The sequence below is a fragment of the Coregonus clupeaformis genome, chromosome 27 (genome assembly GCF_020615455.1).
Source record: "Coregonus clupeaformis isolate EN_2021a chromosome 27, ASM2061545v1, whole genome shotgun sequence".
Lineage (NCBI taxonomy): Eukaryota > Metazoa > Chordata > Actinopteri > Salmoniformes > Salmonidae > Coregonus > Coregonus clupeaformis.
The window spans coordinates 13,804,972-14,089,771 of NC_059218.1; the positions used below are offsets into that span (position 1 = coordinate 13,804,972).

The 284,800-nt window shown below is 43.1% G+C and overlaps 3 protein-coding genes, 2 long non-coding RNA genes and 1 pseudogene across 9 annotated transcripts; all 6 read left to right on the plus strand.

Moving 5' to 3' along the window:
* Positions 1 to 3,607: 3,607 nt before the first annotated feature.
* On the plus strand, positions 3,608 to 6,873 carry LOC121541097. 2 transcript variants are annotated; one of them, XR_005995709.2, is made up of 6 exons: positions 3,608 to 4,057; positions 4,360 to 4,437; positions 4,782 to 4,951; positions 5,054 to 5,146; positions 5,248 to 5,354; positions 5,511 to 6,873. It is a non-coding gene; the product is annotated as an uncharacterized LOC121541097 (long non-coding RNA). The 2 variants fall into 2 exon arrangements; XR_005995708.2 differs by having other exon boundaries at positions 3,616 to 4,437.
* A 10,406-nt stretch (positions 6,874 to 17,279) lies between these two features.
* Positions 17,280 to 18,329, plus strand: LOC121542160. The gene is made up of 3 exons (XR_005995836.1): positions 17,280 to 17,368; positions 17,483 to 17,575; positions 18,052 to 18,329. It is a non-coding gene; the product is annotated as an uncharacterized LOC121542160 (long non-coding RNA).
* Positions 18,330 to 45,531: 27,202 nt separating this feature from the next.
* On the plus strand, positions 45,532 to 170,225 carry LOC121541398 (mitogen-activated protein kinase kinase kinase 1-like). 2 transcript variants are annotated; one of them, XM_041850385.2, is made up of 20 exons: positions 45,532 to 46,039; positions 93,753 to 93,903; positions 101,911 to 102,129; positions 106,083 to 106,283; positions 109,229 to 109,345; positions 110,887 to 111,038; positions 111,443 to 111,567; positions 126,411 to 126,492; positions 130,971 to 131,160; positions 131,459 to 131,713; positions 134,589 to 134,710; positions 135,360 to 135,451; positions 135,627 to 135,819; positions 149,507 to 150,881; positions 157,433 to 157,585; positions 158,007 to 158,169; positions 158,619 to 158,750; positions 159,225 to 159,367; positions 160,388 to 160,519; positions 169,139 to 170,225. In XM_041850385.2, exons 1-20 carry the CDS (start codon positions 45,546 to 45,548, stop codon positions 169,286 to 169,288), a joined length of 4,641 nt encoding a protein of 1,546 aa, XP_041706319.2. In that variant the 5' UTR covers positions 45,532 to 45,545; the 3' UTR covers positions 169,289 to 170,225. The 2 variants fall into 2 exon arrangements, with proteins under 2 accessions (XP_041706319.2, XP_045063990.1); XM_045208055.1 differs by having other exon boundaries at positions 111,446 to 111,567.
* A 6,738-nt stretch (positions 170,226 to 176,963) lies between these two features.
* On the plus strand, positions 176,964 to 202,777 carry LOC121541397 (talin-1-like). Of its 3 annotated transcripts, XM_041850382.2 has the most exons (9): positions 176,964 to 177,199; positions 183,696 to 183,812; positions 185,666 to 185,851; positions 186,348 to 186,455; positions 191,877 to 191,939; positions 197,052 to 197,089; positions 197,513 to 197,611; positions 199,400 to 199,481; positions 201,238 to 202,777. In XM_041850382.2, exons 1-6 carry the CDS (start codon positions 177,173 to 177,175, stop codon positions 197,064 to 197,066), a joined length of 516 nt encoding a protein of 171 aa, XP_041706316.1. In that variant the 5' UTR covers positions 176,964 to 177,172; the 3' UTR covers positions 197,067 to 197,089; positions 197,513 to 197,611; positions 199,400 to 199,481; positions 201,238 to 202,777. The 3 variants fall into 3 exon arrangements, with proteins under 3 accessions (XP_041706316.1, XP_041706317.1, XP_041706315.1); XM_041850383.2 differs by lacking the exon at positions 197,513 to 197,611 and having other exon boundaries at positions 199,403 to 199,481; XM_041850381.1 differs by lacking the exons at positions 197,052 to 197,089; positions 197,513 to 197,611; positions 199,400 to 199,481; positions 201,238 to 202,777 and having other exon boundaries at positions 191,877 to 192,145.
* Positions 202,778 to 223,212: 20,435 nt separating this feature from the next.
* On the plus strand, positions 223,213 to 246,411 carry LOC121541095 (annotated as a pseudogene).
* LOC121541096 (alpha-(1,3)-fucosyltransferase 10-like) lies at positions 246,411 to 246,858 on the plus strand. The gene has a single exon (XM_041850080.1). The coding sequence runs from the start codon at positions 246,535 to 246,537 to the stop codon at positions 246,856 to 246,858; it is 324 nt and encodes a 107-aa protein (XP_041706014.1). The 5' UTR covers positions 246,411 to 246,534.
* Positions 246,859 to 284,800: the final 37,942 nt, after the last annotated feature.

Here is a 284,800-nt window from a genome sequence, read left to right on the forward strand (position 1 = left end):
AACTTGCAGGTGCCTTGCTGGAAGAGTGGGGTAACATCTCACAGCAAGAACTGGCAAATCTGGTGCAGTCCATGAGGAGGAGATGCACTGCAGTACTTAATACAGCTGGTGGCCACACCAGATACTGACTGTTACTTTTGTTCAGGTTCTCATTATTCAATTTCTGTTAGTCACATGTCTGTGGAACTTGTTCAGTTTATGTCTCAGTTGTTGAATCTTGTTATGTTCATACAAATATTTACACATGTTAAGTTGGCTGAAAATAAATGCAGTTGACAGTGAGAGGACGTTTCTTTTTTTGCTGAGTTTATATATACATACAGTACCAGTCAAAAGTTTGGACACACCTACTCATTCAAGGGTTTTTCTTTATTTTTACTATTTTTTACATCGTAGAATAATAGTGAAGACATCAAAACTATGAAATAACACATATGGAATCATGTTGTAACCTAAAAAGTGTTAAACAAATCAAAATATATTTTATATTTGAGATTCTTCGAATAGCCACCCTTTGCCTTGATGACAGCTTTGCACACTCTTGGCATTCTCTCAACCAGCTTCATGAGGTAGTCACCTGGAATGCATTTCAATTAACAGGTTTTCCTTCTTAAAAGTTTATTTCAGGAATTTCTTTCCTTCTTAATGCATTTGAGCCAATCAGTTGTGTTGTGACAAGGTTGGGGGGTATACAGAAGATAGCCCTATTTGGTAAAAGACCAAGTCCATATTATGGCAAGAACAGCTCAAATAAGCAAAGAGAAACGACAGTCCATCATTACTTTAAGACATAAAGGTCAGTGAATCTGGAAAATTAAGAACCATGAAGCGCTATGATGAAACTGGCTCTCATGAGGACCACCACAGGAATAGAAGACCCAGAGTTACCTCTGCTACAGAGGATAAGTTCATTAGAGTTAACTACACCTCAGAAATTTCAGCCCAAATAAATGCTTCACAGAGTTCAAGTAACAGACACATCACAACATGAACTGTTCAGAGGAGACTGCGTGAATCAGGCCTTCATGGTCGAATTGCTGCAAAGAAACCACTACTAAAAGGACACCAATAAGAAGAAGAGACTTGCTTGGGCCAAGAAACATGAGCAATGGACATTAGACCAGTGGAAATCTGTCCTTTGGTCTGATGAGTTACATTTTTTATTTTTGGTTCCAACCGCCGTGTCTTTGTGAGACGCAGAGTAGGTGAACGGATGATCTCTGCATGTTTTGTTCCCACCGTGAAGCATGGAGGAGGAGGTGTGATGGTTGGGGGTGCTTTGTTGGTGACACTGTCTGTGATTTATTTAGAATTCAAGGCACACTTAACCAGCATGGCTACCACTGCATTCTGCAGCGATACACCATCCCATCTGGTTTGGGCTTAGTGGGACTATCATTTGTTTTTCAACAGGACAATGACCCAACACACCTCCAGGCTGTGTAAGGGCTATTTTAGCAAGAAGGAGAGTGATGGAGTGCTGCATCAGATGACCTTGCCACCACAATCCCCAGACCTCAACCCAATTGAGATGATTTGGGATGAGTCGGACGACAGAGTGAAGGAAAAGCAGCCAACAAGTGCTCAGCATATGTGGGAACTCCTTCAAGACTGTTGGAAAAGCATTCCAGGTGAAGCTGGTTGAGAGAATGCCAAGAGTGTGCAAAGCTGTCATCAAGGCAAAGGGTGGCTATTTGAAGAATCTCAAATAGAAAATATATTTTCATTTGTTTAACACTTTTTTGGTTACTACATGAATCCATATGTGTTATTTCATAGTTTTAATGTTTCACTATTATTCTACAATGTAGAAAATAGTAAAAATTAAGAAAAACCTTTGAATGAGTAGGTGTGTCCAAACGTTTGTCTGGTAATGTATATATATAAATATATATATATATTTTTTTTAATCCGTTTTTAATTCAGGCTGTAACACAACAAAATGTGGAATAAATCAATGGGTATGAATACTTTTCAAATAGTCTTTCTAGGTAAATCTCTGGGAAAGCATCAAGCTCATCACCGGGTTCTTTCACCACCTTGTGAAGTTCATCATTAAAAGTGTATTTCATCTGTAGTCTGATAAACTGCATAGTTTCCTGAGTCGTAGTGGGAGGACCACACACCATATCATCGCGTGACTCCAATTTTACTTCGATATGATAGCTATTATATAAATATTTGCTAATAAAAGCATTTTTACTGCCATTTCTTGCATACTTTATTTTATGGACACAAAAAGATCGCACCACGTTGAACAAAGAAATTATCTGTCGTAATTTATAAAAATGTACCGAAACGTCCTATTTCCATCACCGCTGTCGTGATTAATTTTTTGACGGTATGACTTTACTTACTTAAAATCTGTGGATGGAAATGTGGTTACTGCTATGAATAATTGCAGTCACAGTAACAATCCGTCTAAAACCTGTTTATGTAGTGAATTGACAAAGCTGACTAAGACAACTCTGACCAAACATTAGCATATGGTGTAGGCCTACTGATCTGTCCCACCAGACACTTCCTCATTGCAGACTATTTATGGATGTCACATGTCAGAATATGTACTAGGTGGTGGCACTGTGGTATCCTACATGGGAAACAAATGACAAAAAAACAGAACTAATGCATGATCACTGCATGGCAGCTCAAATGTGTGAGTCTCGATGTTATCTACAATACATAGTTATGTAATGTACATGTACTTGCAAGCTTTTAGATACAAACGCTGTGTTTACACAGGCATCCCAATTCTGATATTTTTTTCACTTTTGATCAATCACATCAGATCTTTTCACAGCAGCTCTTTTTCACAGCTGATCTGATTGGTCAAAAACCTCAGAATTGGGCTGCCTGTGTAAACGCAGCCTTACATGATTCTTACCTGAATACCTACCTTGATGTTTAATTCCTTGCTGAAATGTGTCTGATTGATTTGCATACTAGTAACATTATTGATGTAGTGTAGAAGCTTTCAACCCATGTCTTTGGTGGTTTCATATATGGAAGGTTATTGCAAACCCTGAATGAAATCATATGGTAACTGAAATAAAATGATCAACCAAATAAATATAGAATATAATATGAAGCTGAAATGGAATAACATTATATTCATATTAGACATTGCAGTTTCCACTATATTCATTGAGCAGCAGCGGGCCACTCTCCAAAAATATGATTGAAAAAAAAATACTGGGATGGTAAAACGTTTTCAATGTGAAAAGTTAAACGACTAAAACCAGATATAAAGTCTGTAGAAAATATAATGAAGCTATATATTTATTAATAATCACCTAAATAAAAACTAGACAGTCAGGGAGAATCAAAAATTCCCAAAATGGCATGGGGCTTGTCATGCCAAATAGTGTCCCCCGACCAAAAAGTCCCCTCCACCCCCTCCAAATGAACAATGAGACAGATCTTTCACCGGATGTATAAATGTGAAGCATCCGGTTGGCGTCCAAATATGGTGGTGAGAGGAAGCCCAGTGGCTGCCAGTGGGAGAAGATGGATTTTGGCCGACATTCTACTAAATTTCTCATTGATGAAACATTTGATCTCAATACAGTTTTCTGTTTCCAACTAAGTTTTGTAGACTTGACCATTTAACAACGTTTAAAAAAAAAGCGTTGTTTAGAAGGAGTGCAATGGCGAATTGAGTTGTTGCACACGCGCACTTCACAGAGTAGTCGTTCCCTAACGGAAATATGCAAATACGTACTAGAACGCACCAATAGGCTCTCGCTAGCTCGTGCTTGGCTCTGCCCACCTCCTTGCTTGGTCTGCCCACTGTGATTCCTTTGCTTCCGTTGGAAAGGACATGCTGTGGTGTATCTTGTTAGTTATAAAACATATTTGTTTCTAGCTTCCGTTGCTAGGGCTGTTGCTAGAACTTGCACAATTATGACCGGTCTACGTAATGAACCAAAGTGTCAGTTGCTGTGATGGTTGCTTGTCGTAGATCGCCAAAGACTGGGGACGCAGACAGTTCTAGTTCACCTCATAAGCGCTCGCTCAGCCAGCAAAATTATTACCTCAGAATCGCTCTCCTAGGACGGTGACTACCTGCTGCTTCAGAATACCGAAAAGACTGGAAATAGAACACTTTCTTTACCATATATTTGTCTTTGTATAAGAAAATATTGTTACATAGGAAGAAAAAATGTCAGCTGTTTTTATATTGGCATTGCTAGCAACTGTACTTATTTACCTCAGCCTGCCTAGTCAGCTAGCTAGCCAGACAGTTTTATTTAGCTAACGTTAGCTAGCTACCTAACTGTTAATGTAGCTTTCTGTTTGTATGTAACTTGCACTTCAATGGCATACCTCGAGGAGATTTTATTTGATCTTTCCAACCAGGCGAAGTACTATGAAGGCATCACTGATCTCAACAAGAGGCGCAACATTCGTTGGGGGCAGAGAAATTCACAATTCAGGGTAACGTTAAGCAGTTAACTTCTATTACATAACTGGAAGGATTTAGCTATGTATGACCATTTTTCAACAACCATTTTCCATCTAGCTAGTTGGTCATCTACATGTTGCTAGCTATACATTTAGTTATATGTCTGTCATATTGAGGTATCTAGATATGTTAACCCTGATCAATCAAATGGACCACGTGTAAGCAATTATGGCAATTCCAATTGGCCTTAACTAGGTGTCTTCGTGAGACAGAGACATGGAGAGAGAGAAAGATAGAAAGACAGCAGTGCAAATTTACTTAGACTTGAGTATTTCAACATGTATTTGTAATATATTTGCATTTATTATCAATCAAGGTGAGACTGAACATCGACAAGGCACAGGACAAACGGAAGGAGAATCAAGAAGGGACCAAGTGCTTCGACATCTGGGCAAATGACTTGGTTTGGAAGAAGGGTGAAAGGAAGGCGAGACCTGGGAAACCTCGCTGCTCTTTCGCTCCTAGCTGGGCTCATCATATGTTAAGGTGAATATAAAAATCTCAGATAATAACTATTAGCATTTGTACACAAAATAACCTGAAGCTAGTTTTAGTTTCCTTAACACTGATATTTCTCTGTCTTCCTAGGGTTACCTCGGTGGAAGCCAACAATCTTCTCCAGTTGGACAGTCGACCACTGAAAGCCCAGATGCCTTAAACCTTTGAAGCCTATGAGTCAAAGTATGTTAAGCATTGGTTGACATTTGAGAAGGCAAGAAATGGTAGTTATGCTGAGCTTATAAAAACGTACCTCTTAAATTTACCTCTCCAAATGACTTTAGGATAATCGACTGTCCGAGCCTCCCAGGAGGTATCCCAGCCACCAGAGCCAGTGAGTTTGGATCAGTCTAATTCTCTGTGCTCTGAGTCAGAAGGGGACCCGCTTGAGGTAGGCTATACCTTTTAAAAACGGTTAAAGTACATATCTACCATTTATAACACGGCACTAATCCATAAAATTCTCACAGTAAAGTGTAACCTGTGTGTTTGCTTGTTTATGTCTGTCTTCTACCCTGTTCCCTTTAACTCTGCTCCTGTTCTCCAGGACCTAGAGGTTCTGCCCAACACCCAGATGTGGATCCACCTGATGTCCTCTATTACCAACCACCATCTAACTTTTTTCATTACATCATCTACAGCTTCTGTTATTGTGATGTTGTCATTATCTGCTAAGAAAGTTATTGCTCTATCATAATACTGGGCACATAAAGTGAGAAACGCAAATGAACTAAAAACACTAGCACTGCAAACACTCAGAACATAGAGAGCAGCAGTGCCTGGACTTTGCAGTCTCCCTCTTCAAGTCCCACTTCCGAGACTGGCTGCCTGTTGAGAACAAGCGACAAGCAGAACCTCCCACCCACAAAGCACCTACCTCCTCCCTATTCCACACACCAGAAATCAGTACTTCAGTCTGATTGCCATGTGAGTGTACAATAAAATATTTGAAAATAAATTAATGACAACTGTACCAAGAAATCTGTTTTATATATTTAAATCCTAAATATTGCCAGGTTGGTTTTCACAGCTGTTTCACAAGGTGTTCATTGTTGTAAATTGTAAGGTGTCCTTTGATATTTGTTAGATCAACATTATTAATTGTTGTATCCTGGGACCTACAATATATACATATATTCAACCACAAGGGTGTACTAATGGCCCCCATTGAATTTGTTATGTTTGAGTTACCCAGATAGCATAAACCATGGCAAAATGTGTAGAACTGCCTGAAATTAGCTTTAAAACGGTACAGTTTTCTCTCTGCCCCATGGCAAACTGTGTTGAATTGCAGGAAATTATCTTTAAAACAGCCTCTAGGGCCTCTTTTTTTTTGGTCAAAGGCCAATTATTATTGGACAAGTCCAGGTAGTCCCTATGTTTCAGTCAGTATTTTTCACTGGAGCCCAATGAACATGACACAGTTGATTGGAATTGCTCCATTTACACAAGTATAAATCAATTTGAACCTTTTATCATGCTAGAAGACCTCTAAACTAAAGGAGTTGGACTGTCCAAAATGTATTATTAACTTGCTGCTATTGTCAAAATGTATAGTTTAACTGCTTGATTGAGTAAAAAGCATGATCAAATAAGAATATCCATAAATTATTATTATTATTATTATAAAAATGATTGTCAAGTTTAATCTGTGTCTGGGAAACTGGCCTTTAAAGGCCTTGTTCAAATCCCACAGAGGGAACAGTAAGTGACCTCCTACCTGCACCGCCCAATGGAGGGCTGTCTTGTCCACCAGTGTGGGATCTGCCCCTTTCTGCAGGAGAACCTGCACATGCTGAGGGTGGTTGTGGAAAGACGCCCAATGAAGAGCAGTCATGCCCTATGGAGAACCAATGAGAATCGGTCATATTGCAAACTAGACATACAGTGCCTTGCAAAAGTATTCATCCCCCCTTGGTGTTTTTCCTATTTTGTTGCATTACAACCTGTAATTTAAATTGGTTTTTATTTGGATTTCATCTAATGGACATACACACAAAATAGTCCAAATTGGTGAAGTGAAATGAAAAAAATAAAATAACGGAAAAGTGGTGCGTGTATATGTATTCACCCCCTTTGCTATGAAGCCCCTAAATAAGATTACCTTCATAAGTCACATAATTAGTTAAATAAAGTCCACCTGTGTGCAATCTAAGTGTCACATGATCTCAGTATATACAGTTGAAGTCGGAAGTTTACATACACTTAGGTTGTTAACAAAATATATTTTTCGCAAGTAGGTTGGGACATCTACTTCGTGCATGACACAAGTAATTTTTCCAACAATTGTTTATAGACAGATTATTTCACTTATAATTCACTCTATCACAATTCCAGTGGATCAGAAGTTTACATACACTAAATTGACTGTGCCTTTAAACAGCTTGGACAATTCCAGAAAATGATGTCATGGCTTTAGAGGCTTCTGATAGGCTAATTGACATCATTTGAGTCAATTGGAGGTGTACCTATGGATGTATTTCAAGGCCTACCTTCAAACTCAGAGCCTCTGCTTGACATCATGGGAAAATCAAACAAAATCAGCCAAGACCTCAGAAAAAAAATTGTAGACCTCCACAAGTCTGGTTCATCCTTGGGAGCATTTTCCAAACGCCCGAAGGTACCACGTTAATCTGTACAAACAATAGTATGCAAGTACAAACATCATGGGACCACACAGCCGTCATACCGCTCAGGAAGGAGACGCGTTCTGTCTCCTAGAGATGAACGTACTTTGGGGCGAAAAGTGCAAATCAATCCCAGAACAACAGGAAAGGACCTTATGAAGATGCTGGAGGAAACAGGTTCAAAAGTATCTACAGTAAAACGAGTCCTATATCGACATAACCTGAAAGGCCGCTCAGCAAGGAAGAAGCCACTGCTCCAAAACTGCCATAAAAAAGCCAGACTACGATTTGCAACTGCACATGGGGACAAAGATCTTACTTTTTGGAGAAATTTCCTCTGGTCTGATGAAAAAAAATAGAACTGTTTGGCCATAATGACCATCGTTATGTTTGGAGGAAAAAGGGGGCTGCTTGCAAGCCGAAGAACACAATCCCAACCGTGAAGCATGGGGGTGGCAGCATCATGATGTGGGGGTGCTTTGCTGCAGGAGGAACTGGTGCACTTCACAAAATAGATGGCATCATGAGGAAGGAAAATGATGTGGATATATTAGTCGCAAATGGGTCTTCCAAATGGACAATGACCCCAAGCATACTTCCAAAGTTGTGGCAAAATGGCTTAAGGACAACAAAGTCAAGGTATTGGAGTGGCCATCACAAAGCCCTGACCTCAATCCTATAGAAAATGTGTGCACAGAACTGAAAAAGCGTGTGCGAGCAAGGAGGCCTACAAACCTGACTCAGTTACACCAGCTCTGTCAGGAGGAATGGGCCAAAATTTACCCAACCTGTTGTGGGAAGCTTGTGGAAGGCTTCCCAAAACGTTTGACCCAAGTTAAACAATTTAAAGAAAATGCTACCAAATACTAATTGAGTGTATGTAAACTTCTGACCCACTGGGAATGTGATGAAAGAAATAAAAGCTGAAATAAATCATTCGCTCTACAATTATTCTGACATTTCACATTCTTAAAATAAAGTGGTGATCCTAACTGACCTAAGACATGGAATTTTTAATAGGAATAAATGTCAGGAATTGTGAAAAACTGAGTTTAAATGTATTTGGCTAAAGTGTATGTAAACTTCCGACTTCAACTATATATCGATAACAGTCACAAATTACCTCATCAGTCTCATGCTGATCATCGCAAAATCCTTGAACCTGCAAGAACCCTAACCTTATTGATGAATCAGCAATACACATATTGGCTTCATTATTTATTTACTAACTAACTAAATAATAACACAATACAAACACACACACAGGTTATTGATTACTAACATAATACAATGAAAACAGGTCCCTAGTGGACTGGACTAACAATAGCATGAATGCTTTGGTATAAGGAGGGTCAGAGTGGAAGGGAGAGACAGAGATTCAAACTATCGTGGTTACTTTGGAAACTACGCTCATGGAAATACAAATGCTTAAACCCCCACTAAACGCTAATTCGGATTAGAAATGCAACATGTATTTAGTGTAGCTGTACTCGATAGTTGGGTTGATGATGTAGGACTCTGGTTTGCCCACCAGAGATCCCAATGTCCTTGGTAGAGTTTCTGGTTGTGGTTGTGGTTATAATGAATACCTCAGATGTACCAGAGGTTGTCTGAGAGGGATTATCCTTCCCAACTCGTGTCTTTAGTGAAAGTTCTCTAGACGACTATACATGCCAGCTGCAGACTGAAACGATAAGGTCTAGTGCATTGAGAGTTTCAGAGTTTCTCCATTTCAAACGTGTGGACTAACGTCTCACGTTTTCTGGTCTTTCTGGTCTAACCATTTTGTAATGTTTAGCTCACGCTTCACGTCTGCTGGTCTTGTAGAAATTCAACCATTTGCAACGTTTAGCTCACGATGGTGTAATGTTAATTTGTTTTTCAAGGCTTTTTATGCACTCGGGGTAAAAGGGGCGTTCCATCATGTTTGTGCTCATCTGGGCGTGGCCACTGACTGAGAACAAATCAATATGGAAAACAATAATCTCATCTAGAATGCTAAAATCACATTGTTATCTTCACAGAAGTATTATTATACTTAATCATTCGTTTTCTACAACAATTAGATGCAAACCTCATAACTGGGAAGTATACACCCACAGAGATACAGTTATGTAGTTCCACCGTCTTTCATGACATCACAACATAGTAACGAATTTGACATGATTGTTCTTTAAGTCGCCACCAACCATTTCCCACATTCTTTTAAGTAGGAATATTGTTTCATTATCCACTTTTGGATGTTGGAGTCTTGGCGGGAAGACTTCCTTTGTCTCACAGGGAAATTCCATCTCCCAATACTGCATGGCACGGAAAATAACGTTTCTGCAAGGAATTTACGACCGGTCATAAAACTGGCCCCCAGGAAAGGGGGTGTTCAAACCTTTGCCTAGCCGGCATCTTTGATCCTCAGCCCATGAGGATATATACAAGGGGTACCAGTACTGAGTCAATGTTTTATTATTATAATTGTTTTTAACCTTTATTTAAACAGGGAGTCACCATTGAGACCAGGGTCTCTTTGACAAGGGAGCCCTGCACATACAATTCATAGACAAAATGTAATCAAAATCAGATAGTACAAAAACAAAATAAAATACAGCTCAACAAACAATCAAGAAAAATAGCCACATTCCTCAGCAAATAGTTCCCCAAATCAATAGTTTAAATTGCCCAAGTGGCATCAGAGTGTCCATTCGTAGTGTATTTTGCAGTTGGTTCCAGCAATGAGGTGCATTAAAACTAAAAGTGGATTTACTTAATTCGGTGGAGACCCGAGGAACCTCAAGAGTTAACACACAGTGGCTTGCGAAAGTATTCACCCCCCTTGGCATTTTTCCTATTTTGTTGCCTTGCAACCTGGAATTAAAATTTATTTTGGGGGGGTTGTATCATTTGATTTACACAACATGCCTACCACTTTGAAGATGCAAAATATTTTTTATTGTGAAACAAACAAGAAATAAGAAAAAAAAACAGAAAACTTAAGCGTGCATAACTATTCACCCCCCCAAAGTCAATACTTTGCAGAGCCACTTTTTGCAGCAATTACAGCTGCAAGTCTCTTGGGGTGTGTCTCTATAAGCTTGGCACATCTAGCCACTGGGAGTTTTGCCCATTCTTCAAGGCAAAACTGCTCCAGCTCCTTCAAGTTGGATGGGTTCCGCTGGTGTACAGCAATATTTAAGTCATACCACAGATTCTCAATTGGATTGAGGTCTGGGCTTTAACTAGGCCATTCCAAGACATTTAAATGTTTCCCCTTAAAACATTTGAGTGTTGATTTAGCAGTATGCTTAGAGTCATTGTCCTGCTGGAAGGGGAACCTCCGTCCCAGTCTCAAATCTCTGGAAGACTGAAACAGGTTTCCCTCAAGAATTTCCCTGTATTTAGCACCATCCATCATTCCTTCAATTCTGACCAATTTCCCAGTCCGTGCTGATGAAAAACATCCCCACAGCATGATGCTGACACCACCATGCTTCACTGTGGGGATGGTGTTCTCAGGGTGATGAGAGGTGTTGGGTTTGCGCCAGACATAGCGTTTTCCTTGATGGTCAAAAAGCTCAATTTTAGTCTCATCTGACCAGAGTACCTTCTTTCATATGTTTGGGTAGTCTCCGACATGCCTTTTGGCGAACACCAAACGTGTTTGCTTATTTTTTTCTTTAAGCAATGGCTTTTTTCTGGCCACTCTTCCAAAAAAGCCCAGCTCTGTGGAGTGTACGGCTTAAAGTGGTCCTATGGACAGATACTCCAATCTCCGCTGTGGAGCTTTGCAGCTCCTTCAGGGTTATCTTTGGTCTCTTTGTTGCCTCTCTGATTAATGCCCTCCTTGCCTGGTCCGTGAGTTTTGGTGGGCGGCCCTCTCTTGGCAGGTTTGTTGTGGTGCCATATTCTTTCCATTTTTTAATAATGGATTTAATGGTGCTCTGTGGGATGTTCAAAATTTCAGATTTTTTTTTATAACCCAACCCTGATCTGTACTTCTCCACAACCTTGTCCCTGACCTGTTTGGAGAGCTCCTTGGTCTTCATGGTGCCGCTTGCTTGGTGGTGCCCCTTGCTTAGTTGTGTTGCAGACTCTGGGGCCTTTCAGAACAGGTGTATATATACTGAGATCATGTGACACTTAGATTGCACACAGGTGGACTTTATTTAACTAATTATGTGACTTCTGAAGGTAATTGGTTGCACCAGATCTTATTTAGGATTTTCATAGCAAAGTATACATATATACAAAGTATACAAGAATGCATATGCACTCACCACTTTTCAGTTATTTATTTTTTTGAATTTTATGAAACAAGTTATTTTTTTCATTTCACTTCACCAATTTGGACTATTTTGTGTATGTCCATTACATGAAATCGAAATAAAAATCAATTTAAATTACAGGTTGTAATGCAACAAAATAGGAAAAACTCCAAGGGGGATGAATACTTTTGGAAGGCACTGTACCCTGTGAGCGGGTTTGGTATCTCATGTTTTTTTTAATACTTTAACAACAAAGTTAGGTAAGTTGGAAGCTTGTGTGGTAGGGCTTTGTAAACAAAAAGGGAGTCATGAAATTATCTACAGGGCTTTAATGAGGACCAGCCAACCTTTTGATACAGGATGCAGTGAGAATTAAAACTGTCACAAGTGATAAAACGAATGGCGCTATAGTAGACGGCATTCAAAGGTTTAAGAGTAATGGCTACTGCAATCTGGTAAATGGTGTTACCATAATCAAGAACTGGCAGGATAGTTGACTGTACAATCTGCTTCCTGCTATTTAGGGATCTACTTCTAAAAAATTAGGTTTTTAACTAGCTCATCCATATGTTTTTTCAACATTAAGTGTTAGTCAATCGAAATGTCCAGATATTTGGTCAGATTGCAGCTCTAACATAGCCTGGTCAACAGTTGGGGCAATGGCATACAGAACAGTGTCGTCTGCATACAGATGAATATAACAAGTTTTAACAGATAGACCAATATTATTTATATAAATATTAAAGAGAACAGGTCCCATTACCAACCCCTGCAGTGGCAGTGTGGAGTGCAATAGAGATAGCTGCATCTGTGTATCTGTTGGGGCGGTATGCGAATTGGAGTGGGTTCAGGGTGTCTGGGATGATGGTGTTGATGTGAGCCATGACCAGCCTAAAGCATTTCATGGCTACAGATGTGAGTGCTATGGGGAGATAGTAATTCAGACAGGTTACCTTGGTGTTCTTGGGCACAGGGACCATGGTGGTCTGCTTGAAACATGTAGGTATTACAGGCTGGGTCAGGGAGAGGTTGAAAATGTCACTGAAGAAACTTGCCAGCTGGTCAGCGCATGCTCTGAGTACGCATCCTGGTAATCCGTACTGCGGCCTTGTGAATGTTAACCTGTTTAAAGGTCTTACTCACATCGGCCACGGACAGCGTGATCACACAGTCATCTGGAACAGCTGGTGCTCTCACGCATGGTTCAGTGTTGCTTGCCTTGAAGCAAGCATAGAAGGCTTTTAGCTAATCTGGTAGGCTCAAGTCACTGGGCAGCTCGCTGCTGGGTTTCCCTTTGTAATCCGTGATAGTTTGCAAGCCCTGCCATATCCGACGAGCGTCAGAGCCGGTGTAGTAGGATTCGATCTTAGTCCTGTATTGACGCTTTGCCTGTTTCATGGTTAGTTGGAAGGCGTAGCGGGATTTCTTATAAGCGTCCGTTTGGTTAGTGTCCCGCTCCTTGAAAGCGGCAGCTCTAGCCTTTAGCTCAGTGAGGATGTTGCCTGGTTGGGATATGTACATTCGATCACTGTGGGGATGACATCGTCGATGCACTTATTAATGAAGCCGGTGACCGATGTGGTAAACTGATGTGGTTTAAAGTACTTAATTTAAAAAACTTTAAAGTACTACTTAAATTGTTTTTTGGGGTATCTGTACTTTACTATTTATATTTTTGACAACTTTTACTTTTACTCTACTACATTCCTAAAGAAAATAATATACTTTTTACTCAATGCATTTTCCCTGACACCCAAAAGTACTTGTTACATTTTAAATGCTTAGCGGGCCAGGGAAATGGTCCAATTCACACACTTATCAAGAGAACATCCCTGGTCTTCCCTGCTGCCTCTGATCTGGCGGACTCACTAAACACAAATGCTTCATTTGTAAATTATGTCTGAGGGTTGGAGTGTGCCTCTTGCTATCCGTAAATCTGTAAAAACAAGAAAATCGTGCCATTTGGTTTGCTTAATATAAGGAATTTCAAATTATTCGTACTTTTGATACTTGAGTACATTAGCAATTATATTTACTTTTGGTACTTAAGTATATTTAAAACGAAATACTTTTAGACTTTTACTCAAGTAGTATTTTACTGGGTGACTTTCACTTTCACTTGTCATTTTCTATTAAGGTGTCTTTATTTGACAATTGACAATTGTGTATATTTTCCACCACTGCTCAATGCCATCGGATGAGTCCCGGAACATATTCCAGTCTGTGCTAGCAAAACACTCCTGTAGCTTAGCATCCGCTTCATCGGATCACTTCCGTATTGAGCGCGTCAGTGGTACTTCCTGTTTGAGTTTTTGCTTGTAAACCGGAATCAGGAGCATAGAGTTATGGTCGGATTTGCCAAATGGAAGGTGAGGGAGAGCTTTGTATGCTTCTAGAGTTTCTTCGCCTGTAGGTGCACAGGTGACATGCTAGTAGAAAAGAGGTAACACAGATTTCAGTTTTCTGCATTGAAATCACCGGCCACTAAGAGCGCCGCCTCTGGATGAGCATTTTCTTTTTTGCTTATGGCCCTATACAGCTCATTGAGCGCAGTCTTAGTACCAGCATCGGTTTTTGGTGGTAAATAGACAGCTGCGAAACATATACAGTGGGGAAAAAAAGTATTTAGTCAGCCACCAATTGTGCAAGTTCTCCCACTTAAAAAGATGAGAGAGGCCTGTAATTTTCATCATAGGTACACGTCAACTATGACAGCCAAAATGAGAAAAAAAAGCCAGAAAATCACATTGTAGGATGTTTTATGAATTTATTTGCAAATTATGGTGGAAAATAAGAATTTGGTCAATAACAAAAGTTTCTCAATACTTTGTTATATACCCTGTGTTGGCAATGACACAGGACGACTGATCCGTGTAAAGGAAAGAATGAATTGCCCAGGCAGTGTGTTTGGGATCAATGTCATGCTGAAAGACCCAGCCATGTTTCATCTTCAATGCCCTTGCTGATGGAAGGAGGTTTTCACTCAAAATCTCACGATACATGGCCCCATTCATTCTTTCCTTTACACGGATCAGTCATCCTGGTCCCTTTGCAGAAAAACAGCCCCAAAGCATGATGTTTCCACCCGCATGCTTCACAGTAGGTATGGTGTTCTTTGGATGCAACTCAGCATTCTTTGTCCTCCAAACACGACGAGTTGAGTTTTTACCAAAAAGTTCTATTTTGGTTTCATCTGACCATATGACATTCTCCCAATCCTCTTCTGGATCATCCAAATGCACTCTAGCAAACTTCAGACGGCCTGGACATGTACTGGCTTAAGCAAGGGGACACGTCTTGCACTGCAGGATTTGAGTCCCTGGCAGTGTAGTGTGTTACTGATTGTAGGCTTTGTTACTTTGGTCCCAGCTCTCTGCAGGTCATTCACTAGGTCCCCCCGTGTGGTTCTGGGATTTTTGCTCACCGTTCTTGTGATCATTTTGACCCCACGGGGTGAGATCTTGCGTGGAGCCCCAGATCGAGGGAGATTATCAGTGGTCTTGTATGTCTTCCATTTCCTAATAATTGCTCCCACAGTTGATTTCTTCAAACCAAGCTGCTTATCTATTGCAGATTCAGTCTTCCCAGCCTGGTGCAGGTCTACAATTTTGTTTCTGGTGTCCTTTGACAGCTCTTTGGTCTTGGCTATAGTGGAGTTTGGAGTGTGACTGTTTGAGGTTGTGGACAGGTGTCTTTTATACTGATAACAAGTTCAAACAGGTGCCATTAATACAGGTAACGAGTGGAGGACAGAGGAGCCTCTTAAAGAAGAAGTTACAGGTCTGTGAGAGCCAGAAATCTTGCTTGTTTGTAGGTGACCAAATACTTATTTTCCACCATAATTTGCAAATAAATTCATAAAAAATCCTACAATGTGATTTTCTGGATTTTCTTTCCTCAATTTGTCTGTCATAGTTGACGTGTACCTATGATGAAAAGTACAGACCTCTCTCATCTTTTTAAGTGGGAGAACTTGCACAATTGGTGGCTGACTAAATACTTTTTTCCCCCAATGTAGATGAAAACTCTCTTGGTAAATAGTATGGTCTACAGCTTATCATGAGGTATACTAATTCAGGCGACCAGAACTTTGAGACTTCCTTAAAGGGAAATTCCACCCAGAAATACAGCCGGTGTGATGCATTTTGCAAAACGCAGCATCATATGAAGCAAAATGCATATTTTGAAAGTTATATATCTTGAAAACTTGATTGCTGACATGCAAAACATTTTGGGACAATATCAACAATGAACTAATTAAACAAATACCAAAATATAGTTTTTGGGTGGAGTTTTCCTTTAATATTAGAGATTGTGCACCAGCTGTTGTTAATAAAGAGACACACACCGCCCCCTTGAGCTTACCCAATGCTTCCGTTCTGTCCTGCTGATGCATAGAAAAACCTGCTAGAATATTATCCATGTCCTTGTTCAGCCAAGTTTCCGAGAAACATAGAATATTACAGTTCTTCAGGTCCCGTTGATAGGATAGTCTCGAAAGGAGCTCATCCAGTTTGTTCTCCAGTGATTGTACATTTGATGGCGGACACGTTATGTTACAAAAAATCAGATCAGGGCAAAAAATACACAGAATAGCAGAATTGGTCAGGAGCCTGTACAAAGAGGGTGGTGCGATCAGCTGGTTGAGAGAATCCCAAGAGTGTGTAAAGCTGTCAACAAGACAAAGGGTGGCTACTTTGAAGAATCTCAAATATAAAATATATTTTGATTTGTTTAACACTTTTTTGGTTACTACATGATTCCATATGTGTTATTTCATAGTTTTGATGTCTTCACTATTATTCTACAACACGATATACAGAAAATAAGGCACTTTGATAGGAACGCACACATGTCCAAAGTTATTATTTGTAAGGAAAACAGCAAGGAAGGCAATGCGAGCGCCAGCCAGAAAATGTTCCAATTCGTGCAAGACTGTGCAAATGTCTGCATACTTGATCTGTGGGAACATTGGTGAAGACGGTCTTGGGCTCTCCTCGGGAGAGAAGTTTGTCCGGCTCAGTAAAGCCTCAAACATAAATTGTCCGCAACACTGAAATGGGCTTCTTCTACGTGAATGAGGAGGCGGAACACACCTCAATTAAAACTGTTGTTAGAAAATAAAACTTGTTAAAAAATCATTTGAAATTGACAAGTTGAAACATAGTCTATAGATAATTAGCAAGCAGCGCGCGTTAACTGTCCTGTTGTGTAACAATCACATTTTGGAACAGTGAGTGCATTCTGACATCATGTGCATAAAAAAACTCACGCTGAGGCGACCGTTATAGATATTTGGAACTCACATGTGAAAAGTTTATTTTCATTATTTCAATTTTATTGGATTTGTGTGTATTGTTTTGTATTGTTAGGTATACTGCACTGTTGGAGCTAGAAACAAAAGCATTTCGCTGCACCTGCAATACCTTCTGCAAAATATTTGTTCATGACCAATCAAATTTGATTTGATTTGGCTGGCTAGCTAGCATAGATAACGGTGCCGTGAAGTAAATCCATATGAAGTAAGTTAATATAAAGCTCAGTGACTAAATCACTGCTTTACCAGTACTATAAACGCTACCGCATCGCCTGTTACCAAACGCGAAGCTGTCTCAAACTGCAATGTCTGTCTACAGTAATAAACCCAGCTGTCAAAGGGAATGTGCTTGATGGCCAATGTGATACAATATGCTGCAAAGTAATATCAAAACGTGCAAACTACAATTCAGGTAAAGTTGTAAGGACAAAACATAATTGTGTTTTAATTTGCTAGCTAGCTTGCGTTCAAAGTTAAGAGATTGGGTGTACATTGAGTGTACAAAACATTATGAACACCTGCTCTTTCCATGACATAGACTGACCAGGTGAATCAAGGTGAAAGCTATGATCCCTTATTGATGTCACTTGTTAAATCCACTTAAATCAGTGTAGATGAAGGGGAGGAGACAGGTTAAAGAAACATTTTCAAGCCTTGAGACAATTGAGACATGGATTGTGTATGTGTGCCATTCAGACGTTGAATGGGCAAGACAACTCAATATTAGGAAGGTGTTCTTAATGTTTTGTACACTCAGTGTATGTAGCTAGTGAAATTAGTTAATCCCTCAATTTTGCATTTCTGTGTTTAAGAGACATTCTGTCCTATCCAACAGGCACCAAATATTATAACTAATATTGTAGTTGCCTATATGACATTTTCTCTTAGGCTATCCATCCCAGCCCAACTCTGCTCAGAATGGCCACAGAAGTGAAACCATCGCCAGACAGACACCCTCCTCTCCAAGGAGAATGCTTGAGTATGTCATTGTACGTCATTGTCAAGTTCATAGAATTTAGGCTGTCATTGATCAATGACAGACAGACAATGTGACTATTCACTAACTCCACCTTTGTGTCTGTGTCCAGAAAAATGCAGTGCACACATTTATTTGAGTAGCTTATTGTGAAGGTTGGCCTATGTCACTGTAAATAGCATCATAACTCACACACGCCCAGAAAACTGAGAAAGAAAGGATTCTCTCTCTCCCCAAAAAATGCAAATCAGATCACTGTCCATGATTGTCCAACCCTGCAAAAATCCTTACACTATCTAGGTGAAGTAGAGTAGAGTCAGGACTACAACATGGCTGGACAATAATGGGTGGCTTGACCCGGGTGTTGATGTACACAGTGGGTACCCACTGGGCACACAACTTCATTTCAATGTGGAAGTTTGGGTATTTAGTTGAGACATTGATCAATGAGATTTCTATCTTTGTTCACCCACTCAAAAGGACAGACAGAAGTTTGTTGAATTCCCAATATGTTATCACTATGCTTTATACCATCTAAAAGCACAACCAAGTTCCAATGGAAAAACAGTGTCAGATCTTTGGTTTAGTTGTCATTTAAATGCGTTATCACTGCGCTTTCAACCATTTAAAAGCATAACAAAGTTCAAATTGGAATGCAATGTCAGAGCGACTTACAGTTAGTAAGTGCATACATTTTCATTCTTTTTCATACAATTTAATATGTTATCACTGTGCTTCATCTAATAGCACAACCAAATGAGTTGGGTTGCAGTTGAGATTACATTAAAAGTACATAGTGCAAGTGAACAATGCTGTTGAAGATTCTGCACAGATTATTACAGCAATTGTGAAGATCTCCACAGACCTGCGACCTTTGCATACTATCTTGAACATGCACACTTTCTATGATTACATAAGAAGACATTTAGACTTACTGTAGGCTCACCTCAAAATGTGGCCATGGATGTGTTACTCATTTTAAGGTTGAATAAATACTGTTACATTAGTTTGTAAAATGGCCTTAACTTTAGACTATTTACTGTATTACAAAAATATTATTCAATTGTGTTTGGTTGACAACCAAATATCAACATTTAAAGCTCAATCCTATTCTTTAACTTGTGTTTTTGATTTAGTTGGAATCCAACATATAATCCAACATATAATTTGGTAACTTGTCGACAAGTTAAAAGGCAATTTACTGTATTGCAAAAGTGATATTGAATTGTGTTTGGTTGTCAACAAATTCCAGTCTGTCTACAAATTAATAATTTATGTGTTGGATTTATGTTCCCATCTCAAACAAGAATAAAAATGTAAGAATTGGACTAAATGAAATCAAACTTTATTTAAAGTGCATTTAAAGTTTGATTTGATTTAGTCCTATACTTTAACTTCGATTTTTGGTTGAGATCGAGACGTGAATCCAAATTATTAATTTGTAGACAAACTGGAATTAAAGCCAGACTCAGTGGCACAGATGGAACTATCCAAGCAGAAGATACAGTATGTCTCATTCAAATGTTGACATTTGGTTGCGTTGACAACCAACTACAATTCAATATCCAGTTGGTCTACAAATCTAATCTAATCAAACTTTCAATGCACTTTAAATAAAGTTTGATTTGATTTAGTCCTATTGTTTAACTTAGATTTTGGGTTGAAATGGAGATGTGAATCCAACATATTATTGATTAACTTGAAGATTAAATTTGAAATAAACCAAAGACTGAAACCCTATGCCTATATGTATTGTCTATTTTTAGTTTAACCCTGTGTTGAATTGAAACAATGTAGAAAATAGTAAAAATAAAGAAAAACCCTTGAATGAGTAGGTGTGTCCAAACCTTTGACTGGTACTGTATATGGACTTTCATTGGTTTTTGGATTAAAAAAAATGCCAATATTAGCAGTTGGTAGCATGCTAGATAAACAAAACCAAAGTGTGGATTGCAGTCTATCCTTTTCCATACACTACTTTCAAGCTAAGGAAACAAATAACCCACTGGGCACACACTGGGTGAGTTAACATTGTTTCCACGTCATTTCAATGAAATTACCTTGAACCAATGTGGAATAGACATTGAAATGACGTCTTTTTTTTGGGTGAACTCTTTAAATACATTATTATCTGCATTGGACCTTGATTGACACGTGGGCTAAATTATTTTATTCATACTTTATCACTGTAAACACATGTAATTTAAAAGTTGTGCTATTGACCTATCACATACTTGTTCCTTAATCTTAGTGGCTGATGGTATACAGTGCATTCAGATAGTATTCATACCCCTTGACTTGTTCCACATTTTGTTACGTTACAGCCTTATTCTAAAATGGATGAAATTGTTTATTTTCCTCATCAATCTACACACAATACCCCATAATGACAAAGCAAAAACTGTGTTTTTTTTTAATTTGAGCAAAGTTATTAAAAGTAAACAGCTGAAATATCACATTTACAATAGTATTCAGACCCTTTACTCAGTACTTTGTTGAAGCACCTTTGGCAGCGATTACAGCCTTGAGTCTTCTTGGGTATGATGCTACAAGCTTGGCACACCTGTATTTGGGGAGTTTATCCCATTCTTCTCTGCAGATCCTCTCATGCTCTGTCAGGTTGGATGGGGAGCGTCGCTGCAAAGCTATTTTCAGGTCTCTCCAGAGATGTTCGATCGGGTTGAAATCTGGGCTCTGGCTGGGCCACAAGGATATTCAGAGACTTGTACCAAAGCCACTCCTGCGCTGTCTTGGCTGTGTGCTTAGGGTCGTTGTCCTGTTGGAAGGTGAACCTTTGCCCCAGTCTGAGGTCCTGAGCGCTCTGGAGCAGGTTTTCATGAAGGATCTCTCTGTACTTTGCTCCGTTCATCTTTCCCTCGATCCTGACTAGACTCCCAGTCCCTGCCGCTGAAAAACATCCCCACAGCATGATACTGCCACCACCATGCTTCACCGTAGGGATGGTGCCAGGTTTCTTCTAGACGTGACGCTTGGCATTCAGGCCAAAGAGTTCAATCTTGGTTTCATCAGACCAGATAATCTTCTTTCTCATGGTCTGAGAGTCTTTAGGTGCCTTTTGGCAAACTCCAAGCGGGCTGTCATGTGCCTTTTACTGAGGAGTGGCTTCTGTCTGGCCACTATACCGTATAGGCCTGATTGGTGGAGTGCTGCAGAGATGGTTGTCCTTCTGGAAGATTCTCCCATCTCCACAGAGGAACTCTGGAGCTCTGTCAGAGTGACCATCGGGATCTTGGTCACCTCCCTGACTCCAGGAAGAGTCTTGGTGGTTCCAAATGTCTTCCATCTAAGAATGATGGAGGCCACTATGTTCTTGGGGACCTTCAATGCTGCAGACAGTTTTTGGAGTTCTTCCCCAGATCTGTGCCTCGACACAATCCTGTCTCGGAGCTCTACGGACAATTCCTTCGACCTCATAGCTTGATTTCTGCTCTGACATGCACTGTCAACTGTGGGACCTTATATAGACAGGTGTGTGCCTTTCCAAATCATGTCCAATCAATTGAATTTACCACAGGTGGACTCCAATGAAGTTGTAGAAACATCTCAAGGATGATCAATGGAAACAGGATGTACCTGAGCTCAATTTTCGAGTCTCATAGCAAAGGGTCTGAATACTTATGTAAATAAGGTATTTCAGTTTTAGTATTTTTATAAATTTGCAAAAATTTCTAAAAACCTGTTTTTGCTTTGTCATTATGGGGTATTGTGTGTAGATTGAGGAGGATAAATATTCATTTAATACATTTTAGAATATGGTTGTAACGTAACAAAATGTGGAAAAAGTCAAGGGGTCTGAATACTTTCCGAATGCACTGTATTTGTCACAGGAAACAAACCTGAGAAAGGAATCTAGAGAGCGCAGGATCTCAAAAAGTCCCACAAGCATGCCAACTGTGTGTCAGCTATGCAGTAGTAGTGGGGTTTTACTCCAACTCAGGACAATGTGGACTGGGTCGCATTCATTAGGCACCAAACGGAAGAAAGAGGACTGAAACAGGGAGGGACTAGCTGGACTTGTCCAATAAGAAAAGCTCATGTTTGTTTTTCATTGCAAAACATTTAAAAATGTTGCATGCCCTAATGAAAACGACACTCTTGTTTGCAGTTGGAAACCTTTGGCTTGACTACGCCACAAAGTATTTGGTCCCACATTGAAGCAACAGCTGTGGGACTGAAAATGTATCCTGAGTGGCGCAGTGGTCTAAGGCACTGCATCGCAGTGCTAGCTGTGCCACTAGAGATCCTGGTTCGAATCCAGGCTCTGTCGTAGCCGGCCGTGACCAGGAGACCCATGGGGCGGCGCACAATTGGCCCAGCGTCGTCCAGGGTAGGGGAGGGAATGGCCGGCAGGGATGTAGCTCTGTTGGTAGAGCATGGTGTTTGCAACGCCAGGGTTGTGGGTTCGATTCCAGTATGAAAAAAAACTCACTAACTGTAAGTCGCTCTGGATAAGAGCGTCTGCTAAATGACTAAAATGTAAATGTAAAGAGGATACGGAATGTGTGCTTGGTTATATGGCGAGGGAAACAAATAGAGACCTATTGTGAACCACAGTCTTTATTGAAAACAAGTCATTTGTCGCTGAAGGATCCCAAATAAGTGTTTATTCTGGTTCTTCCATAACTGAACCAACATTGTACTTACTATACCTATAGCTTGGTCCATATTCAGTGGGGTGAAAATTTTCTGAAACGGGAGGCTACCTGAACTTTTACAATAAGACAAAATACAGATTTCTGTATTCTCTGGTGGCACATTCTCTGGTGGCAAAGCAGAAATTCCATTCTCACTAACAAAATAATAACTTAATTTGCTGTAAAAATATAATGTGTTGTCAGAACTGTGCAAATAAAAGGATGATAAGGATTGAGTGAGTTGTTCGATACCTGGACAACTGTAAAACCTGTGAAATGCCTCACAATTACCTTTCTCACTGTAGTTATGGCTGCAGTTGGGTAAGTAATCCCACTCTCGAGTTTGTACTGTAGACTAGAAAAGCCTTTGTCCTTTGAGGGTTGTAGTTAGTCATTTACTGAGGGGACAGTTTTATAGAGTTCTTTTTTAAATCGCATCTATTGTTATAATGGTAAACGTCACATTCAGAAATTCACTATTATGTTTCTCATATACTTAAGTAAAATTATCATGTCTATTTAGTGTGCTCACAGTATTAACCCTATATTTCCTGATACCCCAGCAAAAATCAGCTTTTCATTTATCTGACCTTTCATTTATTTGCATGTCCAGCCCTTTTATTTAGCCTCACAATTAAGTGTTTTACAATTTTTTATTTTCAGGACAACCTGGGCTACAAATAGAACACTAAACAATTTCACAAACAGTTGCATTCATTAGTTTTATTGACAAATGTGAAGAAAAAAATAAGGTCAGCCAAACAAAAAACGTATAAAAATGAATTTATAGGAATGCTGTACGTACAGAAATTGTTTGCTCAGTGGGAAATTAATATCCAACTAGTCTGTGACAACTGTGTGGAGTTTGGAGTTTGTGACAGCAACTATGTGAGCTTATTACAGTATTCTAGACACTATGGCTTGGGATTACGTATGATCCTCTATGTAGAAGAACCCCTTACCTTTAATTACTCTTGTGTAGCATTGGATTTGTAATCACACCGACTAATAGTTGGTACCAACGGATACAGAAGAAATAGACAAATCCAATAGTACAAGTCTGTAGCTCAAAGGTGTTAGAAGTCCTAAATCACACCAGTGCAATAGTGGGACTCATTGGGTTAAAATTAAGTTCTTAAGAAGTTGTCAGTTGAAGCACCTGTTGAATAAATGAAAATAAAGGTATATGAACACAAATGTGTCTATTCTACCCTGTGAATGATCAATCGATGACATCCATCTGTAAAACCTTTCCTGTTGTTAGGTACAGTATGTTACCATACCGTATACTGTTGTTTTTACGGTAATTTACAGGCTGCCTGTAAGTTACCATAAAACAACAGTACAGAGCAATACTGTAATCTTTTTACTATAATTGTAATGAATGAATAAATTAAATTGGGGTGTGTACTTTACAGTATTTTACCGTAATTGCATTGGATCAAGCAGGTTGGCTGCTAGGTCATGTATTTACAAATTAATGCCCATTTGGAAGCCTGTGTTCAGGCCTCTAGGAGTGCAAGTGATATAAAATACCAAATGTTGGTATTTTATATAAATTGCACTTCTAGAGGCCTTAACAACGGCTTCCAAACTGGCAGTGACTATAGGGCAAAATAGACCAATGGACATGGCAAATGTTATACTTGCTGCTACTCCAATCTGTCCCCTATGCACATTTAATTGATTGTTGGGGCACTAGTACCACATATCAGTGAAAATGGTACAGCACTCTCACTAACGGTTGGCACAAATGTAGCCTCTTACAAGGCAAGCAATTTAAAATATGTCAATGAGCCAGAAACAGCAATACCATGAAACCCAACTAGTGGTCAAATGGTTTTTGGGCGCTCCAAAAATACGGTACGGTAGTGTATTCTGTGGGGTGGAATTACAGTACCATTCGAAATACAGCAATTCTTTCCCTGCCCACAACATTTTCCCACAATGCACCATAATTGACAGTATGCTGCAGTATAATGCTTCACAGTATTTTACTGTTGATAAATGTACAAATGTACCATATTAATCACGGTTTTTCATTACAGTGTAATATTCTGTGTAATTAATTTAGTAAATCATAAAAATGTTGTACACACCTTGTTTGGTTGGTTCACTTCAGACCTTGCTGTCTCTCAATCCTACAATGCTGTGTGGTTACAGTAATGTACTGTTAAACCAAAGTTTCTTTGGAATTTACGTTATCATTTACTGTTTACGCCTAAAATCACCCAAAGTGCATTGTCAGTTACGGCAACTTACTGTAAATAATGAATACAGTACTCTACTGTCAGTTTTATTGTAAAATACTGTCAAAACAACACAAAAGTTTTACAGTGCCCTTGTAAGCCTCATTGACCAAAGCAACACTGGTGTAAATGACCATGAGTGAGGAGGTGTGTGGGCATGTGTCAGGTGTTCAGGCCCACGTGAGCAGGAAGTGCTTCAGGAAGTCTGAGTGGCTATGAATAGCATTTGGTGATGGCTTGAATCCACATTGACAGGAAATTAGGTTCTCTGGCTGCCCAGGGCTCTGTTGTGTGTTCCACTAGGTAAAGCAAATGTAATGCTTGCCCGACTACTGGTTTTGTAAAAACAAACTTTTTTGTTGAGTTTGCACCTGTTGTTAAAGACACAATCTGAAACGGTCCCTGTTCAAGAGTATCTGGGTCGTTCCAAGAAATGAGTGCCTTTTGCGTCCCTTTGCTATTTTAAGTAAAAATTGTGCACCAATATTGCATTTTAAAAGCCTGTTATATTCAATGAAGTGTTCTTTAATATAGACCACATGGAGAATTCAATCAATCTGATTTTTAATATGAATAAAGACTTGCTAAAGTGCCAAATGTCTGCATTTTGACATGTTCCTCAAGCACCCTCTGATTTCCTTGAATATTTTAACCCGCTTAATCCTAGCTAAGAAGCTATTTTTGATTCTTTTTGACCATTTTAATTGAAAACAATCACAGTAAGGTACTTAATTGTTACCCAGACATTTTTTTATGTTGAGATCAAAATGGCTGCATTGGACCTTTAAGATCAACCCTGTTAGGTGAACTGAACTCTTGTTTTAATATGGTGAAACTATTCCTTATTTTTTTTCATAAAAAAAAAAGAAACACTGAACATCTAATTTTTTGTGAAGCTTGCATTCAATTGCCCCTCCCTGTTGCACACAACAAGCTTCCATTCCCCCAGTCACAAGGGGATTCATGGCTGATTTAAGATGAAATCATCAACCCTGTTATGGTCAACCCTGTTACTTTATTTGGCACTTAATAGGCACTTACTATATTCTTTAAAAAATAATTAACATCTTGAAATGGGAGAACTTGTTTTTTATTAAGTGAACACGTGCTCTTTATGACAGAATGTTAAAATAAGGTGAAATCAAATGTTTTTTTCACCAAGTTACACATCTCAAAAGGCAACGAATTGGTGGAACGACCCAAAATGCATTTGGTGCCTAAATGTAATGTACTCTGAATCATGAGGAACAATCACTTAATATCGAGAGGAAAACAATATGAACAGTTTCAATTGAGTGCTGCTATTTTCAACAATGTACATGACATGAATAAAGTGAAGGGAAAAAGTACTGTATATCCAAATAATAATCGACTTTCGCAAGATGTGGGTCTGTATTGAGGCCTGCAAACCCTTCTTTGCTGTTACAACCTTAAACACACTCGTCTCCTTGTTTTTAGGGTGTTAAGTAAGAGCCATTACATAACTTGAGTAACAAGAGTTAGATTCAGGGGGACATGCAATTTGCAGGTTCACAAAGCTGACACTGTCCAGACCAACGGTTGCCCTAGAAAAAGAGGAACACACTGAACCGGTCATGGCCACAGACCTCCCTGGTGCTTTGGGCCAATCTCTGCAGGTAACACACATGTAATTATCAAAACCGATAACTGATGTATTCAAAGGGCTATAATTATATTATAAGTTCTGTTCTTTTGTTCATTCATGTAAGGCTAAATAATGATTCATTGTGTCTCACACTGCTACCATATTTAATAACAATAAGTAGACTATCCATATTTACTCAAAGTATTTATGTATTCAATGTATGTTTGTTTCATACAGTCATTTACAAAACTTCCAGTTCAAAGTAGTTTTCCACCTGTCACGATCGTCGGGAAGAGAGGAGGACCAAGGCGCAGCGTTGCAGACGAACATACTCTTTATTTATGATACACGATCAAAAACAACAAAACGATAACGTGACAGTCAATGGTCAAACACAAACCAACACGAACAAGATCCCACAACCACTGTGGGCAAACAGCCTGTTTAAATGTGGTTCCCAATCAGAGACAACCAGCCACAGCTGACACTCGTTGCCTCTGATTGAGAACCACACTGGCCAACATAGAAATGAAATACATAGATCTACACACCCTGGCTCAACAAAACAGTGTCCCCAGAGCCAGGGCGTGACAGTACCCCCCCCCCCCTAAAGGCGCGGACTCCGACCGCGCCAACTAAATACCACAGGGGAGGGACCGGGTGGGCACTCCGCCTTGGCGGCGGATCCGGCTCCGGGCCTGATCCCCACTCCCTCTCCAACCCCCCAAAGTACCCCTGGTCCGGTCTGGCCCCGCTGGCCGGAGCTGGACAGCACACTGATGGAGCGGATTGCTCTAGCTCCGGCGTAACGCATCTGACCGGTGCCGGACCAGGCACCAGTGGAACAGGCACGGGCCGTGCCGGACTGACGACGCCCACCACTGGCTTGGTGTGGAGAACAGGCACGGGCCGTGCTGGACTGACGACGCACACCACTGGCTTGGTGTGAGGAGCAGGAGTGGGCCGAACCGGGCTGACGATGCGCACCCCTGGCTTAGTGCGTGGAGCAGCAACGGGCCGGACCGGGCTGACGATACGCACCCCTGGCTTGGTGCGTGGAGCAGGAACGGGCTGGACCGGGCTGACGACTCGCACCCCTGGCTTGGTGCGAGTGGCAGGAACAGGCCGAACCGGGCTGGCGACGCGCACCATAGGCTTGGTGCGGGGAGCAGGAACAGGCCGGACCGGGCTGACGATACGCACCCCTGGCTTGGTGCGTGGAGCAGGAACAGGCTGGACCGGGCTGGAGACTCGCACCATTGGCCTGGTGCGGGGAGCAGGAACAGGCCGGACCGTACTGGGGACACACACCACTGGCCCTACGCAGGGATCTGGAATGGGCCGGACCGGACTGGTAACACACCCCAGTACCTCTCGCCGTGCCTCTACACCTTCCATCCCCTCTTCGACCAGTGGCCCCCGTAACCTGGCGGCCTCCTCTGCCAACCCGCTGGGCCGCTCTGTCGCGGTCTCCTGCTGGCCCGTCGTCCACGGCGTTAGCCCCCCCCCTAAAAAATGTCTGGGCGTCTCTCCTACCCGTGGACCAGGTCTCCATGTCCCTCGCCAGACTTTCGCCCTTCTGCTTCCAAGTCCGGCCCTTTTCTTCCTCACCCGGCTTGACCCAGTCGAGGAGGTGAAGGAGATCTGCTAGAGATCTCCCTGGCGATGGCTCCTGGACACGCTGCTTGGTCCAGTCTTGGTGGGATCTTCTGTCACGATCGTCGGGAAGAGAGGAGGACCAAGGCGCAGCGTTGCAGACGAACATACTCTTTATTTATGATACACGATCAAAAACAACAAAACGATAACGTGACAGTCAATGGTCAAACACAAACCAACACGAACAAGATCCCACAACCACTGTGGGCAAACAGCCTGTTTAAATGTGGTTCCCAATCAGAGACAACCAGCCACAGCTGACACTCGTTGCCTCTGATTGAGAACCACACTGGCCAACATAGAAATGAAATACATAGATCTACACACCCTGGCTCAACATAACAGTGTCCCCAGAGCCAGGGCGTGACACCACCAGTTCAACCTTTACAATCATGTGTTCGTTGTTAAGTGTTTCTTGTTTTCTGTTGGTTGAGATGATTGGTGGTTAATAGACAGGTGACAAGGAAGAAAAAGAAAAGGCAGTGCCAGGCATTGGGTTCTAGGATGCGAACAGCGAGGAGGGAGAGGAGTTGAGTGCTGAGGGAGACGGTGTGTCGAGGAAAATCGGTGTCAAGTACAAACAGAATGAGTTGTCCTCCAATAGTTCTGAAGGTGAATTGGACGAGAATGAGGATTAATTACCTGAGGAGGCAGGTGTGGTGAGCCGAGCTTCGCACCGATGGTCATGATAGAGATGATTCTGGTCCAGTAGAAATTTTGGGAGAAAGTGGACCCTTACCTTTCAGCTGACCAATATGTGGTTTCAGGTTGGGTGAAAAGGGAGTTGGGTACTGTTGAATCGGTGAAGGTAACCCGAAGTGGACTGAAGTTGAAGATTCCTGGTGTCTGTGACGGCTGCCGTTTGGTGCGACGCAGACCCGATGGTGAGCGAGGGGAAACAGAAGAGTCACTGTCTGTCCTTTTTAGTTTGATTCTGAGTATCTACCTGACAAAGTAATTTTAGGATATATCAGTTATCCCATAAGAGCATTTGTGCCGAACCTACTACAGTGTTTCAGGTGCCAAGCTTATGGTCATGTTGCAGCAGTGTGTAGGAGGGAGATTCCTATATGTAAGAAATCTGCAGGAGGGCATGGGACAAAGAAATGTGTAGTATCGGTGAAATAAGTGGTATGTGTTAACTGTAGGGGTGCCAATGTTGCTGGGGATCAGAAGTGTCCGGTGCGAGTGAGGCAGGTCTAGGTTGCCAGCGTCAGAGTTGTACAGAAAGTGTCGAGTGTTGAGGCAGTTAGGAGAGTAGAGGAAGATGGGTCAAGGGTGAGGGATCCTAAGAGGCGCCCTTTTAGAGTTCATTGCCATGGTTATCAACTGTACCGCAGAAATTGAATGTAAATCAGTGAAAAATAGGTGTTGTGGTAGCAGCTGCAGATAAATACTTGGGGTTACGAGATTTTACTGCAGAAGAGATACACGGTGTGTTGAATGGTTGTGTCCTGTCCTCCCAGGCCGTCAGCCTGGTGTAGGATCAGATACGGTCAAAGTAGTAGAATGGGGTGCTGTAATTATTTAATTGTTTTAATAATATGAGTGTAGGGTTAGTTGGCAAGGTCATTTTCTTTCCTTTTCCCCTTTATGTATCACAAAGTGTAATGGATTTACACTCCAGTCCAGTTTGTGGCGTTTTGTACCATTTTGTTTTAGAAGTGGCTGGAAGGACGTGGGTGGAATGGCGGATGGCGAGATGACGAGAGGCAGAAAGAAGGGTGCTAGGTACAAACCGTACAGATCTACATTGCTAAGTACATGTTCCTCTCCAGAAAACACTGAGCGGTGGCATGGTGGCAGGTAGCCTAGTGGTTAGAGAGGCGAGTCAGCAACCGGAAGATTGCCAGTTTGAATCCCGGATCTGCTGGGAAGAATCTGGCGGGAAGGGAGCTAGCAATTGAAGGGTTGCTGGTATCAAATTATAGATGCCTGCTGTTGTGCCTTTGAGCAAGGCACTTAACACCCCACAACAACAGCTCCTTGGGTGCCCAGTGTGGCAGCCCTCTGCACCTCTCCAAAATGTGTATATGTACAGTGCCTTGAAAAAGTATTCATCCCCCTTGTCGTTTTTCCTATTTTGTTGCATTACAACATGTAATTTAAATGGATTTTTATTTGGATTTCATGTAATGGACATACACAAAATAGTCAAAATTGGTGAAGTGAAATGAAAAAAATGACTTGTTTAAAAAAATTCAAAAAAATAAATAACGGAAAAGTGGTGCGTGCATATGTATTCACCCCCTTTGCTATGAAGCCCCTAAATAAGATCTGGTGCAACCCAATTACCTTCAGAAGTCACATATTTAGTTAAATAAAGTCCACCTGTGTGCAATCTAAGTGTCACATGATCTGTCACATGATCTCAGTATATATACACCTGTTCTGAAGGGCCCCAGAGTCTGCAACACCACTAAGCAAGGGGCACCACCAAGCAATTAATCAGAGAGGCAACAAAGAGACCAAAGATAACCCTGAAGGAGCTGCAAAACTCCGCAGCGGAGATTTGAGTATCTGTCCATAGGACCACTTTAAGCCGTACACTCCACAGAGCTGGGCTTTACAGAAGAGTGGCCAGAAAAAAGCCATTGCTTAAAGAAAAACATAAGCAAACACGTTTGGTATTCGCCAAAACGTATGTCGGAGACTACCCAAACATATGAAAGAAGGTACTCTGGTCAGATGAGACTAAAATTTAGCTTTTTGGCCATCAAGGAAAACGCTTTGTCTGGCGCAAACCCAACACCTCTCATCACCCTGAGAACACCATCCCCACAGTGAAGCATGGTGGTGTCAGCATCATGCTGTGGGGATGTTTTTCATCGGCAGGGACTGGGAAACTGTTCAGAATTGAAGGAATGATGGATGGCGCTAAATACAGGTAAATTCTTGAGGGAAATCTGTTTCAGTCTTCCAGAGATTTGAGACTGGGACGGAGATTCACCTTCCAGCAGGACAATGACCCTAAGCATACTGCTAAAGCAACACTCGAGTGGTTTAATGGGAAACATTTAAATGTCTTGGAATGGACTAGTCAAAACCCAGACCTCAATCCAATTGAGAATCTGTGGTATGACTCAAAGATATTGACTTTGGGGGGGTGAATAGTTATGCACGCTCAGGTATTCAGTTTTTTTGTCTTATTTCTTGTTTGTTTCACCAGAAAAAATATTTTGCATCTTCAAAGTGGTAGGCATGTTGTGTAAATCAAATGATACAAACCCCCCAAAAATAAATTTTAATTCCAGGTTGTAAGGCAAGAAAATAGCATAAAATGCCAAGTGGGGTGAATACTTTCGCAAGCTCAGTGGCCAGTTAATTAGGAGCACTGCATCGGACCCCCCTTTGCCTCCACAACAGCCATTCTACAAGGTGTCGGAAACGTTTCACAGGGATGTTGGTCCATGCTGACGCAATGGCATTACGCAGTTGCTGCAGATTGGACGGCGGTACATTCATGCTGCAAACAGCCCGTTCCATCTCATCCCAAAGATGCTCTATTGAGTTAAGGTCTGTGGACTGCGCAGGCCACTCAAGTAAACAGGCAATGTTTTTCCATTCCTCAATTGTCCAGTGTTGGTGATCGCTGGAGCCACTTTTTCTTGTTTTTAGCTGATAGGAGTGGAACCCTGTGTCTGCTGCAATAGCCCATCCGTAACAAGGATCGATGAGTTGGGCATTCCGAGATGCCGTTCTGTTATTTGTCCAATATTTGTCTGTTTGTGGCCTGCCTGTTAGCTTGCACGATTCTTACCATTCACCTTTGACCTCTCTCATCAACGAGCTGTTTTCGCCCGCAGGACTGCCGCTGACTGGTTGTTTTTTGTTTCTCGGTAAACCCTAGACACTGTTCTGCATAAAAAGCCAAGGAGGGTGGCCGTTTCTGACATACTGGATTTGGCGCGGCTGCCACCGACGATCATATCACACTCAAAGTCGCTTAGGTCACTTGTTTTGCCCATTCTAATTGTCACGAGTTACAAAGCCAGAACCCAGAAGCAGACCAGGACAAGGTAAGTTGAAACGAAGGTGAGTGTTTATTTACAAATTCAAGAGTGATGCTGAATAATCCAGGGAACAGAGCGGGCGGCGTTGATTAGTTGTTGGGGGTGCAGTGGTTGATCCAATCATGGCTCGGCAGCCGCCGACCACCAGGCAGAGGTTGGATGAAGGTTCCGGACGAGTGACTGCGGATGGAACAAAACGGAGGTAAGTAAACAACAAACCAACAAGGTGCAAAACAACAAAACTAACGCTAGAAGCTCTAAGACTGATACTCTGGTAAACCTACTGTTCATGGCTAACGATCCGGCAGGGAATGGATGTTAGGCCAGAGCCTAAGAAGGGTGATGATCAGGACCAGGTGTGCAGATTGCTGATGGGATGCAGGTGCGGAAATCACGAGAGCTCCCGCCTAGCAACGTTGCCCGGCAACCAGGCAGGGAGCGTTCCAGAACCCTCGGGAAACTGGAGATCACGAGCAGAAAAACTAGTACACAGACCGGACCCGACTCAGACTGCCGGGATCGTTACAGTACCCCCCTCCGACGAAACGCCACCGGGCGGACTCCCGGAGCGCCAGGATGGAGGCGGTAGAAGTCACGGATGAGGTCAGCATCTAGGATCTGTCGCCGCGGAATCCAACTCCTCTCTTCAGGACCATACCCCTCCCAGTCCACGAGATACTGGAAACCCCGGCCCCGCCGTCTGGAATCCATGATGCGTCGCACCGTGTAGGCAGGACCACCTCCGATCATCCGAGGAGGAGGAGGAGGAGGCGGAGGAGGCAACAGAGGGCTGAGGAAAACAGGCTTGAGGCAGGAGACATGAAAGGTGGGATGGACTCTGAGCGTCCTCGGGAGTTTGAGTCGAACTGCCACCGGATTGATCACCTTCTCCACCACAAACGGACCAATGAACTTCGGTAACAACTTCCTAGACTCAGTCCGTAAAGGAAGATCCCGTGTGGCCAACCAGACCCTATCTCCGATGGTATAGGTGGGAGCGGGGATCCGGCGACGATTCGCCTGGAGCTGATACCGGTCCGAAACTCTAAGGAGTGCCTTTCTGGCCCGATGCCAGGTCCGGTGGCAACGACGAATATGGGCCTGAACAGAAGGCACTGAGAGCTCCTTCTCCTGAGAAGGGAACAAGGGAGGTTGGTAGCCATACAGGCACTGGAAGGGAGACATCCCAGTGGCAGATGTAGGGGAGAGTATTGTGGGCATACTCAACCCAAGGCAACTGAGAGACCCAGGAGGTGGGGTTGGAAGAGGCCAGGCAGCGTAGCGTGGATTCCATCTTCTGGTTGGCTCTCTCCGCCTGACCATTAGATTGGGGGTGAAAACCAGATGTGAGACTGACTGTAGCTCCAATGGCCAAACAGAAGGACTTCCAGACAGCAGAGGTAAACTGAGGGCCACGGTCGGAAACGATATCACTGGACCCTGAAAACCTCCCTAACCAGGATCTCGGACGTCTCCGAGGCAGAGGGAAGCTTGGCAATTGGCACAAAGTGGGCGAACTTGCTGAATCTGTCCACGATAGTCAGAACGACCGTGTTCCCCTCAGAAGCGGGCAACCCAGTGACAAAGTCCAGGGCCAGATGCGACCATGGTCGCCGGGGAATAGGAAGGGGGTGAAGTAGTCCAGAGCTGGGCCGATTGGTACTCTTATTCTGCGCACACACTGGACAGGCAGCAACATAACCCCGAGTATCCTCGGCCATGGCAGGCCACCAAAAACGTCTGCGAAGAAACGCCATCGTCCGAGCCACGCCAGGGTGACAAGCCATCTTGCTGGCGTGGGACCATTTGAGGACCGCAGGACGAACCGACTCAGGCACAAACAACCGACCGGGTGGACCGTTACCGGGACCGGGCTGCGTCCGAAGGGCCGCCATCACCTCCTCCTCAATCTTCCACCTAACAGCTCCCACGACGCAGTTCCGGGGGAGAATTGTCTCGGTCTTGGACCCACTCTCCTCCGTCTTGGAGAACATCCGAGACAAGGCGTCCGCCTTGCCGTTCTTAGATCCAGGTCGGAACGTCAGGGAAAAATTGAATCGTCCGAAAAACAACGACCACCTGGCCTGACGGGAGTTGAGACGTCTAGCCGATTGCACGTAAGCAAGATTCTTGTGGTCAGTCCAGACAATAAACGGTTGCTCCGCCCCTCCAACCAGTGGCGCCACTCCTCCAAGGCAAGTTTCACCGCGAGAAGCTCCCGGTTACCCACATCGTAATTCCTCTCCGCAGGCGAAAGGCGACGAGAGTAGTAGGCGCAGGGATGGAGTTTACTGTCCGTGGAGCATCGCTGCGACAGGATGGCGCCAACTCCCACATCAGACGCGTCCACTTCAACGACGAACTGACGGGCCGTGTCCGGTTGAGAGAGAATCGGTGCGTTGGTGAATCGCCTCTTCAAATCCAGAAACGCTCGATCCGCCTCCGGATTCCACTTGAAGCTCCTGATACTGGAAGTCAAGGCAGTTAACGGAGCGGCCACACGGCTGTAATCCCGGATGAATCTGCGGTAGAAATTCGCAAACCCCAAAAATCTCTGGAGCTGCAATCTCGTACCGGGCTGGGCCCATTCCAGAACCGCTCTAACCTTCTCCTGGTCCATCCTAATCTCTCCCCTGGAGATGATGTACCCGAGAAAGGATGTCGTGTGGGCGTGAAACTCGCACTTCTCGGCCTTCACGAACAGGCGATTCTCCAACAATCGCTGCAGAACCTGCCGGACATGCTGGACGTGGTCGGGAAGGTTCCTTCGAGAAGATCAGAATGTCATCCAGGTAAACAAACACAAAGAGACCGATCATATCTCTCAGGACGTCGTTCACCATACTCTGGAATACCGCTGGAGCATTGGTCAGTCCAAACGGCATCACCTGATACTCGAAGTGACCCATCGGTGTATTGAAACCCGTCAACCACTCGTCTCCCTCTCTGATCCGGACCATGTGATACGCATTGCGTAGGTCTAGCTTGGTGAACACCGTAGCACCCTGTAAGGAGTCGAAGGCAGAACTCATCAAGGGCAGGGGATACTTGTTCTTGACCGTGATGTCATTCAACCCCCGATAATCAATACACGGTCGAAGAGAGCCATCCTTCTTACCCACAAAGAAGAATCCTGCCCCCAGGGGGTGATGACGAGGACGAACGAGACCAGCAGCTAGGGACTCCTTGATGTAGGTCTCCAAAGCCTCACGTTCAGGGCGGGAGATACTGTATAACCTTCCCTTGGGGTAGACAGCTCCAGGGAACAGGTTGATGGCACAATCATATGGTCGGTGGGGGAGGGAGTGACAGAGCCTTCTGCTTACTGAACACTTCCCCCAAATCGTGATATGTCTCGGGAACCAGGGACAAATCTGGGGGTTTAGCCTCAATCACCTGACTGGGAACCGAATGGGGACAGGCAGTCTTGAGACAGTTAGCATGACAATCAAGGCTCCAACTCGTTACCTTGCCCGTCACCCAATCGAACGTGGGATTGTGTTCCTTCAGCCAGGGGTATCCAAGGACCAGAGGAACATGGGAAGACGGCAGAATGAAGAATGAAATCATCTCCGAATGATTCCCCGACAACAGCATCTTAACCGGTTCAGTCCTCATCGTGATACGTGCCAGACTACTGCCGTTCAGAGTGGTCGCTTCAATGGCTTCCGGCAATTGCTCCTTGGAAAGCCCCAGCTGTTCCACCAACTCGGCATCAAGAAAGCTTCCATCGGCACCTGAATCGATAAAAGCGTTAATCGCTAAGCTCTGATTCCTGTTCACAAGGGTAGCCGGGAAACGGGGTCTGACAGAGGTATTGAGAGGTCGAAACTGGCTCGCTAAAAGTCCTCCCAACTTTAGCGAGCCGCGCAGTTTGACGACCGCCGGGAACAGGTGGCGAGGTAATGTCCCGAACCACCACAGTAGAGGCAACAGTTAGTCCTACGTCTGAGTTGGCGTTCCTCCTTGGTTAACCCGTGCCGCCCTACTTGCATTGGTTCAGAATCGGGAGACAGGACCTCTCCACTAATCCTGTGTGGTGGACGATGATCGACGTATTCTGGTCCAATCCCCGACCCGACTGGAACCTGAGAAGCTGATCGATTGGACGGACCCCATTGCTTCTCCCTCCTTCGCTCTCGGACTCGATTATCCACCCGAATAGACAAGGCTACCAAGCTGTCCAGGTCACTAGGCTCCGGATAGGAGATCAACTCATCCTTGAGCTGCTCCGACAGACCCTGGTAAAAGGCCGCTTGCAGAGACTCCTCATTCCACCCACTCTCCACAGCCAACGTCTTGAACTCGATCACGAAGTCGGCCACGCTGCGAGTTCCTTGGTGAAGCGAAAACAGGCGCCTAGCTGCGTCCCTCCCTCGGACGGAATGGTCGAAGAGCTTCCTCATCTCGGCCGTGAACCCCTGGTATGAAGCCATGCAGGGGTCTTGTCGTTCCCAAACGGCTGAAGCCCACTCCAGCGCTCGACCACGCAGCAACTCAATCACAAAGGCTATCCTAGCCTTGTCTGTGGCATAAGAGTAGGGCTGTAGATCGAACACTAACCCACACTGCATAAGGAAAGAACGGCATCTTCCCAGCTCCCCCTCATATTTATCCGGCGTCGGAACCTTGGGCTCACGGAAGGACACAGCTCCAGACGCGGCAGGCGAGATGGGTGAAACCGGTAGTGGATCCTCCACCGGAAACTTGCGCTGGTTCTGGACCTCCGTCAGACCGGTAGAAAGGTTCCGAACTGCCAACGCGATCTCCTGTAGCTCCGTGCTATGATGGCCCAACATCTTCTCCTGATGGGTAATGGCATGGCGAACAGAGTCCAGGTCCGCTGGGTTCATTACTGGCCGGATCGTTCTGTCACGAGTTACAAAGCCAGAACCCAGAAGCAGACCAGGACAAGGTAAGTTGAAACGAAGGTGAGTGTTTATTTACAAATTCAAGAGTGATGCTGAATAATCCAGGGAACAGAGCGGGCGGCGTTGATTAGTTGTTGGGGGTGCAGTGGTTGATCCAATCATGGCTCGGCAGCCGCCGACCACCAGGCAGAGGTTGGATGAAGGTTCCGGACGAGTGACTGCGGATGGAACAAAACGGAGGTAAGTAAACAACAAACCAACAAGGTGCAAAACAACAAAACTAACGCTAGAAGCTCTAAGACTGATACTCTGGTAAACCTACTGTTCATGGCTAACGATCCGGCAGGGAATGGATGTTAGGCCAGAGCCTAAGAAGGGTGATGATCAGGACCAGGTGTGCAGATTGCTGATGGGATGCAGGTGCGGAAATCACGAGAGCTCCCGCCTAGCAACGTTGCCCGGCAACCAGGCAGGGAGCGTTCCAGAACCCTCGGGAAACTGGAGATCACGAGCAGAAAAACTAGTACACAGACCGGACCCGACTCAGACTGCCGGGATCGTTACACTAATGTTCAATCGAACCGTAACTGAACGCTTCAATGCCTCTCTGCCTGCTTTATATATCAAGCCACAGCCACGTGACTCACTGTCTGTAGGAGCGATACATTTTCGGGAACGGGGGGGTGTAGCTAATAAACTGGCTGGTGAGTGTATGTGTGTCTTACGGAGGGGTTGGGTTAAAAAAGCGTAGGTCACATTTCAGTTGGACCTTGCGTGCAATTGAACAATAAAGTGATCTTAAAAAAATATATTTAAGAAAGGCAATGGAAACACGAAAGCTCAGAAATTGAACCTGACAAAAGTGAAGAGAAAGAATCTGCGCCGACAGGACAGTTGAAGGCTTCTGAGCCTCACCCCAATGATCAGGAAAATGCCTGAGATGACTGACCCATTGGGAGTATGATTCATGGAGAAAGTGGATCCATGCCTTTTGGCCGATCTGTCCGTGGTATCAGGCTGGGTGAAGAAAGAGCTGGGTTCTGTCAATTCGGTCAAAGTATCCAGAAGTGGACTTGTGGTGATTTTTTGTCTGTCTTCTGACCAGAGGGAGAGGGCACTACGTGTTACAAGCCTCCGGACAAGAGCTGTGTCCTGCTATCCAGAGCAGAGAGCCACTGAAAGGAGTGATAACTGGCGAGTGTAGAGGTGGATCAACTGAAGTTGAGGATCCCCGGTGTCTGTGATGAACACCATTCGGTGCGCAGACCAAGTGGCGAGCGTGAGACTGACCCTGTCTGTCCTTCTGAGTTTTGATGCAGTGTTCAGCGGATAAAGTCATGCTCGGGCATATAAATTATTCTGTGAGAGCTTTTGTTCGGAATCTAGGACGGTGTTTCAGTTGCCAAGTTTATGGTCATGTTGCAGCAGTATGTAGGAGGAAGATTTCGAGGTGTGAGAAGTGTGCAGGAGGGCATGGGACAAAGGAGTGGGTAGTTTCGGTGGAAAAAGTGGTGTGTTTCAATTGTGGTGTATTTGGTATTTGGTATTTAATTAGGATCCTCATTAGCTGTTGCAAAAGCAGAAGCTACTCTTCCTAGGGTCCACAAAAAACATGAAACATGACATAATACAGAATATTAATAGACAAGAACAGCTCAAGGACAGAACTACATTTTTTTTTTTTCTAAAAAGGCACACGTAGGCTACATATCAATACATACACACAAACTATCAAGGTCAAAAAAATTTAGCAATATGAGATGGAGCAGAGTTCCATGCAATAATGGCTCTATAAAATACTGTACACTTTCTTGAATTTGTTCTGGATTTGGGGACTGTGAAAAGACCACTGGTGGCATGTCTGGTGGGGTAAGTGTGTGTGTGTCAGAGCTGTGTGTAAGTTGACTATGCAAACAATTTGGGATTTTCAACACATTAATGTTTCTTATAAAAAGAAGAACTGATGCAGTCAGTCTCTCCTCAACTCTTAGCCATAGTATTTATATCAGCCCTCTGATTACAATGAAGAGCAAGACGTGCCGCTCTGTTCTGGGCCAGCTGCAACTTAACTAGGTCTTTCCTTGCAGCACTTGACCACACGACTGGACAATAATCAAGATAAGACAAAACTAGAGCCTGCAGAACTTGCTTTTTGGAGTGTGGTGTCAAAAAAGCAGAGCATCTCTTTATTACAGACAGACCTCTCCACATCTTTACAACCATTAAATCTATATGATTTGACCATGACAGTTTACAATCTAAGGTAACGCCAAGTAATTTAGTCTCCTCAACTTGTTCAACAGCTACACCATTCATTACCAGATTCAGCTGAGGTCTAGAATTTAGGGAATGGTTTGTACCAAATACAATGCTCTTAGTTTTAGAGATGTTCAGGACCAGTTTATTACTGGCCACCCATTCCAAAACAGACTGCAATTATTTGTTAAGGGTTTCAGTGACTTCATTAGCTGTGGTTGCTGATGCGTATATGGTTGAATCATCAGCATACATGGACACACATGCTTTGTTTAATGCCAGTGGCAGGTCATTAGTAAAAATAGAAAAGAGTAGAGGGCCTAGAGAGCTGCCCTGCGGTACACCACACTTTACATGTTTGACATTAGAGAAGCTTCCATTAAAGAACACCCTTTGAGTTCCACAATCTTCTTATTATCAATTTATTTCAACCAATCATCAGTCATTTGTTTCAGTGCAGTACATGTTGAGTGCCCTTCTTTGTTTACAGAGAAATAGCATTGTATTTGGTCAAACACAATATTTTCCAACAGTTTGCTAAGAGCTGGCAGCAAGCTGATAGGTCTGCTGTTAGAACCAGTAAAGGCCACTTTACCACTCTTGGGTAGCGGAATGACTTTGGCTTCCCTCCAGGTCTGAGAAAAAATACTTTCCTCTAGGCTCAGATTAAAGATATGACAGATAGGAGTGGCTATAGAGTCAGCTACCATCCTCAGTAGCTTTCCGTCTAAGTTGTCAATGCCAGGAGGTTTGTCATTATTCATCGATAACAATAATTTTTCCACCTCTCCCACACTAACTTTATAAAATTCTAACTTGCAATGCTTTTCTTTCATTATTTGTTTTTTTATGCATGAATACGATGGCTCACTGTTTGTTGTTGGCATTTCCTGCCTAAGTTTGCCCACTTTGCCAATTAAGTAATCATTAAAATAATTGGCAACATCAAATGGTTTTGTGATGAATAAGCCATCTGATTCGATGAAAGATGGAGTTGATTTTGTGTTTCTGCCCATAATTTCATTTAAAGTACTCCAAAGTTTTTTTTCCATCATTCTTTATATCATTGATCTTGGCTTCATAATACATTCTTCTTATTTTTGTTGAGTTTAGTCATACAATTTCTCAGTTTGCAGTAAGTCAACCAGTCAGATGTGCAGCCAGACTTATTAGCCACTCCTTTTTCCCCATCTCTTTCAACCATACGGTTTTTCAATTCCTCATCAATACATGGAGCCTTAACAGTTCTAACAGTCAGTTTCTTAACAGGTGCATGTTTATCAATCATTGGAAGTAGCAACTTCATTCATTCATCAAGTGCAGCGTCTGGATGCTCCTTATTAATCACATCAGACCAATAAATATTTTTAACATCATCCACATAAGAGTCACAGCAAAATCTTTTGTATGATTTCTTATACACTATTTTAGATATAGCAACCATATTGTGATCACTGCATCCAATGTGTACGGACACAGCTTTAGAACAAAATTTTACAGTATTAGTAAAAATGTGATCGATACATGTGGATGATCTTGTTCCTGTAGTGTTTGTAAACACCCTGGTAGGTTGATTAATAACCTGAACCAGATTACAGGCACTGGTTACAGTGAGAAGCTTCCTTTTGAGTGGACAGCTTGATGAAAACCAGTCAATATTCAAATTCCTAAGAAAGTAGACCTCTCTGTTTACATCACATACACTACCTATCAAGCATTTCACACATATTATTTAGATACTGACTGTTAGCACTTGGTGGCTTATAGCAACACCCCAAAAGAAAAGGCTTTAGATGTGCCAAGTGAACCTGCAACCACAACATTTCAATAACACCTGACATAAGATATTCTCTAAGCATTACAGGGATATGGCTCTGAACATATACAGCAACACCTCCCCCATAAACTTTTCTGTCTCTTCTATAGATGTTATATCCTTGTATTGCTACTGCTGTATCATCAAATGAATTATCAAAGTGAGTCTCAGAAATGGCTAATACATGAATGTTATCTGATGTTAGCAAGTTATTGATTTCATGCACCTTATTTCTAAGCCTTCATATATTAATATGGGCTATTTTCAGCCCTTTCCTGGGTAGCTTATTAGAGCTAGACATAATACAGAAAAGCACAAACAAAGCAAGAGAAAAATATATACATTCAGCAGTCCATTAATCCATTGGTGTGTGTGTGTGTGTGTGTGTGTGTGTGTGTGTGTGTGTGTGTGTGTGTGCTGCGGGGTTGAAGCTACAAACCCATAGGCTTGGCTCTCTCATCCCTTCCAGGCTTCTGGGAGGGAGGGTGGACAATGAGCCTGTCATAGCGGATGTAAGCGGGGGCTCCTGAGTGGCGCAGTGGTCTAAGGCACTGCATCGCAGTGCTAACTGTGCCACTAGAGATCCTGGTTCGAATCCAGGCTCTGTCGCAGCCGGCCGCGACCGGGAGACTCATGGGCGGCGCACAATTGGCCCAGCGTCGTCCAGGGTAGGGGAGGGAATGGCCGGCAGGGATGTAGCTCAGTTGATAGAGCATGGCGTTTGCAACGCCAGGGTTGTGGGTTCGATTCCCACGGGGGGCCAGTATAAAAAAAATATATATGTATTCACTAACTGTAAGTCGCTCTGGATAAGAGCGTCTGCTAAATGACTAAAATGTAAAAATGTAAATGTAAGCAATGTACCCATGCGCTCTGGCAGCTTTCATGGCTGGGATAAGTTCTTTCCTCTTCTGGCGCACAGCTTCAGGATAGTCCTCGTTGAGGAAGAAAAATGTTCCACTCAAGTTCTTGGCTCTTTCCAGAACAGCTACCTTGTCCTTGAACCTCAGGAACTGGGGGTGGCCATGTTGCCTGGTGTACGAACTGTTAGGGCCAAAGTAGTGGGAAGGGGTGGTGGATTTGTTGGGGATAGTGGTATATACAGTATCTAGGGTTAGATGGTTGTGCAATTTCTTTTTTTCCCCCTTTTCCCTTTTTTGTGGACAAAATGTGCAATTCACTTTCCGACCTGTGAAAAGGCCAAAATACACAACAACGCGTCTAGAAGAAGAATAAGTGTGTAGGTTGATAGGGCATGTTTGAGTGGTAAGCCGATAGTAACCGACTGTAGACGGAAGTCGACAAGTAAAGTCGGGGGAGGGACATACTGTATGCACCGACAGCAATTCGGATAACTTCTGCTGATTCTAGGAAACCTGACAATGGCAGACATGGCATTCGCCTTTGTTATTGCCGATGAAGTGGATGCTATCGAAATTCCACTTCTCCTACACGAAGCTGAACATGATCAACATGGCCCAAGGAATTAATATCCTGATAAGGAAATTAGATACCAGCCCAAGCTCTATCTAACATTCACAAGTCATATTTCGAGGAAACCATCACAAAAATACAAAACAAAACCAGGTAGTGAGTGCATAGGCTACTAGAATGAGAACATATAGGAGTTTTTGCAGCATATGGGATATGCACTTCCTCATTATTTTTTGTGATTGTGCAACATGGAATGTAACAGATGTGATTAAATGGAGTCCACAAAGATTCCTACTGTATGGTAATTGATTGCATGTCAGCATCACTACAGCCTGCAGTGTATTTCTTTAATTCTCAACCTTTATGTTGCTTTTGTCAGTAAGCATGTAAAGCATGTACATTTAATCACATGAAGGACAAAACACTCACTGTACAGAAAAGGATTAGACTATATAGAGTGCATTCGGAAAGTATTCAGACCCCTTGACTTTTTCCACATTTTGTTACGTTACAGCCTTATTCTAAAATGGATTAACTTGTTTTTTTCCCTCATCAATCTACACACAATACTGCACAATGACAAAGCAAAAACTGGTTTTTAGACATTTTTGCACATTTATAAAAAACAACCACCCTGAAATAACATATTTACAACAACAACAAAAAAAAGTCAAGGGGTTTGAATACTTTCCGAATGCACTGTATGTACAGTTCACATAAGTTACTGGGTAAACAATATGAAAAGGATTATACCAAGCAATCAAATGCACAAATGCACTTGGTATTGACCCCACGACTGGTGTCTGGGGTACTTGCTCATTCAGGGGCCGGTTTCCCACACACAGATTAAGCTTCTAAAATTGCCAGAGTAGAAATCCCCTACAATAACCCGATGTGTAGCCTACAATATGTATTACATTTTATTCACACTTAATAGACAATTAACACATTTGAATTTGTTTGGTGACAACAATATTATAGACAAGACCAATTGTTGGCTATAACATGGGACTCAACATTACAGTAACATCTAGATAAATATATTAGCTATATTGTCGCAAGTAGGATATTTCATTTATTTGTGTTAGAAATTTGGATCACATGTAGGCCTATGTAATTTAGATTGTAAGGATGTGAGGATAAATATGTATTTAAGCTCTAAAACAGTAAACATGCATCAATAATAACCAATGATAGGCGGCAACATCAACCATTTATGAGCATGTAGTGCCTTTTGCTTCCAAAAAACAGAAGGTTGTCTCCCACAATGCTTTGGTTCCGACTTCAAGTTGCAGTTGGTGAGGAACAACTGCAGACATTTCCAGTTAATAACTTTAGATCACACGGTTGTTGTAAAGGTCATGCAGTTGACTTGTAGCAAAGATTATGGATATACTGACAAGATACGTCTCTCCGTCCTAACAATGGGAATCGTTGTCCACAAAGCGGCACGGCTGTCTAGCTCCCGCCTATCCTTTCTTTGGATTGGTGGATACATCTCTTTATTGTAATCCTTTTTTGAATATTCGATGAGGGTTGTTGACGTCAACCGCCTGTATTCAATGGAGAGAGATGCTATGCTACTAGCCTCATGCCATGAATATGCATAGCCATCTCGAGGCAACTCCAATATAAAGTGTTCTTTCTCAAAGTTGCCGGAATGTCACAGGTCCTACTTATATCAGTACACTCGTAACAACGTAAGCAGTACGAAACTTCTATTCGATCAAATAAACCTCATGTAGCAAATAAACTCTCTCATTGACCTCCATACAAAAACTCCTTGCTTGGTGGGTGGAACAATGAAAAAACACCACCTGCTGGAGGGAGACAGATTTTCCACCTAGTTGGGCCTCTCTCTTCCTCTTCCTCTCTGCATGTAGTCGAAAGTTAGACAATGTTTATGCACATAATGCAACACACTTTGAAAGGCGGTGACCAACGTTGGTCAAGGTCTTGACAAAAGTGATCCGCTTGAACCAAGTGGTCAGGGTTCTGGTGTAGAAGCACGGTTTCAACTGCTCCTATAGCTTTGCTTCGGTACTGCAGTTTAACTGACACCCGGCCCAGAAAGACCATTTCCATAGATGGCCACATAGAGATGTCAGATTTGAAAATTCCTAATAAGACACTTTAGTCATCACCATTGTGCACAAAACCCTGAATTATCCATTGAATTATTCAAATACTTGTTGCTGAGTCCGATTTTTTTCCATCACTCACAGCCAAATATATTAACATGTTATATTCATCCAATGTCTGCCATGTTTTTGGATGACATCATCGCTGCTCCCTGTGCACACTGAGTGTGCATGTGATGTTAGCCGGTATAAACCTGATGCAACTTGGATATAGATTGACCATGAATCAGGGTATGCAAGCGTGAGTAGATTACCTTGAAAACAATGGTGGGACATCTTGGATGCAGTCTCCAGTTGTTATTATACCTCAGTGGCTCGAATGCCCCAATGTCTTTAAACCTGAGGGTGCCCTGGGTGTGTTTTCAGCTGCCAATGGTTTATGCTTATTTATTGTTTAACTTTCTTTGCAGTTTTAAAATAAATCTACAACATTATTCTCAGTCATTGTTTTAAGCCTTTTGAAGTGGTATCACATGCTGACAGCCTTAAACAGGAGTCACTTATCATTAATTGTCAACCTTCTTTGAACGTTGATGTAACATTTTAGATGAGATTCGGACATTGCGTAAAGTTACGCAAAATACGCCAATTTATGCGCCTTTTACTAAACGTCACTGTTCTCTCGCTCCTCCCTCCCGAACCTCCCCCAATTCCCTCCTTCCCCTCTTCCATAGACCCTAATAAGTGATAAACTCTGGGACAGAAAATGGCGACGGCGGGGAGCCGGACCTCGTCGTCAGGAATATATGAATCGAATAACGGCACAAACGTTGGAAGTGGTCCTCAGGGAAACTCAAGCACTCCTGGTCTTCCAAGCTGTCCCGGAAAGGCGAAGAGTAGTACCGGGGAAAACTCGCAATGGAGACGTAAAAAGCTACGGAAAGTCCGAAGTGTGGATCTGGATAAACCTGAGTCGCAGCTCCTTTCTCCCGAGACTGGGACGGCTCCGATATCAGCGCAGCTGCACTTCTTGTCTATTTCCTCGCCTGGTGCTGTCCAGGCTACTTTATTACAGCAAACTCACCACATTCAGCAGAGCAACTCACTAACTGATCACCCTCTCTCAGATAAAACAAGTAATAGTTTGTCTACAGCCGCTCAGGAATTGTTGAAAACTTATTTAAAAAACAGCAACGACCATCTCAGTCCCGATAATGGTGCTACCCGAACTTCAATAGAAGTGAGCGATACACAAAATAGGTAAGGTTTATAAGATTGGCTCTCAGTGCATGGATGTTTGATTATCATTAATACTTTTTATCTTGTTGGTTGCATTCTGTCAGTTGCAGACATAACAGTTTGTAATTTGTAGCAAGGTGTTATATTGATTTGTGAGATTTCCTCATCTTAAAACTTGCAATATCTAGATTTATTAAATTCAAGTGCGTGTTTACTGTAAAGCATGATTTCTTTATGACAGTAAAACGTTTTATTGGTTTATAAATGATTAATTAATAATGATTATGCTTCTTATGTAGGCTATTTATATTTTATCATTATTCAAACGAATATCCCAATTCCAAGACCAGAGAATTCAAGGTCTGAAATGCTCCAACTCTAATCCAGTAGAATGACTTTTTGTGTAAACTATAGAGGCAAAAGTGATACTTTTCACTGCCTATTTACAGATGTGCCATAGCAGCACTAGATTGCACTAGCAATTGGTTGTCTGAGAGTAAGATATTTAAATATCCTCACATTCCACTGAGAAAAAACGTATGTGAAAAGCAACAATATTTAAATATAATTGTTTTATTTATAAAATTGTTGGGGTGAAATAATTGATGTATGACAAACTCAGATTTATAGTATGTCACTTGCTTCAAGATGTTATTCCAATTCTGCTGTTGATCCTTTGCTATGCAATGTTCTACCATTCAAATAAATGTACACACACACACACACACACTACAATATCTCTCTCAAAAACAATGTGACCTGTCATAATAATGTTACTAATTTACTCCTTGTTTTGTAATGGTTGCCATAAAAAATTAGTCAACTTCTAGATATTTATTTTTGTGAGTAGTGTTTAACAATCAACATCTTAGTGTCAGTTATGGTTCCAGGTTATTTTACAGGGCACGCAGGTGCTTAGGCTCACTGAAAACGTAGATTCTGTGTACCTTTACAGAACGAAGAGCCTCGGTTAATGAGTGATTATATAGTGCAAAGATCAGTGAACATAATCACGTGAGAAAGTTGAGAGTCGCCCAGGATGAATGACAGCTTTTTGGAAAATAAAGATTGTGAGACGACAATTTGTTGCAACATGAGACGTTGGCTTTTGGAACTGTACAGATAATGAAAGATGAATAGGATGTTGAAAGCTAAAGAAATTAATGGAAAGAGAGCTGGATTCCATTGTGGCGTTTCTTGTCCAGGATAATGGGCAAGGGCAAACCATCAGAATTCGCTCACCGCACAAACGTAGAATTCCAACAAACAACTGAACCCCATTCACCGAAGACCCACTATTGGACCTCAGAGGCCCAAACCCTTTTCTGACACAATCGTTTTCAAGGTTGAACTTCAGTCCTCTCTCCGCCTATCCTTTAGAAACAACACGATGAAATATACAGAACATTTAGACCTTTCTGTATTAATACAAGTTAACAGAACAGCATTAATAATTGTAAGCAGCATACAGAAATGTTGGTCATTTCACTAACCACGTTTCCTTCCGCAGTTTTTATGCGAGTAAAGTCATACTGTATAAACATTTTTTAAAAACACGACAGCTGTGATGGAAACAGGAAGTTTCGGTACAATTTTATAAATGCTGACAGATCATTTGTTCGTTCGAGAAGATGGGATCTTTTTGTGTCTGTAAAATGATTTACGTGAGAAATGGTTGTGGAAACGCCTTTATGCACAAATATTGACATAATAACCATAATATCGAAGTAAACTTGGAGTCACTCGATGATATGGTGTGTGGTCCTCCCACTACAACTCGGGAAACCATGCAGTTTATTAGACTACAGATGAAATAAGTTATGATGAACTTCACAGGGTGGTGAAAGTGCACGGGGATGAGCTTGATGCTCCTTTCAAATAGATATCGAGGATCTTATTCTGGTGACATGATGATTGATGCTCGACTGCCATTTGACAAATACAGTGCCTTCAAAAAGTATTCATACCCCTTGACTTATTCCACATTTCGTTGTGTTACAGCCTAATTTCAAAATGGATGAAATATATATTTTTTATCTCCCATTACTACACACAATAATACCCAATAATGACAAAGTGAAAACATATTTTTTAGAGGTTTTAGCAAATTTATTGAAAATGAAATACAGAAATGTCTCATTTACATAAGTATTCACACCCCTGAGTCAAAACATGTTAGAATCACCTTTGGCAGTGATTATAGCTGTGAGTCTTTCTGGGTAAGTCTCTTAAGAGCCTTGCAAACCTGGACTGTACAATATTTGCACATTATTCTTAAAAAAATTCTTCAAGCTCTGTCAAGTTGGTTGTTGATCATTGCTAGACAGCCATTTTCAAGTTTTGCCATAGATTTTCAAGCCAATTTAAGTAACAAATGTAACTAGGCCACTCAAGAACATTCAATGTCGTCTTGGTAAGCAACTCCAGTGTATATTTGACCTTGTGTTTTAGGTTATTGTCTTGCTGTAAGGTGAATTTGTCTCCCAGTGTCTGTTGGAAAGCAGACTGAACCAGGTTTTCCTTTAGGTTTTTGCGTGTGCTTAGCTCTATTACGTTTCTTTTTATCCTTCCAAGATGGCGTAGCAGTGTGGTCATGTATTGTGTTGTGTCCTTGTGTAAATAGCCTGATTTTTAGTTTTTTGTATTTTTTTTGTATATATTTCTCTATCTCACTTCCCATCCTTTAACCAAATATACTTTCCTGCAACCCGCCTCACCCAATGTGGAACGGATTCTATTATTTATTTATTTTTATCAAGAACCTACGGCTGACTACTAGCTACTTGCTATTAGCCTCCGTTAGCGGTCTTCACCACTGTCCGTGGCCTGCACTACCTACCTACCAGCCAGCTCTGGACAATTATCGGTCTGCACAGCGTGCTATCGACCCAGAGCATATCGGATTTTCTGCCGGAATCACTGAATCACTGGACCTTAACACCGGATCATCGCAACTAGCTAGCTGCAACCGAATGGCTGTTGTTGGCTAATTCACCACTGTCCCGATGCACCAGTTAGCCTTGAGCTAGCCTCGAGCCAGGCCCATCTCCCGGCTATCTACCTCTCTGTCAACCGGACGGGACCTCCTAGTGTCGACACGGAGCCCCGCCGATCCATCATGACTGGTCTGCCGACGTAATCGTCTGATGTGGTTTCAACAGGTTTCCTGTTGCGACGACCACGAAGATCCATCTGCTAGCCCCGGCCCGCTAGCATGCGCAATCAACAGCCGTGCCTCCTGCTCGCCTGTGCTGTAGCAGCCTACAAACTGCTCCCGAACGTATCTATTGCTGTTCACTGGACCTTATGTTCACTCAGCTACACAGCTGATGCCTGCTGGACTGTTCCTTTACACGGTACCCTATCCTGTTTATCTGTTTAGCCTCAACCCAAACTTTCGTCGCCATTACCAGTTGTTGTCTTAGCACTCTCGAATAACACCTGTGATTGCGTTATGCCTCTCTCCCATTTCAATATGCCTAGCCTATTACTGTTTGGGCTAGTTCTTTTTGTACTATTTCGCTGTAGAACCTCCAGTCCCGCTCAACCAGCCTCAGAGAGCTCCTTTGTCCCACCCCCCATACACGCGGAGACCGGCTCAATCGGTACCTCCAGTGATGCTACCTCTTTCATCGTTACCCAATGCTTAGGTGTACTTCCACTGTACTCATATCCTTCCATATCCTTGTCTGTACATAATGCCCTGAATCTATTCTACAACGCCCGGAAATCTGCCCCTTTTATTCTCTGTACCCAACGCACTAGAAGACCAGTTCTTAAAGCCTTTAGCCATATCCTTATTCTATTCCTCCTCTGTTCCTCTGGTGATGTAGAGGTTAGCCCCTGTAGCCCCCAGTATCACTCCTACTCCCCAGGCGCTATCATTTGTTGACTTCTGTAACAGTAAAAGCCTTGGATTATTGCATGTCAACATCAGAAGCCTTCTCACCAAGTTTGAGTTATTCACTGCGTTAGCACACCCTGCCAACCCTGATGTTCTAGCAGTGTCTGAATCCTGCTTAGGAAGGCCACCAAAAATTCAGACATTTCCATCCCGAAAAACAACCGTCTAGATAGAACTGCCAAAGGGGGTAGCCTGCAGTGCTCTATCATACTATCCAGGTCTGTGCCCAAACAGTTTGAGCTTCTACTTCTAAAAACCCACCTTTCCAGCAATAAGTCTCTCACTGCTGCCGCTTGCTACAGACCCCCCTCAGCCCCTAGTTGTGCCCTGGACACCATATGTGAATTGCTTACCCCCCATCTATCCTCAGAGTTCGTACTGCTTGGTGACCTAAACTGGGATATGCTTAACACCCCGGCCGTCCTACAATCTAAACTAGATGCCCTCAATCTCACACAAATTATCAAGTAACCTACCAGGTACAACCCTAAATACATAAACATGGGCACCCTCATAGATATCATCCTGACTAATTTACCCTCTAAATACACCTCCGCTGTCTTCAACCAGGATCTCAGCGATAACTGCCTCATTGCCTGCATCCGTAATGGGTCCGCGGTCAAACGACCACCCCTCATCACTGTCAAACGCTCCCTAAAACACTTCAGCGAGCAGGCCTTTCTAATTGACCTGGCCTGGGTATCCTGGATGGATATTGACCTCATTCCGTCAGTAGAGGTTGCCTGGATGTTCTTCAAAAGTGCTTTCCTCTCCATCTTAAATAAGCATGCCCCATTCAAAAAATTCAGAACTAAGAAAAGATATAGCCCCTGGTTCACCCCGGATATGACTGCCCTTGACCAGCACAAAAACATCCTCTGGCGTACTGCATTAGCATCGAACAGCCCCCGCGATATGCAACTTTTCAGGGAAGTCAGGAACCAAATAGATAATCAGTTAGGAAAGCAAAGGCTAGCTTTTCAAACATAAATTTGCATCCTGTAGCACTAACTCCAAAAAGTTTTGGGACACTGAAGTCCATGGAGAATAAGAGCACCTTCTCCCAGCTACCCACTGCACTGAGGCTAGGAAACACTGTCACCACCGATAAAGCTACGATAATCGAGAATTTCAATAAGCATTTTGCCATTGCTGGCCATGCTTTCCACCTGGCTACCCCTACCCCGGCCACCAGCTCTGCACTCTCCGCTCCCCCCCCGCTTCTCCTTCACCCAAATTCAGTTAGTTGATGTCCTGAATGAGCTGCAAAATCTGGACCCCTACAAATCAGCTGGGCTAGACAATCTGGCCCATTTCTTTAAAAAATGAGCCGCCGAATTTGTCGCAACCCCTATTACTAGACTGTTCAACCTCTCTTTCGTATCGTCTGAGATCTCCAGAGATTGGAAAGCTGCCGCGGTCATCCCCCTCTTCAAATGGGGTGACACTCTAGATACAAACTGTTACAGACCTATATCCATCCTGCCCTGCCTTTCGAAAGTATTTGAAAGCCAAGTTAACAAACAGATCACCAACCATTTCGAATCCCACTGTACCTTCTCCACTATGCAATCTGGTTTCCTAGCTGGTCATTGGTGCACCTCAGCCACGCTCAAGGTCCTAAACGATATTATAACCGTGATCAATAAAAGACAGTACTGTGCAGCTGTCTTTATCGACCTGGCCAAGGCTTTTGACTCTGTCAATCACCACATTCTTATTGGCAGACTAAATAGCCTTGGTTTCTCAAATGACTGCCTCGCCTGGTTCACCAACTACTTCTCAGAGTTCAATGTGTCAAATCGGAGGGCCTGTTGTCTGGACCTTTGGCAGTCTTTATGGGGGTGCCACAGGGTTCAAATCTCGGGCCGACTCTATTCTCTATGTATATCAATGATGTCGCTCTTGCTGCTGGTGACTCTCAGATCCACCTCTACGCAGACTACATAATTTTGTATACATCTGGCCCTTCATTGGACACTGTGTTAACAAACCTCCAAACGAGCTTCAATGCCATACAACACTCCTTCCGTGGCCTCCAACTGCTCTTAAACGCTAGTAAAACTAAATGCATGCTCTTCAATCGAATGCTGCTTGCACCCGCCCGCCCGACTAGAATCACTACTCTCGGCGGGTTTGAGTTAGAATATGTGGACATCTACAAATACCTAGGTGTCTGGTTAGACTGTAAACTCTCCTTCCATACTCACATTAAGCATCTCCAATCCAAAGTTAAATCTAGAATCGGCTTCCTATTTCGCAACAAAGCCTCCTTCACTCATGCTGCTAAACATGCCCTCGTAAAACTGACTATCCTACCGATCCTTGACTTCGGCGATGTCATTTACAAAATAGCTTCCAACACTCTACTCAGCAAATTGGATGTAGTGTATCACAGTGCCATCCGTTTTGTCACCAAAGCCCCATATACTACCCACCATTGTGACCTGTACGCTCTCGTTGGCTGGCCCTCACTACATATTAGTCACCAAACCCACTGGCTCCAGGTCATCTATAAATCTCTTCTAGGCAAATCCCCGCCTTATCTTAGCTCATTGGTCACCATAGCAACACCCACCCGTAGTATGCGTTCCAGCAGGTATATCTCACTGGTCATCCCCAAAGCCAACACCTCCTTTGGCCGCCATTCCTTCCAGTTCTCTGATGCAAATGACTGGATCGAACTGCAAAAATCTCTGAAGCTGGAGACACTTATCTCCCTCACTATCTTTAAGCATCAGTTGTCAGAGCAGCTTACCGATCACTGCACCTGTACACAGCCCATCTGTAATTAGCCCACCCAACTACCTCATCCCCATATTGTTATTTACATTGTTATTTATTTTGCTAATTTGCACCCCAGTATCTCTATTTGCACATCACCTTCTGCACATCTATCACTCCAGTGTTAATACTAAATTGTAATTATTTTGCACTATGACCTATTTATTGCCTTACCTCCATAACTTACTACATTTGCACAAACTGTATATAGATTTTCTATTGTGTTATTGACTGTATGTTTTGTTTATTCCATATGTATCTCTGTGTTTGTTGTTTTTATCGCACTGCTTTGCTTTATCTTGGCCAGGTCGCAGTTGTAAATGAGAACTTGTTCTCAACTGGCTTACCTGGTTAAATAAAGGTTAAATAAAAAAATACATTTTTTTAAATCATAAAAAACACCCTAGTCCTTGTCGATGACGAGCATACCCATAACATGATGCAGCCACCACCATGCTTGAAAATATGAAGAGTGGTACTCAGTGATATGTTGTGTTCGATTTGCCCCAAACGCTTTGTATTCAGCACATAAAGTTAATTTCTTTGCCACATTTTTTGCAGTTTTACTTTAGGGCCTTGTTGCAAACAGGATGCATGTTTTGGAATAGTTTTATTCTGTACAAGCTTCCTTCTTTTCACTCTGTCATTTAGGTTAGTATTGTGAAGTAACTACAATGTTGTTGATCCATTCTCAGTGTTCTCCCATCACAGCCATTCAACTCTGTAACTGTTTTAAATAAAGTCACCATTGGCCTCATGGTGAAATCCCTGAGCGGTTTCCTTCCTCTCCGCCAACTGCGTTAGGAAGGACGCCTGTATATTTGTAATGACTGGGTGTATTGATACACCATCCAAAGTGTATTTAATAACTACACCATGCTCAAATGGATATTCATAGTCTTTTTTAATTATTTTTACCATCTATGAATAGGTGCCCTTCTTTGTGAGGCATTGGAAAACCTCCCTGGTCTTTGTGGTTGAATCTGTGTTTAGAATTCACTAATCAATTGAGGGACCTTACAGATAATTTTATGTGTGGGGTACAGAGATGAGATAGTCATAATTTTTGTTTTTTTAAACACTATTATTGCACAGTGAGTCCTATTGGCTGGGTGGGGTTGGGGGAATGGGATGGGATGGGAGGTTGGGGGTGGAGGCCCACTTCATTTTTGTTTTATTTTCCTGTATACAGTCGTGGTCAAAAGTTTTGAGAATGACACAAATATACATTTTCACAGTCTGCTGCCTCAGTTTTTATGATGTCAATTTGCATATACTCCAGAATGTTATGAAGAGTGATCAGATGAATTGCAATTAATTGCAAAGTCCCTCTTTGCCATGAAAATTAACTTAATCCCAACAAAAACATTTCCATTGCATTTCAGCCCTGCCACAAAAGAACCAGCTGACATCATGTCAGTGATTCTCTCGTAAACACAGGTGAGAGTGTTGACGAGGACAAGGCTAGAGATCACTCTGTCATGCTGATTGAGTTAGAATAACAGACTGGAAGCTTTAAAAGGAGGGTGGTGCTTGAAATCATTGTTCTTCCTCTGTTAACCATGGTTACATGCAAGGAAACACGTGCCGTCATCATTGCTTTGCACAAAAAGGGTTTCACAGGCAAGGATAATGTTGCTAGTAAGATTGCACCTAAATCAACCATTTATCGGATCATCAAGAACTTCAAGGAGAGAGGTTCAATTGTTGTGAAGAAGGTTTCAGGGCGCCCAAGAAAGTCCAGCAAGCGCCAGGACCATCTCCTAAAGTTGACTGTTGCGGGATCGGGGCACCACCAGTGCAGAGCTTGCTCAGGAATGGCAGCAGGCAGGTGTGAGTGCATCTGTACGAACAGTGAGGCGAATATTTTTGGAGGATGGCCTGGTGTCAAGAAAGGCAGCGGGGAAGCCACTTCTCTCCAGGAAAAACATCAGGGACAGACTGATATTCTGTAAAAGGTACAGGGATTGGACTGCTGAGGACTGGGGTAAAGTCATTTTCTCTGATGAATCCCCTTTCCGATTGTTTGGGGCATCCGGAAAAAAGCTTGTCCAGAGAAGACAAGGTGAGCGCTACCATCAGTCCTGTGTCATGCCAACAGTAAAGCATCCTGAGACCATTCATGTATGGGGTTGCTTCTCAGCCAAGGGAGTGGGCTCACTCACAATTTTGCCTAAGAACACAGCCATGAATAAAGAATGGTACCAACACATCCTCCGAGAGCAACTTCTCCCAACCATCCAAGAACAGTTTGGTGACGAACAATGCCTTTTCCAGCATGATGGAGCACCTTGCCATAAGGCAAAAGTGATAACTAAGTGGCTCGGGGAACAAAACATCGACATTTTGGGTCCATGGCCAGGAAACTCCCCAGACCTTAATCCCATTGAGAACTTGTGGTCGATCCTCAAGAGGTGGGTGGACAAACAAAAACCAACAAATTCGGACGAACTCCAAGCATTGATTATGCAAGAATGGGCTGCCATCAGTCAGGATGTGGCCCAGAAGTTAATTGACAGCATGCCAGGGCGGATTGCAGAGGTCTTGAAAAAGAAGGGTCAACACTGCTAATATTGACTCTTTGCATAAACTTAATGTAATAAAAGCCTTTGACACTTATGGAATGCTTGTAATTATACTTCAGTATACCATAGTAACATCTGACAAAAATATCTAAAAACACTGAAGCAGCAAACTTTGTGAAGGCCAATACTTGTGTCATTCTCAAAACTTTTGACCACGACTGTATACTGAATTTATTATTACTTAAACTTTAAAATCTGATAAAATATTATCAATACTTTGTAGTTACATTGAGGGAAAAAAGTATTTGATCCCCTGCTGATTTTGTATGTTTGCCCATCGACAAAGACATGATCAGTCAATCATTTTAATGGTAGGTTTATTTGAACAGTGAGAGACAGAATAACAAACAAAAAATCCAGAAAAACGCATGTCAAAAATGTTATAAATTGATTTGCATTTTAATGAGGGAAATAAGTATTTGACCCCTCTGCAAAACATGACTTAGTACTTGGTGGCAAAACCCTTGTTGGCAATCACAGAGGTCAGACGTTTCTTGTAGTTGGCCACCTCTCAGGAAGGATTTTGTCCCACTCCTCTTTGCAGATCTTCTCCAAGTCATTAAGGTTTCGAGGCTGACGTTTGGCAACTCGAACCTTCAGCTCCCACCACAGATTTTCTATGGGATTAAGGTCTGGAGACTGGCTAGGCCACTCCAGGACCTTAATGTGCCTCTTCTTGAGCCACTCCTTTGTTGTTTTGGGTCATTTTCAATGCCTGGCTGAGGGAAGGAGGTTCTCACCCAAGATTTGACGGTACTCGTCCCTTTGATGCGGTGAAGTTGTCCTGTCCCCTTAGCAGAAAAACACCCCAAAGCATAATGTTTCCACCTCCATGTTTGACGGTGGGGATGTTGTTCTTGGGGTCATAGGCAGCATTCCTCCTCCTCCAAACACGGCGAGTTGAGTTGATGCCAAAGAGCTCCATTTTGGTCTCATCTGACCACAACACTTTCACCCAGTTCTCCTCTGAATCATTCAGATGTTCATTGGCAAACTTCAGACAGGCCTGTATATGTGCTTTCTTGAGCAGGGGGACCTTGCGGGCGCTGCAGGATTTCAGTCCTTCACGGCGTAGTGTGTTACCAATTGTTTTCTTGGTGATTATGATCACAGCTGCCTTGAGATCATTGACAAGATCCTCCCATGTAGTTCTGGGCTGATTCCTCACCATTCTCATGATCATTGCAACTCCACGAGATGAGATCTTGCATGGTGCCCCAGGCCGAGGGAGATTGACAGTTCTTTTGTGTTTCTGCCATTTGCATATAATCGCACCAACTGTTGTCACCTTCTCACCAAGCTGCTTGGCGATGGTCTTGTAGCCCATTCCAGCCTTGTGTAGGTCTACAATCTTGTCCCTGACATCCTTGGAGAGGTCTTTGGTCTTGACCATGGTGGAGAGTTTGGAATCTGATTGATTGATTGCTTCTGTGGACAGGTGTATTTTATACAGGTAACAAGCTGAGATTAGGAGCACTCCCTTTAAGAGTGTGCTCCTAATCTCAGCTCGTTACCTGTATAAAAGACACCTGGGGGGGTCAAATACTTATTTCCCTCATTAAAATGCAAATCAATTTATAACATTTTTGGCATGTATTTTTCTGGATTTTGTTGTTGTTATTCTATCTCTCACTGTTCAAATAAACCTACCATTAAAATTATAGACTGATAATTTATTTGTCAGTGGGCTAACGTATAAAATCAGCAGGGGATCAAATACTTTTTTCCCTCACTGTATGTACCTTTTTGTGTTTAAAAAAAAAAAGGTCTTATTTTTTCTTCTTCGGAGTGGCAGCCCACAGGTGCAATATGTGAAATAATGTATTGAAAATATTTGAATTGATATTAATTGAAATATTGTACCTGTAACCCCCCCACCCAACGAAAAAAGGACTAAATTAAATACAAATTTGGTGACACTTTTCTTTCTTTGTACACAATATTTGTGCACTTCAGACTAAACTAAAGGGAGGACTCGATGGGCACACTGAACGGCTCATGTCTCACAAGGCCCTTATTTTAATTTCTATAGAGGCCTAAAAGTTAGTATCTGAGGGAGATTCTATAATGGTAGGTACATTATAGTGGAAATGGCCTACCTTTTTGAGGAGTTGCATGGCTTCACTGTGTATGTTATATTATTTATGCCATTGGTGCTCTACATATCCTGACTGCGTTGTGAAGTTGAGGTCTACTGAAGGAGTAAAGCTATCACTTTCACTGCCTGGGGCCAGAACATCGCCCAACCACGTCCTCAGCAGATCACACAAACAAGAAAAGCTGCACCTCCATTGACTTTTCATCCATATCTTCTCAGCTCAGCCATTTTAAGTTGTCGAAGCTCTTGTTTGGCTCTGTGGTATGTTTACAATGAAACTGGATACAATTCACCGGGGCCTTAACCTCAACTGATCAGTTGGCACTTGAAAGGCTGATGATAGTGGAACCTGACTATTGTGATTTTTGAAGGACAGAAGTTTCCTTTGGAAAAGAAGATGCTGGTATGTGGCCAATGGTTGTTTCCTACCCATCGGGGGGTCGCAATTAATTTGCCTATGTGGCAGTAGTTCTGATATTCTGGTTTACAGTAGGCCGACAGTCTGATGAAGGATAAGTTCTGCCCCCCGTGTAATCCCTACCATGTTTTGTGGTTTAGCCATTGACCTTCTCCACTTTCTGAATTGTGTAATGTCACGTTTCTGAATTGCACTTGTAAAGTTTTAGGCTTCATCATTTGTATTCTGTTAGGGGACCTTTCTACTTCTGATAGACATGCTTATATAGTAGCCTATATCCTTTAATGTGGTTGTCGTGTTTGATTAGTGTTTTTACGCCTCTTTTAAACTCCTCACATCCTTGGCTGTTGGGGCTATTATACTTAACTGCATGAAGATGTCATGCCATTTTAGGTAAACATTGCTATTATCGGCAGCCTCATCTGATCAGGGATAATTTGTGAAGCACACTTCCTTTGGACTGCACCCCTCCCAGCAATCACAAACTAAACATTTTGGGTGAAAAAATTTAGCTCCAAAATCCCCTCTCCATGCACGTCCCTTAGGATCCATAATTGAGAGTTTCCAGAAGTAATTTCACCTCTCACGTTTTATTTTGCTGACGCTGCTCCAGGCTTAGGTTTAAAACACTGCTTTACTAAATTCTCTTGAGTTGGAGATGTTGAAGATTTGAAGCAATATTTGGGCTTAGGTCATGGTTTTCTTTGGACATTTTCAGCCTGGGGGGCATTATTTCATTCATGTCTTGTCCGATCATCGTGGTGAATGAGTCATAGTGGCTCCAACACTGGGATGGTCACTGAACAGCTAGGGGTAGTGGCTCTTTTGGAGTCTACTTCAAATTAGTAGCTGGCTAACATCTGGATGGAAGTAGAGGGAAAGCCTTTAAAGTGCAAAACCCATGGCCACTTTAAAGAGTATGACCTCACATCAAATCTTTCAATAGATGAACTGCGGATGTCAGTATAGTCATATGCTAAAATGACACAAGCATGAGTGTAATATAAAGAAGTGTGAGTGGTCATCTAAGTGTTGTTAACCTATGCAGTAAGTCGAGGACCATGGATAAGGTCAATGATCAACCGAAGTTCTAGATGTTCCAAAGTCATTAAATGTTGTGGAGGGTAGGCCTCAGTTATGCTGAAAATCAAATGCGTTACAACAAAAACGGAGACCCTATTTTTATTATATAAACACTACCAGTCAAAAGTTTGGACACACCTACTCATTCAAGGGTTTTTCTTTATTTTTACTATTTTATACATTGCAGAATAATAGTGAAGACATCAAAACTATTAAATAACACATGGAATCATGTAGTAACCAAAAACGTGTTAAACAAATCAAAATATATTTTATTTTTGAGATATTTCAAAGTAGCCACCCTTTGCATTGATGACAGCTTTGCACACTTGGCATTCTCTCAACCAGCTTCATGAGGTAGTCACCTGGAATGCATTTCAATTAACAGGTATGCCTTGTTAAAAGTTAATTTGTGGAATTTCTTTCCTACTTAATGCATTTGAGCCAATCAGTTGCGTTGTGACAAGATAGGGGTGGTATACAGAAGATAGCCCTATTTGGTAAAATACCAAGTCCATATTATGGCAAGAACAGCTCAAATAAGCAAAGATAAACGACAGTCCATCATTACTTTAAGACATGAAGGTCAGTCAATCCGGAAAATTGAAAGTTTCTTCAAGTGCAGTCGCAAAAACCATCAAGCGATATGATGGAACTGGCTCTCATGAGGACCGCCACAGGAAAGGAAGACCCAGAGTTACCTCTGCTGCAGAGGATACGTTCATTAGAGTTAACTGCACCTCAGATTGCAGCCCAAATAAATGCTTCACGGAGTTCAAGTAACCGACAGCTCAACATGAATTGTTCAGAGGAGACTGCGTGAATCAGGCCTTCATGGTCGAATTGCTGCAAAGAAACCACTACTGAAGGACACCAATAATAAGAAGAGACTTGCTTGGGCCAAGAAACACGAGCAATGGACATTAGACCAGTGGAAATCTGTCCTTTGGTCTGATAAGTCCAAATTTGAGATTTTTGGTTCCAACCGCTGTGTCTTTGTGAGACGCAGAGTAGGTGAACTGATGATCTCCACATTTGTGGTTCCCACCGTGAAGCATGGAGGATGAGGTGTGATGGTGTGGGGGTGCATTGCTGGTGACACTGTCTGTGATTTATTTAGAATTCAAGGCACACTTAACCAGCATGGCTACCACAGCATTCTGCATTGATACGCCATCCCATCTGGTTTGGACTTAGTGGGATTATCATTTGTTTTTCAACAAGACAATGACCCAACACACCTCCAGGCTGTGTAAGGGCTATTTTACCAATATGGAGAGTGATGTTGCATCAGATGTCCTGGCCTCCACAATCCCCCGATCTCAACCCAATTCAGATGGTTTGGGATGAGTCTGATGGCAGAGTGCTCAGCATATGTGGGAACTCCTTCAAGACTGTTGGAAAAGCATTCCAGGTGAAGCTGCTTGAGAGATTGCCAAGAGTGTGCAAAGCTGTCATCAAGGCAAAGGGTGGCTATTTGAAGAATCTCAAATATCAAATATATTTTGATTTGTTGAACACTTTTTTGGTTATTACATGATTCCATATGTGTTATTTCATAGTTTTGATGTCTTCACTATTATTCTACAATGTAGAAAATAGTAAAAATAAAGAAAAATCCTTCAATGAGTAGGTGTGTCCAAACTTTTGACTGGTACTGTATATATACTGTAGATATCATTGTTTTTTATTGTATTTTTTTTGTATTGTCACATACACCGGATAGGGTGACAGGGTATTATGTAACATCCCACTTCAGCCCTGCTCCTTTTTGACAGTGAGTGGAGAGCCTTTTGTGAACCAGACCAGAGGATCTCCTCTGTACCAATGTGCAATGCAGGGTCGGTAAAGTGGCATGTGAAATGCGACACTTTGCCTCTCGGGGATAGAACGGACCCTTTGGTGGAGTCAAGGTGAGCCACTGAGCTATTCCCACCGAATCACATGACTAGCGCTCTCACTGAGGCGCTGAGTAGAATGCGAAGAGTGCTTTGATGCTTTGATCTTGTCATCCAGAACTGTCTGGTTTGACCACTGCACCCCTATTTCCACTGCCAACTCCACCATCAAGATATGTTTAAAGGCGCTATGTTTATATTTTGTGGCGGAGATGGCCGCGTACAGATTGGTTTTCAATTACTCAGTGTAGCTTTCAACATTTAGTTTTCAGTGATTAATTTTAATTCAAGTATTGGGGTTTTCCAGTCCAATAGAGATTTTGCAGAGAAACAATTAATTTTACTAGTATTTATTTGACACAGGTTCACATTCAATTTATCTCCTAGTTTAGAGGTCTTCTAGGACCTAGATGGAAACACTTCTTTGTTTTACAACAGTGTTTGATGCAGACCATTTCTAACAATTTACAGTGCCTTCATAAAGTATTCACACCTCTTGAATTTTCCACATTTTGTTGTGTTACAGCCTGAATTTAAAATTGATTAAATTGAGATTTTTTGTTCACTGGTCTACACACAATACCCCATAATGTCAATAATTTTTTTAAGCAAATGAATTACAAATGAAAAGCTGAAATGTCTTGAGTCAATAAGTATTCAACCCCTTTGTTATGGTAAACCTAAATAAGTTCAGGAGTAAAAAGTTGCTGAACAAGTCCCATAATAAGTTGCATGGACTCTGTGTGCAATAATAGTGTTTAACATGATTTTTGAATGACTACCTCATCTCTGTACCCCACACATACAATTATCAGTAATGTCCCTCAGTCGAGCAGTGAATTTAAAACACAGATTCTACCACAAAGACCAGGGAGGTTTTCCAATGCCTCGCAAAGAAGGGCACCTATTGGTAGATGGGTAAAACTAAAAAAGCACGCATGAATATCCCTTTGAGCATGGTGAAGTTATTAACTACACTTTGGATTAATAAAAATATTCCAAAACATGCATCCTGTTTGCAACAAGGCACTTATGTAATACTGTGGCAAAGCAATTCACTTTTTGTCCTGAATACAAAGTGTTATGTTTGGGGCAAATCCAATACAACACATGTCTGAGTACCGCTCTCCATATTCTCAAGCATAGTGGTTGCTGCATCATGTTATGGGTATGCTTGTAATCATTAAGGAATTGCGAGTTTTTCAGGATAAAAAATAAATGGAATGGAGCTAAGCACAGGCAAAATCCTGAAGGAAAACCTAGTTAAATCTGCTTTCCACCAGACACTGGGAGATGAATTCATCTTTTAGCAGGACAATAACTTAAAACACAAGGTCAAATCTACACTGGAGTTGCTTACCAAGAATACAGTGAATGTTCCTGAAAATGGTTGTCTAGTAATGATCAACAACCAAATTGACAGAGCTTGAAGAATTTTGAAAAGAATGATGGGCAAATGTTGCACAAGCTTTTAGAGACGTCAAATCTAGACCTTACCGTGAAATGCTTACTTACAAGCCCTTAACCAACAATGCAGTAAAAAAAAAAGAGTTAAGAATATATTTACTAAATAAACTAAAGTAAAATAAAAAATACAAAAATAACAGTAACGAGGCTATATCCAGGGGGAACCGGTATCGAGTCAATGTGTGGGGGTACAGGTTAGTCAAGGTAATTGAGGTAATATGTAGATGTAGGTAGGGGTAAAGTGACTATGCATTGATAATAAACAGCGAGTAGCAGCAGCGTCAATGCAAATAGTCCGGGTAGCCATTTGATTCATTGTTCAGCGGGCTTATGGCTTGGGGGTAGAAGCTGTTAAGGAGCCTTTTGGACCTAGACTTGGTGCTCCGGTCCGCTTGCCGTGCGGTAGCAGAGAGAACAGTCTATGACTAGGGTGACTGAATTTTTAGGGCCTTCCTCTGACACCGCCTGGTATAGAGGTCCTGGATGGCAGGAAGCTTGGCCCCAGTGATGTACTGGGCCATACGCACTACCCTCTGTAGCGCCTTGTGCCTCCGAGCAGTTGCCACACCAGGCGGGGATGCAACCAGTCAGACCTAAGGACCCATGCCAAATCTTTTCAGTCTCATGAGGGGAAATAGGAGTTGTCGTGCCCTCTTCATGACTGTCTTGGTGTGTTTGGACCATTATATAATTTGCGAATTGGAGTGGGTGTAGGGTTTCTGGGATGATAATGTTAATGTGAGAAATGGCCAGCCTTTCAAAGCACTTCATGGCTACAGATGTGAGTGCTACGGGTCGGTAGTCATTTAGGCAGGTTACCAAGGCGTTCTTGGGCACAGGGACTATGGTGGTCTGCTTGAAACATGTTGGTATTACAGACTCGGTCAGGGACAGGTTGAAAGTGTCAGTGAAGACACATGCCAGTTGGTCAGCGCATTCTCTGAGTACACGTTCTGGTAATCCTTCTGGCCCTGCTGCTTTGTGATTGTTGACCTGTTTTAAGGTCTTACTCCCATCGGCTATGGAGAGCGTGATCACACAGTTGTCCGGAACAGATGGTGCTCTCACGCATGCTTCAGTGTTGCTTGCTTCGAAGCGTGCATAGAAGGTATTTAGCTTGTCTGGTAGGCTTTTGTCACTGGCAGCTCGTGGCTGGGCTTCCCTTTGTAGTCCGTAATTGTTTGCAATCCCGGCCACATCCGACGAGCATCAGAGGCGGTGTAGTAGGATTTAATCTTAGTCCTGTATTGACGCTTTGCCTGTTTGATGGTTCGTCGGAGGGCATAGCGGGATTTCTTATAAGTGTCCGGGTTAGAGTCCCGCTCCTTGAAAGCAGCAGCTCTGCCCTTTAGCTCAGTGCGGATGTTGCCTGTAATCCATGGCTTCTGGTGGGGACAACATCATCGAGGCACTTATTGATGAAGCTGATGCTTCCTGCTGGTACTGGTACTTCCTGATTTAGTTTTTGTTTGTAAGCAGGAATCAGCAGGATAGTGTTATGGTCAGATTTACCAAATGGAGGGCGAGGGAGAGCTTTGTACGCGTCTCTGTGTGTGGAGTAAAGGTGGTCTAGAGTTTTTATTCCTCTGGTTGCACATGTTACATGCTGGTAGAAATTAGGTAAAACGGATTTAAGTTTACCTGCATTAAAGTCCCCGGCCACTAGGAGCGCCGCCTCTGGATGAGCATTTTCTTGTTTGCATATGGCCTTATACAGCTCGTTGAGTGCAGTCTTAGTGCCAGCATCAGTTTGTGGTGGTAAATTGACAGCTATGATAAATATAGATAGTGTGGTCTACAGCTTATCATGAGGTACTCTACCTCAGGCGAGCAAAACCTATTGACTTCTTTAATATTAGATTTTGCGCACCATCTGTTATTGATAAATAGACACACCACCACCCCTCGTCTTACCGGAGGTAGCTGTTCTGTCTTGCCGATGCACGGAAAACCCATCCAACTGTATGTCATCCATGTCGTCTTTCAGCCACGACTCGGTGAAACATAAGATATTACAGTTTTTAATGTCCCGTTGGTAGGATAGTCTCGAACAGAGCTCATCCAGTTTATTCCCAATGATTGCAACGTTGGCAAATGGGACGGATGGTAGAGGCGGGTTACCCACTCGCCGACTAATTCTCACAAGGCACCCAGATCTGCGTCCCCTGTATCGGCATCTCCTATTCAAGCGAATGACGGGGATTTGGCCCTTGTCCGGTAGCAGCAGTAAATCCTTCGCGTCTGACTCATTAAAGAAAAAATCTTCGTCCAGTTCGAGGTGAGTAATCACTGTCCTGATATCCAGAAGCTCTTTTCGTTCATAAGAGACGGTGGCAGAAAAATGATGTACAAAATAAGTTACAAACAACGCACAATTGGTTAGGAGCCCGTAAAATGGCAGCCATCCCCTCTGGTGCCATTCCTGTAACAGACTTACCCAGAAAGACTTACAGCTGTAATCGCTGCCAAAGGTGCTTCTACAAAGTATTGACTCAGGAGCAGTGGCGGCTCCTGAAAAAATTCTCAGGGGGGGCAATTTTTCTGATGATTTAGGTGACCTACACACATTTAAAAAAAGATATGTCCAGCAACAACATGAAGACAGGGGCAGCATATAAGTCAATACCAGAAGCATTTATTGACTGATCTCAAAAGTGTTGGCTTACAAAAGCAAAATAAGTTATCACAGTAAAAATAATCAAGGGTGTTCTTTCACATTCCTCAACACTGCAGAAACAATATGCATTTCCATAAAACACCTCATCTAATTGTGCCACAAAGTTGACAAGTCCAAGAAAAATACCAGGGTTGGTGGAGCCCTCAGTTTCATCTTTGCCTCGTAAAGCTAACTCAAACACTCCGCAAAACTTCACACACTGGATTAGCCGGCTGAGGATGTGGCGGTTCTTGCTAACCTCATCGTTGTGGCGGCGGACAGCTAGCCTGTATCCCTCATCCAGTTGAGTGGCAATGTTCACTCTCCCCAAAGCAGACAATCTCAAACAGCTATCCATGTGGGTCTTTGACAGCTCATGTTTCTTAATCTTTTCTGAAAGATGGTGCATGTCCGTTACACCAGTCGCTGTCCAAGCGGTGCTGTCTGCCGTGCCGCCTTCAGGGTGAAAGAGTAAGCAGGGGTAGCAGAAGACTGCATTAGCTACATCGCAGCCTGCTAGCCAGGTTTTTCGTTCGTACCAATTTTTTGGAAAATCCTCGGGTGTAGGACTTTCCCCCTTTAGTAAAAACCTGTTGAATTATTACATTTGGTCTGGGAGGTCCTAATTGTTTCGTTGCCAATTTATCTTGATTTGTTCGCCGACAAAAAGGAACTTCTTTGAAAGAGACAATCGAAAGTTGCACTGAACGCTAGCCATCTTGACAGTAGTACGTGAATTGATTGACGCTGCTACCCGCTTCTTTTCTTAGTTACGTTCATGGTTATGTTACGTATGACGAAAGCGCGTAAGTGCAAGCCCTCCCGGAACCCATAGAGATTATATTGAAAGCTCTGATATTTGAAAAAAAAAGATTTTACATGAGAGTCTATGAGAGACTTCTGGGGCGATTTTCAACCTGACTGAAATCGCCCCAAAAGGGGCGGGGCCATTTTAAGCACGACTTTAGCCTGATTGGACATTTAGTGGCAGATCAGACGTCTAGATTAGAACACTGATAACTACTGTTGCCGTGATATAATTGATTAGAAAAAAAATCCCTTCCTTTTCCCGTTTGGCAGTGCGTCGCCCATATCGCCCTAATGAACACACCGCCCCTGCTCAGGAGTGTGAATACTTATGTCATGTTTTCTCTTTGTCATTATGGGTTATTGACTGTAGATGGATGAGGTATTTAAAACAAATATTTAATACATTTTGAATTCAGGCTGTAACACAACAAAATGTGGAATAAGTCAAGGTATGAATTAGGGTTTAATATTTTCCCGGTATTTTACAAATGTTCCATCCCGAGAATAAATCACTTTTCTCCCGGGTAACCCGGTATTTCCCGGCAAAACCGGAAGTGTCATTCAAAAGCATTATAAAATATAAATAAATAATTAATATAAATGAATTAATATATAAATAGGCCTATGTCTGGATTTGATTAGAGCTTTGATCGAAAATTCAAACCTGATGCAACCTGAGCCTGATTGAATACATCTTATGAGCACTACATTAAAGACATTTAATGAGCCCATGCCCAAAAAAGCCCAAATGATTGTGCCATTATCCAATACATAGGCTATATGATATATAGGCTACTGCACATTGCGCACGACAGAAAATCATGAAAGCACATAGATGTAGCAATGGTCTCTTAGGTAAATAAATGAAACAAGCTCCAGTAGGCTAATCTTTTTGACTGTGGATTGTATTAGTGTACTGTATTGTATTATACTATATTATATGACTGGAATTACGCACCTCGTTCAAACCATGATAAAGCAGGGAGAGAACATGTGATTCTGGTGCAGCTCATGCGGCTCACAGAATTACAAGTATAGGCTAGCGAATTTGATTTACATTTTTCGTAATATTTCCCCTAATGTTATTAGCCTACCTTCTCTTTCTCTCTCTAGTGTTGCTTCATTCTTTCCTCGCTTTCAACAGTTAAATGAAATACGTTTTTTTGTCCTTATCTTCATCATTTTAATGACATGCTTGTTACAGGAGTGGTTCGCAGTTCCGGAGCGACCCACTAGGTGTCAACCTCCGACAACCTTAGGCACCTCCTCACTCACAGTCTGGACTAATCATTATCCAATTGGTGTCACCTGTGTGTCTACCTGTTCACCGGTGTATTTATGCCCTCACTTCCCTGTGTTCCCTTGCTCTGTTTTCTCTGCTAGTTTCTCAATGCCCAACAGTACTAATCAGTGTCTGATCGGAGACCTATGTACAGGTACTTGAGAAGTGTTCTCCCTGTTTCATTGTTGTTTTCAGTCGTAGTTAGTATTTCGTATGTTTGCTGTCAGCCTGTTTTTGGAGACCAATTTGCTCTTCCTTTATTTTATTGTGAGAAGTCCGTTATTTTGTATCCTGGTTTTGGGACCACCAGTAAAGATCCTTGTTTCACCATCTCTGCCTACTGCCTAATGTGTATCCTGCACCGCACCTGGGTCACATCTCACACCAACCCTTACACATGCTTGAATAATATAGGACTAGAATGAGATGCAGAAGGCTTTCACTTCTCTTGACGAGGTTCGAATGGTTATGGGTCTGAATAAATAACTGCTATAGCCTATCGGCATTGCGCGTTCGCTCTTCTTTCAAGCTACCCCTGAGTTCTATTGGCTGCTGTATTTAACATTCAGCAAACAAGAGCTCTTCGAATAGTCTATTGGTATAAGAAATGCTAAAAAAAGAATAATGTCCAGCAAGGTATTATAGCCTAGCTTTTCCTGCATGGGACGCCAAGAGCTAAGGAGCCTTTTTTACAGAGGGAGGCCAGCGGAGCACAGGTGCGTGCGTATTGCACAAGAGACAGAGGCTATAACTTAGAAGCTTATTATGCATAACCCATCATTCATTAGCTTAATATAAGGGTAATACTGCATTTAATTTATTACCTGAAAGAGGTAGGCTAGGACATCTACAGTATACAGTGCATTCGGAAAGTATTCAGACCCCTTGACCTTTTCCACATTTTGTTACATTACAGCCTTATTCTAAAATAGATTAAATCGTTTTTTCCCACATCAATCTACACAGAATACCCCATAATAACAAACAAAAAACAGGTTCTTTGAAATTTTTGCAAATGTATTAAAAATAAAAAACTGAAATATCACATTTCCATAAGTATTCAGACCCTTTACTCAGTACTTTGTTGAAGAACCTTTGGCAGCGATTACAAGCTCAAGTCTTCTTGGGCATGACACTACAAGCTTGGCACCCCTGTATTTAGGGAGTTTCTCCCATTCTTCTCTGCAGATCCTGTCAAGCTCTGTCAGGCTGGATGGGGAGCGTCGCTGCACAGCTATTTTCAGGTCTCTCCAGAGATGTTTGATCGGGTTCAAGTCCGGGCTCTGGCTGGGCCACTCAAGGACATTCAGAGACTTGTCCCGAAGCCACTCCTGCGTTGTCTTGGATGTGTGGTTAGGGTCGTTGTCCTGTTGGAAGGTGAACCTTCGCCCCAGTCTGAGGTCCTGAGTGCTCTTGAGCAGGTTTTCATCAAGGATCTCTCTGTACTTTGCTCCGTTCATCTTTCGCTCGATCCTGACTAGTCTCCCAGTCCCTGCCGCTGAAAAACATCCCCACAGCATGATGCTGCCACCACCATGTTTCACTGTAGGGATGGTGCCAGTTTCCTCCAGACGTGAAGCTTGGTATTCAGGCCAAAGAGTTAAATCTTGTTTCATCAGACCAGATACTCTTGTTACTCATGGTCTGAGAGTCCTTTAGGTGCCTTTTGGCAAACTCCAAGCGGGCTGTCATGTGCCTTTTACTGAGGAGTGGTTTCCGTCTGGCCACTCTACCATAAAGGCCTGATTGGTGGAGTGCTGCAGAGATGGTTGTCCTTCTGGAAGGTTCTCCCATCTCCACAGAGGAACTCTGGAGCTCTGTCAGAGTGACCATCGGGTTCTTCGTCACCTCCCTGACCAAGGCCCTTCTCCCCGATTGCTCAGTTTAGCCAGGCAGCCAGCTCTAGGAAGAGTCTTGGTGGTTCCAAACTTCTTCCATTTAATGATGGAGGCCAGTGTGTTCTTGTGGGCCTTCAATGCTGCAGACATTTTTTGGTACCCTTCCCCAGATCTGTGCCTCGACACAATCCTCTCGGAGATCTACGGACAATTCCTTCGACATCATGGCTTGGTTTTTGCTCTGACATGCACTGTCAACTGTGGGACCTTATATAGACAGGTGTGTGCCTTTCCAAATCATGTCCAATCAATTGACTTTACCACAGGTGGACTCCAATCAAGTTGCAGAAACGTCTCAAGGATGATCAATGGAAACAGGATGCACTTGAGCTCAATTTCATGTCCCATAGCAAAGGGTCTGAATACTTATGTAAATAAGTTATTTCTGTTTTTTATTTTTAATACATTTTCAAAAATGTCTAAGAACCTGTTTTCACTTTGTCATAAGGGGGTATTGTGTGTAGATTGAGGGAAAACATTATTTAATCAATTTTAGAATAAGGCTGTAACGTAACAAAATGTGGAAAAAGGGAAGGGGTCTGAATACTTTCTGAATGCACTGTATAGGCCTATATAGGCTATCAATATTAAATATGATTATCTATTTTAGATGCAATTTGAATTGAATTGATGCAGAGAGAGAATGACTGCAAGAGAGTGCTCACTCGTGCACTGATTTAAAGTAACGATATAGGAGTGTATTAAAACTGCAGCCGCAATAAAAAAATAATTGTTACAATTAAAAAAGAAGTTGACCCCCAAAAGCCAGATGGAGAAGTGTAAATTAGACACGCATTCGGTCTTTATGTTACTGTAGCATAGGCTATGCTGCAGCAAAAGTAGGCCTACCTGTCACAATAAGAAACCATGATGAGATGACAGTTCTACATGCTGAGGAGATGGGCTGTCGGTCCCCACCCTGAGCGTTGATGATTCATCATGCAGTGACCAGAGAGAAGGCTGTAGAGAATCCAGATTTAGACATTGCATATCATTTAACAGTTCCATTTCACGTCATGCTGTTCATATAAATAATTTATTATAATTTACCGGTTTCTCGCAGTTATTTATCCCAGGAAAAGGGAGTGGTTTTGGGCGGTAAATCTCGGTAACCGGGTTCCAGCCATTCAACCCTAGTATTAATATTTTCTGAAGGCAGTAGGGCTGGCAATTGCAAGGGACCTCACGATACGATATCACGATACTTAGGTACCGATTTGATATGTATTGCGATTCTCACAATTTATATATTTATTGCGATTCAATACTACGCTTTTATTGCAATTTGATATTCCAAACATATTGCTCACTATATGTCTGCTGCAGAGAGATGAGAGAGCATGGGGAAATTAGTTTTGATCAGTCATGGAAATAGAAGTGCTGAAAACATGTTGTCTCACTATTTAAAAAGAAGAGCTATTACCATGACAAGCTATTTGGCGCAGGTACAGCTGGCTAGATCTAGCTAACGCTAACTAGCAAAATATATCAATAAACAATTATTTTATTTGAGTCAAAGTGTTGATTTATAATATCGTTCCAAAATAATATGTAACTGAATCGATTCTCCCCCTTCACTAAAGATATAGAAATGACATTTTATCACGAAAACAATGCAAACATTGCGTCAAACACTTTTGTTGAAAGGTAGGTATCACTTTTTCCCATACCATAAAACTCCTGGCCAAGGTTTAAGACTTGCCTGGGTAAATGTAAAGCTTTTATAAAGGTGACATGACAATGTTTATAACGAGCAGTTGCTCCGGGCTGTATTCTGAAATGCAGTTGCTAGGCCAACCGGGGCTAGAATGCTCTCAAATGTAATTCTTTACATGGGGGTCAAAAGCCACCTTTTTGTCCTTTGCCACTCTCCAACTCGTTCCGAAAAGCCTAATGCTATTTGTGGTAATTGGTATATGATTTGGTGGAGCCCATACCAGAAGTGAGTTCTTAGAAGTTTATGTTTATGTAATAATCCACAGAAATCACTTTCTTTGTCTTTTGAATATCTTTGCACTTTTTGGGGGGCACATTTCTTAACTAGGCTTGGGCGGTATACCGCATACTGGGGTATTTGGAAAAAGCCACAGGATGGTTTTTCAATAAAGTTGAAACTATTTATTTCAAGTTTTTTAATTCATGTGAATATTTGTAGCTACTTTTTAAGTAAGTACTTGCAGTCAACTTGTGCAATATGTTAGTAGATAAAGAAGATTGCATTCTTCATTTCACCTGTCACATAATTGTTCATTATGAAGCTTCCCGGCAGTCCCCAGTCACGTGGTGTTTGTTTACAAGCACTCAACAACGAGAGACCGGAGCCTTGTGAGTCACTCACTGTTGTGCTGCACGTGCCAGATGATCTAGTTGCTCTCTTGCTGGATCTCTTGCTGGATCAAGAGCCTTGCTGTCTAATGTTTGTTTTTTGCGTGCAGCAAACTGTGAGTATTTTTCAGTTACTTGTACACTTGTATAGTTTAGGTCAGAGACTGTATAAAATGTTTGTAATGGGATTTTACGTGTACTTGTTAGCGTTGCTAACCTTCGTATTACAGAGCCTCAGTGGGGTTTCAAAACAGCGCCCCTTGTGTTCGGTGCCGGTATTACCGAATATCCCGGTATGGCACAAGGTCGGTATGAAGGTATGAAAATCTGGATACCGCCCAAGCCTAGATTTAACGGCTATCTTTAACCAAGACCTTATCTGATATCCTTTCCAATGGTCATGCGTTGTTGAGAGAGAGGGAGAGAGAGCGAAGCCTGGTTGTAGGCCTGTTTCTGTGGCCCTGCCCCAGTGAGCTGTGGTAGCCTTGGACTCCTGAGGGTTGGAGGTGGGGTTTACATTTTGTCTAACCAGCCTGCCTGGGCCTCCCCACGGTCACCAGAACTGGCTGTTTAACGCCCGGGTTAACTCAACGCTCAGAGCTGGAGGCCGCCAACAAAAGGCCTGGATATTTCCATCCCCTTTAGGCGTGTCGGCAGGCCTAGGGTCACCCCTCCCAGATTCTGTTTAGTTAGCACCAGGACGAGGCAAACTGGAGATTACATGTGAAAAGTAAACACATCGGTCCCCGCCTTAACAGGGTCAGATTACCAGTTAAAACAACGGGTCTCCTGCAGGCCCTCAGTAGACGCATTCAACACAGCCCACATACACAGAGACGTGTATATACACACACACACACACGTTCACGTGACATGTTCTGAAAACAGGCCTCCAAAAATCATATGTCGCTGACACTACACACAACTGCAAAGTTGAGGCAGCAACTAAGGAAATAAGAACAAAGAGTAGGAAACATTATGTGAGTGTTCTAGAGGCTTATGGAGGTGAGAGAGGCCGGAGTCATATACTGTGTGTGTGTATGTATGTATGATATATATATATATATATATATATATATATATATATATATATATATATATATATATATATATATATATATATATATATATATATATATTTATATATATCGAGGAGAGAGAGAGAGTTGGGCCAGTGCGGTTTCTGTCTGAACGTTCCCGAGAGCGCCACTTTCTCCTCCATAGCTGTTGCTAAGTGATAATTGACTCTTACGTGTTGTACTGTTTATTTCTGATAGTTTTCAAAACCTATGAAGCTGTCCAGTGAAAGCAGATATGCTGATAGGAGTGGAACCCGATGTGGTCGTCTGCTGAAATAGCCCATCAGTGACAAGTAAGACGTTGTGCGTTCCGAGATGCCGTTCTGCATACCACTGTTGTACTGCTCCATTATTTGTCTGTTTGTGGCCCACCTGTTAGCTTGCACGATTCTTGCCATTCTCTTTCGATCTCTCCCATCAACAAGCTGATTTCACTACTGACTGGATGTTTTTTGTTTGTCACACCATTCTCGGTCAACCCTAGACACTGTTGTGTGTTAAAAGCCCAGGAGGGCGGCTGTTTATGAGCTACTGGATCATACCACACTCAAAGCTGCTTAGGTCACTCGTTTTGCCCATTCTAACATTCAATTGAACAGTAATTGAATGCCTTGATCTCTGTCTGCCTGCTTAATATAGCAAGCCACAGCCACGTGACTCACTGTCTATCCATTTTTGTGAACGGGGTGTTGTACCTAATAAACTGGCCGGTGAGTGTATATGGCTCTGAGAGAGGCTATCTTAAATGCTGATAAAGAATGCATGGCTTGTAGTTTCTGTTGAATAGTTAAAAAAGACCGGGTCAAGGACACCTAAATATTGACAGGTGCCTCTAACTGTTAGCTGCCAAGTTCTGAACAGCCTTTTGTTAATATATTGCTCCACTCCTTTTCCTGGAACTTTGCTAATGTGGTGGGAAAGAAAACAAACAAGTTGTGCCAACTCTGTTCTACCCAAAGGAGTTTTGAGTCGCATAACTATAGCTGGCCATTTATGCGGATGAGGACCTTGCTTTGAATTGTCTGTAATAAAAGATATATGACTAATGACTTCCTAGTCTTTCTGATGTATTTATACCAAGTAACACTTTCATTTATTACTTTAATAAGGGCTTAATAAGGGCCTAAAAGTAGCTTTATTAAGAATCGTTCAATTATTGAACACTATGAGGCTCTAAGGAGGGGGACGGAAGAGGAATTGTGAGTTACGTGCGCTGGGAGTGAACCCCGAGTTAAAAACAGCGTCAGGCCGGTGAAATGACTGGCGTGTGAGATCCAAAAGGTGATCAGTGGAGGCATACAGTTGTGGAAGAAACTTAAGCGCTCAAAGCTACTGTAACCTCAGTGGGGAATCCTGTAATGTCAGAACAAATGGATCAATAGCTATTGTGTTTCATCGCAGAGGCTGTTGTGTCCCAGATTGGCAAGTATAATTTTACAACCGCATTACGTGTTGATGATAAACTGAAAGTTGTAATAGTAGGTTGGGTGATTGATTGTTATTTTTCCCTCCTGATCCCCTCTGGGTTTCGCCATGGGCGATCCGCTTGTAAACAAGACGGTGTCAGAGCCAATTGATTGGTCCTCTCCCAGGCACATGCTCCATGTATGTCCATAGGGGGGTAGCTGGCAGATCAACACTGGAAAAAAGGCATACATTGTGGGGCCCTCTCTTCTGATTGTGAGCCTGTTTTAACGTAACGAGGAGGGTCCCTTGACTCTACCACTTTACCCCAGAGTGGCAGCCCTCCCCCACCCCATTAGTTACAGCCAGAGCTGTTTATGTAAGGGCTTGGAAATGCTTACTTAGCCACGCCTTTCTTCCACAGTGCGTTCATCTGGGCAGCTGCCTTGGCCTCCACACACTCCCCCAGGTCAAGTTGTTTTGTTTGAAGCCATGTTTCCTCAAGTAGATTGCTGAAAACCGTGGCTTGTGCCTGGCTGAATGCTGCGTTATTCACCTTTTCGCCCTCATTTGAGTATCCCTGCCTTTGACGACATCGAGGGTAGCACTTTTCTTCAACTAGCCACTAGCCAGTTTGAGTGAGTCTCGGAAGACATTACACATGTTGTTCGAGGCTCTGCTTTTATTAGCGAGATACTAGCCTGTCTCACGATGGAGCTGTTGCCTGGTAGTCTAGTCAAACACAACTTCTGGTGGCCTCTGACAGTCAGCCTCACTTATCTACCGCTCCACAGCTTTGGCTCAACATGCTGCTCTGACTTCACTAATATGGTTTGTTTGCTCTGTTTTGATGTCTAGTGTCTCAGACTAAACGTTCTGGCTGTACCAAAGCTCGTATTTGATGGCACTCTCGCTGCTAGCTGTCAAAATATTGACGCCGAAAGCGACGTCCAACTGATATTTTGCAATGATGTTCTCAGGCCGAAGGGCTATTTGATCACTGAATAAAAATACTACAGCACCATGTATCTATAAAGGTATGAGCCAAATGTGATTGTATGAAAATATCAGAGGCAGGAATAGCCTTTCTAATGTCCTAGGCGAAGCAAAAAAACTAAACAGGGATGGGGAGAGAACTTTGCAGTTCTACTGCAGTGCCAACTTTGCATATTGCTCTCCCTCTCGGACTCTCTCCTTCTCTCCTTTCTCTCTTCCTCCCTGTCAGTAATGCTGGGGGAGAGGCCATGCATGTAATTCTCTGGGTAGATTTGGCCCAGATTCTCCCATGAATCGAGTCGCTCTCACATGTGACTGGGGAGGGCCCGCTGAAATCCTGTGAAATGTGCTGCTGCGGTTGCCTCTGCTCACTGTGAGGACGGATGAGTGGAGCGAGAGAGAGAGTGAAAGAAAGAGGGATAGTTAGAGGGTAGGGGGGTGTCAACCACTGCCCCATGCACTAGCCAGCCTTGCCCTGAGAGGGGCTCCCATGGGGTTCTGTGTTTGGACATTTATTTTGAAGCGTTAGGCGGGAGAGGTGCTTTGCGTTTCATGCATGTACCCCTATGGGCCTTGTGCAGCGCCATTGTTTTCCCCCTGTTAGTAATGTAATAATGTAATATGCCATTTAGCAGATGCTGTTATCCAAAGCGACTTACAGTCATGCGTGCATACATTTTTGTGTATGGGTGGTCCCGGGGATCGAACCCACTACCTTGGCGTTACAAGCGCCGTGCTCTACCAGCTGAGCTACAGAGGACCACGTTAGCTTGCATCTCCCGCGAGGATCCTGATGTGCACAAGGACAGCGGCTCCAAACATTATCTCCGAGAGAGGCCCGCTCATGACTGCAGCAGCCAGTATCTCATCCAATATAAATGAGGCAAAGTCATGGGCAGTTCATGAACTATATCTACAGACTCCCATACTAGCAACACAAGCTCCATTCCGCTGATCTATGTGCCTGTGTGTGTGCACGTGGGTGGAGTGGGATTTTTGGAGTAGCGGGGACACCATTTGGTAACATGATATCCTCGCCGGTCCCACTCCCATTCACAAGGGGGCGATAACAAGGAAGAGTCGCCTTCCCTTGCTAGTAGTAGCTAGCTGGCAGCCTGGCTAGCTGGCAGCTTGGCTAGCTGGCTTTAGCTAGGCTAAAAACATAGCAAGCTAGCTAACCTTTTTAGCTTCCCACATCTCTGTGTGAAATAATCACATTCATACTTAAATAATATGCCCTGGCAAATATTCTTATACTTGCCTTTGTATCCTACAAAATTATCGCAGTTTAATATGCTGCTTGAATGTATTCACTTCCATATCAACTAAACATAGAATGTCATCATGTTTTGGTCGTGGAGAAAAAGCACATATTTCGCAGCTATTTTTACAAGTAGCCTGTAATCTCTAGTTATTACTTCCAAACAAAATACATTGTTGGAGGGATTCTAATAAAGCTACAATGTTGTTTGGTTTATTGTTTGAACAGTCGCTGAGATTATATTTGCTTATAAATGCAAAATAGGCTAATTTGATGCATAGCCTATAGATCAGATCAAGGAACCAAGAAAGCTTCATTGCTTGATGAATACGGCATGGTACAATTTTCATGTGGCACAGGAGTACGTCGAATGTTGGAGCGCACTACAAGGAGGCGCCCCTTTTGTTCCGTTTGCATATTCTGTGTAGACCCCTTAAGAGTGCTCTAACAATATCCTAGGAACAGTATCCTAGGGAGCAAAGCCAGGGCTGGAAATGGCACCTGCTTAGGTTACCATGATGATAATATTCCCAGGTGAATTGGGAACCTGTGACACTAGCACACTTGGATGTTAATATTTTAAATGGTGGATGCATGGGCTGTCTTGAGGTATGAACAATGTGTCATTTTGAGTTCTATTGTGATTACATAGTTTGCAGAAGACAATTTCCAGTCTGTTTGTTCAACAGCTGGCCAGTCGGTTGAAGAATTACAGTCAAGGCCGGCCCATTAATTGCGACAGTCTAATAAGAAAACGGCAATTAACCGAAACGCCTTTGAAATTCACAGAACACGGCATGTGGTTTTACGAGCTTTGTACTACTTATGTATCCACTGAAAGTATTTATTAACTTGGGGAAATTACAAATGTCTGCTAGGTTTGCTCTTTTATGGCCTTTTCTTCTGAACTCCACTATACTCCTGAGGCAGCAAAGTGAATATGTAACATCTGCCATGTTTGCAGGTCAGATAGATAGGAGACCGGTAGCTGTCTACTTTAGCTCCGGTATGACTAGAATGCACGGCAGAGGAAGTCATGTTTTGTTTGTGAAATTAACATTCAAGTGGGACTACACCGTGTAATACTGAACAAAGAAACCATGGAGTCTCATTAGAGAGACATTATTGTTTTTGTGAACCTTAGACCAAGGTTGGCCCTCAAAAGGGCCTCTAGCACAAGTTTGTTTGGTGGTTGTGTGTATCTTTGTCTAGAATGTTCCAGAGACCTTGAGATTTGAGTCTTTTAGCATTATTTGGAGAACTGATGTTCTCATAGTTCTCTGTGGCTTGGGTTTATGTGTGTTCTATTTCATCAGGAGCCATATTGACTGCATTTCCAGCTAGGAAATAGCTACTTTGCATAGTTCTTCTCTTTGCGGCTGCTGTTGGAATGTCTTCTACAGTGTCCTCTACCTGCCGTTGACACGTGCGTTGGGATTGTCCAAGCCTCATTTGAAAAGGGAGAGAGAGCATGAGATTGAGCCCCCCCTCCCCCTCCCCCTCCCCTCCTAAAACCAGTGTTCATCCTGCCTCATGAGCACCACCACCACAGTGGGGGCCGAGCGCTCTGAACGACTCTGGGTGGGAGGAAATTCTCTGCATTCCAGCTACATTCCAGAGCCAAGCAGTGGGCACTGAACTAAGCAACGTGCACACAAAGCTCCCACTTGCCACCTGCGTCAGCTGTAGTGGTATGACACATACAAACTGATTGTGTAGCTACTTTTGTGACTTTAAATTGTATATTGGAAGTTTATCAGGCGAGACCATGGCATGCTGCCTTACTAGCACTAAATTCAGAAGTTAGCTGCACTTAAATGAAAACTTCAGATTATCTCCAAATATAAGATCTAGAGAAAGTGAATACCCGATGAGTTAATTCCGTCAGCACCCTAAATCTTATGTGATTATCAGACATCACTCATGTTAATGGAATAGAGAGATCTTTCAAAGGCAGGGTTACAGCTTTAGTCCAACATTTGATCCATTTCTACTCTTGTATTTGTTTCAAATCAAAACTAGAGAACTCAGCTAGCAAAATCTTGGGAAACAAACTAAATTGCTATTAAATGGGTAGACCTGACATTACTCAAGCATAGTTGGGCATTAACTCTCAACTGTGAATTGAACATGTCTTGTTGTAAGATACTTAGAGGCTAAATTCATTATTTGCCTAAAACTAAGGATTTGTGTGGTTTCATGAGATGAGAAATTGGTAAATATATTATATAACTTCCATAATGTGCATCTTTAAGTGCTCTGAACCAAATATGCTGATACATACTGTATGTCAATGGCAAGTTGGATTAGGTTTTGTTTTCAGAGCACTAAAAGAGCACTTGAGGTCAATCTATTGTAGTCAAGATATCAATATTGTTGTAATTTCAGCAGAGAGTCGATGTTTCTAGAGGTTGGTTGGTTCGTCAAGTCTCCAAAGGGGCGCCCTGAAAGGTACACCAGAGTCCAGTTTCCTGTGTTGCATAATATTTGACATGAACTCAGCTTTTACCTCTTGCATGGTGACCCAGTTACACTCACTAGGGATGGATAAGAGCGTCTGCTAAATGACTAAAATGTAATGTAAATGGATGCGATTTGGACCCAAACCTCTTCAGGCAAGCAAACAAAACATCAGTTTATGTCAGAGAGGGACAAAATGAGTGTGTGCAGATATGTCCAACAGACTCTCTGCTCAAACATTTTCATGGTTGTGTTTGTTGCATCATCTTTAGGAAACCAATTTTTTTCAACATACCTACCAGTAGAATTTCCGCCCAATGACATCACCTCTGTCTGTGGTAAATCCCCTAAAAATAGCTCAGAGGCAGGGAAACCTGATTTCCCCTCTTTGCATCAGATTGCTATTGAGGCCCTCAATCAATTTTTCTCTGCTTATCTTACCAACCCTTTATCTGAACTGACAAGTGTGGCAGTGTATGGTTTCAAACCGGCAACTTGTGGAATGCATCTTTCAAAATCTTGTGAAATATCTCAGGTCATGCTGTTGTTTTTTCCCTCGCCTGTCCACATGATCTGAAGCGGAAGTGGGGAACTGCTCCTCTTGGTATTGGTTGACCAGTTTCGGTCTGTCGGACATGTGTGGCAGGATATCTACTTGGACGTATTTCCCCTCGCCGACCTAAACTGCTGTTTTGTTTGCTCATCTGAGAGGCAGTTAATGCCGAAGACAGAGCTTCAACACGACTTCTGAAGTGGCCCTCCAGCTCAGGTTATTACAATTGACGATAGATTTTCATGTTCGTCTAGTTCAGACGGGCCATTTGCTTGTGTTGGAATGGTATGTCAATGGGTTTGTTCCCCCGGACCTGTTGTTTCCCTAGAGAAAGAGGGACTTGTGATAGATGCTAAAATGTCCATGTTCACATGCTCCCCAGCTCTAGATAGAGGGGAATATGGGTGGGCAGGCTACCTGATGCTGAAGATAACATTCAGTAAAGCAGAATTTCCCTCTCAGTGTTTCAGTGGGTACTGTCTTCACTCTTAGGCCCCAATGCCCATTATATTGGGAACACTGCAGCACTATGTCAAAATAGATCTTCCATTGCTGATTCTCTCAAAATGGAAACGATGGACAGAATCCTGCTTTGAAACTGCATTCATTTGATTTCTCTGGCTGTTTACAAGCAACATTGCTGATGTGCTTTGAATCAGCATTAATAAGACTAATGGGTGTAAAAGCAGCCAGATTCATCAGCCAAATGGCTTAAATAACATTGATTGATTTGAAAGCACTCATTTAAAATGTCATCCCAATTTAAGGTGCACTTAAAACTACCTCCACCAGGTTGTTTAGTCTCATGACTTAACAAGTTGTTGTGGGGATTGCATTGCCTTTTTCAGTTCCGTTTCAGCGGTCTAACTGGTTCACTACCTTTGGTTCCCAAATTATAATAGAAACATTGCCTCAGATCTCAGGTCAACTTTTATTGGTCTGTCGAGGAGATCTCCCAGGATCCATTAGTTGACCATTGGTTGCTCGCTTAGGTGGTCTGTGGAGTTAGATCACCCACCTCATGGTGATGATGCAAGCCAGCTGTAAAAAGGCTGAAGTTAAGCTACCCCCTTCCCCCCATACTAAAGTCATGGGGGGGGCTGATCCATAGAGAGTTACGGAGGCCTGCTTAGTATAGGGCTTAGGCTATGGTCCTCACAGCATTAGTGATAGTGATTCGTTTTATGGGAGCGTCAGATTCCACTCAATATTTAGAGGCGCTGGAAATGTCATTGTGTCATTGATTAATTTACGGTTACGCGGAATCAGATCTTTGTCGAGCTCGTTTTCCATGACATATACAGTCAGGTCAATAAGTATTTGGACAGTGACACAATTTGCATAATTTTGGCTCTGTATGCCACCACAATAGATTTGAAAGGAAACAATCAAGATGTGCTTTAAGTGTAGACTTTCATCTTTCATTTATGGGTTTTGTCAAAATTATTGTATGAACCGTGTAGGAATTACAACAATTTTTATACACAGCACCCCAATTTTAGGTGCTCAAAAGTAATTGGACAAACTAACATAATCATATATTACATTTTGAGTTTTAATACTTTGTTGCAAATCCTTTGCAGTCAATGACTGCCTGAAGTCTGGAACCCATAGACATCACCAGATGCTGAGTTTCTTCCCTGGTGATGCTCTGCCAGGCCTTTACTGCAGCTGTCTTCAGTTCCTGCTTGTTCTTGGGGCGTTTTGCCTTCAGTTTTGCCTTCATTAAGTGAAATGCATGCTCAATTGTATTCAGGTCAGGTGATTGACTTGGCCATTGCAGAACATTCCACTTCTTTGCCTTAAAAAAGTATTGGGTTGCTTTCGCAGTATGCTTTGGGTCATTGTCCATCTGCACTGTGAATCGCCAAGTTTTTAAGCATTTGGCTGAATCTGAGTAGTAATATAGCCCTAAACACTTCAGAATTCATCCTGCTGCTTTTGTCAGCAGTCACATCATCAATAAATACAAGGGAAGTTCCATTGGCAGCCATACATGCCCACGCCATAACACTAGTTCCACCATGCTTCACAGATGAGGTGGTATGCTTCAGATCATGAGCAGTTCCTTCAAGTTGATCTTTGTCTCATCTGTCCATAGGGTGTTGTTCCAGAACTGTACAGGCTTTTTTAGATGATTTTTGGAAAACTCTAATCTGGTCTTCCTGTTTTTTAAGCTTACCAATGGTTTACATCTTGTGATAAACCCTCTGTATTGACTCTGTCATGGGAACAGTCTTCTCTTGATTGTTGAATTTGACACAGATATGCCTACCTCCTAGAGAGTGTTCTTGATCTGGCCAACTGTTGTGAAGGGGTTTTTCTTCACCAGGGAAATCATTATTCTGTCATCCACCACAGTTGTTTTCCGTGGTCTTCCAGGCCTTTTGGTGTTCCTGAGGCCACCAGTGTGTTGTTTCTTTTTAATGTACCAAATAGTGGATTTGGCCACACCTAACGTTTTTGCTATCTCTCTGATGGGTTTGTTTTTATTTTTCAGCCTAATGATGGCTTGCTTCACTAGCAGTGACAGCTCTTTGGACTTCATATTGAGGGTTAACAAATGCCACACTTAACAAATGCCACACTTGAAATCAACTCTAGACCTTTTATCTGCTTACTTGTAAATGAACTATTGAGGGAATAACACACACCTGGCCATGGAACAGCTGAGCAGTCAAATTGTCCAATTACTTTTGGTCCCTTAAAAAGGGGGGGGGGGGACCACATATAAAAAGTACTGTAATTCCTACACCGTTCACCCGATTTGGATGTAAATACCCTCATATTAAAGCGGAAAGTCTGCACTTTCAGCTCATATTCATTATTTAATTTCAACTCCAATATGCTGTGGTAGACAGCTAAAATAATAATAACTTGGTCAATGTCCAAATATTTATGGACCTGACTGTATTAGTCAGAACAGTTTACCTTTTTGTGGCATCGGTTAGTCATGTGGATATGTTTCTTTCCCTTTTAAATGTAACAGTTTTTTTTGTTAGGCCAAATTCAATTGCTGCTTTTTGTTTTGTCTAAAATGTTAGCTATGCTGTGTCTGTTTGAAGTTGTGTTTAAAGTTGTTGTTGCGTCTTCTTAGCCTTGTTTTGACCAGAAACACCAGGCTCCGTCTGCCATTATCTTACATTAAGCAGCAGTGGCTCCGCTGTCCCCTCCAACAGAGGCAGGGATTGTGTGAACAAGCAACTTGATTTTTGGGAGCGCAGAGGCTCATGGGAAAGTGTGTGTGCCCAGCGAGCTTGGCTCTGTGTGCGTGTGTGTGAGTGATGCAGTCTGGGATTATGTGGAGGTTTGAAATGGACTCCCAGCCTGCCGGCCCTTCCACGTCCCACCTGCACAGCCCCACAATGCCCCTTTGTTCCCAGACCACAGCACTGTGGGATAGCTGTTATTTGAGAGGCGATGGCCACACCGCCGACTCTTTATTCAGAGGAAAGATGATAAACTCCTGCTATCTGGTTTCATTGTCCCCACTCACCCACTCACTCACTGCCACTCATGAAATACACACAAGACTTCCCACTAGTCCATAGGCTACAACTTTCAAGGCAGCACACTTTGAGCCCCCCTCTGTTTGCGACCAACATGTCATCCACAGAGGAAAAGCTGGCAAATAACTTAGCGTTACCTCATCATAATCAGTACAACCTTAAAAAAAGGTTTTACAAACATGTGTCCATTACAATCTATGCAAGAATTGGAATGCATGATTTGTCACCAGTAATTGAAAAGGTGAATAAAACAGTAAATACATTATGCTCCATACATACGGTATGCTGTAGTAGAACCGACAACACCATATACAGAAAATAAGGCACTTACTTTGATAGGAACGCACATCCAAAGTTATTATTTGTAAGGAAAACAACAATAAAGGCAATGCGGCACCAGCCAGAAAATGTGCCAGGGGGAAAATGTTTGTGCAAGGCCTGTTCTGACTAGAGATGTGCACTGGGGAAGTGCTTGGGCTGTCGTCGAAGAGAAAAGTTTGTCCAGCTCAGTAAAGCCTCAAGCATAAATTGTCAGCAACAGTGAAATGGGCTACTTCTTATGTGAATTAATGTGAATTAATGAGGAGGCGGAACACACCTCAATTTTTGTTAGAAAATACAACTTGTTAGAAAATAATTTGAAATTGACAAGTTGAAACATAGCCTACAGATTATTAGCAGGCAGAATTCCTTGGTTTGAGGGCAGCGCAGCTCGTAACAATAATTTTTTGGAACAGTGAGTACATTCGCACATAAAAATACTCACACTGTTAGAGATATTTGGAACTCACACGTGAAAAGATTATTCGGCAGACCTAGACCCTGTCACACGTCACACTGAATGAGCCAAGACGTCTGACATGGCATAAGACAACTAAAATCGTACAGTCTGTGTGGGCCTTAAACTTACACATTAAAATGATAGTTCTGGATTTTGTCAATGAAGCCCTTTATCTACTCTCCCAGAGTCAGATGAACTTGTGGATACCATTTGTTATTTTTCTGTTTGCAGTTTGAAGGAAGTTAGAGGTAGTTTCGCGAGCCAATGCTAACTAGCGTTAGCTCAATGCCTGGAAGTCTATGGGAACAGCTAGCACAATAGCTGTTCCTATAGACTTCGCATTGCGCTAACACTAGTTAGCATTGGCTCGCGAAACTACCTCTAACTTCCTTCATACTGGACGCAGAGACATAAAAATGGTATCCACGAGTACATCTAACTCTGACCCTTTAAGCAATTCCAGTAACAATTAAAAACCATCAACCTCATATAAACGTTAGCCCCATATTGTTGACTTAAACCCCAGTCCACTTCCTTGTTGCTACATCTTCCACATCAAATTACTCTTCAATTCTCAGAACAGGAAGACTCCTCTCTTCCTGTCCTCCCAACCAACCAACCACTTGTTAGTGTCGAACCAACAGCAATTTCTTGCCGCAGCAAGTCGAGCCCCCTATTCAATCAACTAACAGAAAAGGCCAGAGGCATTGATCAGAATGTCAATTAATGATGACTAGTGGCCGCAGCTGGCCCTGGTCTGCGTGTGACTCCCCACGGACATTTGGGTCCAAAGCTTAGCCCGCTGGGTGAGTTCCTTTCAGGATGAGGGATCCACCTCGCTGGGTCGTTCACTCCCTTCGTTAAGTGAAGGGGTGTGTCCCAAATGGCACCCTATTCCCTTGATAGTGCACTGCTTTTGACCAGCCCTGGTAAAAAGTAGTGCACTATATAGGGAATAGGGTGCCATTTGGGATGCAGTGAGGTCTGGCTAACAACGGTATCCAATGGAGGGATTTTCCCTCTCAGAGGAAAGGCTGATATAATTGATATGAGATTTTTACCCCCCAATTTTAATCTTCTGACCGACAACCAATGATAACAGTTTTGTGAGAGACTTTTGATGTTTCGGCTAGATGTGGTATTTTCTTTCTCAGGATATTGTAATTTTCCCAAGTGGGAGGTCTTGACTGGTCATCAAGGCCTTTTGTTTGTTCAATGGCTTAGTAGTTCTAGGGACTTTGTTGTCCTTTTTTAACTTTTTCTATGGTTCGGATGAAATTGAGAATTTACATTTGAAGAAGTGAAAATTGTTCATGAACTCTATCTTTTAATTTGAGCAAGCTTCATGCACTTTTGACCAGTGAGTGACCAGTCCACACCTCCAAGTCTAGCCAATTGAAAAATACTCCAAGTTTGTTGTTGTGGAGCGGTGAACTGACCTGACCACAGCACTCTGAGACGAGAGAGGTTTGTCGGGCAACTCTGTTTTTTTTTTAAGGCAAAGTTTGGACCTGAAAGGGGTCCAAGGGGGAGGCTCATTCACAAAGCAGCATGGGGAGTGCAGCGAACAATGCTGTCAGTTCCCATTTGTATGATGTACTGTAAATCTAACAGGCTCAGACTGCTGCGTCTCCTTATCATAACATCCTCTTGTGTGAGGCGGAATATTTGTTCTGAAGCACTACAACACGACAGCCTTAAACACAGACCGGCCAGGGGTAGGAGTAGGATTTGTTTGCGCTGGGTTTGTATGGGGAAGTATACATAAGTTAACATAATACAAGTGGAGCCCCCAGAGTTCACAAGGCCCATATACGAATGCTCTCGTTCTGTTTGGGGAAGATGGCTGAATCAGAAGGTTCTTGTTTTGCATGAAGTTTGGATCCCATGGAGAAGTTTGTGTTAGGGATGTGACAAATGTAAACATTTTCATAACGTTTAAACTGCTTTTTTCTTTTCCTCCGCTTAAACGATAAGAACAAATCATAAAATGACGATAATTCACAATTCAGAAATGGTTCTGCGTATGACCGTTAAGGGGCAATGCTCTACCTACCAGACAGCGCTCACCTTACTGCTGTCCCCCACCCACTCCGCAACGATGGTAGTTAATGCCGTTTTAGGTTCTCTGCTGTGTGCCTCTCCTCCATGTTCTCAGTTGTCAGTACATGGGACTTCATGTCACACTTCTCATCAATGTGATGGCTTGTTGCAGTGCTGAATGACAGCGTGTTCATAGACGTCCAACAATCTGTTGTTAACGCCACATATGGTGTTTGAGAGCTCGCTCTTTGCACTTGCAGAGAAATCATTGTATAATTTCTCCATCCGGGCCGTCACATTTTTTCGACATGGCATCTTTTAGTCTGGTTCTAGATATGCCATTAGGGCACTGAAGCAGGCATCCTGTACCATTGACAATGGCTGCATATCAACTGCAATCATTTCTGTAATCAGCGCTGTGATTTTCTCAATCCGTCCGTTATCGCACTGGTACCAGCAACGGGTTGGTTCTCACAGTGCCTTTTCATTTTGTTTAGGGATTCTTTTTCAGTTAGGGATTTTTTCAAAATGTTAATAATCCCAATTTAATTTCAACGTTTAAATGTCACACCCCTAGTTTGTGTCATGAAACTTGTATTGCCGTCTGTTCATGTAGATTCCCAAAACAGTATGTTTGCGAGAGTAGATATTGGTATCTTGTAAGTAGTTCATTTGAGATGCATTTTGATTTTTTATCATGCTTAATGTTGTGACACTTTCCACTCTTACATTTACACAATCAAAACAGAAGCATACCGTCTTTGTTCTGAAGTCATGTTTTGGGATGGAGTGAAGTCAACCTACAGTATGAAAAGTGGAATCTTGTCGTAGCCAAGTGTTTTAGCAGAATTACTTTTATGTACTGGTTTAGAACTTCCCTTCAATAGAGTTTATCGCTGGCACATTATGGAGATTGACTCTTTCATCAGAGAAATGTATGCTAGTGTGACCGACTGCTTTTGAACCCGGGTCTCCAGTGTGACAAGCCTATGTTATCCTGCTGAGCTAAAGCCTAGGCACTAGCTTGGGGAGCTACAGTGAGGGAAAAAAGTATTTGATCCCCTGCTGATTTTGTACGTTTGCCCACTGACAAAGAAATGATCAGTCTATAATTTTAATGGTATGTTTATTTCAACAGTGAGAGACAGAATAACAACAAAAAAATCCAGAAAAACGCATGTAAAAATGTGTATACATTGATTTGCATTTTAAGGAGGGAAATAAGTATTTGACCCCTCTGCAAAACATGACTTAGTACTTGTCTCCTGAGGGATCTCCTCCCAAACCTGGACTAAAGCATCCGCCAACTCCTGGACAGTCTGTGGTGCAGCGTGGCGTTGGTGGATGGAGCGAGACATGATGTCCCAGATGTGCTCAATTAGATTCAGGTCTGGGGAACAGGCGGGCCAGTCCATAGCATCAATGCCTTCCTCTTGCAGGAACTGCTGACACACTCCAGCCACATGAGGTCTAGCATTGTCTTGCATTAGGAGGAACACAGGGCCAACCGCACCAGCATATGGTCTCACAAGGGGTCTGATGATCTCATCTTGGTACCTAATGGCAGTCAGGCTACCTCTGGCGAGCACATGGAGGGCTGTGCGGCCCCCCAAAGAAATGCCCACCCCACACCATGACTGACCCACCGCCAAACCGGTCATGCTGGAGGATGTTGCAGGCAGCAGAACGTTCTCCACGGCGTCTCCAGACTCTGTCACGTCTGTCACATGTGCTCAGTGTGAACCTGCTTTCATCTGTGAAGAGCACAGGGCGCCAGTGGCGAATTTGCCAATCTTGGTGTTCTCTGGCAAATGCCAAACGTCCTGCACGGTGTTGGGCTGTAAGCACAACACCCACCTGTGGACGTCGGGCCCTCATACCACCCTCATGGAGTCTATTTCTGACCGTTTGAGCAGACACATGCACATTTGTGGCCTGCTGGAGGTAATTTTGCAGGGCTCTGGCAGTGCTCCTCCTGCTCCTCCTTGCACAAAGGCGGAGGTAGCAGTCCTGCTGCTGGGTTGTTGCCCTCCTACGGCCTCCTCCACATCTGATGTACTGGCCTGTCTCCTGGTAGCGCCTCCATGCTCTGGACACTACGCTGACAGACACAGCAAACCTTATTGCCACAGCTCGCATTGATGTGCCATCCTGGATGAGCTGCACTACCTGAGCCACTTGTGTGGGTTGTAGACTCCATCTCATGCTACCACTAGAGTGAAAGCACCGCCAGCATTCAAAAGTGACCAAAACATCAGCCAGGAAGCATAGGAACTGAGAAGTCGTCTGTGGTCACCACCTGCAAAACCAGTCCTTTATTGGGGGTGTCTTGCTAATTGCCTATAATTTCCACCTGTTGTCTATTCCATTTGCATAACAGCATGTGAAACTTATTGTCAATCAGTGTTGCTTCCTAAGTGGACAGTTTGATTTCACAGAAGTGTGATTGACTTGGAGTTACATTGTGTTGTTTAAGTGTTCCCTTTATTTTTTTGAGCAGTGTATTTTATACTTTAAAAAACATTTTTTGTCCTCCATCCCCTTGTATCAGGTTTCTTCAACATTCTAAGGCCCCATTATGATATAATCACTTCCAACATTCCAATCACTGTAAATACAACAATACAACTTTTTACACAAATCAGCTACTTTGAACCCTTTTTTTTTTACAATTTAGACAAAAAGTTAGAGAGTATGACATCTTGGTCTACATCTCTTCTATTCAAATCTCAAATCACAACAGAAATTTCCGCTACGGTCTAACAATACAGCTGTTTTAGTAACCACATCAACATTTGTAACTTTTTTGCAAACAACTGCCGTTTTGACCACTCCCCAACAAGTCAGACGAAAACAGAGGGTGTGAAATCTTCCTCTACTTCTCTGCTTATGAAAACTGAAGAAATATTAGGAATAGCTTCTACCAATCAATAGAACAAGCTGTTTTAGGAACCCATCAACTGCTCTCTTTCTAGATGCAGCAAGTCATGTCAGAAGCTAGCAGATTCATTACTTACCAACAACAGCTTCCAATTCCAATAAATCTACATCATGTTTTGAAGTTCACTTTCCTTGCTTTGTCTAACAACACTATCATGAATCTAGCAAATACGTTTTGTGGGTCAGAGTGCAGTATTTATTTAGTTTAAAGAAAATGTTTGTTTTAGTTTACTTTAGTCATAAGGGAGCAGTGTTGACAAGGCTACTGTTGCCTAGCAATGCTTGACTCGTAGGGAGAGACCATCTTCATAGCTGACCACATAAATACTGACCACAACTCCTGATCACAGCTACTAACCACAACCACACAACTACTGACCATACCCACACAACTGCTGACTACACCTACTGAACCACACAACTACTGACCACAACCACAGAACTACTGACCACAACTACTGAACACAACCACATAACTCTTTACCACAACCACACAATTACTGACCACACAACTACTGACCACAACTACTGACCACAACCACACAACTACTGACCACAACCACACAACTGCTGACCATGTCTAGTGACCACAACTACACAACTACTGTCCACAACCACACACCCTCTGACCACACAACTACTGACCACACATCTAATCACCATACCTACTGGCTACAACTACTAACCACAAATACTGACCAAAATTACTGACCACAACTACTGACCACAACCACACAACTACTGACCACAACTAATGAACCACAACTACTGACCACAAAACTACTGATCACAACCACTGAACAAAACTACTGACCACACCTACTGACCACACAACTACTGAACCAGTCAATTACTGACCATAACTACGGACCACAACCACATAACTACTGACCACAACCACATAATTACTGACCACACAACTACTGACCACAATTACTGACCACAACCACACAACTACTGACACAACCACACAACTACTGAACAACAACTACTGACCACAAAACTACAGACCACACCTACTGACCACACAACTACTGAACCACTCAACTACTGATCACAACCATTTAACAAAACGACTGACTACAACTACTGACCTCAACCACACAAATACTGACCACAACCACACAACTTTTGACCACACAACTACTGACCACTCAACTACTGACCGCAACCACACAACTTCTGACCACAACCACACAACTGCTGACCACATCAAGTGACCACCACCACACAACTACTGACCACACTTCTAATCACCATAATGACTAACCACCACAACTACTGACCACAACCACCTGGCCACAACTACTGACCAAAATTACTGACCACAACCACACAATTACTGACCACAACCACACAACTGTTGACCACAACCACACAACTACTGAACCACAACTACTGACCACAAAGCTACTGACCACAAAACTACTGACCTAACCTACTTACCACAACCACACAACTACTGACCACACTTCTAATCACCATAATGACTAACCACCACAACTACTGACCACAACCACCTGGCCACAACTACTGACCAAAATTACTGACCACAACCACACAATTACTGACCACAACCACACAACTGTTGACCACAACCACACAACTACTGAACCACAACTACTGACCACAAAGCTACTGACCACAAAACTACTGACCTAACCTACTTACCACAACCACACAACTACTGACCACAACTACAAACCACAACCATACAACTACTGACCACACAACTACTGACCAGAACCACACAACTACTTACTCACACTACTGACCACAACTACTGGTCACAAAGACACAACTACTGACCTAACCTACTGACCACAACCACACAACTACTGACCACAACTACAAACCACAACCATACAACTACTGACCACAACTACTGAACCACACAACTACTGAACCACACAACTACTAACCACTACTACTGACCACAACTACTGACCACAACTACTGACCACTACTGACTATTGATGGGCATTTGAAATGATTTCATAATAATATAATTAAAGTACAACTTTTTTAACTACTACAAAAATCATTTTAGAGCTTTAGCAAGCCCCACAACATTACTTGTAAAGTTACAATCTTGTTGACTCAAGACATTTGAGCTTTTTGTTTTTTTATTAATTTGTAAATATTTCTAAAAACATAATTCCACTTTGACATTATGGGGTATTGTGTGTAGATATGTGACACTTTTAAGATTAATTTATTGAAACCGTAATACCAACTAGTTATTATGTTGTGGAACACAATCTTCAAAAAGGCGGTAACCTCAGCAGTGGCACTTGCTTGTAAGAAGCCTATGGCTGTGCAATGGCATAGCCTTGCTTTGTTAATTTAGCAGATAAGACCCTCTTATTTCCCGAGCCCGTATCACAGTCAAGACACCTATTTAATTGTAAAAAAACAAGATGTAATATAACAGAATAAAATATAACAGAATATTCTTCTAAATGAAAAAAGTTGCCACTGCAAAGTGATGCGCATATCGCGTTTGGAACAGTTATTCTCAAAGAGTCGTCATTTGAAACTGGGCTCAATTTGGCGAGTTGATAGACTGTTTTCATAGTTACAAAACAAAATCTGTCTTCTTTTCGATATATACAGATGTTCGATTTAGTTTATTCTGCCTGTTCTTTGGAATTTTCAAAATGGATGAAGAATTCCACATTGAACACTGCATGGTGATGAATTACGGCCACAACATCTGGTTTGGTGAGTAGGCCTAGGCTTAATGATTCTGATTAAAAATTTGCTTTTTGTCTTTATCAAACACATGTTTTTGTGTGTTTTCAGTGTGAAACCTGTCTATGTTTAGGGGTGTTATAGCCTAGGCTAACCAATTCTAAATGGCACTAGCAGTTCGCAAAGTAGCCTAAGCGGAAAATAGACAGGATACAATTGTTCCAAAACTGCAGCTCGTTGTAGGAACACCAGTCCATTTTGAATTGGTGATAAACCTGTCGTCATTTGGCAAGGAATTTAGCTTGTGTATCCCATCAGTTAGATATTTTTTTTATAGGCATTTATTTCTGTAGGCCTAACGGGAGCTTGTGTGCGCATTCAGCGGGTATGTGTGTAGGTATTGGTCAGAAACCAATTCAGTGATTGGGACATGGAGGGGAAAGGGAAATTAGGGAGAAGAACTGCGTGATGCTTGGCTTGGTTTCTTTTTTGTTCTGCCCCGCAAATGCACATGCACAAATGGAACACTAATGTCAAAGCAAATTAACGTTGACTTCAAGACAAATTGTTGTTTTTTTTGGGACACATTTTCACTTGCCTGTTCAGGCAACCACAAAGCAGATTCCACCAATTAATTTTACAGTATTCAAAGTAAAAGATTGATCTCTGGTTAAAGGTCGAGCTTTGACGTCTGTTCGATTACTCGATTACTCATGCCCATCCCTACTTCTGTTACACTAGCACACTTATATAACATTATATAACATATAAAATTTTAGAATGTTTTCTCATAATTGTTCTGAATAGCCGAGTGAATGCAGGGTTCGCACAAGGTGCTTGAGGTGCTTAAAGTACTTTAATTTGGCACTCTGAAATTCAAGTACTGGAATACCTTGGAAACCAGACATTTTCTCAAGTTGGTACTTAAAAAGTACTTGAATTAAAATGAGAGGAGAACAGAAAATTCTAAAATATGTTAATATAAAAAATATTAGAACTACCGATTTTTATTTCCTCATGTGTTTCACGCTCTGGTTGCCAGGCGAGCTCGCTCATCCCCCCCCACACTGCCACTCAGCCAGGCAGGTACAGAACTGACTGTCACATCGATAGTTAAAATGCCGGGCAAATGTAGATTCTATCCTGTCTGGCAGAATATTGATGTTTATGAATGGGTTTTGCCTGACCCAACCAGGGATGTAGTGGAGTGTAAACACCGTTTACGCACCTTTTTATTTGTGAAATAGCGTTTACTCACCCTTTTACTTTGTTAATTATATTTGTTAATGATCATTTACCCACTTATTATTGCGTTGCCTGCGTTGATCAACGCTCAGAAGGCTTCTTGATCAGAGTTCTAATCGCACATACCTCGGCAAACAAGTGAAATCATGAATGATTCATGTTTGCTCGTTATGTTCGCCTACTCCCCCGGATTTGCCTTGTTAGCAGCGCCATTCACCACTCTGTCCAACGGGAAACTCCGCCCACGACATAGGCCGAGAGGTGAAACCAATTCCCTCAGCCCAGCCCTACAGTGGCAAGTAGCAGAAAGACGCCGCTGACATTGGGAATTATTTGCACTGTCTCTATGTACTCCTGCCCTGTCAACAGACACCCCCCCCCCTTCAGCAGGAGCAGTTGACTGAAATTAAGCTAGCTATAATCAAAAGATGGGCTACTATAAGTTCTCATAACAAAATACCTTTTCTTTATAGAGAGTAGTGAGACAGACAGTGTTGAGTCAGGCTGCAATGAAGGAGGCAAAGGAGATACACAGAGAGAGGAAGCATTGAAGCAAGCAGGGAGAGAGGTTAGTAGTACAGTGGTTCTCAAACTGGGTGTCCGGACCCATTTGGGGTCCCCTAAAATGTTAATAGTGACCCCTGAGAGAGTCTTTAATCTTATCAAACACATTAATAACTTGTTTCTCTTCAAATGGGTACATAATACAGTATTTTAGAGTCAACTAAAGGCCTTTTACACTGTCAGAATTCACTTTCACGTCATTATGTTGGGACAGCCTGTGGGACATAACATTTTGTGAAATAGGAAGAACATTTAAATAGAAAGACAATTTCATATTATTATGTACACTGAACAAAAATATAACGCAACATGCAACAATTTACAGTTCATATAAGCAATCAGTCAACATAATCAGTACTGACTTACCACTCCTGTATGTAGTAAATAAGTAGTGAGACACGTATTATTGAGTAGAACTTGTAAGGTAAGTCGCTCTGGATAAGAGCATCTGCTAAATGACATAAATGCAAAATGAATTGTAAGTTAGTTTTTTTTTTTCATGAGGTTGTGGTGATATACTGCCATCTGGTGGTGACTAGAAACAATTGCATAATAGGAACGATTACAAATGGATGGTCCTTGAAAATAAATATTAGTGCCTGAAAAAAGTACTTGAAGTTGACTTGCCACTGTCTGTACGAACCCTGTGAATGAGACTTGGATGTGTGGTATGGCGATACTACATATTCTCTTACTCTGCTCCCTTTCCCTTTGGCAGCGTTTTGAGCTAAAGCCTAGGCATTAGCTTGGGGAGCTAACGCAAATCTTCAGGTCTTAGACAAGGTTACTCATACTCTGTAGAGTTCTTTAACTCTGCTCTCTCTGCGGGCTCTTTAGTCACGACGTGTTAGCTTCCCAAGCTCCAAGTTTTCAGGTCTTAGACAAGGTTACTCATCATGCAAGCATGGTTTACCAAACCACATCCGTACACTAACACATTAAGCCCACTCTGTAGAGTGTATTGTTTAACTCTGCTCTCTCTGCGGTCTCTCTGTAGTCGCGACATGGAGAGTAAGGACACCCTGCGGGGCCTGCAGAAGATTGAGGACCGCCCCGAGGAGAGGATGATCCGGGAGAAGCTCAAAGCCACCTGCATGCCCACCTGGAAGCACGAATGGCTGGAGAGACGCAGCAGGAGGGGCCCCGTGGTGAGCTGCTGCAGCTTGACACACACACACACACACACATGCCCGAGCACACCGACACACACACATGCGCAAGCACACAGACACACTCACACACACACACACACACACACACACACACACTCAGGGCCGTGATCTGCCCAACAATGGCTCTCTTCCAGATCAACTCAATGCATTTTATGCACGCTTCGACAATAACAACACCATACCGTGCGTGAGGGCCCCCACAGAGCCAGAGGACTGGGTGATCTCGCTCTCCGAGGCCGACGTGAGTAAGGTCAACACTCACAAGGCCGCAGTGCCGGAAGGTATTTCAGGGTGCGTTCTCAGAGCATGCAGATCAGCTGGCAGGCATATTCACTGTAATTCACAACATCTCCTTGTCCCAGTTTGTAATCCCCACGTCTTAAAATGACTACCATTGTTCCTGTTCACAAAAACTCTAAGGCTTCATGCCACAATGACTACTGCCCTGTAGCACAGATCTGTAATCATGAAGTGCTTTGAAAGGTTATGGCATCTACTCCATCATCCCAGATGACGCAATCTCAATTGCACTCCAAACTGCCCTCACCCACCTAGATAAAAGGAATACCTATGTGAGAATACTGTTCATTGACTACAGCTCAGTGTTCAACACCATTGTCCCCTCCAAGCTCGTCACCAAGCTTAGGACCCTGGGACTGAACACCGTCCTCTGCAACTGGATCCTGGACTTTCTGACGGGCTGACCCCAGGTGTTGAGGGTAGGCAACATCACCTCCACCATGTTGACCCTCAACACGGGGGCCCCACAGGGGTGTGTGCTTAGTCCCCTCCTGTACTCCCTGTTCACCCAAGACTGCGTGGCCAAGCACGACTCCAACACCATCATCAAGGTTGCTGACGACATAACGGTGGTAGGCCTGATCACTGGCGACGATGAGACAGCCTACAGGGAGGAGGTCAGTGTGGTGCCGGGACAACTACCTCTCCCTCAACGTCAGTAAGACCAAGGAGCTGATCCAAATCACTAAGGGCTTAAAATGGTCCGCTCACAGTCGTGAAGAAGGCGCGACAGCACCTCTTCCCCCTCAAGAAGTTGAAAAGGTTTGTCATGGGCCCTCAAATCCTCAAAAAGTTATACAGCGACACCATTGAGAGCATCTTGACTGGCTGCATCACTGCTTGGTATGGCAAAAAAAAGTATTTAGTCAGCCACCAATTGTGCAAGTTCTCCAACTTAAAAAGATGAGAGAGGCCTGTAATTTTCATCATAGGTACACGTCAACTATGACAGACAAAATGAGAAAAAAAAATCCAGAAAATCACATTGTAGGATTTGTAATGAATTTATTTGCAAATTATGGTGGAAAATAAGTATTTGGTCAATAACAAAAGTTTCTCAATATTTTGTTATATACCCTTTGTTGGCAATGACACAGGTCAAACGTTTTCTGTAAGTCTTCACAAGGTTTTCACACACTGTTGCTGGTATTTTGGCCCATTCCTCCATGCAGATCTCCTCTAGAGCAGTGATGTTTTGGGGCTGTCGCTGGGCAACACGGACTTTCAACTCCCTCCAAAGATTTTCTATGGGGTTGAGATCTGGAGACTGGCTAGGCCACTCCAGGACCTTGAAATGCTTCTTACGAAGCCACTCCTTCGTTGCCCGGGTGGTGTGTTTGGGATCATTGTCATGCTGAAAGACCCGGCCACGTTTCAACTTCAATGCCTTTGCTGATGGAAGGAGGTTTTCACTCAAAATCTCACGATACATGGCCCCATTCATTCTTTCCTTTACACGGATCAGTCGTCCTGGTCCCTTTGCAGAAAAACAGCCCCAAAGCATGATGTTTCCACCCCCATGCTTCACAGTAGGTATGGTGTTCTTTGGATGCAACTCAGCATTCTTTGTCCTCCAAACATGACGAGTTGAGTTTTTACCAAAAAGTTCTATTTTGGTTTCATCTGACCATATGACATTCTCCCAATCCTCTTCTGGATCATCCAAATGCACTCTAGCAAACTTCAGACGGGCCTGGACATGTACTGGCTTAAGCAGGGGGACACGTCTTGCACTGCAGGATTTGAGTCCCTGGCGGCATAGTGTGTTACTGATGGTAGGCTTTGTTACTTTGGTCCCAGCTCTCTGCAGGTCATTCACTAGGTCCCCCCGTGTGGTTCTGGGATTTTTGTTCACCGTTCTTGTGATCATTTTGACCCCACGGGGTGAGATCTTGCGTGGAGCCCCAGATCGAGGGATATTATCAGTGGTCTTGTATGTCTTCCATTTCCTAATAATTGCTCCCACAGTTGATTTCTTCAAACCAAGCTGCTTACCTATTGCAGATTCAGTCTTCCCAGCCTGGTGCAGGTCTACAATTTTGTTTCTGGTGTCCTTTGACAGCTCTTTGGTCTTGGCCATAGTGGAGTTTGGAGTGTGACTGTTTGAGGTTGTGGACAGGTGTCTTTTATACTGATAACAAGTTCAAACAGGTGCCATTAATACAGGTAACGAGTGGAGGACAGAGGAGCCTCTTTAAGAAGAAGTTACAGGTCTGTGAGAGCCAGAAATCTTGCTTGTTTGTAGGTGACCAAGTACTTATTTTCCACCATAATTTGCAAATAAATTAATAAAAAATCCTACAATGTGATTTTCTGGATTTTTTTTCCCTCCATTTGTCTGTCATAGTTGACGTGTACCTATGATGAAAATTACAGGCCTCTCTCATCTTTTTAAGTGGGAGAACTTGCACAATTGGTGGCTGACTAAATTTTTTTTCCCCCACTGTATAATTCTCTGTATCACAATTCCAGTGGGTCAGACGTTTACATACACTAAGTTGACTGTGCATTTAAACAGCTTGGAAAATTCCAGAAAATGATGTCATGGCTTTAGAAGCTTCTGATAGGCTAATTGACATAATTTGAGTCAATTGGTGGTGTACCTGTGGATTCCATTTCAAGGCCTACCTTCAAACTCAGTGCCTCTTTGCTTGATATCATGGGAAAATCAAAAGAAATCAGCCAAGACCTAAAAAAAAAATGTTGACCTCCACAAGTCTGATTCATCCTTGGGAGCAACTTCCAAACGCCTGAAGGTACCACGTTCATCTGTACAAACAATAGTACGCAAGTATAAACACCATGGGACCACGCAGCCGTCATACCGCTCAGGAAGGAGACTCGTTCTGTCTCCTAGAGATGAACGTACTTTGGCGCGAAAAGTGCAAATGAATCCCAGAACAACAGCAAAGGACCTTGTGAAGATGCTGGAGGAAACAGGTACAAAAGTATCTATATCCACAGTAAAACGAGTCCTATATCGACATAACCTGAAAGGCCGCTCAGCAAGGAAGAAGCCACTGCTCCAAAACCGCCATAAAAAAAGCCAGACTACGGTTTGCAACTGTACATGGGGACAAAGATCGTACTTTTTGGAGAAATGTCCTCTGGTCTGATGAAACAAAAATAGAACTGTTTGGCCATAATGACCATCGTTATGTTTAGAGGAAAAAGGGGGTGGCTTGCAAGCCGAAAACACCATCCCAACCGTGAAGCATGGGGGTGGCAGCATCATGCTGTGGGGGTATTTTGCTGCAGGAGGGACTGGTGCACTTCACAAAATAGAAGGCATCATGAGGAAGGAAAATTATGTGGATATATTGAAGCAACATCTCAAGACATCAGTCAGGAAGTTAAATGTTGGTAGCAAATGGGTCTTCCAAATGGACAATGACCCCAAGCATACTTCCAAAGTTGCGGCAAAATGGCTTAAGGACAACAAAGTCAAGGTATTGGAGTGGCCATCACAGAGCTCTGACCTCAATCCTATAGACAATTTGTGGGCAGAACTGAAAAAGTGTGTGCGAGCAAGGAGGCCTACAAACCTGACTCAGTTACACCAGTGCTGTCAGGAGGAATGGGCCAAAATTCAGCCAACTTATTGTGGGAAGGTTACCCAAAACGTTTGACCCAAGTTAAATAATTTACAGGCAATGCTACCAAATACTAATTGAGTGTATGTAAACTTCTGACTCACTGGGAATGTGATGAATCATTCTCTCTACTATTATTCTGACATTTCACATTCTTAAAATAAAGTGGTGATCCTAACTGACCTAAAACAGGGAATTTTTACTAGGATTAAATGTCAGGAATTGTGAAAAACTGAGTTTAAATGTATTTGGCTAAGGTGTATGTAAACGTCCGACTTCAACTGTATATAAACATGTACAGTACCAGTCAAAAGTTTGAACACACCTACTCATTCAGCGGTTTTTCTTTATTTTTAATATTATTTACATTGTAGAATAATAGTGAAGACATCAAAACTATGAAATAACACATATGGAATCATGTAGTAACCAAAAAAAGTGTTAAACAAATCAAAATATATCTTATATTTGAGATTCTTCAAATAGCCACCCTTTACCTTGATGACATCTTTGCACACTCTTGGCATTCTCTCAACCAGCTTCATGAGCTAGTGACCTGGAATGCATTTCAATTAACAGGTGTTTCTTCTTAAAAGTTAATTTGTGGGGGGTATACAGAAGATAGCCCTATTTGGTAAAATACCAAGTCCATATTATGGCAAGAACAGCTCAAATAAGCAAAGAGAAACGACAGTCCATCATTACTTTAAGACATGAAGGTCAGTCAAGCCGGAACATTTCAAGAACTTTGAAAGTTTCTTCAAGTGCAGTCGCAAAAACCATCAATCACTATGATGAAACTGGCTCTCATGAGGACACGACACGAATGGAGACCCAGAGTTAACTCTGCTGCAGAGGATAAGTTAATTAGAGTTACCAGCCTCAGAAATTGCAGCCTAAATCTATACTTCACAGAGTTCAAGTAACAGACACATCTCAACATCAACTGTTCAGAGGGAACTGTGTGAATCAGGCCTTCATGGTCGAATTGCTGCAAAGAAACCACTACTTAAGGACACCAATATGAAGAAGAGATCTGCTTGTGCCAAGAAACACGAGCAATGGACATTAGACCGGTGGAAATGTGTCCATTGGTCTCTGGTCCAAATTTGAGATTCTTGGTTCCAACCCCTTTGTCTTTTTGAGATGAACGGTGTGGGTGAACGGATGATCTCCGCATGTTTATTTCCCACCGACTTAAACAGCATGGCTACCACAGCATTCTACAGCGATACACCATCCCATCTGGTTTGGGCTTAGTGGGACTATGACCCAACACACCTCCAGGCTGTGTAAGGGCTATTTTACTAAGGAGAGTGATGGAGTGCTGCGTCAGATGACCTGGCCTCCACAATCCCCCGACCTCAACCCAATTGAGATGGTTTGGGAGGAGTCGGACTGCGGAGTGAAGGAAAAGCTGCCAACAAGTGCTCAGCATATGTGGGAACTCCTTCAGACTGTTGGAAAAAGTATTCCAGGTAAAGCTGGTTGAGAAAGGGGAGGCTATTTGAAGATTCTCAAATATTAAATATATAAAATATTTGTTAAAAATTTTTTTGTTTACTACATGATTCCATATGTGTTATGTGTTATGTCATAGTGTTGATGTCTTCACTATTATTATACAATGTAAAAAATAGTAAAAATAACCTTGAATGAGTAGGTGTGTCCAAACTTTTGACTGGTACTGTATGTTCATATAAATATACACTCACATGCAGGAATGTTACACACATGAAGTATTCAAACAGATACACACACGAACGTCACAGAAAAACACATAGAGTACATATGTGCTTTGCTTACTGTGTCACACTCAACATTTATAGATACAAGCAACTATCAAATATTCCCTACTCTACTAAAGACTGATATGATACTGTTAATGCTTTGAATAATGATTAAGTGAAATCTAACAGATTAAGGGAATTGGACATTTTCCAACCCTGGGCATTGTACTATTACATTGCAGCCAGTCTTTCACAGCAGACACAAATGCTGACTTCTAAATTGACCTCTAGTCTAGACACTGCATTCTAGTCTAGGCACTAATCTGAGATCTGAGAGGATTAGATAGATATACACTAAGTATACAAAACAATAAGAACATTTGCTCTTTCCAATCCAGGTGAAAGCTATGATCCCTTATTAGTGTCACTTGTTAAATCTACTTCAATCAGTGTAGATGAAGGGCAGGAGACAGGTTAAAAAATGATTTTTAAGCCTTGAGGCAATTGAGACTCAACTCAATATTAGGAAGGTTTTCCTAATGTTTGGTATACTCAGTGTAAGGATTATGGTAATATAGCTACAGTGGCTTGCGAAAGTATTCACCCCCCTTGGCATTTTTCCTATTTTGTTGCCTCACAACCTTGAATTAAAATAGATTTTTGGGGGGTTTGTATCATTTGATTTACACAACATGCCTACCACTTTGAAGATGCAAAATATTTTTTGGGGTGAAACAAACAAGAAATAAGACAAAAAAACTGAAAACTTGAGCGTGCATAACTATTCACCCCCACAAATTCAATACTTTGTAGAGCCATTTTTGCACCAATTACAGCTGCAAGTCTCTTGGGGTATGTCTCTATAAGCTTGGCACATCTAGCCACTGGGAGTTTTGCCCATTCTTCAAGGCAAAACTGCTCCAGCTCCTTCAAGTTGAATGGGTTCCGCTGGTGTACAGCAATCTTTAAGTCATACCACATATTCTCAATTGGATTGAGGTCTGGCCTTTGACTAGGCCATTCCAAGACATTTAAATGTTTCCCCTTAAACCACTCGAGTTTTGCTTTAGCAGTATGCTTAGGGTCATTGTCCTGCTAGAAGGTGAACCTCCATCCCAGTCTCAAATCTCTGGAAGACTGAAACAGGTTTCCCTCAAGAATTTCCCTGTATTTAGCATCATCCATCATTCCTTCAATTCTGAACAGTTTCCCAGTCCCTGCCGATGAAAAACATCCCCACAGTATAATGCTGCCACCACCATGCTTCACTGTGGGGTTGATGTTCTCGGGGTGATGAGAGGTGTTGGGTTTGCGCCAGACATAGCGTGTTTCTTGATGGCCAAAAAGCTCAATTTTAGTCTCATCTGACCAGAGTACCTTCTTCCATATGTTTGGGGAGTCTCCCATATGCATTTTGGCGAACACCAAACGTGTTTGCTTATTTTTTTCTTCAAGCAATGGCTTTTTTCTGGCCACTCTTCCGTAAAGCCCAGCTCTGTGGAGTGTATGGCTTAAAGTGGTCCTATGGACAGAAACTCCAATATCCGCTGTGGAGCTTTGCAGCTCCTTCAGGGTTATCTTTGGTCTCTTTGTTGCCTTTCTGATTAATGCCCTCCTTGCCTGGTCCGTGAGTTTTGGTGGACGGCCCTCTCTTGGCAGGTTTGTTGTGGTGCCATATTCTTTCAAATTTTTTGTAATGGATTTAATGGTGCTCCGTGGGATGTTCATATTTTTTTTATAACCCAACCCTGATCTGTACTTCTCCACAACTTTGTCCCTGACCTGTTTGGAGAGCTCCTTGGTCTTCATGGTGCCGCTTGCTTGGTGGTGCCCCTTGCTTAGTGCTGTTGCAGACTCTGGGGCCTTTCAGAACAGGTGTATATATACTGAGATCATGTGACACTTAGATTGCACACAGGTGGACTTTATTTAACTAATTATGTGACTTCTGAAGGTAATTGGTTGCACCAGATCTTATTTAGGGACTTCATAGCAAAGGGGGTGAATACATATGCAAAGTTAATTTTTTCATTTCACTTCACCAATTTGGACGATTTTGTGTGTGTCCATTACATGAAATCCAAATAAAAATCTATTTAAATTACAGGTTGTAATGCAACAAAATAGGAAAAATGCCAAGAGGGATGAATACTTTTGCAAGGCACTGTACGTCTTGCCTTCTGATTGACTGGGTGGGAATGTCACCATAATACTTCCACCTTGCCAATTCTCTAAGATCTACAGGAGTGGGTAGGTGGATTTTTCATTAAGCCACTGTAATGGGACTACTGTTATTTGGCCCTCAAACCACATACTGACTTCCCACTCCCCTCTCCCCCTCTCCCTCCTTCCCCCCTTAGGTGGTGAAGCCCGTCCCCATGCAACTGGACGGGAGCGAGGCAGGCTGCAAGGGGGCCGAGGCGGAATGCGACACGCCTACCAGCGCCTCCCCCCAGCAGAGTAGTGGCCGATGCAGCCCCTCCCCCGGACCCCCCTCTTCCTCCTCCTCTTCCTCTGGCAGGGCCTGTGGGAAGCCTGAGTCCCCAGGGGTGCACAGGAAGAGGGCCTCGCCCGTGCCAGTGAGTAGCCACACACACATACATACACTACCAGTCAAAAGTTTGGACACACCTACTCATTCAAGGGTTTTTCTTCATTTTTGCTATTTTTTACATTGTAGAATAATATTGAAGATATCAAAACTATGAAATAACACATATGGAATCATATAGTGACCAAAAAAGTGTTAAACATTCTCTCAACCAGCTTCATGAGGTAGTCACCAGGAATGCATTTTAATTAACAGGTGTGCCTTCTTAAAAGTTAATTTGTGGAATTTCTTTCCTTCTTAATGCGTTTGAGCCAATCAGTTGTGTTGTGACAAGGTAGGGGGGGTATACAGATGATAGCCCTATTTGGTAAAAGACCAAGTCCATATTATGACAAGAACAGCTCTAATAAGCAAAGAGAAACGACAGTCCATCATTACTTTAAGACATGAAGGTCAGTCAATACAGAACATTTCAAGAACTTTGAAGGTTTCTTCAAGTGCAGTTGCAAAAACCATCAAGCGCTATCATGAAACTGGCTCTCATGAGGACCGCCACAGGAATTGAAGACCCAGAGTTACCTCTGCTGCAGAGGATAAGTTCATTAGAGTTACCAGCCTCAGAAATTGAAGCCCCAATTATTTTTTTGATTTCACCTTTATTTAACCAGGTAAGCCAGTTGAGAACAAGTTCTCATTTACAACTGCGACCTGGCCAAGATAAAGCAAAGCAGTGCAATAAAAACAACAACACAGAGTTACATATGGGGTAAAACAAAACATAAAGTAAAAAATACAACAGAAAATATATATACAGTGTGTGCAAATGTAGCAAGTTATGGAGGTAAGGCAATAAATAGGCCATAGTGCAAAATAATTACAATTAGTTTTAACACTGGAATGATAGATGTGCAAGAGATGATGTGCAAATAGAGATACTGGGGTGCAAATGAGCAAAATAAATAACAATATGGGGATGAGGTAGTTGGGTGGGCTAATTTCAGATGGGCTGTGTACAGGTGCAGTGATCGGTAAGGTGCTCTGACAACTGATGCTTAAAGTTAGTGAGGGAGATAAGAGTCTCCAGCTTCAGAGATTTTTGCAGTTCGTTCCAGTCATTGGCAGCAGAAAACTGGAAGGAATGGCGGCCAAAGGAGGTGTTGGCTTTGGGGATGACCAGTGAGATATACCTGCTGGAGTGCATACTACGGGTGGGTGTTGCTTTGGTGACCAATGAGCTAAGATAAGACGGGGATTTGCCTAGCAGTGATTTATAGATGGCCTGGAGCCAGTGGGTTTGGCAACAAATATGTAGTGAGGACCAGCCAACAAGAGCGTACAGGTCACAGTGGTGGGTAGTATATGGGACTTTGGTGACAAAACGGATGGCACTGTGATAGACTACATCCAATTTGCTGAGTAGAGTGTTGGATGCTATTTTGTAAATGACATCGCCGAAGTCAAGGATCAGTAGGATAGTCAGTTTTACGAGGGCATGTTTGGCAGCATGAGTGAAGGAGGCTTTGTTGCGAAATAGGAAGCCGATTCTAGATTTAACTTTGGATTGGAGATGCTTAATGTTTACAGTCTAACCAGACACCTAGGTATTTGTAGTTGTCCACATACTCTAGGTCAGACCCGTCGAGAGTAGTGATTCTATTCGGGTGGGCGGGTGCCGGCACCGTATGATTGAAGAGCGTATGATTGAAGAGCGACATCATTGATATACACAGAGAAAAGAGTCGGCCCAAGAATTGAACCCTGTGGCACCCCCATAGAGACTGCCATAGGTCCAGACAACAGGCCCTCCGATTTGACACATTGAACTCTATCTGAGAAGTAGTTGGTGAACCAGGCGAGGCAGTCATTTGAGAAACCAAGGCTATTTAGTCTGCCAATAAGAATGCGGCGGTTGACAGAGTCGAAAGCCTTGGCCAGGTAAATGAAGACGGCTGCACAGTACTGTCTATTATCGATCGCGGTTATAATATCGTTTAGGACCTTGAGCGTGGCTGATGACCAGCTCGGAAACCGGATTGCTTAGCGGAGAAGGTACGGTGTGATTCGAAATGGTCAGTGATCTGTTTGTTAACTTGGCTTTCAAAAAACTTTCAAAAGGCAGGGCAGGATGGATATAGGTCTGTAACAATTTTGGATCTAGAGTGTCACCCCCTTCGAAGATGGGGATGACCGCGGCAGCTTTCCAATCTCTGGGGACCTCAGACGTTATGAAAGAGAGGTTGAACAGGCTAGTAATAGGGGTTGCGACAATTTCGGCGGCTAATTTTAGAAAGAAAGGGTCCAGATTGTCTTGCCCAGCTGATTTGTAGAGGTCCAGATTTTTCAGCTCTTTCAGAACATCAGCTGTCGGAATTTGTGTGAAGGAGAATCGGGAGGGGAGGGGCATGGGCAAGTTGCAGCAGAGGGTGCAGAGCTGGTGGCGGGGGTAGTGGTAGCCAGGTGGAAAGCATGGCCAGCCGTAGCAAAATGCTTGGTGAAATTCTCGATTATTGTAGATTTATCGGTGGTGATAGTGTTTCCTAGCCTCAGTGCAGTGGGCAGCTGGGAGGAGGTGCTCTTGTTCTCCATGGACTTTACAGTGTCCCAAAACTTTTTGGAGTTAGTGCTACAAGGATGCACATTTCAGTTTGAAAAAGCTAGCCTTTGCTTTCCTAACTGCTTGTGTATATTGGTTCCTAACTTCCCTGTAGAGTTGCATATCGTAGGGGTTATTCGATGCTAATGCAGTACGCCACAGGATGTTTTTGTGCTGGTCAAAGGCAGTCAAATCTGTTCTTAGTTCTGAATTTTTTTAATGGGGCATGCTTATTTAAGATTGAGAGGAAAGCACTTTTAAAGAACAACCAGGCATCCTCTACTGACGGAATGAGATCGATATCCATCCAGGATAACTGGGCCAGATCAATTAGGAAGGCCTGCTCGCTAAAGTGTTTTAGGGAGCGTTTGACATTGATGAGGGGTGGTCGTTTGACCGCGGACCCGTTATGGATGCAGGCAATAAGGCAGTGATCGCTGAGGCCCTGGTTGAAGACAGCGGAGGTGTATTTAGAGGGTGCCCATGTTTACGGATTTAGGGTTGTACCTGGTAGGTTCCTTGATAATTTGGATTGTAGGATGGCCGGGGTGTTAAGCATATCCCAGTTTCGGTCACCAAGCAGTACGAACTCTGAGGATAGATTTACATTTACATTTTAGTCATTTAGCAGACGCTCTTATCCAGAGCGACTTACAGTTAGTGCATACTTTTTTATTTTTTTTTCATACCCCCTGTGGGAATCGAACCCACAACCCTGGCGTTGCAAATATAAGATATATTTAGATTTGTTTAACACTTTTTGGTTACTAAATTTTTCCAAATGTGTTATTTCATAGTTTTGATGTCTTCACTGTTATTCTACAATGTAGAAAATAGTCAAAATAAAGAAAAACCCTGGAATGAGCAGTTGTGTCCAAACTTTGCACTGGTACTGTACATAGCATGCACACACACACACACACACACACACACACACACACACACACACACACACACACATATATGAGAACGTCAGCTACGTGTTTAAGCGTACTTCATAGTATTTGAGAATACATAAACATATAGTTTCAAAGTGTATTCGCCACGTGCACAGGATAGAACAGGTGTAAAACAGTACAGTGAAATTCTTACCTTGACTTCAGAGCTCTTTCCCAAGAATGCAGTGATAATAATAATAATAATAATAATATAACGATGAACTACGATGTGAGTTAATGAAACACGAGAATGCAAGACATTTGATAATAATATACCATTGATTGGATATTAATCCTCTTCACTTTGGGTTTGAAGAACTGTTAAGTCCTAAGTGACTATTTATTAGACAATAAAGCAAACCCATATAACTATGAATGGGAGAGGATTAAGACTAGTTTTTGTCTGAGGCTGTCTTGATCTAATGTTGATGTAATTTTGTTGTTGTGTAGTTTCAGAGTGGCAGGGTGACGCCCCCTCGCCGGGTGCCCTCCCCAGACGGTTTCTCCCCCTACAGTCCCGAGGAGACCAGTCGCCGTGTCAACAAGGTCATGAGAGCACGCCTCTACCTACTGCAGCAGATAGGCCCCAACTCCTTCCTGATTGGAGGAGACAGCCCTGACAACAAATACAGAGTGTTCATTGGCCCACAGGTAAGAAGTGCTCGCTGTCCACTCAGACCAATGAAAAAAGATTAGACAGAATTAAAAGACTCACGCTCAATTTCAAATCGACTCCCTCTACCCTTTAGGTAATTACAATTATTGGATAGGTGTTATCAATATTACAGAATTTCCACCTAGCCTATCAGAAGGAAGGTCACCATATTGCCTATTATACTTATACAGTCCTTTCAAATGTATACGTAGCTAGACTTGGGGTTGATTTGGAATTTGGCGTTTTGTGTCAGTTTGATTTAGCTGATGCAAGTTTGCGAGATTCCAACTGTCTGGCTAGATTGAGGCTAGGCTGCAACAAGGACCCCAGCTTTTACCAAATTGCATTTACAGCAATAGATTTGAGTTTTAAAGGGATACTTGGACTTTGGCAATGAAGCCCTTTATCTACTTCCACAGAGTCCGATGAACTCATGGATACCATTTTTATGTCTCTGCATCCAGTATGAAGGAAGTTAAGAGGTAGCTTCGCGCGCCAATGCTAACTAGCGTTAGCGCAATGACTAGACATCTATGGTATCTACTAGCATGCTGACAGTTACCATAGACTTCCAGTCATTGCGCTAACACCAGTTAGCAATTGCGCTAACGCTAGTTAGCAACTTCCTTCAAACTGCTGGCAGAGACATAAAAAAATATATCCATGAGTTCCTCTTACTCTGGGGAAGTAGATAAAGAGCTTCATTGCCAAAATCCTGAAGTATCCCTTTAAGAATTTACTTCACTTGTACATTGGCCAGCTTGTTTTGTTTACCCAGCCATTTGCTACTATAGAGCTGGATTGATGTAGAGCTCCATTGCCTCTTACTAACGCAGTGCTAGCTGTGCCACTAGAGATCCTGGTTCGAATCCAGGCTCTGTCGTAGCCGGCCGTGACCGGGAGACCCATGGGGCGGCGCACAATTGGCCCAGCGTCGTCCAGGGTAGGGGAGGGAATGGCCGGCAGGGATGTAGCTCAGTTGGTAGAGCATGGCATTTGCAACGCCAGGGTTGTGGGTTCGATTCCCACGGGGGGCCAGTATGAAAAATATAATGTATGCACTCACTAACTGTAAGTCGCTCTGGATAAGAGCGTCTGCTAAATGACTAAAATGTAAATGTAAATGTAAAGGTCTAAGTCCCAAATGGCACCCTGCTTCCAATATAGTGCACTATTTTTGTCAAAAGTAGTGCACTATATGGGAACTATGGTGCCATTTGGAATGCACCCAATGATTATTAATCTCTGTATATGAAATTGGGCTCTCCTGAGTGACTTGTGTGTCTGTTTGGCAATTTATGACCTCGTGCATGTGCATGTGACCATAATGGAGTGTGTGTGTATCTGTGTCTGACCATTTATGACCGTGTGTGTATGCACGTGTGTACAGTGGGGGAAAAAAGTATTTAGTCAGCCACCAATTGTGCAAGTTCTCCCACTTAAAAAGATGAGAGAGGCCTGTAATTTTCATCATAGGTACACGTCAACTATGACAGACAAATGGAGGAAAAAAAATTCCAGAAAATCACATTGTAGGATTTTTTATTAATTTATTTGCAAATTATGGTGGAAAATAAGTACTGTACCTGTCCACAACCTCAAACAGTCACACTCCAAACTCCACTATGGCCAAGACCAAAGAGCTGTCAAAGGACACCAGAAACAACATTGTAGACCTGCACCAGGCTGGGAAGACTGAATCTGCAATAGGTAAGCAGCTTGGTTTGAAGAAATCAACTGTGGGAGCAATTATTAGGAAATGGAAGACATACAAGACCACTGATAATATCCCTCGATCTGGGGCTCCACGCAAGATCTCACCCCGTGGGGTCGAAATGATCACAAGAACGGTGAGCAAAAATCCCAGAACCACACGGGGGGACCTAGTGAATGACCTGCAGAGAGCTGGGACCAAAGTAACAAAGCCTACCATCAGTAACACACTACGCCGCCCGGGAATCAAATCCTGCAGTGCCAGACGTGTCCCCCTGCTTAAGCCAGTACATGTCCAGGCCCGTCTGAAGTTTGCTAGAGTGCATTTGGATGATCCAGAAGAGGATTGGGAGAATGTCAGATGGTCAGATGAAACCAAAATAGAACTTTTTGGTAAAAACTCAACTCGTCGTGTTTGGAGGACAAAGAATGCTGAGTTGCATCCAAAGAACACCATACCTACTGTGAAGCATGGGGGTGGAAACATCATGCTTTGGGGCTGTTTTTCTGCAAAGGGACCAGGACGATTGATCCGTGTAAAGGAAAGAATGAATGGGGCCATGTATCGTGAGATTTTGAGTGAAAACCTCCTTCCATCAGCAAGGGCATTGAAGATGAAACGTGGCTGGGTCTTTCAGCATGACAATGATCCCAAACACACCGCCCGGGCAACGAAGGAGTGGCTTCGTAAGAAGCATTTCAAGGTCCTGGAGTGGCCTAGCCAGTCTCCAGATCTCAACCCCATAGAAAATCTTTGGAGGGAGTTGAAAGTCCGTGTTGCCCAGCGACAGCCCCAAAACATTATTGCTCTAGAGGAGATCTGCATGGAGGAATGGGCCAAAATGCCAGCAACAGTGTGTGAAAACCTTGTGAAGACTTACAGAAAACGTTTGACCTGTGTCATTGCCAACAAAGGGTATATAACAAAGTATTGAGAAACTTTTGTTATTGACCAAATACTTATTTTCCACCATAATTTGCAAATAAATTCATAAAAAGTCCTACAATGTGATTTTCTGGAATTGTTTTTCTCATTTTGTCTGTCATAGTTGAGTTGTACCTATGATGAACATTACAGGCCTCTCTCATCTTTTTAAGTGGGAGAACTTGCACAATTGGTGGCTGACTAAATACTTTTTTTCCCCCACTGTATGTGACCACTGTATGTATATACATACACATTCGTGAGTAACCCCCGGTCTGCGTTCATCCTCCCCTCTCTCTGTAGACCTGTAGCTGTGGCCGAGGGGCCTTCTGTATCCACATCCTCTTCGTCATGCTCCGAGTCTTCCAGCTGGAGCCCTCAGACCCCTTGCTCTGGAGGAAAACCCTCAAAAACTTTGAGGTAACCTTCCAGTAACCTACCGATGTGCCCACTAACCAATCTGTATAATTCCCCTTTCTCACTACTGAGCTGTATAGTGCTGGCCTGGTTATGGATCCACCATAGTGCTGGAACTGTGCTAGACAGGACAATGTGGTAAGGCAATATCCGTGCCAGCACAGTATGGTTCGGGTCAGCACAATAGTGTGAAAGGGTGAACATGATTTGTTGAACCCATTGTTTGTAATGACCAATTTTCAAAAATCTTCAGAGCTAGAGTACATTGAGGGGAAAAAAGTATTTGATCCCCTGCTGATTTTGTACGTTTTCCCACTGACAAAGACATGATCAATCTATAATTTGAATGGTAGGTTTATTTGAACAGTGAGAGACAGAATAACAACAAAAAAATCCACAAAAATGCATGTCAAAAATTTTATAAATTGATTTGCATTTTAATGAGGGAAATAAGTATTTGACCTCTCTGTAAAGCATTCCTCCTCCTCCAAACACGGCGAGTCGAGTTGATGCCAAAGAGCTCGATTTTGGTCTCATCTGACCACAACACTTTCACCCAGTTCTCCTCTGAATCATTCAGATGTTCATTGGCAAACTTCAGACGGGCCTGCGGGCGCTGCAGGATTTCAGTCCTTCACGGCGTAGTGTGTTACCAATTGTTTTCTTGGTGACTATGGTCCCAGCTGCCTTGAGATCATTGACAAGATCCTCCTGTGTAGTTCTGGGCTGATTCCAGGCCGAGGGAGATTGACAGTCTTTTGTGTTTCTTCCATTTGCGAATAATCGCACCAAATGTTGTCACCTTCTTACCAAGCTGCTTGGCGATGGTCTCGTAGCCCATTACAGCCTTGTGTAGGTCTACAATCTTGTCCCTGACATCCTTGGAGAGCTCTTTGGTCTTGGCCATGGTGGAGAGTTTGGAATCTGATTGATTGATTGCTTCTGTGGACAGGTGTCTTTTATACAGGTAACAAACTGAGACTAGGAGCACTCCCTTTAAGAGTGTGCTCCTAATCTCAGCTCGTTACCTGTATAAAAGACACCTGGGAGCCAGAAATCTTTCTGATTGAGAGGGGGTCAAATACTTATTTCCCTCATTAAAATGCAAATCAATTTATAACATTTTTGACATGTGCTTTTTCTGGATTTCTTTGTTGTTATTCTGTCTCTCACTGTTCAAATAACCCTACCATTAAAATGATAGAGTGATTATTTCTTTGTCAGTGGGCAAATTTACAAAATCAGCAGGGGATCAAATACTTTTTTCCCTCACTGTATGTCAATTTTAGAATATTTACATTTACATTGAGGATAACTTTCAGTGACTTGCAATGTCTTGAATGCACTTTAGATATATACGTAGATACTTCATGATGGTTAAGGTTGACCTCTATGACTAACTGGTTCCGGGGTGAAGTTTCCCCTAGGTACAGATCTACGATCAGCTTCCTCTGCCCCAATCCCAGCCTTAATCATAAGTGGGGAAAATGCTAAACTGACCCAAGATCCGCTTCTAACTGTGTCATTTTCTCTACGTCATCCAGGTGGAGAGCTTGTTCCAGAAGTACCACAATCGCCGCAGTTCACGCATTAAGGCGCCATCGCGCAACACCATCCAGAAGTTTGTGTCGCGCATGTCTAACCCCCACACGTCCTGTCCATCCAGCACCTCCGGCACCTCCAGCAACGAGAGCAGGTAGAATAGACACACGCACACACGCATGCACATGAACAGTCAAATCGCACACAATGCACACAGATACATACACCAGGTACAGATGTTGTACTGTAAAATGTATTTTACCAGAAGGCCCTTGAATACGTCCAAGTTGTATTTTGATACAAGTTTTGATAGATGTTTTAGATTTTTACATTAAAAGTCTTTGGAGAGAAAATGTGTCTAATTTGTGTCTAATTTAGCCAGTATCTGTATCTTTCCTCTCTTTTACCGTCTCTCTGTCTCTTAATCTTTCTCTCCCATCTCTCTCTCTCTCTCTCTCTGTCCCAATCTCCCATGTCTTTCTTCATCCCTCTTTCTTTCCCTTTATCGATTTCTCTCTCTCTCTATCCATCTTTCCCTCTCTCCCCCCTCTCTGTCAGTAGTCTGAAGGATGAGGAGGAGCAGATGTGTCCTATCTGTCTGTTGGACATGCTGGACGAGGAGAGTCTGACTGTGTGTGAGGAGGGCTGCAGGAACAAGCTGCACCACCACTGCATGTCCATCTGTGAGTACAACTGTACATTATCAAAAACAGTGGAAGCTGGTGACTTGACAAATTGAGGAGGATGGGAGACCCACGGTATAGGCGCGGAACGCACAGAGACGACAAAGTGTGTTTCAAATGATTTTAACCTAAAACATTTAATAAAGACATTTATAGTCAGATATTATGGGGTGTTTGAATGAGAGGGCTACTTACAGGGTTGAGAAGGGATCACAGCAGTGATTAAATGAGGGTATGAGGCATGAGTTGGGGTGTTTAGAGGCTTGACTTCAGTGCAGAGGCTTGACTTCAGTGCAGGACAGGGGTTGAGGTAGGAGTGGGCGATATACCGGTTTGATAGTAAAAACCGGTATTGTGCCGCGCCATGATATGGATTTAGCAATATCATGGATACCGCGATTTATTCAGAATTCATAAATTCGAATTTTGCATCAATATTTTTTTGTTCCAAATTTCAACTGAGTGATAGTACTAAGTAGCTACATCTTTTTTTTTTTTTTTTATCCAACCTTTCTTGGTTCTTACGAATAAAAGAATGTATGTTAATATGTTGACCTATTTTTATGAGCGCACGTCGCCGATGCACTTGTTGCACGCATGTAGTGCTAGCAACAAAGAAGTGTGCAGGCAGCTGCAGTTAGGAGGCAGGTTAACTATTGGGGGAAAACTTTACAATCCAGGATGAGCGAAAACACAGAAATTGATGTTGCTCAAGAGCAGGAGGATAAATTGGTTAAGAAGAAAGGGGGCACCTCTGTTGTTTGGAACTGGTTTGGCTTTTAAAATCTCCGAACCCCGACCAAAACACTACCCTATGCAAGTTGTGTCGTCGTGTTGTCTTAGCAAAAGGTGGAAACATCGACCAACCTGTTCAATCACTTAAAAAACATACATGTCCGTGAGTATGAACAATGCACCAGAATGCGTGAGACAGTAAGCCCAGGAGCTCGCCCGGAGCTCGCCCGAAGACAAGCCAGACTCGCACTCAACAATCAATTATATCATCATTTGCTGCCGGTACTTGCTGTGAGAAGACGAGCAAAAATGGATAGACATCACAGCTGCGATTACAAATCACATAGCGAAGGACATGGTACCGATTCAAACTGTGGAGAAAGAGGGGTTCAGAAAGTTGATTCAAACTCTGGACCCAAGATATGAGATCCCCGAGCCGCAAATATTTTAGCTAAAAATGCCTGCCACAGCTTTACACAGAATGCTGGGACAGAGTTTACAGTGAGATAAATAACATTCCATTCTTCTCCACTACTGCCGATCTATGGTCAAGTCGTACCACAGAACCTTATATAAGCCTCACAATCCATTACATAGACGGTGACTGGAAACTGAAAAGTAAGTGCCTACAGACGTCTTATTTCCCAGACGACCACACCGGGGAAATAATTGCAGGTGGGCTGAGGGACATACTGTCGTCCTGGGGATTAAAAAGAGTCGCGTCAAGTTTGTATGACGACCGACAGCGGATCGAACATGATCAAGGCATTGCAGCTGAACAAGTGGGCAAACCTTGGATGTTTCGGACACAGGCTGCACAATGCTATTGGTAAGTTTCAGGACTGTAGCCTAGGCCTACCCTGTATGATGCTTATTATTAAGAAAAATACAGCTCACATCAGCCATGTACCGTAGGCTAAATCTAAGCACATCAGATTTGTAAAATGTGTAACAGTTGAATGTAAATGCCGTAAATCCTCAAACAAAGATTAAAAGTTATATTGTATTGTGATTTCTATATAAAAATGCATTATTATTAATTATTATTGTATTGTGATTCGATTATTTTTCACCCCTATTATTTTGATTTCTTATTCCCAATTTCCAGAGAGGAGTGTCCAAAACGCTCCCGGGCCACAGGGGTGTGCGATTTCCCGGGCCACAGGGGTTTGCAAAAAGGTGGTTAGCACGTTCTCATACAGCTGGAAAAAGCAGAAGGCCCTGATGACAGCACAGAATGAACTAAGCCTGCCCCTGCACAAGCTCATCACAGAATCTCCGACAAGGTGGGGATCTCGTCTGAAAATGATGGAAAGAGTCCTGGAGCAGGAAAAGGCCATTACACAGGTCCTGGCAGGGGACAAAAAGACACGGCACCTTGTACCTACCTGGCAAGACATCCAGGTCTTGGAATCAGTCACAGCAGCACTGAAGCCACTCCAGGACTTTACAGATGCCCTGTCAGGAGAAGCGTATGTGAGCGTGTCCTATTTGAAGCCTGTCATCAATCTGTTAAATGCAGAGGTTCTAAATCTGAGCAAGGACGATACAGAACTGACCAAAGAGATCAAGATCAAGGTTCTTGATTACTTGAATAACGTGTGAGTTGTCTGGCAAAGAAATACTTATGCATCCCTGCCACAAGTGCCCCCTCTGAGAGGGCATTCAGCACTGGGGGCAATGTGGTGACATGTCACAGGGCAGCACTAAAGCCAGAAACAGTCAACATGCTGGTATTCCTGGCACGGAACTTGTGAAGAAAGTTCTAGTGAAGATTTGTTGATATTGTTGATAATTGATGGTTGAGGCTTGAAAGGTTTAGTTTCAAACGGTTAGTTTTTTACATATCTACGGACCGTAGCCAAAACAAACACACGTATTTGAATTTGTAATTACCTTATTTTCTTTATCTCCTGTTATTTTTTATTTAATTTTACTTAATATCTAATTTATATATATATATATATATATAGGCCTACCTACCTCATGTTTACGGAATGCATGTTTGCACAATACAAATAAAAACTTTTCAGGTCCATACGGTCCAATGCCTCACTCTTTCTGGTTATATAAGGTTCAAATACATATTTTTCCTTAACTAATATAATTTAACCAAGAAGGGATATTAAAATGTGATTCATATTTTTTTACGTCATATATCGTGATATCATATCGATATCGTCTGGACAGTGGAAAATATCGTGATATGAATTTTAGCTCATATCGCCCACCCCTAGGTTGAGGTGTTCAGAGGCTTCAATGCAGGACAGGTTCATCATGGAGGGATGGTGTTGGAGAATAGCTCTTCCTCTTCCACTGAGAGCAGGACAGGAGTTGACTGGGGAAACAAAAAACAACAACACAACACAGTTAAACAGAATAGCTAAGAATGAGTTAGTCCAAACAAGGAGTGAAATCATTGATGTGTATGTGTAATAATTAGATTGTGTTAGTTGCTGGTCTACTATGGTATTTATCCAAACAAGAGATGGCTACTTACACAGTGTTGGGAAGGGATCACAGCAGTGATTGAATGAGGGGATGAGGCATGAGTTGAGGTGTTCAGAGGCTTTTGACTTCAGTGCAGGACAGGGGTTGAGGTATTCAGAGGCTTCAGTGCAGGACAGGCTCATTATGGATGGATGGTGTTGGAAAAGAGCTCAACTCTTCCACTGAGGGCATGACCGGATTTGACTGAGAAGGCAAAAAACAATAACACAACACAGCTAGACAAAATAGCTAATAATGAGTTAGTCCAAGTGAGGATTAAAATCACATTGATTTGTAATAATGTGATTGTGTTTGTGTATGTGATTGACTACATACAGTAATGAGAGAAAATTGACAGGGCCACTCACAGTGCTTGGAGAGGAAACATTCAATGCGCCAGTGGATGAGAGGGCACATGAGACATGGCTTCAGTTTTTTAAAACATTTTAGTCATTTTAGCAGACGCTCTTATCCAGAGCTACCAACTGAGCTACAGGGGGCCTGTTCATATCAAAGAGTTGACACTGATATTTGAGTGTAGTGGTCATCCCCTCTTAACCCTTTGACACGTACCAACAAATGGGTGTGATCATTCTATAGTGGTCCCTGCAGCGTACACTCAAACCGGTGTGATTAGGACACTTATTTAGAATGTCCAGTTTCGATTGACGCAACAGTCAGCGTTTGAGCTGGCTACACTGTTTTTTCACAGAAACATCTTGCACAAACACAGTCCTTACAAAGTTATGTCCTGAATGTGACCAGTTTATTTTTGGATGCAATGTTCAGACATTCACAGAAGTAGCGACAGCATAACAAAGGTCATCCAAACCGGAAAATGTAGGCTACATTAGTCCTAGCGCTAACTGAGGAAAGATTGGCGTAACACAAGCGGTCATATTTAGCTAACTCTCGGCTGACAGAAACCACAATATGAATTAGCTAATAGCAATTACTATTTACAATTCATCACATCACGGGTGAGCTCACAATTACATTTACATTTACGTCATTTAGCAGACGCTCTTATCCAGAGTGACTTACAAATTGGTGCATTCACCTTATGATAGCCAGTGGGACAAGCACTTTACAATTTATTTAAATGTTTTAATTAAATGTTTAATTATTATTGTATATATTTTGTGGGGGTGGGGTGGGGGGGTAGAAGGATTACTTTTATACTATCCCAGGTATTATTTAAAGAGGTAGGGTTTCAAGTGTCTCCGGAAGGTGGTCAGTGACTCCGCTGTCCTGGCGTCGTGAGGGAGCTTGTTCCACCATTGGGGTGCCAGAGCAGCGAACAGTTTTGACTGGGCTGACTGGGCTGAGCGGGAACTGTGATCGAAACAATTGATCGAAATAATTGAGTAAAACACTTTCTAAGTAATCCGAGGATGGGTAGTTTGTGCGCCCCACTATGTTTGTTTTTTCACGTCAACCAAAGATAATAAGAGGAGACAAGATGAGTTTGGTCTGTTTGCAGGATGCATGTTGAAGGGGGTGTGTCATCTACAATCATTCACTTCCCTTCATTCACTTCCGGAAGTTTACTCGAAACATGAGTGAAACATTCCTTCACCTCATTATAACATCTTTGGTTTGACAGACGTTTACGTGACACCCAGAATGCATTGTATAATGTCAACAAACATGGCGCCACACATAGCTGGCAAATAGCTTAGCATTAGCTCATCATAATCAGTGCAACCTTCAAAAAAGTATTTTACACACATAGGTGTCCATTACAATCCCTGCAATAATCGGAATGCATTATTTCAAATGAAATAAAATAAAATGGTATTTGCGACATGCGCCGAATACAACAGTGAAATGCTTACTTACAAGCCCTTAACCAACAATGCAGTTTAAGAAAAATAAGTGTTAAGTAGAAAATAGATTAATAAAAAATAAAAATAATTAAAGAGCAGCAGTAAAATAAAATAACAGTAGCGAGGCTATATACAGGGGGTACCGGTACAGAGTCAATGTGCGGGGGCACATGTTAGTCGATGTAATTGAGGTAATATGTACATGTGGGTAGAGTTAAAGTGGCTATGCATAGATAATGGTCCTCTGTAGCTCAATTGGTAGAGCGTGGCGCTTGTAACGCCAGGGTAGTGGGTTCGATCCCCGGGACCACCCATACGTAAAAATGTATGCACAAATGACTGTAAGTGGCATTGGATAAAAGTGTCTGCTAAATGGCATATTATATTATTATTATAATATACAGAGAGTAGCAGCAGCATAAAAGAGGGGGTGGGGTGGGGGGACAATGCAAATAGTCAGGGTAGCCATGATTAGCTGTTAAGGAGTCTTATGGCTTGGGAGTAGAATCTGTTAAGAAGCCTTTTGGACCTAGACGGCACTCCGTTACCGCTTGCCGTGCGGTAGCAGAGAGAACAGTCTATGACTAGGGTGGCTGGAGTCTTTGACAATTTTGAGGGCCTTCCTCTGACACCGCCTGGTATAGCGGTCCTGGATGGCAGGAAGCTTGGCCCCAGTGATGTACTGGGCCGTACGCACTACCCTCTGTAGTGCCTTGCGGTCAGAGGCTGAGCAGTTGCCATACCAGGCAGTGATGTAACCAGTCAGGATGCTCTCGATGGTGCAGCTGTATAACTTTTTGAGGATCTGAGGACCCATGCCAAATCTTTTCAGCCTCCTGAGGGTGAATAGGCTTTGTCCTGCCCTCTTCACAACTGTCTTGGTGTGTTTGGACCATGATAGTTTGATGGTGATGTGGACACCAATGAACTTGAAGCACTCAACCTGTTCCACTAAAGCCCCGTCGATGAGAATGGGGGCATGCTCAGACCTCTTTTCTGTCCTGTAGTCCACAATCATCTCCTTTTTCTTGATCACGTTGAGGGAGAGGTTGTTATCCTGGCACTACATGGCCAGGTCTCTGACCTCCTCAATTATAGGCTGTCTCATCGTTGTCGGTGATCAGGCTTACCGCTGTTGTGTCATCGGCAAACTTAATGACGGTGTTGGAGTCGTGCCTGGCCATGCAGCCATGAGTGAACAGGGAGTACAGGAGGGAACTGAGCACACACCCCTGAGGGGCCCCCGTGTTGAGTATCAGCGTGGCCGATGTGTTGTTACCTACCCTTACCACCTGGGGGCGGCCCGTCAGGAAGTCCAGGATCCAGTTGCAGAGGGAGGTGTTTCGTCCAGGGTCCTTAGCTTAGTGATGAGTTTTGAGGGCATTATGGTGTTGAACGCTGAGCTGTAGTCAATGAATAGCATTCTCACGTAGGTGTTCCTCTTGTCCAGGTGGGAAAGGGCAGTGTGGAGTGCAATAGAGATTGCATCATCTGTGGATCTGTTGGGGTGGTATGCAAATTGGAGTGGGTCTAGGGTTTCTGGGATAATGGTATTGATGTGAGCCATGACCAGCCTTTCAAAGCACTTCATGGCTACAGACGTGAGTGCTATGGGTCGGTAGTCATTTAGGCAGGTTATCTTAGTGTTCTTGGGCACAGGGACTATGGTGGTCTACTTGAAACATGTAGGTATTACATACTCAGTCAGGGACATGATGAAAATGTCAGTGAAGGCACTTGCCAGTTGGTCAGCGCATGCTCGGTGTACGCGTCCTGGTAATCCGTCTGGCCCTGCGGCCTTGTGAATGTTGACTTGCTTAAAAGTCTTACTCACATCGGCTACGGAGAGCGTGATCACATAGTCATCCAGAACAGCTGATGCTCTTATGCATTGTGACGTCACGAGAGGCTACACAGCTTTCAGCGGGATTGCTCAAGTAGTGCAAGGAGACAAGGTTCAAACAAAACAAGGATTTTATTATAGGTCTTGGGAAATTAACGAAAATATAACAAAATTCTGTTCTCTTGGGCTCTTTAAGGGTCAACAGTTCAGGGATGTCTCTTCCACATCCAAAATCATAATTCTCACTCGCTCAGATAACTTTTCCCCAGCCTTACTGTAGTCCACGTTGCAGCTAGTGGCCAACCCAGCAAAAAGTCCTTCCAAATGTCTCTCCTGTATTTCCACAGGTGCATATATCCAAAGGTGAGTATTTCCCAAAGGTAAGTATCTCCAAATCCTTATATTCCTCATGGAAGTGGACGTGCAGCACTCTTGTCCTCCAGAGAGCCCAGGTTGGAGACTGTGTTTCCTCACTTCCCCAAACCTTCAGCTCATCAGCTCCTCATTTGTTTCAGCTGCGTGGGAAGATTGGCCATAGAGGGGTGGAGTTCCCGACCATACCAGCAGATGGAGCCATAGCTGTCTGGGTTTGCAGCCATCTCAGGGGGATGTAACGTCCCTCCAGGACACAGCCTCTCGTGACATCACACATCCCCCTCCTCGGGACCGACGTCCTCGTCGGGGTAAAGGCAGCGAAGAAGGCATCACGCCGGGAGAGGGCGTCCGCATTGCCGTGGTGCTTGCCAGCCTGCTCTCTCTTCAACTCCTCCACCTCTAGGACCAGGGACTCAGCCTCCTGTTGTCTCTCCTTGAGTTTCTTACTGAACGCATCAGCCTTGGTTTTAGCAGAGTTTAGCTTCTGTTGAGCAGCTTTCAGTTCCTTCTCTCTCTCTGCCTCCGCATTCTTCATCTTGTTCTCCAACACCTTGTACTTCTCCTCTGCCTTCTTCTGGACCTCCTTACTACTGCGCAGGGTCTCCTCACACTCCTCGATGGTCCTGCGCAGCCTCTCCAGCTCCTCCTGTTGCTTAGGGAAGGAGCTCTGTTGGAGTTTAGCCTGGAGGATATCTAACTCTTCTGTCTTCATGTCTAACTGTTGCTTTAACAAACGATACCTCTCAGCGGTCCCCTTCAGACCAGACAGTTCTTTGTCCAGATTCTGTAGCTCCGTCTCTGTGTCGGTCTGGGCACCTGCCATCCCTATCAGAGCCCGGGCGGGAGTGAGTAACTCGGAGGATTGCACCGGAGCCTTCCCAGGATGAGTCTTGCCTCTCCGTTTCCGAGGTACTCGGGTTATCCTCTCCTGAGACTCTCTCCAGAGTGGGTAAAAGGCTGGGCAGTCTCGTCCAATTAGGACAGGGACGGGGAGGGGAATCAACCACCCCCGCCGTCGTGTGTATGGTTCCCCGTGTGCTGGTCATTGTAAGTTCAGTAATGGGGTATTCTCTGGTGTCCCCATGGACACAGGAAACTGGGAGGACTTTCCCCGGGGTCAGACACGTTGGGCCCACCAAATCCTTACGCACCAGGGTGGCCCGGCTACCAGAATCCAGTAAGGCCTCCACATCATGGTGATTCACAGTTACCGGGCAGGTGGGGGGTCGATCTGGGCCGCCATCTACGACTCCCAAGAGCGAGGCAAAACGGTGTGTGGGTGCTGAGCTGGAGGACTCCGCAGTGGGCATAGGTTCCTCGGCTGGTTTCCCACACTGCCAGGAGATATGTCCCATCTCCCCACACCCGGTAACACTGTCGAGTTTCCCCCTCCTGGTGTACTCTTCTTGGACCCGCCTGGTTTCTGGCTCCCCCTGGAGCCGGGATAAGTCCTGACGTGGCTGGGTTCGAGACCTTGGGGGTCCTTTGGACGGGTTCTTCCCATTTGTGGTGGGGCCGCACTCCTGGGGTCTTTTCGGGAAGCATTCAGCATCTCCGCTGTGGCCTGGTACTTTTCCACAGCTTCCACGGTCAGATCAGCCGTGGTCAAGGCCTGTTGACTGATGAACCGTTTTGCCTCATAAGGCAGGGCGCGTAGGTAACGATCCACCACAACGGCCTCCACCACCGCCGCTGCTGTATTCCTCTGCGGATCCAGCCATTTCCTTGCGATTCGGACAAGTTCATGCATCTGCGCCCGAGGAGGTTGGTCTGGTTGGAAGGTCCAGCTGTGAAAGCGCTGGGCCATACCAAACTTTGTGAGTCCATATCTGCTGAGGATCTCAGACTTCAGGGCATCATAGTCAGTAACCTGGTCAGGGCCCAGGTCCCGGACAGCATTCAGCGATTCCCGGTTAGAAAGGGGGCTAACAGACCAACCCACTGTTGCTTGGGCCAGGCTTCCCTAGTGGCCGTGGCCTCAAATGCATGCAGGTATGCCTCAATGTCATCGGTAGCTCCCATCTTAGATATAAAGTCACTTGCCTTTATTGGGCGGGTATTTTGGACCACCCTCTGTCTCTGCAACTGCAATTCCTCTGCCTTCAGAAGGTTGGCTTTCTTTTGCTCCTCCAAGAGAGCCACGTTTGCTTGCATCTGGGCTTGCTGGCCAGCAACAAGGGCTTTCAATATGTCCTCCATTTCAGTCGGCGGGGAGCCTACGGCCAACTTGGAAAACTGGGTGATCAAACCTTCGGTATCCTCCTCTGACATGCACTATTAACGCTTGAGCGTGCCTGTATTCTCCACCATCTGTGACGTCACGAGAGGCTACACAGCTTTCAGCGGGATTGCTCAAGTAGTGCAAGGAGACAAGGTTCAAACAAAACAAGGATTTTATTATAGGTCTTGGGAAATTAACGAAAATATAACAAAATTCTGTTCTCTTGGGCTCTTTAAGGGTCAACAGTTCAGGGATGTCTCTTCCACATCCAAAATCATAATTCTCACTCGCTCAGATAACTTTTCCCCAGCCTTACTGTAGTCCACGTTGCAGCTAGTGGCCAACCCAGCAAAAAGTCCTTCCAAATGTCTCTCCTGTATTTCCACAGGTGCATATATCCAAAGGTGAGTATTTCCCAAAGGTAAGTATCTCCAAATCCTTATATTCCTCATGGAAGTGGACGTGCAGCACTCTTGTCCTCCAGAGAGCCCAGGTTGGAGACTGTGTTTCCTCACTTCCCCAAACCTTCAGCTCATCAGCTCCTCATTTGTTTCAGCTGCGTGGGAAGATTGGCCATAGAGGGGTGGAGTTCCCGACCATACCAGCAGATGGAGCCATAGCTGTCTGGGTTTGCAGCCATCTCAGGGGGATGTAACGTCCCTCCAGGACACAGCCTCTCGTGACATCACAGCATGCTTCAGTGTTGCTTGCCTCGAAGTGAGCATAGAAGTGATTTAGCTCGTCTGGTAGGCTTGTGTCACTGGGCAGCTCGCGGCTGTGCTTCCCTTTGTAGTCTGTAATAGTTTGCAAGCCCTGCCACATCCGACGAGCGTCAGAGACGGTGTAGTACGATTCAATCTTAGTCCTGTATTGACTCTTTGATGGTTCGTCTGAGGGCATAGCTGGATTTCTTATAAGCGTCCGGGTTAGAGTCCCGTTTCTTGAAAGCGGCAGCTCTACCCTTTAGCTCAGTGAGGACGTTGCCTGTAATCCATGGCTTCTGGTTGGGGTATGTACGTACGGTCACTGTGGGGACGACGTCATCGATGCACTTATTGATGTGACTGATGTGGTGTACTCCTCAATGCCATCGGAAGAATCCCGGAACATATTATAGTCTGTGCTAGCAAAACAGTCCTGTAGCTTAGCATCATACATAAATACAGTGGGGAGAACAAGTATTTGATACACTGCCGATTTTGCAGGTTTTCCTACTTACAAAGCATGTAGAGGTCTGTAATTTTTATCATAGGTACACTTCAACTGTGAGAGATGGAATCTAAAACAAAAATCCAGAAAATCACATTGTATGATTTTTAAGTAATTCATTTTGCATGACATAAGTATTTGATACATCAGAAAAGCAGAACTTAATATTTGGTACAGAAACCTTTGTTTGCAATTACAGAGATCATACATTTCCTGTAGGTCTTGACCAGGTTTGCACACACTGCAGCAGGGATTTTGGCCCACTCCTCCATACAGACCTTCTCCAGATCCTTCAGGTTTCGGGGCTGTCGCTGGGCAATACGGACTTTCAGCTCCCTCCAAAGATTTTCTATTGGGTTCAGGTCTGGAGACTGGCCCCTGTATTGTCTTCGCTGAGTGCTTAGGGTCGTTGTCCTGTTGGAAGGTGAATCTTCACCCCAGTCTGAGGTCCTGAGCGCTCTGGAGCAGGTTTTCATCAAGGATCTCTCTGTCCATCTTTCTCTCGATCCTGACTAGTCTCCCAGTCCCTGACGCTGAAAAACATCCCCAAAGCATGATGCTGCCACCACCATGGTTCACCATAGGGGTGGTGCCAGGTTTCCTCCAGACGTGACTTTTGGCGTTCAGGCCAAAGAGTTCAATGTTGGTTTCATCAGACCAAAGAATCTTGTTTCTCAATACCCCATCATTAAAAATAAAAAACTGGTGGCATTATCATGCTGTGGGGATGTTTTTCAACAGCAGGGACTGGGATACTAGTCAGGACAATGACCCTAAGCACACAGCCAATACAACGCAATAGTGGCTCCAGGACAAGTCTCTGAATGTCTTTGAGTGGCCCAACCAGAGCCTGGACTTGAACCCGATCGAACATCTTTGGAGCGACCTGAAAATAGCTGTGCAGCGATGCTCCCCATCCAACCTGACAGAGCTTGAGAGGATCTGCAGAGAAGAATGGGAGAAACTCCCCAAATGCTTGTAGCGTCATACCCAAGAAGACTCGAGGCAGTAATCGTTGTCAATGGTTCTTCAACAAAGTACTGAGTAAAGGCTCTGAATACTTATGTAAATGTTATATTAAAGTTTTTTTTTCTAAAAACTTGTGTTTGCTTTGTCATTATGGGTATTGTGTATAGATTGATAATTGGAAAAAAAACAGTTTAATCCATTTTAGAATAAGGCTGTAACGTAACAAAATGTGGAAAAAGTCAAGGGGTCTGAATACTTTCCCAATGCACTGTACATATGCTACAGTAGAAACGACAACACGATATACAGAAAATAAGGCACTTACTTTGATAGGAACGCACACATGTCCGAAGTTATTATTTGTAAGTAAAACAAATGTCTGCATACTTGATCTGTGGTAATAGTGGGGAAGTGCTTGGGCTCTCCTCGAGAGAAGTTTGTCCGGCTTAGTAAAGCCTCAAACATAAATTGTCCGCAACAGTGAAATGGGCTACTTCTATGTGAATTAATGAGGAGGCGGAACACACCTCAATTCAAACTGTTGTTAGAAAAGAATAATAATAATTAGAAATTGACTATTTATTATTCAAATAATTAGAAATTGACTATTTGAAACATAGCCTATAGTTAATTAGCAGGCAGTGCTAACAATCACATTTTGGAACAGTGAGTGCATTCTGACATCACGTGCATAAAACAACTCACACTGGCGCGACCGCTAGAGATATATGGAACTCACGCGTGAAAAGGTTAATCAGGGAACAGGACAGGACTTAGCTGCAAATACAAATAGCAGATACATTCCATTACAGAAGCGCCATCAAAGGTTTGGGCAACAAGTTTCTCTATGAAGTTAATCTCAGACATCCCAGAATTCACAAAGTCAAACACAGACTGCACATCTCGCCCACTTGACACATCAAAGTAGGTTTCATTATTTTGCCCTGCATCAACCTCTCTTTTAATCTCACTTTTAATGAATGATGCGGTGGAAGCTATCAAATCATTCTGAATTGATTTCGATATCCCAGAGAAGACAGTAGAAACTTCCTTATGCTCAGCAAGTAAAGCACTGTATCGTGCAATTACCTCTGCAAGCTCCTTGTAGTTTCCCTTGTTTCCCTAGATCTTTCCCTCTCATTGTGCCCCTGATAGGTCCGATTTGATAGCAAGGGGTTAACCTCTGAACGTTATTTCTACTATACAGTCCACGAGAGGGTTGGATGGATATAAGTGGCGGGCGTTCGAGCTTTGGTGCCAAAATAAAGGAATTGTTCATTTTCAGAGCTCTCGAGCAGGGCCGTTCATTCTCCACCTTGAAGGTGTATATGGCAGCTATTTCAGCGTGTCATGTGGGAATTGATGATGCCACTCCAGGGGCTCATCCTCTGGCGTGCGGTTTTTAAAAGGTGTGTGACCTGTTTCTAAACCTATCGTGCCCACTTGGGATTTGGCTTTGGTTTTGGATGGGCTGTGTGAGGCCCCCTTTGAACCGATGTAGTCTGTGGATCTGAAGATCCTCTCCTACAAGACCGCTGTGCTCGTGGCTTTGGCCTCTGCTAAACACATTGGAGATCTCCACGCGTTATCCTTTCACCCCTCCTGTATGAAGTTCAACCTTGGGGACTCTAAGATGTTGTGCGTCCTAATGCAACCTTCGCCCCTAAGGTCATGATTATGTCCTACAGGTCTCTAGCTTTTGAGCTTTTTCCCTTTTTGCCTCCGCTGTTTGCTTCTGAGTAGCAGCGGTTACATGCCCTCTGTCCGGTACGAGCGTTACACATGTACATTGAGCGGACCAGGGGTGTATGTTTGTGTGACAAGCTTTTTGTCTGTTTTGCTAATCCAGCTCGTCGTGGAGTGCTTTCTAAGCAGCGTCTCTCCCACTGGATTGTGGAGGCTATTGCTCTGGCATATGACAGCAGAAGGCAGGAATTACCTAACGTTGTACGCGCCCACTCCACCAGGGGTCTGGCGGCGTCTTACATTTACATTTTAGTCATTTAGCAGACGCTCTTATCCAGAGCGACTTACAGTTAGTGAGTGCATACATCATAAAAACATTTTTTATACTGGCCCCCCGTGGGAATCGAACCCACAACCCTGGCGTTGCAAACGCCATGCTCTACCAACTGAGCTACATCCCTGCCGGCCATTCCCTCCCCTACCCTGGACGACGCTGGGCCAATTGTGCGCCGCCCCATGGGTCTCCCGGTCGCGGCTGGCTACGACAGAGCCTGGGCGTTGTTTAAAGGGTTACCTATAGGAGATATTTGTTCTGCGGCGAGTTGGGCATCACCACACACTTTTGTGAGGTTTTATCGCTTGGATGTCACTGCCCCCAGTGTAGCACACAGTGTGCTTACGGCTGGGGCAGGAGTGGGACATTAGACAGCATGCAGATTGCGCAATACCTGGGTGCCGCAGGTTTTCCTGTCGGGTTGGAACTCTTGGTGGTCTGCCGTAGGCCATTTCATTCAGTGTCCGCTGGGGTCGGCTTGGGGCGTGATTTCATATCCCCATAGCTGTGTTGTACCGAGTTGACTGACTGAAATCTGAACGTACAGTTATGACTATAACTACTGTTCACTGAAGGAGGGAAACGAGGTACAACACCTGTTTCGGCCCCACGCCGCCCAGTTCTGGGCATGGTGAAGAGCGGTACTGATTTGAAGGAATTAATATGTGCCTCGGGTTTATCATCTGTGGAAGGCGGGGCTTCCAGTGAGACACGGTGTTCATTGGCCTTGTCAGGTATGATTCTAATGTCCTTCAGTAGAGGGCACTAGCGTGCAAACTCCCCATAGCTGTGTTGATACCTCGTATCCCTCCTTCAGGTTAAACAGTGCCTAGGGCGTTCACCTTACACACACACATATGCAATGCACCACTCCAGTTACTCCTGTCCCATTTCCCCCTACACACACACACACAGCCAACGCTATACAGCCCCCTCGATAGAAGTCTGATATGTTCGTGCCAAGGCCCTGGCCCTTCTCTTCTCTCTATAAACTCCAGTCTAATTGCTGCTCCATTTTATCGGAGCCTTGACTTCCTTGACAGCCAGTCGTTGCATTGTCTCCTATCTAAACTGGGGGTATAGCTAATTCTGTCTGTCTCTCTGTCTGTCACTCTGTCCGTCTCTGTCTGTCTGTGTCTGTCTGTCTCGCAGGGGCTGAGGAATGCCGGCGGAACCACGAGACGCTCATTTGCCCCCTCTGTAGAGCCAAGTGGAAGTCCCATGATTTTTACAGGTAATTTTAACTAGGATCTAGGAACTCCTGGAAATACTCCTGGAATGGGGGGTGGATTCGGCAGCCCACCAGCTGGTATCTGGTATTGTTGTGTGAAAGACGGGGGAAGCGGCTTCACTATGTTTGTGTCTGGGAGGAAAGGAAACACCTGCCTCAGTCTGAGACGACAGAACAGCTGTGCAGTTTTGCAAATCTCATGCGAGCTCAATGCGAGTTATGGTTATGGCTAACTTACAGTTAGCAAACTATTAAATGGTTTATAAGATGTTTATACTGTATGCTCACAAAGTGTTAGTGATTTAGACTAGAGCATATTGTGTGGAAATCCACTCAAACCTGTGATGGATTTATTGTAGGCTACATCAATGGCACACAGTAGCCTAGAGACAGGAAAGAGCCTTGAGTGTTTAGCGGTGAGATAAGCTATGTTAGACTTCAGATGGCTAACAGTGTGCCATTACATTAGTATTTTAGCGTTGCGCTAGGCTATATTAGGCTAGACCATACATGGCTAACAGTGTGGCAAAGCTATACATTAGCATGTTAGCGGTGCGCTAGGCTATAGTAGCCTAGGCCACACTGGGCTAACGGTGTGTCATAGCCAATAACATTAGCATGTTAGAAGAGTGCTAGGCTATATCATGCTAGGCCACACAGGGCTTAGCGAACAGTGTGCCATAGCCATTCAAGTTTCAAGTTTTAATGTCACGTGCACAAGTACAGTGAAATCCCTTTCTTGCAAGCTCTAAACCCAACAATGCAATAATCTATAACAATGTAAGACTAAAAATATCATAAGGTAAAACATGCGATCGAGGGTGGTGCTATTGCCATACCAAGCGGTGATGCAGCCAGTCAAGATGCTCACAATGGTACAGCTGTAGAACTTTTTGAGGATTTGCGGGCCCATGCCAAACCTTTTCAATCACCTGAGGGGGAAGAGGCGCTGTCGCGCCTTCTTCATGACTGAGCTCTCGACCCGCTCCACTGCAGCCCCGTCGATGGTGGGGCTGCAGTGGAGGGGCTGCAGTGGAGCGGGTTGAGAGCTCAGTCGTTTCTTGTAGTCCACAATCAGCTCCTTGGTCTTACTGACGTTGAGGGAGAGGTTGTTGTTCCTGCACCACACTTCCAGGTCACCTGACCTCCTCCTTGTAGGCTGTCTCATCGTCGCCTGTGATCAGGCCTACCACCGTCGTGTCGTCAGCAAACTTGATGATGGTGTTGGAGTCGTGCGTGGCCACGCAGTCGTGGGTGAACAGGGAGTACAGGAGGGGACTGAAAGGGTCTACAGACAATACGCAAACAGGGCTGACGGAGCGTAGTGCAGTGTTGCAATGTCGTTTTTCGTCACAACAGTTGTGGCTCCTTGTAATACGCTCCGTCATTTGACACAGTTTTTTTCGACCTGGAAATTGAGACCTGACGTATCGTTCCTTACGAAGACTGAGGGGCAGTACTAAGTGAGTTTTGCAATGGAAGTCCCGCCCCTGTGTCTACATCACATATTTTCCAGTATCCCTTCTGGTATGAACACAGAAGAGATGGATGTTCTGCTACTTCGCCTCTACTACTTGCAAGTTTCCTTTTTTGTGCTTTTTATTTTGAGATTTGCTAAGAGCAATTATGTCTGTCCAGTTTTGAGAAGCGTCTGTGTGAGCTGGTGAGACAATACGAGAACCTTAACAACCCTTCGATGCGGTTGTATTCGGACGAGCAAGCAAAAGACAGCAGCTGGAGGGAGATATCACGAAATTTGAACACCGATACTGATATCAAAGAAACATTGAGAAAGATTCGGGACCGGTATGTTCGCAATCTGAAAAGGGTGAAGGAGTCGAGGAGTGGGGCTGCCGCTGGTGTGTGTCCCACCGATTGTCAGACAACTGGATTGGCTTGATGTTCACGTGAAACATCGTCAGACAGACACCAATATGCCAGATATGGTATGTACTCGTCATGCAGCCAAGTCCTTTTGTACAGTGTGTGTGTTTGTGATCTTATCTTTAGTAGACCTAGTTAGAACATGTGAAATCAGCTCTTTTCTGGATGGGAGAAATTGTGAGTGGAAAATATTCAGTGCCTGTGTTGTTATCATAATGATTAGCAGGGCTAGTTCAAACATCTGACACACATGCACTGTAGTGTGTTTGTGTGTGTGTATGTGCTAATTAGATTGAGATGTTTATGAAATAAGTTATTTTGGGTAAATGTTTTAACTCAAAAGGATCCCATGGAGATGTTTTAAGATTGCTTGCATTGTATTATAATGTATTCGCCATCTGCTTGTAGGTGTTGGAGGGGGGTGGTGTTTTGGACAGTCTAGAGACAGAGCTGAGCCCTTAGGGCCACTCTACAGGTGGTTCATCGCCCCTTGATTCATCATCTCCCCGACCTGGTTCATCACCTATCAGGCCCCTCTCCCCAACGCCCAGGCCCTTCTCACCAACACCCATCCCACCGTCCAGGCGCGCTCAAACCGATCTCCCCGACCTCCAGCTCCAATGGCCGGAAAAGGAAGATGCTTAGGATCCTTTGGACACTGTCATTATGCAGCAGGTGGATGAGTTAAAGGAACGGCAGCAGGAGTTACAGAAACAGCAGCAGTGTCCAGCAAAGTCTGTCTACGATGTCATGGTACCATGGATTGTGTCTATTCCTGCTGACCAACGTCTCCCGTTTGTCTCACCCCAAAAAATTGTTGCTGTGTGCTTTTTTTTCTTATTCATATGCTAGGGTAGTGGGTCATTTATTTGTTGTGCAGTTTTTTCTTTCTTCCTCATTCACGTTACTGGTGTTTACTTTGTGTTTTTTCTCTTATTTCCCCTTTCATCACACTTTTCATCTGTGTATTACATTGTTTTACATTATTTTACATTTCCTCTTGTGATGGTAAATAAATATCTAAAAGGTCTGCAAATGTATTTATCTAGTTATTTTTACTTGTGGCAGAAAATATTACTGTTTTGAATCAGTCACTCAGTAAACTTGTACTGCTTTGTACATCTAGATGAGGTTAATGTCTTGGGGGTCTGCCCTTATTGTCTACAGCGGGCCCCTGTGTTGAAGATTAGCTAAGTGGAGGTGTTTGCCACCTGGGGGCAGCCCGTCAGGAAGTCCAGGACCCAGTTGCACAGGGCGGGGTTCAGACCCAGGGCCCCAAGCTTAATGATGAGCTTGGAGGGTACTATGGTGTTCAAAAGTACTTCATCATAGCGGATACATTTCTTGAAAATAAAGTAACAAATAAATGACAAAAGAATCACAAAATAGCAAAGTTGGGTCAGAGCTTGGGTCAGAGCTTGTAAAACATTGGCCATCCAGTGAAGGCTAATAGAAGCCAACAACTGAGCCCAGGGTAGGAGTTCAGGAATCAGGCCCCAAATTAGACCCCCCCCACACACCACCATTAGAGACCTCTTAGCTCTCAATCCTTACAGCCAAGGGATGAAAGACACGACACCTAAACAACCACGGGGGGCCAGTATGAAAAATGTATGCACTCACTAATTGTAAGTTGCTCTGGATAAGAGTTTCTGCTAAATGACTAAAATGTCAATTGGATCACTCAAAATATGTAGCCAGACACTGTAAAACATTATAGAATTAACTAAGAACGATAGACATTTCAATGTATTAATGCCCTGTTCTACACAATATATGTATATCTGAATGCTCTACTACTGTATAATATTGCACTGAATGAGCTCATGTCCTACCATAAGTACATGTATGTATGCTAAATACACTAGCCTCAAGAATCTATTTGAACTTTAAGTACCACAGGGTAAAGTAGAATGCTCAGCAGGGTGTACCCAGGGCCTATGCTGGCGCCCTGGCTCTCTGTGTGAGTGTGTGTGTGTTTATGCGCGTTTATGCGTGAGCCTACGTTTGTGTGTGCTCGTAGGTTTGTCGTGAACTGGATCCTCTCCACGGCGCGGTTAGGTGAGCTAGACAGCGAGGCACCAGCCCTTGTTTTGTGCGTCTGCCTGGGAATGAAATGATAGAAGCCCATTTCTTGTTGTTTTCCCCCCTCAAGACATGAATACAGTCAGAAAGGGTCTGTGTTACCCTCTTCGCCACCTCCCTGCTCTGAAACTGTACCCGGTTGTTTTTCGCAGAGACATTTCGAACCGCAATTATGATAATGACCCTTGTGCCAGTCCAACAGGAAGTTTCGAAAGATGGGATTAGGATTTTTTCACCGGTTTGATGCCTGCTGTCTTCAGAAAAGGGAATTTTTCCCACCCTCTCCCTTGACAAATTCCCCCCATTTCATCCTGTTTGGAAAACTATATTCCTGACCATGCCTATATCAGCATATTCTTGACCAAGGCTGATTGTAATATCAGTTGCTCAAAACATGAAACTGCTAATGCTGAAATGTACAATTCAAACCTTGAGTCTACTGCCACCATTTTAAAAAGTCCCCCAAATGTCGCTAAAACATCACTGACTGACTTTGGCATCTTTCTCGGCAGCCATGACCCCTCCTCTGTCTCCATTGAGAACGCGGCGGCGGTGGGTCATCCCCAGGCGTCATCATCGTCCCACAGCGAGGGGGACTCCAGAGGGGGGTCATCTTCCCAGGATGGAGACTTCACCCAGCCCCAATTCGGGGTCCAGCAGATCCCCCAGACCTACAAAGAACTGGCCGAGCCCTGGATCAAGGTGAGAGGGGTGGAAAGATAGATGTGGGGTCTAATAATGTGTACCAGACCTGGATCAAATACATATGTACAATACTTTAAAATACTTGATTTACCTTTTGAGCTTGTATTTTGGGACTGTTCCATTCTATTTTGGGACTATTCCATTCTATTTTGGGACTGTTCCATTGCACTAGGCAAACCAAACCAAATGTCTTCATGCCTTTGCATACCAAGAGGGTTTACATGTAGTTGATGTCTGTATCAGATCAGTGCCATATTCCGTTCGTAGTTATCATTTTGTGTGTCCTCCTCTCCAGGTGTTTGGCATGGAGTTGGTGGGCTGCCTGTTCTCCAGGAACTGGAACATCCGGGAGATGGCCCTGCGGCGACTGTTGCATGACGTCAGCGGCGCGCTCCTCCTGGCCAATGGCGAGCACTCCTGCCCGGGGGCCGGGCTGGGGGCCGGGGCGGGCTGTACAGAGGTGTTGGGTGATGTGGTGTTGGAGTCATGCTGTAGCGTCCTCTCTATGGTGTGTGCCGACCCTGTCTACAAGATCTACGTGGCCGCACTGGTGAGACTCTTTTTAATATTACTGTACCCACAGAGATCCTATGAAATTAAGAATGAAGTTTTACTATATAATTCTGTAACTGTACCGTACTCCAGAAGTCAGGGAAAGCATTTTGGACCCCTTAAAGTCTTAGATCCCATTCAGAAACAACCCCTAGCCCAGGGTTTCCCAAATGTTTATCTTTATTAGGATCCCCATTAGCTGATGCCATGATGACAGCTAATCTTGGGGTTGGGACCCCATGTATTAAATGAGAGATTATCTAACTAACCTCTGTAATTTGATCAAAGGAAATAATTGGATATGTCTAAGAAATATGGTTGTAGATCCATCTAGTGGTTGTTTCTGGACTGGGCCTTTTGATATTCACACGTGTTCCTTATACTGCACTTCACTAAAGTGAGAGGCCCATATATTGAATATATCTTCACTCTCAAAGATATGGTCAACAACCTCAATAGGAATGTATTTCCAGGAATCACCATCACTTCAAAGATAAATGATACACTGTACTGTACAGTGATTGCAATGCATAGATGGTCAAGTAACTTCAGTTCATTGCCAATCACCCCAGAGTGATGAACACAAGAAAAGTATTGTTATCGGTACTCTGGAATTGATTAGTTAGCACTACCAGATCTCCGCTTTCACCCTTCTCCCTCCCACCTAACATTGATGAACGTTATCTCTTAAATTGTGCTGAAGTTCACTTCAACAACAAGCTAGTCTGGCTAGCTCTAAAGTCCACTGAACATCCAGGAAGTCTCAACAGAGTCAAACCAGGGACAGACTGAACAAGGTCTTTCTCACTATTTCTTTTACATGATCTCTTTGAACAATAGTTTTGTATTTAATTTTTTTCATTAGTCATTTAGCAATCATTCTTACCTAGAGCGACTTACAGTAGTAAGTGTATACATTTTTCATACTTTTTTTTACTGGTCTCCTGTGGGAGTCGAACACACAATCTGGCATTGCAAGCGCCATGCTCTACCAACTGAGCCACATGGGATCCTAGTTCTTGGTGCGTGTTTTAAAAAATGCAGGCCGTCTGGAAGATCGACATTTCCCCGCAGCACTTTGCTTCAGCAGAGCAGCAGTTATGGAAAACAAAAAAAGTTCTGTCCTCTCGGGGGGCTTTCCAGGGTGTTTAGTAGCAGACAGACTTTGGTGTTTGCTGTATTCTTCAATCAAGACCAAGAAGGGGATGGTGGTGATGGCGGGTGGACAAAGAATACCACAGGCACCACCATATTTGGAGGAGTGGGCCAGATCGACTTAAATCGTCGCTTTGAAAATGCTCTATTTTGTTCCAGGTTAAAGACCGCGCTCGCATCGCGGGGCAAAGTCGTTAGCTTGTAGCAAGTGAAAACGCCAGAGCCAACATTTCAAGAACTTTGAGAAGTTGGGGCTCCTGTTTTATTACCTTTTCATACCATGTGAGGTGGCCTTCCCTATTGGAAGTTTGTTTGTTTTGCCGAAACGCTTGTTTATTGATATGATCTGTCTCCTAAGAGTGGAGTAGACTGGGGAACATGGAGTAACGGGGGTTGAGAGGGAGAGATAGTGTGTGCGAGTGTGAAAGAGCGAGTGGGACAAAATAGTTATAGTGAGGGAAGCGTGATGGGAGGAAAGACTAACCTTGCCTGCCTGGCAGAGGGAGAGTGAGAAAGAACTTTGAATCTGTCTCTGGACAGCGTTCCATTGCAACGCTCTATCAGTCACCACTCCCCACGCCTCCTCTCTCTCTGGGAGTCAGGCTGCATCGCCTGGACCCCAGCACCTCCACCCCTCTCCTGGGGCGGAGCACCACCAAGTCTCCACCTCCTGCCGAGGCCACAGAGGCCTCACTAATGGCCTTGAGGTCAGGCCCAGGCAGCCATATTGTCACAGGAATAGACAGAGTCATAACTCGGCGGGGTCAAAAGTGCAATTCCTCCCAGTCTGGGGGAGAGGTGGAGGTGCGCCACAGGGATGAGCATTGTGCCCAGTGATATTTTGTGACTTCGAAGTTTTGATCTTGTAGTCTTGAGCTCACAGCCTTGGTGGGTGCTTATTTTGTTCTATTTCACACATGTACAAGTGTGTATTATACACGTGTGAATTGGCAATGGTTTTTTTGCATATCCCAACTCTCCCTGAGACACCCTCGGAGAGTGGGGTCACGGCCAGGGTCTGCCATTATCAACGGCGACCCTGGAGCAATTAGGAAAAAAGGAGGAAAATTAAAAGTCCACTGTTCGAATCCCGTCTCGGCCAGAATTAACATTTCTAAACAACCACTATAGTCTCCAAAAGTGTTGTTTTTCACATTTGTGAATTTAAGATCGCCTAAGTTAATGGAACGATTATGGTTGTTCTAATGAGGTTGGTTTATTACTGTACTATACTCCCGTTACGTTGTTTATGCAATTAGTATCTTCAATTATCAGTTAACCAGTAAAGTCCCACCGCCGATCCACAGTGTTACGTTAGGGCGCTCCAAGAGGTCTTGTGTTTCTCATTGACTCTGCTAAACTCCCAGGGATTTGTTTTCTCTCCGTCTCGTGTTTTCCAGTAACTTTAACTTTTACGGTAATTTTATTTTCATGACAGTCTTCATCAATAACCGTCGGTTACACAGATAATTGTGCCAGCCCTATTTAGGCCTAGACTTTTTTTGCTTGATATAAAGCGTTCTAAACTCATACTTGATAGTAAGTTCTCAGCCATTGGTTTGCCAGCTAATATTTTGTGATGAAGCTTTACACTATATATCACCATACTTATCTCTTTTTTATCTTTATTTTAATTTTACTGGACACACAGTAACAATATCGGTGCTATATGTTTAAGTTGTAGATGTGAACCCTGGTCTCTTGTCCCCTTCCTGTAGAAAACCTTGCGGGCCATGCTGGTGTACACGCCCTGCCACTCGGTGTCTGAACGCTCACGGCTGCAGCAGCTGCTCCGGCCCGTGGTGGAGACTATCCTGGTCAAATGTGCAGATGCCAACAGGTAAAGTCTGTCTCAAACAAACGAGTGGGATAGATATGAGAGCCTGTCAGTGGTTCACCGCAACTGCTAGTAGCTAGTGCCCTCTGGTGGGCAATACAAAACATGACATGCACTTGTTTGAACTCACCACACTGATCATACTGGATGATATACTGTATATCTGAGGTATTCAAATCTAAGCCTGGACGTGCAGAGCACTGCTTCTTTTCTGTTCTACCTTATAATTAATTGCACCCACCTGGTGTCCCAGCTCTAAATCAATCCTTGTTTAGAGTGGACAAATGAAAATCAGCAGTGGAACTGGCTTTGAGGTCCAGATTTGAATTAGCCTGATACACTGTACATCTTCAAGAACTGACTCAAACATGGCCACCTTTTCTTGTAATATAATACTGTATTCATTAGGTTGATAGTACATGAATAAACAGATTATATTCCCCATGTCTCATTTCAATATGTCTCAATTGCACAATGTATAATCTTGGTTAACCCAGAACTACAATCTCGCTGGTCTGATATATTTACGTAGTCTGTCCACGAGAGATTACAAACTGTAGAAAAAGTATGATTTCAAAATTAATTAAAAGCATTAGCAGTCTAGCATGGACATAAATACATTTTGAGTGTTGTTTCTCTGTGTCATGTCCAGTCGTACCAGCCAGCTGTCAGTGTCAACACTACTGGAGCTGTGTAAAGCCCAGGTGGGAGAGCTGGCCGTGGGCAGAGAGCTCCTCAAAGCAGGTAAGAACTACAAATCCCATTTATCCCTGCTGGGAGCTCAGCGGAAATGTGAAAAGCTCTCCCCATATCACTCAAATTGATGTATGTGACTGTCACTCATGTCTTAACAACAGTTTACAAATAAAAAAACGATCCAACTGACTACTCACTATAAACGTCTCTCCCTCTCTCCCAGGGTCCATCGGTATTGGCGGGGTGGATTATGTCCTGAACTGCCTCCTGGGGCCCCAGACGGAGGCCAATAACTGGCAGGCCCTGCTGGGCCGTCTTTGTCTGATTGACAGGCTCCTGCTGGAGTTCCCCGCCGAGTTCTACCCCCACATAGTTTCCGGAGGGGACTGCCACCAGTCTCAGACCCTGGCGGAGAGGTCCGTGATTTTATAGTCATATCATATAGCCTTGAGCGCACAGCTGTGAGTTGGTGACCTTGTCCTTGTATAGCTTTGGTCACCTAGCTGCTGACTCGAGTCTCCGACTCTGTGGGAGAGGTGGTGGTGCGCCACAGGGAAGAGCATTGTGCCCAGTGATATTTTGTGACTTTGAAGTTTTGATCTTGTAGTCATGTAGCCTTGAGCTCACAGCCTTGAGTTGGTGACCTTGTAATAATAATTATGGGTGCTTATATTTGTTCTATTTCATACATGTACAAGTGTGTATTTTACACGTGTGAAATGGAAATGTTTTGTTTTTTTGCATATCCCAAATCTCTCTGAGACACCCTCGGAGAGTGGGGTCACGGCCAGGGTCTGCCATTATCAACGGCGACCCTGGAGCAATTAGGAAAAAATAAGGAAAATTAATGGTCCACAGTTCGAATCCCGTCTCGGCCAGAATTAACATTTCTAAACAACCACTATAGTCTCCAAAAGTGTTGTTTTTTCACATTGGTGAATTTAAGATCGCCTAAAAACATAAACGCAACATGCAACAATTTCAAAGATTTTACTGAGTTACAGTTCATAAAAGGAAATCAGTCAATTGAAATAAATAAATTAGTCCCGAAACTATGGATTTCACATGACTGGGAATACAGATATGCATCTGTTGGTCACAGATACCTTTAAAAAAAGGTAGGGGTGTGGATCAGAAAACCAGTCAGTATCTGGTGTGACCACCATTTGCCTCATGCAGCGCGACACATCTCCTTCGCATAGAGTTGATCAGGCTGTTGATTGTGGCCTGTGGAATATTGTCCCAGTCCTCTTCAATGGCTGTGCGAAGTTGCTGGATATTGACGGGAACTGGGTCACGCTGTTGTACACATCGATCCAGAGCATTCCAAACATGCTCAATGGGTGACATGTCTGGTGAGTATACAGGCCATGGAAGAACTGGGACATTTTCAGCTTCCAGGAATTGTGTACAAATCCTTGCGACATGAGGCTGTGCAAAGGGCTGTGGTGGTCATTTTGTCAGCCAGTTATTGTCATGCAAAAGTCTGCTGGTCTTATGGTAATTGACCGTTAATTAACTTTAACAGGTTTAGCATATCCAGGCCTCTAGGCATACAAGCCGCTGATGCGTGCCGTTTGAACGTCTACATTTAAAAAAGTATAATAAATCAATTTAATATACACCATCACAATAAACCCATAATTTATTTTTTGTCAGATCTAAAGAAACATTATGATATGAAGAGAATGTATTTCCAAATAACAGAATATGTGTTGGCCTACTGTAGACCTATGTTATCTGGCTATGCTCCATGCCAAAGGCTGTAGGCTTGTTCATTTAGCTGACAAGATATGCTTATAAGTCCCATGCCATTATTTTATTTTATCTGATTTTATAATAAGAAGAATATAATTGAACTTAGCTTAATAAAATATACATAATATTTTTCCCATTACAGAGCGAGTGCGCATATGAAGTGGCTATGTTGAGCGTACAAGTGATCATTTGAAACAGGTCCTATATGCTAGATTTAGAGTTATTTGGCAACTTTAGTTGTGAATGATACAAACCTTAGAATGTCTTAGAAATCAAAACATACAGTGGGGGGAAAAAGTATTTAGTCAGCCACCAATTGTGCAAGTTCTCCCACTTAAAAAGATGAGAGAGGCCTGTAATTTTCATCATGGGTACACGTCAACTATGACAGACAAAATGAGAAAAAAAAATCCAGAAAATCACATTATAGGATTTTTAATGAATTTTTTTGCAAATTATGGTGGAAAATAAGTATTTGGTCAATAACAAAAGTTTCTCAATACTTTGTTATATACCCTTTGTTGGCAATGACACAGGTCAAACGTTTTCTGTAAGTCTTCACAAGGTTTTCACACACTGTTGCTGTTATGATTTAACTGGATAGAACCCAAATGCAGACAAGTACACCAAGCCAGAGAAGTTTTAACAGGTTTATTATAATGTTCAATAGTCCAGGTTTCCAATAAATGGGGAAGAGCAAGTCCAGGTTACAGGGAGGGTACAGATCCAGGTCAGGGCAGGTGTGGTACCGTAATGTCCTAGTGTCCGTGGTGAGTCCAAAGGAGAGGCCCGATAGTGGAGAGCAGGATGGTGGTGGCAGGAGTGAAGCGGAGGCAGGAGTCAGGTTCCAAATATCTGTGGCACAGGAGAAAAAGTAAATAACCAGTCCAAAAAAACACAAGAGGGAAAACAGACAGGTTGAGTCGGCAGCGAGACTAACATGGTTGTCTTGACTATGATCTGACGATGAGTGGAAAGTTTGACCGGGTCTTAAAGGCTGAGGTGATTATGGTGAATGAGCTGCAGCTGGAACCCTGACTCCCGCACACCAGACTTCACTCCTGCAATCAAGGACAGACAGAGGGGAGGGGGAGAGCAGAGAGAGAGCTACCTAGCAGCAGTAGGCCTAACAGTACCCCCCTCTACGGACGCCACCTGGCGGCCGACGGGGTTTATCGGGATGTAACCTATGAAACTCTCGGACCAGATCAGGATCCACAATGAAGCTCCTGGGCACCCAGGAACGTTCCTCGGGACCATAACCCTCCCAATCCACCAGGTACTGGAAACCACGACCTCGGCGGCGAACATCCAGAAGTCGCCGGACAGTGTAGACCGGACCCCCACCCACGATCTTGGGCGGAGGAGGGGGACGAGAGGGCGGGCACAAAGGGCTAACCGACACAGGCTTAATCTGGGAAACATGAAAGGTGGAATGAACCCGTAGGGAGGCAGGAAGCTGTAGCTTAACCGCGCAGGGGTTAACAATAGACAGTATCTTGAACGGTCCTATAAAACGAGGCGCCATCTTCTTAGACTCCACCTTCAATGGAAGGTCCCGTGACTTCAGCCATACCTCTTGACCAGGAGAGTAACCGGGAGCCTGGGACCGGTGACGGTTGGCTTGCCTCTGCATGTACGCCGAAGCTCGGGACAGAGCTACCCTGGCCTTCCTCCAGACCTTGAAGCAGCGGCGCATGTGGGACTGCACCGAGGGTACCGCAAGTTCCCTCTCTTGGGAAGGGAACAGGGGAGGTTGATAACCCAGAGCACACAGAAAAGGAGACAAACCAGAGGAAGCGTTAGTCAAGGTGTTATGAGCATATTCCACCCAGGGGAGCATGGAGCTCCATGACCCAGGGTTAGACCCAGTGACACAGCGAAGAGCGGTCTCCATCTCCTGGTTCGCTCTCTCGGCTTGCCCGTTGGTCTGGGGGTGATATCCAGAGGACAGGCTGGATGTAACGCCCAAAGCTTTACAGAAAGCTTTCCACACCTGGGAGACAAACTGGGGACCCCTGTCAGAGACAATATCCGTGGGTAGACCATGAGAGCGGAACACATGTTCAACCAAAATATCAGCCGTCTCTCTGGCAGTGGGCAGTTTAGGTAGGCCCAAAAAAATGAGCGAACTTAGAAAAACGATCAATCACCGTAAGAATGACAGTCTTACCAGATGAGGGGGGAAGTCCAGTGACAAAATCCATAGCGATATGCGACCAGGGCCGGCTGGGTATAGGTAGAGGTCGTAGATGACCAGCGCTGGCCTGGGTGGAGTTTTTACTTCGTGCACATACCGTACAAGCAGCAATGAAGGCTCGAGTGTCCGCCTCCATCGTGGCCCACCAGAACTTCCGTCGCACAAAGTCAAGGGTCCGCGAAACTCCAGGGTGACAGGTAAGGGGAGACGAGTGAGCCCACTGAAGTACCTGGGAGCGAGCAGACTCAGGGACAAACATCCGGTTAGGAGGACCCCTCCCAGGGTCAGCTTGCTGATGTTGAGCCTGTCTAACAATCCCCTCGATGTCACATGTGATGACTGCAATACTGCAGGTAGGAGGCAAAATGGGTTCAGGGTTACTACCAGTATCAACAGCCGAATGAACACGAGACAGGGCGTCAGGCTTGACGTTGCGTGACCCAGGACGGTAAGACAGAGAAAAATTGAATCTCCCAAAAATAGTGCCCACCTGGCTTGACGGGGGGTTGAGCTGCTTCGCTGACTGGAGGTAAGCCAGATTCTTATGATCCGTCCAAACGATGAAGGGTTGTTCGCCCCCCTCCAACCAATGTCGCCACTCCTCGAGAGCCAGCTTAACGGCGAGCAGTTCACGATTTCCAACATCATAATTCCTCTCTGCCTGAGAAAGTTTCCTTGAGAGAAAAGCACAGGGATGCAGTTTGTTATCTTCAGGAGAACGTTGTGACAACACTGCACCTACCCCAGTGTCGGATGCATCCACCTCCACGACAAACTGGCGGTCGGGGGTCCGGCTGCATCAGAATGGGAGCCGAGGCGAAGCGATGTTTCAGTTCTTCGAACGCTGATTCGGCCCCTTCATTCCAAGCGAACGGTCGTGAGATGGAGGTGAGAGCGGTGAGTGGCGCCGCAATGCGGCTGTAGTCCTTGATGAACCTCCTATAGAAGTTCGCAAACCCCAGAAATCGTTGAAGTTGTTTGCGGGTAGAGGGAGCTGGCCAGTCCGTGACAGCAGAGATCTTAGCTGGGTCCATCCGCAGCTCCCCCTGAGCTATGATGTAACCCAAAAAGAGGTCTCAGACACATGAAATTCACATTTCTCCATCTTCACAAACAGTTTGTTCTCCAACAACCTTTGCAACACCTGGCGCACATGCAGTTCATGTTCCTGGGAGGACTCTGAGAAAATCAAGATATCATCCAGATAGACAAAAACAAACCGATTCAACATGTCCCGAAGGACATCATTGACTAGTGCCTGAAAAACAGCAGGGGCATTAGACAACCCAAAAGGCATAACCCGATACTCAAAATGTCCCAAGGGTGTGTTGAAGGCAGTCTTCCATTCATCACCCTTACGAATGCGCACCAGGTGATACGCATTTCGTAGATCCAGTTTCGTAAAGATGGTAGCACCATGAAGGAGGGGAAAAGCAGAATTAATCAAAGGCAGAGAATACTTGTTCTTAATGGTGATGTTGTTAAGTCCACGGTAATCAATACAGGGTCTGAGGGTCTTATCCTTCTTAGCAACAAAAAGAATCCCGCTCCTACAGGTGACGAGGAAGGACGCATAATACCTGCCGCCAAGGAGTCCCGAATGTAGTTCTCCATAGCCTCCGTCTCCGGCCGGGGAGATTGTACAGGCGACTGCTGGGGGAGCGGGGCTCCTGGCTGGAGGTCAATGGCGCAGTCGTAAGGCCGGTGAGGAGGAAGAGAAGTAGCTCTGTGTTTGCAGAAAACGGATGCCAGGTCATGATACACGTCAGGAACAGCGGAAAGATCCATGGACTCCAGTGGAGGTTGAGGCACAGTACTGGCAGGAGTCTGAGCAGAACACAAACAATTCACATGACAAAAAGTGCTCCATGAAACAATGCTACCTGTCACCCAATCAATGTGTGGATTGTGTTTTTATGAGCCAGGGGATACCAAGGACCAGGGGAGTCTGTGGGCAGTCGATAATATGGAATTGAATGTTCTCCTGATGATTTCCCGACACTCTAAGACAAACAGGAACAGTCTGATGGGTAATGCGGGTCAACAATTGTCCATTTAGACCCTTAGCCTGCAGCGGACAGTCCATAGGAACAGTCTCCAAATCCATTTGTTGAGCCCACTCTCTATCCAAAAAGCTTTCGTCGGCACCAGAGTCAATCAGCGCACTAACAGAGAAATTCTGGGACTGCCACTGGAGGGATGCCTGGAGCAGAATGCGGGGAGAAGAGGAAGAATCCGCTGCTCGGCTCACCAAAACTTCTCCCATAAATGATGAGCCGGCCCTTTTCCCCGGACGAACTGGGCAGGAAGGAACGAAATGACCAGCTTCTCCACAATACAGGCAGACCCGAGCCTGAATACGACGTGCACGCTCCTCTGAGGACAACCGTGCCCGACCCACCTCCATGGCTTCGGGTTCAGTCCTCCTCGTATCGACTCGGGAAGACACGGCTCTCTCCGTAGAGACGATGCAGGGAGGAGTCTGTTGATGACAGACAGGTTGCTTGGAACTAACACTCCTCTCCCGGCGGCGCTCCCGAATCCGATTATCCAACCTGATAGTGAGTGAAATAAGATTATCCAGCGTAGGCGATTCATCATATGACACCAATTCATCTTTTAAGGTCTCAGACAAAGCATTGATGAACACTCCTTGTAATGCCTCGTCATTCCAACCACTCACTGCTGCTAAAGTCCGAAACTCCACTGCCATCTCCGCCACACTACGAGCCCCCTGCCGAAGAGAAAACAGCTGTTTCGCAGCCTCCTTGCCTCGTACGGGGTGGTCAAAAACCTTCCTCATCTCCGTGGTGAAGGCAACGTAAGCGTTGCAAATGTCCGACTGACTCTCCCAGACCGCGGATCCCCAGGCACGAGCGGAACCGCTAGTAGAGTTGATAAGGTAGGCAATACGGGCTCTTTCTGAGGCGTAGGTGAGGGGCTGTTGTTCAAACACTAACGAGCATTGAGTCAAAAAAATCGCCACAGGTTCCCATGTTCCCGTCATAGCGCTCTGGAGCAGGAACAAAAGGCTCTCTGATCTGGGCTGAAGGGGTAGTAAGGGCAGATACTTGATTGGAGAGTAATTGAACCTGATTAAGCAGCACCTGACTGTCCTCAGCAATCGTTTTAAACAGGGTATCATGTTGGCCAAGTAAAATGCCCTGATTGGCTATGGCAGTCCAAATTTGAGTGCACTCTGGGGTGGTATCCGAGCTACTGTCTGCTGGGTTCATGTTGGTCAGATCATACTGTTATGATTTAACTGGATAGAACCCAAATGCAGACAAGTACACCAAGCCAGAGAAGTTTTAACAGGTTTATTATAATGTTCAATAGTCCAGGTTTCCAATAAATGGGGAAGAGCAAGTCCAGGTTACAGGGAGGGTACAGATCCAGGTCAGGGCAGGTGTGGTACCGTAATGTCCTAGTGTCCGTGGTGAGTCCAAAGGAGAGGCCCGATAGTGGAGAGCAGGATGGTGGTGGCAGGAGTGAAGCGGAGGCAGGAGTCAGGTTCCAAATATCTGTGGCACAGGAGAAAAAGTAAATAACCAGTCCAAAAAACACAAGAGGGAAAACAGACAGGTTGAGTCGGCAGCGAGACTAACATGGTTGTCTTGACTATGATCTGACGATGAGTGGAAAGTTTGACCGGGTCTTAAAGGCTGAGGTGATTATGGTGAATGAGCTGCAGCTGGAACCCTGACTCCCGCACACCAGACTTCACTCCTGCAATCAAGGACAGACAGAGGGGAGGGGGAGAGCAGAGAGAGAGCTACCTAGCAGCAGTAGGCCTAACAGTTGCTGGTATTTTGGCCCATTCCTCCATGCAGATCTCCTCTAGAGCAGTGATGTTTTGGGGCTGTCCCTGGGCAACACGGACTTTCAACTCCCTCCAAAGATTTTCTATGGGGTTGAGATCTGGAGACTGGCTAGGCCACTCCAGGACCTTGAAATGCTTCTTACGAAACCACTCCTTCGTTGCCCGGGCGGTGTGTTTGGGATCATTGTCATGCTGAAATACCCAGCCACGTTTCATCTTCAATGCCCTTGCTGATGGAAGGAGGTTTTCACTCAAAATCTCACGATACATGGCCCCATTCATTCTTTCCTTTACACGGATCAGTCGTCCTGGTCCCTTTGCAGAAAAACAGCCCCAAAGCATGATGTTTCCACCCCCATGCTTCACGGTAGGTATGGTGTTCTTTGGATGCAACTCAGCATTCTTTGTCCTCCAAACACGACGAGTTGAGTTTTTACCAAAAAGTAATATTTTGGTTTCATCTGACCATATGACATTCTCCCAAGCCTCTTCTGGATCATCCAAATGCACTCTAGCAAACTTCAGACGGGCCTGGACATGTACTGGCTTAAGCAGGGGGACACGTCTGGCACTGCAGGATTTGAGTCCCTGGCGGCGTAGTATGTTACTGATGGTAGGCTTTGTTACTTTGGTCCCAGCTCTCTGCAGGTCATTCACTAGGTCCCCCAGTGTGGTTCTGGGATTTTTGCTCACCGTTCCTGTGATCATTTTGACCCCACGGGGTGAGATCTTGCGTGGAGCCCCAGATCGAGGGAGATTATCAGTGGTCTTGTATGTCTTCCATTTCCTAATAATTGCTCCCACAGCTGATTTCTTCAAACCAAGCTGCTTCCCTATTGCAGATTCAGTCTTCCCAGCCTGGTGCAGGTCTACAATTTTGTTTCTGGTGTCCTTTGACAGCTCTTTGGTCTTGGCCATAGTGGAGTTTGGAGTGTGACTGTTTGAGGTTGTGGACAGGTGTCTTTTATACTGATAACAAGTTCAAACTGGTGCCATTAATACAGGTAATGAGTGGAGGACAGAGGAGCCTCTTAAAGAAGAAGTTACAGGTCTGTGAGAGCCAGAAATCTTGCTTGTTTGTAGGTGACCAAATACTTATTTTCCACCATAATTTGCAAATAAATTCATAAAAAATCCTACAATGTGATTTTCTGGAATTTTTTTTCTCAATTTGTCTGTCATAGTTGACGTGTACCTATGATGAAAATTACAGGCCTCTCTCATCTTTTTAAGTGGGAGAACTTGCACAATTGATGGCTGACTAAATACTTTTTTCCCCCACTGTATGGGCTGCATGGTGCGACTATAGGCTATTGATGATTTGAGAAAGTAGCAAAAACAGCTTGCTCTGTTCCATGCCTCAGGCTGCACAGCTATTCTCTCATCAAGTTATCATATTTTCACCCATCAGACTATTCTCAATTTAATCTTGTCTTTACTAATATGTTAAATTATTTTTGATTTAGAATGGACCATTATCAAATGGTACAGGAACAGGGGGAAAAATACATGTCATATGTATGCACTCCAATAGCCTAGTGAAGGGAGGATGCGCTCTTTCCTGCCGGTCTGTTTTGTAGGCTACTTCGGTTTTATAGCGGAGCATGTGCTTAATATGAGCAGCTGAGAAATAAATATAAGAACACTTATTTCACTCTATGCATCAACCACTGTTTGATGAGCATGCTCTCGCTGCCCGATAGGTGATATTCTCCCAAACTCTGTATGCCATGGGCGCTCTCCAACATTGTTCCTGCAGCTACCCAGTGCTTAGTTTGGGAAACCAAGTGAAATATGTTTGGGAACATCAATCGTAGCATGTTTTCGCAACAAAACATATTTCATTAAAATGTTGACAGCCTGTCTGTGCGCTCAAGACAGGAGTAAAGGAGAGATAGGAGGAGATGGAAATGCATAGTGGTGACCGATTCTTTATAGCTGTCGGTCAATTAATTATGAAAAGATAAAAAATGTCCTATTAATAGCCTATTCAAAATCAAATACAAATTCACTAATTATACACTAACTGTAAGCAGCCCTGCACAATCAATGAACCAACAGCATCGCCTAGGGCTATACGTTCTCTCCCAGACTCTTTGGAGCATAGCATAAGGTAACCAGTCCATCCAGTATGCATAATAATACACTCCACACTCAACAGTGATTACTCAAATTTGTTTAATTTTGGAGTATAGGCTAGACTAATTATGTACCAAAACCATCTTAAATGAGTTGTATGTTTTTCTGCCATGCATAATATGCCGTAGGCAGTTTTTTTTTAGGCTTGTACTCATATGGCAATGCATAAGCTCTAATATGCATACCAGAAAAACATAAAACTGATTTAAGGTTTGAATTAATCATCACCTTAGAAAGCACTGTCCATTTCGTTGTGTTAGGCTTTGAAACAACATCCACAACAACCATGTTTTACACTGTTTCAACCTGCTGTTGGAGTTCTTTCTTCAAATGTATCATCACAGTGAGGTGAGTTTTAAAAGTATGATAGGGCTAGTGTTTTGATGATAAGTGTTTGATGTGATTTTTGATCGCATTTCCTTTGATGTCAGAGTGGTTAGAGGGACAATAGAGCCCTGAGTACCAGGCCATTAGGACCTGATGGTAGTTAGCAAGTTGGGTACTACAAATATCACGTTTCAGGGTAAGACCCAGATGCAGACAGTGTCGAAGTAACAAACGTTTATTACAAAAACAGGGGGCATGCAAACGACAGGTCAAGGGCAGGCAGACATCAGTAATCCAGGAGACAAGAGACAAAGGGCTGTGAGACATGGGTTTGAGCCTAGACACATGAAAAGTGGGATGTATACGGAGGGTTCGGGGCAACAGAAGATGAACAGCAGAGGGGCTAATGATCTTGGAGATGGGGAAAGGGCCGATAAACCGGGGGGAAAGTTTTGCAGGACTCCACGTGGAGGGGCAGATCTCGGGTGGACAGCCATACCTTCTGCCCGAGACAATACCGGGGAGCCAGGGTCCGGTGGCGGTCCGCTTGTTGTCGAGTATGCCGACCTCTTGCTCCGGGAAGAGCGGGGGCTGATAACCCAGAGAACCCGTGGCAGAGCAGGGAAGGGTGTTGCGGGCGTATTCAACCCACACTAGTTGCTGGCTCCAGGTGGTGGGGTTGGCGGAGACCAGGCAGCGCAGAGTCGTCTCCAGGTCTTGGTTGGCTCGCTCCGACTGGCCGTTGGACTGAGGGTTGAAACCGGAGGACAGGCTGGCCGATGACCCAATGAGTGTGCAGAACGCCTTCCAGAACTGGGACGAGAACTGAGGACCCCGGTCGGAGACCATGTCCACTGGGAGTCCATGGATCCGGAAGACGTGATGCACCATGAGCTGGGCCGTCTCTTTGGCGGAGGTTAGCTTGGGGAGAGGAATGAAGTGGAGGCGGCGATGAACGCGGAGACGTCAGGAACCACGGTAGGCCATCAAAAGCGTTGTCGCACAAAGGCCAGGGTCCGAAGGGAGCCCGGGTGGCAGGCGGGTGGCAGGCAAGTCTGGACCGTGGAGCGGAAAGCGTCAGGAACAGACATCCGGTTATCTGCCCCCCCGCTGCGCCTCCCGGACCTGCTTCCCTACTCCCCAACTGAGTGCCATTGTGGTAGGCTGCCTAACAGACAACCTGCGGAAATGCTCCAGCAATGTGTTAAATGCGTTCGGCCAAGGTCTGGAACCCTTCCATGAGACCACAAAGCAATTCCTCGTGCCTTCCAATGGTGGCTCCTTGGGAAGAGATGGCGTTGCAGAGCTGGTCTGAGTCTGTTGGGTCAGTCATGGCCAGTTTGTACTATCACGTTTCAGGAGAAGACCCAGATGCAGACAGTGTCGAAGTAACAAAAGTTTATTACAAAAACAGGGGGCAGGCAAATGACAGGTCAAGGGCAGGCAGAGGTCAGTAATCCAGATCAGAGTCCAATAGGTACAGAATGGCAGGCAGTCTCAGGGTCAGGGCAGGCAGAGGTCAATAATCCAGGGTGGTGTGACAAGGTACAGAACGGCAGGCAGGCTCAGGGTCAGGGCAGGCAGAATGGTCAAAACCGGGAAAACTAGAAAACAGGAATTTGAGAAAGACAGGAGCAGGGGAAAAACGCTGGTAGGCTTGACGAAACAAAACGAACTGGCAACAGACAAACAGAGAACACAGGTATAAATACTCTTGTGATAATGGGGAAGATGGGCGACACCTGGAGGGGGGGTGGAGACAATCACAAAGACAGGTGAAACAGATCAGGGTGTGACAACAAAGGCATGTCCAGAGTGCATAAAAGAAGATTACTGTTACTCAATGGTCACATGGACATTTACGGTGTGGCGGTAATACTGTCACCGCAACAGCCCAAGCCGTGCATTATCATGCTGAAACATGAGTTGATGGCGGCAGATGAATGGCACGACAAAGGGCCTCAGGATCTCGTCACGGTATCTCTGCATTCAAATTGCCATCGATAAATTGCAATTGTGTTCGCTGTCTGTCGCTTATGCGTGCCCATACCATAACCCCACTGCCACCATAGGGCACTCTGTTCACAATGTTGACATCCGCTAACCGCTCACCCACACGACGCCATACACGTGGTCTGCGGTTGTGAGGCCGGTTGGACGTACTGCCAAATTCTCTAAAACAACATTGGAGGCGGCTATGTAATGATCATGCTGTTTAATCAGCTTCTTGATATGCCACATGGTAGAGCACGGCGCTTGTAACGCCAGGGTAGTGGGTTCGATCCCCGGGACCACCCATATGTAAAAATGTATGCGCACATGACTGTAAGTCGCTTTGGATAAAAGCGTCTGCTAAATGGCATATTATATTATATTATTATTATCTTGGCAAAGGAGAAATGCTCACTAACAGGGATGTAAACACATTTGTGCACAACATTTGAGAGAAATAAGCTTTTTGTGCGTATTAAACATTTCTGGGATCTTTTGTTTCAGCTCATGAAACATGGGACCAACACTTTACATGTTGCGTTTATATTTTCGTTCAGTGTACATCACATCCCATTGGGTACAGATATCAATTCAACGTCTATTCCACGTTGGTTCAACGTAATTTCATTACATTGATGTGGAAACAAAGTTGATTCAACCAGTGTGTGCCCAGTGGGAAGGAAGGGAGTGGTTTGTGACACACAAGCGCAACCTTGGGTTAATGCTGGATCTGATTGAATCAAGCCCTTAATTGTAGAAAGAAGATAAAAAGGACTGGAGTACAGCAGAGTCTAAATGGAAACTAGTGATGCGTTGCCACTATTTTACTTGGACAGTTCTCTTACCTATGAAAATGAGAGCTACTCTAACTTTACTGTACTGTTACCATGCTAGCTAGCTAGCTTGTCAGGCAGCTAAGCTAAGCAGCAGGTATTGATAGCCACATGTTAGCAGTTGCTATTTAAATGATACCGTTGGAAAACAAGTTGGCTCTGGTTAATATCACCATTGCAGTATAATTCATGTTTTTAATCTTACCTTGTGGTATGAAAAGCTGATAGTCCAGGAGAAAGTTGGAGAAGGTTGGCTAGCTAGCTAGCTACAGTTCTGTCTCGATCGTCTGGACATCGCTCTTTTTTCCCCAAGTGGTTGGCTGAGTCATCCAATAGCGTCACACCCCTCCATTGTTCAAAAGATGGAGTGGTGTGAGGCTGTGTCCTTTTTCCAAAGAATGAGAACCAATACATGATTGGCTTTTGAAACATGGCCATGGAGATGGTGATTGGACATGGTTAACAGCCTAACGTGAGTTAAAATAGCGCCACCTGCCGCTCCTCTAGGCGCATCGGGTCCAATTTTTTACAGTCTTTGGTATGACTCAGCCGGGAATCGAACTCCCAATCTCAGGGCGGACACTCTAACCACAAGGCCACTGAGTAGGTATAGCCTGGTTTTTCCTCGACCACCGAGACAAGGTCAAGACCTTTTAGACTGGAGTGCGTAGCCTTTGACACGACCTGGTCCATTAATCTAAATGTTCATTGTCAGGCTCCTAAGGTTCTATTATATATTGTATGGGCCTTTTAATAAACACCTCAAACTTTATTAGAAATGGTTTCCTGATTTGTAGCTTGTTATTCAGTAGTTTGGGCTATTTGTAATGTTGGTGGCATTATGGAAATTCAAAATCTTTTTTACAAGTAAGAATAAATAATCATAACCACTCTCCATTCTGGAAAACACTTTCTTGAATCATACATTTGTATCTCACACAGTTCATTAATTGAAAAAAATTGTACACTCTCTAGGGAATAGGGAGTCATTTGAGACACAGCCTTTTAAGTTGTCCTTCTCCTCTCTCCAGGTATCAGAAGCTGCTTCCTCTGCTGAGCTTCGCGCTGCAGTCCATCGACAACTCCCACTCCATGGTGGGTAAGCTGTCTCGCCGCATCTTCCTGAGCGCCGCGCGCATGGTGGCCCGCGTGCCGCACGTCTTCGTCAAACTCCTGGATATGCTGAGCGTCACCAGCTCCACGCATTACGCCCGCATGCGCCGCCGCTTGCTTGCCATCGCCGAGGAGATGGACATCCTGGACGCCATCAACCTGGGCCTGGAGAGCATGGAGCACAGCGCCAGCGAGGCACACGAACAGGCCAGCGCCGCCTTCATGGAGCCCTCCACACCTCAGAACTCGCCCAACGTGACCGAGAGCAACACACCAACGCATACGGTTCAGCTAGCCAGCGGAAAGGGAGGGAGAGGTTGCTTTGGCAAGGTGGGAGCGAGTCCTGAGGATATTACTGAGAGGTTAGCGGCCATTTCGTCTAACACCGGGCATCCCAATATGGCAGCTTCCGCGTGCGGTGGGGCCCCGGCCGAGCACCCAAAGCCCCCCGTTCGGGCACGTAGCCAGTGCCTGAACTCCCCCTCTTCCAGACAAGCCCCCAGCCTCCCCTCGCCCTCCACCTCCTTCCCGGGTCCTGACAGCAGTCCCAAACCCCAACCCCAGAGCTTCGTCCCCAGCAAGCTGGCATCTTCTGCCTCCTCCTGCTCCCCCGGCACCCAGCGCAGGTTCCCCCAGCAGAAGCCCTGCAGCAGCAAGGACCCCGAGAAGCATCTCCCCTCCCCCTGCTTCACCCAGGCCCGACCCCTCCCCTCCAGCCAGATCCACAGACCAAAGCCCTCCCGACCCACCACCTCCGAGAGGGCCAAGGCCCTCTGCACCCCGCCCACCCCAAGAGCCTCCAAGAACAGCATGAAGCTGGACCTCCAGGGAGAGTTGGCCAGCATTTCTACCAGTGCCTCCGGAGGTGAAGGCCTCTCCACAGGAGGCCACATGGGGGGAGCCACCACCCTCATCACCAGCGAGGACAGCTGCTTCACCCCCGTGGAGGAGAAGTTCCGCGGCCTGGACGCCTCGGCCGAGCTCAATTCCTCCATGGAAGACCTCCTGGAAGCCTCCATGTCGGCAGCCGGCTACGCCACAACCGTCACCTTCCAGTCGGAGGTGGCCGTGCTGTCGCCAGAGTGGGTCGGGGACGTGCTAGGGGAAGGGGGAGCTGTCGGGACGTACAGCGAGGACGTGACGCAGCACCAGAAGTGCAAGGAGAAGATGGAGGCGGAGGAGGAAGAGGCGCTGGCCGTGGTCATGGCCATGTCGGAGTCACAGGATGCGCTGCCCGTCATCCCCCAGCTACAAGTGGACAAGGACCAGGACTGCATCATCGTCCAGGCAGATGTGAGTTAATTAAAACACCCTCAGGAACTTATGTACCTATAAGGCCGGTTTTCCAGACACAGATTTAGCGTAAAACTGGACAAAGAAATACTTTGAACTGAGAATCTTCATTAAGCATGCTTCTTAGTCCAGGTCCGGGAAATTTACTGATAAAGGTTTAGACTCAACAAATGTTTTACCATAACAATACAAGGCCGAGTAGACATAATAACTGGCAGATGAGTAGAGAACATTGAACATTGTTACACCAAAGCTCATAGCCTACATCTGAATCTTATCATACATATCAACCTGTTGACTGCTAAACCATATTATAAACCAGGTAGTTTGGGTCCTGGATGCTGATTGGTTGAAACAGCATTTCAGCCGTGTGAATATCAGACAATATACCACGGGTATGACACAAAAATACTTGCTTACTGTTTTATTTAGGTTGGTAACCAGTTTATAATAGCAATAAGGCACCTCAGGGTTGTGGTATATGGCCAATATGCCACGGACAAGAACAGCCCTTAGCCGTGGTATATTGGCCAATATACCACACCCCCTCGGGCCTTATTGCTTAAATAAACCATGATTTACAAATAGTATCCCCCACCAAGCCCAAAAAATTCTAACCCACAGCATGTACAGGTAACTTCTAAAATAATGGAAACGCTTGAGTAAATGAGGGATACAAAGTATACTGAAAGCAGGTGCTTCCACACAGGTGTGGTTCCTGAGTTAATTAAGCAATTAACATCCCATCATGCTTATGGTCATGTATAAAATGCTGGGCATGCCATTATTTTGGCTACCATGGCTATGCTCCCATAGGATGACAATGCCCTAATCCACAGGGCACGAGTGGTCACTGAATAGTTTGAGCAGCATGAAAACGATGTAAACCATATGCCATGGCTGAAAAGTATTGGTTGGTTACAAAATCGAAGGACCATTCAAATAGATAGAAAACTCAGGTGCTGACTTCCAGGCCGGTAGTAACCACTGCTGTGGGAGGTCTCGACCTATCGGCAGGAACAGTGGGCTTATGCTATCCTGCTACTCGTGGGCCCGTGAAAAGCTCAACGAATTGTGTGAGGGGTGGGAATGGGCGGATTTCTCGATTCCTTTCTCCGGCCGGCCGTTGTATTGGGCAGTTCAATGGTGAGAAATGTCTCAGTCCCTGAAGCAAAAACTTTACAAAAGCACGAGTACAGGACATCAATAAGCTGCTCCCAAACATTTTAAACCAGCATCAGGAAATTAGAGTCTATCATAGTTCATGTGGGATTCAATGACACTATGAAGGGCAGCTCAGAAGAGCTGAAGATGGATTTTAAGGACCTGATTGGGTCTCTACTTGACACCAACAAACGCCCCAAAATATCTGGCCCTCTGCCTTCCCTAAATTGTGGCATTGAATGGTTCGATATACTTTTAGCCCTCCATAACTGGCTACGAGACTATTGCAGCTCTGTGGGTGTAACATTTATTGACAATTTTGATACCTATTGGAAACAAAGCTCGTATTATAAGGAGGATGGGATCCACCCAAATCATTTGGGTTCCTGGATCCTTTCACAGCATTATACGTCAGCGTTGAGACAATGACTTATCAATGAACCAAGCCCAGCTCATTTAATCCATACCATTGTGTCGCTGATTTGTCATAATGCTTCAGCAAATGTACATTATCCCAGGGACGCTGGAAGACACAATGTAAGTAACCTAATTTATGTCCCTCTTACTTCCCTGAATGCCTCTGCTGATCCTACAGCTATTGTTTGCAGTAATCATGTGCCTATGAACCAGAGTTATAATGTTAGCACTGAGGCGGTGTGCCCTAGCAGGAAGTGCACTGTGTGCAGCGCACCCTGCACTAACATAAATAACCTGAGCATGTCTACATCTGCTAAACTTCCCAGTAAAGCAATAAAAACAATCAAGCATCCCAGAAAAGTGCTAAAAAATAGCCCACATGAACATATGTAGCTTAAGAGACAAGGTTAATGAAATTAATAATTTGCTAGTAATAGATGACATTTGTATTCTGACAATCTCTGAAACTCACTTAGATAATACCTTTGATGATACAGTGGTAGCAATACATGGTTAAAGGATCTACACAAAAGACAGAATAACAACAAAAAAATCCTGAAAAATGCATGTCAAAAATGTTATAAATTGATTTGCATTTTAATGAGGGAAATAAGTATATGACCCCCTCTCAATCAGAAAGATTTCTGGCTCCCAGGTGTCTTTTATACAGGTAACGAGCTGAGATTAGGAGCACAATCTTAAAGGGAGTGCTCCTAATCTCATTTTATTACCTGAATAAAAGACACCTGTCAACAGAAGCAATCAATCAATCAGATTCCAAACTCTCCACCATGGCCAAGACCAAAGAGCTCTCCAAGGATGTCAGGGACAAGCTTGTAGACCTACACAAGGCTGGAATGGGCTACAAGACCATCGCCAAGCAGCTTGGTGAGAAGGTGACAACAGTTGGTGCGATTATTCGCAAATGGAAGAAACACAAAAGAACTGTCAATCTCCCTCGGCCTGAGGCTCCATGCAAGATCTCACCTCGTGGAGTTGCAATGATCATGAGAACGTGAGGATTCAGTCCAGAACTACACGGGAGGATCTTGTCAATGATCTCAAGGCAGCTGGGACCATAGTCACCAAGAAAACAAATGGTAACACACTACGCCGTGAAGGACTGAAATCCTGCAGCGCCCGCAAGGTCCCCCTGCTCAAGAAAGCACATATACAGGGCCGTCTGAAGTTTGCCAATGAACATCTGAATGATTCAGAGGAGAACTGGGTGAAAGTGTTGTGGTCAGAGGAGACCAAAATCGTGCTCTTTGGCATCAACTCAACTCGCCGTGTTTGGAGGAGGAGGAATGCTGCCTATGATCCCAAGAACACCATCCCCACCGTCAAACATGGAGGTGGAAACATTATGCTTTGGGGGTGTTTTTCTGCTAAGGGGACAGGACATCTTCACCGCATCAAAGGGACGATGGACGGGGCCATGTACCGTCAAATCTTGGGTGAGAACCTCCTTCCCTCAGCCAGGGCAATGAAAATGGGTCGTGGATGGGTATTCCAGCATGACAATGACCCAAAACATACGGCCAAGGCAACAAAGGAGTGGCTCAAGAAGAAGCACAATAAGGTCCTGGAGTGGCCTAGCCAGTCTCCAGACCTTAATCCCATAGAAAATCTGCGGAGGGAGCTGAAGGTTCGAGTTTCCAAACGTCAGCCTCGAAACCTTAATGACTTGGAGAAGATCTGCAAAGAGGAGTGGAACAAAATCCCTCCTGAGATGTGTGCAAACCTGGTGGCCAACTACAAGAAACGTCTGACCTCTGTGATTGCCAACAAGGGTTTTGCCACCAAGTACTAAGTCATGTTTTGCAGAGGGGTCAAATACCTATTTCCCTCATTAAAATGCAAATCAATTTATAACATTTTTGACATGCGTTTTTCTGGATTTTTGTTGTTGTTATTCTGTCTCTCACTGTTCAAATAAACCTACCATTAAAAATATAGACTGATCATGTCTTTGTCAGTGGGCAAACGTACAAAATCAGCAGGGGATCAAATACTTTTTTACCTCACTGTAGGCACTCCCTTTCTCTGTTGTTATTACCCTTTGCCCCAAGTCAATATATCCTGTCCAACAATCATGCTATCCTAAACATCAGTAATCTCCTTTGACATAATGGAATGTAGACTTTCTGTCTCCTAACCACTTATCTAGTAACTCTAACCTGTTCCCCACGATACTATGACATTACATCATTACACCATAAAAACATAATATCAGTAATGCTGCGGAAATTAGCATGAAAGCATTATCCAAATCCATCAGATGTAGTGATCACAATATGGTAGCCATATCTAGGAAAACAGAAGTTCCAAAGGCTGGGCCTAATATAGTTTATAAGAGGTCATACAATACGTTTTGTAGTTATTCCTATGTTGTTGATGTAAATAATATTTGTTGGTCTGTGGTGTGTAATGAGAAGCAACCAGACGCTGCACTTATGAAATTGCTTATACCAGTTACTAATAAGCATGCACCCTTTAAGAAAATGACTGTAAAAACGGTTAAATCCCCGTGGATTAATGAGGAATTTAAAAATATTATGGTTGAGAGGGATGAGGCAAAATAAATGGCAAAGAAGTCTGGCTGCACAACCGATTGTCAAACGTACTGCAAATTGAGAAATCATGTGACTAAATTGAATAAAAAGAACAAGAAACTACACTATGAAACAAAGATAAATTACAGTGCCTTGCAAAAGTATTCATCCCCCTTGGCATTTTTCCTATTTTGTTGCATTACAACCTGTAATTTTTAATGGATTTTTATTTGGATTTCATGTAATGGACATACACAAAATAATCAAAATTGGTGAGGTGAAATGAAAAAAAATTACTTGTTTAAAAAAAAAATCAAAAAAATAGATAACGGAAAAGTAGTGTGTGTATATGTATTCACCCCCTTTGCTATGAAGCCCATAACATAAGATCTGGTGCAACCAATTACCTTCAGAAGTCACATAATTAGTTAAATAAAGTCCACCTGTGTGCAAACTATGTGTCACATGATCTCAGTATATATACACCTGTTCTGAAAGGCCCCAGAGTCTGCAACACCACTAAGCAAGGGGCATCACCAAGCAAGCGGCACCATGAAGACCAAGGAGCTCTCCAAACAGGTCAGGGACAAAGTTGTGGAGAAGTACAGATCAGGGTTGGGTTATAAAAAAATATCAGAAACTTTGAACATCCCACGGAGCACCATTAAATCCATTATTAAAAAATTGAAAGAATATGGCACCACAACAAACATGCCAAGAGAGGGCCGCCCCTAATGGGGGTCCATAATAAATACAAAATACAAATACTACAGCAATGTCCATCCAGAACAACGAGGAGACCGTATTTCCAGTTTAAGGGGGTTTAATGATAATCCACACACACACACACACATACATCCAAGACCACTCTGAGTCTGATTTGTGACTGACAATGATTGTGGTTCTGAAAATAAATAATAAATACACTTCGGCTGTAGCACTGATATGCATGACATGAAAGTACAAGCTAGCATACAACATTGTAATAAGGCCTTGCATAAATGAACTAGTAAAAAGGCTCCATAAGCTAGAGGTCTTGTACATAAACAAATGTATAGCAAATACAGCAATGTAGAAATGTCTACAGAATATAACCAGAATATAACCCAGATTATAAACTGGGTGGTTCGAGCCCTGAAGGCTGATTGGCTGACAGACGTGGTATATCAGACCATATGCCACGGGTATGACAAAACATTTATTTTTACTGCTCTAAGTACATTGGTAACCAATTTATAATAGCAATAAGGCACCTCCGGGGTTTGTGATATATGACGAATATACCACATCTAAGGGCTGTATCCAGGCGTTGCGTTGTGCTTAAGAACAGCCATTAGCCGTGATATATTGGCCATATACCACACCCCCTCGTGCATTATTGCTTAATTAAATATAGCATGAGCGATATACACAAATAATATAGCATAGCACCATGCATGAGAAATGCTAACAAATGGGTACTCGCTAGGATGCATTCTAAGTCCTAATACATTCTGAATACAAATGTTAATGCTAGAGCTAACGCTAGCGAGACCGCAAGCTATCTAACAACCTCAATACAAACGGTAGTTATAACAATAGGCAATCTTGAGCTCCGAAAACAACAAGACGTAAACATCTTAAGGCACTTTTAGATGCACGCACAATAAAATGTCAGACAGCAAAGGTATTGTGACCGTAGGAGAAAGAGTAGTAGGAGGGAAACCATGAAATGCTGTCAGGATGGTGAAAGTACGTTTCTGACTGAAAGCACGTTTCTGCCCTGCTTGTGCTACATTGAAAGTCCCGTGAATACTAACTACTGATAGGCTAACATAATACTGACTGGCGTGACCTTGACCGATAAGAACTAAAGAAGTTTGGGTCTTGTGAATAGGAGGCTGAACTGCCTATGTAGAAAGCACTAAATAGCTGACTGAAGCTGGCCGTTTTTACAATGGCTGTCTCAGTCACCAGATATCAACCTAATTGGACACTTATGGGAGATTCTGGAGTGGCGCCTGAAACAGCGTTTTCCACCACCATCAATAAAACACCAAATTATGGAATTTCTCGTGGAAGAATGGTGTTGCGTCCCTCCAATAGAGTTTCAGACACTTGTAGAATCTATGCCAAGGTGCATTGAAGCTGTTCTGGCTCATGGTGGCCCAACGTCCTATTAAGACACTTCATGTTGGTGTTCCTTTATTTTGGCAGTTACCTGTATGTGTATAGGCAATAGGCCTAGGCCACGTTCAGTCGACAGACGTGAAACGTTGCAGATAGAAACGTCATAAATAGAGCTGACGTGATTCCTGGCTACAGGTCATAAATGTTTGTTCTACATAACATCTATCTACCTGAGTGTTCCACAACATTGTATCCTGACCTGGTATGGGATGGCATACTGACATGATGTCTTCTATGGTTCCCCAGACCCCAGAGACTCTGCCTGGCCTTACCAAAGCAAAGCAGCCCTACAGGGAGGGCCACGAGTGGCTGAAGGGCCAGCAGATCGGCTTGGGGGCCTTCTCCTCCTGCTACCAGGCCCAGGACGTGGGCACTGGCACCCTGCTGGCAGTCAAACAGGTGAGAAGAGGAGACACACACAAGGCAATCAGAGATCCTATCCTAGGGCTGATTTTCCTATGCTGAATTCCAAACAACCCCTATTCACTCCTGTTGATATGATAGAAATTGATAAATTCATCCTAGCCGTTCAGAGGGCAAGGAGGAGCTATTACCATATTGTCTAAACCTATTACATTATTTCGGATCTGCAGGAGTGTCTAGGATTGGGGGCTAGGTCTTGTTTCTAAGTGGGGCCTATGGGTCCCTTTTGTCACCCAGGTTGTGGCTTGTGTCCCCTGGTGCAGAAACACTGGGGATTCCAATGTCGGAGTTGATTCAATTTTAACTAGTGACATCAAACTGAGATGTAGCCCTTAAAAAGAATGTCCAGCTCTCTCATCCCCTAATAACCATGAGTGTGTGTGTCCTCTCCATCTAGGTGACGTATGTGAGGAACACGTCGTCGGAGCAGGAGGAGGTGGTGGAGGCTCTGAGGGAGGAGATCCGGATGATGGCCCACCTCAACCACCCCAACATCATCCGCATGCTGGGGGCCACCTGCGAGAAGAGCAACTACAACCTGATGGTGGAGTGGATGGCAGGTAAGGGCCTTTGATGATGACACATCCAACGTTGAAAAAACGTTTCCTGCTTTCATCCTTTGTTCAGTTCAAATCAATCCAGTTTGATTTAGTTCATTTTAAAAAATATATATAATTTTTGTTTCCTGCATTTTAATCTTTGTGACATGATTATTCATTATATATTTTTTTACTTTTCAAAATTGATAGTATTAATTGAACTTTTGTTACTATTGAGTGAACTACCAAGTCATGGGATGAATATGTATCAGCAGCAATAACTTAATGTATCTAATTAAGAAATGCCAGAAGTTGAACTTCATAGTAGGAATTGTAACGTTTGACCCTATCCTACTATGAAGCATTGTCCTCCCTCCTATAACAATCACACTTGTTGCTCCCTTAGAAATAGAATGACTAGATTATAGTCATTCTATTTCTATGGTTGATCCTCTCTCTGTTGTGTACAGGTGGGAGTGTGTCCCATCTTTTGAACAAGTACGGGGCCTTCAAGGAGGCTGTGATCATCAACTACACGGAGCAGCTGCTCCGAGGCCTGGCCTACCTCCATGAGAACCAGATCATCCACAGAGACATCAAAGGTGAGTGCACACACACGCACATGCACACGCAAACACACACACACACACACACACACACACACACACACACACACACACACACACACACACACACACACACACACACACACAAATGACCTCCAGCACACAGGAAATCCCTGCTGCTATTGTGCTGCCTGTCTCAGGGCTGAAGGAGGGGGGATGGTGAGCCCCTATGTGCTAGACCGAGGACACACACACACTCATTCATGTGTTCCACCTTTTAGCTTTGGGGTGGAACTTTAGGGACTGTGGGGGCTTACTATAATAAGGGCTTGGGATTTTTACTGGTCAGGACAGGTCAGGAAGAACTCTAACTAGAGACTAACTATAACTAGTCCAAACACAAATGCACACACACTCACACTTTCTTATACTCACACACCTCACCTATCTCTCCTGTTATGGCATTCAATAACTATCCTTCCCCCACTCCACTCTATCTCTCTCCCCCAGGTGCCAACCTGCTGATTGACAGCACAGGTCAGAGGCTGCGGATAGCCGACTTCGGGGCTGCCGCCAGGCTGGCCTCTAAGGGCACTGGAGCAGGGGAGTTCCAAGGCCAACTCCTGGGAACCATCGCCTTCATGGCCCCCGAGGTACATATGGATGAGAGAGAGAGACTAAATCTGTGTCAGAATTAGCGTTCTCTTCCCAGGCCTTTATAGTGCACTACTTTTGACCAGAGCCATAGAGCATTTCAGACACACACACACTGTGTACAAGTGATGGCTGGCATGAAGCTTGCGGGCATAAAGCAAGTAAATTCTGCCACTTAAACCAATGCCCTAAGATCAAAACCCCTCAATCCTCTGTATCCTGTTTGTGGAGAGGCTCTGAAAGAGAAAGTAGAGACAGCGGCAGAAGCAGTAGCCTTCTGTGGGGGCTGTTTTATTTTGAAGAGGGCCCTGAGGATGCTGATAATGAACTGGGATACTGTGCTGTGGTAGGCCTGAGCAGCTGAACTCCCTCCTAATTAAACAAAGTTTTGGGAGCCACAGTGATAACAAGGCATTAAGGGTCCAGACTGGGGGCCCGCTCTCAATAGGGATTACAATTTTCTTTCATTTGGGAGTTACTGAGAAATCTAAATCCACTTTAGTTCAGCGGATACGTGACTCTGAATGGCCTGCATAATGGCGGCTGGGTTTCGCCGTTGAAGAAAAGCTTTGTCGGAAGCCATTGACATTTAAATATCCTACCCCAAACGTAAGAAAGCAATATTTCGCCTCAGAATTAATTGAAGCCATAGTCATGTGATAAAGAATGAAGAAAGAGGGCAACTAAATACAGACGCAACAAAACTTAATGGGAGGCTCCGTGATACATTTAACTCGTTGGCCGAGTCACATCCTTTGGTTTGACGTTATGTGTCCATCCACCCAAAATAAGTCTGTTGTGCAACTATGCCACTCCTCAACAACAAAACCTAGACAAGTGCTGTAAAAAAATGGCTTGCCATTTCAGTCCGTTCTGCTGCTATTTGCACATTAAAGACTATGAATGGATTAGAGTTAAGTGTGCTTGTGTAGTGGGTGCGTGCATTAAATACTTAAATTCAATAAACATCATGTATTTGTCCATATGTTGATACCTTCTGTGTATGGTTGACTCTGTAGGTGCTACGTGGGCAGCAGTACGGCCGGAGCTGTGACGTGTGGAGTGTGGGCTGTGCCATCATCGAGATGTCGTGTGCCAAGCCCCCCTGGAACGCTGAGAAACATTCCAACCATCTGGCCCTCATATTCAAGGTACCGTCAATACAAGTAGTGGGGTCCTGTATGGCTCAGTTGGTAGAGCAATGCGCTTGAAATGTCAGGGTTGTGAGTTTGATTCCTGGTGCCACTCAATGTGAAAAATTTATGCACGCATGACCATAAGTCTCTTTGAATAAAAGCGTCTGCTAAAGGGCATATATTATTATTAGTATTATTATTAGTATTATTATTATTAGTTAGGATTTTAAGGAAACCATGTCCATTCAGTTAGATATGTGATCAATATGTCTTCAGGACCAGAAATATCCTAGAAATGTTATTGTTGCTATTTAGCATTATCATGGACTATGCGACCCACAAAGATGGAGTTGGCACTCTCTGCTTGTAAGGCTTGAACTGAACAAATTCACAGGATATACTGCCACAACATTACTTTATATCGATTGATGTACACACATACAGCTGAAAAAGCACACATATAGCTGTAAAGAATCACGTATGGTTGTAAAAGACATACAGAAAGTATTCAGACCCCTTGACTTTTTCCACATTTTGTTAGGTTATAGCCTTATTCTAAAATTGATTAAATTGTTTATTTTCCCCCTCATCAATCTCCACACAATACCCCATAATGACAAAGCAAAAACAGCTTTTTATAAATTTTTGATAATTTATTACAAATAAAAAATATACGTTTACGTAAGTATTCAGACCCTTTAATCAGTACTTTGTTGAAGCACCTTTGGCAGTGATTACAGCCTCAAGTCTTCTTGGGTATGACGCTACAAGCTTGGCACGCCTGTATTTGGGGAGTTTCTCCCATTCTTCTCTAAAGATCCTCTCAAGCTCTGTCAGGTTGGATGGGGAGCATTCCTGCACAGCTATTTTCATGTCTCTCCAGAGATGTTCGATTGGGTTCAAGTCCAGGCTCTGGCTGGGCCACTCAAGGACATTCAGAAACTTGTCACAAAGCCACTCCTGCGTTGTCTTGGCTGTGTGCTTAGGGTCGTTGTCCTGTTGGAAGGTGAACCTTCGGCCCAGTCTGAGGTCCTGAGCGCTCTGGAGCAGGTTTTCATCAAGAATCTCTCTGTACTTTGCTCCATTCATCTTTGCTTCGATCCTGACTAGTCTCCCAGTCCCTGCCGCTGATAAACATCCCCACAGCATGATTCTGCCACCACCATGCTTCACCGTAGGGATGGTGCCAGGTTTCCTCAAACAATCCTGTCTCGGAGCTCTACGGACAATTCCTTCGACCTCATGGCTTGGTTTTTGCTCTGACATGGACTGTCAACTGTGGGACCTTATAAAGACAGGTGTGTGCCTTTCCAAATCATGTCCAATCAATTGAATTTACCACAGGTGGACTCCAATCAAGTTTTAGAAACATCTCAAGGATGATCAATGGAAACAAGATGCACCTGAGCTCAATTTCGAGTCTCATAGCAAAGGGTCTGAATACTTATGTAAATAATGTATTTCTGTTTTTTATATGTAATACATTTGCAAAAATTTCCTAAAACCTGTTTTCACTTTGTCATTATGGGGTATTGTGTGTAGATTGCTGAGGATCTTTTTTTTATTTAATCCATTTTAGAATAAGGCTGTAATGTAACAACATGTGGAAAAAGTAAAGGGCTCTGAATACTTTCTGAAAGCACTGTACGTATTCACACCCCTAAGTCAATACTTTGTAGAAGCACCTTTGTGTCACGATCGTCGTATGGAGTAGACCAATGCGCAGCGTTAGTTGCGAACATACTTCTTTATTGAATGAATGCACGAACAAAACAAGAAACGATACGTGACGTCCTCGGTACAACACAACCGACACGGCAACAAACCAAAACGGAAACACCCAACAGGAACAAGATCCCACAAACACAAAGGGAAAACAGACAGTTTAAATATGGCTCCCAATCAGAGACAACCAGCCACAGCTGACACTCGTTGCCTCTGATTGGGAGCCACTCTGGCCAACATAGAAACACAACAACCAGAACTCCCGACATAGAAATACAACACATAGAATGACCACACCCTGGCTCAACATATAGAGTCCCAGAGCCCGGGTGTGACAGTACCCCCCCCTAAAGGCGCGGACTGCGACCGCGCCTCAACTAGAACCAAACAGGGGAGGGCTGGGTGGGCATTCCTCCTCGGCGGCGGTTCTGGCTCCGGGCTTGCCCACCACCCTCCAATAATCCCCCCAATCCCCCCTGGTCCGATCTGGCCCCGCTGGCTGGAGCTGAACTGGACATAGTAGGAGCGGATAGCTTCAGCTCCGGTGTGGAGCAGCCGACCGGTACCTGATCAGGCACCGGTGACCCAGGCACGGGTTGTGCCGGACTGACGACGCGCACCCCTGGCTTGGTGCATGGAGCAAGAACGGACCGGACCGGGCTGACGATGCGCACCCCTGGCTTGGTGCGTGGTGCAGACACTGGCCGGACCGGGCTGACGATACGCACCCCTGGCTTGGTGCGTGGAGCAGGAATGGGCTTTACCAGGCTGACGACGCGCATCCCTGGCTTGGTGCGTGGAGCAGGAACGGACCGGACCGGGCTGACGATGCGCACCCCTGGCTTGGTGCGTGGAGCAGGAACGGGCCGAACTGGGCTGACGATACGTACACCTGGCTTGATGCGTGGAGCAGGAATGGGCCTTACCAGGCTGACGACGCGCACCCCTGGCTTGGTGCGTGGAGCAGGAACGTGCCGGACCGGGCTGACGATACGCACCCCTGGCTTGGTGCATGGAGCAGCAACGGGCCTTACCAGGCTGACGTCTCGCACCCCTGGCTTGGTGCGAGTGGCAGGAACAGGCCTTACCGGGCTGACGACTCGCACCCCTGGCTTGGTGCGAGTGGCAGGAACAGGCCGGGCCGGGCTGGCGACGCACACCGTAGGCTTGGTGCGAGGGGCAGGAACAGGCCGGGCCGGGCTGGCGACGCGCACCGTACACTTGGTGCGAGGGGCAGGAACAGGCCGGGCCGGGCTGGCGACGCGCACCGTAGGCTTGGTGCGAGGGGCAGGAACAGGCCGGGCCGGGCTGGCGACGCACACCGTAGGCTTGGTGCGAGGGGCAGGAACAGGCCGGGCCGGGCTGGCGACGCACACCGTAGGCTTGGTGCGAGGGGCAGGAACAGGCCGGGCCGGGCTGGCGACGCGCACCGTAGGCTTGGTGCGAGGGGCAGGAACAGGCCGGGCCGGGCTGGCGACGCACACCGTAGGCTTGGTGCGAGGGGCAGGAACAGGCCGGGCCGGGCTGGCGACGCGCACCGTACACTCGGTGCGAGGGGCAGGAACAGGCCGGGCCGGGCTGGCGACGCGCACCGTACACTTTTTGCGAGGGGCAGGAACAGGCCGGGCCGGGCTGGCGACGCGCACCGTACACTTGGTGCGAGGGGTAGGAACAGGCCGGACCGTACTGGGGACACACACCACTGGCTCTACACCGGGATCTGGAACGGGCCGGACCGGACTGGTAACACACCCCAGTACCTCTCGCCGTGCCTCTACACCTTCCTTCCCTTCCTTGACCAGTGACCCCCGTAACCTGGTGGCCTTCTGAATTCGCCCCTTGTCTGCCTCCGTCAGCCCCGTCATCCATGCCCTGTGCCCCCCCCCTAAAAATTTTTTGGGGTTGCCTCTCGTCCGTCCGACGACGACACTGATTACGCCGTTGCTCCTCTCTCCGTCGCGCCTCTACTGTCTCCCTCCATGGCCGGCGATCCATCCCGGCCAGGATTTCCTCCCAGGTCCAGGACCCCTGCCCGTCCAAGATCTGCTCCCACGTCCAGGCTGCCTGCTCCTGGACACGCTGCTTGGTCCTGGTATGGTGGGATCTTCTGTCACGATCGTCGTATGGAGTAGACCAATGCGCAGCGTTAGTTGCGAACATACTTCTTTATTGAATGAATGCACGAACAAAACAAGAAACGATACGTGACGTCCTCGGTACAACACAACCGACACGGCAACAAACCAAAACGGAAACACCCAACAGGAACAAGATCCCACAAACACAAAGGGAAAACAGACAGTTTAAATATGGCTCCCAATCAGAGACAACCAGCCACAGCTGACACTCGTTGCCTCTGATTGGGAGCCACTCTGGCCAACATAGAAACACAACAACCAGAACTCCCGACATAGAAATACAACACATAGAATGACCACACCCTGGCTCAACATATAGAGTCCCAGAGCCCGGGTGTGACACTTTGGCAGCGATTACTGCTGTGAATATTTCTGGAATAGTCTCTAACAGCTTTCCACACCTGGATTGTGCAACATTTGCCCATTATTATTTAAAAAAATTGTCAAGCTCTGTCAAATTGGTTGTTTATCATTGCTAAATTGGTTGTTTATCATTGCTAGACAACAACTCGGCCACTCAGGAACATTCACTGTCTTCTTGGTAAGCAACTCCAGTGTAGATTTGGCCTTGTGTTTTAGGTTATTCTCCTGCTGAAAGGTGAATGTATCTCCCAGTTTCTGGTGGAAAGCAGACTGAACCAGGTTTTCCTCTAGGATTTTGCCTCCATTCCTTAATTTTTTTTATCCCCAGTCCTTAACAATTACATGCATACCCATAACATCATGCTGCCGCCACTATGCTTGAAAATATGGAGCGTGGTACTCAGTAACGTGTTGTATTGGATTTGCCCCAAATGTAACACTTTGTATTCAGGACAAAAATGTAATTGCTTTGGCACATTTTTTGTAGTATTACTTTAGTGCCTTGTTGCAAACAGGATGCATGTTTTGGAATATTTGTATTCTGTACAGGCTTCCTTCCATTTCACTCTATCGATTAGGTTAGTATTGTGGAGTTACTGCAATGTTGTTGATCCATCCTCAGTTTTCTTCTATCACAGCCATTCAACTCTGTAACTGTTTTAACATCACCTTTGGCCTCATGGTGAAATCCCAGAGCGGTTTTATTCCTCTCCAGCAACTGAGTTGGGAAGGACGCCTGTATCTTTGTAGTGACTGGGTGTATTGATACACCATCCAAAGTGTAATTAACTTCAGCATGCTCAAAGGGATATTGAATGTCTGCTTTTTTTTTTTTTACCGATCTACCAATAGGTGCCCTTATTTGCGAGGCATTGGAAAACCTCCCTGGTTTTTGTGGTTGAATCTGTTTTAAAATGTACTGCTCGACTGAGAGACCTTACAGATAATTGTATGTGTGGGGTACAGAAATGAGGTAGTCATTCAAAAATCATGTTAAACACTATTATTGCACACAGAGTCCATGCAACTTATTATGTGAATTGTTAAGCACATTTTTACTCCTGAACTTATTTAGGCTTGCCATAACAAAGGGGTTGAATACTTATTAACCCAAGACATTTCAGCTTTTCATTTGTAATGAATTTGTAAAAATTTCGAAAAACATAATTCCACTTTGACATAATGGGGTATTGTGTGTAGGCCAGTGAAAAAAAACTCAATTTAATCCATTTGAAATTCAGGCTGTAACACTACAACATGTGGAAAAGTTAAGGGGTGTGAATCATTTCTGAAGGCGCTGTAGCTGAAAAGACACATACAGTGGGGTCCGAAATTATTGACACCCTAGATAAAGATGAGGAAAAGTGACTGTATAAAATCAATAATTCAAATACTGAGCTATGTTGTATGCTACATTTTTTAAATAAATTATATTATTTCATACTAATACAATTGCTAAGAGAAAGAGATTGTTTTAACAAGTAATATTAGTTTTTTCTCAAAAAGCTATGGGTCAAGATTATTGACACCCCTGTTTTCAATACCTTCAATACCTCACCTGGCGAGGATAACGGCACTGAGCCTTTTTCATATAATTTATGAGATTTGAGAACACATTGTGAGTGATTTTAGAACATTCCTCTATGCAGAATCTTTCCAGATCCTTGATATCCTTCGTCTGCGCTTATGGACTGCCCTCTTCAATTCAAACCACAGGTTTTCAATAACCTGGTTTCCATCCAACCATTTTATGCGAGTAAAGTACATTTTGGATTTTAAAAAATCATGACAAGCTTGATGGAATCAGCAAATTTTTCGGTAAACTTTCCACATATTGACAACAACAAAAAATGCTGGACAAGGTGGGAACTTTTTTATGCGAGAAATGGCGGTAGAAACACTTTAATGCTCAAATACTGATATAACAACCATCATATCGAAGTAAATTCGAGTCATGCAATAATATTGTCTGGTCCTCCCACCATGACTTTGGAAAGCATGCAGTTTATTAGGCTGCAGATTAAATAAGTTATGATGAACTTCACAGGGTAATGAGCTTCACGCTCCTTTCCAATAAATATCAAGGGTCTTATTCTGGTGACATGATGATCGATTCTTGGCTGCCGTATGACAAATAAAAATAATCTTGCTCTTTTGTCCATAATAATCTAATCTTGTAGGTAGCCTACCCGCACTGTATCTGCGAGCTGTTGGCTAGAGCGCACGTGCCAAGACCAGAGTGGGCACATTCGCTATATAACAGTACAGTTGAAAATGCAATGAAAACCTATTTAACTTGTATTTTTTATGGGAATTTTACAGCAAGTGCGTGATGCACAGCGCACAGCCTTTTATCCGCAACAAGTCAATTTGATGGAAACATCTCTGGTGGGAAAATGTGCATATTATTTTTATGCATTTTTTTAAATATTCACATGAAAATCTGTTGCCAATTGGATGGAAACCTAGCTAATGGTGTTCAAGTCCGGAGACAGATGGCCATTACAAAATGTAGATTTTGTGGTCAATTAACCATTTCTTTGTGTATCTTTCTTTCGACACAAAACCCACCACTGGTGTGCGTGGCCAAAGAACTCTATTTTCATGCCATCCCAAAAAAGTTGATGCCTGGAGTTTTCTAAATGGCTTTGGCACTTAGACTGGGACCGGTACTATGATCAGATGACATGAAAATAGAGCACTTTGGCCTCTGGTCTGATGAAACAAAAATAAAACTGTTTGGCCATAATGACCATCGTTATGTTTGGAGGAAAAAGGGGGCTGCTTTCAAGCCGAAGAACACCATCCCAACCGTGAAGGACGGGGGTGGCAGCATCATGCTGTGGGGGTGCTTTGCTGCAGGAGGGACTGGTGCACTTCACAAAATAGATGGCATCATGAGGAAGGAAAATTATGTGGATATATTGAAGCAACATCTCAAGACATCAGTCAGGAAGGTAAAGCTTGGTCGCAAATGGGTCTTCCAAATGGACAATGAACCCAAGCATACTTCCAAAGTTGTGGCAAAATGGCTTAAGGACAACAAAGTCAAGGTATTGGAGTGGCCATCACAAAGCCCTGACCTCAATCCTATAGAAAATGTGTGGGCAGAACTGAAAAAGCGTGTGCGAGTAAGGAGGCCTACAAACCTGACTCAGTTACACCAGCTCTGTCAGGAGGAATGGTCCAAAATTCACCCAACGTATTGTGGGAAGCTTGTGGAAGGCTACCCGGAATGTTTGACCCAAGTTAAACAATTTAAAGGCAATGCTAACAAATACTAATTGAGGGTATGTAAACTTCTGATCCACTAAAAAAAATCATTCTCTCTACTATTTTTCTGACATTTCACATTCTTAAAATAAAGTGGTGATACTAACTGACCTAAGACAGGGAATTTTTACTAGGAATAAATGTCAGGAATTGTGAAAAACTGAGTTTAAATGTATTTGGCTAAGGTGTATGCAAACTTCCGACTTCAACTGTATGGAATAAGGTACTCTGGTCAGATGAGACAAAAATTGAGCTTTTTGGCCATCAAGGAAAACGCTATGTCTTGCGCAAACCCAACACCTCTCATCACCCGAGAACACCATCCCCACAGTGAAGCATGGTGGTGGCAGCATCATGCTGTGGGGATGTTTTTCATCGGCAGGGACTGGGAAACTGGTCAGAATTGAAAGAATGATGGATGGCGCTAAATACAGGGAAATTCTTGAGGGAAACCTGTTTCAGTCTTCCAGAGATTTGAGTGGGACGGAGGTTCACCTTCCAGCAGGACAATGACCCTAAGCATACTGCTAAAGCAACACTCGAGTGATTTAAGGGGAAACATTTAAATGTCTTGGAATGGCCTAGTCAAAGGCCAGACCTCAATCCAATTGAGAATATGTGGTATGACTTAAAGATTGCTGTACACCAGCGGAACCCATCCAACTTGAAGGAGCTGGAGCAGTTCTGCATTGAAGAATGGGCATAAATCCCAGTGGCTAGATGTGCCAAGCTTATAGAGACATACCCCAAGAGACTTGCAGCTGTAATTGCTGCAAAAGGTGGCTCTACAAAGTATTGACTTTGGGGGAGTGAATAGTTATGCACACTCAAGTTTTCTGTTTTTTTGTCTTATTTCTTGTTTGTTTCACAATAAAAAATATTTTGCATCTTCAAAGTGGTAAGCATGTTGTGTAAATCAAATGATACAACCCCCCCAAAAATCCATTTTAATTCCAGGTTGTAAGGCAACAAAATAGGAAAATTGCCAAGTGGGGTGAATACTTTCGCAAGTCACTGTATATAGCTGAAAAAGCACCCTATTGGCCTTCCTCTTTCATTCAAAGACCTTGTGGTTGAAAGGTTGTTTCTATAGTATCATAACTTCACCCTCACCTCCTCTCTCCCTCTCCCCCAGATTGCGAGTGCCACCTGTGCACCCTCCATCCCTCCCCAGCTGACCCCGGGCCTGAGGGACGTCACCCTGCGCTGCTTGGAGCTGCAGCCCATGGACCGCCCCCCGTCAAGGGAACTCCTCAAGCACCCCGTCTTCCGTCTCAACTGGTAGCCCCCAACATCCTCCCCCATTCCCCTACCCTCCCAATCCCAAAGCGTCCGCATGGAAATACTACTGAAGGCCCAGCCAGCCTACCTTCTCTTCTCTCCTCATCTAAACGCTGCCAATCAGACCACCCTCCCTAACCGGTCCCCTTACTGCCTTCCTTGCACCCCAGACCCTCCCCAGTCATGAGTGGAGGGCCTGGGATGGACAGTAGTATCTGGACTCTCCTCTCTCCCTCCCTTCTACTATGGCCTCAAACTGCTGTACCATAGCACAAAAGCCAGTCGCAAAAGTTCAACTACGAAAAGGGTGCATTCTTAGTCGGAGGACCATGTTGGTATACTGTAGTCTGTATTGCTCTTCAAGGCTTTCTTCTGGTAATGAAATGGTTCCTTAAGCACTTTGGTAGCCATTTTGCAGCGCCTCAAAGGTTTCGAGAAGTTATTCCCATTTTAACCCGTGAGTCAAAAATAAGTCCTTAGAACCACAAACGGAAGACGATGGAGTAAAGATGGCTTTTATCACTTATGTTGTATCGTCTGGTCATAAGTCTCAGACTCAGTTTTTGTTTTTAGAGTATCCTATGTGTAGAAGAAAGGCGTAATGGAGCGGTTTAATCGGTTGATTTTGTGCATAACTGCGTTACTACAAAGATGCCTTTAAAATGTGCATTTTACTGTTGGGCCATGAAGCTTAGTCGAATAATCATGAAGATCACTTAAGTGTTTCAGGGATTGGTGACATATCTAACAGAAACTTTGCTAGTTTGGCTAGCTTAACACTGAATGTGAATTCTTATGATGCTGGTATTTGTCTCAAATGTTTTTTGGTTTTTAAGATTTTGTTTTTAAGACATGAAAAGACATGTATGAAGTTATATATATATATAACAGTGCATTCGGAAAGTATTCAGACCCCTTGACTTTTTCCACATTTTGTTACGTTACAGCCTTATTCTAAAATTGATTAAATAAACATTTTCCTCATCAATCTACACACAATACCCCATAATGACCAAGTGAAAATAGGTTTTTAGACATTTTTGCAAATGTATTACAAATAAAAAACGGAAATACCTTATTTACATAAGTATTGCTATGAGACTCGAAATTCAGATCAGGCGCATCCTGTTTCCATTGATCATCTTTGAGACGTTTCTACAACTTGATTGGAGTCCACCTGTGGTAAATTCAATTGATTGGACATGACTTGGAAAGGCACACACTTGTCTATTTAAGGTCCCACAGTTGACATTGCATGTCACAGCAAAAAAAAGAGAGAAAGACGAACGGAGCAAAGTAGAGAGATCCTTGATGAAAACCTGCTCCAGCGCGCTCAGGACTTCAGACTGGGGCGAAGGTTCACCTTCCAGCAGGACAACGACCCTAAGCACACAGCCAAGACAACACAGGAGTGGCTTCGGTACAAGTCTCTGAATGTCCTTGAGTGGCCCAGCCAGAGCTGGGACTTGAACCCAATTGAACATCTCTGGAGAGACCTGAAAATAGCTGTGCAGTGACACTCCCCATCCAACCTAATGAGAGGATCTGAAGAGAAAAATGGGAGATACTCCCCAAATACCCAAGAAGACTCAAGGCTGTAATCGCTGCCAAACATGCTTCAACAAAGTACTGAGTAAAGGGTCTGAATACTTACATAAATGTGATATTTCCGTTTTTGTTGTTGTAATAAATGTGCAAAAATATCTAAAAACCAGTTTTTGCTTTATCATTATGGGGTATTGTGTGTAGATTGATGAGGGGGAAAAAAACAATTTAATGAATTTTAGAATAAGGCTGTAACGTAACAGAATGTGGAAAAGGTGAAGGGGTCTGAATACTTTACCGAAAGCATTGTGTATATATATACACATACATTCAGTGTACACAACATTAAGAACACCTGCTCTTTCAATGACAAATTGACCAGGTGAATCCAGGTGAAAGCTATGATCTATTATTGATGTCACTTGTTAAATCCACTTCAATCAGTGTAGATGAAGGGCAGGAGACAGGTTAAAGAAGGTGACCCTAATGTTTGGTATACTCACTATATATATATATATATATATATATATATATATATATATATATATATATATATATATAAAAACAGATATGTTTCTTAGCTTTTTGGATGTTATTCTCTTTTCAAAGCTATCCTTAGAAATTGAGTCATCTGTTGAGTATGGAGGTAAGGTTTCCCAACAGCATTTTGATGTTGGGCAATGGCGTTAAAAGAAAACACCCCGTCGGCCTCTTAACTTTTGCTGTTACGATTTAGCCGTGTGCATCACGCATATTTTTGTCTTTTTTAATAATTTCATGAACCTTCAAAACCTCTATTATATTATTTTGGTTCTGTTCCTTTGTAGAATGTCACACTCCAATTCATCTATTTCTGATCTGGGAACAATTTTTTAAAAATATGTTATAAAATCTGTGTGCATCTGAGGTTTTTCTAAGACTTGTACTTTCCATTGGGAATTTTCTATATGATGAATATAAATGCTGTACAATGTAGTTTTTTTTGGTGGATGGATATTTCTGAACTGAAGCTAGACTTTTCAGCTTATAAACTTTTTTTTCTCTTTTTTTTATTAGAATTCTCAAGCATGTTCCTAAATTGTGTTACTTGTATAAACTATAAATTTTCAAGTGTTCTTGTTCTGGTTGTAATCAGTTAAAATAGTAAAATTATGATAATTAAGATGAAGAATGTTTCTAAATTCAACCTTTTTTAGAACTGGGAATATGCATTTAATTGCAATTTTTATATTAGAATCTCTAGCTTGAACGGCTGAAGAGTTTGAATCCCTTAATGGCAAGGGTTTGAGACAATTTCAAAAATACTTTTTTTTGCAGAAAATTTTATCTATTTAATACTAATCATATTTCTTTATGTGGAGTACAAGCTGATCAAGCTTGAAGACTTAAATGTAAATAAATGTGAAGTTTGGTAGCTAAAATTATTGTACTTGACTGTATTTTTATATCACACTATTTTCCATAAATATTAGTTTTTGTTCCAGCTTCTGGTTATTTTTCTTATCTTACTTTTCAATGTCTTTTTAAAAGCTTTAAAGTTATGCAGTCTTGTCTTTTATATATACTGGAAGAAAAATCAGTTTCTGTCAAATTCATAAAAGCTAATCAGTATTACTTCAATTTGTCATGTCTATAATTCTTATCAATCTCTCAATGCCTTCTGAATCCTCCTCTTATCCACCTGTGTCTCAGCCAGCTTGCTGGTCTTTATGCATTGTATTTTCTTATTTTATGCTGATGTGATGTAATCTTATGTCCTTTTTTGGATCTGAGCTGGACTTAAATTTTTGTGTGAAATTGTATGCTGTTTCCTGTGCCACCTGGTGGTACTTTTTTATTTGTAAAGAACGTCTATTGCTGTTTTATTCCAGTCTCCACTACCTCAGACTCTCTCTTCTACCAAAGTTCACTTTCTCAATATATATAAATGTACAGTATATTATTTTTTGTTGACTATTTTGTTTTTTGGTTTCTCTTCTTCAAAAATGTCCAGGGCTTAAGGGCTAACTTATATTAGCACATTTTCGTGCAAATAAACTCATGAAATCTCTGGGTTATGAAAAACTAAAATTAAGCTGTATCCTGTAAGTTAAAATATATAAAGATATTTTAATTATTAAAATCTTTACCCCATTCGAAGCATTTTATAGCATAAATTTGAACTTATTTTGGTGTTTGTCTTTATAGTAAATAAACAAAAAATTGGGGAAAAAGTTAATTGTTCCTCCTGTCGTTTTGCCAATGTACAATATGTTACATTTATCAATACAGACAAGTATTATTCACTTGAATATGAATTACTGAAGCAGAGCCCGGAGTCTGGGGGTGGGGATCCCTGCATACACATTTATTCTCCCTCAATTCTGTTTCCCTGCTTCTGCTCCTATCCTGTCATAAAAATAATACAAAAGGCTTTAGGAATGTGGTTCTCTTTAAACAAAACAAACATATACTTCAGACAGAGTCATTTTCAGCCAAACCTGGTCAACTGAGTTTCCGAGATGAGGGGGGAAAAAGATGCACAAACAGTAATTACAGTGCATTTGGAAAGTATTCAGACCCTTCACTTTTTCCACATTTTGTTACATTCCAGACTTATTCTAAAGTGGATTAAATTATTTATTTTTCCTCATCAATCTACACACAATACCCCATAATGAAAAAGTGAAAACAGGTTTTTTTTGTGGTTTTTTTTGGCTTCCGGACAAGTCTCTGAAAATCCTTGAGTGGCCCAGCCAGAGCCTGGACTTGAACCCGATCGAACATCTCTGGAGAGACCTGAAAATAGCTGTACTGTGACGCTCCCCATCCAACCTGACAGAGCTTGAGAGGATCTGCAGAGAAGAATGGGAATGTGCCAAGCTTGTAGCGTCATACCCAAGAAGACTTGAGGCTGTAATCGCTGCCAAAGGTGCTTCAACAAAGTACTGAGTAAATGGTCTGAATACTTATGAATGTAAATGTGATATTTCCGTGTTTTATTTGTAATAAATGTGCAAACATATCTAAAAACCTGTTTTTGCTTTGTCATTATAGGGTAGTGTGTGTAGATTGATGAGGGGAAAAAAACGATTTAATCAATTTTAGAATAAGGATGTAATGTAACAAAATGTGGAAAAAGTGAAGGGGTCTGAATACTTTCCGAATGCACTATATAATACACACAAGCAATCTAAGTTGGGTCAGTGTGAACATAATGACAAAGCAAAAAAAATTTTTTTAGGAATGTTTGCTAATTTATTAAACAGAAAAAACTGAAATATTACATTTGCATAAGTATTCAGACCCTCTACTCAGTACTTTGTTGAAGCACCTTTGGCAGCGATTACAGCCTTGATTCTTCTTGAGTATGACGCTACAAGCTTGGCACACCTGAATTTGGGAATTTTCAATGGAAACCGGATGCACCTGAGCTCAATTTCGAGTCTCATAGCAAAGGGTCTGAATACTTATGTAAGTAAGGTATTTCTGTTTTTTATTTGTAACAAATTTGCAAAAATTGTAAAAATCTGTTTTCGCTTTGTCATTATGGAGAATTGTGTGTAGATTATTGAGGATATTTTCAAATGTAATCCATTTTAGAATAAGGCTGTAACGTAACAAAATGTGGATAAAGTCAAGGGGTCTGAATACTTTCCGAATGCACTGTATGTATTAACTGTGTGTGTCGCTCTCTCTCTCCCCCCCAGAGAGAGCATCCTGAAGACAGCCAAGGCGCTGATGGAGGACATCAAGCTGCTGGTGTCGAACACCTCAAACTTCGATATGTCTGTCCATAACCCTTTTTTCCAATCTTCCTCTGTCCATTGTCTGTGTTCTTTTGCCCAATCTTTTGTTTTTATTGGCCAGTCTGAGATATGGCTTTTTCTTTGCAACTCTGCCTAGAAGGTCAGCATCCCGTTGAGACTGGTGTTTTGCGGGTACTATTTAATGAAGCTGCCAGTTGAGGACCTGTGAGGTGTCTGTTTCTCAAACTCAACACTCTAATTTATTTGTCCTCTTGCTCAGTTGTGCACCCGGGCCTCCCATTCCTCTTTCTATTCTGGTTAGAGACAGTTTGCGCTGTTCTGTGAAGGGAGTAGTACACAGCGTTGTACGAGATCTTCAGTTTCTTGGCAATTTCTTGCATCGAATAGTCTTCATTTCTCAGAACAAGAATAGACTGATGAGTTTCAGAAGAAAGTGATTTGTTTCTGGCCATTTTGAGCCTGTAATCGATCCCACAATTGCTGATGCTCCAGATACTCAACTAGTCTCAAGAAAGCTAGTTGTATTGCTTATTTAATCAGCACAACAGTTTTCAGCTGTGCTAACATAATTGCAAAATGGTTTTCTAATGATCAGTTAGCCTTTTAAAATGATAAACTTGGTTTAGCAAACGTGCCATTGGAACACAGGACTGATGGTTGCTGATAATGGGCCTCTGTACGCCTATGTAGATATTCCATAAAAAATCATCAGTTTCCAGCTACCATATCCATTTACAACATTAACAATGTCTACACTGTATTTCTGATCAATTTGATGTTATTTTAATGGACACAAAAATTGCTTTTCTTTCGAAAACAAGGACATTTCTAAGTGACCCCAAACTTTTGAACGGTAGTTTATGTTCTTGGGCTACCGGCCTTTGTCAAAGCATTGAAGTGAAACACATAGACCACACTTGACATGACTATAGTACAAATATCACATTAGTACACAATCACGTTTTCTTTCCTCTCTTCACTCTTATGGAAGAGGTCATTTTTTCTTCCCAAGGGCCCGATCTCTGTATGGATTTGGTACTCTACTCCCTTGTCATATGAACTGACTCAAACTGTCTTCTGTCTGTCTGTGCTCTTTGGTGAGCCCATATGTTCTAGTTTGTACACTACACTACTACAGACTCCAAATATGTGGTTGTGTTGTGGTTGTGATTGGGTGTGCTTGGTCCGACCGTGACGCGATGAGGTCCATTAATTCTGTTCCCCAACTTCGGTCCTGGAGAGCTACTGAATGTTCAGGCATTTATTCGGCCAGTATCCACAAAGTGTCTCAGAGTAGGAGTGCTGATCTAGGATCTGTCCACATAATCGTATGCATTATGATACAAAAGGCAAAACTGGTCCTAGATCAGCACTCCTACTCTGAGAGACTTTGTGGATATGGGCCCAGATTCAAATAATCAACTAATCATGGTCTTCAGTGTTACTGCAGGGCTGTATCGAAAGCTTGCACGCACAGTAGCTCTTCATGACCGGCGTTAGAGAGCCCTGCTTTAGTGCTTTTGCTGTATGTAGCGGCAGGGGGTGCCAATGTATCAGCCTGCAGTGTGTGTCTTGAGTTGATGATAATGCTCTCTATGCCCCACCCTTCAAAAGCTACATTAACCACCAAATGCCTCACACCTGCAATAAACAAATTGAGTTTGAGTTTTGAACTGTGGTGGACTTCATACTTCAGATTAAGTAATTAAGGGTTCTCTATTGAATTCCTTATCATGGTTTCTATGCCTAAGCATAAAAAGATAAGAGAAACCACCATTGTGTATTAAGTTGCCAAAAGTGCCACATCAGCATATGAGCTTCCTGTTTAAAAAGTCAGCTAGCCCTGCATTATAAAATAAAAAACCACCCTCTAGGCATTTGTGCAGTCTGTTCATTCTGATGGTTTTGAAGGGTGTGCTCTCATCTCTCTAACTTACAGCATTTTAAACGTTTACGTTTATTTGCTGTCGGCCTCTGACTAACCAGCCACCCTCGCTTTGTACAGCTTCGATTGGATTGGGTTTGATTGGCTCATACTGAGTTGTGTAGTCATTTGGTGAGAGGGAACAAATTGTCTAGTCTAGTGGTCCCACCTTTATCATGACTATTTATAGTAATCAAAATGTAACTGCTTTTAATTGTTGTACTTTTCCATCAAGTTTGTTATTGGTAAGATTAGACACTTGTGCAATTTTTGGTCAGTTTCACTATTACCTGTGAATGACGTGGAAATCCCTTACCATCCCATTCCATCACTCGCTTCAAAGGTGTTTGTGTGTGTGTATGTGTGCGCGCATACGTGTGTGTGCGCTTGTGTGTATGTGCGAGTGTGTGCGCGCATACGTGCATGTGTGCGTGCGCATACGTGTGTGTGTGTGCCCATAAGTATGTGTGTGTGTGCGTGTGTGTGTGTGCGTTACCAACCAGTATATGTCATCGTCTCACCACTCTGAACCTCCACACATTTTTTTTTCCTTCTGGTGTGCCCTCTGTAGGTGGTCCTGATCAATGCAGTCAAAGACGTGGCCAAGGTTCTGGGTGACCTCATCAGTGCCACCAAGGCAGCGGCAGGCAAGCCTCACAACAACCCCGCCATGCTGCAGCTGAAAAACTCTGCCAAGGTAAAATAGTCCCCTTCTGGGCCTAAGGTTGGTTGAGCGGTTAAGGCTGCTGCCCTCTGCACATATGCCATCCACTGCCTTCGTTGGATCGAATCCCGGCCCCACTGGTCTTCACACTATGTTCCCTCTATCTGTTTCATCTTAAATTCTGTCTCTCTTTCAATAAAACTTGAAAAATACATTTATAAAATAGTCCACTGTAGCGCAGAACTGCCACTAAGGCTGTGATGTCACACACATGTATTGGGTTTCTAAAATAAACTCCTGTCTCCCCCATATACAGTATACAATGAAAATGAATTGCGCTTATAGATAGCACTTTTCCAATTATTTAAAGCACTTTACATGAAAGGGGGATGGCACCTATCTCACACACACTCTCACACACACTCTCTCACACACACACACACACACACACACACACAGAAGCGTCATGCCCATAGATTTGTCTTGTTAAACAAATGTCATCGCTGAATTCACGTTATGTTTGCTATTTCATGAAGCCACAGAATAGAACTAGCTAAACAAATGATTTTGTATTCGGATTTCGCATTGTTTCAAGTTGAGAGATATCATTCACGCAAAGTTTTTAATGAACCCAGTAACACGGATACCAAATTCATATTCTGAGAGAGAGAGAGAGCACTTCATCAACTTTTAGATTGCTTAGAACACCAGTAAAATAAAGTATGCTAACTGTGAGACATTTACAATATAATCAGGAGTTTACATGATCACATCAGTCACTGGGAAAAGGGTAGGCTACGCTCAGTTATTCTGATATGAGCGCAGTGATTGACAGTATACAGGTATTATTGCATTTTGACTAACCAATCGCAGTGAAATTAGATTAAATCTAGTCATGATCAGTTTCATATATATCATTCAGTAGCCTAAGTCTAGTAGATTGGCTTGATAGCAGCATTCATTAACATTGTTGGTTGGCTAGGAAGAAAAACTTGACGTTACACATCGTTCACTTTTGGGAAAACTGGTCCAGCCAGTAGATAGCTAGCTATCGTCAATTCAAATAAAGCAAAATTGATGTACTAATATGAAAGTAGAAACCCACCATATGGATGTCGGTTAAGAAGTTATGAATGAGGTCCTAGGCGGAGGGTTCTCGGTTGAATGTGGACGCGCATCAGACAGTCCTTGCACTTTGAAATCCACGCCCACCGTGGCGTATAACACCGCCCACCGGGCGAAATGGCGTGAAAAGAGTGTGTCCCATGGGGGAGCATCCCCTTAAGTATACCGGAATCTTTCCTTGTTTTACTATCCTTGTGGGGACTAAACTCCTAAAGCATCATTTTCTTTTAAAAATCAATGTGTATCATTAATTAAAATTACAATTGAACAGGTATAGAGGTATGGTAACCTATGCTGAGAAATATACCTTTTTGACATACAATTAGGCTCTAGATCTACCATACACCATACCTGACTGAGAATACACCAGTGTGGTAGAGAGCTCTGGACTTTAAGGGGAAGAAAAGCTCTGCTCCAAGAGACTGAGGAACAGAAATAAGACCTAACTGTCTGTCCCTCAACTCTTTCACATGGGTGATTCTCACAAACTTGGTATTACTCTTGGTAAATTTTGAAAAGATAAAGACAAAAAAATGTTTATTTTGTGATGGATAAAATACCATGTCAAATTATTGTCTATGGTAAATTAATCATCTTAACTGTTCAGATGTAATGATTTTTTAAAACATTTTCCAAGACCATGCACAAACAATCTAATTACTTTAACAATTGTAAAGTTAGAAAAAAACATAGCAAAGGTGAAAAGTGTGCAAATGTTTTTGATTGCCTAAGATACAGAATACTTATTACAACAATATTTCATAAAAAATTTATTTTTGATTTACATTTTATATTTACATGTTTTTTGTGTTCTTTGGGACACAGACTTAAGTTTCTCTTTCGTTTTTGATACCTGTGAAATATGGAAATTAATCAAATTACATTCCATGATTGCCACTCTCTTTTTTGAGTGGCTATCAGTCCTCCCTATTCCTCTTGTGTAATTACATAAACAGCGAAACTCCATTAGTATGCAATTACAATGCAATAACATGATTACAGTGTTACTAGTGTAGGCTAACTACAGTGTTACAACCAGTGCCTAAAATAATGCTAATCTCTCATGCTAATTGCTAACTAGCTAGCTGGCTTGCTAAATGCCATTTAACTAAATGCACTAGCTAGGGCAAAGCAAACATTAGCTCTAATATAATAATAATAATAATATAATATGCCATTTAGCAGACGCTTTTATCCAAAGCGACTTACAGTCATGCGTGCATAAATTTTTTGTGTATGGCTGGTCCCGGGGATCGAACCCACTACCCTGGCGTTACAAGCTCCGTGCTCTACCAACTGAGCTACAGAGGACCACTAATACAGGTTGCTAATAGTAGTTAAAAAAGCACTGTACTTTTTTCAGGAACTTGAAGAAATGCTACGGTAATGAGAAACACATGCTCGGACACATAGTTTTTGTCAGAAATATAAGTCGTTTGTAATGTGAATACCCAGAAATGATAACTGTCTTTGAGTATGTACCACTTTAAACGATATTTCATTGGTTTCAATTAAATATGTTAGTAATTTTTATAAATTAAATGCATGTAAAGTCCTACAAAATTGACCCGGACGCATTACGGTTATGAGAATTTGAGTAATCATTTTATTTAAAAAACACAAAAATAAGATATAAGCCCAGAACAGAGCCAGGTACCAAGCATGTTGAGCCTTAATATGATAGTCAATTATTTACGTTTTTTGTAGAGGCTATATAGCAGAATTCATTACAGACATAGTTTTAGTTGGTTTCATGAGAATCACCCACATATACTGAACTAAAATATAAACATAGCATGTAACAATTTCAAAGATTTTACTGAGTTACAGTTCATATGAGGAAATCAGTCAATTGAAATAAATTCATTAGACCCTAATCTATGGATTTCACATGACTGGGAATACAGATATGCATATCTTGGTCACAGATACACTATACAGTGGGGGAAAAAAGTATTTAGTCAGCCACCAATTGTGCAAGTTCTCCCACTTAAAAAGATGAGAGAGGCCTGTAATTTTCATCATAGGTACACGTCAACTATGACAGACAAAATGAGATTTTTTTTCTCCAGAAAATCACATTGTAGGATTTTTTATGAATTTATTTGCAAATTATGGTGGAAAATAAGTATTTGGTCACCTACAAACAAGCAAGATTTCTGGCTCTCACAGACCTGTAACTTCTTCTTTAAGAGGCTCCTCTGTCCTCCACTCGTTACCTGTATTAATGGCACCTGTTTGAACTTGTTATCAGTATAAAAGACACCTGTCCACAACCTCAAACAGTCACACTCCAAACTCCACTATGGCCAAGACCAAAGAGCTGTCAAAGGACACCAGAAACAAAATTGTAGACCTGCACCAGGCTGGGAAGACTGAATCTGCAATAGGTAAGCAGCTTGGTTTGAAGAAATCAACTGTGGGAGCAATTATTAGGAAATGGAAGACATACAAGACCACTGATAATCTCCCTCGATCTGGGGCTCCACGCAAGATCTCACCTCGTGGGGTCAAAATGATCACAAGAACGGTGAGCAAAAAATCCCAGAACCACACGGGGGGGACCTAGTGAATGACCTGCAGAGAGCTGGGACCAAAGTAACAAAGCCTACCATCAGTAACACACTACGCCGCCAGGGACTCAAATCCTGCAGTGCGAGACGTGTCCCCCTGCTTAAGCCAGTACATGTCCAGGCCCGTCTGAAGTTTGCTAGAGTGCATTTGGATGATCCAGAAGAGGATTGGGAGAATGTCATATGGTCAGATGAAACCAAAATAGAACTTTTTTTTTTTTTTGTGAAGCATGGGGGTGGAAACATCATGCTTTGGGGCTGTTTTTCTGCAAAGGGACCAGGACGACTGATCCATGTAAAGGAAAGAATGAATGAGGCCATGTATCGTGAGATTTTGAGTGAAAACCTCCTTCCATCAGCAAGGGCATTGAAGATGAAACGTGGCTGGGTCTTTCAGCATGACAATGATCCCAAACACACCGCCCGGGCAACGAAGGAGTGGCTTCGTAAGAAGCATTTCAAGGTCCTGGAGTGGCCTAGCCAGTCTCCAGATCTCAACCCCATAGAAAATCTTTGGAGGGAGTTGAAAGTCCGTGTTGCCCAGCGACAGCCCCAAAACATCTCTGCTCTAGAGGAGATCTGCATGGAGGAATGGGCCAAAATACCAGCAACAGTATGTGAAAACCTTGTGAAGACTTACAGAAAACGTTTGACCTGTGTCATTGCCAACAAAGGGTATATAACAAAGTATTGAGAAACTTTTGTTATTGACCAAATACTTATTTTCCACCATAATTTGCAAATAAATTCATTAAACATCCTACAATGTGATTTTCTGGATTTTCTTTTCTCATTTTGTCTGTCATAGTTGACGTGTACCTATGATGAAAATTACAGGCCTCTCTCATCTTTTTAAGTGGGAGAACTTGCACAATTGATGGCTGACTAAATACTTTTTTTCCCCACTGTAGATACGAAAGTATGTGGACACCCCTTCAAATTATTGGATTTGGCTATTTCAGCCACACCCGTTGCTGACAGGTGCATAAAATTGAGCACACAGCCATGCAATCTCCATAGACAAACATTGGTAGTAGAATGGCCTTACTGAAGAGCTCAGTGACTTTCAACGTGGCACCGTCATAGGATGCCACCGTTCCAACAAGTCAGTTTATCAAATTTCTGCCATGCTAGAGCTGCCCCATTCAACTGTAAGTACTGTTATTGTGAAGTGAAAATGTCTAGGAGCCACGAAGTGGTAGGCCACACGGCTCAGCCGCGAAGTGGTAGGCCACACAAGCGCACAGAACGGGACCACTGAGTGCTGAAGCGTGTAGCGCGTAAAAATTGTCTATCCACGGTTACAACACTCACTACCGAATTCCCAACTGCTTCTGGAAGCAACATCAGAACAAAAACTGTTCGTCGGGAGCTTCATGAAATGAGTTTCCATGGCAGAGCAGCCGCACACAAGCCTAAGATCACCATGAACAATGCCAAGTGTTGGCTGGAGTGGTGTAAAGCTCGCCGCCATTGGACTCTGGAGCAGCTGAAACTCCTTCTCTGGAGTGATGAATCACGCTTCACCATCTGGCAGTCTGATGGACGAATCTGGGTTTGGCAGATGCCAGGAGAATGCTACCTACCTGCCCCAATGCATAGTGGCAACTTTAAAGTTTGGTGGCGGAGGAATAATGGTTTGGGGCTGTTTTTCATGGTTTGGGCTAGGCCCCTTAGTTCTAGTGAATGGAAATCTTAACTCTACAGCATACAATGACATTCTAGACTATTCTGTGCTTCCAACTTTGTGGCAACAGTTTGGGGAAGGCAGCATGACAATGCCCCTGTGCACAAAGCGAGGTCCATACAGAAATGGTTTGTTGAGATCGGTGTGGAAGAACTTGACTGACCTGCACAGAGCCTTGACCTCAACTCCATCGAACACCTCTGGGATGAATTGCAACAGCGACTGCGAGCCAGGCCTAATCGCCCAACATCAGTGCCCGACCTCACTAATGCTCTTGTGGCTAAATGGAAGCAAGTTACCGCAGCAATGTTCCAACATCTAGTGGAAAGCCTTCCCAGAAGAGTGGAGGCTGTTATAGCAGCAAAAGGGGGACCAACTCCATATGTTCGGATGTTCGACGAGCAGGTGTCCACATACTTTTGGTCATGTAGTGTACCTTAAATGTAATGGGCCTGACAATGGACCTCAGGATCTCGTCAAGGTATTTCTGTGCATTAAAATTGCCATAGATAAAATGCAAATGTGTTCGTTGTCTGTAGCTTATGCCTGCCCATACCATACCATGCCTGCCCATACCTTATGCCTGCCCATACCTTATGCCTGCCCATACATTATGCCTGCCCATACCATAACCCCACTGCCATGCATGCTCCCTCAAAACTTGAGACATCTGTGGCATTGTGTTGTGTGACAAAACTGCACATTTTAGAGTGGCCTTTTATTGTCCCCAGCACAATGTGCACCTGTGTAATGATCATGCTGTTTAATCAGCTTCTTGATAAGCCACACTGTCAGGGGGGGATGGATTATTTTGGCAAAGGAGAAATGCTCACTAACAGGGATTACATTTACATTTTTAGTCATTTAGCAGACGCTCTTATCCAGAGCGACTTACAGTTAGTGAGTGCATACATTTTCATACTGGAAACGAACCCACAACCCTGGCGTTGCAATCGCCATGCTCTACCAACTGAGCTACAAGGGACAAACATTTTAGAGAAATAAGCTTTTTGTTCGTATGGAACATTTCTGGGATCATTTATTTCAGCTCATGAAACATGGGACCAACACTTTACATGTTGCTTTTTATATTTTTTGTTCAGTGTAGAAATAATACCTCTACGTCTGTCCGCTCGTGCCCCAGGTGATGATGACCAATGTGACGTCGCTCCTGAAGACTGTGAAGGCGGTGGAAGACGAGGCCACCAAGGGCACACGGGGGCTGGAGGCCACTATCGAACACATCAAACAGGAACTGGCTGTGAGTGGCAGTGGCATACATAGAATTACTAGAATTCTAATTCAAGTCACTGTTCTGTAATTCTAATTATACAGTCGTGGTCAAACGTTTTGAGAATGACACAAGTATTGGTCTTCACAAAGTTCGCTGCTTCAGTTATGAGATATTTTTGTCAGATGTTACTATGGTATACTCAAGTATAATTACAAGCATTCCATAAGTGTCAAAGGCTTTTATTGACAATTACATTAAGTTTATGCAAAGAGTCAATATTTGCAGTGTTGACCCTTCTTTTTCAAGACCTCTGCAATCCGCCCTGGCATGCTGTCAATTAACTTCTGGGCCACATCCTGACTGATGGCAGCCCATTCTTGCATAATCAATGCTTGGAGTTTGTCAGAATCTGTGGGTTTTTGTTTGTCCACCCGCCTCTTGAGGATCGACCACAAGTTCTCAATGGGATTAAGGTCTGGGGAGTTTCCTGGCCATGGACCCAAAATGTTGATGTTTTGTTCCCCGAACCAATTAGTTATCACTTTTGCCTTATGGCAAGGTGCTCCATCATGCTGGAAAAGGCATTGGTCGTCACCAAACTGTTCTTGGATGGTTGGGAGAAGTTGCTCTCAGAGGATGTGTTGGTACCATTCTTTATTCATGGCTGTGTTCTTAGGCAAAAATGTGAGTGAGCCCACTCCCTTGGCTGAGAAGCAACCCCACACATGAATGGTCTCAGGATGTTTTACTGTTGGCATGACACAGGACTGATGGTAGCGCTCACCTTGTCTTCTCCGGACAAGGTGTTTTCCGGATGCCCCAAACAAACAGTCTTCAGCAGTCCAATCCCTGTACCTTTTTGCAGAATATCAGTCTGTCCCTGATGTTTTTCCTGGAGAGAAGTGGCTTCTTTGCTGCCCTTCACACCTGCCTGCTGCCATTCCTGAGCAAGCTCTGCACTGGTGGTGCCCCGATCCCGCAGCCGAATCAACTTTAGGAGACGGTCCTGGTGCTTGCTGGACTTTCTTGGGCGCCCTGACGCCTTCTTCACAACAATTGAACCTCTCTCCTTGAAGTTGTTGATGATCGGATAAATTGTTGATTTAGGTGCAATCTTACTAGCAGCAATATCCTTACCTGTGAAGCCCTTTTTGTGCAAAGCAATGATGACGGCACGTGTTTCCTTGCATGTAACCATAGTTAACAGAGGAAGAACAATGATTTCAAGCACCACCCTCCTTTTAAAGCTTCCAGTCTGTTATTCTAACTCAATCAGCATGACAGAGTGATCTCCAGTCTTGTCCTCGTCAACACTCTCACCTGTGTTAACGAGAGAATCACTGACATGATGGCAGCTGGTCCTTTTGTGGCAGGGCTGAAATGCAGTGGAAATGTTTTTGGGGGATTAAGTTCATTTTCATGGCAAAGAGGGACTTTGCAATTAATTGCAATTCATCTGATCACTCTTCATGACATTCTGGAGTATATGCAAATTGCCATCACCAAAACTGAGGCTGCAGACTTTGTGAAAATTGGTATTTGTGTCATTCTCAAAACTTTTGACCACGACTGTATACCGTCACAGAGGACAAGTCTCTTTAAGATGTCACTTATAGCAGAAACATATTTGTTTCAACTCAAAATCAACCAGCGTTCATTTGAGAATACTATAATAGAATGTAACTTTATTGTACATTTTTAGATGTACATGTGATTTTCACCTCACAGGTAACCCAAGTAACCTCAATGACATAAGACATCATACACACGATATGAAATGTTTTTATATCAGTTGATGTAGTTTTTTGTCAGTAGATGTAATTACCACAGGAAGTTGATAATAACCTCCAAGAACAAAATAATTACTTTTTCTCTCTTAGGTGTTCAGCTTTGGTGATCCTCCCCTCAAGACGTCCACTCCCGAGGATTTTATCCGCGTGACCAAAGGCATTACCCTGGCAACGACTAAAGCAGTTGCTGCTGGGAACTCATGTCGCCAGGAGGACGTCATGGCCACGGCCAACCTGAGCAGGAGGGCCATCGCCGACATGCTGCACTCGTGCAAGGTCAGAAAGGAGTCAAGACAACCCTTAGATAGCCTTCAGAGTACCTTGAGACAACTCACTCACTCATCTTCGCTAGGTCCTTGGAGCGTAACGCCTTGACAACCTGCAGCAACCTTGAGTCAACCATTCAGTGTTTTATATTAGCAGTTAAATGGCATTATTACTTTTAGGTGGAGTATTCTGATACCTTGGAAATGCTAATGGAAAAGGTTGTTGGTGTATCTTTTAAGTTTGTTTAAGCACTCATGTTTTTTGATAACTTTCAGCAACATTTCAGTCTCCATTTTTGTTGTCAAGACCTCTGTAGTTATCATGTACTGTAGCTGTCAATGCTTCGTTATCGTTTGGAATGACGAGCTCTCTAATTAATACCTTTTGTGTAATTATCAAAATGAATACTTAGGAATACAACTAACAAAAACACAATGTTATCTACAGTAGTAGTGCAACACACCTACATATCCCATACTAATGTGTGTCTCTGTTGTCTCCACAGCAAGCCGCCTACCACCCCGAGGTCAGCAAGGAAGTGCAGAGCAGGGCCCTGCGCTATGGCAACGAGTGTGCTGTGGGTTACCTGGGCCTGCTGGAGCATGTGCTAGTGGTAAGAATGTATTTTTCTCTTATTTTAATATTATTTACGATCAGCAGTAAGAAATGGTCACTGTTTTTCAGGAAGTTTAATAAGCTGCAGAGGGTGACATAATTAGTTATCTTTCTATCATTCTCAGTGCCCACTCTATTGTATGGTCTTTTCTCCTCTTATCTAATTTCTTTCCAATTTTTGCCAGTCAAACAACATAATGTGACAGGGTAACACGTATAGAAATAGAATTACTCAAAATGGCCGCCAGTCCCACGCATCATGAAACGTTAACTTGAATAGGAATGTCCGCTCTAGTACTTTTATTTCTATGTCAACACCAAAGACAGCATAGCTAGAGGGGGGAGTCACCAATTGAAACTGCATAGTATCTGAATTAGCATAGGTTCAGATTTAGCAACCCCCCCTGAAAGGAAAGAATCCGCTCTGGATTAGACAGAGGATCCAACCACAGCTTTCCTACAGCATGACGTGTAGCTCCCAAAATACCAGACCTGCCCCTCTGCCCCCGTAACTGGGCAAAGAGTGTCAATATTGTCTCAAGGGGTGTCGCCAAGACACACAACCACCAAATAACCCCACCCACACACACACAGATTAATTTACCAAGTGAATTATGGTATATCTGGTACAATGGGACATAAAAAGTTAATTTATCTTTAAAGAAAACCAACTCGTAGCCCCTCCACCCACTCCCAATGTCAGAGGTCACGTATAATCTCAACATCCCTATTCCTGCTCAACACCCCCAGTCTGAGACTCTCAATGAGAGGTGTACTGGTCTAATTGCTGCGCATGGAGAGCTAGGTGTTAAGCACCAGTCATGTCCATTTTAGAGACAGCGTGTAGAAATGTCCCTCGTTTGGGATGGAAGCAGTATCCGTTAACATGTCCACCAGGGATTAGGTTTCCCTGGTGACCACCAGCGCTCCGGGATTCCACTCAGGAACTAATCATCAAGGGACTCCTCAGGGTGCAGGGATATTGTAAACATATTTGAGAACTGTCAAATTGCTTGTTGCAAAATGAATATATAAAGGGACAAATCATAACTTGAGATTTGTGCGCTTACTTGGACTTTGACTTACTCAGACTTTCATGTAAATCATGCATTGATGTCAATGGGAGATTTCTGAAAAATGTTGTCACATGCACAGATCTCAAGATAGGATTCCGCCCTGATTAACCCTTTACACTCGTACCCGTATACGGGTAGAAAATGACAAATTTGGGCACTGATAAATGCCTAAATTGAAACGCAGCGGCTTTACAGTAACAAGCTATACATGCTGTCAGAGCTCTGGTTATTGCATTTCACAGCGCAGTATGGGTTTTGACTGAGCCATTCTGAACTTGAGCACCTCGCGGGACAAGAAGTTGCCCACATCACTCCCGCAAATTGGGCAGCTTTTGCAATTTGTTGTCACGCCCTGACTCAGGGGACTCTTATATGGTGAGTCAGGGTGTGTATATTCTATGTTGTGTATGTTCTATGTTGTATATTCTAGTATGTGTGAATCTATGTTGTCCGGTGTGGTTCCCAATCAGAGGCAGCTGTCGCTCGTTGTCTCTGATTGGGGACCATACTTAGGCAGCCTATGGGCACTATTGAGTTGTGGGATCTTGTTCCTTGTAAGGTATGTTGTGTGTGCTACCTTGGACTTCACGTTTCGTTTCGTTTATTGTTTTGTCGAGTGTTTATTGGTTTAATAAACATGTACGTATATCACGCTGCGCCTTGGTCTGTCCCGTCATTAGACGAACGTGACATTTGTTTGTTGTCTGAGGGAGGGAGATGCTGTAAATTAAGAGGACTCTATGTATTTTGAAAGGTGAGACGTTGAGGATTATAATAAATACCGCTTTGATGTCGTACAAGCAAGCCAAACACCAAATGTGCACTTCACATTTCCATATCATAAAACTCATGTCATATACAGTGTCAACATTTATGATCACAATGTTTGATGTACAGTTCGAGATGACGTCATACCCTGTGTTGTTCTGAACAGAATGAGCCAAAGTTTGTTTATTGTGAAGAAATTTCGCTGCGACACACTCACCTGAATGACTCCTTTCCCTGAATTGCATTGTGAAAGCCTAACGCTGTAATATCGTATTTTATAACTTAGCTGGTCTGCCTCCTCTCCTGGTTCGGGCAGGCTTCGGCGTTCGTCGTCACCGGCCTTCTAGCCACTGGCACTCCTCATCTCATCATTCCATTCAATTTGTTTTGTCTTGTTTATTACACACACCTGGTTCATATCCCCTCATCAGTACCTGTATAAATGTTCCCTCTGCCCCCTTGTCTTTGTGTGTGATAGTTTATTGTGAGGATAGTAAAGCTCGGTTGAGCTCCTTGTATTTTGTTTCACCAGGTTATTTTCCCTGTGTGCCTTGTTGGTTCCAGTGCGCCTGTTTTGCGCACTGGACTGTTTTGACGCATTACTGCGTAACTCTGTATTCCGGAATAAATCCTGTTATTCTGTGATTTACCCTCCTGCGCCTGACTCCTTCAAATCACACATCATATGGTCATGTTGTCAATAGAACAAGCTTTTAAATGATGCCCACCTGACCCAGACTGCAGGGTTGTGTTCCAAACAAAACAACTACAAGTGTGCTTGCTCTAGTTCCTCAATGGCACAGCTAAGAGAGCTAAAAAACAAACACCTTATGGTTGAAGACTCTTCTTTGAGTCATAAAAGTGCATTGAAATTATTTAGGAACTGTGCACACTTTGGAGAGGTGTGTGGTCACTTGGAGACACCAATCAGTCCTTCTAATTGTTTTGTCTTATGATGCACCTACCCCACATTTTCCAGGAATAGTCTTAACATGTTACGGAATATATCCAGAGTATTTTCAGATTTCATTATCAACAAATGCAGCGAAAAGTACAGTAAATGTAAAATGCACATAAAATCAATAGCGTAATGTTTGGTGTCAGGTGAATTGTTGTCCTCACCTTTGGTCTAATCATTTTCCCATAATTTCCAAACTGTTCCTTTTCAATTGTTACCATGGGTATGCATTTTCATATTTCTTCTGTAAGAAACATTTCAATTTAGCCCTATCCATATAGGCCAATTCCCACTAGTGTAAAGGGCTAAGTTGTTTATTACTGTAGATATAAATGAAAATGTAACCAGTGTAGCATCAAACGATATAAAGGTGATACCACATTACAAGCCATTTCCATGCACAAATTCTCACCTGGTATTTGCTTATACTTTTTACTGTGAAATTGAATGTCCATTAAAGTGTAACCGAAAGGTCCTGATGAATTTCCCCTCCATTTCCCCACCAATGTTCTGTCAATGTTCTATTAATGTCCTGTCAATGTTCCATCAATGTTCTGGGTCTCACTGTTGACTGTCATGATGTAGCCGGTGAGTAAGGCCACGTGATTGACCTGTACAAGTGTGGAGCTCCATCGACGAGTGCCTGGGATCATACTTACACCTCCACATCCCTAAGAACACTGTCCTCAGCACATCCTAGATCAGATCCACACTATATCTCCTTATCTGGCTTTACAGCTGGTGTTAACATTATATTATCCCCTATGCAGTTTAGACTTAAGGCCCATCTACAGTTCAGTACAGTTGAAGTCAGAAGCTTACATACCTTAGCCAAATACATTTAAACTCAGTTTTTCACAATTCCTGACATTTAATCCTAGTAAAAATTCCCTGTCTTAGGTCAGTTAGGATCACCACTTTATTTTAAGAATGTGAAATGTCAGAATAATAGTAGAGAATTATTTATTTCAGCTTTTATTTATTTCATCACATTCACAGTGGGTCAGAAGTTTACATACACTCAATTAGTATTTGGTAGCATTGCCTTTAAATTGTTTCACTTGGGTCAAACATTTCGGTAGCCTTCCACAAGCTTCCCACAATAAGTTGGGTGAATTTTGGCCCATTCCTCCTGACAGAGCTGGTGTAACTGAGTCAGGTTTGTAGGCCTCCTTGCTCGGACACACTTTTTCAGTTCTGCCCACAAATTGTCTATAGGATTGACGTCAGGGCTTTGTGATGGCCACTCCAATTCCTTGACTTTGTTGTCCTTAAGCCATTTTGCCACAACTTTGGAAGTATGCTTGGGGTCATTGTCCATTTGGAAGACCCATTTGCGACCAAGCTTTAACTTCCTGACTGATGTCTTGAGGTTATGCTTCAATATATCCACATAATTGTCCTTCCTCATGACGCCATCTATTTTTTAAAGTGCACCAGTCCCTCCTGCAGCAAAGCACCACCACAGCATGATGCTGCCACCCCCGTGCTTCACGGTTGGGATGGTGTTCTTCGGCTTGCAAGTGTCCCCCTTTTTCCTCCAAACATAACGATGGTTATTATGGCCAAACAGTTCAATTTTTGTTTCATCAGACCAGAGGACATTTCTCCAAAAAGTACGATCTTTGTCCCCATGTGCAGTTGCAAACCGTAGTCTGGCTTTTTTATGGCGGTTTTGGAGCAGTGGCTTCTTCCTTGCTGAGCGGCCTTTCAGGTTATGTCAATATAGGACTCGTTTTACTGTGGATATAGATACTTTTGTACCTGTTTCCTCCAGCATCTTCACAACCCTTTGCTGTTGTTCTAGGATTTATTTACACTTTTCGCACCAAAGTACGTTCATTTCTAGGAGACAGAACGCGTCTCCTTCCTGAGCGGTATGACGGCTGCGTGGTCCCATGGTGTTTATACTTGCGTACTATTGTTTGTACAGATGAATGTGGTACCTTCAGGCGTTTGGAAATTGCTCCCAAGGATGAACCAGACTTGTGGAGGTCTACAAAATGTTTTATGAGGTCTTGGCTGATTTCTTTTGATTTTCCCATGATGTCAAGCAAAGAGGCACTGAGTTTGAAGGTAGGCCTTGAAATACATCCACAGGTACACCTCCAATTGACTCAAATGATGTCAATTAGCCTATCAGAAGCTTCTAAAGCCATGACATCATTTTCTGGAATTTTCCAAGCTGTTTAAAGGCACAGTGAACTTAGTGTATGTAAACTTCTGACCCACTAGAATTGTGAGACAGTGAATTATAAGTGAAATAATCTGTCTGTAAACAATTGTTGGAAAATTACTTTACAAGAAATGTGTGGAGTGGTTGAAAAACCTAATTTTATGTAAACGTCCGACTTCAACTGTAAGTGCTCCAGAGATATCAGTACAGTTTGGGCCTACCCAGCGAGCAATTAACTGGTTGAAATGATGTCATTACAACCAGAAACTTTTCGTAAGTATGTCGTTATGACGTCTTTTCAACCAGTTTTGCCCAGCTTTGTCCTCTGGGTAGTAACATCTAACTGTCGCTCATGCTGTAGTCATTCAACACAGTCAGGGTGCCCCAGGCCTGTGTGCACTGGCTTACACTCTCACGCTCTCTTTTGCTGTGTGCTCTCAGGTTGGTGCCTGCCCAGCCATTGCAGTGGATGATGGACAGTGGTCTCAAGGTCTCATTTCAGCCGTAAGTGTCACTTTCATTCCTAAACCAGTAGATGATAATTAAAAGGATTATCAGAAACAACCTAAAATAGCACCATGACTAAGGAATATAACTAATTCATATTTATGATGGCATCGTTTCCTCTACATGTAAATTGATAATAGAGGCATACTTGTTACCTGAGGTTAGGGCTGTGGCGGTCACGAAATTTCGTCAGCCGGTGATTGTCAAGCAAATAACTGTCAGTCTCACGGTAATTGACTGTTAATTAACATAAACACATTTAGCATCTCCTGGCTTCCACACATAGCCTACAAGCCACTGATGCAGACCTTTGGAACATCTACATTTAAAAAAGTCTAATAAATCCATGTAATATAGCCTACACCTTCACAATAAATACATTATTTATTTTAGAAAGGTCTAAAGAAACATGATATGAAGAAAATGTAGTCTATTTCAGAAGAACAGAAAAGCATACTCTGAGGTGTCCTTATCTGGCTATGCCATATGGCTGTGGCTAGTTCATTTAGCAGACAAGATTTTATGAGAATTCCGTGGTATTATTTTATTGTATGAAGAATACAATTGAACAAAGCTGAATAAAATAGAAAGGATATTTCCTCCAAATGATTTTAGGGAGTGCATACATGTGGCTATTCTGTGTTGAGTGGTTAACAAAGAAATAGGTACTCCTATATGCTTAATTTAGAGTTATTAATGTAACTTTAGTTGTTCTACAAACATTGGGCTATATGTTTAGATTTGTAATACATTTTAAGGCTGCATGATGCGACTAATGATGATTGAAAAAGTAGCTTGAAAGGCATGAGCTCTGCTTTGTGTTTTTGCGCAGGCTGTACACACAGTCTCTCATTTACAATTTGACAAAGACTTGATAATACCTCGAATTTCCCGGCGGCATCCCATTTGTGTGGCCGTAATGCACCCTAAAAAAATCCATGCCTTTTGCGGCCTGTGGCCGTTGTTCCCTTCTCCCTGCATGCTGCGTGCTCCGAAGCACCTCTCACTCACATGGCTCTCCATCACGTGATCGGGTCTTTCTCACAGGCTACAAGTGAAGACAGCCACTTCGGGGACACAACTGCGTGTGTCCTTATCCAATTCCGAGGTGCATATTGAAGATATTGGAAGAACTGTCCACATTTATTTTTCGTCAGCCAACAAGATAAGTAGGCCTAATGAACAGCAAAAGCACTAGCCTATGTCAATCTACTATCCCCCATTGTACAAAAGTTGAACTATTCTGTTCTGTGCGAGAAATAAATATTTAAAACATAGTCTGGGACAGTTGTGGGATGCGATAGATCCCAAATTAATACAACCACTAGCATCAAAACAACTTTTTTACACAATCAGGCTGACGCAACAGATCAGAACGTTTAGCTTAAAATGTGATAAACTATTAGGCTATTTCTTCACATTATAAGTGCAGCAATGCACACACGGCAGTAGGCTTTGAGCGCGAATGTTCCATTAGCGGGAAAACACCATTATCAAAAGTGACCGCAAATCCGATTATGCATGTAATGCTTTTATTATAAAGGTGCATTTCTATGGTGAAAATGATCTTCCCCAATCTTGAAACTCACGCGCTGCTTATGTATGCCAGTTAGGCTGTACACCCATTGTAAAGCTGATGAATGTGATTCATTTTAAGAAATCATTTGGCCACTTTAGTTGTGATACAAACCTTATCAAAACATATAGGCCTATGGCTACATGAGGTGTGCGACTATGATTAGAAAAAGTCGCAAAAAAAAGGCATTGTTTCTTGCCTTAAACTGGGCATCATTCACAAGTGATAATATATAATTCACAAGTGATAGGCTAATATTGTCACTATTCTTGATTTAGACTTGTCTTTAAATATACTAAATAATATATGTGTGAAATCTGTTTTGATTTAGAATGGACCATTACAGTGCCTTGCAAAAGTATTCATCGCTCTTGGCGTTTTTCCTATTTTGTTGCATTACAACCTGTCATTTAAATTGATTTTTATTTGGATTTCATGTAATGGACATACACAAAATAGTCCAAATTGGTGAAGTGGAATGAAAAAAATAACTTGTTTCAAAAAATTCTAAAGAAAAAAAAAAGTGGTGCGTGTATATGTATTCACCCCCTTTGCTATGAAGCTCCTAAATAAGATCTGGTGCAACCAATTACCTTCAGAAGTCACATAATTAGTTAAATAAAGTCCACCTGTGTGCAATCTAAGTGTCACATGATCTCAGTATATACAGTGACTTGCGAAAGTATTCAACTCCCTTGACATTTTTCCTATTTTGTTGCCTTACAACCTGGAATTAAAATGGATTTTTGGGGGGTTTGTATCATTTGATTTACACAACATGCCTACCACTTTGAAGATGCTAAATATTTTTTATTGTGAAACAAACAAGAAATAAGACGAAAAAACAGAACTTGAGCGTGCATAACTATTCACCCCCCCACAGGTTTCCCTCAAGAATTTCCCAGTATTTAGCGCCATCCATCATTCCTTCAATTCTGACCAGTTTCCAGTCCCTGCTGATGCTCTCGGGGTGTTCTCGGGGTGATGAGAGGTGTTAGGATTGCGCCAGACATAGCGTTTTCCTTGATGGCCAAAAAGCTCAATTTTAGTCTCATCTGACCAGAGTACCTTCTTCCATATGTTTGGGGAGTCTCCCACATGGCTTTTGGCAAACACCAAATGTGTTTGCTTATGTTTTTCTTTAAGCAATGGCTTTTTTCTGGCCACTTTTCCGTAAAGCCCAGCTCTGTGGAGTGTATGGCTTAAAGTGGTCCTATAGACAGATACTCCAATCTCCACTGTGGAGCTTTGCAGCTCCTGCAGGGTTATCTTTGGTGTCTTTGTTGCCTCTCTGATTAATGCCCTCCTTGCCTGGTCCGTGAGTTTTGGTGGGCGGCCCTCTCCTGGCAGGTTTGTTGTGGTGCCATATTCCTTCCATTTTTTATAATGGATGTAATGGTGCGCCGTGGGATGTTCAACGTTTTGGATATTTTTTTGTAACCCAACCCTGATCTGTAGTTCTCCACACCTTTGTCCCTGACCTGTTTGGAGAGCTCCTTTGAGTTAATGGTTCCGCTTGCTTGGTGGTGCCCCTTGCTTAGTGGTGTTGCAGACTCTGGGGCCTTTCAGAATTGGTGTATATATACTGAGATCATGTGACAGATCATGTGACACTTAGATTGCACATAGGTGGACTTTATTTAACTAATTATGTGACTTCTGAAGGTAATTGGTTGCACCATATCTTATTTAGGGGCTTCATAGCAAAGGGGGGGGAATACATATGCACGCACCACTTTTCCGTTATTTATTTTTTGAAGCAAGTTCGTTTTTTCATTTCACTTTACCAATTTGGACTATTTTGTGTATGTCCATTACATGAAATCCAAATAAAAATCAATTTAAATGACAGGTTGTAATGCAACAAAATAGGAAAAACACCAAGGGGGATTAATACTTTTGCAAGGCACTGTAGAGTCAAGAAAATGCTTTGTATAATTCTAAAGTACTAGAAAAATCGTAGGCCTATAGCCTATTTTTGTTTCCCTTACAATGAAAACATTACAGTTTAATCCATTTGATCAACTTTATTTGTAGATTTGGTTAGTAATAGAGTTATAGTAATTAATAAAGTCCAGTTACAGCTTCTTTTGACAATGTAGAAACAAAAAATATAATAATAATATAATCAGCCAGGTGCACAGGTGAAATTATTTGCCTTATTCCTAAACAAAAGCACCAGTGCATGAACAATTGTAAAGGATGAATTGCATAAATAAATATTTGTGGAATTCATGACTAGATACAATCAACAAATTACTGTTTTTATATCAGACACTGTATTGTGCCCCATAAATCAATCTCGTCTTCTCTTCATACTTCGGGTCCACAGTCAGCACACAGCTTCGAGGCTTTGTGTGAGCAAGCCCCACAAACAAATCTGTTGCACTGCAGACAGTTTTCATGGGCCTTGTTTCGTGTGCACCTGCCGCAGGTGCCGCATAATCTCTGTGAAGTAATTGCGTGGCATGGTCTCTCGGGAAAAGTCCACCCCATACCTATTAGACCAAAATGACTCCACATTCATGCTCGGACATACAAGAGTGCAATAAATGCTTTGAGTTCATCCATAGACATGTCCCACGTACTGTTTCCTTTTCTGTGCGCATGAGCAACAGTACAATCTCTGATGTGCTGCAACATCTGCATTTCACATAAACTCGTCACTAATTTCTACCCAAACCATGTCATCCCTCCCAGACTCCTGTCTCACCGTGGTAGTTGGGCTCACCGTCTCATTTTGGCTCTTTTCTGGTTTTTCTGCGGCGAGGCTCAGGCATCGGAGGCGGAGGCTCAAAGTCAACATCAGAATCAGATGAAGACTCTTCATCAGCTATGTTGATTTCAAGCTCAATATCCAATCCTCCATCCGACTCCAACTCCTCTAAATTCTGCAGCATTTGCAATGCTGTCAGTGCATCCATTCGTTTGGTTCGGCTTGCCATTGTGAACAACACACATTGTATGTTGTACTCAGTGTCTGATTTGACTCTCAGAGGGGAAATTATATACCATTTCCAGCCTTTCATAATAAAATAATTAGACCGCCCACAATTCTTCATCATCATTACACTATTGTTCTAAATTCAATCATCCTCTTCACCCTCATCATTCAGATCAATCAAATTCAATCATCCTCTTCACCCTCTTCATCATTCAGTTCATTGAAGTCACATGCACCATTATCAGTTTCTATCTGGTTTCTATCGCCCATTCATCCATTGACGACAAAATAGCATATCTAAATTAAAGTTTATTATGTTACTAGTTTTTGCTTAGTAGCCAGAGCAATGCTTCAGCGCGAGTGGTCATATCCTGAATGCATGGACAGCACATTTACATTTACATTTAGGTCATTTAGCAGACGCTCTTATCCAGAGCGACTTACAGTTAATGAATGCATACATGTTTAAATTTTTTTTTTTTTTACAATTTTTATACTGGACCCCCGTGGGAAACAAACCCACATCCCTGCCGGCCAAACCCTCCCCTACCTTGGACGACGCTGGACCAATTGTTACATTTGGAAATAGAGCTGCACCTCTTGAATTTTGAGAGGTATTTGACAAAGGTAAGTGTCATAGAAACTGCAGAATATGCTCTTTCTGATACTATGTAGAAATCAAAATGTTTTACCTGCATGTGACTCTGAAGGAGGACTTGATAAAGTGATGCTCCTTTCCCTGCATCTGTCAATTACAAGATGCACCCATCTCTTCATGTACAATTTGACAACTGATAGGCCTAATATTGTCACTCATCAGATTATTGCCAAATTAATCGTGTCTATAACTCTTATTATCTGTGAAATTTCGTTATAGTTTAGGTGTAGTTTCGATGGGCGGGCTGTGCAGTCTGACTGGCATCGTTTGTTTCCCGCTTGTCTTTCTAAATTTAATTAACCTCTTCACCCTCCTTGTGATTCAGTTCGGCCTAATTTAAATTCAATTGTGAAGTATGGTGCACAATTATCGCCCATTTTTCATTAATTCAGTGAGGAGAGAGAGACGCATTAGCACCTGGCTGGGTACCAACGTCCTACAGCACATTGTCTTGGCGGGTTAAGTTTGGAATAGGTGTGCAAAAAAAACAGGTAAAAAGGCTGTAAATACTTTTCTGTTTGTGATTTCAAAATTCTGACAAATGTGCTGTAATTGTGTTTTTTACATTGCATAAAAGTATAGACTCAGAGCTAGAAAATTGTATATCATACACTGCAGTTGAGGAACAATGGGAAAGTAATTCTGCTTTGAAAGTTGATCAACTTTTGAGAGAACAGCTCACTCTGACCATTTTACTCACCCTAGCAGAGCTGGTTAGGCTGTTTTTATGTTATCCAGAGTGTTGGTGTCCGTAACTGTGCTGCTGGCAACAATTTAATTACGCTTTTTTGCAAACGTTTACTGACACCGGCCATATTCAACGGGTGTTGAGCGTTCGTAAATTCATCAGTTATTCTGCGCTCTGGCACACTCAGACGAGAGTGCTCTGACTGAAATTGGAGTAGATAGCCAGAGCGAATTTACCAGCTACGTCTATCGACAGTGACATCATGAATATTCTATTGAAATGGTTACTTGCATAGTGGAGACTTTTGTTTAGAGATGTAGCTAGCTAGCTAGTTAGCTAGCTAAACAATGAACCATAATCCCAACTCATAACGTTACTACCCTGCATGAATCTGCAGGTAGCTAACCAACCAGGTTCAATATTAGCTAGCTAGCTAACATTAGGCTATAACTAGTAATGCAAATGGCTCTGAGATACAAATAATATTACTACACAGATCATACACGTAACGTTAGCTAGCGAGCCAGCCAGCTAACGTTAGCTAGCTAGCTAACAGTACGCTTTAACATGAAACAAACAACCTTCTGACAAAATTAGAAATGTGTAATATCTGACAATGTAGCTAACTAGACTATTTTACCTGTATACATGGATGGACTCTCTCTCTGTCACGGATGCCATGGTTGCCCTTAGTTTGAAGATGTGTTTTATACAACAGCCTTCTGTGTGTTCTCTTTTTGACTCGCTCTGCATGTTTGCAATCAAACGCCAGAATTTTCTCCATCTCCTTAGCTATCATATTCTAATTCCACCAGAGAGCTACACTTTGGCTTTTTGCAGTTCTACTACGTAATATCTTTCCAAAAAAGCCGCGTTAGAAAGGATTACCTACACATACTGACCAGCTCATGTTATAGACAGAAGCGTGGTACATGGCAGACGAATCCGAACTCATCTCTTGGCATGTCCAGCCCACTCATTATCTCAGCCGGCTGTTGTGGCTCTGACGGGGTTGGCCAGCATTGTGTTTTATGTCAGGGCTAAGCTAACAGTGACATTCCGACCATAGAGATAAATCAGAAGGAGAGGGAGAGGGAATTGGAAAGGAATGCAGTGGTGGCTCTAGCTCTGCCCTGGCCAGCACGGTGCCTTCTTTCTCTCAGCGAAGCCTCAAAAGAAAAAAAGAAACGTCTCCTTGTTAGTACTGGGCTGCCAAGTGAGTCTCGGAGAAGCAAATGTTTTGCTTCAAGTGAACTATAGTGGACAGCTCATTATTGCCCTTTAAAGCAATCCCCAAGCTTGAAGAGAGAGCCAAGTGTTTTTGTTCTCTCCACCAGCTCTGGCCGAGGCCGACATTCCCTTTCCAGGGGCCACTGTTTATGAATGGTAGGAGTGGAGAAGTCATGTTCTTAACCAAAAGCTATGCCTCAGTTAGTCGCCAATGTTGTACACCCCTTTGAGAGCCCAATTCGCTTTTTAAAATCCTGTCTGGAATGAATTTTTATTGAAATGTGATGAAACTCACCTAGTGAGTCTTTAAAATGCCTGTACACAGTGTGCTGAATATCACATAAATGTGAATGTCTGTAAGCAGGTGAAGGCGGCACAGAAAGCACCCTTCAACGCCCGAGATGAGCAGGCTGTGGTGGTCAAGAGCAAGATGGTGGGCCCCGGTAAGCAATGAGAGCCAACTTGAATAAGCTATGAGGGGCCACTTGAATTCTTGCACAAACCTCCTATTGATGTCCATGCATGATGAACACAAAACTGATTAGAAGGATTATTTCCGCCCAGTAGATATTAGGACCTGACACCCGAATTCACATTCAGAATTCCTTTCTAAAAGATCACATACTAGGCATGTTTTATTTGTTTATGTGTGTACCTGTGTTTCAGTGTCCCTATGTGTTCATCTAGTGCCTTCAGAAAGTATTCACACTCCTAGACTTTTTCCACATTTTGTTGTATTACAGCCTGAATTTAAAATGCATTAAATTGAGATTTTGTGTCACTGGCCTTCACACAATACCCCATATTGTCAAAGTGGCATTATGTTTTTACACATTTTTACAAATAATTACAAATGAAAAGCTGAAATGTCTTGAGTCAATAAGTATTCAACCCCTGTGTTATGCCAAGCCTAAATAAATGGGGGAAAATGGAATAGAGCTAAGCACAGCCAAAATCCTAGAGGAAAACCTGGTTCAGTTTGCTTTCTAATAGACACTGGGAGACAGATTAACCTTTCAGCAGGACAATAACCTAAAACACAAGACTAAATATACACTGGAGTTGCTTACCAAGACAACATTGAATGTTCCTGAGTGGCCTAGTTACAGTTTTGACTTAAATCTGCTTGAAAATCTATGGCAAGACTTGAAAATGGCTGTCAAGCAATGATTAACAACCAACTTGACAGAGCTTGAATAATTTTTTTAACAATAATGTGCAAATATTGTACAATCCAGGTGTGCAAGGCTCTTAAGAGACTTACCCAGAAAGACTCAGCTGTAATTGCTGCCAAAGGTGGTTGTTGTCACGCCCTGACCTAGAGAACTCTTGTTGGTTGGGTCAGGGTGTGAGTTTCAGTTTGAGATCCATGTGATCTTATTGTATGTTAGAGATCTAGTATGTGTATGTCTAGGTTTGGCCGGGTGTGATTCCCAATCAGAGGCAGCTGTCGCTCATTGTCTCTGATTGGGGATCATACTTAGGTAGCCTGGTTGCCTACATTAGTTGTGGGATCTTGTGTTCCTGTTAGGCTTGTGGTGTTATAGCCCTTAGGACCTTCACGGTTACGTCGCTTTTGTTGTTTTTGTCGAGTGTTTATTCATTCTAATAAACATGTACGCATATCACGCTGCACCTTGGTCTGACCCGTCTCTCAACGACCGTGACACATGTATTGACTCAGAGGTGTGAATACTTATGTAAATTTGATATTTCTCAATTACATTTTCAATACATTTGCAAAAATGTCTAAAAACATATTTTCACCTTGTCTTTATGGGGTAATGTGTGTAGATGGGTGCGTGGGGGAAAAAAATCTGTTTTGAATACAGGCTGTAACACAACCAAATGTAGAATAAGTTGAGGGGTATGAATACTTTCTGAAGGCACTGTATATGTATGAGAGAACCCACTGGCCAAAAACTGGTTGAATCAACGTTGTTTCCATGTCATTCTAACCCAAACATTCTATGTGATGAATCAACGTGGAAAACAAATTGGATTTGAAAAGAGTCATCAACGTAAGGGAATTTGTTTAACCTAAATCCGATGACATGGTGACATTTTTGTTGATTTCACATTGAATTCATGTTAGTGACAACTCAACCAAATGTAAATCAAAACTACACATTGAACTGATGTCTGTGCCCAGTGGGAAGGTGCATTCTGTGTGTTAACCAGTTGCGTTGTGTCTGTTAGATTATTGCTGCCCAGGAGGAGATGCTGAGGAAGGAGAGGGAGCTGGACGAGGCCAGGAAGAAGCTGGCCACAATCCGACAGCAGCAGTACAAGTTCCTGCCCTCCGAGCTCAGGGAGGACGGGCAGGAACAGTGAGGAAACATACAAATACATACACACACACACAAACATATACGTACACATATATACAGCAACGACCAATTAGATGCTCAGGGCCTACACCTGGGCTCGTATTAGCGAAAATAGGAAAACTAAACGGTATTACGCTTCAAGAGGATCAATATTGGGCCGAGATAATTAAAAAGAAATGAAAGGGGTAAAAAGTGAAAGTTGTATCAGGGTGTCTTTAAAAATAAATAATCTTAGTTTATTTGTCACTTTCAATAGCATTACAGTGCCACTGATTGTTTTTGGATAATGCAAAAAAAAAGAAAGTCCTTGAGGTAACTGCTTTGAATAGTTTCTATGTGATACATTTAGCGTTTAGATTCTTTAGGCTAGCTGTTTTTTTTTTTTCACTGTGGCTTCACCCTCTACTAAGTACATTTACATTCTCCTGCCAATAAATGATATTGGCCTTTACAGCTAGAACGCTATTATTTTAGTGAGCACAATAACTATCTGTTTGGAGGTGTCTGTGTTCTGTTTTTGGATTATAAAAATGCAGTCATCGAAAGGTGGGCTTCAGCGGGTAGGTGTTGAGGTCATACTGTCCCTGACTGACCAATGATTTTAACTGGCCACAATAAATCTTAAGACAGTCACCATACACCACAGAGCTCAGCTAGGTGTTTGCCATAAACTAGTGTGTGGCTTTGGTTAGATTCCAAAGAAGACACCGTTTTACGAGAATGTGTGGGTTGTCAGGGAGGCTGCTCCTTTTTATCTGAACCAATGGTGTTTAACTGCATTTTGTTGTAATTTGAACCAGAGGTGAATTATTTACTTTGCGATTAAACAATTCATAGAGATGAACAAAAAGCCATGAAATGCATTACAAATGGTATCTTCTATTAAATGTATATGTTAATAAAATATCTGTGAGTAGTTGTTTGTCAACATATGGACTTTGGCAGTTATTCTGGACCTGATGTTTCTTGTTTTACAGCCATACTTTGTTTTTAATCATGAATGACTGTTCCTTCAGGTGCTATTGAGTGGTTACATTTTATATCAGATGTAGACTGTGTAATATGCCTCTAATAGCCAACTGTAACCAGTAGATTTTTTGAAACAAATGTAGAATATATTTTTGGGTGATTTCTCTTGTCACAGTACAATCCTATGATGGCAATGGTATACAAAGGATATGTATCCAATGTTGTTCTTAAAGCCATCATTTACCCTGAAATCCCAGCCTATTTCACATTGTCAGAGGCCTCATTGCAACCTTCTGTCTATTCAACATATCAATGCAATGCATCAAAAAGTGCCTGCTATATGTATTTTCTTTTACTGTTAACCTTTTCCCATCTTCAAGTGCACTTATCCATTTGTTTAACTTAACACAACGTCATATAAATTCACTCTTTTACAAACATATTTTCTCTTGTTTTTTTTCTTAATCAAAATACTTGATTAAGAAAATACTAACTGTTAAATATACTAAATATGTTGTATTTTTTTTTCCTTTTGTTATTGGTACTATACAAATGTATTAACAGTGCTTTGGGATCACCACCTCAATGTAACTGTAAGAGATTTATGGTGAAAAAAAGCTGTTTTTCCAATAAACATGAAAATGTAAAATAAATCACTTTTCTATAAATGCTCCATAATAAGGCCTGCTGTGTTGATAAACAGGCAGGTTAACATGAAAAAAGTAGACTAGCCATTGTGAATGACCATTGAATTCTGTCTCGCATGAAGTCGACTAGCCTAGTAGTCAGTCACAAATAAATTTCCTCTGGGCTCCATACTGTACCTTGTCCTTTGTTCCCCCTTCAATTTGTTTAGCAATCCCTCAGTGTATTCAGCAGTATTTCTGTCATTTTTAGTCCAAAAGATTCCGCCATTCTGCATTCAGAACTCAGAAGTATCCATTCCTTAGTCAAAGGACAGTTTCCCCTAATGATCCCTCTTCCATACACCTGTTGTTCGCACGCGCTGTTCACCTCCCGCCCTTTGTGCCAGTGTGCATGCTCCATCTAAACTCCTTCAACAGGTGAAGGGGTAAAGCCAGCCAAATAGTTGTCATTCGGTTCCAGGCGCGGACTGGCCATCGGGCATTTCGGGCAAATGGAATGGTGGAATGGTCCATTTTTTGCCTAGTAGGCCTGTCTAAATTGGGTTTCTTGCAAGATATTATCATTATCTGGCTAATGATGGGGGTCTCAAGGAATAACATGGGCCGGTGTGGGGGCTTCGACCCAAAAAAAAAAAGTGCCGTTGTGGGGGACTCATGGAATTTTTTTTACCGGTGTGTTAGAAATGCAAGTTTAAGTTTTACCCTAATTTCAATGTTTACAACGCTGGTTGAAATTAGATCAAAACCATACTGGTTGATTACATTTTAAAAATCCAATGTATATTCCACGTTGATTCCACGTCACAATACTTCACAAATTACATTGAAACAACGTAGATTCAACAGGTGTGTGCCCAGTGGGTAGCCTCTTGACTGTTGTTATGACTAGTTACTGTTATTTTCTCCTCTATTTAAAATTACATTAGAAACCACCCCTGCCCAGCTGGATCTATCAATGAAGCCTAGGTTAAGCGACCTAACCAAGGGCGTTTTCACACACAGTTTTGAACTATAGTTCAAATCAGAGTTTGACTATTTGTTATTTTGTATTTTTTTCATTTGGTCCGGTTGTATTCAGTTTTTTGTATATATATACATATACACTACCGTTCAAAAGTTTGGGGTCACTTAGAAATTTCCTTGTTTTCGAAAGAAAAGCAATTTTTTTGTCCATTAAAATAACATCAAATTGATCAGAAATACAGTGTAGACATTGTTAATGTTGTAAACGGCTATTGTAGCTGGAAACGGCTGATTTTTTTATGGAATATCTACATAGGCGTACAGAGGCCCATTATCAGCAACCATCAGTCCTGTGTTCCAATGGCACATTGTGTTTGCTAATCCAAGTTTATCATTTTAAAAGGCTAATTATTATTAGAAAACCCTTTTGCAATTATGTTAGCACAGCTGAAAACTGTTGTGCTGATTAAAGAAGCAATAAAACTGGCCTTCTTGAGACTAGTTGAGTATCTGGAGCATCAGCAATTGTGGGTTCGATTACAGGCTCAAAATGGCCAGAAACAAAGATCTTTATTCTGAAACTCGTCAGTCTATTCTTGTTATGAGAAATGAAGCCTATTCCATGCGAGAAATTGCCAAGAAACTGAAGATCTCGTACAACGCTGTGTACTACTCCCTTCACAGAACAGCGCAAACTGTCTCTAACCAGAATAGAAAGAGGAGTGGGAGGCCCCGGTGCACAACTGAGCAAGACGAAAAATACATTAGAGTGTCTAGTTTGAGAAACAGTCCTCAACTGTCAGCTTCATTAAATAGTACCCGCAAAACACCAGTCTCAATGTCAACAGTGAAGAGGCGACTCCGGGATGCTGACCTTCTAGGCAGAGTTGCAAAGAAAAAGCCATATCTCAGACTGCTCATCTTAATCTTTTATTTTTATTGGCCAGTTTGAGATATGGCTTTTTATTTGCAACATTTCCTCATCAATCTATGCACAATACCCCATAATGACAAAGTGAAAACAGGTTTTTAGAAATTTTAGCAAAATATATATATATATATATAAAATATACCTTATTTACATAAGTATTCAGAACCTTTGCTTTGAGACTCGAAATTGAGCTCAGGTGCATCCTGTTTCCATTGATCATCCTTGAGATGTTTCTACAACTTGATTGGAGTCCACCTGTGGTAAATTCAATTGATTGGACATGATTTGGAAAGGCACACACCTGTCTATATAAGGTCCCACAGTTGACAGTGTATGTCAGAGCAAAGACCAAGCCATGAGGTTGAAGGAATTGTCCGTAGAGCTCCGAGACAGGATTGTGTCGAGGCACAGATCTGGGGAAGGGTACCAAAAAATTCCTGCAGCATTGAAGGTCCCCAAGAACATAGTGGCCTCCATCATTATTAAATGGAAGTAGTTTGGAACCACCAAGACACTTCCTAGAGCTGGCCACCCGGCAAAACTGAGCAATCGGGGGAGAAGGGCTTTGGTCAGGGAGATGACCAATAACCCGATGGTCACTCTGACAGACCTCCAGAGTTCCTCTGTAGAGATGGGAGAACTTTCCAGAAGGACAAACATCTCTGCAGCACTCCACCAATCAGGCATTTATGGTAGAGTGGCCAGACGGAAGCCACTCCTCAGTACAAGGCACATGACAGCCCGTTTGGAGTTTGCCAAAAGGCACCTAAAGGACTCAAGATAAGATTCTCTGGTCTGATTAAACCAAGATTGAACTCTTTGGCCTGAATGCCAAGCGTCACGTCTGAAGGAAACCTGTCACCATCCCTACAGTGAAGCATGGTGGTGGCAGCATTATGCTGTGGGGATGTTTTTCAGCAGCAGGGACTGGGAGACTAGTTAGGATCGAGGCAAAGATGAACGGAGCAGAGAGATCCTTGATGAAAACCTGCTATAGTGTGCTCAGGACCTCAGACTAGGGGTGAAGGCTCACCTTTTAACAGGACAATGACCCTAAGCACACAGCCAAGACAACGCAGGAGTGGCTTTGGGACAAGTCTCTGAATGTCATTGAGTGGCCCAGCCAGAGCCTGAGTCTACATCGAACATCTCTGGAGAGACCTGAAAATAGCTGTGCAGCGACGCTCCCCAGCCAACCTGACAGAGCTTGAGAGGATCTGCAGAGAAGAATGGGAGATGCTCCCCAAATATAGGTGTGCCAAGCTTGTAGCATCATACCCAAGAAGACTCGTGTTAGGCTATGGTTCAACCCAGCACTCAGAGAAACAACACGACAAAGGGAGTGGAAGAAACAAAAATATTTAATCAAAGTTAAAATTGTCTTAGTCCAAAAACAACTGAAGTAAAGGAACAGAGTGAGCTAGTCGGCTCCGGAGGAAGGAGAGGCTGAGGCAGGCAGGCAGGCAGGCAGACCGACAGGCAGGAAGGCAGGCAGGTTGGGAGATATGTCCGAAACTAAAGACAAAACAAACGACAGGTTAAGGAGAGTGGAGAGCCAGGCTGAAGACAAAGACAAAATAACTTTACTGGTGAGCCAAGTTACCGCTCTGGTAAGAACAACGATCTGGCGCCGGTGGAGAGCCATGCCCAGGAATAAGTAGTGCAGGTTGATGAGAGAATAGGATGCAGCTGCGTAGGCAGGAATCACTGGAAACAACCCGCAGCTGCACAGGAGAGGCAGATCCTGAGCACGCCCCTGATCCACTCCAGACACACCCACATAAAGGGGACAAACACACATACAGATACAACAGAAAAAGAGGGGACAAAACAAGGAGGAAGGGAAACAGAAAAGGGAGAGACAAGCTGCCCACATAACAGTACCCCCCTCAATGGTCGCCACCTGGCGACCCACCAGGCCTGTCAGGGTTGTCGTGATGGAAGTCCGTGATCAGCTGAGGATCCAACACAAAACGCTTAGGGACCCAAGACCTCTCCTCTGGTCCATAACCTTCCCAATCGACTAGGTATTGGAGACCCCTACCCCGCCTCCGAGAGTCCAGGAGCCTACTGACGGTGTAGGCCGGATGGTCGTCAATGAGGCGAACAGGTGGAGGTGGATCAGCCGGGCGGACACAAAAGGCTGGAGGACACAGGTTTCAGTTGGGAGACGTGGAAAGTAGGGTGTATCTTCATGGCTGAAGGCAACTTCAAACGAACCGCAGCGGGGTTAATGATGGACTCCACCACAAACGGACCCAGGTACCGAGGGAGACAGCTTGCGTGATTTGGTACGAAGAGGTACGTTCTTAGATGACAGCCAAACCTCTTGACCAGGATGAAACACAGGTGCGGGAGTCCTGCTCCTATCCGCTGTTGTCTTGTTCCTGTCGGTGGTCCGAAGCAATGCTTCCCGAGCGTCGCTCCACACTCTCTGGCAGCGGCGGAGGTTCTCCTGAACCGAAGGAACAGCCAATTCCTTCTCCTGAGCAGGAAACAGAGGGGGTTGATAACCCATGGTAACCTCGAAGGGTGAAAGACCGGTGGCAGAGGCGGTGAGGGAGTTGTGGGCGTACTCTATCCAGGGCAGATGTTTGGCCCAGGATGATGGATGTTGAGCAGCCACACAACGAAGGGTTGCTTCGAGGTTTTGGTTGGCTCTTTCTGTTTGACCGTTGGTCTGGGGATGAAACCCTGAGGACAGACTAACGGAAGCACCCAAAGCAGAACAGAAAACCTTCCAAACACGGGAAGTAAACTGTGGGCCTCTATCAGATACGATGTCCACAGGTATTCCATGGGGACGGAATACATGTTGGACTAGGAGGTCCGCTGTCTCACTGGCAGACGGTAATTTTGGTAATGCTATATAGTGGACAGATTTAGAGAATCTGTCCACAATGGTAAGTATAGTATCATTACCTTCAGACTTGGGTAGGCCGGTGACAAAATCCATGGCAATGTGGGACCAGGGACGGCTGGGAACTGGGAGGGGTAGCAGCAGCCCCGACGGGGACTGATGGGAGGCTTTGCCCCGAGCACAGGTTGAACAGGCTGCCACAAAAGCCCGAACGTCAGTTTCCATTGAAGGCCACCAAAAATGTCTCCTAAGCAGCGTCAACGTGCGTCTCATCCCAGGGTGACCAGCAAAACGGGAGGTGTGAATCCACTGCAACACCTGAGACCGGACCGTCTCGGGAACAAAGAGTAGGTTGGGAGGTCCATCACCCGGTCCCGGGTCCGTGGCAAGTGCAGTCTTCACAAGAGACTCGATCTCCCACTGAACAGCCGCCACGACGCATGAGGAAGGCAGGACTGCCTCAGGCTCGCTGGTCTCCGAAGGGTCAGCAAACTGGCGGGACAAAGCATCTGGTTTAACATTTCTTGACCCCGGTCTGTATGTAAGAATAAAGTTAAACCTACTAAAAAAACAGGGCCCATCTGGCTTGGCGTGAGTTGAGTCTCTTAGTGGCTTGGATGTAAGCCAAGTTTTTGTGGTCAGTCCAGACCACAAACGGCAGTTCAGCTCCATCCAGCCAGTGCCGCCATTCTTCCAGTGCAAGCTTGACCGCCAGCAGTTCCCGGTTTCCAACGTCAGTAATTCCGTTCTGTGGGTGACAATTTCTTGGAGAAAAAAGCACAGGGGTGAAGCTTTTGGTCAGTGGGGGAGCGCTGGGAGAGGACTGCTCCCACACCTGAGTCCGACGCGTCCACCTCCACAACAAACTGCAGAGAGGTATTGGGGTGTATCAACACGGGGGAGGTGGAAAACAGTTCCTTCAAAACCCCCTACCGCCTGCTCCGCCTCAGGGGACCACCGAAAAGGGACTTTAGGAGATGTGAGTCTTGTAAGGGGTGCCACCACTCTACTAAAACCCTTAATGAATCTACGGTAGAAGTTAGCAAAGCCCAAAAATCGTTGAAGTTGCTTACGGGTGGTGGGTGTGGGCCATTCCGTCACTGCCCGGATCTTCTCGGGGTCCGCCTTCACCTGCCCGCTCTCAATTATGAATCCAAGGAACGATGTAGACTGTTTGTGGAACTCACACTTCTCTGCTTTGACGTACAGCTTGTTCTCCAAGAGCCGTTGAAGGACTTGACGGACGTGTGACTCATGCTCCTCGGGTGACTTGGAAAAAACAAGAATATCATCCAGGTATACAAAGACAAAACGGTTCAAAAAATCCCTAAGAACATCGTTCACCATGGCTTGGAAAACCGCAGGGGCATTTGAAAGCCCAAAGGGCATGACCAAATACTCAAAATGTCCCAGTGGAGTGTTGAAAGCGGTTTTCCACTCATCTCCCTTTCGGATTCGGACAAGGTGATAAGCATTCCTGAGGTCGAGCTTGGAAAACACTGTGGCGCCATGCAGAGGTTCAAAAGCTGAGTTGATGAGTGGAAGGGGATACTTGTTTTTAACAGTTATGTTGTTTAAACCCCTGAAATCGATACAGGGGCGTAACGACTTGTCCTTCTTTTCCACGAAAAAGAAACCTGCACCCAAAGGAGACGACGAGGGACGGATTATGCCCGAGACCAGAGAATCACCAATGTACTGCTCCATTGCCTCTCTTTCAGGTCGGGACAGATTGTATAACCGACTAGAGGGCAAGGGAGCACCAGGAAGCAGTTCAATAGGGCAATCATAAGGCCTATGTGGTGGTAGAGACAGAGCCTTGTCCTTACTGAAAACCTCCGCTAAGTCATGGTATTCTTTGGGGACAGATGACAGATCAAGAGGAGCTGAGGGAGGAGTTGGGTTACACTTAGTGGGGGGAACCGCTGACCTCAGGCACTCGGAATGGCAGTTAGTGCTCCAACTGAGAATGGTGTGACGTGTCCAATCAATTTGTGGGTTGTGAAGAGCCAACCAGGTGAAGCCAAGGATTAGGGAGGTAGCTGAGCCAGACATAACTCTTAGCTGAATGCTTTCACAATGATTGCCAGAAATCACTAGGGAAACGGGGGGTGGTTTGATGAGTTATCTCCACGAGGAGGCGCCCATCAAGGGCTGTGACCCGAATGGGGGTAGGTAGTGGCTCCATGGGGATACGAGCTTGTGTAACGAACTGGTGGCTAATAAAGTTATCTTCTGCACCTGAGTCTATGAGAGCTGAGAGTGGCAGGGAATGACTCTGGAAACGTAAGGTTACAGGTACTTGTAATCGGGGAATGATGGGTTCAGGATCTAACTCTGGGCTCGCAAGTAGACCCACCGTTACGAGCGAGCCTTGTCTTTTGGCCGCTTAGGGCATGTAGCCAGAATGTGTGTGGCGTCTCCACAGTACAGGCACTCACCCGCCTGGAGGCGCCGTTGCCGCTCTGCTGGAGGTAGTCGAGCTCGACCCACTTGCATAGGTTCCTCCTCTGTGCTCGGGATGGAATCAGGAACAAGAAGCTGCCGACTCCGGAGAGGCGAGACTCGAGTGGTTGAAGGCTGGGGAACTCGTCCTCCCTAGATGTGGCCGATCGCCTCTCTCCCGACGCCTCTCCCGCAACCGATTGTCTAGCTTGATGGACAGGGAAACGAGAGAATGTAAATCATGTGGCTCATCACGAGCAGCCAGTTCATCCTTAATGGCTTCATTCAAACCGTTTAGAAATGCTCCTTGAAGTGCCACATTGTTCCACTTGGAGTCCGCTGCCAACGTCCAGAACTCAATAGAGTACTCTGCCACACTGTTAGAACCCTGCCTCAAATTAAAAAGTATCTTGGAGGAATTACCCACATGGTCAGGATGGTCAAAAACAGTCTTCAATTTAGCAGAGAAATCAGCAAAAGTCCATCCAGTCAAAGTTTGATCTGAGCACACAGCCTCAGCCCAAACCAGAGCTTTCCCTCTTAACAGCCCCAGAACATAATGTACCTTAGATGAATCAGTAGAAAACGACAGTGGTCTCTGCCGAAAAAATCAAGTCACACTGAAGCAAAAATCCCCGGCACTTGTCCAATTCTCCATTGAACGGTTCAGGCGACGTGACAGGGGGTTCCCGACGGAACGAAGCCTGCCTAGTGTCCGAGGAAACAACTTGGGGTGCATCAAACTGGGGGTCAGAGAGAGATGGAGAACTGATAACAGACAATTTAGAGACGTGTGTAGTTAACTGAGTCACCTGGTTCAGCAGTTGATGATTATCTTCCACAAGAGTCCGAATCAACTGGTCATGCTGTCCTAGCAACGTTCCTTGAGCCTGGATAGCTTGTTGGAAGCTGTCTTTGTTTGCCCCGTGCTGTTTCTCTGTTGGGTCCATGGCCAGATCGTTCTGTTAGGCTATGGTTCAACCCAGCACTCAGAGAAACAACACGACAAAGGGAGTGGAAGAAACAAAAATATTTAATCAAAGTTAAAATTGTCTTAGTCCAAAAACAACTGAAGTAAAGGAACAGAGTGAGCTAGTCGGCTCCGGAGGAAGGAGAGGCTGAGGCAGGCAGGCAGGCAGGCAGGCAGGCAGACCGACAGGCAGGAAGGCAGTTGGGAGATATGTCCGAAACTAAAGACAAAACAAACGACAGGTTAAGGAGAGTGGAGAGCCAGGCTGAAGACAAAGACAAAATAACTTTACTGGTGAGCCAAGTTACCGCTCTGGTAAGAACAACGATCTGGCGCCGGTGGAGAGCCATGCCCAGGAATAAGTAGTGCAGGTTGATGAGAGAATAGGATGCAGCTGCGTAGGCAGGAATCACTGGAAACAACCCGCAGCTGCACAGGAGAGGCAGATCCTGAGCACGCCCCCTGATCCACTCCAGACACACCCACATAAAGGGGACAAACACACATACAGATACAACAGAAAAAGAGGGGACAAAACAAGGAGGAAGGGAAACAGAAAAGGGAGAGACAAGCTGCCCACATAACAACTCGAGGCTGTAATCGCTGCCAAAGGTGCTTCAACAAAGTAATGAGTAAAGGGTCTGAATATTTATGTAAATGTTATTTTTCCGTTATTTTTTTTTTTTTATGTGCAAAAGATTCTATGGCACAGCTGTCAATTAGTATTCATCACAATTTTCTTTAGCCAATTTTTGTCTTTAATGCAGGGCCGACAGACAAGTTCCTTACCTTCTCCCACTTCCACTTGCCTCTTCCATTTTTGCAGTAGTGCTGCAATTAGTTGGTTGTAATTTTGGATAGAGCAGACATTTCCATATATTTTTGTAAACTTCATGTATGACACAACTCCACCAGTCCTATTTATGATATAATTTATAAAGATTATACCGTTTTTGTTGTAGTTTTTATTTTTCAAAAAATAGTTGAGTTTAACTATAATATTTGTTGTTATATTTGTTCAGTCTTTTCTGGTGGATTAAACTGAAATTGCAACCAGCTTTCTATGGCTTATTTTAAAAGTGGCGATATTTTGGAGATTATTTCATTTTCAAATAATCGAAAGTGAGAGGTTGTAATCTGAATGAAGGGAAAAAGGCCATTCTTACTAATCTGATAGAGAACCAATTTGGATTTAGGTATTTTTTGTATGACTGAAGCCTTAAATATTTAGTAATTTCTGCCCTCCGAACTCATATTCATTATATAAATAGGCCAGTTTAAATTTGTCTCATATAATTTTTAAAAACAAGTCGTTAGGTGTAGGCAGGGCCATAAGTAAATAAGTAAACTGTGATATGACTAAAGAATTAATCAAAGTGATTTTTCCACAAATAGACAGGTGTTGTCCTTTCCATGGTAGCAAGATCTTATCTAATTTGTTTAACTTTCTATTAAAATTGTACTGAGATCATTTCTTTCTTTTGGGATATGAATACCGAGTATGTCCACTTCATCATTGGAACATTTTAATAGTAAACTACACGGTAATGTAAAAGTTGTATTTTTTAACGTTCCAATTCGGAATATGGTGCACTTATTATAATTTGGTTGTAATCCAGAGAGGTTAGACAAATTATCTATATCCTCTATGAGGCTGTGCAGGGATCCAAATTGTGGATTTAAAAGAAAACATGAATCGTCAGCGTACAATGACACCTTTGTTTTTAAGCCCTGGATTTCTAGCCCCTTGATATTATCGATGGCCATAACAAATAGATATGCCAATAGTGGACAACCTTGTTTTACTCCTCTTGACATTATTTACTATTTTACACCTGGGGTTACTATACATAACTTTAACCCATTGTATAAGAGATTCTCCTAAATTAAAATAGTCCAGGCATTTATACACTATATAAATTCCAATCGTACTTTATAAAAGGCCTTTTCAAAGTAATCTATGAATACCAGGCCTGGTTTCCCAGATTTTTCATAGTGTTCTATTGTTTCCAGTACTTGTTTTATATTATCTCCAATGTATCATCCATGTAAAAAAAAAAAAACATTTCTGATTAGGATGAATAATATCCGACAATACCTTTTTAATTCTATGTGCTATGCATTTTGCTAGAATTTTGGCATAACACTGAAGTGTAAGGGATTGGCAGTTTTTTAGAAGGACCTTTATATTTACCACCTGGGTCCTGTTTCAGTAATTGTGAAATCAGACCTTCTTGCTGAGTATCTGATAGCCTACAATTTTTATAGGAGTGGTTAAAACATGTTAATAATGGACCTTTGAGTACATCAAAAAATATTTGATATACCTCAACTAGTATGCCATCCAGCCCTGGAGTTTTCACGGACTTAAAGGCTTTAATTGCATCTAGAAGTTCCTCCTCTGTAATTAGGCCTTCACATGAGTCTTTCTGTACAGCTGTTAATTTTACACTATTCATAGAAAGAAAATCCTTACAATTAACTTCAGTTAGTGGAGATGGAGGAGACTGAAATGAAAACATATGCTTAAAGTACTTTGCTTCCTCTTTCAAAATATTGTTTGGTGAATCATGGATGACTCATTTGTATCAAGTTTCTGTAAATTATTTTTGGTAGCATTTCTATGTTGAAGATAAACAAATAATTTGGTGCATTTTCCCCCATATTCCATTCAGTTTGCTTAAATTTTATAATGTATTACACTTGATCTTTCTTGAATAAGTTCCTCCATTTATCAACTGTATTATGTGCCTCTGTTACAGTTTTTATTGCTATATATTTGTACTGTTAGTTCCTATATTTCCTTTGTTAAAATGAACTTTTTTGACCTAAATTGTTTGCATGGCCTCTAAAGGCATATTTAAAAGTGTAGGAAAAAGTGAGTTATAAATTCTTCGGTATTGTTTAAAAAGAAGTTATACAACGTGTCGGTCTAATCCTGAATGCTGATTGGTTAAAACCGCATTCCACAAGTTACCACCGGCTAAATCTATGACGTGTCCATTCCACAAGTTACCACCGGCTAAATCTATGACGTTAAAATGCCTATTTACTCTATTCCATCTGACTGCGCAATCCACTGTCTCATCCGCCCAGCCAAGCAATTTATAAACTTTATCTCCACTATAAAAAGCTTCTAGACATTATCTCACGTTTCCTTTAGACTAACATTTAGTTTTCAACAGCGGAGATTTGTATAAACCTTGCTGTCTGTCTCTTCGACATTTGCAACATTGTTTAAATATTCAAATTTGATCTCCAGCTGTCGCATAGTAATGAACGTGTCAGGAGTCGGGACGAGACAGACAGACAGGCAGGCAGAGTTTCTCAGCCAGTCGAAATCATGAATCAGCTGGCATCATTTTAATGGATTTATACAAAGAAATGTCAATTGAAAAAGGTCCAGTTAGTTTACAGTTTTCCAGCTTCAGTTTGAAGTGATTGTGTTAGCTGTGTTGTTGGCTAGCTCCTCTGAACACATTTTCTATGCCAGGAGAAATCGCGCCTCATTAGCTCATTGTTATGGATGTGTCCAAATAAATGTCACTAGAAAACAGCTTAAACAAATGCAGCTATTGTTGTTATTTGGGCTGCACTGTTTGCGTGACTGTAAATTAGCCGTAGTTGGCTAGCTAGCAAGCAAGGGATTAGAACGTTGCCAGACAGTATGGTAATGGAACATTTAGAACGAACGACTGGGTCGCGTCCATAGATACAGAACAAAAAGACTGAATGACTGGGTTGCGTCTCTGGCAACCGAACCGATAGAACGAACGACCAGGAGGCTTGGGTAGCCTAGATTTGTGTCGGGACTATATTTTGTGGAAGGATGCAATAGTATGAATAAATTCATAAAAATAAAGTTTTTGGTAGTCCTGCATGACCTCGTTAACCGTTCTCAGGTTGTGGACAAGCCTCCATTTTTGTTTGTCTGCTTTAAGTACTGGTAGCAGTGGTGTATTACAGTCACTCTGAGTTTTAACCAGTACTCCTGCTTCTATCAGTCCCTCTATTGTAGCTTGGCCAGGTCGCAGTTGTAAATGAGAACTTGTTCTCAACTGGCTTACCTGGTTAAATAAAGGTGAAATAAAAATAAATAAAAATAAAATCAGCAATTGTGGGTTCGATTACAGGCTCAAAATGGCCGGAAACAAATAACTTTATTTTGAAACTCGTCAGTCTATTCTTGTTCAACAGTGAAGAGGCGGCAACGGGATGCTGACCTTCTAGGCAGAGTTGCAAAGATAAAGCCATATCTCAGACTGCCCATCTTAATATTTAATTTTTATTGGCCAGTCTGAGATATGGCTTTTTCTTTGCAACTCTGCCTAGAAGGTCAGCATCCCAGAGTCGCCTCTTCACTGTTGACGTTGAGACTTGTTTTGCGGGTACTATTTAATGAAGCTGCCAGTTGAGGACCAGCACAACAGTTTTCAGCACAACAACTTTTCCCTCCAAACATATGGTCATTATGGCCAAACAGTTCTATTTTTGTTTCATCAGACCAGAGGACATTTCTCCAAAAAGTACGATCTTTGTCCATATGTACAGTTGCAAACCGTAGTCTGGCTTTTTTATGGCGGTTTTGGAGCAGTGGCTTCTTCCTTGCTGAGTGGCCTTTCAGGTTATGTCGATATAGAACTTGTTTTACTGTGGATATAGATACTTTTGTACCTGTTTTCTCCAGCATCTTCACAAGGTCCTTTGCTGTTTTTCTGGGATTGATTTGCACTTTTCGCACCAAAGTACATTCATCTCTAGGAGACAGAACGCTTCTCCTTCCTGAGCGGTATGACGGCTGTGTGGTCCCATGGTGTTTATACTTGCGTACTATTGTTTGTACAGATGAACGTGGTAACTTCAGGCGTTTGTAAATTGCTCCCAAGGATGAACCAGACTTGTGGAGGTCTACAATTTGTTTTCTGAGGTCTTGGCTGATTTCTTTTGATTTTCCCATTATGTCAAGCAAAGAGGCACTGAGTTTGAAGGTAGGCCTTGAAATACATCCAAAGGTACACCTCCAATTGACTCAAATGATGTCAATTAGCCTATCAGAAGCTTCAAAGCCATGACATCATTTTCTGGAATTTTCCAAGCTGTTTAAAGGCACAGTCAACTTAGTGTATGTAAACTTCTGACCCACTGGAATTGTGATACAGTGAATTATAAGTGAAACAATCTGTCTGTAAACAATTCTTGGAAAAATTACTTGTGTCATGCACATAACCGACTTGCCAAAACTATAGTTTGTTAACAAGACATTTGTGGATTGGTTGAAAAACAAGTTTTAATGACTCCAACCTAAGTGTACGTAAACTTCCGACTTCAACTGTACATTGGCGACCAGGGTGGGATCCTTTCGATACACCTATGGGGTCTTGGCATACAAATGCTCCTAGAGAGAATGGGGAATACTGAAACATGTGTCTCCATGCTTTTTGCATTGATCGTAAAGCTCTCATTTCTGGACTGCAACATTGTATGATTGTGCCCTCCACTGCACATTGATTTGTAGGTTACACTATATTTCGATACTTCAAATACTGCCTGAGACACCTTTGCTATTTGTTCAAATGTATATGCGTGAAAGAAACATTATGGAAAACATTTCTCACAAAATCAAATCAAATCAAATCAAATTGTATTTGTCACATGCGCCGAATACAACAGGTGTAGACCTTACAGTGAAATGCTTACTTACAAGCCCTTAACCAACAATGCAGTTTTAAGAAAGAATACCCCCCCCAAAAGAAATATAAAATAATACAAAATAAAAGTTACAAATAATTATAGCGAGGCTATAATAAGGGGGTACCGGTACCGAGTCAATGTGCGGGGGCACCGGTTAGTCGAGGTAATTGGGGTAATATGTACATGTAGTTAGAGTTATTAAAGTGCCTATGCATAGATAATAAACAGAGAGTAGCAGCAGCGTAAAAGAGGGGTGGGGGGCAATGCAAATAGTCTGGGTAGCCATTTGATTAGATGTTCAGGAGTCTTATGGCTTGGGGGTAGAAGCTGTTTAGAAGCCTCTTGGACCTAGACTTGGCGCTCCGGTACTGCTTGCCGTGCAGTAGCAGAGAGAACAGTCTATGACTTGGGTGACTGGAGTCTTTGACAGTTTTTAGGGCCTTCCTCTGACACCGTCCTGGATGGCAGGAAGCTTGTTCCCAGTGATGTACTGGGCCGTACGCACTACCCTCTGTAGTGCCTTGTGGTTGGAGGCCGAGCAGTTGCCATACCAGATAGTGATGCAACCAGTCAGGATGCTCTCGATGGTGCAGCTATAGAACCTTTTGAGGATCTGAGGACCCATGGCAAATCTTTTAAGTCTAATTAGGGGGAATAGGTTTTGTCGTGCCCTCTTCACGACTGTCTTGGTGTGCTTGGACCATGTTAGTTTGTTGTTGATGTGGACACCAAGGAACTTGAAGCTCTCAGCCTGCTCCACTACAGCCCAGCCCCGTCGATGAGAATGGGGAGTGCTCGGTCATAGTTAGTAGAATAATGAATGGATTGGCAAGATTTTGGCAAGGTTAGTAGGAAAGGTAATAATTTAAATCACCTAAATATACTCACATTTACTGAACATTTAATATTTGAAACTCAAACATAGGCTCTTTATCATTCTCTGTACCTTATATTCCAGTGTGTCCAACATTATGCAAGCCCACCATGGTTTTAGGCAGCTGCTATTTGAGAACTTATCTGGTTTAGAAATCAAACTGTTCATCTTATTGCAGTGCACATTATACAACCGTTTTAAGCCTGCAGCTAGTTACTTGAAATAAGACATATACTCACTGACAAAGATAGCTAATGAAACACTAATTGACATTTACAGTAGTTGGCTAGGCTAGTCAAACTGTAACATTGGCTAGCTTTGAATAAATTGGCTAAATGGTCAACGGAGTTACCTCTTCATACGATCAAGACAATTTGTATTGCATGCTGCATATTTCAAGTGCACTCGAAAACAGATATATATCTTTTTTTCAGTCTTTGGGAGCTAGGTCTGTTCCTCTTCATCAGACAGCAGCTCGCGTTTTCACAAGAGGCTTTGTTTACATCGTGCCTTCATCACAAGGGGGGTATGTACGGGAGTTCTGATTGGTTCCAAGTTTAGCAGTTTGGCAAATTTGCCTAAGCAGATACTGTTGAATATACTTTATTATAGTAATCATAGGAATGTTTTACTGTCATATATAGAAAATCAGCTCCTCCCTCGACTGGGATCGGCTAGGGCCCACCACCTACATCAGATGCGCTCATAAATGCCCTGCTACTCATCAAGTTATGATGCTGTGTGCATTTCATCAAATGCTCGCAGTCAAACAACCAATAATAATGCGTCACTCTTGTTCTTTTCCTGTGTCGTTGGGTCAGGGTGTGAGTTTCTGTTGAATTCTATGTTATTGTATTTCTAGGTTGTAGATCTAGTTTGAGATTTCTATGTTTGGTCGGGTGTGATTCCCAATCAGAGGCAGCTGTCGCTCGTTGGTTGCCTACCTTAGTTGTGGGATCTTGACTCGCGTTTGGCTTGTTGTGTTGTAGCCACTGTTTGAGCTTCATGTTTCGTTGTTTTGTTATTTTGTCAAGTGTTTATTCGTATTCTGGATTAAAACCAAATTATGACAAATGTACTATATTACGTATTGGATCACTAAAAAATACAATTTTTACATTACCATGTAGTTTACCAATAAAATGGTCTGATGGTGATGTGGATATACTCGGAATACATATCCCAAAGGAAATAAATGATCTCACTTCAATAAATTTTAATAGAAAGTTAGCAAAAATAGATAAGATCTTACTACCATGGAAAGGAAAATACCTGTCAATTTGTGGAAAAATCACCCTGATTAACTCTTTAGTATTATCCCAGTTTACCTATTTGAATATGGTCTTGCCTACGCCTAGCAAAAAGTTTTTTAAATTATATGAGAAAAAAATATTCAATTTTATTTGGAACGGCAAGCCAGACAAAATTAAAAGAGCATATTTATATAATGAATATGAATTCGGAGGACAGAAATTATTAAATATTAAAGCATTAGACCTATCACTAAAATCTTCAGTCATCCAAAAGTTATACTTAAATCCGAACTGGTTCTCAAGCAAATTAGTAAGATTGTCTCACCCAATGTTCAAGAAAGGCCTTTTTCCCTTTATTCAGATTACAACCTCTCACTTTCAGTTATTTGAAAAGGAAATAATCTCCCAAATGTCACTATTTCTAAAACAAGCCATAGAAAGTTGGTTGCAATTTCAATTGAATCCTCCAGAAACGACAGAACAAATAATGCAACAAATATTGTGGTTAAATTCAAATATACTAATTGACAAAAAACCTTTATTTTTTGACAGAATGTTTAAAAAAGGTATAATCTTCGTAAATGATATCATCGGTAGGACTGGTGGAGTTATGTCGCACATGCAGCTAACAAAAACATATGGAAATGTCTGCTCTACCCAAAATTACAACCAAATAATTGCAGCCTTACTGCAAAAGTGGAAGAGGAAAGTGGAAGGGGAACTTTTCTGTCGGCCTTGCATTAAAGAACATAATTGGTTAAGGAAAACTGTGATAAATAAAAAAGTATATCAGTTTCACTTAAGGACCAAAGGATTGACAGCCGTCCCATATAGATTGCAAAATAGTTGGGAAGAGATCTTTGACGTACCGATCCCATGGCATAGTGTTTATGAACTGACACGCAAAACGACACCGGATTCAAAAATTAGAATCTTTCAATTTAAATTATTATATAAAATTCTTGCTACCAATAGAATGTTATTTATATGGGGGATACAATCTTCCCAGCTCTGCAGATTTTGCTGTGAAGAGACAAAATCATTAGATCATTTGTTTTGGTTCTGTCCATTTGTAGCTTGTTTTTGGACACAGGTCCAGGAATGGCTAAAGGATTGCAATATTTACCTGGAACTAACCTTGCAGATAGCATTACTGGGTGATCTGAAAAGTCATAGTCAATCAATCAATAATATAATAATACTTTTAGCAAAAATGTTTATTTTTAATTCACAATCTGTAGAAGCAATGAGAATAGAAAGGTTCAGAACTTTTGTAAAACATCACAGTACGGTTGAAATATATATGGCAAATAGAAATCCTATCTGGATGGTGTTAAGAGATAGATGGGAGGTATTGAATAGAGTTGAAGGATGGGACTAATAACAAATAACAACAAATAATAACAAAGATAGCTAATAATGTAAGCATACTGTGTCCATAATACGTATACAGGTTGTATGTTGGGAGCTTTTGGGAAAGAGCACAGTTAGAAAGATATGGCATATAGAAGCAAACCGGATGGACATCATGAAAATGATCGGAGAGGTTGAGAGTAGAAGAAGTTCAGGAGCAAAAAAAAAAAAAAATATATATATAATAGAATTATTGTAAAATTAACTCTGTCCATAAGGTGTAGATAGTAAGTATAGACCGGAAGTAGAGGCCTGGGCATTGTTGTTCACTAATTTACTCCAAGTAGGGAAAGGATGGTGGGGTTGAAAAGTAATAAAGGGGAATATATATATAAAAAACATGGGGGATTGGAAGTGATGCAGACAATTACATTGATAGAAGATACAATCTATCTGCAATATTAAGCTGATCCATTCCCCCAAAAAAAAAAAAAAAAAAAAAAAAAAGTGTTTATTCGTATTAATAAACATGTACGCATACCATGCTGCACCTTGGTCTGACCCGTCTCTCAACGATCGTGACAGAAGATCCCACCAAACAAGGACCAAGCAGCGTGCCCAGGAGCAGCAGACACCTTGGACACAGGTGGGAAAGACATTTTGGACTTGGGAGGAGATATTGGCTGGTAGAGGACCCTGGGCGAAGGAAGAAGCCCAGGCAGGAGAGGAGAAAGGACTCGGTCACGAAGAAAGCCTGAGAAACAGCCACAATAAAAAAAAATGGGGGGGCAGCAGGAGGCCGTGAACGACGAGGCAGCAGGAGGCCGTGAAAGGGCTGACTGTAGAGGAGGAGGCCGCTATTTTAGAGGTTCTCCAAGACCTGCGGATCGACAGTTTAAGAGAGGAGGCCACCACATTACGGGGGCTGATAGGGAGAATAGAGCAGGAGAGCTCCCTTAAAGAGGAGGCGCTGCAGGAGGCCCGTAGGGAGAAGGAAGTAGTGGAGGCACGGAGAGAGGAGCTGGTCAGGCAACAAAAGGAGCGTGTGTTCATTGAGGAACCAAGGTATGCAGAGATACACACTGTGAAGCCAGTGCGCATTCACAGCCCAGTGCGTCCTGTGCAAGCGCTCCGCACGTGCCGTGCGAAAGTGGGCATCCAGCCAGGACGGATTGTGCCGGCTCAATGCTCCTGGTCTCCAGTGCGCCTCCACGGTCCAGTATACCCTGCGACAGTCCTACGCACTGGGTCGCCAGTGCACCTTCACAGCCCAGTGTGTCCTGTGCCAGCGCCCCGCATGTGCCGTGCGAAAGTGGGCATCCAGCCAGGACGGGTTGTGCCAGCTCTAAGCTCCAGACCTCCAGTGCGCCTCCACAGCCCGGTACGGCCTGTGCCAGCTCCTCGCACCAAACCAGTGGTGCGCGTATCCAGTCCAGTACGGCCCGTACCTGCTCCCCGCACCAAACCAGTGGTGCGCATATCCAGTCCAGTACGGCCCGTACCTGCTCCCCGCACCAAACTATTGGTGCGTGTATCCAGTCCGGCACAGCCCGTGCCTGCTCCTCGCACCAAACCAGTGGTGCGTGTCTCCAGTCCGGCACGACCCGTGCTTGCCCCTCGCACCAGACCAGTGGTGCGTGTTCCCAGTCCAGCTCCAGTCAGCGGCTCCACTCCGGAGCGAGAGCAATCCGCTCCACCGGTGCCAGTCCCGCTCCGGTCAGCGGCTCAATTCCAGTGCCAGGGCAATCCGCTCTACCGGTGCCTAGTCCAGCCCCGGTCAGCTGCTCCAGTCCAGTGCCAGAGCAGTCCGCTCCATCAGTGCCCAGTCCAGCTCCGGTCAGCGGATCCACTCCAGAGCAAGAGCAGTCCACTCCACCGGTGTCTAGTCCAGCTCCGGTCAGCGGATCCACTCAGGAGCCAGAGCAGTCCGCTCCACCGGTGCTTAGTCCAGCTCCGGTCAGCGGATCCACTCCGGAGCCAGAGCAGCACGCTCCACTGGGGTCCAGTCCAGCTCCGGTCTGCGGCTCCACTCCGGAGCCAGGGAAGTCCGCTCCACCGGTGCCTACTTCAGCTCCGGTCAACGGCTCCATTCCAGTGCCAGGGCAATCCGCTCTACCGGTGCCTAGTCCAGCCCCGGTCAGCTGCTTCACTCCAGACCCAGAAGTCAGCCCCTCTCCAGGATCGGGGTCTCCCACACCAGGGTCCAGACAGGGCTTGGTGCATCGCGGGAGGATTGCCGATCCAGGCCCAGACGTCAGCCTCTCTCCAGGTTCGGGGTCTCCCACACCAGGGTCCAGACAGGGCTTGGTGCATCGTGGGAGGAAGGAGAGGGGAAGCATCGCGCCAAGATCCAGACCAGACCAGGGGTGTAACGAGGAGGCAGAGAGGGAGAGGTCGTCACGCCCGGAGTCGGAGCCGCCTCCGAGACTGAGTGCCCACCCGGACCCTCCCCTAATGAGTCAGGTTGGTGCGGCCGGAGTACGCACTTTTGGGGGTGGGGGTACTGTCACGCCCTGATCGAGAGAACTCTTGTTGGTGGGGTCAGGGTGTGCGTTTCTGTTGAATTCTATGTTATTGTATTTCTAGGTTGTAGATCTAGTTTGAGATTTCTATGTTTGGCCGGGTGTGATTCCCAATCAGAGGCAACTGTCACTCGTTGTCTCTGATTGGGGATCATACTTAGGTAGCCTGGTTGCCTACCTTAGTTGTGGGATCTTGACTCGCGTTTGGCTTGTTGTGTTGTAGCCACTGTTTGAGCTTCACGTTTTGTTGTTTTGTCAAGTGTTTATTCGTATTAATAAACATGTACGCATACCACGCTGCACCTTGGTCTGACCCGTCTCTCAATGACCGTGACAGTCGTGCACATTCGTCGAGAGTACCAACTCTGAACCCTTTTCGCCTGGTATTAGGAGAAAAAAACAACAGTAACCATGGAAGCCATCAAGAAGAAAATGCAAATGTTAAAACTGGATAAGGAAAATTCTATTGATCGGGCAGAACAAGCAGGAGACAAAAAGGGGGCAGAGGACAAATGGAAACAGGTATGGGAGTATAATGATCAAGATGATTTAGTCCCTGCCTTTTCATTGCTTAAAGGGAGTGGGGCAACTGTATCTCATTCCAATAGCAAATTAATTTTACACTGATTTGTTCATTTGAATGATTTTACTGCTCCCTTCAATGTCTGTCAACCATGAAGTGGTTTGGTCATTGACAGACAGTATTTCATCCATATATGGTTGGCCTAATCCATGTACAATCTACGATATGCAATAAACATAAAAGCCCAGTCAGTAATTTTATTGCATGATGAGCACATAATATATTTACGATTTCAAGTATGTCGTTTCTACCCCGAAACACAAAGTAAGACATGTCCAACATGTGGAAGATAGGTAAGGGTGTGTTCTAAATAATGGCATCTAAATATCCTTTTGTTAAGTTATCGGTAAGCTACTTCATACAGTTGGCTACTTCAGACTTTTGCAAGTATGACTAATAAAAGGGCTTATAGTCTCTTCAACAGTGTTTCATGGGTACAGTAGGCATCAGAGTGATGTGCTGGCTGAATTTATTAGATATCACAGACAGATCACACCATTGGCCCAGCCAGTTTGAGGTTATTATGGGCTGTGTTAAATTCCCTGAGTCGAAGCACATTGATGAGGGGCACAAGCTGACCTAAGGAGTACATACTAAGAAGCTAATGAAGCCCAGTGTGAATGAGTGACATGCCACCAGCAACCCCATAGGTGACTGTAAATCTACAGTTTAGGGGATAGCCCTTGACATAGAATCATGACATCATTGCCATAACATGCACTTTGAGGGGGGTATTTTGATGTTTCCAGATGAGTTCTTTCTCTTAGACAAAGCAGTAGATTATGACAGAGGTTCATTTTGAAATGTCAAACCAAAATTGTCAGTATTGACACAATCAAGGAATCTGAGCATACCAGTCTTCCCAATGATCATATCTCCACTGTCATCTCTCATCTTCTGTCATCATCTAACCATAGAAGGCACTCGCAACATGTTAAAATTGCAGGCCTCCCGAGAGGCGTCACTACAGACCCGGGTTCGATCCCGGGCTGTGTCGCAGCCGGCCACGACCGGGAGACCCATGAGGCGGCGCACAATTGGGCCAGTTAGGGGAGGGTTTGGCCGGCCGGGATGTCCTTGTCCCATCGAGCTCTAACGACTCCTTGTGGCGGGCCGGGAGCATGCACGCTGACTTCGGTCGCCAGTTGTACAGTGTTTCCTCCGACACATTGGTGCGGCTGGCTTCTGGGTTAAGCGAGCAATGTGTCAAGAAGCAGTGTGATTTGGCAGGGTCTTGTTTTTGGAGGACGCATGGCTCTCGACCTTTGCCTCTCCCGAGTCCGTACGGGAGTTGCAGCGATGGGACAAGACTGTAACTACCAATTGGATATCATGAAAATGGGGAGAAAAACGGGTTTAAAAAAAAGTGGTCCGATTCTGCACTATGCAAGTGTTAGCTAACCTTCAGGAAATTGACAGAATTGAAGGTGCTTGAGTATCAACCTTCTCGCGTCCTACCACTTTTCTTTTTGGAAAATCAAGACCGGGATGGAATGACAGAAGACACTCGTCATTTTGGATTCAACGCCAGCTCAGAATCAGTCACATTTTGGCCCGAGCCCTTCATGGTCTCCCTCTCAGCTGATTCCCATGGTCTATCTATGATGTTGACATTATGGCTACATAGCAGCTTAGCCCTCCTCACAGTTTAATTATCTTATCTACCTTTGGACATTGGTTACTCCCTACCATCACACATGGGAACAAGAAAGGGATACTCCTGTTTTGTCTTGAACATTTTGAATGAAAATTTGGTTGATCATTGAACACATATGCACCTTCCGAGCAGCACACTTGCATGAAATCAGCCTTACCATAGGTTTTTAGATTTGGCAAAAGTTGAATGTGCAGCCAAAACCTAGACCTGTACAAGAGAAGAGCAACCATCTCATTCTACTGTAGCCTACCCCCTTTTTCCTGTTTTGAAGCTTCTTTATACCTTCATGATGGAGATTTGGAGCGGATCCTCTTCCTGAATAGAAAATAGCTTGAGCTTATAGTTACATGTAATGTATCAAATACAGTGAGGGAAAAAAGTATTTGATCCCCAGCTGATTTTGTATGTTTTCCCACTGACAAAGAAACGATCAGTCTCTAATTTTAATGGTAGGTTTATTTGAACATTGAGAGACAGAATAACAACAAAAAAATCCAGAAAAACGCATGTCAAAAATGTTATAAATTGATTTGCATTTTAATGAGGGAAATAATTATTTGACCCCCTCTCAATCCGAAAGATTTCTGTCTCCCAGGTGTCTTTTATACAGGTAACGAGCTGAGATTAGGAGCACACTCTTAAAGACCACCGGCAAGCAGCTTGGTGAAAAGGTGACAACAGTTGGTGCGATTATTCGCAAATGGAAGAAACACAAAAGACTGTCAATCTCCCTCGGCCTGGGGCTCCATGCAAGATCTCACCTCGTCGAGTTGCAATGATCATGAGAACGGTGAGGAATCAGCCCAGAACTACACGGGAGGATCTTGTCAATGATCTCAAGGCAGCTGGGACCATAGTCACCAAGAAAACAATTGGTAACACACTACGCCGTGAAGGACTGAAATCCTGCAGCGCCCGCAATGTCCCCCTGCTCAAGAAAACACATACAGTCCCGTCTGAAGTTTGCCAATGAACATCTGAATGATTTAGAGTAGAACTGGGTAAAAGTGTTGTGGTCAGATGAGACCAAAATGGAGCTCTTTGGCATCCACTCAACTCGCCGTGTTTGGAGGAGGAAGAATGCTGCCTATGACCCCAAGAACACCATCCCCACCGTCAAACATGGAGGTGGAAACATTATGCTTTGGGGGTGTTTTTCTGCTAAGGGGACAGGACCGTCAATGTACCGTCAAATCTTGGATGAGAACCTCCTTCCCTCAGCCAGGGCATTGAAAATGGGTCGTGGATGGGTATTCCAGCATGACAATGACCCAAAACACACGGCCAAGGCAACAAAGGAGTGGCGCAAGAAGAAGCACATTAAGGTCCTGGAGTGGCCTAGCCAGTCTCCAGACCTTAATCCCATAGAAAATCTGTGGAGGGAGCTGAAGGTTCGAGTTGCCAAACGTCAGCCTCTAAACTTTAATGACTTGGAGAAGATCTGCAAAGAGGAGTGGGACAAAATCCCTCCCGAGCTGTTTGCAAACCTGATGGCCAACTACAAGAAACGTCTGACCTCTGTGATTGCCAACAAGTGTTTTGCCACCAAGTACTAAGTCATGTTTTGCAAAGGGGTCAATTACTTATTTCCCTCATTAAAATGCAAATCAATTTATAACATTTTTGACATGCGTTTTTCTGGATTTTTTTGTTGTTATTCTGTCTCTCACTGTTCAAATAAACCTACCATTAAAATTATAGACTGATCATTTCTTTGTCAGTGGGCAAACGTACAAAATCAGCAGGGGATCAAATACTTTTTTCCCTCACTGTAGATTCAGGTTACTTTGTTTATTATTTCTTCACACTTGCCATTTTTCAAGGCTCGGGGGATAGTTATTAATACTCTGTCCTTGACTTACATTACCCATTATGTTATGTGAGTCCTCTCTTTCCGTTTAGTCCCCAAGTAATGAAAGCCACCATTGGCTTGGAATGGAACCACCCTTCCTTGAAGATTTGTCTATCCCCCTGGTGTGTGTTTGTGATACCATGGAGAACATTTGCTTCCGTGGCGGCAAATAGCTAATGGTCTAATCGCTTCAGCTTTTGTTGCCGTCTACACTTACCATTCTATTAATCTATCCTGTTTAATTGACTTGGTCAGCTTCAGCCATATGGAGCCTCTCTGTGAATAGTAGTATTCCCTAATACATCTTTGTTCCTAGAAGAGCAATGGTGGAACAAGCTCCCTCACGACGCCAGGTCAGCGGAGTCACTGACCACCTTCCGGAGGCACTTGAAACCCTACCTCTTTAAGGAATACCTGGGATAGTATAAAAGTAATCCTTCTACCCCACCCCCCACATTTTTTTATACATTAATTAATAAATAAAAAAATATGTGTATATCTACAGTGGGGAGAACAAGTATTTGATACACTGCCAATTTTGCAGATTGTCCTACTTACAAAGAATGTAGAGGTCTGTAATTTTTTATCATAGGTACACTTCAACTGTGAGAGACGGAATCTAAAACAAAAATCCAGAAAATCACATTGTATGATTTTTAAGTAATTAATTTAACAGAAACCTTTGTTTGCAATTACAGAGATCATACGTTTCCTGTAGGTTTTGACCAGGTTTGCACACACTGCAGCAGGGATTTTGGCCCACTCCTCCATACAGACCTTCTCCAGATCCTTCAGGTTTCGGGGCTGTCGCTGGGCAATACGGACTTTCAGCTCCCTCCAAAGATGTTCTATTGGATTCAGGTCTGGAGACTGGCTAGGCCACTCCAGGACCTTGAGATGCTTCTTACGGAGCCACTCCTTAGTTGCCCTGGCTATGTGTTTCGTGTCGTTGTCATGCTGGAAGACCCAGCCACGACCCATCTTCAATGCTCTTACTGAGGGAAGGAGGTTGTTGGCCAAGATCTCGTGATACATGGCCCCATCCATTCTCCCCTCAATACGGTGCAGTCGTTCTGTCCCCTTTGCAGAAAAGCATCCCCAAAGAATGATGTTTCAACCTCCATGCTTCAAGGTTGGGATGGTGTTCTTGGGGTTGTACTCATCCTTCTTCTTCCTCCAAACATGGCGAGTGGAGTTTAGAACAAAAAGCTCTATTTTTGTCTCATCAGACCACATGACCTTCTCCCATTCCTCCTCTGTATCATCCAGATGGTCATTGGCAAACTTCAGACGGGCCTCGACATGCGCTGGCTTGAGCAGGGGGACCTTGCGTGTGCTGCAGGATTTTAATCCATGACGGCGTAGTGTGTTACTAATGTTTTTCTTTGAGACTGTGGTCCCAGCTCTCTTCAGGTCATTGACCAGGTCCTGCCGTGTAGTTCTGGGCTGATCCCTCACCTTCCTCATGATCATTGATGCCCCACGAGGTGAGATCTTGCATGGAGCCCCAGACTGAGGGTTTTTGACCGTCATCTTGAACTTCTTCCATTTTCTAATAATTGCACCAACAGTTGTTTTCTTCTCACCAAGCTGCTTGCCTATTGTCCTGTAGCCCATCCCAGCCTTGTGCAGGTCTACAATTTTATCCCTGATGTCCTTACACAGCTCTCTGGTCTTGGCCATTGTGGAGAGGTTGGAGTCTGTTTGATTGAGTGTGTGGACAGGTGTCTTTTATACAGGTAACGAGTTCAAACAGGTGCAGTTAATACAGGTAATGAGTGGAGAACAGGAGGGCTTCTTAAAGAAAAACTAACAGGTCTGTGAGAGCCGGAATTCTTACTGGTTGGTAGGTGATCAAATACTTATGTCATGCAATAAAATGCAAATGAATTACTTAAAAATCATACAATGTGATTTTCTGGATTTTTGTTTTAGATTCCGTCTCTCACAGTTGAAGTGTACCTATGATAAAAATTACAGACCTCTACATGCTTTCTAAGTAGGAAAACCTGCAAAATCGGCAGTGTATCAAATACTTGTTCTCCCCACTGTGTGTGTGTGTGTGTGTGTGTGTGTATATATATATATATATATATATATATATATACAAATAAATTGTAAAGTGGTTGTCCCACTGCCTATCATAAGGTGAATGCACCAATTTGTAAGTCGCTCTGGATAAGAGCATCTGCTAAATGATGTAAATGTAACATGTAAGCACACATTGGGCTATTCCTATTCCAGCACCGTCATTTCTCTTTGTCGCAGCCTTGACGGTGGCATGTCTATTTCCATGGGGCTCTTTTAAGACCCTCACCTTCTTCTAATTGCTGTTCCACAAAGAAAAAGGGGTCAAGGCTGGGTGTGGGCTCAGAAAATTCAAGCCCGAAACCACATGGATCGGCAGCACTGGGATTAGAATGGCTCCCGGGCTATTTGTAACCCTGAAGCCCCGATGCCTCACATAGCTGGAGCCCAAAAGACCGGTAGAATCCGTCAGATGTAATTGAAGAATTACATTCTTCATGGGGACATAATTGTAGGTCTGATATTATACAGTGTGTGGGGTTTCAGGCTTGGCAGAATACAGTAGATTGAATATGTTTGATATAAATCGGTTATGTATCTTATTGTATTTGATTCTGAGGCTTTGATGCTTTAGCAACCCTATAGACCAAATTGATTGGTCCTCTAACATTGTGTGTGTGTGTGTCTGTGTGTCCCCTAGCTGGAAGAAGAGTTGCTGGCCCTGCAGAAGAAGCTCAAGTGAGTGGAGGATGAGTTGGATAAATACTCTGAGCTGCTGAAGGACGCCCAGGAGAAGCTGGAACAGGCCGAGAAGAAGGCCACAGACGTGAGTGACGCAGGGAAATACTAGGGTTCACTATGACCATGGTGACATCAAAGCATACACACACACAAACACACACACCATATACACACTCCAGTTACAAGTATGGTAGTGCTTTGAAGGCAATGTATCAGTGCAGTGCTCAGACAAGAGCAACTGACTCAAGAGACTGCTACATTATTTGCTCCTCCTGGTTTATCACTACAGGTAATTTAGATAATAATAATCAGCATATGTTATGGCTGAAGCATCTTTTCCCCCCAAGGTATTGCCACAAATTCACCTGGTAATCAAACACTTCATTTTCATTTAGACATTTTTTCATCAAGGATGCGAAGATCCTTGCGCCATATATTTTCACCATTTCACCACTGCTGTCATTTCAGCATACTTAATGTTATACTATGTAAAAGTATACACAGCTAAATGTTTATAGGGCCATAAATTAGCATCCTATCAGGCCCTTGGGCCACACTGTCTCCCCCTGGTGTGACAAACCTGTGCTGTACAGTACTGGCAGTATGCGTCTGTCCGTCAAACCTCCCAATTATTGCAGTTCACTGATTTGAAAGGAAATAGTATAAGAAATATGGTGGAAACTCCCACTAGCCCATGCCTACACCAGTCTAATGGTTTTAGATTTCTGGGAAGTCAAATAACATTTTATTTGTCACATGCGCCGAAAACAACTGGTGTAGACTTTACCGTGAAATGCCTGCTTACAAGCCCTTCCCAATAAAATAGTATCAGAAGAGTATCACACCCCTGAGGCGCCCCCGTGATGAGGGCCAGCGTGTCGGAGGTGTTGTTGCCTACCCTCACCACCTGAGGCCGGCCGGTCAAGAAGTCCAGGATCCAGTTGCAGAGGGAGGGGTTCAGTCCCAGGTTCCCTAGCTTGGTGATGAGCTTGGAGGGGACTATGGTGTTGAACGCTGACCTGTAGTCTACGAACATCATTCTCACAGTTATTTCCCCTCTTCTCCAAGTGGGAAAGGGCAGTGTGAAGTGCAATTGAGATTGTGTCATCTGTTAGGGCGGTATGCGAATCGGAGTGGCTCTAGGTTGTCTGGGATGATTGTGTTGATGTGTGTCATGACCAGCCTTTCAAAGCACTTCATAATTACAGATGTGAGTACTACAGGGTGATAGTCCTGTAGTACTGTTCTTGGGAACAGCGACAATGGTGGTCAGCTTGAAACATGTTGGGATTACAGACTGGGACAAGGATAGATTGAAAATGTCTGTGAAGACACTTACCAGCTGGTCTGCTTTGAGAATGGGCCCTGGTATGCCGTATTTTTTTATATTTACATTTTTAGTCATTTAGCAGACGCTCTTATCCAGAGCAACTTACAGTTTTTAGTGAGTGCATACATTTTTCATACTGTATGACTGTTAACCTATTTAAACATTTTGCTCACATCAGCCACGGAGAGCGAGATCACACAGTCTTCCGGAAAAGAAGGGGCTTTCACACAAGGTGATATTCCTCGAAGCGAGCATAAAAGGCATTTAGCTTGGTTGGGAGTTCTGCATCGCTGGGCAACTCATGGCTGGGTTTCCCTTTGTAATCTGTTATCGTCTGTAAGCCCTGCCACATATGACGAGCGTAAGCGCCGGTGTAATAGGATTAGACCTTTATCCTATATTGTCCTTTTGCATGTTTGTCTCGTCGGAGGCCATAGCGGGCTTTCTTGTATGCATCCATGTCCGTGTCCTATTCCTTGTAAGTGGTAGCTCTAGCCTTTAGCCCAGCGTGGATATCGCCTGTAATTCATGGTTTTTGGTTTGGATACATTCTTATAGTCACTGTGAGGATGACATTGTCTATGCACTTATTGATGAAGCCCGTGACTGTTGTGGTAAACTCCTCAATGCTATCGGATGTATCCTGGAACATATCCCAGTCTGTACTAGCAAAACTGTCTTGTAGCCGCGCATCTGCTTCATTCGACCACTTCCGTATTGAGTGCATCACTGGTACTTCCTGTTTGAGCTTTTGTTTGTAAACAGGAAGCAGGAGAATGGAGTCATGGTCAGATTTGCCGAAGGGAGGACGAGGGAGGGCCTTTTATGCGTTTCTGTAGATAGAATAAAAGTGGTCTAGAGTTTTAGCACCCCTAGTGGTGCAGGAGATGCCTTGGTAGAAGTGAGGTAGGACGGTTTTAAGTCTCCCCGCATTAAAGTCTCCGCCCACTAGAAACGCTGCCTCTGGGTGAGCAGTTTCTTGTTTGTTTATGGCCCCATACAGTTCGTTGAGTGCCAGAGTGGTGTTGGCTAGGGGCGGGATGTAGACAGCCGTGATGATTAAAGATGAGAACTCTCTTGGTAGATAAAAGGGTCTGCAGCTTACCATGAGGTGTTCTGTATCAGGTGAACAAAAGCTTGAGATTTCCTTCACACTTGAAGCAGCACACCAGTTATTTATTTATTTATTTTTTAACTCCACCTCCTTTCGACTTCGTCTAAGCTGCTGTACGATCCTGCCACTGCATGGAGAATCCACAGAGTACTACGTGCATAGCGTCATTATCCAGCCACATTTCAGTAAGACATATAATATTGCAGCTTTTCAAGTCTCTCTGACAGCAGACTCTCGAACAAAGCTCATCCATCTTATTCTTGAGTGACTGGACATTTGCCAATAGAACGGAGGGGAGCAGCGTTCAATTTTCTCTTTGCCTCAATTTCACCAGGACAATTTCACGCATCTACTCCTGTGATGTTTTGGTAGCCCCTGAAACAAAGGAATAGGGTATGAACAGTGGAACAACTAAGTCGGAGTTAAAGTCATATTTGAAGTCGAAATTGAGGTTAGTAACTGTCGATCTGATGTCCAGAAGTGCTTGGTGGTCATATGTGAAAATAGTATGAACTTTCTGTAAAAAAATAATTAAGATAAACACGATAAAAGTCACTATATAGCAAAGTTGGTTTGGAACTGGTAAGATGTCGCCCTTCTCCGTTGGCATCATTTTTGTTTGAGTAGTGTACACTTCAGGAAAAGGAGATATTATCCCCAAGTCCCTTTCCCTCCTCTCCTGCCATTCCCATCAACTCCAGAAGGAACGCCACTGAGCAAGCGCCTTGCTGTCGACAGCTGCAGCAGAGAAAGTGCCAAACCTCGACCTGTATCAGATTCAGTAAACACATCATCAAGCTTGTCAGCACCTTGGAGTGAATGTCGTGCATATTAATGAATTTGAACAACTCCCAGTTTGATTTGGTTTGAGTTTCTTTGATTGCTGTGTTCTCTGGTCCCCACTTTGCTTGACTCTGGTCAAATGCCAGTCTCATGTGTCAACATAGTGCCAGGCAGTAATACATAAAATACAGTACACTGCAGGCAACCTTTAGGCCGTATTTGTAGCCGGATAGGACTTTAGGCCCGATCATTCCCTAGCAGCGGTAGTAAACGTTAAGTAAATATTCAGTTGCTGGTGTACAGTGAGCTCCAAAAGAATTGGGACAGTGACATATTTTTGGTTGTTTTGGCTCTGTACTCCAGCACTTTGGATTTCAAATGATACAATGACTATAAGGTTAAATTACAGGCTGTCAGCTTTCATTTTAGGATATTTTCATCCATAACGGGCGAACCGTTTCAAAATTACAGATATTTTTGTACATAGGGGGAGTAGTCAAGTGTAATACTTGGACCCATATTCCTAGCATGCAATGATTACATAAAGCTTGTGACTCTACAAACTTGTTGGATGCATTTGCTGTTTTGGTTGTGTTTCAGTTATTTTGTTCACAATAGAAATTAATATAATGGCGCCGGAGGGGATGGCTGCCGTTTTTACAGGCTCTTAACCAACTGTGCTATTTTGTTAGTTTTCTCGCATTGTTTGTAACTTATTTTTTAACTTATTGTGTACATAATGTTGCTGCTACCGTCTCTTATGACCGAAAATAACTTCTGGACTACAGAACAGCGATTACTCACCTCACACTGGACAAAGATGTTTTCTTTAAAGTGTCCGATGCGAAGGATATACTGCTTTCTCGGGAACGGGCCCAAATCCCCATCATTTATGTGAAGAAAAGACGGAGAAAGAGGGGGCGGAGGTCGGGCTGCCTTCTGAGAATTCATAGGCGAGTGAGTAAACCTCCACTACCATCCGTTCTATTGGCCAACGTGCAATCATTGGAAAACAAAATGGATGATCTACGATCAAGAATATTCTACCAACGGGACATTAAAAATGTAATATCTTATGTTTCACTGAGTCGTGGCTGAATGACGACATGGAAAATATAGAGCTGGCAGGATTTTCCATGCATCGGCAGGACAGAAGCTACGTCTGGTAAGACGAGGGGCGGGGGTGTGTGTCTATTTGTCAATAACAGCTGGTGCCCGATGTCTAATATTAAAGAAGTCTCGAGGTAGAGTACCTTATGATAAGCTGTAGACCACACTATCTACCAAGAGAGTTCTCATCCATATTATCCGTAGCCATCTATTTACCACCACAAACCGATGCTGGCACTAAGACCGCACTCAACAAGCCATATAAGGTCATAAGCAAACAAGAAAATGCTCATCCAGAAGTGGCGCTCCTAGTGGCCAGGGACTTTAATGCAGGCAAACCTTAAATCCGTTTAACCTACTTTCTACCAGCATGTCACATGTGCAACCAGAGGAAAAAAAACTCTAGACCACCTTCACTCCACACACAGAGACGCATATAAAGGTCTCCCTCGCCCTCCATTTGGCAAATCTGACAATAATTATATATTTCTGATTCCTGCTTACAAGCAAAAACTAAAGCAGGAAGTACCAGTGACTCACACAATACAGAAGTGGTCAAATGATAGTCCCACTAAGCCCAAACCAGATGGTATGGCATAACGCTGCAGAATGCAGTGGTAGCCATGCTGTTTAAGTGTGCCTTGAATTCTAAATAAATCACAGACAGTGTCACCAGCAAAGCACCCCCACACCATAACACCTCCTCCTCCATGCTTTACAGTGGGAAATACACATGCGGAGATCATCCGTTCAACAACACCACGTCTCACAAAGACACTGCACTTGGAACCAAAAATCTCCAATTTGGACTCCAGACCCAAGCAGGTCTCTTTTTCTTATTGATGTCCTTTAGTAATGGTTTCTTTGCAGCAATTCGACCATGAAGGCCTGATTCACGCAGTCCCCTCTGAACAGTTGATGTTAAGAGGTGTATGTTACTTGAACTCTGCAAAGCATTTATTTGGGCTACAATATCTGAAAATATCTGAAACTGGTAACTCTATTAAACTTATCCTCTGCAGCAGAGGTATCTCTGGTTCTTCCATTCCTGTGGCGGTCCTCATGAGAGCCAGTTTCATCATACCGCTTGATGGTTTTTGCGACTGCACTTGAAGAAACGTTCAAAGTTCTTGAAATGTTCCGTATTGACTGACCTTCATGTCTTAAAGTTATGATGGACTGTCATTTCTCTTTGCTTATTTGAGCTGTTCTTGCCATAATATGGACTTGGTCTTTTACCAAATAGGGCTATCTTCTGTATACCCCCTAACCTTGTCACAACACAACTGATTGGCTCAAACACATTAAGAAGGAAAGAAATTCCACACATTAACTTTTAAGAAGGCACACCTGTTAATTGAAATGCATACATCCTGAGTGGTGCAGTGGTCTCAGGCAGTTGGTAGAGCATGGCATTTGCAACGCCAGGGTTGTGGGTTCGATTCCCACGGGGGGCCAGAATGAAAAATAAAAATAATGTATGCACTCACTAACTGTAAGTCGCTCTGGATAAGAGTGTCTGCTAAATGACTAAAATGTAAAATGTAATTCCAGGTGACTATCTCTTGAAGCTGGTTGAGAGAATGCCAAGAGTGTGCAAAGCTGTCATCAAGGCAAAGGGTGGCTATTTGAAGAATCTCAAATGTATTTTGATTTGTTTAACACTTTTTTTGGTTACTACATCATTCCATATGTGTTATTTCATAGTTTTGATGTCTTCACTATTATTCTACAATTTAGAAAATAGTAAATATAAAGAAAAACCCTTGAATGAGCAGGTGTGTCCAAACTTTTGACTGGTACTGTAGGTACTAGGCGGTGTCAGAGGAATGCCCAAAGAATTGTCAAAGACTCCAGTCACCCAAGTCATAGACTGTTCTCTCTGCTACCGCACGGCAAGCGGTACAGGAGGGTCAAGTCTAGGACCAAAAGTCTCCTTAACAGCTTCTACCCCCAAGCCATAAGACTGCTGAACAATTAATCAAATGGACACCCGGACCATTTACATTGCCCCACCCCCTCTATTTGTTTTCACACTGCTGCTACCCGCTGTCTATTATCTATGCATAGTCACTTTACCCCTACCTACATGTACAAATTACCTCGACTAACCTGTACCCCCGCACATTGACTCGGTACCGGTACCCCCTGTATACAGCCTCATTATTGTTATTGTTATTATTTTTTACTTTAGTTTATTTGGTAAATATTTCCTTAACTCTTTCTTGAACTGCGTTGTTGGTTAAGGGCTTGTAATTAAGCATTTCACTGTAAGGTCTACACCTGTTGTATTCGACGCATGTGACAAATAAGGTTTGATTTGAATGGTAAATAATCTATTGTGTCATTTTGGAGTCACTTCTTTTGTAAGTTACAGACGCACAAATATCATACCCCACCCAAAAGTGATCTCATGTGTTTAGTTCTTAGCCATCATTCCTCACTTCTAACATTGTGGATGTATTCAATGGCATGTCCAATGTGTTTCCTTCATTGAAGATAATATTGAACATTTGCTCTAAGAATCAGTCCTCTTATCAAGCCCTTTAACTTAGAGGTCTGCCATTATTGGAAAAGGCAGTCAACTAAGACCACTCAATTATTAACATCTGTCACCCCCAAACTGGAGGCAAATTACATGTTATGGACATACAGCATTGAGAAATCCTTCAAAGGTGGAATAACATTGATTGGACATGGGGGAAATTGGAAGAGTGGGGGGAGTCGGAGGAGAAATGTCGTCTCTAGACAAGGCAAGAACTAGATGTATGTCAGGAGAAGTGCAGTATTATCATAAGGAGAGTTATACTTGGAATACGGAGGAGGAATAGAGGGGAAAAGAGAGGCAGAGGAGGTCTAAGAGAGAAAGGGAGGAAGAGGGTGAGCTTCAGTCAGTTGAAAATGGCGGGAAAAAGGGAGAAGGTTTGTTAAAGAAGAATGGTAGAAAGTGTAAACAGAGTGAGTTGAAGACAGGAGGAGAAATGGAAGTGAATGAGGGCAAAGTATTGGAGTTGGTAGGTGTGGTGAAGTTCTCGGAGCCCGAGGTTTGCACCGAGGGTCAGGATGAAGATAAGTCTGTGACAGTAGGAGTGACGTTTTTGGAAAAAGTGGATCCATTTGTGGTTTCAGGGTGGGTGAAAACAGAGTTGGGTGCTGTGAAATCGGTGAGGGTAACCAGAAGTGGTCTAGTGATAATTGTTTGTGTTTCTGCTGGTCAGAGGGAGCAGGCGCTCCGTGTTAAACGAATGGGGGCAAGAAATGTGAATTGTTTTGCTCTCAAGAAAAGGGCGCCAATGAAAGGCGTGATTACTGGGGTAGCGGTAAATGTGAAAGCGGACCAACTGAAGGGGAAGATTCCCGGTGTTGGTGATGCTCGTCGTTTGGTGCGATGCAGACAGGGTGGCGTGAGTGGAGAAACAGAAGAGTCATTGTCTGTTCTTTTGAGTTTGGATGTTGAGTCTTTCCCCGACAAAGTCATGTTAAGATATATAAGTTATCCGGTACGAGCTTTTGTGCCGAATATATTACGTTGTTACAGGTGTCAAGCTTATGGGCATGTGGCAGCAGTGTGTAGGAGGGAGGTTCCTAGGTGTGAGAAGTGTGCAGAAGGGCATGAGACAAAGGAATGTGTAGCATTGGGGAAAGTAGTGGTATTTGTTAATTGTAGGGGTGCCCATGGTGCTGGGGATCCGAAATGTCCGGTGCGAGAGAGGCAGGTTGAGGTTTCCAGGGTTAGAGTAGTGTAGAAGTTGTCATATGCTGAGGCAGTGAAGAAAATAGAGGAAGATGGGTCAAGGGGGAGGGATCCTGAGAGGAATGGTGTGAGTAGTAGATATGTACCAGTACAGAGGGATAAACCAACAAGTGATATATGTTTCAGTAAGATTGGATTTTTGGCATTTATAGCAATGGTTATCAACTGCACTGCAGGGATGGAACGTAAGTCGCAGAAAATAGAGGTTGTGGTGGCAGCTGCAGAGAGGTATTTAGGTTTGCGAGACTTGACATCCGAAGAGTTACAGGGTGTGTTAAGTGGTGATGTCCCATCCTTTCAGGCTGTTGTTCTGAAGTAGGAATAAATATATTTAAATAGTGGAGTATGGTAGTTATTGTTATTTGTTGTATGGTATGAGTATGGTAGTTATAGGGTATTTGTTGAATTTTTTATTTTTTAAAGCAAAGTATAAGGGAGTTATACTCCAGTCTAGTAGGTGGCGGTAATGCAACATTTACTGAATGCCAACCGCCGTTAAACCTCAATGAAGAAGAAGTGGAATAACATTATTTATAGACTGCCGCTATTAATTGTGACCGGCCTGTGACATCATTTGAAAAGGAATGTAACTTTTTACCCTATGCACTGAATTCCGAAAACGCATCAGCTGAAGCAGGCAGCAGAGTGCAAGCAGGTCGCAATATTACCAAGATCGTTTAGGCTTACATAAAATAAATACATTTTATATATTTATTGTTACATTAATCATTTGGATACTGGTTACAAATGGCGTGACAATCTCAAGGTACCGCTATAGCGCTAAAGGCAACACGACAACATCGCATTCATTGCAGCTTTTCCTGTTGAATATAATTGTTACATAGATACATTTGCAGTGGTTGTTATGACATCTATTGAAGCCGCGAAAAGGAAAATTCAGACATTGCAGCAACAAGCTGATGATGCGGAGGACCGTGCCGAAACGCTTCATAGAGAGGTGGATGCGGAGAGACAGGCAAGAGACAGGTTAAGAGACGCCTGAAATAAAATCGATCAGTCTCTGTAGCCTACCAAGCACCAGTACCATTTTTCTAGGCGAGCATGGATCAGCCCACAAAAACATTGCTTATACAGTGGCTTGCGAAAGTATTCACCCCCCTTGGCATTTTTCCTATTTTTTTGCCTTACAACCTGGAATTTTTTTGGGGGGGTTGTATCATTTGATTTACACAACATGCATACAACTTTGAAGATGCAAAATATTTTTTTATTGTGAAACAAACAAGAAATAAGACAAAAAAACAAAACTTGAGCGTGCTTAACTATTCACCTCCCCCAAAGTCAGTACTTTGTAGAGCCACCTTTTGCAGCAATTACAGCTGCAAGTCCCTTGGGGTATGTCTCTATAAGCTTGGCACATCTAGCCACTGAGATTTTTGTCCATTCTTCAAGGCAAAACTGATCCAGCTCCTTCAAGTTGGATGGGTTCCGCTGGTGTACAGCAATCTTTAAGTCATACCACAGATTCTCAATTGGATTGAGGTCTGGGCTTTGACTAGGCCATTCCAAGACATTTAAATGTTTCCCCTTAAACCACTCGAGTGTTGCTTTAGCAGTATGCTTAGGGTCATTGTCCTTCTGGGAGGTGAACCTCCATCCCAGTCTCAAATCTCTGGAAGACTGAAACAGGTTTCCCTCAAGAATTTCCCTGTATTTAGCGCCATCTATCATTCTTTCAATTCGGACAAATTTCCCAGTCCCTGCCGATGAAAAACATCCCCACAGCATGATGCTGTCACCACCATGCTTCACTGTGGATGATGAGAGGTGTTGGGTTTGCACCAGACATAGCGTTTTCCTTGATGGCCAAAAAGCTCAATTTTAGTCTCATCTGACCAGAGTACCTTCTTCCATATGTTTGGGGAGTCTCCCAGATGGCTTTTGGCGAACACCAAACATGTTTGCTTATTATTTTCTTTAAGAAATTGCTTTTTTCTGCCCACTCTTCCGTAAAGCCCAATTTCCGCTGTGGAGCTTTGCAGCTCCTTCAGGGTTATCTTTGGTCTCTTTGTTGCCTCTGATTAATGCCCTCCTTGCCTGGTCCGTGAGTTTTGGTAGGCAGCCCTCTCTTGGCAGGTTTGATGTGGTGCCATATTCTTTCCATGTTTTTATAATGGATTTATTGGTGCTCCTTGGGATGTTCAAAGTTTCGGATATTTTATATAACCCAACCCTGACCTGTTTGGAGAGCTCCTTGGTCTTCATGGTGCCGCTTGCTTGGTGATGCCCCTTGCTTAGTGGTGTTGCAGACTCTGGGGCCTTTCAGAGCAGGTGTGTGTATACTGAGATCAAGTGACACATCATGTGACACTTAGATTGCACACAGGTGGACTTTATTTAACTAATTATGTGACTTCTGAAGGTAATTGGTTGCACCAGATCTTATTTAGGGGCTTCATAGCAAAGGGGGTGAATACATATGCACGCACCACTTTTCCGTTATTTATTTGGTCGAATTTTTTAAAACAAGTTATTACTTTCATTTCACTTCACCAATTTGGACTATTTTGTGTATGTCCATTACATTAAATCAAAATCAATTTAAATTATAGGTTGTAATGCAACAAAATAGGAAAAACTCCAAGGGGGATGAATACTTTTGCAAGGCATTGTACAAGGACTACAATAATGCAATATCGCAACAGATGTCTGCAGCCGCTGGGTGCACACACAGGGGGGGCTGAAAATGTGTTGTGTTTTACACAAAGTGTGCATTTGGAGAGCTGCAGCTGTAGGCTAGAGCCCAGCTTGCCTGGAAACCCGACGTTGAATTGCATTGAAATCTATGTCGGGCAGAAATGAGCGTTTGAATCAGGGAAGTTTCATCTCACCACCTCACAATCCAGAATGTTGAATAAAATGATGATATTTTAATGTACTTTACCTGTTGTCAGTGCGGTTGGTCCTTTTGGCGGAAAGAATGTGAGACAATATATCCACAGGAAACTAAATGACCATTTCTATCACCTGAAGCAAGTCTCTAAGAGCTTTGTGCACCAGGATTGTGCAGTATATGCCCATTAATTCTTTTTTTAATTCTTCAAGCTCTTGTCAAGTTGATTTGTTGATCATTGCTAGACAGCCATTTTCAAGTCTTGCCATAGATTTTCAAGCCGATTTGATTCAAAACTGTAACTAGGCCTCTCAGAAATAGTCAATGTCGTCTTGGTAAGCAACTCCAGTGTATATTTAGTCTTGTGTTTTTAGGTTATTGTCCTACTGAAAGGTGAATTTGTCTTCCAGTGTCTGTTGGAAAGCAGACTAAACCAGGTTTTCCTCTAGGATTTTGCCTATGCTTATAGCTGTATTCCATTTATTTTATCCTAAAACACTCCCTATTCCTTGCTGATGAAAAGCATACCCATAACATGATGCAGCCACCACCATGCTTGAAAATATGAAGTGGTCCCCATAGAGCCACTGCGCAGTGTGTATCCATCAGAAGATTCATTTTGAGATGCTTTCAGTGTTTGAAAAAGGTTCTAAAGCTAACACTGAAAAGACAATCAACAAATGTGTTATTCAGTATCCATGGTCTTTCAATGGCGAAAACAAGGGACAGCTGAAATAAATGTATGCCAGAAGGATTAACCAAATGGCAAATTGAAGGAGATTACCCTTTGCAGTATGAAACTTTGATATGGTTAGAAGTATTGTGAAACCCAATTCCCGAGGGATTAACTCAATCAGAATGCATCAATATGAACGGTGTATGTACTGCATACGTTGTCCGTTTTTTTAATGCGAGCACAAATCTGTTATTTTAGATGACCCTTCGAGGAGATCGGCGATCTTATGATATAGTAGCCCTGTTGATAAAATGTGTTTATCTGTGTGGATAGTCATTGTATGCAGTATATAGGGTGCATTCAGTGATGTGAAATGTTCTGAACGTTGCAGATAATAGAATGAATAGAGCTAACACTATTCCCTGGTCTACATTTTTATTCAAACCTTGCACCCTCCTGCATAGACCAGTGGTGTTGTGCACAGGTGAGTGCTACAGGTGAGTGCTACAGCATGTTGTGCTACATTCTAGCTGACTGAGTGTTCTCTCTCCAAACAGGCAGAGGCTGAGGTGGCTTCCCTGAATAGGCGTATCCAGCTTGTAGAGGAGGAGTTGGATAGGGTCCAGGAGAGACTGGCCACTGCACTGCAGAAGCTGGAGGAGGCCGATAAGGCTGCAGACGAGAGCGAGAGGTTGGACTTCCGTCTCCTGTTATAGTCCAGCCATTCTGCTCTAGGTCATGGGAAATGAGTCCTAAGTGCTGAGTTCCAAAAGTTGTAGCCTATTAGTGTCCCATCCTAGTCTCCTTTTCTTTGGCACAACTGATCGGTGGAAAGGACTGGATGGAATTTTACACTTTCACTTACATTCCCCAGTTCTTTCAGACTAGTAGTTGTGGAAGGAAGGAGGGAAGAAAAGGTAACTATTTAAGACATTCAACAAGTCCCAATAGTTTTTCAGCATTACTTTCACATCAGTTACCATTAGCATAGTAGCATAACAGAGTAGACTGGTCAGAAAGTCTTTGATATGAACGTGCACATCATACTGTAAGTCTGTTTTCCCCCAACACCCATGACTCGTCTCTGTCCTGTTGCCCGTGGTGTCCCCCAGAGGAATGAAGGTCATAGAGAACAGGGCGACAAAAGACGAGGAGAAGATGGAGATGCAGCTGAAGGAGGCCAAACACATCGCTGAAGAAGCTGACTGCAAATATGAGGAGGTGGGTGTCCTTCTGCCCTAAAGTATTGGTGGTGTTCCAGGTGGTCTTTTTTGCAGATTGTTATATCATGTTTACCATAGTTTCTGAGATGTTACCTTCAACAGTGCGACTGCAACCAAGACGACCTGGAACGTGCCCATTAACTAAAGCCCGACTACTGTAGAGCTGTGTCATACATGCTGGAATACACCACTTTTCATGACATCTATCCCCCTACAACAAGCATATCAACGTCTGATATGAACATTTATTTGATTAAGGTTATTTAGAAAATGGAAGCAGTACATGGTAAATTACACCTGTGGTGTTTCTTTAGAACAGTACACACACACACACTGCACACCCCCTTCCCCCCTACAGCATCAGGTTAGCCTGCTACATGTGGTGTCAGAGATCAAAGGAGGCCCCTCATCCGTAGCAAACTTCACATTCCTGCCTTTCCATGCTTTTATTATTAGTTTCCCCTTACCTCTGCCTGGGCCTCAGTATCCTAGCATGACAAGATACATTACCAAGGATTATGGCAGTTCTTAAGGAAACCATTGTCATTATTGACCCAATATTTTTCAGTTTCAATGCCCCTTTACCTTCGATATGTCAAGTAACTCATATTTTCTACAGTAAACTTTAATTTTTTACGTAACAGCACTCAATGGGTCTGTTTCCAGGACCCAGATTAAACCTAGTCATGGACTAAAAAGCATGCTCTATCTCCATTGAATGCGATTTTTTGTCTAGGATTAGGCTTAATTTGGGTCCTGGAAACCAGCCCCCCAGTGAAAAGAGCAAAATGTTGTTTGCTTAGCTAAAGGTCATACACAGGTACCACGGTATAGGGTGAAGTTGCCCCTAGATGCTCATCTTGGATCAGTTTTCCATTTCCCCCCACTAATAGTTAGGATTTGGGGATGGGAAGCTGATCTTAAATCTGTACCTAGGGGAAACTTCACCCTGGAGCCAGGTACCACCCAACCTCAGTCTATGACCCCTCCCCCTCAATCCAAGGACACTGTCAGTCTAGCCTGTTGATTACTCCTGGCCCGGAGCTTAGACCTGGAGTTCACATGAGCCCACATCCCAGCCAAGGGAATTACACACAAAGTAGCTGGCCAATGGATTTATACAGAATGAGACCTGTAATTGACAGCCCTCCCTCCCACTAATAACACACAGCCAATCTAGTGCACTTCCCCACTGACAGCACCAGCTGCACACTGGGAGCTGGCCACTTACAGCATATCATGGGGGTTATAGTTGAAGAAAAAGACTAGGGCTAGGACAGACTCTAAGCTAGGTTCAGGACTGTTGCTTCCACCATGGTGCATCGATCAGAATGCAAATAAGGAAATGGAGCAGGAATCCAGGTTTAGGGGCATTTATTACACAATTGAACAATGGAACAAAGAGAGCACATGGGGGGAGGGTTTGGATGAGGTTAGGAGTCGGGGCTTGTAAAGCCTGTAGGTAGGTAGGATGTGTTAGGAATTGTGGCTTATAAGGCTTTGGAGATGGGATGTGGATAACAAGAATGTGGTGGTCTGGAAGGGAGATACAAAAGGGTAATATTAGGAACACAACAAAGGTGCAGACATGACAAAGTAGTGCCAGGTCACAATGGGGAATAGGCTTAACATCCAATTTAGGAGACTGCCAGGATAAACATAAAAGGAGCAATAGCATTAGCATATATATAAAGGATACAACATCAGTTCAGGCAGCATAATATACATAGTTAACTTACATTTCTCATAGAATATACAGTGGGGGAAAAAAAGTATTTAGTCAGCCACCAATTGTGCAAGTTCTCCCACTTAAAAAGATGAGAGAGGCCTGTAATTTTCATCATAGGTACACGTCAACTATGACAGACAAATGGAGGGAAGAAAATCACATTGTAGGATTTTTTATGAATTTATTTGCAAATTATGGTGGAAAATAAGTATTTGGTCACCTACAAACAAGCATGATTTCTGGCTCTCACAGACCTGTAACTTCTTGTTTAAGAGGCTCCTCTGTCCTCCACTCGTTACCTGTATTAATGGCACCTGTTTGAACTTGTTGTCAGTATAAAAGACACCTGTCCACAACCTCAAACAGTCACACTCCAAACTCCACTATAGCCAAGACCAAAGAGCTGTCAAAGGACACCAGAAACAAAATTGTAGACCTGCACCAGGCTGGGAAGACTGAATCTGCAATAGGTAAGCAGCTTGGTTTGAAGAAATCAACTGTGGGAGCAATTATTAGGAAATGGAAGACCTACAAGACCACTGATAATCTCCTTCGATCTGGGGCTCCACGCAAGATCTCACCCTGTGGGGTCAAAATGATCACAAGAACGGTGAGCAAAAATCCCAGAACCACACGGGGGGACCTAGTGAATGACCTGCAGAGAGCTGGGACCAAAGTAACAAAGCCTACCATCAGGAACACACTACGCCGCCAGGGACTCAAATCCTGCAGTGCAGACGTGTCCCCCTGCTTAAGCCAGTACATGTCCAGGCCCGTCTGAAGTTTGCTAGAGTGCATTTGGATGATCCAGAAGAGGATTGGGAGACTGTCATATGGTCAGATGAAACCAAAATATAACTTTTTGGTAAAAACTCAACTCGTCATGTTTCGAGGACAAAGAATGCTGAGTTGCATCCAAAGAACACCATGCCTACTGTGAAGCATGGGGGTGGAAACATCATGCTTTGGGGCTGTTTTTCTGCAAAGGGACCAGGACGACTGATCCATGTAAAGGAAAGAATGAATGGGGCCATGTATCGTGAGATTTTGAGTGAAAACCTCCTTCCATCAGCAAGGGCATTGAAGATGAAACGTGGCTGGGTCTTTCAGCATGACAATGATCCCAAACACACCGCCCGGGCAACGAAGGAGTGGCTTCGTAAGAAGCATTTCAAGGTCCTGGAGTGGCCTAGCCAGTCTCCAGATCTCAACCCCATAGAAAATCTTTGGAGGGAGTTGAAAGTCTGTGTTGCCCAGCGACAGCCCCAAAACATCACTGCTCTAGAGGAGATCTGCATGGTGGAATGGGCCAAAATACCAGCAACAGTGTGTGAAAACCTTGTGAAGACTTACAGAAAACGTTTGACCTGTGTCATTGCCAACAAAGGGTATATAACAAAGTATTGAGAAACTTTTGTTATTGACCAAATACTTATTTTCCACCATAATTTGCTAATAAATTCATAAAAAATCCTACAATGTGATTTTCTGGAAAGTTTTTTCTCATTTTGTCTGTCATTGTTAACGTGTACCTATGATGAAAATTACAGTCCTCTCTCATCTTTTTAAGTGGGAGAACTTGCACAATTGGTGGCTGACTAAATACTTTTTTCCCCCACTGTGTGCATATGCACCCGATTTAAGAGAATCTCCAAGACACATTTATTTGAAAATGTCTGTCCTAACATAATCACTGCAAGGCAGAAAGACATAAAACAGTTAATTCATCTTACTTCTTATCCCAGAGTTGGCTCAAAGTATTCTCAGATAAGACTTTAAATTGGTGCATATTTTATGTTAATCTACTATACTTATTACTTTTTTAGTAGGCAACACGGTCAGCATTGCCTTAAATGTGCTGACCCTTCACATTAAAGACATTACATTTATACTATCCCCCTCCCCTCCCCCCTTTCCAACCCTTTTGAATCAAACCAGGCACCGACTTCAACATCGAGGGTCTTTCACTGCCGAGGAGACCGCACCACCAGTGGGCCTTGTTTCATGAGGAGTCGCCCAAAAACAACTACAAGCTCTTCCATGAGTCCCTCTTTAACCACACGGCCACCTTCAGCCATCACTCCTACCTGCCCCTCACCTCCCAGTAACTAGAAAGCCTGGAGGACCTCACCTCTCAGACCCACCTGGTGCCCCTCACCCAGAACAACAAGCTGAGGAAGACACTAGCCCCTGTGGTGTATGTCCAGTCAGACTGCGAGTCTGCGACCCTCGGGACGCCTATGTGAGCGAGTTAATGAAGCACATCCAGGTTGATTCCTATGGACAATGCCTCCACAACAAAGACCTGCCTCCACATCTGAGGGACTTGACCGCCATGGAGGAGCAGGCCTTCTACCAGATCCTGGCCTTTGAGAATGCCATTTGTGATGACTACATCACCGAGAAACTGTGGAGGCCTCTCAAGCTCGGGGTGGTCCCCGTGGACCACAGGGCTCCCATAGTTGCGGAGCAACAGGAGTTTGTGGTCGTCTTGGTCGAGCCCCCAGAAAAACTGGCTCTGTATCTGAAGAGGTTAGATGAGGTTAACGGGGAGTATGCCAATTATCTGGAGAGGTAGTCGAAGCGTGACGTCTCCAACCTGGAGTTGGTAAAGGAGCTGAAGGAACCCCCTTGGGATGTCCAGGATCTGACACAGGATAACTAAACTCAGCAAAAAAAGAAACGTCCTCTCACTGTCAATTGTGTATATTTTCAGAAAACCTAACATGTGTAAATATTTGTATGAACATAACAAGATTCAACATCTGAGACATAAACTGAAGTTCCACAGACATGTGACTAACAGACATTGGATAATGTGTCCCTGAACAAAGGGGGAGTCATAATCAAAAGTAACAGTCAGTATCTGGTGTGGCCACCAGCTGTATTAAGTCAGAGGCAGTTGTGTCATAATTTCACTGGAGTCATGGTATGTGAGTGATTCTGAAAGTGAGACTGGTCATGAATGTCTGGTATTTCTAACAAAAACTTCCCAAACAGACATTTAATCTTCCTTTAACCAAATTCCTTCAGGAGTGTACAGCTCTGTCACATCCAGGAATTGGGAAATGTCATCACCATTTTTAATATTTAAAGCAACAGTGTAAGGCTTTATGTTTGTTTTTACATTTGTATTGTATTTTTACACTCTAATAAAACGTCTAATAATGTTCTAGGTTCAATGATTTATTGAATAATCAGAAAGTACACATTATTTATGTACAGCATAATGGAAGCAAAACAAATGAAAACATTAGACCATATTAACATTTAGGGATCTATTTTCGGCTGGTGTTATGGAGGCGCTTGTGTCAAACGCACGTTTGTTTGCAATTTCGTCATGTAAAAACTGGCGCACTGGCATTTTCCAACCCTAACGCCAGGTTAGGCAATTTACCTGTCTTATATCAGCTCGCTTGCGCTCAGATGGGCGTGAAGGACCTTTTTGAGGTGTGTCCTGAAAGAGCTGACATTCCCTTTTTATCTATGCATTATAGGCAGGCCCCCATTACTTTAGCCATGCAGGTCCTGTTTTGGATGTGCGTAAAACCCCCTCCTTGATGTAGGCTACGTGTCCATGCCCATCATGAAACGAGAGATGAGAACCTTGCCTTGTATTTAGAAGTGATCTGTAATCTGTAGAAATGGCTTGTTTTCTGTTTTATATGTTCAAAACCCAAGCCCTCCCTTAGGCCTCCTATAACGAAGGCTGGTTCAACAGCAATGTTGATGTTTAAAAAAAAAACCTGAACACTTGCTTTTCGTAACATTTTATTACAACCAAACTCATTAGAGTGATTCACCTTGCTGGTATTATGGTGACAATGTCTGTGGCGCGCTTCCAATGCAACTTCTGGAGATATGTGAATGGGATCTGCTCTATAAGATGGTTCCGATTATGTTCGTAATACATAGGCCTTTTTGGAAGCGGTATAACATTGAGTAGACATACTCCCTTTCTATTTATATTGGATTTTTGTCCAGCTACTGTGAAACGTTTGGTTGTGCGTAAAACCGTCCACAGTCTGCGTTGTTATAATATTAAATGCCCACGGGGAGAAATGATGTTGTCTGTAAGTGTGACATAACCTGTTTCAAACAAGTTGTTGTTTCGTTTTGATTAGAATTATTTGTTCTCTTTTTAGGCCTTTATCAATAATAAATATAATCTTGCTTATTGACAATGTTTGGCATGTCCATGCTCTGCCATAATACAATTTACAGTAGGCCTAGCCCCTATATCAGTGTGAATGCTATTGAAGACATGCAATTACTTAAAACAATGTGGACTGCAAATGGGTTAAAGGTAACGTATTCACCAAAGATAGGTCATTACTGTAAGCCATTTAACAAACTATAATGGACTAACATTGGAATTGGAGTGATTCCATGTTCCAGGGAAGGGAAATCTTAACGCCACAGCATACAATGACATTCTAGACGATTCTGTGCTTCCAACTTTGTGGCAACAGTTTGGGGAAGGCCCTTTCCTGAAAATCCTACAATGTGATTTTCTGGAGAAAAAAAATCTCATTTTGTCTGTCATAGTTGACGTGTACCTATGATGGAAATTACAGGCCTCTCTCATCTTTTTAAGTGGGAGAACTTGCACAATTGGTGGCTGACTAAATACTTTTTTTCCCCACTGTATACTTTTGTTTCAAAATACATTTGTTTAAGACAACCAAGAAACACTCTGTGTGACCCTGATTTAGCCCACTGCAGTAAAATGTTGTTAATTAAACAGCAGTGTAGAGCGTGTACCCATGATAATCCAATTTCTCACAGATCCCTTTTTGTTTAATGGAACATTTCTCATCATTCCAATGTCCTTGACCTGATGAAGCATATGCAAACTCTCCACATTCCTGGTCTGTTCCTTAGTTGCTGTGTTCAGTGGTGTGCGGTCCACCCATTTCCGGATCCCTTCAGTAACTGAGTTAGTGAGACAAATCCAGACGTTTTTGCCCGCTATTTATGATCTCTGTAGTTCTGTCTGCTCTCATTCCAGACTTTAGTCTTATTGGTGATGTAATAACAGCTGATTTCAAACTCCCTCCACCCTTGGGGACAGTGTCTCCCTGTGATCTTCTTGTTCAGCATTTCGGTCTCCTTCTGTAGCTGGTCTCTCTCTTTAGTCAGGTTGTTGTAACTGGTCAATTGGTTTCTCTGGAAGACACACACCAATGATCCCAACCAGTAGGAGAACACATAGCAGCCCCAGACACACTGCAGCAACTCTGGGGTGTCTTCATCTTGTCATGATAGGGTAAAACAGTTCTACTAAGCTCACAAGGCCCTTTTAGATGTATTTTTCTTCATTTTGTTTTGTACCACTGTGTCCTTTAGAGGGAGCTATGGGGCTTTGGATGACAGACAAATAAGCATTATTTATCCCACAAGAGAATGATCCATTTTTACTCTTCAGATTCCACATTGGAATTTAAGAATGGGTTAATTTACAACAGCAACAAATACCCTTAGATATGCAGGTGTGAAACATAGCTAGACTGTATTGTTTCACTACAATATGTAGTACCTATTATTTTAATAATTAAACACATTGATTATATGGTTATTACAACTCCAGTACATTGATACCGATATACATGGTTAGTCAAAATCGGTAACGTTATTGTTACTGACCATATACTGTGATCCATAACAATATTTAATTTTGCAAATATGGACAAAAATACTGTTTTAAAGATTTAAATTAGTTGAGACCAGGGGAGCGACCAAGAACAAAAGGCTGTCATGTATTTTCATACCTGATGGACAGGTTAGCAAATACAGGCTCCGGAGTTAGACATAAGCCTCACTCCCAGGACGATTGAGAAGAAGCACCTTGTTTAAGAACATCAAAGCTCTGCCCCAATTTCCACATATGACACACAGGCTAGAGGGAGAGTATTGTTCAATTAAACCCTTGCTTCCAATCCAATGTGCTCTTATAAGCAGAGTTATATTTCTTTGTATACAAAGTTGTGAGGACATATTGTAATATCAGGGTGGGGTCTCCCAAAACCTTAGAAATCCCAAAGCATGTTGTTTAACCATTTCTTAGCAGTAAGCCATTGGAGCACAGAACCTTTAATACATGACAGACAGCGCATTACTGGGGGCAAACTACCCGCCCTCCAAGACACCTACAGCACCCGAAGTCACAGGAAGGCCAAAAAGATCATCAAGGACATCAACCACCCGAGCCACTGCCTGTTCACCCCACTATCATCCAGAAGGCGAGGTCAGTACAGGTGCATCAAAGCTGGGATCGAGAGAATGAAAAACAGCTTCTATCTCAAGGCCATCAGACTGTTAAATAGCCTTCACTAGCACATTAGAGGCTGCTGCTGCCTATTGAAATCACTGGCCACTTTAAGAAATGGAACACTAGTCACTTCAATAATGCTTACATATCTTGCACTACTCATCTCATATGTATATACTGTATTCTATTCTATAATATTCTACTGTATCTTAGTCCATGCCGCTCTGTCATTGCTTGTCCATATATGTATATATTCTTAAATTCCATTCGTTACTAGATTTGTGTGTATTGGGTATATGTGTCACGATCGTCTAATGAGGAGGACCAATGCGCAGCGTTGAAGGTGAACATGACTTTATTAAATTAAAGCCTAAACACGAAAACAATAAACAATGACGAAACGTGAAGTCCTCCGTTACAATGACTGACAAGGAACAAAAACCCACAACACTAAGGTGAACACTGACAGTTTAAATATGGCTCCCAATCAGAGATAACGAGCCGACAGCTGACACTCGTTACCACTGATTGGGAGTCACACGACCAAACAATGAAACACAACCAAAATGAACACACCCTGGCTCAAAATACACAGTCCCGGAGCCAGAGCGTGACAATATGTTGTGAAATTGTTAGATATTACTCGTTAGATATTACTGCACTGTCAGAGCTAGAAGCACAAGCATTTTGCTACACCCGCAATAACATCTGCTAAACACGTGTATGTGACAAATAACATTTGATTTGATTTGATTTGAGAAATAGAGGCCCTTAATGCTCATTCACTCTTTGAGGTTATAAATTATGGAAACATGGTGCCTGTGCAAATGGAGGCTACAGCCCTGAATGGCCACAGCTCTGCAGAGGGGAAGACTATGTACAGTACAGAGCGGTCTTATACTTTGCACTGTCTGATAGATTTATCCTCAAACTAGGTCAGTTTGCCACTCGCTCGCTGTGGTTTATTTTGTTCAGCTCTCAAGTGAAATCCTAAAGTTCTGTAAAGTTTTGGCTCCCCGTACCTGGGGAAATAGCAGCCATTAAACCAGCCATTATACCTTAAAGGTCGGTTTCCCGGATATCGATATATATGCAGTTGCTACATCCATTTCTGTACTTATAAATGTGTTATATATACCCATTGATTCTTAAAGAATATAACTTATAAATGCCTCATGAGTTTACTTAAACTGTCATACCCCACCAGAACCCAAAATATATGCTTTACTCCAATGTAAACAAAGTTAATTTAAACAAACACTGTATAGCCTCAAAACATGGTTAAAATTATATTTTTATATCATGGATGGTCAGTCCTTGCATACATAGCTTTGTCTATGAATTTGAGAGTGGTTACATTTCTCCACCCCATCCCTCAGCTTTTTACTGAAACGGGGCGTGCGGATGTCTTTGTTATTGTTTCACTGGACTAGTCAGTCTCCAGAGTTGGAACAAAAATATTGTTTTATAAAAATATGTAATATTGCCGAAATTATGCAATAGATTACCTATTTCTGTCTATATTGGGTCCGTTTTTTTGTTCTTTGAAGAAAGTCAAGTAAAATTGCAGTGCCGTACATCACAATATAATGTGTTATCAATTGACATTGTTCATAAAGTCGTTTGAAGTAGTTTCGCAGTGCTGGAAGGATACCTGCAAGATAAGAAGATTTAGGGATAACTGAACTTTTCCACGATAATCTTTACCGCAAAACACATTCAAGCAGCAATGTCAGTTATGAGTCTGACAAATGTAAATCCAGTGTTTTCAAAGTGTTTTGTAATGTCTGCTTGGACAAAATCATGCAAGAGGAGTTAATTTTTTAATTTTTTTATTGAACATTTACCTTTGTAAGATGCTACACAAGAAGATAATTGATAGAGTCTTTTACTCTCTGCACCTCATGTTAACTCTATTCTTCTGACCCTCACTTTTCACCTGACTGATAAGTCACATGCCTCCCATTTATCTAGCAACAACCCAAATACACCTAAAATGAAACATCTAAAAGGGCTTTTTTAATGGCATATTTGCTCTATGCATCAAATACCTCTTTGCTGGGTAAGGGTCTGGAACGTACTATATTACATGCTCCGCTATAAGCATTATCTGCCTTTTGGATGACTTGTGAAAATATTGCACCATGAATAGACACATTTCACTCCAGAGTCCAGACTGGAGAAATCTAAATCTCGAAATGATGGAGAGGAATTATCTTTGGTTAGTTTTTCCCCTATGAAAGTAATAGACCATCACATCCTATATATTTTAATAGTAGTCAAATGCGGCCTTTTGATTTTACTGCAATGATACCCTACGAGAGGGTTGGTAATACCAAAGATGATTATATTGAAAAGATAGTCGAGTGACCGCTCTAACAATGGAAATATATGTCCTCAAAGATGGAAGGCAGGCGGTAGGAGGCGAGATCAGGTGGATAATTCTAGTCAATGAGAGGGCAGATACGCGTGTGAATAACAGGCACAACTAGCGTGTTTTTATCAAAGTTGCTGGAATGCCACATGCGTCCACTTATATCAGTACATTTGTAACAACCTAAACATTACGAAGCTTCCATTAGATCAAATAAGCCTAACGTGGTCCTCTGTAGCTCAACTGGTAGAGCACGGCGCTTGTAACGCCAAGGTAGTGGGTTCGATCCCCGGGACCACCCATACACAAAAATGTATGCACGCATGACTGTAAGTCGCTTTGGATAAAAGCGTCTGCTAAATGGCATATTATTATAACGTAATTCGACACTCTCTCACAGACCTCCATACAAAAAATACCCACTTGGTCTGCTTATCTCGTGCGGACAGATTTTGGGCGGCGTAAATTATCTTGCTTAGCCTCTTCCTCTCGGTTAATACTCAAGAAATAGATCTACGAAAAATATGTTAGTCGCTTCATGGTGTGCAGAGTGGTGGGTGGTGGGATGGGGGTGTCTCTGCTGTGTTTAGATCAATTCCATTTCAGTTGCAATCAATTCAGGAGACGAATTGAAATTCAATTCGAACTGATAATTCCTCTTTGAAAATAATTAACTTTTTCAATTCATCTTCTAGGGTGGCTATTGACTGGAATTGTCAACAACCCTGGACCATAACCATTGTCATTCAAGGTAGCCCCCTGCAAATGGACATTTGCTAAATAATTTAGGTTTCTTGATTGACTGGCTGACCAACAAATCAGATCGCTCCATTTCATAGCAACTAACCACCTCTAGTCCCAGACTGTCTGTCAAGCTCAGGTTTTGAACTCATTGGAGTCCATGACTATTTACCATAACCTAGAAACACTAAAACAATTGTATAATTTTCTAAACTTTATAAACTATTACATTTAACCCTATAAGTCCCTAGATTCCAGCAAAAATCGGCTTCTCATTTATCTGACTTTCATTTATCTGCATGTCCAGCCCTTCACTGAGTGTACAAAACATTAGGAACACCTTCCTAATATTGTGTTGCACCCACTTTTGTCCTCAGAACAGCCTCAATTCGTCGGGCATGGACTCTACAAAGTGTCGAAAGCGTTCCACAGGGATGCTGGCCAATGTTGACTCCAATGCTTCCCACAGTTGTGTCAAGTTGGCTGGATGTCCTTAGGGTGGTGGACCATTCTTGATACACATGGGAAACTGTTGAGTGTTAAAAACACAGCAGCGTTGCAGTTCTTGACACACTCAAACCGGTGAGCGTGGCACCTACTACCATACCCCGTTCAAAGGCACTTATCTTTTGTCATGCCCATTAACCCTCTGAATGGCACACATACAGTACACAATCCATATATCAATTGTCTCAAGGCTTAAAAATCCTTCTTTAACCTGTTTTCTCCCCTTCGTCTACACTGATTGAAGTGGATTTAACATGTGACATCAATAAGGGGTCATAGCTTTTACCTGGATTCACCTGGTCAGTCTATGTAACGTTTTGTACACTCAGTGTATTTAGACTCCCAATTAAGTGTTTTACCATTTTCTTTTCAGGACAACCAGGGCTACAAGTGACACAACACAATATGACAAACAGTTGTATTCATGAGTTTTATTGACAAATGTAAATAAAAAAATTATGTCCGCCAAAGCAAAAACCTGATAAAAATGAAGTTATATGAAGTACAGAAATGGTTTGCTCACTGGGAAATGAATATGATGACTCAGTATTATAGACACTATGTCCTGGGTTTTCCTATGATCTTCTACAGAGAAGAACCCCTTACCTTCTAATGACTCAGTATTATAGACACTATGTCCTGGGTTTTCCTATGATCTTCTATGTAGAAGAACCCCTTACCTTCTAATGACTCAGTATTATAGACACTATGTCCTGGGTTTTCCTATGATCTTCTATGTAGAAGAACCCCTTACCTTCTAATGACTCAGTATTATAGACACTATGTCCTGGGTTTTCCTATGATCTTCTATGTAGAAGAACCCCTTACCTTCTAACGACTCTTGTGTAGCTTGTAAGTGTCATAGAGCAAAACGTGCGTGTTCGTGAGAGTCTCAGCTTTTTATAGATAGCTTTTAATAGTTTGTAGTCATTGTATCATTTCAAATCCAAAGTGCTGGAGTACAAACAACAAAAACATTTCCACAGTCCCAATACTTTTGGCGCTCACGGTATGTCATTCTTTCATTGCATGTGTTTTCACTCTTCAGCGCCTTCACCTGTCTCTTCAGCTCCTCCCCCTGGCTCTCACTGGCTGTCACTCTGGACCCCATGTTCCTCACCTCCAATCTCTGTTGGACCAGCATGTCTCTTTGCTCCTTTAGCTCAGTCCAGATGTCAGGCTGGGTGGTCATCTGTTCAACATTACTCTCCCTGCTCTGTCCCCATTCACTGTGAACCTGTTGGGTGATGTCATTCTTTCTGATCCCTCCGCTCTCTCACTGAGCCCATGCCCCAGACAGAACAGCAACACCAGCAGAACTATAGCACCTCTCATTCTGAAAATAATTTCTCTCCAGAACTAATGTATTCTACTGAGCTCAGCCCCCTTCTTTATATACAAACTGGTTTTGGTGAACCAATGCATGGGAATTTTAACTGGTGTTCTTATTGGAACTTGTGTGATGTAACAACTAGGGTTGCAAAATTCCCAGGTTTTTCACAAGTCCTGGTTGGAATATCCCTGGATCAGGAGGGAATAAGCAGGAAAACCAGGAATCGTCGAACCGGGATTTCTGGAAAACCTGTGAAACCTTGGGAAAGTTACCATAATTTTGTAACCCTAAACACAACACAGATAAAGATTACTTTAGCCTTTTCTAGTTTTGTGTTGCTGTCACCTATTGATACGGCTGTTTTTGGGGATGATTTTGATTACCGGTAAGTTCAAAAGTAAGATCCAGAGTTTGTGGATCAATGGTTTAATTGACCAATGGTATAATGACCATATTAAAAGTATATCCATAGCTTTATCCTAATATTTTATAATGAGGCCTTTGCAGCCTTGTTTCCTTACTCTAGTGCATTGGTGCCCAGGACGTCGAACTTCTTTCTAGTAGACCACATAAACGTTTTCAAAATGTATGCACAAAAAAGATTATTTTGACCAACGCTTTCAAGACTTTGCGACCCTGGAATCTGTGGCAACATTTATGTGCTTTCCGTTTGGTGTGGAAGTTGATTTTGACGAAATTGCAAAAAAAATTACATCATTGTTTCACATGGTTCAGCCGTCGAGAGTGAAATTTTGGGCATCGGGGGAACACTTTTGGAACCTTATCGTGAAGGAAAAATATCCAAACATGAGAAAAGTTGCCATGTACTTGACAGCATTTTTTGAATCTACCTACCTTTGCGAGTCAACATTTTCAGACATGAAGATCATCAAGTCAAAATACCGGTCCACTATAACAGATGATCACCTGGACACCTGCTTGAGGCTAGCAATCAGTAGCTACAACCCAGACTATGCAAAGCTTGCTTACAGCATGCAGTGCCAATCATCCAATTAATAAGGTGAAATGTTATTTAGTATTGGCGGGGGGGTAGACCGCGTTAGGAACAGGGTGGAAAAAGTAGATCCTATGTAACTAAAGTCTGGGCACCCCTGCTCTAGTGTATGCAACCCAACACCAGCTAGTCAGTATAACCAGCAGAGACACAGTAAATTGGACTATCATTACACAACTTTCCCTATGATGTCCTTATTAGCTGCACTGGGTTCATCTTCAGGGAGGGCTGCCAGTTTGAGGACATGTTCTGAAAACATACGCTATATGGGTCCTAAATGGCACCCTATTCCCTATATAGTGCCCTACTTTTAAACAGTGCCCATGGTAGTCGTGCACTTTGTAGGGGATTTGGGATGCCATGCTTAATCTTTGCCTCCCTGCGAAACCATCATTATTAACCAGCTCCCACAACCACTTCAAAATTGTAATTATGGGCTAATTAGTAACTTTCCTTTTCACTCTCTTAAGCAGAATAAAACTGATTGTGTCTCTAGGGGGATCAGGGAGAGGAGTTCAGAGAGCAGCTTTCAGTTCAAGCTCCAGATACATCTCATACTGATGAGCTAAACTAGGCTCTCCTCAAATGTAACAGAGCAGCTAAAATCTAAACACTTCATAAGCTGTACAAGAGTCATTCATTTAAAAGGGTTTACCCTGCTTATAACTGTCATATTAACTTGACCATTAGCAGTGCAAGATTTATTTAATTTATATTTGCAGCATAAACACACATGCACACACACACATGCACACACGCACACACACGCTGAACTGACCGCTCAAAACACTTAATATTTATTTATATCAAAAACAGAGCAGAATAGTTTGGATTGGAGACCAGAGGTCATATAAACAGTAGTGAAGCAATCTGTGGTTTCAAACTCCATCAGCCCAATCTCAAAGGGACAGCCAATAGACATTTTGGAACTTTCCAACACCTGTGGTCAGGGCTGCATTTGCATTGTTTGTCACTTAAAGAGTCAAGGGATTGCTTTGATGGGCTGAAATGCTTCATGTTCTTTCATAGTCAAGCATTTCAGACAAATTAGTTTAAATTCCAACAAAAAAATCTCTGTGAAAGACATTTGATTGCTAGAGGGAACTCAAACTTCTGCACTCCTTATCACGCTTGCCAATTATCAGAACTCAACATCAAACAGATCATGATATATGATTTTATGTACACTGCTCAAAAAAATAAAGGGAACACTTAAACAACACAATGTAACTCCAAGTCAATCACACTTCTGTTAAATCAAATTATCCATTTAGGAAGCAACACTGATTGACAATACATTTCACATGCTGTTGTGCAAATGGAATAGACAACAGGTGGAAATTATAGGCAATTAGCAAGACACCCCCAATAAAGGACTGGTTTTGCAGGTGGTGACCACAGACCACTTCTCAGTTCCTATGCTTCCTGGCTGATGTTTTGGTCACTTTTGAATGCTGGCGGTGCTTTCACTCTAGTGGTAGCATGAGACGGAGTCTACAACCCACACAAGTGGCTCAGGTAGTGCAGCTCATCCAGGATGGCACATCAATGCGAGCTGTGGCAAGAAGGTTTGCTGTGTCTGTCAGCGTAGTGTCCAGAGCATGGAGGCGCTACCAGGAAACAGGCCAGTACATCAGGAGACGTGGAGGAGGCCGTAGGAGGGCAACAACCCAGCAGCAGGACTGCTACCTCCGCCTTTGTGCAAGGAGGAGCAGGAGGAGCACTGCCAGAGCCCTGCAAAATGACCTCCAGCAGGCCACAAATGTGCATGTGTCTGCTCAAACGGTCAGAAACAGACTCCATGAGGGTGGTATGAGGGCCCGACGTCCACAGGTGGGGGTTGTGCTTACAGCCCAACACCATGCAGGACGTTTGGCATTTGCCAGAGAACACCAAGATTGGCAAATTCGCCACTGGCGCCCTCTGCTCTTCACAGATGAAAGCAGGTTCACACTGAGCACATGTGACAGACGTGACAGAGTCTGGAGATGCCGTGGAGAACGTTCTGCTGCCTGCAACATCCTCCAGCATGACCGGTTTGGCGGTGGGTCAGTCATGGTGTGGGGTGGCATTTCTTTGGGGGGCCGCACAGCCCTCCATGTGCTCGCCAGAGGTAGTCTGACTGCCATTAGGTACCGAGATGAGATCCTCAGACCCCTTGTGAGACCATATGCTGGTGCGGTTGGCCCTGGGTTCCTCCTAATGCAAGACAATGGTAGACCTCATGTGGCTGGAGTGTGTCAGCAGTTCCTGCAAGAGGAAGGCATTGATGCTATGGACTGGCCTGCCCGTTCCCCAGACCTGAATCCAATTGAGCACATCTGGGACATCATGTCTCGCTCCATCCACCAACGCCACGTTGCACCACAGACTGTCCAGGAGTTGGCGGATGCTTTAGTCCAGGTCTGGGAGGAGATCCCTCAGGAGACCATCCGCCACCTCATCAGGAGCATGCCCAGGCGTTGTAGGGAGATCATACAGGCACGTGGAGGCCACACACACTACTGAGCCTCATTTTGACTTGTTTTAAGGACATTACATCAAAGTTGGATCAGCCTGTAGTGTGGTTTTCCACTTTAATTTTGAGGGTGACTCCAAATCCAGACCTCCATTGGTTGATAAATTTGATTTCCATTGATAATTTTTGTGTGATTTTGTTGTCAGCACATTCAACTATGGAAAGAAAAAATAATTTAATAAGATCTAGGATATGTTATTTTAGTGTTCCCTTTATTTTTTTGAGCAGTGTATTTTGTACCATTGTCAACGGTGTTGACAACTTTAAACATCTTCTTCTCCAGAACCACTCAACCGATTGGTACCAAATCTGGTATATAGCTTCTATGTACCCATATCTTTAAACACAGGACTCTAGCTCAAACAATATGGGTGCATTAATGGCCAAACTGAACCATACTTTACAGGTTACCTAGACTCATATCCCCGGGCATGTGTGCCAAATTGTATCACTCTGAGTCAAACAGATCAAGAGAAAAATGTGCCCGTTATGGCACCACTGTGTGGTCGATGTTAATTTACTTGCGTATGTTGAGTCTTGACAGTGTTTGCAACATGTGTACCAAGTTTAATTACAATACGAATATCAGTATCTGATTTACAGTGGGGAAAAAAAGTATTTAGTCAGCCACCAATTGTGCAAGTTCTCCCACTTAAAAAGATGAGAGAGGCCTGTAATTTTCATCATAGGTACACGTCAACTATGACAGACAAATTGAGAAAAAAAAATCTAGAAAATCACATTGTAGGATTTTTTATGAATTTATTTGCAAATTATAGTGGAAAATAAGTATTTGGTCACCCACAAACAAGCAAGATTTCTGTCTCTCACAGACCTGTAACTTCTTCTTTAAGAGGCTCCTCTGTCCTCCACTCTTTACCTGTATTAATGGCACCTTTACCTGTATTAACTGGCAAGACGGAGCTGCTCTTCCTCCCGGGGAAGGACTGCCCGTTCCATGATCTCGCCATCACGGTTGACAACTCCGCTGTGTCCTCCTCCCAGAGTGCGAAGAGCCTAGGCGTGACCCTGGACAACACCCTGTCGTTCTCCGCCAACATCAAGGCGGTGACCCGCTCCTGCAGGTTCATGCTCTACAACATTCGGAGAGTACGACCCTGCCTTACACAGGAAGCGGCACAGGTCCTAATCCAGGCACTTGTCATCTCCCGGCTGGACTACTGCAACTCGCTGTTGGCTGGCCTCCCTGCCTGTGCCATTAAACCCCTACAACTCATCCAGAATGCCGCAGCCCGTCTGGTGTTCAACCTTCCCAAGTTCTCTCACGTCACCCCCCTCCTCCGCACACTCCACTGGCTTCCAGTTGAAGCTCGCATCCGCTACAAGACCATGGTGCTTGCCTATGGAGCAGTGAGGGGAACGGCACTTCTGTACCTTCAGGCTCTGATCAGTCCCTACACCCAAACGAGGGCATTGCGTTCATCCACCTCTGGCCTGCTGGCTCCCCTTCCTCTGCGGAAGCATAGTTCCCGCTCAGCCCAGTCAAAACTGTTCGCTGCTCTGGCACCCCAATGGTGGAACAAGCTCCCTCACGACGCCAGGACAGCGGAGTCACTCACCACCTTCCGGAGACATTTGAAACCCCACCTCTTTAAGGAATACCTGGGATAGGATAAAGTAATCCTTCTACCCCCCAAATTGTAAAGTGGTTATCCCACTGGCTATAGGGTGAACGCACCAATTTGTGAGTCGCTCTGGCTAAGAGCGTCTGCTAAATGACGTTAATGTGCCCTTGAGCAAGGCACTTAACCCTAATTGCTCCTGTAAGTCGCTCTGGATAAGAGCGTCTGCTAAATGACTAAAATGTAAATGTAAATAAAAGACACCTGTCCACAACCTCAAACAGTCACACTCCAAACTCCACTATGGCCAAGACCAAAGAGCTGTCAAAGGACACCAGAAACAAAATTGTAGACCTGCACCAGGCTGGGAAGACTGAATCTGCAATAGGTAAGCAGCTTGGTTTGAAGAAATCAACTGTGGGATAAATTATTAGGAAATGGAAGACATACAAGACCACTGATAATCTCCCTCGATCTGGGGCTCCACGCAAGATCTCACCCCGTGGGGTCAAAATGATCACAAGAACGGTGAGCAAAAATCCCAGAACCACACGGGGGGACCTAGTGAATGACCTGCAGAGAGCTGGGACCAAAGTAACAAAGCCTACCATCAGTAACACACTACGCCGCCAGGGACTCAAATCCTGCAGTGCCAGACGTGTCCCCCTGCTTAAGCCAGTACATGTCCAGGCCCGTTTGAAGTTTGCTAGAGTGCATTTGGATTATCCAGAAGAGGATTGGGAGAATGTAATATGGTCAGATGAAACCAAAATATAACTTTTTGGTAAAAACTCAACTCGTCGTGTTTGGAGGACAAATAATGCTGAGTTGCATCCAAAGAACACCATGCCTACTGTGAAGCATGGGGATGGAAACATCATGCTTTGGGGCTGTTTTTCTGCAAAGGGACCAGGACGACTGATCCGTGTAAAGGAAAGAATGAATGGGGCCATGTATCGTGAGATTTTGAGTGAAAACCTCCTTCCATCAGCAAGGGCATTAAAGATGAAACCTGGCTGGGTCTTTCAGCATGACAATGATCCCAAACACACCGCCCGGGCAATGAAGGAGTGGCTTCGTAAGAAGCATTTCAAGGTCCTGGAGTGGCCTAGCCAGTCTCCAGATCTCAACCCCATAGAAAATCTTTGGAGTGAGTTGAAAGTCTGTGTTGCCCAGCGACAGCCCCAAAACATCACTGCTCTAGAGGAGATCTGCATGGAGGAATGGGCCAAAATACCAGCAACAGTGTGTGAAAACCTTGTGAAGAATTACAGAAAACGTTTGACCTGTGCCAACAGGTCTTCCAGCACTATGGACTTCCGAAGGACATCGTCTCGGACCGTGGCCCCGAATTCACCTCCCGAGTGTGGAAAGCTTTCCTGTGGAAGATCAGGGCCACGGCCAGCCTCACTTCCGGGTATAGGCCTCAGTCAAATGGGCAGGTGGAGTGCATTAACCAGGAGCTGGGGAGGTTTCTTCGTTGCCACTGTCAGGACCGGCAGGGTAATTGGAAGAGGTTTCTTCCCTGGGCAGAATATGCCCAGAATTCCATTGTTCACTCCTCCACGGGGCTCACTCCCTTCCAATGCATTCTGGGGTACCAGCCGGCCCTAACCCCTTGGACACCCAGCTAGACCAATGCGCCTGCTGTTGACGAGTGGTTCCGCAGGTCCGGACAGGTCTGGGATGCCACCCATGTCCGTCTCCAGAGGGCCATTCGTCGGCAGAAGGACCAAGCTGACCGCCACCGCAGTGAGGCTCCCATATTCCAGCCTGGTGATCGTGTCTGGCTGTCCACTGAACCTCCCTCTCCGAACTGCAAAAAAAGTGTTGCTACTGCTCTACACTTTCTGGAGGACAATTATGCCATGCTGACTCTCTCTGACTCTGAAAATGAATCCGATGATGAGGAAATCCCTTATTTAGGTAAAAACATTTTCATTGAAACAGACATTGTAGAGTCTTCTAATTACTGGGGAAGAAACGGCGATCAAGTGTTATCACGGAAGAAGTTGACCGAGTTTTGAAATCAGTGGAAGCAGAGTATGATAGCTAAGGAGATGGAGGAAATTCTGGCGTTTGATTGCAGATATGCAGAGGGTGTCAAAAAGAGAACACAGAAGGCTGTTGTATAAAACACCTGTCTCCGGATTACATCTTCAAACTCAGAGCAACCATGGCATCCGTGACAGAGGGAGAAGTGTTCCTCCATGAGTAAGAGAGTCTAGCTAGCTACATTTTCAGATATTATACATTTCTAATTTTGTCAAAGTCATTTTCATTGCAAGTTAAAGCTAACGTTAGCTGGCTGGCTGGCTCACTAGCTAACGTTACATGTATGATCTATGTAGTAATATTATTTGCATTGCTAGTTGTAGCCTAATGTTAGCTAGCTAGCTAACATTGACCTAGTTGGTTAGCTTTAGCTACCTGCAGATTCATGCATGGTGGCTAGCTCTGACAATCATTTTGTATTGCTAGTAGTATGGGTTGGTATTATTGCCACGTTGAAAACAACTGGAAACTCTGAACTGGGAACACCGGAAATCTCAGACTTCCGACTTCAGTGCGTTCAAGACAACTGGGAACTCAAAAAAAAAAAAAACTCCGACTGGGAAAAACCGTTTTGAATGGTCATCCAACTCGGGAACATTCTGACCTGAAGATCACTGATGTCGTGATTTGACCTCGTATTTTTCCATGTTCCCAGTTGTCTTGAAAGCACCATTAGGTTAATTGTTAAGTTAGCTAGCTACATGTCTAAACGAAAGGCTCCACTTCGCCAGATGATTACATGACCCGTCATGTTAGACAGGTGTGTCTGGGGGTGATTACGGTCATCTATTTTAGTTCATGAACATGTGTTCATGTCTAGACAATAGTGACCCATCCACTTAGCTAGATGTGGCTGGGGGGTGGTTATAGCATTTAATTCACATGACCCATCAATTTAGATAAGTGTGTCTGGGTAAGAATCATCTAATAATTATAAAATATGTATACAATATTCATTGGGACACTTTCTATTTTTTATATTGCTACTATGCAAATATGCAAGTAACCATTTCACTGTACAGTTTACACCTTCGGTATGCTGTGCATGTGACAAATAATCTTTGATTTGATAAAGTGTGTGTTTACCAGAGACGGTAATGTGAAGAACAACGTGACCTGCACAAAAGGATAGTATTTTTGTTACTACTTTCACCTCTTTTAGTCTTGAAATCTTTGGTTGTTTACCACACTACCTTATTCACTTGGTTTAGCGCATGGCCTCACATGTGAATCCTTAAAGAGATGGGTGGGGCTAAGGCTTAAGTTGGTGTGAACGATCCTGAATGGGTGTACTGATCTCTGACCGTCTCTTCATTAGTCACTTAGTTCAACAGAATCAATCAATTAATCAATCAATTAATATTTTCTTGTAGCCTATATGCACATATAACATACACTGAGTGTACAAAACATGCTCTTTCCATGACAGACTGACCAGGTGAATCCAGGTGAAAGCTATGATCCCTTATTGATGTCACTTGTGACCTCTGTGATTGCCAAAAAGGGTTTTGCCACCAAGTACTAAGTCATGTTTTGCAGAGGGGTCAAATACTAATTTCCCTTATTAAAATGCAAATCAATTTATAACATTTTTGACATGCTGTTTTTTTTTTTTGTTATTCTGTCTCTCACTGTTCAAATAAACCTAACATAAAAATTATAGACTGATAATTTCTTTGTCAGTGGGCAAATGTACAAAATTAGCAAGGGATCAAATACTTTTTTCCCTCACTGTATGACATGTCTTGAAATATGAAGACAGATGGATATAAAGTACATTTACATTGTAATACTTCTGACAGCCAACTTTCTAACTCCGCCCCTAACTTCTGGACTTCATAACATTTCCAGAAGGCATGGATTATTGAGTCGTTATTAGTTGTACACTTCAAACCTGACTCTGCCGTTGTGCTGTAGAATTTGTGAATTTTGTCTCGTATAATATGTTCTAAACATTCATTTATACTGGATTAAGTGTACATTTTCCTTAACTGTAATCTCATTAGTTATGTTCCAATATTGTGCCAATATCAGTTCTTTTTAGTATTGGTTCCAATAGTTGTTGTTTTTTTCTAAGAGATTGTGTTTTGTATACGTTACGTATCGTATGAATATCATTTTCTGACTCAAATACAGTAGGATTTGTCCAAAATATTTAAAATCTACATTTTGTGATATAAAACTTTTAAGTTGCATTTATTTGGAAATACTGTACAGTATATATACAAAAGTATGTGGCAAATTTCTGCCCTGCTAGAGCTGCCCCAGTCAACTGTAAGTGCTGTTATTGTGAAGTGGAAACATCTAGGAACAACAACGGCTGAGCCGCGAAGTGGTAGGCCACACAAGCTCACAGAACGGGACCGCCGAGTGCTGAAGCACGTAGGGTGTAAAAATCGCCTGTCCTCGGTTTCAACACTCACTACCGAGTTCCACATGTCAGCACAAGAACTGTTCGTTGGGAGCTTCATGGCCGAGCAGTTGCACACAAGCCTAAGATCACCATTCACAATGCCAAGCGTCAGCTGGAGTGGTGTAAAGCTCGCCGCCATTGGACTCTGGAGCAGTGGAAACGCGTTCACTGGAGTGATGAATCAGGCTTAACCATCTGGCAGTCCGACGGACAAATCTGGGTTTGGCAGAGAACGATACCTGCCCCAATGCATAGTGCCAACTGTAAAGTTTGGTGGAGGAGGAATAATGGTCTGGGGCTGTTTTTCTTGGTTCGGGCTAGGCCTCTTAGTTCCAGTGAAGGGAAATCTTAACGCTACAGCATATGCAATGACATTCTAGATGATTCTGTGCTTCCAACTTTGCGGCAGCATGACAATGCCCCCGTGCACAAAGCGAGGTCCATACAGAAATGGTTTGTCGAAGTCTGTGTGGAAGAACTTGACTGGCCTGCACAGAGCCCTGACCTCAACCCCATCGAACACCTTTGGTATGAATTGGAATGCAGACTGCGAGCCAGGCCTAATTACCCAACATTAGTGCCCGACCTCACTAATGCTCGTGGCTGAATGGAAGCAAGTCCCCACAGCAATGTTCCAACATCTAGTGGAAAGCCTTTATTTCCTATTACTAGGTCATTTACGGTTTCTATGCCTTTAGTTTTCCATATGGACCAATCTATTTGTGAATTCTGAAAAGCTATCCAAGGGCCTACGTTTATTATCCATATAAAATACAGTTTAGCAATCTACTACTGACTCATGTTTTCCAGATCAATAGGCTACCTGGCGATTTGATTGATACTTTTCATATTTCAGATAGGCCTAGTTTGGGTGCCTACTGACGATATGCCTAAAGATGAGCTCTAACAAAAAATTGCACTGCCTTCAATATTTTGGGATGAAGATATAACATATTCTGGGAATTTATTACGATATTTGTGAGGACGAACAGGGCTACCTGGCTGGCAACGAGCACTCTGCAGGCAGGCTGTCCTCCAAAGTGATGGCGCGGTGCAGACATGCTTTACATCCGATCCTGCAACCTCCCGTACAAGTAGGCCTTATGGTTTTGCTTGCTCTGGACTCCAGAGAAGTGACATGATATACAGTTTCTCTTGCTGATATTGGCTGCTAACTGCCCCAGTATCTCTGCGTTAGAGATGTCAACGATGTGTCTCCTCTCTAACGACCAGGAAGCTCAGATTCAAACTCCCATTAGACAGCTCTACAAGCGTTGTAATGTCAAAATTCGTTCATCACTCATCAAATACGGAATTTTGCTGAGCAACTATCTTCATTTACTCTCGTTACGGCCGGTATGTACTTCCAAAAATAACTAAATAAAATGCATAAATAACCGAAAAAATGCCCCTTCGATATGTACTAGTTCTAACCCTAACCTTAAACCTTACCCTAACCCTTACTCTAAACCTAACCGTAACCTTAGCAAGCAGTTGCTTATCAACAGATAGTTTGTTGATAGTATGACCATATGTAGAGCATCTACAGATGGAAAATCCAGACCATCCAAATAAAGTGTGAACTCGTCTTTGAAGGAGAGGAAGTGCCAGAGGGGGAGGCTGTGTTTCACAGGCTAAATGATCATATTAGATATCTCTTTATCCTCTAAATCAGGGCTCTCCAACCCTGTTCCTTGAGAGCTACCCTCCTGTAGGTTTTTGCTCCAACCCCAGTTGTATCCAACCTGATTAATTTGATCAACCAGCTAATTATTAAAATCAGGTGTGCTAGATTAGGGTTGGAATGAAATCTTACGGGATGGTAGCTCTCCATGAACAGGGTTAGAGAGCCCTGCTCTAAATGTTCCATTTTAGCCTTGATACTTAGATTCTAATTTCTCTGGTCTTAATTTCCTCTCAGACATTAAGGTATGAGCCACAGGTATCTATGAGTTGCTTAAAGGGATAGTTCACCTTTTTATTGTGTTGCTTATTTTCGATTTCCCTATAGGGTGTCAGGGGTGTCATTTCATCCAAATGGTTTATAAGTTCATTAGCTGGTTACAGTGGGGAAAAAAAGTATTTAGTCAGCCACCAATTGTGCATGTTCTCCCACTTCTCCCACAAAAAGATGAGAGAGGCCTGTAATTTTCATCATAGGTACACGTCAACTATGACAGACAAAATCAGAAAAAGAAATCCAGAAAATCCCATTGTAGGATTTTTAATGAATTTATTTGTAAATTATGGTGGAAAATAAGTATTTGGTCAATAACAAAAGTTTCTCAATACTTTGTTATATACGCTTTGTTGGCAATGACACAGGTCAAACGTTTTCTGTAAGTCTTCACAAGGTTTTCACACACTGTTGCTGGTATTTTGGCCCATTCCTCCATGCAGATCTCCTCTAGAGCAGTGATGTTTTGGGGCTGTCGCTGGGCAACACAGACTTTCAACTCCCTCCAAAGATTTTCTATGGGGTTGAGATCTGGAGACTGGCTAGGCCACTCTAGGACCTTGAAATGCTTCTTACGAAGCCACTCCTTCGTTGCCCGGGCGGTGTGTTTGGGATCATTGTCATGCTGAAAGACCCAGCCACGTTTAATCTTCAATGCCCTTGCTGATGGAAGGAGGTTTTCACTCAAAATCTCACGATACATGGCCCCATTCATTCTTTCCTTTACACGGATCAGTCGTCCTGGTCCCTTTGCAGAAAAACAGCCCCAAAGCATGATGTTTCCACCCCCATGCTTCACAGTAGGTATGGTGTTCTTTGGATGCAACTCAGCATTCTTTGTCCTCCAAACACGACGAGTTGAGTTTTTACCAAAAAGTTATATTTTGGTTTCATCTGACCATATGACATTCTCCCAATCCTCGTCTGGATCATCCAAATGCACTCTAGCAAACTTCAGACAGGCCTGGACATGTATTGGCTTAAGCAGGGGGACACGTCTAGCACTGCATGATTTGAGTCCCTGGCGGCATAGTGTGTTACTGATGGTAGGCTTTGCTACTTTGGTCCCAGCTCTCTGCAGGTCATTCACTAGGTCCCCCCGTGTGGTTCTGGGATTTTTGCTCACCGTTCTTGTGATCATTTTGACCCCACGGGGTGAGATCTTTCGTGGAGCCCCAGATCGAGGGAGATTATCAGTGGTCTTGTATGTCTTCCATTTCCTAATAATTGCTCCCACAGTTGATTTCTTCAAACCAAGCTGCTTACCTATTGTAGATTCAGTCTTCCCAGCCTGGGGCAGGTCTACAATTTTGTTTCTGGTGTCCTTTGACAGCTCTTTGGTCTTGGCCATAGTGGAGTTTGGAGTGTGACTGTTTGAGGTTGTGGACAGGTGTCTTTTATACTGATAACAAGTTCAAACAGGTGCCATTAATACAGGTAACGAGTGGAGGACAGAGGAGCCTCTTAAAGAAGAAGTTACAGGTCTGTGTGAGCCAGAAATCTTGCTTGTTTGTAGGTGACCAAATACTTATTTTCCACCATAATTTGGAAATAAATTCATTAAAAATCCTACAATGTGATTTTCTGGATTTTTTTTCCTCAATTTGTCTGTCATAGTTGACGTGTACCTATGATGAAAATTACAGGCCTCTCTCATCTTTTTAAGTGGGAGAACTTGCACAATTGGTGGCTGACTAAATACTTTCTTTCCCCACTGTATGTAGCACCGCTAGATTTTTTATTTTATTTTTTTTTCACCTTTATTTAACCAGGTAAGCCAGTTGAGAACAAGTTCTCATTTACAACTGCGACCTGGCCAAGATAAAGCAAAGCAGTGCGATAAAAACAACACAGAGTTACATATGGGGTAAAAAAACAAAGTCAAAAATACAACAGAAAATATATATGCAGTGTGTGCAAATGTAGCAAGTTATGGAGGTAAGGCAATAAATAGGCTATAGTGCAAAATAATTACAATAGTATTAACACTGGATTGCTAGGTGTGCAAGAGATTATGTGCAAATAGAGATACTGGGGTGCAAAAGAGCAAAATAAATAACAATATAGGGATGAGGTAGTTGGGTGGGCTAATTTCAGATGGGCTGTGTACAGGTGCAGTGATCGGTAAGGTGCTCTGACAACTGATGGTTCAATCTGTTTCCAGCTTTGCTACATAGGCTAATCCAAAAATGGTAGTCAGGAGTTCCAGCTAACAAACTTAAAAACAGTTCCATTCCATTCCATCAACAGCCGTTGATATTCCGAAAGCCATCCAGCGAACAGACAACCACAAAATTCAACCATTTTGCTAAAAAAAACGATGACCATTTATTGACATTAACAACAACTCTTAAAGGACTTGCACCAGGATTCAATCAAAGGCACACTGTCAAACATTGCTCCTTTAAAAGCCAATTTCCTCGATGTTAGCAGAGATTGCATTCATGCATTCAGCTGCGGATGTCACCTCTCAGTCAAGAGGGGCAAAGATCCTCAGGTATTCAGAAGGATTGACTTCACTGGTTTTGACCTCATTATCTGTCAAGTGGGGATTCAGCCTTGTCCCTAAAGTGCAATCCTCTTATGTGAGTCAGTGTTAGCTACATCAAAGAGAATGATAACAAGATGGGTAAGCAAGGTATTTGCTGATTACATCAAGAGGACTATATGACAGGAATGTGGTCTGACAAAGGACACTGTGTTTGAATCCAGGGGACATGCCTGGGCAGGTAGATGAAACTGACGAAACGCTGAGGATATAGAATATTTTTCAAAACCCCCATGGCTGAACCACCATCCATGTGAAACAATATCATGTACTTCTGAACTGTGGTGCATTATGGCCACTTGCAGGAAGAGAGCCACTGTGTGTTTTAATAGCGATTTGTATATCCTCAATTAATTGTCGTGCTGAAAGGTGAATTAATCTCCCAGTGTCTGGCGGAAAGCAGACTGAACCAGGTTTTCGTCTAGGATTTTGCCTGTGCTAAATGCCATTCCGTTTATTTTTTATCCTGAAAAACTCCTCAGTCCCTAACGATTACAAGCATACCCATAACATGGTGCAGCCACCACTATGCTTGAAAATATGGAGAATGGTACTCAGTAATGTGTTGTATTGGATTTGCCCCAAACATAACACTTTGTATTCAGGACAAAAGTTAATTGCTTTGCCACATTTTTTGCAGTATTACTTTAGTGCCTTGTTGCAAACAGGATGCATGCTTTGGAATATGTTTTATTCATAATTTTCTTTCAATTCACAAGAGGCTGAATGTATCTCAACGGAGAAAGCATCCAAGTGCGCAAAACAGTGCCCCTCTGTCTCTGTATGTGTAGGCCATCTGTCTGATGCGGTCTGATCATAAAGAGTATGACATTGTTGTCGCCCGTAGCATTGAACGCAAGGAAAGCCAGCGAGCACTTATAAAATAATAGCTCAACTGTGAATGGTCCTGGCGCACCAAAAAAAGTGTCAAGGGAAGCCACTTTGGATTTGGCTTTACTCCTATCACAGATAACTACATCATCGATAGAAACAACTTGAATTGTTGCATTTAGTTGTGTTGTCCTCCAGTTGCTAGCTAAAATTGTCCCTTTCCTATATTAGCCATGGATGGCGATATAGATTTGGACTTGTGGTTTAGTTAATTCTCTGTGCTGGCCAATGATTATAACAGTGATTCTGATCCAACCATAAAATACACTGTGCCCCTGGACAGACAGGATTCAATATGCAGGCTAATGTTAACTAGCTAACGTTGCCCATGAAAGGAAGTTAGGCAAGTGAGCAAGCATTTTAGCCAGGTAGCCTAGGACAACAAAAAATATAAGCGTGTACTGTATGAGTCAAAGTAGGTTGAGTCAATGTGTTTTTTCTACTTGCACGAACTCACACCCATCTGAACCATGGACAGCCACATCACATTTAGAGTACGTTGATTGGACTAAATTGTTGTTGGTATCTTTTAGTTGTCACTGTAATATACTAAGCATACAGTGGCTTGCGAAAGTATTCACCCCCCTTGGCATTTTTCCTATTTTGTTGCCTTACAACCTGGAATTAAAATTGTTTTTTTGGGGGGGTTGTATCATTTGATTTACACAACATGCCTACCACTTTGAAGATGCAAAATATTTGTTCTTGTTGAAACAAACAAGAAATAAGACAAAAAAACAGAACTTGAGCGTGCATGACTATTCACCCCCCCCCCAAAGTCAATACTTTGTAGAGCCACCTTTTGCAGCAATTACTCTTGGGGTATGTCTCTATAAGCTTGGCACAACTAGCCACTGGGATTTCTGCCCATTCTTCAAGACAAAACTGCTCCAGCTCCTTCAAGTTGGATGGGTTCCGCTGGTGTACAGCAATCTTTAAGTCATACCACAGATTTTCAATTGGATTGAGGTCTGGGCTTTGACTAGGCCATTCCAAGACATTTAAATGTTTCCCCTTAAACCACTAGAGTGTTGCTTTAGCAATATGCTTAGGGTCATTGTCTTGCTGGAAGGTGAACCTCCGTCCCAGTCTGAAATCTCTGGAAGACTGAAACAGGTTCCCCTCAAGAATTTCCCTGTATTTAGCGCCATCCATCATTCCTTCAAATCTGACCAGTTTCCCAGTCTCTGCCGATGAAAAACATCCCCACAGCATGATGCTGCCACCACCATGCTTCCCTGTGGGGATGGTGTTCTCGGGGAGATGAGTGGTGTTGGGTTTGCACCAGACATAGCATTTTCCTTGATGGCCAAAAAGCTCAATTTTAGTCTCATTTGACCAGAGTACCTTCTTCCAAATGTTTGGGGAGTCACCCACATGCCTTTTGGCGAACACCACATGTGTTTGCTCCTTTTTTAATGATGGATTTAATGGTGCTACGTGAGATGTTCAAAGTTTCTGATATTTTTTTATAACCCAACCCTGATCTGTACTTCTCCCTGACCTGTTTGGAGAGCTCCTTGGTCTTCATGGTGCCGCTTGCTTGGTGCTGCCCCTTGCTTAGTGGTGTTGCAGACTCTGGGGCCTTTCAGAACAGGTGTATATATACTGAGATCATGTGACAATTAGATTGCACACAAGTGGACTTTATTTAACTAATTATGTGACTTCTGAAGGTAATTGGTTGCACCATATCTTATTCAGGGGCTTCATAGCAAAGGGGGTGAATACATATGCACATACCACTTTTCCGTTATTTATTAATATTTTATTTTTTAAACAAGTAATTTTTTTCATTTCACTTCACCAATTTCGACTATTTTGTGTATGTCCATTACATTAAATACAAATAAAAATCCATTTAAATTCCTGGTTGTAATGCAACATAATAGGAAAAACGCCAAGGGGGATGAATACTTTTGCAAGGCACTGTAGGTGATTTGATGATGATGTTGTAATGTTGAAGTTGAAATGGTGCTGGAATAGTGGAGGCAGCTCCTGTTTTCTTTGTGACTTGTAGTAACTCTCAGTGGTTCTAAATCAATAGTTGTTTAGTAGTCCGAAAATGTCGGAAAAATTTACTTTCTTGACCATGCTGTAGGTCAGGGGTGTCAAACTCATTTTAGCTCAGGGGCCACATGGAGGAAAATCTATTCCCAAGTGGGCCGGACCGGAAAAATCATGGTATATACAGTGGGGAAAAAAAGTATTTAGTCAGCCACCAATTGTGCAAGTTCTCCCACTTAAAAAGATGAGAGAGGCCTGTAATTTTCATCATAGGTACACGTCAACTATGACAGACAAAATTAGAAAAAAAAAATCCAGAAAATCACATTGTAGGATTTTTAATGAATTTATTGGCATATGATGGTGGAAAATAAGTATTTGGTCAATAACAAAAGTTTCTCAATACTTTGTTATATACCCTTTGTTGGCAATGACACAGGTCAAACGTTTTCTGTAAGTCTTCACAAGGTTTTCACACACTGTTGCTGGTATTTTGGCCCATTCCTCCATGCAGATCTCCTCTAGAGCAGTGATGTTTTGGGGCTGTCGCTGGGCAACACAGACTTTCAACTCCCTCCAAAGATTTTCTATGGGGTTGAGGTCTGGAGACTGGCTAGGCCACTCCAGGACCTTGAAATGCTTCTTACGAAGCCACTCCTTCGTTGCCCGGGCGGTGTGTTTGGGATCATTGTCATGCTGAAAGACCCAGCCACGTTTCATCTTCAATGCCCTTGCTGATGGAAGGAGGGTTTCACTCAAAATCTCACGATACATGGCCCCATTCATTCTTTCCTTTACACGGATCAGTCGTCCTGGTCCCTTTGCAGAAAAACAGCCCCAAAGCATGATGTTTCCAACCCCATGCTTCACAGTAGGTATGGTGTTCTTTGGATGCAACTCAGCATTCTTTGTCCTCCAAACATGACGAGTTGAGTTTTTACCAAAAAAGTTATATTTTGGTTTCATCTGACCATATGACATTCTCCCAATCCTCTTCTGGATCATCCAAATGCACTTCAGACGGGCCTGGACATGTACTGGCTTAAGCAGGGGGACACGTCTCGCACTGCAGGATTTGAGTCCCTGGCGGCGTAGTGTGTTACTGATGGTTGGCTTTGTTACTTTGGTCCCAGCTCTCAGCAGGTCATTCACTAGGTCCCCCCGTGTGGTTCTGGGATTTTTGCTCACCGTTCTTGTGATCATTTTGACCCCACGGGGTGAGATCTTGCGTGGAGCCCCAGATCGAGGGAGATTATCAGTGGTCTTGTATGTCTTCCATTTCCTAATAATTGCTCCCACAGTTGATTTCTTCAAACCAAGCTGCTTACCTGTTGCAGATTCAGTCTTCCCAGCCTGGTGCAGGTCTACAATTTTGTTTTTGGTGTCCTTTGACAGCTCTTTGGTCTTGGCCATTGTGAAGTTTGGAGTGTGACTGTTTGAGGTTGTGGACAGGTGTCTTTTATACTGATAACAAGTTCAAACAGGTGCCATTAATACAGGTAACGAGTGGAGGACAGAGGAGCTTCTTAAAGAAGAAGTTACAGGTCTGTGAGAGCCAGAAATCTTGCTTGTTTGTAGGTGACCAAATACTTATTTTCCACCATAATTTGCAAATAAATTCATTAAAAATCCTACAATGGGATTTTCTGGATTTTTTTTTCTCAATTTGTCTGTCATAGTTGACGTGTACCTATGATGAAAATTACAGGCCTCTCTCATCTTTTTAAGTGGGAGAACTTGCACAATTGGTGGCTGACTAAATACTTTTTTGCCCCACTGTATAACTTAAAAACAACAACTTCAGATTGTTTTCTTTGTTTTAATACGATCAACATACAACATAAAGCTGGAGCCTGAGGACAGTGTGTCCAAAATAGTACAAACACAACATCACTATTAATCATAAAACACGTCAAGTTTATTTGAAAATTCTAAAGAAAAAGAACACACAAACACACAATGCCTCAGTGATTAACAGAACTGTTTCACAGATCACAGAACTATATCAGGGTGTCATTTCTCAGGCAGAAATGTAGATAAAAATAATGAAATCCTGTTCCCCAAACAAGTGCAAGAACCACAGAGTCAAGAATAGGTTAAATATACAAATACAATAAAATCAATTAAAAACAATAGCACATCAACATAAAAACATATAAACATAAATCTGAAAGCGTTGCTCAAACTCCCATAACAGTCCCGTTATTTTATCTTTGAACCGCTTCATGTCTGCCACATGTTGGGTCGCGCACACATTTTTCAGACAGGGGAAGTGAGCTGCATCACCACCGGCAAGTTGCGTCTCCCACAATGACAGCTTCAACTTGAAAGAACGTATGCTGTCATAATACTGCGTGATAACTTTGTTGCGCCCTTGCAGCTGTTTGTTCAAGTTATTCAGGTGCTCTGTAACATCCACCATAAATGCAAGGTCCTGCATCCATTCTGCGGAATGAAATTCTAACACTGGTTTGCCCTTTTCTTCCATGAACTGTTCAATTTCTTCTCGTAAATCAAAGAAACGCCTCAGCACAGCACCTCGGCTTAACCATCTTACCTCAGTGTGGTATGGCAGGCCATAGATGTGGTCTTTCTCTCTGAGAAGGCTGTCAAACTGACGGTGATTCAGGCTTCTGGATCGGATGAAATTAACAGTTTGAATGACCACCTTCATGACGTTATCCATCTTTAATGACTTGCAACACAAAGCCTCCTGGTGCAAAATACAGTGAAAGTCAAAAAATCACGTCCTCCATTTGCAGATTGCACTTTCTCTCTGAACTTTGTCACAACGCCTGCTTTTTTCCCGATCATTGAGGGCGCACCATCTGTAGCCAGGCTGACAGCGCGGGACCAGTCCACTCCGACCCTGTCCAGCGCACCCGACGAAGTGCGGTAAAAATATCAGCTGCTGTCGTTGTATCTGTCATCGGCACCAACTCCACGAACTCCTCGGTGACGGTCAATGTGTCATCAACTCTGCGGATGAAAATGGCCAGTTGTGCAACATCTGTAATGTCCGTGCTTTCATCAATTGCAACCGAAAACGCAATAAATGACTACTTTTTGCTTCAACTGGCTGTCCAAATCCACTGAAAGATCGGAAATCCTGTCTGCAACTGTGTTTCTTGTCAGGCTGATATTTGCAAAAGCCTGCCGCTTTTCAGGGCACAAAATCTCCGCTGCCTTCATCATGCATGTTTTTACAAATTCACCCTCACTAAATGGTTTTGAAGCCACTGCGATTTCATTAGCAATGAGGTAGCTAGCTTTCACTGCAGCGTCACTGATGTCTCGGCTGTGAGTAAACACAGACTGCTGTTTCTTCAGACCCGCCAACAGTTCATTCACCTTCTCTCATCTCCGCTGTCCTTGAAAGTTGTCATATTTGTCGGCATGAAGACTCACATAGTGGCGACGAAGGTTATATTCTTTCAGCACTGCAACATGCTCTGAACACACCAAACATACAGCTTTCCCATTCAATTCTGTGAATAAATCGGATGACCATTTTTCTTGGAACACTCTGCACTCTGCGTCCACTTTTCTCTTTTTTGACAGAGACATATTGGGGCAATGAGGGTGCCAAAGCACATAATGTTAAAAGTAGAAGCCGTAATAAATATCGCGGGCAAAACAAAGTAGCTCATTGGCTGCACGTGCTTGACCTACTTGCTCTGCCCCGGTATAAACAGTTTGCTTGCTTAACACAATTGCTATTGCGCCATCCAGTGGACGCAATTGGAACAGCAGTTTATTTTATAAAAAAATTGCAGCGCATTTTTATACTTTACAAAATTATTATTTTTTTTTTTCCAAAATCATCTCGCGGGCCGGATTAAACCCGTTTGCGGGCCTGATCTGGCCCGTGGGCCGGACGTTTGACACCCCTGCTGTAGGTCATGTAACTATGTGTTATGCTATGTGGACTTCACCGGACAGAGGTTGCTCTCCGGTTTTGTGATGAAACAAAGGTGTGGTTGAATTTATTCTGCCACTGTGTCTTCTTATTTTCTCAACCTTGGGCCTAAATATGATGGAGGCAAGGCATTTGAACTAACAGGTTATAGAGCAAACAGCGCAATTATCACAACATATAAAGTACCAGTCAAAAGTTTGGACACACCTACTCATTCTAGGGTTTTTCTTTATTTTTTACTATTTTCTACATTGTAGAGTAATAGTGAAGACATCAAAACCATGAAATAACACATATGGAATCATGTAGTAACCAAAAAAGTGTTAAACAAATCAAAATATATTTGAGATTTGAGATTCTTCAAAGTAGTCACCCTTTGCCTTGATGATAGCTTTGCACACGCTTGGCATTCTCTCAACCAGATTCATGAGGTAGTCACCTGGAATGCATTTCAATTAACAGGTCTGCCTTGTTAAAAGTTAATTTGTGGAATTTCTTTCCTTCTTAATGCGTTTGCTCCAATCAGTTGTGTTGTGACAAGGTAGGAGTGGTATACAGAAGATAGCCCTATTTGGTAAAAGACCAAATCCATATTATGGCAAGAACAGCTCAAATAAGCAAAGAGAAATTACAATTCATCATTACAAGACATGAAGGTCAGTCAATCTGGAAAACTTCAAGAACCTTGAAAGTTTCTTGAAGTGCAGTCTCTAAAACCATCAAACACTATGATGAAACTGGCTCTCATGAGGACCGCTACAGGAAAGGAAGACCCAGAGTTACCTCTGCTGTAGAGGATAACTTCATTAGAGGTAACTGCACCTCAGATTTCAGCCCAAATAAATGCTTCACAGAGTTCAAGTAAAAGACACATCTCAACATCAACTGTTCAGAGGAGACTGCGTGAATCAGGCCTTCATGGTCGAATTGCTGCAAAGAAACCACTACTAAAGGACATCAATAAGAAGAAGAGACTTGCTTGGGCCAAGAAACACGAGCAATGGACTTTAGATCGGTGGAAATCCGTCCTTTGTTCTGATGAGTCCAAATTTGAGATGTTTGGTTCCAACCACCGTGTCTTTGCGAGACGCAGAGAGAAGGTGAACGGATGATCTCCACATGTGTTGTTCCCACCATGAAGCATGGAGGAGGAGATGTGATGGTGTGGAGGTGCTTTGCTGGTGACACTGTCTGTGATTTATTTAGAATTCAAGGCACACTTAACCAGCATGGCTCCCACATCATTCTGCAGCGATATGCCATCCCATCTGGTTTGCGCTTAGTGGGACTATCATTTGTTTTTCAACAGGGCAATGACCCAAAACACACCTCCAGGCTGTGTAAGGGCTATTTGACCAAGGAGAGTAATGGAGTGCTGCATCAGATGACCTGTCCTCCACAATCACCCGACCTCAACCCAATTGAGATGGTTTGGGATGAGTTGGACCGCAGAGTGAAGGAAAAGCAGCCAACAAGTGCTCAGCATATGTGGGAACTCCTTCGAGACAGTTGGAAAAACATTCCTCATGAAGCTGGTTGAGAGAATGCTAAGAGTGTGCAAAGCTGTCATCAAGGCCAGCCTTTACCTTGACGACAGCTTTGCACTCTGTCAATTAGATTAGTATTGTGGACAGTGGCGTGTATTCACAGATGCCAGGCTTCTCCAAAACATTTAGCAAGAAAAAAAATAGTTTTTGTCTCTCTGTGTTTTCAAAATGTTCTTTCAATTCACAAGAGGCTGAATGTATCTCACAGGAGAAAGCATCCAAGCGAGCAAAACAGTGCCCCTCTGTCTCTGTATGTGTAGGCCATCTGTCTGATGCATTCTTGTCATAAAGAGTATGACATTGTTGTCGGTTGAGAGAATGCCAAGAGTGTGCAAAGCAGTCATCAGGGCAAAGGGTGGCTACTTTGAAGAATCTAAAATATAACATATTTTGATTTGTTTAACACTTTTTTGGTTACTACATGATTCCATATGTGTTATTTCATAGTTTTTATGTCTTCACTATTATTCTCCAATGTAGACAATTGTGAAAATAAAGAAAAACCGTTGAATGAGTAGGTGTGTCCAAACTTTTGACTGGTACTGTTGTAAATTGGCTTTCTTTCTGTCTTGGCTTCCCCAGTGATTTTACCCACACACCTCTACTGCAGAAGGTCACAGGTTCTAATCTCGCTGGTGCCCTTTCTCAAAAAAGGTATAGCCCTGATTACACCTTGCATTAACATGTGGTTGTCGTGATCTGATCAATATGATCCAATCCCTATCTGTTCTATTGAAATGCATTCCTGCGTTTGGCATTTTGTTGTCATGCATATTCCACAGCAGTAGCAGTAATTTAGGGCTAGATTCAATACGTATCGCAGCAGTGTCACGGAAGATTCGTGTTACAGCTCAATTTAAATTTAAAGGCAATGTTCCCTCGTTCGCGGAGACTTCATTCACGGTAAACGCTGCATACAGTATGTAGTCTCAATCAGAAATTACCTTTACATTTTAATGAGGATCTCCGTGATACGGATTGAATCCAGCCCTTACTTCACATCTGTGCTCAGCTGCTTTCATTCCCTCTTTGTGATGATTATGGCTTGACATGACAGACTATCAGTATTGGCCTTTATTTTAACAACAAAATGAAGGTGTGCTGTTCTATCATATGAGATGTTATTGAGACAATCACTACACATTTTTTTCTCCATAATATGGATGGTTTTGGACAGTGGTGGAAAAAGTACACAATTGTCACATTTGAGTAAAAGTAAAGATACCTTAATAGAAAATGACTCCAGTAAAAGTGAAAGTCACCAAGTAAAATACTTCTGTAGTAAAAGTCTAAAAGTATTTGGTTTTAAATATACTTAAGTATCAAAAGTGAATGTAATTGCTAAAATATACTTAAGTATCAAAAGTAAAAGCATAAATCATTTCAAATTTCTTATATTAAGCCAACAATATGGCACATTTTTTTTATTTGCGGATAGCCACGGGCACACAGACATAATTTACAAACGAAGCATGTGTGTTTAGTGAGTCAGCCAGATCAGAGGCAGTAGGGATGACCAGGAATGTTTTCTCAATAAATGAATGAATTTTATAATTTTCCTGTCCTGCTAAGCATTTAAAATGTAACGAGTACATTTGGGTGTCAGGGAAAATGTGTGGAGTAAAAAGTACATTATTTTCATTAGGAATGTAGTGAAGTAAAAGTTGTACAAAAATATAAGTACTAAAGTAAAGTACAGATACCCCCTCAAAATAGTTAAGTAAAAATACTTTAATGTACAACTTAAGTACTTTAAACCACTGGTTTTGGACAATATTTAGGACAGAGACAAAGGCTTTGAGCTGGTGGCCCTCAAACACAAAACATTGGTTTAATATTTTTATTTAAAAAACAAAGTCCTCAAGGTTTTCATGGTGTTTACATGAATTGAAAGCAATGCATCAAGGCGTATGCCAAGCTGAAATTGACAGAATATTTTGTTCTGGTTTCTAGACACACTGCTAATCATCAGTGTGTAAGTACACTCAAAGTACTTGTGCATTTTTTTATTTGAATTTATTTATGTTGAATAACATAGCAGTATCAATGCTTAGAGGCAAACAGACATTTGACCCTATATAGAAGACAACATACAGTGGGGAAAAAAGTATTTAGTCAGCCACCAATTGTGCAAGTTCTCCCACTTAAAAAGATGAGAGAGGCCTGTAATTCTCTTGATAGGTACACGTCAACTATGACGGACAAAATGAGGAAGAAAAATCCAGAAAATCACATTGTAGGATTTTTTATGCATTTATTTGCAAATTATGGTGGAAAATAAGTATTTGGTCAATAACAAAAGTTTCTCAATACTTTGTTATATACGCTTTGTTGGCAATGACACAGGTCAAACGTTTTCTGTAAGTCTTCACAAGGTTTTCACACACTGTTGCTGGTATTTTGGCCCATTCCTCCATGGAGATCTCCTCTAGAGCAGTGATGTTTTGGGGCTGTTGCTGGGCAACACGGACTTTCAACTCCCTCCAAAGATTTTCTATGGGGTTGAGATCTGGAGACTGGCTAGGCCACTCCAGGACCTTGAAATGCTTCTTACGAAGCCACTCCTTCGTTGCCCGGGCGGTGTGTTTGAGATCATTGTCATGCTGAAAGACCCAGCCACATTTCATCTTCAATGCCCTTGCTGATGGAAAGAGGTTTTCACTCAAAATCTCACGATACATGGCCCCATTCATTCTTTCCTTTACACGGATCAGTCGTCCTGGTCCCTTTGCAGAAAAACAGCCCCAAAGCATGATGTTTCCACCCCCATGCTTCACAGTAGGTATGGTGTTCTTTGGATGCAACTCAGCATTCTTTGTCCTCCAAACACGACGAGTTGAGTTTTTACCAAAAAGTTCTATTTTGGTTTCATCTGACCATATGACATTCTCCCAATCCTCTTCTGGATCATCCAAATGCACTCTAGCAAACTTCAGACGGGCCTGGACATGTACTGGCTTAAGCAGGGGGACACGTCTGGCACTGCAGGTTTTGAGTCCCTGGCGGCGTAGTGTGTTACTGATGGTAGGCTTTGTTACTTTGGTCCCAGCTCTCTGCAGGTCATTCACTAGGTCCCCCCGTGTGGTTCTGGGATTTTTGCTCACCGTTCTTGTGATCATTTTGACCCCACAGGGTGAGATCTTGTGTGGAGCCCCAGATCGAGGGACATTATCAGTGGTCTTGTATGTCTTCCATTTCCTAATAATTGCTCCCACAGTTGATTTCTTCAAACCAAGCTGCTTACCTATTGCAGATTCAGTTTTCCCAGCCTGGTGCAGGTCTACAATTTTGTTTCTGGTGTCCTTTGACAGCTCTTTGGTCTTGGCCATAGTGGAGTTTGGAGTGTGACTGTTTGAGGTTGTGGACAGGTGTCTTTTATACTGATAACAAGTTCAAACAGGTGCCATTAATACAGGTAAAGAGTGGAGGACAGAGGAGCCTCTTAAAGAAGAAGTTACAGGTCTGTGAGAGCCAGAAATCTTGCTTGTTTGTAGGTGACCAAATACTTATTTTCCACCATAATTTGCAAATAAATTCATTAAAAATCCTACAATGTGATTTTCTGGATTTTTGTCTTCTCAATTTGTCTGTCATAGTCGACGTGTACCTATGATGAAAATTACAGGCCTCTCACATCTTTTTAAGTGGGAGAACAATCACAATTGGTGGCTGACTAAATACTTTTTTCCCCCACTGTATATAAAGGCATAAGGGGACAGAAAAACACAATGGATACAACATTTACAAGTTCCTACTTTTCAAATATATACCAACCCAAAATATAAAACACTGATTAATATATGCAATCTGTAATTAAAAGATAACATAAAGCCCACAAAATAAATAAATAAATAATATAAATACATACATCTGTTGATACATTTCAGATTGGGCCATCATCATTACAACCGTATAACTTAGGGGGGGTGGGAAGCCTTCATACCATAGTGTCATGCTAATGCTAGCAACAAGCAGATTGGAGACTGTCGATTGTGAAGAGGAAATTACCATTTGGAAACCCTGAATCTTTAAGGTTTGGTTATGAAGCCCCAAAAGTGATAATGTAGTAAAGAGAACTATCTCATGTGTTCCTGTCTAGCATGACTCCTAAACGTATCCTTGGGATATAACATAAATATTATATAATAAAATAGGTTAATGTCGATGATATTATACAGAGATAACACAAAGTCGGACAGTTGAAAACAAATATGTACTGTATGAACACAAAATAACACTTTGGATAATGTAACATTTTCCGTGAATGTTTAGAAGGACAAAAATGCAGAACTTGACTAACATACTAAAACACAGTTGAAACAAACGAACAAGCTTTTGCTATCTACCTTATTTCAAATTGGTGCTGTATCTTTGATCCCCAGAATGCACTACCCACGGATGTGTTGTTGAAAGACTGACCAAGTGCCTCCCGAGTGGCGCAGTGGTCTAAGGCACTGCATCGCAGTGTTGCGGCATCACTACAGCCTGGGGTTCGATCCCAGGCTGTGTCATTACCGGCCGTGACCGGGAGTCCCATAGGGCAGCGCACAATTGGTCCAGCGTTGTCTGGGTTAGGGGAGGGTTTGGCCGGGGGTGCTTTACTTGGCTCATTGCGCTCTAGCGACTCCTTGTGGCGGTCGTCAGTTCAACAGTGTTTCCTCCGACACATTGGTGCAGCTGGCGGGTGGGTGTTAAGAAGAGCGGTTTGGAGGGTCATGTTTCGGAGGATGCATGACTCGACCTTTGCCTCTCCCGAGCCCGTTGGGGAGTTGCAGCGATGAGACAAGATTGTAATGACGAAATTGGGGAGAAAGGGGGAGGGGTTAAAAAAAAGAGGGGAAAAAAAGAAAGACTGACCAAGTGAGTCATATATTAAATCATTAATTCAGTACATGTCTCTACAATTTACAAAAGTCATGAGATGTGAATATAGTGAGAGAATCTTACGGAGTATTACTTAACCAGAGATGAGTAAATACATTCATTACTTATCATCTCATAATAATTTGATCTATTATATAGAACGCAATATAGAGTATAACGGTAAGGATAGATATAGTGCATTCATTAAATGTCCCAAGATACTAAATCAAACCTTTACCCAATTTAACTTTTTTGATTTAATTCATTCTTCTAGTATCAACGGATTGATACATGTTAATCAGATTACACATTCAACATTCTTGCTAGGTGATTGACTTGGTAATTGATGTATTATTAGCTAACGTGCCAAGAAAAGCATAAAGTCTAATCAAATGTTCTTTTACCATTTGTCAACCAAAAGTGAGTAGGAAAATCTTGAAATCCTGTATAATATTTTGGTGCTGTATTAGGTAAACACTAAATACTTTGTTGTATGCACCTCTGTTAGTAGGCTATGACAGCATTACTGTAAATGAGGAGAAAATGACATGCACTTGAACACATAAGCAATACCACAGATTCAGTAGTATACCATTGTATGGAGCTTACAGTGAGTAGTTCATACACATCATTATAGTACATGCATAGTGCTGGTGGATTTTTTTTGTTTTAAGAGTCAAGTAGAAATGCCAACAGCGAGATGAAAGTGTTCACCCCCTTGGCATTTTTCCAATTTTTTTGCCTTACAGCCTGGAATTAAATTGATTTTTTTGGGGGTTTGTATCATTTGATTTACACAACATGCCTACCACTTTGAAGATGCAAAAAATGTTTTATTGTGAAACAAACAAGAAATAAGACAAAAAAAAACAGAAAACTTGAGCGTGCATAACTATTCACCCCCAAAGTCAATACTTTGTAGAGCCACCTTTTGCAGCAATTTCAGCTGCAAGTCTCTTGGGGTATGTCTCTATAAGCTTGGCACATCTAGCCACTGGGATTTTTGCCCATTCTTCAAGTAATAACTGCTCCAGCTCCTGGTGTACAGCAATCTTTAAGTCATACCACAGATTCTCAATAGGATTGAGGTGTGGCCTATGACTAGGCCATTCCAAGACATTTAAATGTTTCCCCTTAAACCACTTGAGTGTTGCTTTATCAGTATGCTTAGGGTCATTGTCCTGCTGGAAGGTGAACCTCCGTCCCAGTCTCAAATATCTGGAAGACTGAAACGGGTTTCCCTCAAGAATTTCCCTGTAATTTCCCTGTATTTAGCGCCATCCATCATTCCTTCAATTCTGACCAGTTTCCAGTCCCTGCTTGATGCTGCCACCACCATGCTTCACTGTGGGGATGGTGTTCTTGGGGTGATGAGAGGTGTTGAGTTTGCGCCAGACATAGCATTTTCCTTGATGGCCAAAAAGCTCAATTTTAGAGTACCTTCTTCCATATGTTTGGGGAGTCTCCCACATGGCTTTTGGTGAATACCAAACGTGTTTGCTTATTTTTTTCTTTAAGCAATGGCTTTTTTCGGGCCACTCTTCCGTAAAGCCCAGCTCTGTGGCGTGTACGGCTTAAAGTGGTCCTATGGACAGATACTCCAATAACCGCTGTGGAGCTTTGCAGCTCTTTCAGGGTTATCTTTGGTCTCTTTGTTGCCTCTCTGATTAATGCCCTCCTTGCCTGGTCCGTGAGTTTTGGTGGGCAGCCCTCTCTTGGCAGGTTTGTTGTGGTGCCATATTCTTTCAATTTTTTTATAATGGATTTAATGGTGGTCTGTGGGATGTTCAAAGTTTCAGATATTTTTTTATAACCCAACCCTGATCTGTACTTCTCCACAACTTTGTCCCTGACCTGTTTGGAGAGCTAGTTGGTCTTCATGGTGCCACTTGCTTGGTGGTGCCCCTTGCTTAGTGGTGTTGCAGACTCTGGGGCCTTTCAGAACAGGTGTGTATATACTGAGATCATGTGACACTTA

Bases quoted from the DNA above. Each gene is read 5' to 3' on its own strand.
- LOC121541397 (XM_041850381.1), top strand. From the start codon at position 177,173: ATGCTGCAGCTGAAAAACTCTGCCAAG. The intron at 183,813-185,665 runs GTGAGTGGCAGT...TTTCTCTCTTAG, and splicing joins ACATCAAACAGGAACTGGCT to GTGTTCAGCTTTGGTGATCC. The intron at 185,852-186,347 runs GTCAGAAAGGAG...TTGTCTCCACAG, and splicing joins ACATGCTGCACTCGTGCAAG to CAAGCCGCCTACCACCCCGA.
- LOC121541398 (XM_041850385.2), top strand. From the start codon at position 45,546: ATGGCGACGGCGGGGAGCCGGACCTCGTCGTCAGGAATATATGAATCG. The intron at 134,711-135,359 runs GTAAAGTCTGTC...TGTCATGTCCAG, and splicing joins AAATGTGCAGATGCCAACAG to TCGTACCAGCCAGCTGTCAG. The intron at 150,882-157,432 runs GTGAGTTAATTA...ATGGTTCCCCAG, and splicing joins GCATCATCGTCCAGGCAGAT to ACCCCAGAGACTCTGCCTGG.
- LOC121541096 (XM_041850080.1), top strand. From the start codon at position 246,535: ATGAAGCACATCCAGGTTGATTCCTATGGACAATGCCTCCACAACAAA.